At 45.7% G+C, this 239090-nt stretch overlaps 3 protein-coding genes and 2 long non-coding RNA genes across 8 annotated transcripts; 4 read left to right on the top strand and 1 right to left on the bottom strand.

Moving 5' to 3' along the window:
• The first annotated feature begins 15554 nt into the window (after positions 1-15554).
• Positions 15555-31798, top strand: RBFA (ribosome binding factor A). 3 transcript variants are annotated; one of them, XR_010124209.1, is made up of 8 exons: positions 15555-15810; positions 17830-17872; positions 18492-18668; positions 19666-19778; positions 23344-23428; positions 25421-25494; positions 26999-28672; positions 29407-31798. XR_010124209.1 is itself a non-coding variant. In XM_054461185.2 (7 exons), exons 1-7 carry the CDS (start codon positions 15653-15655, stop codon positions 27378-27380), a joined length of 1032 nt encoding a protein of 343 aa, XP_054317160.2. In that variant the 5' UTR covers positions 15589-15652; the 3' UTR covers positions 27381-31798. The 3 variants fall into 3 exon arrangements, 1 of the variants encoding a protein (XP_054317160.2); XR_010124210.1 differs by lacking the exon at positions 23344-23428 and having other exon boundaries at positions 15587-15810; XM_054461185.2 differs by having other exon boundaries at positions 15589-15810; positions 26999-31798.
• A 16235-nt stretch (positions 31799-48033) lies between these two features.
• Positions 48034-59797, top strand: LOC129018983 (uncharacterized). The gene is made up of 4 exons (XR_008495470.2): positions 48034-48094; positions 50947-51055; positions 58199-58320; positions 59279-59797. It is a non-coding gene; the product is annotated as an uncharacterized LOC129018983 (long non-coding RNA).
• Positions 59798-87585: 27788 nt separating this feature from the next.
• ADNP2 (ADNP homeobox 2) lies at positions 87586-119006 on the top strand. Of its 2 annotated transcripts, none has more exons than XM_063653888.1 (4): positions 87586-87925; positions 96012-96132; positions 111783-111872; positions 114284-119006. In XM_063653888.1, the coding sequence occupies exons 2-4, from the start codon at positions 96025-96027 to the stop codon at positions 117461-117463; spliced, it is 3378 nt and encodes a 1125-aa protein (XP_063509958.1). In that variant the 5' UTR covers positions 87586-87925; positions 96012-96024; the 3' UTR covers positions 117464-119006. The 2 variants fall into 2 exon arrangements, with proteins under 2 accessions (XP_063509958.1, XP_054316774.1); XM_054460799.2 differs by having other exon boundaries at positions 87588-87921.
• A 989-nt stretch (positions 119007-119995) lies between these two features.
• LOC134738470 (uncharacterized) lies at positions 119996-127902 on the top strand. The gene is made up of 2 exons (XR_010124211.1): positions 119996-126897; positions 127197-127902. It is a non-coding gene; the product is annotated as an uncharacterized LOC134738470 (long non-coding RNA).
• An 8110-nt stretch (positions 127903-136012) lies between these two features.
• On the bottom strand, positions 136013-233839 carry PARD6G (par-6 family cell polarity regulator gamma). Its single transcript, XM_054460801.2, has 3 exons — positions 233536-233839; positions 179896-180118; positions 136013-139369 (listed from the first exon to the last, which is right to left on the bottom strand). The coding sequence occupies exons 1-3, from the start codon at positions 233605-233607 to the stop codon at positions 138534-138536; spliced, it is 1131 nt and encodes a 376-aa protein (XP_054316776.1). The 5' UTR covers positions 233608-233839; the 3' UTR covers positions 136013-138533.
• Positions 233840-239090: the final 5251 nt, after the last annotated feature.

The raw sequence follows: 239090 nt of genomic DNA on the forward strand, positions 1-239090 counted from the left end.
ACAAAATGCTTTTAACAGCACCCGTCACTTTTTGAATGCTTTGCTGCTTAGAAATTTCTTCCGCCAGATACCCTAAATCATCTCTCTCGAGTTAAAAGTTCCACAGTTCTCTAGGGCAGGGGCAAAATGCCACCAGTCTCTTTGCTAAAACATAACAAGAGTCACCTTTGCTCCAGTTCCCAACAAATTCCTCATCTTCATCTGAAATTACCTCAGCTAGAATTTTATTGTCCATATCACTATCAAAATGTTGGACAAAGCCATTCAACAAGCCTCTAGGAAGTTCCAAACTTTCCTACACTTTCCTGTCTTCTCTTGAGCCCTTCAAACTTTTCCAACCTCTGCCTGTTACCTAGTTCCAAAGTCACTTCTGCATTTTTGGATATCTTCTCAGCAACACCCGACTCTACTGGTACCAATTTACTGCATTAGTTTGTTTTCATGCTGCTGATAAAGACATACCTGAAACTAGGACCATGAAAAGGTTTAACTGGACTTCCAAATGGCTGGGGAGGTCTCAAAATCATGGTGGGAGGCAAAAGGCACTTCTTACTTGGCAGCAGCAAGAGAAAATGAGGAAGAAGCAAAAGCAAAAACCCCTGATAAACCCATCAGATCTCAAGAGAATTTATCATGAGAATAGCACAGGAAAGACTGGCTCCCATGATTCAAGTACTTCCCCCTGGGTCCCTCCCACAACACATGGGAATTCTGGGAGATACAATTCAAGTTGAGATTTTGGTGGGGACACAGCCAAACCATATCAAGGACCATGTGTTATTACCTGATATTAAGGTTGGCAAGGGGTGGCATTTCTGCCCAGGGATAGCTATTCCCATTGGGAATTCCACCTAGGAGGTCTGGCTAGATTAAAATTTTTCTATAGTCTCTCCCAGTTTGGTGTCACCCTTGTTCCTTCTTAGTCTCCAGATCTTTGTACTCTTAGCAATTATGAGCATACTTTTGGAATATTTAAAGGTTTCCCAAGTATGGTTCTTTTCCTCTGCTTTTAAAGCAGAAGAAGGCATCTGCTATCTTATTAACTTTACTTAGTCTAAAGGAGTAAGTCTTACCCTCAGGGTGTGTGTTTTTTTGGGTAGTGTTAAAAATGCTCCCATACCATGTTTTATTTATATCCATTTTTAATGGTTAAAAGTAAAGCCAGCAGAGGGAACCCCAAGATAGTGATATGGTTTGGCTGTGTCCCCACCCAAATCTCATCTTGAATTGTAACTCCCACAATTCCCTTGTGTTGTGGGAGGAACCTGGTGAAAGGTGATTGAATTGTGGGGGCGGGTCTTTCCTGCACTGTTCTCATGATAGTGAATGAGTCTCAGGAAATCTGATGGCTTTAAAAACGGGAGTTTGCCAGCACAGTCTCTCTCTTTGCCCGCCACCATCCACGTAAGATGTGACTTCTTCCTCCTTATTTCCTTGAGGTTTTTTTGGCTGCATAGATTTGTACCACCATTTGTTTACACTCCTGTTGAGGCTCTCCAGTTTCCTCTGGGAGGAAAGTGATTGGGTTCAGGCCAGGACAGGTCTTTAACTGAACTGCAGGTTTTTCCAGCAGCAAAGCTTGATATTTGAGGAGGTGATTCTGTGTTAGCCAGAGACTTCCTTTAGAGGATAGCAGTGCTGCTACACTATGGGGTATGTAAACAGTTAAGTTATTCCTCATGGCTAACTCAGCCATGCAACTGCAACTGCTCAGAGGCAAGCTGGCCATTTTTTAGCCACCAAGTTAAGGTTTTTGCTTAGGTAACCATATGACTGCTGGGCTGGATCTTCAGCCTAAGTTAAAACTCCCAAGGCTATTCTCTTTCTTTTTGAGACATAAAGATTAAATGCCTTCGCTATGGGAATACTGAGCATAGGTGCTTTAAGTCAGGCTTTAGCTGATTAAAGGCCTTCTGAGCCTCAGGTTTTTAAGTTAGGGAGTGAGTTTATAGCTGCTTGAGTTTATTTTATAAGGCAGTATAAAGAGCAAGCCATTTTACTGTACCCAGGTATTTACAATTTACAAAAACCTGTAATGCCCAAAAATCCTCTTAGCTGTTTGAGTGTTCCAGGGAGGGGAAATGGAGAAATAGTCTTAATTATCTTCTCACTTAATGTTTTGGTTCTTTCTGACAAGACTAGACCAAGGTACCTCACTGAAGTTTGACAGAGCTGAGCGTTAGATTTGGAAACTTTATATCCTCTACCTGCTAGAAAATAAAGAGCGTTAGTGCCTTCTCGAGAAACCCCCTCAGTTGGGGCACAGAGGATAATATTATCTACATATTGTAAAACTTTAACCTGAGGATGAGAAAACTCAGAGAGATTTTTTGATAATGCTTGCCCAGACAGGTGGGCACTGTTTTGGACTCCCTGAGGCAGCACTGTACAGGTTAACTAGTTAGCCTGGTTGGAGGGATCTTTTTTTTTTTTTTTTTGAGATGGAGTCTTGCTCTGTCGCCCAGGTTGGAGTACAGTGGCATGATCTCAGCTCACTGCAAGCTCCACCTCCCGAGTTCATGCCATTCTCCTGCCTCAGCCTCCCGAGTAGCTGGGACTACGGGCACCCGTCACCACGCCTGGCTAATTTTTTGTATTTTTTAGTAGAGATGGGGTTTCACTGTGTTAGCCAGGATGGTCTTGATCTCCTGACCTCATGATCCGCCCACCTCAGCCTCCCAAAGTGCTGGGATTACAGGCGTGAGCCACTGCCCCTGGCCGGTTGGAGGGACTTTTTTAAAGCAAACAAGTATTGGGAGTTAGGGTGCAATGGTATGCAGAAAAAGGCATTTGTTAGGTTTAAAACTGAATCATTTAGTTCCCTCAGGTATTTGAGTTAGCAAAGTATAAGGATTAGGAACCACTGGATGGATTGGAACTATAGCTTTATTAACAAGATGGAGGTTCTGAACTAGCCTCCATTTCCCACTGGGTTTCTGTACCCCTAATATTGGGGTGTTGCAAGGCTTGAGAAGGTTTTGTGCTTTTAATTTATTCATAATGGGTTTTAGGTTTTTGTTTTGTTTTGTTTTTCAGCTTTTGGCTTTAGTGGGTACTGCTTTTGGTTACGGAAGAAGGTGGAATTTTTAAGTGAATTTGAACCAGTAAACAGTTGTAGCCTGGCCAATTTTCCCTTGACTTGTCCACACCTCTGGGTTAATATTGGTTTTTAATAAGGGGAGGACAAAGAGTTTGTTCTGGAGCCATAAGGATAGTGGCTCCCATATGGGCTAGAATATCTTTTTTTTTTTTTTTTTTTTTTTTGCAATAGGGTTTGGCTTAGAAGTAGCATAGCATCTCTTAAGTTAGATTAAACACTTGGATTAAATTTTGGAAAGCCTCTATATATTTATTAGGGTAATTAGAGAACCTGCCCAGGTCCCCCTTTACTTGTTTAAGGTCTTGCAATGAGCAGGAAACTTGAGCCCTAGTAGCACCATTGGGCATTTCCTGCAGGGGCAACAGCGAAGTTGGGAATTTCTTGAGGGGCACTACCAGAGGAGCTAATGATCTGGCTATTGTGGGGCAGGTAGGGCACCCAGAAGTTTTTTTCCAGGGTTCCCCAAGGGTTTTTTTCTTGACTCTGGGGAACCATCCTTTGCAGGCTTGCCTGACGTGGCTGCCAAAAGGGTGGGGTTAACTGTACGATGCTTACAAAGATTTAGGTTATCTTGCAAGGCAAAGAAAACCTGTACACTGGGAACCTTGGACCATTTGCCCTTTTGCCTACAAAAAAGTTTTAGTTGTTGAATAGTATAGAAATCAAGACTTTCCTCAGGCCAGGTTCGTTTGTTCCCAAGATGGTCATAAGGCCACGCCCTTGTGTAACAGAATATACGCCACTTTCTCTTTAGAGTCGTAGGGTTAAAGGAGTTCCAGTGATTTTGAATGCACTCAAGGGACGTACAGAATGCAGATGGTCTGTTACCCATCTAGAGAGTGGGAGACAAGGCACTCCTTAGTCCCCTTCCTTGCTTTGGCGTGACCAAGGGTGGAAGGAAAGAGAGAAAAGGTGTTGCCCTTTTGCCCTTCTCCTCTTTTCTTCTCTTCTCTGGGTCCTGGCAACCATTATAGGTGCCACCCCATGGATACAAGTGTGACCTTTACTCATGGATCCAGAGGAGGTAGTAGGCAGGACTAGTCACACTTACCTGTGCAAGACCCTAGCTTTCCACCCTGTTGGATGCTTAGACCCACTCAGCCCAAAGGCTCCCAAGGTACCCAATAGGCCTGGGAGAGATTATGTAGTAGTTGGACTTGGGCAAGACTCTTTAATGGAGGGTATTTTAATACCATATTTGGCTTCCCCTGCTATGGCCCCAGTGAAAAATTGGAATCCCACAGAATGGAACTGATTAACTTTCAAACACAAAATTCTTTTTTTGTTTAAATCCCAATGTCGTTGAATGCAGAACAGGTGCCTTAAAAGAACATAAGAATTGAATGGCTGCCCTTCCTTTGATGGGGATGGTATTGAAGCTAAGACCTGTTTTATTAGGATAGCTTCCTCCTGGCTGTTGAAAGTGGAGTTTTTTTGTTTACAAATAGGACATGTTGCCTGATCACTGATAGAGGGACATAAAAGGAAAAAGAATTAGGAAACTAGAAGTTTGGGGAAGAGGGCTGACGGGGCTCCCCATGGAGAAAAATCCTATTCCACTAGGTGGTGCCGTAGGGTTGCAAATGTTGTGTAAAAACTCTGACTCCAAATTCTTTTCAGGCAAAAGTTAGAGAGGTTTGGGGTTTGATAGGATGTCCCCATAGCATGCCCCCCGCCCCCCATGCAACCAGCATAAGAAAATTAACTTGTCTTATAAAGGAACTGTTTAAATTTATTGAACAATGCTGAACTTTTATATGAAGGAAAAAAGAACCAAATGGAGAGGAGGATATTCACTCAGGGTGAAATATCCTCCCATATGTTACCATGAATATTTATTATTGAGAGATAGAAGGGACCTTACTAGGTAAAAATTTAGACTAAAATATTGAATTCCCTGCTTCTAGGAAGTTACAAAAACAGTAACTTTTTGAATTACATTCCTGATTACTAAGACACTGACTAACTTTACCCAGCAAGATCTCAGCATTCTGTGCTTCTCAATATCCCACCCTTTCCCCTTTAAATTTGAAGCCCTCAAAGTCATCTTTGAAGAAAAGCATAGGCCTGTCTCCTGGGCACGTCCTCAACTTTGGCAAATAAATTTTCTAAAATGATGGAGATTTGTCTTGTCACTTTCTTTGATTGACATCTGGTAACCACGAAGGGATCCTGAGTGAAAGTAGCCTGGCCTGGGGCAGTTTGCCTTTCAGTGCTTGGTACTGGCTCGGGCACCTTGTAGCCTGAACCAACAGGACAATCTACTGAAGTCTGGGACCTCTTTCCTCCAGGGATCCCTGATCTTCCAATGTTTCTCAGTTGGGGGGGTCTGAGGTTTATTCGCTGTTAAAAAAGAAAAACTCCCTTTTTTTGGGAGTTTTTCCACTGGTTTCCATCATGGAAGGTGAGTTTGTCTGCTTCTGCATTGGCAGAGAGCAGTCTCCAGCTTGGGCCCCATTCCTAGGTAAGAAACTGGTTTGGAATTCTGTCTTGTAAATTCTTTAAATGACTAAAATTAGCACTAACAACCAGCTGGTGCTAACTTCCTGCTTACACTTGGAGTGCTTAGAAATCGTATATTTTGTGTGATCATTGTTAGTTTTGCTTAACTGTTTTTGTTGCTTGTCTCTGCTTTGTGTGTGTGTGTATGTGTATACGTTTCGGTCCTTTCCCCAATCAGATCTGACCAACTCTGAACCCTCTAGCTCATGAGTGTGGAATCTTCCATGCTGGAGAAATAGAGCACCTTGCTTCCCTCAGCCTTTTGGGGCATTCTTGGGCAACTGAGAATCACCTGAGGGTGTCTGGGAGAAACACTCCCTAAGATGTGCAGCAGCTCCAAATAGGTTTCCTCTTTCAGAAGAACATATTTAGGTCTCATCTCAGCCGGCAGGTCTGAGGAACCAACCCCTCCTGCAACTTGAGCCCCTGACACACTTGTGCCAGATAGCTGTGACACGGGTAGACCAAACCGGTTCAGGAGGTAACGGCCCTGAAAAGCCAGGTCTGCAAGCAGCACATTTTGGGTCGGACATACGTCCCGACTTCATCAAATCCAAAGAGGAGCTCTAAATTATGGGGAACAAGTCCTCTAAGACCCCAGCAGCTGCAGAACACAAAATTCCCCTTTAGAAACTCTGGCTGGCTATATGCAAAGTACTTATGGCAAATCACAAATCATGCAAATATTTAAACAAGTGGACCACTATAAGTAAAGCAGATTCTAAGTTACAATGACCTAAATGGGGATCTTTTGAGATGCCCGAATTAGTGTACCTGAGAACCAGGATGGAAAATGCAGGCGCAACAAATAAGCAACCAGAATGGGAGAGTTATTTTCAGTGGTACCTGGAGAGTAGCAAAAGGGGTGAAGACTGCCTCATCTCCCTATAGGAGGCAAACAAGCAACTTAGAAATGCTAATCAAGAACTCTCTAATCTTTTACCTCTCTTAAAGAAATCCTTGAAATCCCTTATTCCCACTTGGCAACTCCACCTACACTCCCACTCTACCCTAACCTCTCTGAACTTCCCCAGACCAGATCTGTCCCACTTTTCTCCTTCACGTTTAACACTCGCTCAACAAAAGGCAGGAATAGGACTTCAAAGACTCCAGCTGCTGCTGATTCCCCGACAGCCCCAATGGCAGCGTCTCTTCTGGAAGATGTAGAAAAGGGGGATCCTACGGGGACTTCTCTTATGACCACCCCATTTTGGGAACAACTGGTAACAGGTAGGGGAGCCCCAGCGATTGTCTACCAACCTTGGTCAAAGGCTGAATTGTGAGTCATAGTTAAAGAATTTCCTGGCCCCCATAAAGACCCAATCAGGTTTGCCCAAGAATTTCAGCTCAGTATCAGAACCTATGACCCAGGTCACTCAGACCTTTATCAGCTGGTCCACATGTTGGTCTCAGAAGCTAAAGCTAAGGAACAGCTAGAAAAAGCACAATGGTCAGACCCTATAACAGATTTGACCCCTGAAGGCCCAGTAGAGCCACAACAACCAGCCCCCCCAAATCCAGAAGATAGGTGTAAAGATGCACAGGAGTGAGCAATGACTGTTAAATACTATTCCTCCAGTGTTCCAAAGGGCTGTGGATTGCAGAAAAACCCAGCAATGCTGCCAGAACCCAAATGCATTAGTTTTAGATTATTTCACACATCTTGATATAACTTTTAGACAACATTGTGAGATGACAGCTGATTGCTTTGAAAATAAAAATGATACATTATTAAAGGCAAATTTATTAAATGGACTAGGTGATATTTAGCCACCCTTGTAAAATGCTACATGATAAACTGGGCCATAGACAGAACTAATGAACTAGTTAACTTAGCTGACCAATTACCCCACAGTACGATAAAAAAGGAAAAACAGAAGATTGCTGGGGTTATGCATGTACAGCTAAAGCAATTAACTTCCAAACCTATCAGCCCCAGAAAGATTTTTAAGCTCTCTAGGTCTGAGAACCCTTCCCTCCCAGTCTGTTGCTATGGTAAAAGTCCGGGACCCCTTAAAAGGGATTGCCTTAGGCTGAAATGAAAGAAAGGGCAGGAAAATGCAACTCAGGAAAACTAGGGGTGCTCCGAGAAAGTACAGGAGTTTCATGTCTCCAAATATTCTACCCTGACAAAAAAATTGGGGGAGATTAATATAATAGCCATGAGCCGACAACACAGGCATGATTATATCTCTGACAAATCTCAGCTTATTTAGAAACCCCATTCCTCGGAGTAATAAAAAAGTTAACATGGTGGGTATGTCTAATAAAACAATCTTACGTTTTAAGTACAAACCTTTACCTTCCCGTTTCATTGGGTTCAGCTCCCCCACCGCAGGCTCTAAGTGTGACGTGCTCAGCAGGTCCCACATGTTTCTTATATGCCTTGCGGCCCTTGTCAATCTTTTGGGCCATGATCTCCTCAACATCCATAATGCCGATATATCTTTTTCATCAAAAGGTGAACTTTTTTAAGAATTGGAACCAGATGACCAAAAATACCAAATTAAAAAAATGTCCTGACAATGTACCACAATTTACTACCAGTAATGTTAAAACATCATCTTGTGACCAAGAAAATGAAATGGAGAGAGAAGAGGAAATATTAGGGGAGAAGAGAAGACATTGGAATAAAGAATAGGAAATGATAAAACTCCTCTTATCTTCCCCAATTTTCCTGTTTAAACCAGAAGCAGAACGCTTGCTCAAGGATGTCCGTTCCACTTACGGTCTCAGTCAAATACAGATATAGGGAAAATATTCTCAGCCATTCTCATAAAGGTAGAGATAAACCCTAAGAAACACCTACTCAACCTTAAACAGTATCGTCTCTGATATTGTAGAGGAAGCCATAGATGGAATCGCCCCTATCATAGAAGATTACCTGAAAAGGGGACTCACTATTCCCTGCACAAGCCCCTGCAACAGCCCTATATTCCCAGTAAAGAAACCAAGTGGGAGGGGTTGGAGATTTGTACAGGACTTGAGGGCAATAAATAATATCGCAATACCTAGACACCCAATAATCCCCAACCCACATATCCTATCAGCTACACCCACTATCAGCCAGTATTTCTCAGTTGCAGATCTCTGCAGTGCCTTCTTTAGTATTCCTGTAGATCCAGACAGCCGGTATTTGTTTACCTTTACTTGGAAAGAAGGGCAATATATGTGGACAGTAATGCCTCAAGGGTATAAACAAAGTCTCACTTATACACAAAGTCCCAAATATTAAAAGCTGATTTAGAGGATTTAATGTTTCCCCAGGGCTCAACACTCATTCAGTATGTAGATGACCTTCTCCTTTGTTCAGACACACTATCTTCCTCCCAGGAAGATAGTCTATATTTACTCAAACAGCCACCAAGGGACACAAAGTGTCCAAAGACAAACTTCAGCTATGCTTGCTGCAAGTTAAGCATTTGGAGGCATATTATCTCAGTCAAAGTACTGAGTATTAACCCTAACAGAGTGAGAGGAATTTTAGCTTTCCCAATGCCTGTCACTAATAAACAATTTAGAGGATTTTGGGTCCTGGCTGGCTATTGTAGAAACTGGATACCAAATTCTTCTTTATGACTCAAACTCTGTAGGCATAGTTAAAAAATGAACAACCTGATCCCATCTTGTGGAGTCTTGAGGGACAAGCAGCTGTACAACAAATAAAGGAAATTCTAACTAATGCCCCAGCCTTAGGGCACCCAAACTACAAACTGTCTTTCTCCCTTTCCATACACGAAACTGGAGGTACTGCATCCAGGGTACTGATCCAGAAACATGGTGATCATCAGAGACCTATAGGCTATTTTAGCCAATACCTGGACCTGGTGGCTTGAGGGTTGCCTCCTTGTGTGAGAGCAATAGCAACCATGGCCCTTCTGTACAAGTCTGTTGAAGAAATAATTATGTGTTCTCCCCTTAACCATTCCTGTGCCACATTCTCCTGAGACCCTTCTAAACTCTCATCATACTCAACGTGTGTCTGTCAACCGGTTAGCCTCTTATCAAATTTTGCTTGTACCATCTTCCAATATTACTACTTCCAGTATAATAATCTTAATCTGGCTACTCTCTTACCAGGCCCTTCTGACAAGACCCCTCGTGACTGTGTTCTGATGACTGACTGACTTCTCACCCCCAGGACAGACCTACAAGAGATGCCACTGGATCATGCTAAAATAGAATGGTATACAGATGGGTCTTATTTAAGAGGAGAGGATGGAAATTTTGGAGCAGGATATGCTGTGGTTTCCTTATCAGAGGTAATTAAACCCGGTCCTCTTCCCGAAGCCAGATCATCTCAAGTGGCCGAGTTGATTGCCCTGACCCGTGGTTGTCAACTGGCAAAATACAAGGCTGAAAACATTTACACTGACAGCTGCTATGCTTTTGGGGTTTGCATGACTTTGGGATGCTATGGAAAGATGGAGGATATTTAGCCTCCTCAGGGCAACCCATAAAAAATGTACAACATATATCAGAGCTGTTAGAAGCTATTCTAAAACTCACATGTTTGGCAATTATAAAAATCCCAGTCACTCAAAATTAGACACTACGGAAATGGTAACCAATTAGCTGATGCCACCGCTAAAAGAGCAGCACCCGAGCCACCAGCCCCAATCCAGGAAACGGCCATAAAACCCGAAACACTTAGAAACATGTTGAAAGAAACCCAGAGCAGAGCTCCTGCAAAAGAGAAATCTACCTAGAAACAGTCAGGGAGACACTTTTCTCCCGAAACTGAAATATGGTGTGGATCTAACAACCATTACTCCAGGGGGATGCCAGGTGCCCCTTATGGAATATGTCCATAATCTAACCCACTGTAACCCAGATAAAATGATATCCTGGCATAAACAATATTACTGGAAACCATCCTTCACAGTGGCACAAGTTTTAGTCTTGATGTGTTATTTGTCCCAAATATAAAGGAAAGCCACCCAGGGTCATTTTCCCCTTCCAGCTGGACCTTCTGAGGTATAGCAGCTTGATTTTATTCAACTGCTATCATCTCAAGATTAAAAGTATGTTTTACTAATGCTCTGCATGTTTTCCCATTGGGTTAAAGCTTTCCCTGCAGGCAAGCAACAGCCATGGCCGTTGGAAAAATCCTACTAGAAAAAATTATCCTACTGCGGCGAGTCCCAGGTGAACATCACAGCGACAGGGGAACTCACTTTACTGGCCAGGTTATTCAAAATATTTGTAAAATTTGGCCCATATTTTCACATTTCCATTGTGCCTACCATCCCCAATCCTCAGGCCTAGTGGAGAGGCACAACTGGCTAAATTCACCTCCAGGCATTTCACCTCCCCTGGCCCAAAGCACTCCCCCTAGTGCTGCTTAAACTCCAATCCACCCCTTTTGGAAAACAACTGTGTCCTCAAGAAATAATAACCGAGGCCCATGTGTATGGGAACAAACATAATCAACCCAACTTTTCTCAAGGGAGATATATTGCAATATTGTGAGGGACTTAATCGCCTTAAAAAAAAGCCAAGATTTGGTAAAGAATTCCTTTCATAGTGTGCCCCATGAAGATAAGGTGCCTGGTCACAATCTGCAATCCAGAGATTTTGTCTATTGGAAAAGACATCTAATAAATAATTCCCTTCAACCCCAATGGAAGGGCCCACACCAGGTACTATTGACTAATCTATGTCCCATAAAATTAGAAGGTGTAGACTCATGGATTCATCTCTCTCATCTTGAGGCACAACCTCCTGAGTGGACTGTAACTCCCACCAAAGACCTTTGCCTCCAGTTCACTAAACATTGACCTCCAACCCAGGATTAGAAGCAGACAACAGCTGTTGTGGACTGCTTAAACCCAAGACACAGGACCAGGCCTGTACACAAAGAAATGCCTATGTTTACTGTACAATAACCATTACAATTATTGTCCTAGATATACTGTCATCTGCTGTCTAATAAAGAACAGGGCACTTGCCTTGTCTGATTTAACACCCTTTAGTAACTAAGATGAATTTCACAACCTTGCTATTATTAATCATGTATCCCTTCACCTTCTTGCCACTGCCATCCACTGATGCTCATGAAACAAACCTGTTTCTACAATGGGCTCAGGATTATGCAGACAGATTACGTAAGAACACCTGCTTGATATGCGGACTCACACCTCTTTCCAGTGGCTCCAGCCTCCCATGGTGGGTATCCTCCTTCTAAGGTCAGGACTGGATAGAACACCAAAAATTTATTACATCACAGAAACAGTTTGGTATCCTTCATGCTGGCATAACAAAAGACAATATATATAGTTGGCCCATTAAAAACACTCTTGGCCAGGAATGGTGGCTCATGCCTGTAATCCCAGCACTTTAGGAGGCCGAGGCGGGTGGATCATTTGAGATCAGGAGTTTCAGACCAGGCCTGGCCAACATGGTGAAACCCCGTCTCTACTAAAAATGCAAAAATTAGCCAGGTGTGGTGGTGTATGCCTGTAATCCCAGCTACTTGGCAGGCTGAGGCAGGAGAATTGCTTGAACCTGGGAGTTGGAGGTTGCAGTGAGCTGAGAACATGCCACTGCACTCCAGCCTGGGCGATGGAGTGAGATTCCATGTCAAAATAAATGAATAAATAAAAACACTCTTAAGAACAAGGGACATGGGAGACGTTTTTCAGTGGAAAGGACCAGCTCATTAGCTCTCACTTCAGCATTTCCCCCCAACTAAAAGTGGTGACCAAGCCCCAAACAATGGCCCGTTTTCACAATGGAATAATGCAAACTTGGGATGGATTTATCTGGTTCACCCCTTCATTTGGTCAACTCAGCCAAAACGCTCCTTTGTGCTGGGAGCAAAGAAATTACACCCAGGACCTGTGGCCAAACAGTAGGAAGGTATATGGGGTGGACACCTGGAGAATGTTGTGACCACATTATCGTATTATGAGACACTGACTGGCATGCCACAGACTGGGTGCGGTGATCAAGTATTTATTGGCTAGCTCCAAATGGGACATATTGGCTATGTGGCACTAACTTACGGCTGTGGTCACCTCCAGCGTGGTTGAGACAATGCTCCCTCCCGAGGTTATGCTTGGGCACAAGGACAGTAATTCAGACCCTGCCAAAAACAGCAAACCTTTTTCATTTACAATCTCATTGGACACGTTCAGTATTCCAATGATATGATCATTTAACTTCAATCTTTGTACCACAGATAGCTATTGAAGATGCTATATGGGATATAGAAGCCTTAACAAATTACACCCAAAAGGCCCTGAATGATGGCTACATGAGTTATCTCTGCCAAACGGTGGGGTCATGCTTATGAGGAAAGCTGTGCTGCAAAATCATATGGCTTTAGATACACTGACGGCAGCACAAGGGGGCATCTGCGCCAGAACAAATGAATGTTGTGTGTATATTCCAGAAAATGAAGAACATAACCCGGCTTATGACTGATATGAAAACCCAGATAATCAACCTGTCAGACCCAAAACCCTCACTGATTGGTTGAGCAGTTGGTTTGGATTCTGGGGAACTTGGTGGCAAAAGCTAGTGCTTATAATAAGAATAATTTCCGATTTGTCCTGTTTTTGCTTATAATGTTGTTATGGTATATGTTTGCAAATAAGTCCATGTGTAACTGAAAGGGCTAGGGTAATGACTGCCCAAAGAATTGCTCTAATTGAGGAGGCAGTAATGTAGCCAGACCTAGCTTCCAGTTTTGCCCTCCTTTTGTTGCTATAAGTCTGGCCTAGGTCCCTATACATTTTTCTTTTTTTCCTCTTTCTTTTTTCCTTTCCTCCCTATTTTTTATCTTCGTGGGACATGATCTCCTAGGAATGAGCATTCCTCGTGACGAAGGACTTGAACTTCTAGGAATAAACCATCCCAGCAACAACAAACTAGCAGGTGGGAAGAAAGGAGGAAGCAGCACCCTGAGGCCAGGAACCCACATTCCTTTTTAAAATGCTTTTCTCCAAAAGATTTTAAAGAAAAAAAAACGCGGAAATGTGAAAGGAAATTAAACTTTGGGAGGCCAAACTCATTTAGCCAAAGGGAAAAGTCAAGCTGGGAACTGGGTCACGCAAACCTGTCTCCCCCTTTTGGTTCTTAAATAAGATGGCTACAAGATGAAAGGCTACACGCCTCCCCCATATTTTGCCCACAAGGAGATTCCTGGTGAGCTGCTCAAATTTCACCATGGTGGCCAGGCGCGGTGGCTCACGCCTGTAATCCCAGCACTTTGGAAGGCCGAGGCGGGCGGATCACTTGAGGTCAGGAGTTTGAGACCAGCTTGGCCAACATGGGGAAACCCCGTCTCTACTAAAAATACAAAAAGTAGCTGGGTGTTGTGGCACACAGCTGTAATCCCAGCTACATGAGAGGCTGAGGCGGGAGAATTGTTTGAACCTGGAAGGTGGAGGTTGCAGTGAGCCGAGATCACGCCAGTGCCCTCCAGCCTGGGCGGCAGAGCGAGACTCCATTTCAAAAAAGTAAAAACCATGGCAATGCAAATTGATAGCTTATCTTTACAGGTGCAGTCACCCTAGCCCATCTAATTGCTCCCCTACCACATTTTGTCTGCGTTATCTTATGTAAAATGCAGATTCCCCACGTTTTTCCTCTGCCCCTGTTTGTAAAAACTCTATGCTTCTCAATACTCCGCCCTTTCCCCTTCAAATCTGGAGCCCTCAAAATCATCTTTGGAGAAAGGCATAGACCTGTCTCCTGGGTACGTACTTAACTTTGGCAAATACATTTCCTAAAATGATTAGAGACTTGTCTCGTCGTTCTCTTCGATTGACAATATATACACACATACATACACGTACAGACACATACACATATATACGCGCACGCACATGCACACATATACATGTCCACACACATGCACACACGTATATACATAGGCACACATACACATGTACACATCCACACGCGCCCACAGATACACACAGACGTGTCTCACACCACAGCAGCCGCCTCGGGGGAGTCACAGCCCACGCATCCCCAACACTGCGGTCGCGCTCACTTCTCTTTCTGCACCCGGGGGAGCAGCTTCCCCGCTGGGCCACGCTGACTCCGGGGAGGCGGGAGGGGTGAGACCACTTCTGGGGAGGACGCCCAATCTGGGGTCTTTCTCTAGGCGCCCGGGGAGGAGGCGGCGCAGGAGCAAAGACCTCGAAGACCCAGTGGCGGAAACAGACGGACCCCTCGCAGCCTCCCGCCGACAGCGGCCCTGCCCAAGTCTCCAGGCTTCGATGCCTTCGTTGCTTTGTGCAGCGCACCCGCCTACATCAGTTCCCAGCATTTGAACCAAACGTGTTCCCCAGCTACGCAGTGCCAGGCAACCAGGCGGTTCCCGCGCTTCCCCGAGCGGCACACAACCCACGCAGCCCACGCGGCCGCCCCACGCCCAGCTCCCGCCTGCCCCGCCTCGCGTCGTCCTTCGCCCCGCCCCCGTTGCCGCCCCCGCGCCCGCACACTGCCCACGTGGCGTTGTCTTCACCCCGCCTACACGCCGCTCGCCTCGCTCTGGTAGTTGCCCACCTCGCGCTGCCCTTCTCGCTTCAGTCTTCGCCCTGCCCACCCACCACCCACCGCCCACCGCCCACCTCGCGTCAGTCTTCGCCCCGCCCATTCACCGCCCGCCTCGCGTCAGTCTTCACCCCGCCTACCCACCGCCCGCTTCGCGTCAGTCTTCACCCCGCCCACTCGCCGCCCGCCTCGCGCCTTCGCCCCTCCGCCGTTGTCGCCCCGCCCCTTCTTGCGCCCAGTCTTCGCCCCGCCCCGCGCCGTCGCCCCGTCCACACGCCGTCCGCCTCGCGTAGTCTTCGCCCCGCCCACCTACCGCCCGCCTGGGGCCTTCGCCCCTCCGCCGTCGTTGCCCCGCCCGCCTTGCATCACGTCTTCGCCCCGCCCCGCGCCGTGGGCCCGCCCACACGCCGCCATCTTCGCGCCTGGCCTCGCCCCGCCCTGCACCATCGCCCCGCCCACACGCCGCCACTCTCGCGCCAGTAGTCGCTCCGCGCCTGCGCCCGTTGTCTCCCTGCTAGCTGCGGGTCCCGGGGCTGCGCCATGTGGGCTGCGGCGGGCGGGTTGTGGCGCTCCCGCGCTGGTCTCCGGGCCCTGTTCCGTAGCCGCGATGCTGCGCTATTTCCGGGCTGCGAGCGGGGACTGCACTGCTCTGCTGTCTCCTGCAAGAACTGGCTCAAGAAGTTTGCATCGAAAACCAAGTAATGCGGAGGGGGGCGGTGTCCCTGGGCGCGGTAGTCCCTAGGGGGCGGTGTCCCCGGGTTGCGGTGTCCGCTCAGCCGCGTTCTTGGGCCCACGCGGCCTGGCTCGCCAGTTCCTGCCTCCTGGGGTCTGCAGCAGTTCCAGCCCTCACTGTCAACATTTGCAGTTTTTGTGTTCGTGGACGTGTGTCGGGTTAAAAAACACAAAGTGACAATGTGTGTTTATTTTGATTCTTGTCACCAGACGTATTTTTCAGGAGATTAGTTTCAGAAAATGAGGAAAAATGAAAAAATATAAGAATTTCCTTGCTAATGTTGACTTTCTGTGTGGAGTTAATTTGAAGACTAAAGCTTGTCATGATAATTAGTGTTTTTAAATGATGAAAGATAAGTACAATAAAATACATTGACTTTTCACACTGCTTTTAGTTCTTCTAAGTATGGTAGGTGGTTGTATGTTTTCTACTTTAATAAACTACTTTTAAAGACAGTTTTAGACCCTGCAGAAAAATTGCAAAAATAGTGCCGCGTTCCTGTGTCCTGGCACCCAGCTCCCCCTGTATTAGCGTCGGACTTTAGCTTCCAGCGTGTTCCAGTTAATGAGCCGATATTGATAAGAGTGTTGCTAACTGAAGCTCATACTTTATTCACTTTTCGTTGGTTCTGCCTGCTGTCCCTTCCTGTCCCAGGTCCCCACCCGAGGTCCACGTTACATTGAATTGTCTTGTTTCCTTAGGCTGGGGTAGTGTCCCAGACTGTCCCTGTTTTTGATGGCTGTGCCAGTTTTGAGGGGTACTGGTCAGGTGCTTTGCAGGATGCCTCTCTGTTGGAATGTGCCTGTTTTTTTAATGCTTAGACGTGGATTATGGCTTTTGGGGAGGAAGACTACAGAGGTAAAGGCCGTTCTCATCGCAGCGTATCCAGGGTCCACGTTGGCCGTGATCCCCTGCATGAGGTGCTTGCCAGGTTTCTCTACCTTAAAGTTACTCTTTTTGCCCCCTTTCCTTACTGTACTCTGGGAGGAAGTCGCTGTGTGCAGCCCACGCCTAAGGAGTGGGGAATTTTGCTCATAAGTTATTTGCATTCTGCACAGGGGATGTGTCTCTTCACCCCATTTATTAATTCATTCATATCACCAAGAACTCATGGGTTATAATCCCGTGTTACTTAGTTTTGTTCAAATGTTTCCAGCTCAGGCCTTCAGGAGCTCACTAAGCTCCTATGTCCTGTTTGCATACCCTGTCATTATGGGATTTTGCTGGGTTTTGTGTGTGTTAAACACTTTCCTACTTTCTGGCACTACAAGATACTCCAGGCTCATCTTGTGTGTTTCGTACCGCAGCCCTAAAATCAGCCATTTCTCCAAGGAGCCTTCGTTCCTTTTATTGGAGAGAGAGATTAGAAACCGTGGGTGCTGGGTGTGTTCATTGCTTCTGGGGTGTCTGTCTTTTGGGCCATCTCATCTGATGAAAGGATATATGTGTTTCTACTAACCCTGGTGTAAATATGCACCTATAAACATTTCTGTGTATAGCCATCTGTCTCCAACTCCAGACGTACTGTGTGGATCATTCTAGCCTCCTCTCCTTGCTTATCTGTAAGTCGCACTCCAGTGGTGAGCGTGGCTCCCACCATCCATTTGCTTAATTGTTCAGTCTCAGTCTATGCCTGTAACAGTATCCGAATCCTTTACCTGAACTTCCATGGGAAACATCTTTATTAATTAAGAGTATAGTGTTTCTGTGCAGTTTGGTAGGTGTCTTTTTAAGATCCTCTCTCTAACCTTGGGACTAGAAGTAGAATTTAGGTAAAAATTATGAGGTTGAGTTAAAACCATATTCAGCCTCTTCACCACAACCCATGTTATCAGTTAAATTCTGAAATTTTTTAAGATGGCCAGTAACGTAACATCTAAGTTTAGCCCCTTATAAACAGTTATGGTATCATAACCTCTTAAATTAGCTTATGTAACTTTTTGACTTTGCCATCATTAACATAATGCTTATTTTCTCCCCAAAGAAAAAAGGTTTGGTATGAAAGTCCTTCCTTGGGTTCTCACTCGGTGAGTACAAGCCATGAGCCATTTTATAATCCTGATGGGAGTGAGGGTTTAAAAGTTGGCAAAACTCTTACCTGTAGATCTTTCCATTTCTGTATTGGTGGGGACAGTGTCTGTGTGGATGCGACTGGATGCCATTGGCAATATGGAGTTTTGACCTTTTCAAAAAAAAATGTACTGACATTAATGTTTTCTGGAAAGTCATATCTTTTATCAAATTATAATATGGTAATATCCTTTCAGTTTTTAGTGTGTGTGTACCGTAAAAGTTTATACAATATATGGCTCCCATTCTGAAAAATAAATACATCACATATACTAAAAATTACTGAATTATTCCCTTTAGCAGGGTGAACTTTATGGTATGTGAATTATATCTCAACAAAAACTTTTTTTGAGAAAATATTTACTTGCAGTACTTTTAATCTTGGAGGGTTACCAGGTAAAATCTAAAAGGATCCCGGTTTATAAAACTTTATCTTAATGAAAGCTGAGGCAGCTGAGAGTGATAGCTGCTGTTGATGTGGTTGCCCATCCAGCCCTCCCCCAGCCCCTGTTGTGTGACTTGGTGAGTTTGGAGTTGTAATGCTGCCCTTGGGGTGTGCTCTTTTTCTTGATGGAGACTTACAAACCATCCAACTTGGAATTCCTCATGAGGAGCACCTCAAAGAAAACCAGGAAGGAAGACCATGCACGCCTGAGGGCCCTGAACGGCCTCCTCTATAAGGCACTGACAGACCTGCTGTGTACCCCTGAAGTGAGTCAGGAGCTGTATGACCTTAACGTGGAGCTCTCCAAGGTAGGCTGTGTGGCCAAAGAGAAGAAATGGGTTGAGACAGCAGGCCTGGCACTTACTTTACCTGGCCCAGTCTTGCCTGACAATTAAAAAAAGACGCTTTAGATTGGGCGCGGTGGCTCACGCCTGTAATCCCAGCACTTTGGGAGGCTGAGGCGGGTGGATCACGAGGTCAGGAGATTGAGATGATCCTGGCTAACACAGTGAAACCCCATCTCTACTAAAAATACAAAAACTTAGCCGAGCGTAGTGGAGGGCGCCTGTAGTCCCAGCTACTCAGGAGGCTGAGGCAGGAGAATCGCTTGAACCTGGGAGGCGGAGGTTGCAGTGAGCTGAGACCGCGCCTCTGCACTCCAGCCTGGGTGACAGAGCGAGACTCCGTCTCAAAAAAAAAAAAGTCACTTTAGCACTTATAAACTCTTAGTTCTGGGTTGCAGAAATAGAAATGATGCTCAGTCTGGTCACTGGAGCCCTGAAGACAGATGGTGGGTGTCTGTGCTGTGCAGAGGCACGTGTCTCACTGCAAGGCGGGAGTCCTGTGACCAAACAGCACCTGGCACATTGTCAGGTAGTAGAAGGTCTAAACCTGCCGTGGGAACAGGATGCATCTGCATGTACCTCAGTACAGAGGTACAGGAAATGACTTCCTCTGACCCACTCAGTGAATTGTAAGGAGAAAAGGCAGCATCGAGCATTTTTGATTAGCTTCTCAGGGCAAGTGGCTGTGAGGCAAGCGTGGGGTCAGGATTCCGCTTTGGTTCTGCAAACCAGGTGGTTTGGTTTGCGGGTCCTGGTGAAGAGGAGAGGGAGGTTTTGGTTTCTGGGGCCCTACTTCACCTGGGGGCGTGGTGCGGCAGCAGGCCGTGGCCTCCAGCAGCATGCCAGAGCCCTGGCTTGGGTGGGAGGGGCGTCTGCAGCTGTCGTTTTCATCTCCTGGATGTTGTTTGTCTTGAAAACCCATGTAAACTAAAAAGTGACCTGTGGGAGGGCGGGATCTCAGGTTTCCCTGACTCCAGACTTCTCAGCCTGCCGAGTGTACTGGAAGACAACGCTCTCTGCTGAGCAGAACGCACACATGGAGGCTGTCCTGCAGAGAAGTGCCGCGCACATGAGGTGATGCCCTTTGCTTTCTGAATGTACTTGCTTTTTGCTCACACCCTAAATTTCTCAGCTGTTTCACTGTAGGTGGACTTTAACTTCTCATTGAGTATTTTTGCTTTTAAAGAAAATTTTGGAAGCATTTTCTTTTTCTTTTTTAGTAAGTGGTGATTTTATTTCCTTTGGGTATTGAAAGCATTTTCTTGAAGTTCATAGTATAATTTGCATTTTTGTATAAGCTATAATGTAGGTTAGCATTTCTCAAAGTGTGCCAGGATCCCTAGGGATCTGGAGATCCTGTCAGGGAGTTCATTAGGGTAAGACGTTATTTCACGCCTCTTGCTGTTTTGACATTTGCACTGAGGGTACAGAAACCATGAGGGAAGACTGCTGGTGCCATGCTGCCGGCCAGTGCTGTAGGGGCACCATGCCACATGCCTAGAGTAAAAGACAATGTCACTTTTACTTAAGAATATCCTAGATGAGGCTGGACATGGTGCCTCTCACCTGTAATCCCCACAACTCGGGATGCCGAGGCGGGAGGATCACTTGAGGCCAGGAGTTCAGGACCAGTCTGGGCAAGATGGCGAGACCCCGTCTCTACAAAAAATTAAAAAATTAATCAGGCACAGTGGCAGCACACGCATGTAGTCCCACCTACTCAGGAGGCTGAGGTGGGAGGTATCCCCTGGATTCCTATCAGCCCAGGAATTTGAGATGGCAGTGAGCTGTGATAATGTACCTCCATTCCAGCCTGGGCAATGGAGCAAGACCCTGTTTCTCAAAGAAAAATTAAAAAATCCGAGACAGTTTATCAAAAATTATTAATTGTATTAAATCTTGACCCTTGAGCATGTCTTTTTCATGTTTTTTGTAATGGGAAGTACATGTAAATCACCTGCTGTCTGGAGAATGCTGAACAGAAAAGCATCAGTGAGCAGACTGTTCAGGTTTGGGTGTTTGGCAGACATTCTTTCAAAAATGAGTGAGTGAACCTACCACTCTAGAGCAAACAACGGACCATATCTGTTGCCAGTGATAAAATTTAAGCTTTCAAGTGAAAATCAGAATTTTAGGAAACTTGTATTCACCACTGTGAGCTTCACAACTTCTAGGTACTTGAGATTCTACTGACGAGATTGGCAGCGACCTTAACAAACGTGCTGTTGTATGATAAACTGTGTCAACGCTTTTAAAATCTGCATAACTAGGTGAGCTGTTGTTTTCCAATGACCGGTGCATGAGGTTACAAAACCATACACTGAGAGAAGATCAATTCGAAGTGTGAGCCAGATGGTGAGTTTTAATGTAGCAGAGTGTGACAGGTTGGTTGGTGTGGTTTCAGATTCCTCATTGCAACTATTTATATATTTATTTATTTGAGATGGAGTCTTGCTCTGTCGCCCAGGCTGGAGGGCAGTGGAGTGATATTGGCTCACTGCAACCTCTGCCTCCCGGGTTCAAGTGATTCTCATGCCTCAGCCTCCTGAGTAGCTGGGGTTACAGATGCCCGCCACCATGCCCAGCTAATTTTTGTATTTTTAGTAGAGATGAGGTTTCACTATATTGGCCAGGCTGGGACAACTGACCTTTGATAAAGTACGTTTGTTGAATTTTTGTGACAAAGAAGATCCATAATTTTCTCATGGCTGTTAAATTCTGTCTTTCCCAACACATAACTGGGAGGCCTGATTTTTTTTTTTTTTTTTTGCTTTTTTTGAGACAGGATCTCATTCTGTCTCCCAGGCTGGAGTGCAGAGACACAATCTTGGCTCACTGCAGCCTCAACCTCCCAGGCTCAAGTGATCTTCCTGCCTCAGCCTCCCATACAGCTGGAAGCACAGGTGCATGCCACCACACTTGGCTAATTTTGTATTTTTTGTAGAGATAAGGTCTCCCTATGTTGCCTAGGCTGGTCTCCAACTTCTGGGCTTAAGCGATTCTCTGGCCTGAGCCTCCCAAAGTGTTGAGATTACAGGCATGAGCTACTGCGCTGGCTCTTCTTGTATTTCAGTGAGAGGAAGGACAGAGTGCAGAAGCAGCGATGAGATCCCAGCTGTCTTCCATGAAGCTGGCCTTGGAGAATTTGCAAATAAGTAAACAATGCCATGCTTCTCATTGATTTTGCGGGGGGAATATATATATATTTTTTTGTTAAAAATATCTGTAAGCATTTAGTGGGTTTTTAAGTGACTTTAAAAAGACATAGCTTTTAGAGTTCTCAGTTTTAGTTTGTAGTATAGTAAATATTGATAGATAGAACCCACATAAACAAATGCTCTTTGGGATCTTCAATAATTTTTAAGAATGTAAAGGATCCTGGGACCAACAATTTTGGGAATTGCTGAGCTGGATGATAATAAAGAAATTATTCAGTTTCCTCCTCAGTTTTAAAAAATGCAGAAAATCCAGCTCACTGACCAGCTCTCTCAGAACTGGAATTCCTCCTTTCTGCCTCCCTTCTCATCATGCCCCATGTTTAGGGTGGGGACAGACGTAGAAAAGGTGGCCATGTGTGGGTTTTGTTGCAGGCACCCTGCCTGTCTTCCCTGCGTCATTACCATGCACGATGATGCCCAGGGGTTTGTGAAACTGCATATCAGAGAACGCTCATTTCTTACTGTTTAACAAAAGCAAGAAAATGAGAGATTATTGACAAGTGTTGAAACAGCATTGTTTTCCGATTTTTAGGTATCAGAAAATTCAGTTGAGCTGAATGTCCCTCTTCCCAACTCCTGTGGTCACCCAAGATTTAGGGTCAGCGTTTTCCATAGCTGTGTACCAAAGATCTGTGGTCACGGCTTTCGCTGGTTATATGTGCCGTGCCTACATTGGCCCTAGGTCTGTATTATGTGATGTGCATGATACAAATATCACTTCTGTGTCTAATATCTGGGAACCTGAGGGTCGTGTCGTGCCAGGGCGTGTCCACTGAGCGCAGGAGGACAGGCTGTTAGTGCACAGACCCTGGAGCCCAAGGCCACGGTGATGAGTTCAGATGAGGTTATTTATACAGATCTCACAAGTTGTGTTGAGAAAAGTCAAGGCAATTGCAGTTATGATGCATTTTGCATCACTTTTTTGATGTGGTAGTTGACTAAAGATGACTATTCTGGGCTGAGATTTTCATTTTTGAGTAATACAATAAATCTCACTCCTGCCTCTTTTTTTTTTTTTTTTTTTTTTTTTTGAGACGCAGTCTTGCTCTTTCACCCAGGCCGGAGTGCAGTGGCGCTATCTCGGCTCACTGCAAGTTCCACCTCCCAGGTTCAGGCCATTCTCCTGCCTCAGCCTCCCAAGTAGCTGGGACTACAGGTGCCCGCCACCACACCCGGCTAATTTTTTGTATTTTTAGTAGAGACGGGGTTTCACCGTGTTAGCCAGGATGGTCTCGATCTCCTGACCTCATGATCCACCTGCCTCGGCCTCCCAAAGTGCTGGGATTACAGGCGTGAGCCACCGCGCCCGGCCTCTCACTTCTGCCTCTTAGTGACATCTTGAATCTTATGTTCAGCACTGTCACACCTCTCCACTGAGTGTGACGGCACAGCTGTGAGGGTCTGTGCATTCTCTCTCCTAGGCACCTTTTGATGTCCCAGCAGACCCTGAGGAATGTGCCACCGATAGTGTTTGTTCAAGACAAGGGAAATGCAGCTCTAGCTGAGGTAAGGTTTTCAAAAAAACTTTTTAAAATTTTAAAATTTTTATTTTTTTAATTAGAGACAGAGTCTTGCTATATTGTCCAGGCTAGTCTTGGACTCCTGGCCTCAAGGGATCCCTCTGCCTCGGCCTCCCAAAGTGCTGGGATTTATAGGTGTGAGCCACCGGGCCCAGGTAATAATTAACTTTTTATAACATAAACGCTTATATGAATACAGTTTTAAATTTAAGTTTTAAATCCTGAAAAGATAATGCACAGTTAAAAAAGAGAAGAGGCCAGGTGCAGTGGCTCAAGCCTGTAATCCCAGCACTTTGGGAGGCCGAGGCAGGTGGATCACAAGGTCAGGAGTTCGAGGCTAGCCTGGCCAATATGGTGAAACCCTGTCTTTACTAAAAATACAAAAAAATTAGCCGGGTGTGGTGGCGCGCGCCTGTAGTCTCAGCTGCTCGGGAGGCTGAGGCAGAAGAATCAGTTGAACCGGGGAGGCGGAGGTTGCAGTGAGCCGAGATTGTGCCACTGCATTCCAGCCTGGGCGACAGAGTGAGAGGCTCCGTGTCAAAAAAAAAAAAAAAAGAAGAAACCACTGAGAAGGGAACAAATGAAAAGTAATGAAAGAAGGGTGCAAATGAAAAGGCTCTCCCTTGCTCCTGTGCCCCTGTTCCCAGCCCAGGTCCCCAGAAGTAATTGCTGTTTCTGGTTTTAATTTTTTTATGCTTATCACTGTAGCTCTAACTACGGTATGAACTCGACATGGCCAGAGTTGCCCTCCCACGCCTGTCTCCCTCTCCCACCTCTCGACATGGATCAGTCCACTTTCGTTTCACACTATTGGGGCTTATGAGACTTAGGTTGTCCTGTAACCATAAGTGCTTTTATCATCATTTTCCTTGCTTTAGAGATGGGTTAGCTATAAAGATTAAAAACATGTAAATATATACTTCCCTGGGTGGTGGTTACCTGGCAGTTATTAAGATATGTTATACCTTCAAAAAGTCAGTCAAAAATCAGCCAATAGCGTTTGCAGTATTATAGGTAACTGTTAGTCAGTATAGGACCAGACAGCATTTGGACCCACAGAAGAAAAAGATCCAGTTTGACATTTTTGGTTTTCGTTAATCAGTGTGTAGGTAACACTAAAAACATTGTACAAGTAATAAGCTTGACAGATATGTGATTCCCCTTGCTAGAAAAAGAAACAAAGGAGTGAAGTTATAGTCCCTGCTGTAAGGAATCAAGGACAGTTTGGGTCATGGCAGTGTGCTGTGAGGGCATGAGCAAGGCATTCCCCGGGGAGGACGTGCCAGTCTCCCTGTCTGAGCTCAGCACCCCAGGCTCCTGTCTCTGGGGAGGGAGGTCCCATCAGGTGGTGTGGGTTCCAGAACAGTCACTGGACAGGGGAGAGTGCATGCTATGCTTGGAGCAGGATGAGGACACCCCCGGAGGCAGGGGATAGGCAGGCCAGGGTGCGGATGGAATGCATTGTCCAGCAGGGCTTGTGGGCCATTGCCGTGGTGTGGATGGCATCCCATGAGCCTGGCTGAGGAGCAGTTTTCTCTTGTAGTTTAGGCTCCCAGCTTTGTGGACTGTCCCCATCATCTTTTACCTTGTCTTGCCGGGAGGCTTTTGTCCCCCCAAGCACACAAATTCTGTGGCAAAATTGAAGCATTTTGCAAAACTACCTTAGAAACCAGTTAATGATTAGTTAATTCAACTAACGCTTAACTGATTTCTTCATAAATTTGACTAACAGGTCTAAAATGTAGTTTTTAAAAAGCCTCACTTTGTTATCAGAGAAAATATGTTAAAGTAACAGTAAGGTATTTGAAAGCACAGGCTACTGAACAGGTCCTAGTATTTGGGAAGAGTCAATAGAAGGAATTGTGCAAAGTCTGATCAAAAGCTCTGCAGTTAACAATGCTGGTGTTACACGGAGCCCGGCTGTAAGTACGGCAGTGGGGATGTAGCTAACTGGTTTACCCTCTGTGTTCCTCTGTAGCTTGATCAGTTACTGGCAATCGCAGACTTTGGACCCCGGGATGAAAGAGACAACTTTGTACAAAATGATTTCAGGTGACGCATGTGGACATATGTTTTGATTCCCTGGGGTAGATTCCTGGGTATGGAATCGCTGTTTTCCACAGCAGCTGCCCAGCTCCACATCCCTGGTAGCCTGCATGGTCCCCGTGGCACTTGCCCCCAGGGCCGGCAGTCCACATTCACAGGCCTGTGCTGTGGCCTGGCCACGTTTACACAGTGAGGGCCTCAGGGGCCACCAGAGGTGTCTGCCATAACTCCTGCAGTGAGGAGAGGGCCTCTTGTCCTCTTCATTCATTCAACACATTGTTATTGAGTGCTAACTGTGTGCCAAGCCCTGGTCTAGCACTTAGGATGCAGCTGTCTTTGGAACCTGCATTTCACTAGGGGAGGCCGACAGGAAGCAGTAAACATCACAGATGGGTGTGAGGAGGAGAGTAGAGGGAGGTGGGGCTTGGGAGAGCAGATCGGGGGCGTGGAAGTTTGGCCTGTGCATGTACACACACATACACATCTTTTCCAAACATGTAGTGCCTGACAGAGCCTGCGGGTCTTGGGGTGTTTGTAGGGGGCCCCATTCCAAGCCCACAGCTGCTAGAGCAGGCCTTGCCTGGGGGCCTTAGACAGCAGTGTCGACATCGCCCGGCACCTGCCAGCGTCAGGTTTAACCAGCCTGCCGGGTGCATCCCTGAGCTGGAAGCAAAGCTCCACGCTGTAGCAGGCCTGGCCTGACCGGGTCAGCAAGGGGCAGTGTGGGGGCAGCAGGTCAGGATGCTGAGCCCAGGGTTTGGAAACTTTCCAAAGTGGAGCCTTGGAGGATACAGGGGCTGTGACATGGCCTTGATTAGGTGCTGTTCACCAAGAATAGACTCTTCATGAAGGCAAATGAGTGGCAGATCTGATAGACCTCACCTGCGATTCTGCTAGTTTAACTGGCCCGAGGCACTGGCCATGCTTAGAGAAAAAAGTTGCAAATGCTTTCTTTTTTTTTTTTTTTTTTTTTTTTTTGAGGCAGAGTCTCACTCTGTCGCCCAGGCTGGAGTGCAGCGGCGTGATCTTGGCTCACTGCAATGTCTGCCTCTTGGGTTCAGGTGATTCTCCTGCCTCAGCCTCCTGAGTAGCTGGGATTACAGGCGAGCGCCACCATGCCCAGCTAATTTTTGTATTTTTAGTAGAGACAGGGTTTCACCATGTTGGCCAGGCTGGTCTTGAACTCCTGACCTCGTGATCCGCCCGCCTCAGCCTCCCAAAGTGCTGGGATTACAGATGTGAGCCACCGTGCCCGGCGCAAATGCATTTATTGCATACAGGACGGTGCACCTGGACTGTGCTGGCCGAATGCTTCTGACGCTGGAGAAGGCGGAAACCAAAGCCCACCTTCCTTCACTCCTGTCTCCAGTTACCCTCAGATAGACGTTTGGGAGGGTTCTCAGTCGAGTAGATGTAGGAAGTGTGATGTGCTGTTGTGTTGTGGTGACGACACTGTGGACTGGGGGCTTGGTTTGTGCTTGGTGTGAAGCCTCCTCTTCTTCCTTCCCAGGGACCCTGATGCCCCACAACCCTGTGGCACCACAGAGCCGGCCACAAGCTCCAGTCTGTGTGGGATCGATCATGAGGCGCTCAACAAGAAGATTATGGAGTACAAAAGGAGGAAAGATAAAGGGCTTGGGGGCCTGGTGTGGCAGGGGCAGGTGGCTGAGCTGACAACGCAGATGAAAAAGGGAAGGAAGAGGGCCAAGCCCCGCCTGGAGCAGGACAGCTCCCTCAAGAGTTACCTGTCGGGCGAGGAGGTTGAAGATGACCTGGACCTGGTTGGTGCCCCGGAGTATGAATACTACGCCCCGGACACAGAGGAGCTGGAGGCAGAGAGAGGAGGTGGCAGAACAGAGGATGGCCACAGCTGCGGAGCAAGCAGGGAGTAGATGGAGAGGCGTCAGCTCTGCCCATCCCATGTTTGCAGGGAAAAGCATTGGCACGCGACGCAGCATGTGGCTTCATTGAGGCAGTTGATGGAGTTAAAACCATCTGCTCTTCTGCTACTTCAGCATTTTCTAGCTTTTCTGTGTATCTAAACACAATTTGCTACACAAGTCACTGTTTTTTTCCCATACACTGTGTGTAATTTAAAAATTAAATGGCCATCTTACCACAGATTCTCACAAAAAGAAAATGGTAAAATAGTGTCTCTGAGATGCTGGCATGGCCACCTCCACCTGCAGAGCCCTGCCAGGTGCCAGTGAGTGCTTGGCAAGAGGGGTCAGGCCACAGCAGTGGCTGGGGTGAGAACTGAACCTGCAAACCTGGGGAGAGCAGAGGGTCCCCAGGGCCTCCCGACCCCCTGTAGCTGCTGAGTAGGCACATGGCACTGGGGGCTTCGTCCCTGGAGCTGCTGAGTTGGCACGTGGCACCGGGGGCTTCGTCCCTGGAGCTGCTGAGTCGGCACGTGGCACCGGGGGCTTCGTCCCTGGGGCTGCTGAGTCGGCACGTGGCACCGGGGGCTTTGTCCCTGACTGGCCTCTTCAGCACAGCTTTGTGCAGCAGGTTCCACCTTCTGGTTCAGGCCAAGGTTGGGCAGAAAGTGAGTTGGGTTTGCTGGGGCTTCCTGGGCGACCCTGGCTCTGACCGTGGTTCCATCACGCCTGAAGTAGTAACACTTTTCCCTTGGTGCCTGTGGCCACCTAGTGTATTTTCTAATCCGTCCAGAGGTGAAACAAACTTGGTCTTTGCCTTCTGAAGAGTGTGCGACTCTGAGTCATACTGAATTCTTTGTGTCACCTCCGACACAAAGATTCGTTTTGCTGTTTATCAGAAGAGAAAACACAGATTCCATACCTTGTCAGCTACTATTTAGTTCGGCTTCCCCCTTAATGCCCCAGCCCCTGTCAGCTGTCAGGTTCTAAATTCAGAATTCTCAATTCTGTCAGGTTCTGCACTACGAGTCGGTGTCATCCCTCCAAGCCCTGGCTTTCTGCCGGAGCAGCAGGGCTGTGAGAATCAAGATGGCACAGGGAAGGCATCTGTCCCAGCATTTGCACGTGATAGGTGCCCACGGTGCGGGAGCAGAATCTGTGGAAGCAGCAGTGTCTAGTTGCTGTGCCCTGCCACCTCCTCCTGCAAAAGGAGAAATGTCCAAGGGATAGCAGACCCGCAGCACTGAGCAGCCTGCTGTGCTGACCACTGGATCCAGGCCACGTGCTGCAGACAGTGGCTGTGGGTGAGTGATGAGGCCACTACCCAGAAAGCTGCATGTACACTGTGTGGGGTAAGGACTGTAGGAGATGCTGCTGCAAGATGCTGACTCCCTTGTTTTTCTTTTCATTTGTGCTCTGGGACTAAGCTGTGTATAAGTCATCAAATGGCAGAAGCAAGATTTTTCTTTTCAGATCTAGGAAATTATTTGTTTATACTCCACACTCTTATTTCCTGTATCAGGATGGAGAGGCCACTGCCTCAGGCCAGTTAAACTAAGAAGGAAGAATTTAAGACAATTTGTAAGGATAGATAAAACCCCACATGATGGTATGAGTAGCAGAGAGAGAAAAAAACGGAGCCAGAAATTAGGCTACAAAGTGTACACCACACATAAAGGCTGATGCCTCTATTACACCGTGAGCCAAATCTTTAGGGTTTCTGGTAGCCAGTCGCGGGGTGTCCAGTGAAGGGGTGTACGTGTCTGTGGTTCATCATCATATAGGTCACAGGATAATGAGTTGATGCTGCAGTGACACACGGCACATCTCCCTGGCTTACAACAACCAGTTTGCTTCTTACTCTTGCTAGGGGACCATCATGGGCTGAGGTCAGGCCAAGGCCTTTTGTATCTGGTGTTACTGAACACGGCTATGTGAATTCATTTATGTACAAGAGACCTCCCCGTCCTGATGTAGGAAATGCATGCTGATGATTTACGAGTGCAACATCCTAAAAAACGTTTTTGTATTTCCCTAGCGAGGTAACTTCAGGTTACAAGGCTCTAGTACTTGACCGTGATGACTCCATGAGAAAACAGCAGGACGCCAGCTTTGCAGGTGCCTCCGCAGCACTGCTGGGCTGCGAACAGGCCCAGTGCTTGCGCCAGCGCTGGAGGGGGCCACAGCAGGGTGAAGACAGAGTCTGCCGTGCAGGAGTGCTTCGCAGGTCAGGCACTGCTCTGAGTGCTTTGTGTTAACCTGCTCCCCGCCCCCCAACTTGGGAAAGGTGTTAAAGAAGGAGAGAATGCCCTCAATGGTGTGTCCTTTGCATACACACCTTTGCAAGCATCTGATGTGCCCAGGCTGTGTTTTATTGTTCTAGCAATTTATTGTTACAAAACAGGTTGCTGCCATCAATTTGTCTCAGGTCCCTTCTAGCACATCTGACAGGGACTAGTGTCTAGAGCCATGAGGACAGAGACCAGAAGGGACAAGAAGGAGTGGGCAGAGGGAATGGAAGGTAGAGTTAGGGCCAGAGAGCCCCAGGCTGCTGCCCTGACCTCCACGCCTGTGCCGGATGTGGTGTTGGCATCCATAGCAGTCTCGCAAAGTTGTTCTCATTTTTCAGATAAGGAAACTGAGGCCCAGGGAGAGGTGAAGTGCCTGCAGGGGATCCAACCAGGCATCAGCTCAGTGCCTCCTAGAAAGAGGAGTGTGGGCACGTTTGCAGGGGATCCAACCAGGCGTCAGCTCAGTGCCTCCTAGAAAGTGGAGTGTGGGCATGTTTGCAGGGGATTCAACCAGGCGTCAGCTCAGTGCCTCCTAGAAAGTGGAGTGTGGGCATGTTTGCAGGGGTTCCAACCAGGCGTCAGCTCAGTGCCTCCTAGAAAGTGGTGTGGGCACGTTTGTAGGGGATCCAACCAGGCGCCGGCTCAGTGCCTCCTAGAAAGTGGAGTGTGGGTACGTTTCAGAGAAAACTGGCTTAGGCCTCCCTGTTTCTGGCGTGGCCTTCCCTGGGAGCGGGTTAGGGACATGAAAGCTCACCCCCTTCTGAATGGGTCCACTCCTGGGGATTTCCGCGGCCTTCCCTGGGAGCAGGTTAGGGACACGGAAGCTCACCCCCTTCTGAATGGGTCCACTCCCGGGGATTTCCACAGCTTTCCCTGGATGATCCACTCCTGGGGATTTTCCGCAGCTCCCCGGATGATGTGCACGCACACTAAACACCCAGAATTTAAGGAGGCACTTATCCAGTGAAGTCCTCAGATCAACCTTGTGAGCTTTTTCCAAGCACCTGTCACTGTTAAACTGCTGATGAAATGTGAAATGACTTCACAGGTTTTCAATCTGATAAGCTCTCCTGTGTCACTGTCTCTTACCTTGTTAGTATAGGTCAATGGTTCTCAAAGTTCAGGGCACATCCCCTTGGGGCTCATAAAACCAGACTGTCAGCCACTTCAACCTTCTGGTTCGCTGTTCCTTGGTAGTGCAGATGGCCCAGTAAGCAACTCTACAAACATTAGAACATTTTGAGGTAGACAGGGGAACTTAATCACCCCTTGTAGGCTCCCAGAAGACTGGACCCAACATCCAGCACAATGCCTGTCAGCCTTGGCTGGGCATCTGAAACACCTGCTGTTTGAAGACACCTGGGCCTGGACATGGGCCAGAGCCACCTTGGTGGTCTGAGTATGAGGCCAGCATTAGAACCTCTGCTCTACAGGTGACTTCCCTGGGTTGATTTTTTTCCAGTGTTATCTTTAGTACAGAATCTCTACCTCCTCTAAGGGCCTGAGACCCTCTCTCAGGAATAAAAGTCCAGTTTTCTTCCCCACTCCATTTGTCCAGAAGGAAAACCTGGTTTTACATCAGAAACTTGAGGTGCTTTGAAAATTTGCCAGCTACCTTGAAGGAGAGAGGGCTTGAGTGTATTTTGGGAGAAGAATGAGGGGACAACGGGGTAGGGAGAAGGGACAGAGCTAGAGGAAGGACAGGCCTATGCCACCCAGGCCAGAGTAAAGGCAGCAGAGACCTTTCGGTTCCTGGCTTGTGACACAGGAAGGGAGGGAACTGGGGAGGACAGGTCATGATCAGTGTTTCCTGATTAAAATTTTTTAAATTTATTTTTATTTTAAATTATCATGGGCACATAGTAGGTGTATATATTTGTGGGGTACATGAGATGTTTTGATACAGACATGCAGTGTGAAAAAGCACATCGTGGAGACTGGGGCACTCATCCCCTCAAGTGTTTATCCTTTGTGTCACAAACAATCCAATTATATTCTTTTAGTTATTTTTAAATGTGCAATTAAATTATTATTGACTATAGTCACCCTTCTGTGCTGCTGCTCTACTGTAGACTCAGATCATAAATGCTGTGGATGCTGGCAAGATACTGAAATAAATTAATTCTGTATTTCTAAAAATAGTTTCCTACTTTCTTTTTACAGAAGGAATATATATTCTTTGTTGAAAAATGTAAAACAGATACCAATAGAATGGAGGAAACAAAAGCCCCATGTAGTCTCAGCTCCCAGAGACACCCACTGTTAAATTTTGGTGTAGCGTCAGGTGCGGTGGTACGCGCTGTTAGTACTCAGGAGACTGAGGCAGGAGGATCACTGGAGTCTGGGAGTTTGAGGCTGCAAGTACATTGATTGCACCTGTGAATAGTCACTGCACTCCATCCTGGGCGACAGAGTGAGGCCCTGTCTCAAAAAAAAGATGGTAACATCAGAATGTTAACCGAGCATGAGGCCCCCATGCCCACATGGGTAGCACACCTGGGAAGCCAGCCCTGTTGTCGGTTAATCCTCAGGCCTCTTTGAGGTGTGCCATTTGCCCTGGGGATGTCCTTTATGGCAAAGAGCCTGTTCCGGAGGCACTTGTTATGTTTACCTGTCACCCTCAATCCCATGCCCTGGAGCAGCTCTTGGGCTTCCTTGAGGCTTCGTGGCCGTAATTTTGAGGAGTGCAGCCGTTATTTTGTGGAGTATTCCTCAGTTTGGGCTTGTCTGGTGTTTCCTCATGATCACATTTAGGACTTGCTTTTTTGGCAGGAACATCACAGCAGTGATGCTGTGCTGTCAGTGTTAGGTTGCATGTTCCTGGTGATGTCCACAATGATGAGCTGAAGAAAAGGGTGTCTGTTGGGCTTCTCCCTGTGAACTTACTCTGAAGTATTTACTTTTTGAAACAAATGAAAACAGAGACACAAGACACCAAAACCTCTGGGATATGATAAAAGCAGTGCTAAAAAGGAAGTTTATACCATTAAATGCCTACTTCAAACATACAAAAGATCACAAATTAACAACCTAACATTGCACCTCAAGGAACTAGAAAAATAAGAACAAATCAAAGTCAAAGCTAGCAGAAGAAATAACAAATATGAGGGCAGAACTAAATGAAGTTGAGACCAAAAGAAAAATACAAAGGATCAATGAAATGAAAAGTTGGTTTTTTGAAAAAGTAAACAAAATTGATAGACTGGTAGCTAGATTAACCAAGAAACAAAAGAGAAGATGCAAATAAACACAGTCAGAAATTAAAATGGAGGCAGTACAACTAACACCACAGAAATGCAAAAGATCCTCAGAGACTACTGTGAATACCTTTATGTTCACAAACTAGAAAACCTAGAGGAAATGGATAACTCTTGGAAACATACAGACTCCTAAGGTTGGACCAGGAAGAAGCAGAAATCGTGAACAGACCAATAGTGACTGGTGAGTTTGAATCAGTAAGAAAAAGAATCTCCCAACAACAGGAAAGTCCAGGGCCAGACAGATTCACAGCCAAGTTCTACTGGACATGCAAAGAAGAACCAGTACCAATCCTACCGAAACTGTTCCAAAAAATCAAGGAGGAGGAAATCCTCCCTAACTCAGCCTGCAAAGCCAGTATCACCCTGATACCAAAGCTAGGCACACAGCCAAAACAACAACTATAAGCCAATGTCCCTGATGAACATAGGTGCAGAAATCCTGAGTGAAATACTAGCAAACCAAATCCAACAGCACATCAAAAAGATAACACACCACAATCAAGTGCGTTTTCTTTTTCAGGGATGTAAGGATGGTTTAACATACACAAATGAATAAATGTGATTCACCACATGCACAATTAAAAACAAAAACCATGGCCGGGCGCAGTGGCTCACACCTGTAATCCCAGCACTTTGGGAGGCCGAGGCGGGTGGATCACCTGTGGTCAGGAGTATGAGACCAGCCTGGCCAACATGGGGAAACCCCGTCTCTACTAAAAATGCAAAAATTAGCTGGGCGTGGTGGCGCATGCCTGTAATCCCAGCTACTCGGGAGGCTGAGGCAGGAGAATCGCTTGAACTCGGGAGGCGGAGGTTGCAGTGAGCCGAGATCATGCTGCTGCACTCCAGCCTGGGTGACAGAGCAAGACTGTCAAAACAAACAACAAACAAACAAAAACCATTTGATCATCTCAAATGATGCCGAATTGCCCTTCATGATAAAAACCCTCAACAAACTAGACATAGAAGAAACATACCTCAAAATAATAAAAGCCATATACAACAAACCCATAGCCAACATCATACTGAATGGGGAAAAGTTGAAAGCATTCTCCCTAGAACTGGAACAAGACAGGGATGCCCATTTTGACCACTCTTATTGAACATAGTTTTGGAAGTTCTAGTTAGAGCAGCCAGGCAAGAAAAAGAAATAAAAGGCATCTAGCCAGGCACAGTGGCTCATGCCTGTCATCCCAGCACTTTGGGAGGCTGAGGTGGGTGGATTACTTGAGCCCAGGAGTTTGAGACCAACCTGGGCAACATGATGAAACCCTGTCTGTACAAAAAAATATAAAAATTAGTCGGGCGTGGTGGCATGTGCCTGTAGTCCCAGCTACTCGGGTGGCTGAGGTGGGAAGCTCGCTTGAGCCCGGGAGGTTGAGGCTGCAGTGAGCCATGAGTGTGCTACTACACTCCAGCCTGATTGACAAAGCAAGACCTGTCTCAAAAAAAAAAACAAAAAAAACAAAAAAAGACACAAAATCCAAATTGGAAAAGAGAAAGTTAAATTATCTGTTTGCTGATGATACGATCTTATATCTAGAAAACCCTGAAGACTCTTCCAAAGGACTCCTAGATTTAATAAATTATTTCAGTAAAGTTTCAGGATAGAAAATCAATGAACAAAAATAAGTAGCATTTCTATACACCAATAATGATCAAGCTGAGAACCAAATCAAGAGCTCAATTCCATTTACAATAAATACAAACAAACAAAATCCTAGGAATACATTTGACCAAGGAAGTGAAAGACCTTTACAAGGAGAACTTCAAAACACTGATGAAAGAAATCATAGATGACACAAACAAATGGAAAAACATCTCATGCCCATGGCTTGGAAAAATCAGTATCGTTAAAATGACCATACTGCCTAAAGGAATCTACAGATACAGTGCAATTCCTATCAAATTACCAATGTCATTTTTCACAGAATTAGAAAAAAAATCCTAAAATTCATATGGAACCATAAAAGAGCCCAAATAGCCAAAACATCCTAAGCAAAAAGAACAAAGCAGGAGGCATCGCATTACCTGACTTCAAATTATACTACAAGGCTACAGTAACCAAAACAGCATGGTACTGGTATAAAAATGGAAACAGATCAATGGAACACAATAAAGAACCCAGATAAAGCCACATACCTACAACCAACTGATCTTTGACAAAGTTGACAAAAATATATACTAGGGAAAGGACACTCTATTCAGTAAATGATGCTGGGAAAATTGGATAGTCGTGTAGAAGAATGAAACTGGACCCTATCTCTCACCATATAAAAAAATTAAATCAAGATGTATTAAAGACAAATGTAAGACCTCAAACTATAAAAATCGTAGAAGAAATCCTAGGAAAAATTCTTTTGGTCATTGGTCTAGGCAAAAATTTATGACTAAGACCTCAAAAGCAAATGCAGCAAAAACAAAAATGGACAAATGGGACTCTAAAAAGCTTTTGCACAGCAAAAGAAATACTCAGTGGGGTAAACAGACAACCTGTGGAATGGGAGAAAATATTTGCAAACTGTGCATCTGACAAAGGACTAACATTCAGAATTTATAGGGAGCTCAGCAAGAAGAAAACCAAATAACCTCATTAAATAGTGGGCAAATGACATGAACAGAAGTTTTTCAACATACAAGCAGCCAACAAAATATGAAAATAAGGCTCAACCTCACTAATTAATAGAGAAATGCAAATTAATACCACAATGATATGCCATCTTATACCAGTCAGAATGGCTACTATTAAAAAGTCAGGAAGCAACCGATGTTGGTGAGGATGTGGAGAAAAGGGAATGCTTATAATCTGTTGATGGAAATGTAAAATTAGTACAACCTCTATGGAAAACAGTATGGAGATTTCTCAAAGAACTAAAAATAGAATTACCATTCAAGCCAGCAATCCCACTACTACCCAAAGGAAAAGAAATCACTGTATTAAAAAGACAGTTGCATTCGTGTGTTTATTGCAGCACTATCACAATAACAAAGTCATGGGGTCAAGTTAGGTATCCCTCAACTGATGACTGGATAAATAAAATGTGATTTATATAGAAATACTAAAAAATTTAGGATATATGTATACACACACACATATACCATTGAATACTATAAGAATGAAATGTTTTTTGCAGCAACATGGATGTAACTGGAGGCAGAAACAGCCATGTTCTCACTTATCAGTGTGAGCTAAACTCACACTGGTTTGTGAGTGTTGTTGTTTTTGGAAATATAAGCAAATATGTGTACGTGTTTATATTTCCTTCTTATGATGCAGCACATGCATATTGTTCTGAACGCTGCTCTTTGCACTTTGCATTATATCCTGAGTCTCAATATCAGCAGAGAATGTCCTTCGAGTTACCACATGGAGTCATTTCCTTAGCCCAGTACACCTTTGCTCACACACTTTTTCTTTGTACCATTAAATTGTCAAGTATGTTGCATTTCTATACATTATAGGCTCAATGATACATTATAAATACATTGTTTTGTACAATTGCATTTTAAATCAGTTATGTGATAGAAGAATATGAATTTATACTGTATTTTATAATTACATGATTACCTTTACTGGTGCTCTTTGTGTGGTCTCAGATTTTCATCTCTAGGGTGGACCCCCAGCCCTCTTTTAGCCTAAAGAGCTTCCTTTAGTATTTTTTGTAAGGCAGGTCTGCTAGCAGTGAATCTTTCAGTTTTTGTTTATCTAGGAAAGTCTTTATTTCACTTCTGTTTTTGAAAAATAGCTTTGCTGAATGTAGGATTCTTGAATGACAGTTGTTTTTTCTTTGAGCACTGTGACTATGTTATCCCACTGCCTTCTGGCCTCCATTATTTCTGCTGAGAAGTCAGCTGTTAATCTTGTTGAGGGTTCCTGCCTTATTTTTCTCTTGCTGTTTTCAAGACTTTCTCCTTGTCTTTGCCTTTTGGCATTTTTGTTATGATGTGTCTTTTGGAGTTTTTCATGATGTGTAGATTTGTGTAGATTATTGAGTTTTTATTGTTAATTTTGGGAAATTTTAGGCCATCGTTTCTTTGAATATTTCTCTTCTCCTTTCTCTTTCCTCTCCTTTCCGTCATGTGTATGCTGGTGTATTTAATCATGTCCCACATTTCTCTGAGACATCATTCATTTTTCTATTCTTCTGATTGCATAATCTCCATTGATCTATTTTCTTTTTTATTTTATGTATTTATTTAAACACAGGGTCTCTGTCACCCAGGCTGGAGTACAGTGGCATGATCATAGCGTACCACAACCTCAATCTCATGGGCTCAAGTGACCTTCCTGCCTCAGTATCCAAAGTAGCTGAGACTACAGGCATGCACCACCACGCCTGAATAACTTTTTAATTTTTTGCTGAGACAGGGTTTTGCTATTAATGTGGTTTGGTTCTGTGTCCCCACCCAAATCTCACCTTGAATTGTAATAATCTCCACATGTCAAGGGACAGGACAAGGTGGAGATAATTGAATCATGGGGGTGGTTTCTCCCATACTGTTCTTGTGATAGTGAGTTCTCACGAGATCTGATGGTTTTATAAGGGGCTTCCTTCTTTGCTCGGTTCTCATTCTGTCTCCTGCTGCCCTGTGAAGAGGTGCCTTCTGCCATGATTGTAAGTTTCCTGAGGCCTCCCCTGCCGTGTGGAACTGTGAGTCAACTAGACCTCTTTTCTTTATAAGTTACCCGGTCTTGGGTATTTCTTTATAGCAGTGTGAGAATGGACTAATACAGCTGTGTTGTTGCCCAGACTGGTCTTGAACTCCTGGCCTGAAGTGATCCTCCCACCTTGCCTCCCAAAATGCTGGGATTACAGGCATGAGCCACCATGCCTGGCCTGATCTATTTCCAAATTTGCTAATTCTTTCCTTGGCCAGGTGAAATGTATCGTTGAGCTGTTCAAGTGAAGTTTTGCTTAGGCTATTATAACTTCCATCTCCAGACTTTCCATTTGGTCCTGTTTTATAATTTCTGTGTCTTTATTGGTATTCTGTATTTGATTCAGTGTTGTAATCATATCTTCTTTTATCCTGATTTCTTTTATTTCATTCAACAAATTGTAATGGCTACTTTGAAGGCTTTTTGTGTTAAGTCTGACATCTGGTCACTCTCACAGAGAGTTTCTGTTGTCTGCTTTATTTCTGGTTTATAGGTCATGCTTTCCTGTTTCTTTGTATGTGCTGTGATCTTTTTGGAAACTGGATATTTTAGATCAGGGGTCCTCAACCCCTGGGTTGTGGACTGGTACCCATCTGTGGCCTGTTAGGAACGGGGCAGCACTGCAGGAGGTGATTGGCAGGTGAGCCAGCATTACTGCCTGAGCGCTCCGCCTCCTGTCTGATCAGTGGCAGCATTAGGTTCTTATAGGAGCACGAATCCTATTGTAAACTGTGCATGGGAGGGACCTAGGTTGCATGCTCCTTATGAGAATCTAATGCCTGATGATCTGAGGTGGAACAGTTTCATTCCAAAAGCATCCCCCAACCCCTTCCCGGTCTGTGGGAAAAAATTGTCTTCCATGAAACCAGTCCCTGGTGCCCAAAAGGTTGGGTACTGCTGTTTTAGATGATGTATGTAGCAACTCTGGGCACAGACCCTTCTCTCTAGGCTTATTATTGTAATTTTGTTGTTTATTTGTTTAGTAACTGGCTGGCTTATTTTACTGGAGTCTACCTATGCCCAACCCCAGATTCCTAGTGTTAAGTATCTAATGTTGTTCCTCAGGAAACTCAGCCTTGGCTGTGTCCACAGTCACCCTGGGATTTAGTAGGAACGCTCCTTTGATCAGGGCATGGCTCACTTTGACTCTCTTTTCCTGGCCATAGCCAGCTGTCTAATCCACTAATCGCTCTATTGTTTTAACAACACTCTGGAGCATAAATCACTCCACATCCTAAAGAATCAAATTCAGGATCCTTTGAAGGGTAGTTCCTGAGGCCTGTGTTTGAGATTTGTTCTGACTTCGGCAGGCTCCTCGGAGCTGTCTCTTTTACCACTTCTCTTGGGCAAACTAGCAGGTCTGCAGCCAAGCCTGCATCTGCCCTTTCACTTCAGCCGTCACCTTCACTGTTTTTGAGAGCACCCTTAGGCTTGCACCTCCCCATACTTTGTTTCAGTGAAATCAGCTCCTTTGGGAAGAGATTCGGGGTTATCTGTTTTACAGCCTGCTCCCTCCAGGCACAATCCCTGGAGCTTGGTGGGTGGTGAGGAGGGAACCCTGGCAAGCTTCCTTTTGGGTGACACCCATCATCACCCACCTAGGAGTTGAGATTGGGGGTGGGGGGCGGGCAGTAGCCTGAGGTCTTCTTGGCTTGCCTCTCCTGTGGTAAAACCACCACCAGGACCCCAGTATTTTCAGCGCCAGGTGCCCAAGAGCCCTCGTCCCACAGGGGCCAGTGTGGAAGGGGGCCCTGCCCTTCCCAGGAGGGAACACCATCGTGGCCGGGGACTGGGTGTTGTGTGGGTGAGGAGGAAATGCAAGCGTCTGCACACATCCCTGTGTTTCTAAAACAGCACTCGTGCCCACCTCTCCACAGGTGCGTGGGTGGGGCCCCAGAGACGGGGACAGGAAGACCGGGCATCCCTCCTTGGGGGGGAGTCTTGAGGTGGGGTGGGTCACCAGCCTCTCCAGTGTTCTCAGTGCCAGATCCCAGAGTGTGGGGGTCGCAGCTCACTGAGCCCAGCCCCCTGGCTCTGCAGAGCAGACCCCCAGCCCTCGGCCCCATGTGTGGACCCCTGCGGTGTGTGACCCACGTTTTATAGGAAATCATCTTCACCTTCTCCAGTGCACTTGCATTTGCCAAAACCACAGCTTTATCCACACCCAAAGCACGACACCACCAAAACAAGAAAGAAAGCCACCTTGCCCCCTGGAATCCCCCCAGGGCCTGCACCCCACCCTCCCGAGGCACTCAGGGCCTTTCCTGGGAGGCTCAGGGCTGCCCTTGGGGGCTCAGCTTCTTCCCAGCTTCCCCAGGCGCGCAGTGCGGAGGGCCAGACCATGGATGATTCAGGTTTTCTGGGATTTTAGAAATTCTTAGATGTGGCCTAAGGGGAAAGGGAGAAACGAACCCACTGTGAGAATGTCGGTTTCTCTTTCAGCCAGCTGTTCAAGTGGTATTTGCAATGTTTTTTATTCACTTGGCAGTGTTTCTAAGAATATGCTTCTAATGTGCAGCTTCTGACAAACAGCCAGAGATAAACGTTCATGGATGTCTGGTCTGCATAAAGGGTGTCCTGCAGGAAGAGGGGGCAGAGGGGCCCCGTTTCTGCAGGCGGCTGGGGGCCCCCTGGCTGCAGGCAGGAGAGAGGGTGGTGATTTGAGATGTGTTTTAGAGTTAAGTATTATAATTTATCTTTATTATTTGTGTTTCATGGTGCTTACTCAGCATTGGGCAGCATAGATACAGCCGTTACTCTAAGTGTCAGCAAACCCAGTGTCTTATTTTTAAGTGAATGTGTTACAGGAAAGGGGTCCTGATCCAGACCCTAAGGGTTCTTGGATCTCATGCAAGAAAGAATTCAGGGCAAGTCCATAGGGTAAAGTGAAAGCGAGTTTATTAGGAAAGTAAAGGAATAAAGAATGGCTACTCCATAGACAGAACAGCCCCAAGGGCTGCTGGTTGCCCGTTTTTATGGTTATTTCTCGATTATTTGCTAAACAGAGTGGATTATTCATGCCTTTCCTTTGTAGACCATACAGGGTAACTTCCTATATGGAAACGCCTATTTAAGATGTAAATGCTCTGGTTCAAATGCCTCTGACATTTCCCCCTCCCTTTTACAAGAGAACCCTTAATCCTAAGGGTTGGAGAGGGACAAAGATCCATCTTCTGTAACTTCTTCAGGCTGAATAGAGGTGATGATATTCCTGCCTATTAGGTCTCTCACATTCAGAGTAGACAGGAGCTTAGTCAGAAAGCTCCAGTGTAGCGAGAGCCATTCATAACTCCAAGTTCTGGCAAATTTAAGAATTTAAGAAATTTAAGAAAACGTTCTATAAGCTTATCCCGCAATCCTACCCAGAGCACAACAGTGATATATTCCTCAACAGTAAGGCAAAATAAGTAAAATTATCCCAAGTAAACTAAATCAGAAGGCTTTCCATGAACTAGGCAACTGCTGGAACCAAGCTGACGGGGTCGCTAGCTGATTCCAGTGTGCCTAGAATTAGAATATTGATTCAGATTTTTACATTACCCATCCCTTTTGTTTCTTCTGAGCAGCAGCCAGAGTTCACTGGTTGGTTCACAGGAATAAGCAGGGTCAGTCTAAATTGCAGGAAAAAATTCTTAAAAATAACTGATGAGAACAGAATTTAAAAATAGGTGTACTGTAGTTTTTGAAACATAATTTCTCTCTCTTCAGTACCCTATTTTCACTAAGGACAAATCATTGTAAGACTGATTTGCTTTATTATACTTGGCCTGATTATTTGTATAAAGTGCAGCAAGAATAATTATTTTTCACATAGACTTTTAAAATTGGATTTGATGGAACTGTGTTCCATAGAAGGAATCTCAGATAAGACTTTTTTCTTTTTTTATTATTATTATTTTTTATTATTATACTTTAAGTTCTAGGGTACCTGTGCACAGTGTGCAGGTTTGTTACATAGGTATACATGTGCCATGTTGGTGTGCTGCACCCATTAACTCATCATTTACATTAGGTATTTCTCCTAATGCTATCCCTACCCCCTATCCCCACCCCATGACAGGCACCCGTGTGTGATGTTCCCCTTCCTGTGTCCAAGTGTTCTCATTGTTCAGTTCCCACCTATAAGTGAGAACATGTGGTGTTTGGTTTTTCTGTCCTTGGGATAGTTTGCTCAGAATGATGGTTTCCAGCTTCATCCATGTCCCTGCAAAGGACATGAACTCATCCTTTTTTATGGCTGCATAGTATTCCATGGTGTATATGTGCCACATTTTCTTAATCCAGTCTATCATTGGTGGACATTTGGGTTGGTTCCGAGTCTTTGCTATTGTGAATAGTGCCACAGTAAACATACATGTGCATGTGTCTTTATAGCAATATGATTTATAATCCTTTGGGTATATACCCAGTAATGGGATGGCTGGGTCAAATGGTATTTCTAGCTCTAGATCCTTGAGGAATCGCCACACTGACTTCCACAATGGTTGAACTAGTTTACAGTCCCACCAACAGTGTAAAAGTGTTCCTGTTTCTCCACATCCTCTCCAGCATCTGTTGTTTCCTGACTTTTTAATGATCGCCGTTCTAACTAGTGTGAGACAGTATCTCATTGTGGTTTTGATTTGCATTTATCTATTGACCAGTGATGATGAGCATTTTTTCATGTGTCTGTTGGCTGCATAAATGGATAAGACTTTTTTTAAAAAGCCGAGCCTAGTCATGGCTTTGTGCCCTAAAATAACCTATGAGTTAGGTAAATTCCTCTCCTCATGAGGTCGCAAGATAACTTGTGGCTCCTGAGCATGTCATAAAGTGACATTTTTCACTTACCACAGGTCAGGCCCCCTCTACAGGGACTATATAGACAAGGTATGTTTTCCTGAGGGGCTTTTATTGACTGTACAAGTCAAGTTGGATTCCTTAAAGGAAAACACACCATTCCAGTCAAAGCCTTGGTAAAATAACCAGTTTCTCCAATCGTGTCCTGTTACAAATGAAGACAGATTCTTATTGCACTTATGCAAACAACTGTATTGCCATAAATTAAGAATACTCACAAATAGTTTCCAAATTATGGAGAAACAAATATACTCAAAATTTTGTTCACAGATGTGTGCTTTACTCAATTTTTTTTTTTTTTTTTTTTTTGAGATGGAGTCTCGCTCTGTTGCCCAGGCTGGAGTGCAGTGGCGCGATCTCCGCTCACTGAAAGCTCTGCCTCCCGGGTTCACGCCATTCTCCTGCCTCAGCCTCCCGAGTAGCTGGGACTACAGGCACCCACCACCACACCCAGCCAATTTTTTTTTTTTTTTTTTTTTTAGTAGAGACGGGGTTTCACTGTGTTAGCCAGGATGGTCTCATTCTCCTGACCTCGTGATCGGCCCGCCTCGGCCTCCCAAAGTGCTGGGATTACAGGCATGAGCCACCGTGCCCGGCCTACTCAATTGTTAAAAGCTGCAAATAGCTTAAGTTTCCTTGACTCTGAAAAAGAAAACAAAGGATCAGCAACATTTTAAGCAAAGTTAAAAAGATTACTTCAGTTTAGTCCACGCAGTTAACTCCAGTTCTGCTTGATATTCATGAACATTTTAGCTTTCCATGAGTCCCGAAAGTTTTTCCTCTATTCTAATGTCACAATTTCCAAAGCTGTCGGAAACCTGCATTTAAGTGCACCTGTCAAAATCCTATGGTTGATTATAAAACCACCTTTTAAAGAGGACCAAAACAAGACAATTGTCTGTGGATGACGAAAGTCTTAGGACAGCCACTATTAAAGTCACAATTGATAATGAAATTTGGTTATTTCTGTGGCATATAACAATGTTACATAACAATTTTAACTATTAATAACATACACTAAGTCATATCAGAATTATAGGACTTTCTTATAATTTTGGAACACATACCAATAACATATTTATACAAATACAGCCCAAAGTTAGCCAAACATTATTTCATATTTGATAATGCTTCCTGTATGATTTTTATACCAAATAAGCCAAATTTCACCTTTACATTAGTGTACTATTAATGTTAAACCCAAATCTTAATAAAACCTTATAGACAAATGTATTTAATCTTAATCAGTTTGACCATAAGGCAAGATTCTTTTTTTGAGACAGAGTTTTGCTCCTGTTACCCAGACTGGAGTGCACTGGCACAATCTCGGCTTAGTGCAACCTCTGCCTCCTGGGTTCAAGCAATTCTCCTGCCTCAGTCTCCTGAATAGCTGGAATTACAGGTGCCCACCACCACGCCCAGCTAATTTTTGTATTTTTAGTAGAGACAGGGTTTCACCATGTTGACCAGGCTGTTCTTGAACTCCAGACCTCAGGTGATCCACCTGCCTGGGCCTCCCAAAGTGCTGGGCTTACAGGCATGAGCCACCACGCCCGGCCCCTAAGGTAAGATTCTTATACCTTTTATGACCCTTTACAATTTTTTTTTGTTAAAGAGCAGATTATAAGCAGGATTTTGCTTTAAGAAAAACCTGTTGTGTTGTTATTCCAATGTTTAATTTACAGGAAAACTGAATAATACCCCTTTAACTTTAGCCAATGTCCATACACAGAATTTCTTTTACAATTAATTTTTTACAAACCTTCCACAACTTGTTCAAACCTTTAGCTTGATCCTAACTTAAAACAATTCTTTAACCCTTTAATCTAGGCAGAAGCATCCACGTTCCCATGACTTCTTATAATCTTTTTACCAAAAGTATATTCTACTTTCCTTTTCGCCCTGGGTGTAGGACTATTTCTTGAGTAGTCTCAAATACAGTGTTAACTCTTAGCACCTTTTGCTTTTGGTGAAAATCTTGGTAAGTAAGGGATTTTTAATTATGTACCAGGTGTGGAGCCTAGCCTGGGACCCACCAGACAGAAGTATAGATAAGGGCGGACCCTCCAGCACAGCTAGGGTGTGGCTCTCCACATGTCCCCAGGCCTTATCTAGAATCTAATGTCCGCAAGGTAGGTAAATTGAACAATTTTCAAAAGTCAAATAAGCAGTTTATGACCTTAAAGCATTGAGTAAACTTAATATCTGACCTGCATAATTTAGACCAAATGTCTTTATTTTACCAATAATCTTTAAAACTTTTTATTTCCCAAAGATTACTTAAGTCACATGAGCTAAATAAAAGTTATTACGCTATTTACTTTTCTGACAAAATATTTGATTTAAGCTGTTATTGTAATTAAACCAATTAATCAAAATTCTTTTATATTACACATACAACACATATAAATAGAAGACGAAGGATTCATCCCCTAAGACAGGAATTGGGCCCGAAACCCGGGCCGCCATTGTGAAAAAAGAAAGCACAGCCACATGGTTACAAGTTCAAGCTCCCAAGGACATACAAGACAAGAGGGAAACCTCATCCGGTTTTGTTTTTTTTTCAGGGACCTGCAGCAATGTTTATAACCGACCGGTTTGCTGGGGCATCTTGAACAGCAGGCTTATGGGAGTCCCACTGTCCGTGTCTGGGTTCTCAGGGACACCTGCTCCTTGCTGGGCACCGTGGCCTGGACTTACCACCTGGCCTCTAGGGTTCAGGCCACGGACATCTGCCCTGAAGTAGCCTGTGGGGACTGTCACGCCACAGTTAATGTCCTGGGTCCTTGGCATCAAGTCTGTAAAGCTGTCTTTGCTTTCTCAACAGCACTGGGTGGGAGGTGGCTGGGCCTCGGCGAGTGTTGCCCGTCTCTGTCGTCACCACTAGGATGTCGGCGGGAAATGGTGGCCTTCTCTCCACGCAGGTGCTGCTTTGCCTGTGGATCATGTTTTTCTTCTCCCTATTGACCAGCACACATCACAAATTTGATTTGGGTTTTTGTGGACTTAGTGTACTTGATCTGTAATGGGAAGGATATTTACAAAATAGGATCACTCCAAACGTTATAAACCACACCTTTGCTTTTAGATTGCGCCAAGTATAGGTATTAGTGTCTGTGTGTGAATGTTTGGATTTTGTGTTTTTCTAAGGGGATGAAGGAATAGGATTCGTCTCCCTTAGACATTCCTGTTTCATGAGCACAGAGCTTGAGGCATCTGATGAAATACTGCATGACTGCAGAGAGGTGCGCGTTGACCACTTCCCTTTAAGGGGTCATCATGGCTAACTTGCTTATTTTTTTTATTTTTTATTTTATTTTATTTTATTTTGAGATGGAGTCTTGCTCTGTCACCCAGGCTAGAGTGCAGTGGCGCGATCTCGGCTCACTGCAACCTCTGCCTCCCAGGTTCAAGTGATTCTCCTGCCTCGCCTCCCGAGTAGCTGGGATTACAGGCACCTGCCACCGCACCCGGCTAACTTTTGTTTTTTCACTAGAGACAGAGTTTCACCATCTTGGCCAGGCTGGTCTTGAACCCCGGACCTCATGATCCACCTGCCTCAGCCTCCCAAAGTGCTGGGATTACAGGTGTGAGCCACTGGGCCCAGGCTACTTTTTAATTAACTTAATAGTAAGTTATAAACAACACATTATAAATAATATAATAAATTACAAATAATAAATACATTAATAAATTAATAATACAATTTTTTTAATTTTAATTTTTGACGTTAGGCATTGAAGTAAGTACAGTCGATAAAAACCCATCGTGCACAGAAAACAGGAATGAGGAAGGCACGTTTTTCACACATCTGCTCCCTGCTCTGGGAGCCCTCCCTGTTCCTTGTGGTTTAATCTTCTAGAACTCTGACGGGGGCATTACTGTGAGTTTTGCTTGTCCAGAAGGCTTCTTCTTAAAGCTTTCTGGGCACTGGTACTCAGGAAACTCTCCCCTGGTGAAATGAAAACACACACAGGCGGGAAGTAAGCCAGTTCTCAACTTGAGTGGTTTCTCCCCAATGCATGCTTTTTAAAACTTCCAGCGTTTTCTAATCAGATCTGGGTAATATTGTGGCATCACCTCCTGCATCTGTCTTTACCTTCCCCATCCTGTTCTTCACCCTAAAAAAGGCTGTGGGACCAGCCGGTCTCAGAGCCCGGGTGGAGCCTCAGCTCCCCTGCGACCTGTGCTCTTCCGAGGGTGCTCCTGGCAGGGCCGGCATCAGGGTCACCCTGGCAGGACCAGAAGTCAGAGGTCACCCTGGCCAGACCAGAGCCTCGGAGGTCCCTGGGCTGCAGTGAGGGAGATCAGAGGTCGTGGGCTGGGGCCAGCCAAGAGGATTTGGGGGCAGCAGGGAGCGCAGTCTGGCCCTTGACATTCGCACCCGCTTGTCTGCCCCACAGGACAGTGGTCAGGAGGCCCGGGAGTGAGTGTGCAGGGTCCTGGGTGGGCTCCACATGTGTCTTGTGGGGCAGCAGGACCCCGATGAGGGCACCCACAGGGTGGGAGGGTGGAGAGCTCTGCTGACCAAGATGGGGAGGCCTGGGTCAGGGCCAGCTCTGCTTCCGAGGCTACATCCAGCAGCCTTCGGCCTCGCCATGTGAGCTCGTGGAAGCCCATGTGGTGTGTGCCCCTCTGGTTGTATCTGGTGAGGCCTTGTACAGGGATGAGCTCGGACCTGAGTTTCAGTCAGCAGAAAAGTAAGTTTCTGGAGGACTTGATTCTTTTCAGGGCATTCGGTTCTGTGTTTCGCCTGTACCCAAGATGAGATTTCTAATACAGTGATGTGTTTAAAATTAACCATATCTCCAGGGCAGCATCCAACTGTGAGCCTTGGTGAAGAAGGTCCTGGAGATGGGAGTGAATGGGGTGGGGCCATCCCTGGACCCACAAGAGGTTTGAGGGCCCTGAGGATGTGTCTGTGGGTGCTGAGGAGATGAGGGGTGCATGCCGTCTGGGTTCTCTTCTCTCCGCTCCATCTCTTGCAAGGCGAGGAGGGTTCTGCTGTTGATTCCTGTCCTGCCTGTGGTGCTGAAGCTCCCCTCAAGCTGGGCTTTCTCAGCAGGGAGAGTTTCTTCATTGCTTGCACAACTTTATGCTTCCCTGCTGTAGTCTGGGCAAATTGCTCCCCAAGGGACATGAGAGCTGAGGCTGTGTTTTTAGAGATAGGGAGCAGCTACAGGGACTTAGCTTCTTAATGAATTAATTCACAAATCTCAGCAGCTCCTGGCGATTAGTCAAGATATGCAGAGCTGATGGCAGGGAGAACACGAGGTGGCTCGAAGGGAACTAAGCTTTGCGTGTGAATTTAGGGTGTGAGGCTAAGAGCCCTACAGGCAGGCAGAGGAAGGTGTTGGAGGGAGGAGAGGCCGGTATAGGACCTTTGCCTCGAAGAAAGCACCCAGGTAAGGCTGGGAAGTGTTGGGAGAGAGCTTTAGTTGATCTTTTTGTTTTTGGATGTTTTCTGATGGTCCTCTATAGTTTTGGAAAATGGAGAGAAGACAGAGAGGCGTAGGCACTGAAGGCTGCAGCTGTGATTGAGAATCACAACACCTGTTGGGGCTGCTCACCTGCCCAGGCCTGGGTGAGGAGGTGCTGGGGCCTGGGTGCGCACACGTTCCTGCCCCAGAACTCAGTTGGGGGCTCAGAGCAGGACAGAAGCAGAAACTGCACACGGTGAGCGTGTGGGGCGCCGAAGGCTGTCTGCTGAGGTTCCACGCCATGCAGAAAGTGGCCAGTGAAAAGACAAGGAGGTGTTCCCGGGAGTGGAAGGGCTGGGGCCTGGAGAAAGGGGAGATGGGAGGAGTTGGGGGCTGCAGAGGACACCATCCCTGGAGCTGGCAAGCATGGCAGGAAGGGGAGAGTTGAGCTGAGAAGGGCGGCCAGGGCAAGACGATGACCTGGAGTGGGGGCCCCAGAGGTCCTGCTCAGGGGCCTGCAGACCAGTATGCCTGGAAGATTATGAGGCCCACCAAGGTAGGCAGCCCCCCTCCAGGGCCGTCCTTCAAGCTTGGCAATTGTGTGGGAACAAACAAGACCTGTTGGGTGTCCAGTTCTGTTCTTGCTGCAATTCTGAAAGTCGACCATTTAAAGACTATTATATAAACATAATCTTATAATGAGAAATACTTCCCTTTTATTGTTTTTTTTGAACTCTTGACTTAGTGTAGTATAGGATCTGGAAATAAGAACCCTGGATATCTTGGAAGAGAAGTATAACAGCTTCTCTGTTTTCTTCTATTGCACAACTTAAATATGCTACAGTTAAGTGGGTCAAAATCTACCTAGAGGTGAAAGCTGGGTGGATGGGGGTCCGTTCCTCTGTGAACTGGGGATGGCAATGTAGTCTCCAAAGGGTAAGAGCAAATGGACAGGCCTGGAGGGCCCAGCTCAGATGCGCCCGTTGGCAAACGGACAGGCCTGGAGGGCCCAGCTCAGATGCGCCCGTTGGCAAACGGACAGGCCTGGAGGTGCCCAGCTGAGATGCGCCCGTTGGCAAATGGACAGGCCTGGAGGGCCCAGCTGAGATGCGCCTGTTGGCAAACGGACAGGCCTGGAGGGGTCTCAGCTCAGATGCACCCATTGGCAAACGGACAGGCCTGGAGGGGGCCAGCTCAGATGCGCCCGTTGGCAAACGGACAGGCCTGGAGGGCCCAGCTCAGATGCGCCCGTTGGCAAACGGACAGGCCTGGAGGGCCCAGCTCAGATGCGCCCGTTGGCAAACGGACAGGCCTGGAGGGGTCTCAGCTCAGATGCACCCATTGGCAAACGGACAGGCCTGGAGGTGCCCAGCTGAGATGCGCCCATTGGCAAACGGACAGGCCTGGAGGGGTCTCAGCTCAGATGCACCCATTGGCAAACGGACAGGCCTGGAGGGCCCAGCTGAGATGTACCTGTTGGGCTTTGGCTGTTTTTGTTGCACATACAAAGGTCTAGGAGGAGCACAGAACCCTCCCTGAGGATGAGATTATGGAGGTTGTAGGATTGAGGAGGTTCAGGTGCTACCTTATATACTTATATGTAGTGTGAATTTTTCAAGAAAGGTACTGTTTTTATAATGTAAAAAAGATTCCATATTGAGGAGAGTAAGTAGATCTGACAGGTGTGCAGTCTTAGGCATTAGTTATTAAATTAAATACATATTCATTTAATTAAAACTCAAAAATTTAAATATTTTCCTCCTCTTATTAGAATATGCCATTCCAAAAAATCCACCATATTATTCTATCTCCCAAGAACTCCGTCCTCAGTACGGCTCCTGGTAGAATGAGGGTGAGACGTTGAAATGTGGATGTAGCATCACTATAAAAGTTACATGTGGCAAATATAGTTTCTAATCCCTGCTTTTCTTTCATTTTCTTAGTTATTAGCATCATTCTCCCTGATGCTTCTCGATCACAGAAGTGGCCACTGTCTTACTGCATTAGGCTCTAATCCCCATGCCCTTGGCCAAGTCAGATTTACCCTCCGGGTTCACTGGTGCCTGTTGGGATGGCCCTGCCCTGGATCTGTGGAATGAGCAGCCGCTCCTGTTTCTCTGGCACCAACCGAAATCCTCTCTTCTGTTTGAAATTTTTGGCAGCCTCGCCGGCAGCTCAGAATGAGGCTCAGTTAGGACGGGGAGCTCATGAACCCCAGGGTGCAAGTACTGGACGTGGTCCTAACTAGCAAGGGCTCCAGAAAGGTACACAGTGAAAGCAAAGGAAAAGGAGTTATTTGTCTGCTATTGGAGAGGTGACAAATAACATGTTTGAAAGCAGCATTGTTGTGACATGCCCTTCTGCATTGCTGGCGGGTGGGGTGCCCTCCCTAGGGGAGTGGCCCTCGGTGTCTGCTGGAATCCCAAACACATTCGCCCTTTGACCCAGCCGTACCCTTGTGGGGACCTACCCTGCACACTATTCTCTGCGGGAACACTGGGAATGAGGAAAAGTCACGGTTGTAACCAAAGCAGTATTGTGAAGATGAGCCTTTTAAACAAAATTCTAAAATATTAAAATCAATATGAATACTCTGTAACTTCAGAGAATCAGGGCTGGAATAATAATATTAATAAGAGCGAATATCTACTAAGGGCTGAATTCTCTGCATGCCCAGTATGAACTTAGTTGTGTCCCGCTAAGCTAGATAGACCCAGTACAGGAGATTTCTTTCAGAGCCTTTTAAACATCAGAATGGCATGTTTTTCTTAAATGGGCAGATCCTTCTATTCTCAAATTGCAAAGAAAACGTAAATGGAATGAAAAATCTGTAAGGGGGCCAAACAGCATTCTGGTCATACCTCTTTTATTTTATTTTCATTTTTATTTTTATAACTATTGTTTTTATTAGAGGCAGGGTCTCTCTGTGTTGCCCAGGCTGATCTTCCATTCCTGGCTTTAAGCAATCCATCCGCCTCAGCCTCTCAAAGTGCTGGGATTACAGGCGTGAGCCACCGCACCCAGCCTGTCTCTTTTATTTTGAATGCTAGGTTAGGGTGGCATTTGTAAATACCATGGGTAAATTCCTTTCTCTTTTTCTCTTTCAAGGTGGATGAAGACCTGATCATTGAAGTTCACCAGTTATTTTTCTCAAGAATGTGAATAACAATGGGATTTGCACTCATTGTATTTTTAGAATGGCTTCGCATAATTTTTAGTGAGTACTTTGGACTATTCGTATATCGACTCTTTGCCTTAACAGCTTGGTTTGACTTAAGCCTACGCTGGGTTTTTCTTTGATTTTGCTTGGGAATGGTTTGATAAAGGAAAATGGATGATTGTATAAAATAAAACTCAACATGGAATAAATAGTAACTAGAAGTGAGCAAAATACTTCTATAGAAATAAACATCTTAAGATGACTTTTTAAAAAATTATCAAGAGTATCATAAAATATAGCAGTACATTAGATAATTTGGAATAGTTTTTCTGTGAACCCATGATAATGTAAAATTATTGAAACCTCTAAAGAAATGTCCTATTTTTAGGTCCGGCGTGGTGGCTCACGTCTGAAATCCCAGCACTGTGGGAGGCTGAGGTGGGCAGATCACGAGGTCAGGGGTTCGAGACCAGCCTGACCAACACGGTGAAACCCCGTCTCTACTAAAAATATAAAAATTAGCCAGGCGTGGTGGTGGGTGCCTGTAATCCCAGCTACTCAGGAGGCTGAGGCAGGAGAATTGTTTGAACCCGGGAGGCGGAGGTTGCAGTGAGCCAAGATCATGCCACTGCACTCTAGCCTGGGTAACAGAGTGAGACTCTGTCTCAAAAAAATAAATAAATAAAAATAAACAAATTAATTAATTTTAAAAAAGAAATGTCCTATTTGGAAACCAAATTTTCTTTTTGGAAGGCCCCCATTTTGTGTTCAGTGAAAAATTAGTTGGCAAGACACGGACTTCTAATCAAGTTATTTTTGTAGTTGTGCTCAGAATATCTGTGGAATATTGGCTGACACAAAGTATATTTTTCATGTTAGATATTGGAGTAAAGAGAGTTGCTGTATAATGTTTCTCTATTGGCATCACATTGTGCTAAACCCACTATTGTGTTAAATATATAAACTTTGTTGTCTTTTTTCTTATAACTCAAATACTTCAAAAGGACAGCTCTAGAGAAGGTAGAATTTCACAAGACTAAACCTTGGGATACCCAAGGTATTACAATACAAAGCCTTATATTTACATGGGAAAGCAAGAAGTCTGGACTGAAAGCTCTGAATATATCACCAACAACAGCACCACCGTAGATGGATCCAGGGTTTGCAGCTTTGATCTTGAGGTGAGGGGGCAGCCGGTCATGGACGAAGCCTGCATTTGTGTTCATCGCTGCGACACCAGCCTCAGGTGGTCACTCCCAGGAGGGTGCACGGTGCTGCCTGGGCCACTGTGCACACCTGCTGGTCGCCCCTGGGAGGGTTCCCTGTGCACAGCTGCTGGTCACCCCCAGGAGGGTTCCCTGTGCACAGCTGCTGGTCGCCCCCCACCCACCCAGGGAGGGCTCACTGTGCACACCTGCTGGTCGCCCCCAGGAGGGTTTCCTGTGCACAGCTGCTGGTCGCCCCCAGGAGGGTTCCCTGTGCACAGCTGCTGGTTGCCCCCAGGAGGGTTCCCTGTGCACAGCTGCTGGTCACCCCCGGGAGAGTTCACCGTGCACACCTGCTGGTCGCACCCGGGAGGGCTCACGTGCACACCTGCTGGTTGCACCCGGGAGGGCTCGCTGTGCTGCCCTGGCTGCTGTGCTGCCTACACCACTGTGCAAACCTGCAGGCCGGCGCCCAGCGGCAAGACCCTGCTCACCTACCCTGAGTACTATTCTGCTTGCCGACAGATTCGAGGGATGTTCTGCAGACTCTGGGCTGTTAAGAAGTTTGTGATCCAATGACAGATGTCCCATTTATGGATCCAGTTGGATCTTTTTGTGGACTGGCTTTAAGGTTTCGAAACACATTAAATACTGCCTCCCCAAAGTTGAAACTAACTTTCAGGGCTGGGAGTAGCCTTACATCATAGCCACCCTTTCTTTGTACAGAAAGTAATCCCAAGTGGCCCTGAAGCTGGCTAGTTTCCGAGTGTAAGGAGAGCCTGGGGCCTGTGTGCCTCACCTTTGGCACGAGTGAGGCTCTGTGCACATGAGAAAGATCCTGTGGACCTGTCCAGGAGGACCTGGGTGCCAGCAGGGATGGCCAGGGTGCTGTGGGATCACCATTGCTGCCAGCTAGTCTCTCAGAGTAAAATGGGAAAAAACCCAAGACAGGGATTGGAGCTGGTACTTTCGTTGTTGTTCAAGACAGCGTCTGGCTCTGTCGCCCGGGTTGAAGTGCAGTGGTGCAATCATGGCTCACTGCAGCTTTGACCTCCTGGGCTCAATTAGTCCTCTCACCTCAGCCTCCCAAGTAGCTGGGACTACAGGTGCGCACCACCATGCCTGGCCAACTTTTTTTTTTTTTTTTTTTAAAGAAATGGGGTCTTGCTGTGTTGCCCAGGCTGGTCTCCAACTCCTGGCCTCAAGTGATCCTCCCACTTCGGCCTCCCAAAGCACTGGGACTACAGGAGTGAGCCGTGGCTCCCAGCCTGGAGCTGCTGCTGACGGGAATACACAGCTCCTGTCTCCTTTAAGATGGGCTGAAAGGGAAACGGTAGCTCATGTAATTTTCTCGGCATTGGAGGCTGATGTCTGTTGTCACAGAAGTGTGGGGGATTTTGTACATAGGTGTTCTTTATTTTGAAGTAGTCCCAAATGTGGAGCGTTGCCTAGGGATTCCCAAGTGAGCATTACGTGAGGGCTGTGCTCTGATATTTCTCAGTGAAAACTTGTTCATTAAGATCATTACTGGAATGAAGTAAGTATGTGTGGAAGTTTTGTGTCTGACTGTTTGGGGAGAGTATCACTAAAATTAGGCGTTTTGTGATGTAGACTCTGTGTAAACAAGGACATTGTCATGAGTATCTCCCAGTAACGCACTGCAGCCTACCACAGCTTTTGGTTAGCATTCCTGAGTGGAAACGTCTTTGAACTACACAGATGCTCCTCCACTTATGATGGTGTCTATTCAGGCATTACTGAATGCAGATGGCTTTCACGCTCTCATAAAGTTAACCCATTGTGAGTCAGGCCGTTGTCAGTCGGGCCTGTGTGCTGTGCTATGTCCTCAGTTCTGGGTCCACTCTGCTGTGTGTGATTCCAGAGTCCCAGAGCACAGAGTCCCAGAGCACAGGGTCCCAGAGCACAGGGTCCCAGAGCACAGAGTCCCAGAGCCCAGGGTCCCAGAACCCAGGGTCCCAGAGCACAGGGTCCCAGAGCCCAGGGTCCCAGAGCCCAGGGTCCCAGAGCACAGGGTCCCAGAGCACACAGTCCCAGAGCACAGGGTCCCAGAGCACAGGGTCCCAGAGCACAGAGTCCCAGAGCACAGAGTCCCAGAGCCCAGGGTCCCAGAGCACAGAGTCCCAGAGCACAGGGTCCCAGAGCACAGGGTCCCAGAGCACAGAGTCCCAGAGCACAGGGTCCCAGAGCCCAGGGTCCCAGAGCCCAGGGTCCCAGAGCCCAGGGTCCCAGAGCACGGGGTCTCAGAGCACTGCGCTCCTCCTCTGCTTTGTCGAGCAGCGGCTGCCTCCCTCCTTTTCTGATGGAATGCTCTACAGCAGGGGTCCCTAACTGAGGACAGCTACCTGTCCATGGCCTCTTAGGAACCGGGCTGCACAGCAGGAGGTGAGCAGCGGGAGAGTGAGCAAAGCTTCCTCTGTATTTACAGCCACTCCCCTTCGCTGGTGATACTGCCTGAGCTCTGCCTCCTGTCATATCTGTGGTGCAGTAGATTCTCAGAGGAGCACGAATCCTATCGTGTACTGTGCCTGCGAGGATCTAGGTTGCACACTCCTTATGAGAATCTAATGCTTGATGATCTGTCACTGTCTCCCATCACCCCAAGATGGGACCATCTAGTTTCAGGAAAACAAGTTCACGGGTCCCACTGATTCTACGTAATGGTGAGTTGTATAATTATTTTATTATATATTATAATGTAATAAAGAAATAAAGTGTACAATAAATGTAATGCACTTGAATCACCCCAAAACCGTCCCCCTGCCCCTGCTGTCGGTGGAAAAATTGTCTTCCACAAAACCCATCTCTGGTGCCAAAGAGTCTGGGGCCCACTGCTCTGGAGGCTCCTCCCTGTCTTCCTCGGTCCTGCAGCCTGGCCTTCATGTGACTGTGACTTTACATGTGAAAGCTTGGTAGTAAGAATGTCAATAGAAAGGACTCCAAGGTTGAGTTGATCATACTTGGGCTTCTGTCTCGGTCTGTTTATGCTGTTATAATAAAATATCTAAGACTGGATAATTTATAAACAACATCAATTTATTTCTCACAGTTCTGGAGGCTGGAAGACCAAGATCAGGGCCCTGCAGCTCTGAGGTCTGGGGAGGGCTGCTCTCTGCCTCCAAGATGGCCCCTTGTTGCTGTGTCCTTCGTGGGGAAGGGACGCTGTGTCCTCACATGGTGGAAGGTGGAAGGGAAATAGGGCCTGCCTAGTTCCCGCCAGCCCTTTCATAAAGTCACAAATCCCATTCCTGAAGGCTCTGCCCTTGTGACTCAGTCACCCCTAAGGGCCCCACCTCTTAATACTATCACATTGCCAATCATGTTTCAACACATGAATTTGGGGAGACATTCGGACCATAGCGGCATTTGTCTTTTTATTGCTTATAGAATGTGTTCTGAAAAAACGAAAAATGATTTTGACACAAACCATTACTTTTGAAATATTCTAATATGTTTATTTGGAATATACCTCTTAAAGAAAACTGAAGGGCCTGGTGTGGTGGCTCATGCCTGTAATCCGAGCACTTTGGGAGGCTGAGGCAGAGGATTGCTTGAGGTCAGGAGTTGGCCACCAGCCGAGGCAACATAGTAAAACCCAATCTCCAAAAAAAAAAAAAAAAATTAGCTGGGCCTGGTGGCAGGTGCCTATAGTCCCAGCTATTTGGGAGGCTGAGGCAGGAGAATTGCTTGAGTCCCAGAGTTCGAGGCAGCAGTGAGCTGTGATTGCGCCACTGCACTCTGGCCTGGGCGACAACAACCCTGTCTCTAAAAAACAAACAAAAAGCCTGAAATGTTTAGCTTTTCGTTGATTTTCATGGTTTTTCCTGGCGACCTCAGACCTTCTCCTTTTGTCATGAGGGGAGATTTTCCTGATTTTTCTGGCATGGTGTTCCCGGGGCTTTGTGCTTCCTTTGAGTGGCCTGGATGTCCCTGGTTCTTGGTTACTAGGGATCAAGGATTCTTTCACTGGCTCACTTGTGAGCTGTTCCCTGGGGGCATGGACAGGCACACGCGGCTCTGGAGGTACCTGGTGGGCAGCCTGGCCTCCGGTGGCCGGTGCCACATTCCTTTGCTTCCTGTACCCCCTGGATTTCGCCAGACCCGCCTGGCAGCCGATGTTGGGAAGTTGGGCACAGAGCCGAGTTCTGAGGCCTGGGACACTGCCTGGTGAAGGTCACCAAGTCTGATGGGCTCCAGGGCCCCAGGGCTTCAGCGTCTCTATGCAGGGCACCATCACCTACCGGCTGCCGACCCCATCATGAAGAATTCAGCCAAGGGCGAGCTCCCGGATGCCAAGAGCCCGTGGTGGGAGCTGGACCACCACCGTAGCTGCACCTCCCACTCATTCCACACGGTGTGGCAGACGATGGTGCAGCCTGGGCTCAGAGCAGCTCACATCACGTACACGGCACCCTCGGCTGTTGGGGAAAGACCTGTAAAGACGAGGAGACAAGGGCTTCTTCCAGGGCGCTGGGTTGGCGTCCTCAGAGGCCTGGGGGCCCCTCATGCTGGTCCTGTGTGAGGAGCTGAAAGGTCATCTAAGGGCCCCGGCCTCCTCTAGACACCAAGGGAACCAAGAGAACCACACAATCCTCAACTGTGCAGACCATTGACCTTTGAGAAATTCCAATCATCTTTTTGCTGCTGGATCCTGCCTGTAAAGGGCCGGGAAAGGCTCTAGAAAAGGGACGTCTCGTGATCCAACTGTGGCTCCGGTTCCATATCTTGATCACCGCAGGGCGGGAGCTCAGGGGTCCTTGTGAGCCCACGGGAGGGGCACTCCGCTACTCAGACCTAGAGTCTCGATGCTTGTAGGACCTGAGCAATGTTTAAGTTTTTACTTAAAACGAAAGAATCGTGTTTCCCATCTGTACTTAGGCACTAACTGCTCTTTTGCACCACCGAGTACTTGCAATTATGTTCTACTTTGGGGATCTGCCACAGAACAGTAAAAACAGGATGTAGAACACCAGAAAATAAAAACAATGGAGTTGTTGAACAGTGGACTTACTAGGACAGGACAAAGAAATTGAGTACAGGGGCCCTTGCTGGCTGTGAAAGAGTTGGCGAAGTGGAGAAGGAAGGAAGGAGGGGCTGAGCCGAGAGGAAGGCACCCACACTGCACCCCACCAGGGGGTCTTCCAAGGCTGGCCTCACCGATTTCCTCTGTACCTTGAGAGTGAAGGCAGCTAATGCCCAAGAGCACAATCAGCTCTTTCAACAGCGAGAGCAAGGCTCTGGGGTTTTTAAGTGGACACTTGGATGCATGGTTATCATTTACTTAGCTGGAGAGAGGAAGAAAGCCCATGATTTTGGTCTGATGTGGTCCGCTGGCCCAGCAGGTATCAGAGCTGACACAGAAATAGGGATTCATTCTCAACCGTGGGCTGCTCTTTGCACCACACCCTTCAGAGTGTTCCCCAGCCCCTCAGGCAGCTATCAAGGGACAGCTGATCCCAGAATGGGTAAAGAGTAGCCCTGACCCAAAACCACACACGGAGAAAACGGAGTCGGTTTATACTTATTGGTGAGCACTAGCAGTGTACCAGGGCAAGGCCAGACAACACTTTTGCTTCTAACTTTATAACTTAGCATTAAAGAACAGTAAAACCAAAGAGAAGGATAGGAGAAAATCACTGAGGAAGTGAAAAGAAGTGAGAGTCCACATAAGAGAAACCTCACATTGCATCACACAAATGAGGCTGCGCATAAAATACATGAGGGTGGAGAGAGGTACGGGGAAGCTGTTTCTATCTTAAAAGTGAAGTGCGTGTTTGAAAAATGGCAAGCATTCTGCTTTTTTAGGAAAAGGAGTAAAATTTATTAAAAATATGACAATTATGATAAGGGAAAAGTTCTGAATTAGGTATTATACAGTTTTGCCTTGTTTTCCATGCAAAATATATAGTTTGAATTTTTGTGAATTACTAGCTTCAAAAGTTCCCGGCCCTCATTTCACGTTCATCTTTGTTGGCAGTGCATTCTGTGGACGATGAACACAAATGCAGCTGTGGCCGTGCGTGGCCTGTGTGTGTTGAACGCATTCCTGCCGTGCGGGAGCCGCCTACCCAGCGGAGCCTCAGAGTGTGAGTTCTCAGTGTGAGCCTCATTTTATTTTATTTTAAAATGCAGTTGTAAACCTTCCCCTTAAACAATTCAGAAAGCAGGTCTTATGTGGTCTTTTAGAAAACAAACTCAAATGGAAGAGTGTCCTTGTATATTAATGAACAAAATTTACTTCTGAATGTGAGTTTGTTTTTGGTGCTTGGAACCAGCACTTCCTGGAAGAGAACAGCAAAAAGTGAGCAGCAGAGAGATAGTGTCCAAGGAGTTAAAAGTTATTTTAATCACAGTGGGCAACTTGGGAAGAGTTTCATGGTGTCAGAAGTCTATATGACAGGAAGGGAAGAGAGTATCTCGAAGGAGGAAGGAAGGAGAGAAGACGTGGTAGGTGAAGTTGTAATGTGATTTAATGATGGCTGAGAACTTGTACAAAACCCAGAAAATGAAGATAAATTAGATATGAAGGAAGAAAAAGGTCAAAGATGAGATTGTAAAACTGTGATACAGACTGCTGAAATTGGAGTTTGGGTCTTAACTGCCCCTCCAAATCCCTCCTCCAGTTTGTGTGTGAGTTTGTCAGGAGCCTGGTTTTCGCTCTGCCATGCCTGGCCACGCTGGGCCCTGTTTTGGTGCTGAAGTCTCGTGTTGGAAGGCTGTGGCACTCGTAGAGTAAGACCCCTGTCTCCCAATCTCCTTCGTCTCTCTGAGCTGCGATTTCCTCATCTGTAGAATGAGACAATGACAGATCTTGGATCAGTTGAGCAATTTGTTTCTCAGATTGTTCAATTGAAGAATTTGTTCCTAGATATTTGTACTAAAACTAAAGTGAGAACATCATATTAGTTAACAGGAAATTGTTCTGACATACGCAGTAAAAGGGAATTGGAGGCATTATTTCCAAATTGCACCACACATTCAGCCAAAATTGGAGTCCGCCGTCTTGCGATGAACGCCTCCCACGGTCTCGCACTTCGCTTTGTGTTCGTTCCCATAGGAGTCGACATTTTGGGTGTGTATGCCAAGAGGTGACATGAAACAGAAGTTGGGATCACTGTGGTTAACCTGAGCATGTTGGAAACCAAGGAGAGGCTGATGTTAATGTTGGATTTTTGTGAAAAAAGATTCCTTTCAAAGAAAGACCTGTGACAATTGGTAATTGCAGCTAATGTGTTTCCACAAACAGCCATTTTGTGTTGGCATCACACCATCCACCATCAGGGTTGCTGACAGGAGCAGTGTTCAGGAGTCTCAGACAGTGGATTGTGCTGCTTCAGAGCCTGGTGGCTGGAAGGTTTGCAGGCTGCCAGGGGCCTCAGCTGAAGACCTGGACCTACAGGACCACAGAGGCAAATTGTTCAATTGACCGTACAGTGTGAGAATGAAATATTAATTCCCCTTCTCTACCTCATATGAAAAATGTGAATTGTCTTTTTTAAATTTGGGAATCTGGGTTATAGTATGTGTGAGTCAATTTAAACAATGACTTTTTTTTTTTGGCTCAAAATGTTTTGTTGTTTTGTTTTGTGGTAGAGGTGAGGTCTTGCTATGTTGCCCAGGCTAGTCTCAAACTGCTGGACTCAAGAAATCCCCCTTCCTTGGCCTCCCAAAATGCTGAGCCTACAGGTGTATTCACCTTAAAAAAAAATTTAAAGACCACTAGGAGGTCAGCAATCTCAAATGTTTCACTAATTCTTTGTCAAGGTAGGAATGAATCTGATTAAAACAACTTAGAAGACTTTATTCCGGACAACCAGAGAAAACAGTAAGGAATCACCAGAAACAGGAAGGAAATCTGAGTGTAGCTGGGATGAGGCGTAGCACAGGCCGCTCTGCCCCTGGACACCAGGTTGTGTGCGACTGGAGGGCGCTGGCTGTTTTCTGTGTGCCCTCCTTGTCACTTTGCTTCTTTGTGGAGCAAAATGGAGGCAGATGCAGTTGATTCTCGTGATTTGCCACAGTTAGTTATATAAAGTCACCTGAACACTGAATTCGTGGATATAGAACCCTTGCTTCTGGAGAAATACAGGGCTAGGTTCCTGCGATCCTCTGGTCACATTTTCATCAACCAATCAGTACATAACCTTGCTTATGCATGTTCCTGTTTAAAGACACCTTTTTGAATAGACATTGGTGATCCCATTAACACTGAGTCCATGGCCAACAGCACTGGAACTCACACCTGAGTAAAGCTATCTTACGCACATTTCTCTGTGAGGCACATCACAGCCTCTTGCTCTTAGGACGCTAGACAGTACGTCAGTACTGGGCTTGGGGTCATTTTAAACAGCAAAATCATTAAGAAAAAACACAGAAGTGTGAAGAATATGGCGCTATGTGGGCCGTGAAAAGAGCACTTGGTGGTGGCATGAGCTGAAATGAAATGGTGGAACGTCACCTATGTGACCTCAGCCAGGCCCGTGGCCTGTGGCTGACTCTGGGGCGGCACCGTGCAGGCAGGTGCGGCACACTCAAAGATGAGCTGTTATTATCAAAGGGTGTGAAGTTTCCAGACAACCACTGACTTGACGAATCCTCTTGGGCACGAGAGCGCGTGCTGCATCTGAGATGCTGGCTGGGGAGCCCAGGCAGTCGAGGGGAGAGGAGCGCTCACTGTCTTACTGGCAACAAGCTGTTTGGAGAACAACCTGTTTTTACTCTCCTTTTGCAAGCAAAACACTCCTACTAAGGTAAGCCTGCACAGGCAACACTGACTGAGCTCTGCTTTTCTAAATCTGTTTGTTCTCTTGACCTCGAGCCTGTCCCAGCCTGTTTCTACTCTACACTCAGCTGCTATTCATGATGTAGGTGTGAATTACCACCTTGGTGTTTCTAGGCTGTGAATGTCCCGCCTGCAGTTAGCTTCTCCCATCTAAGCCATCAGTACTGCTTTCTGAAACACCAGACGGTTTTGGAACCTTTCTCTGTCCCCTGTTCTCTGACTCTGTACTTCCCCTTTGAAAGGGATAAGTACAGCAATGATTATGTCTTTCCCACTGTCTAATTTGTTCGCATAGGGTCTCTTCATTTTACTACCTTTCTAAAAAGGATCAGATCTTTATACTGGCTTTGAAAGTACTAAATCAAGCCAGGTGCGGTGGCTCACGCCTGTAATCCCAGCACTTTGGGAGGCCGTGGCAGGTGGATCACGAGGTCAGGAGATCGAGACCACCCTGGCTAACACAGTGAAACCCCATCTGTACTAAAAAATACAAAAAAACAAAGTAGCCGGGCATGGTGGTGGGCGCCTGTAGTCCCAGCTACTCGGGAGGCTGAGGCAGGAGAATGGCGTGAACCCAGGGGGCGGAGCTTGCAGTGAGCCGAGATCGTGCCCTTGCACTCCAGCCTGGGCGACAAAGCAAAGCAACACTGTATCTCAAAAAAAAAAAAAAAAAAAAAAAAAGAAAGTGCTACATCAAACAAAATATGAATTGACATGTTAAAAGGTGTTTTTAAAAGATTACAGAACTTCTCTGAGTTTCTAAGGGAAACTCATTGCAAATCTCCAAGGGAAGCCCCATGAAGATCCCCTGAGGGATGAGGGGCCCTTTGGGGTTGTCCAGATAACTCCCCATAGAATGGAAACAGAAAATGGTAATGGGAACATAAATGAGGTGAAGGATCCAGAAAGGAGAGCTCAAAGCTAGAAACATTCTTACTTTTTCTTTTCTTTTTTTTTTTTTTTGAGAGGGAGTCTCACTCTGTCGCCCAGGCTGGAGTGCAGTGGCGCGGATCTCCGCTCACTGCAAGCTCCGCCTCCCAGGTTCACGTCGTTCTCCTGCCTCAGCCTCCTGAGTAGCTGGGACTACAGGCACCTGCCACCACGCCCGGCTAATTTTTTGTATTTTTAGTAGAGACGGAGTTTCACTGTGTTAGCCAGGATGGTCTCGATCTCCTGACCTCATGATCCACCTGCCTCAGCGTCCCAAAGTGCTGAGATTACAGGCGTGAGCCACCGTGCCCGACCACATTCTTACTTTTTCTTAAAAGAGACAGGGTCTTGCTCTGTCACCCAGGCTGGAGTGCAGTGGCATGATCATGGCTCACTGCAGCCTCAAACTCCTGGGCTCAAGCGATCCTCCTACCTCGGACTCCTGAGTAGCTGGGATTATAACTGCATGCCACCATGCCCAGCTAGAAACTTTCTTGAGAGTAATAAGAGCAGGGAAAGGGGCCTAAAATGGAACTAGAAAAGTGCCCTAGAGAGACTGGAACCTTGGAAGTGCTGATGGGGAAATGACTCAATGTCCTTTACCTGAAAGTCCCTAGGCAGGGATTTCCTGTGTGCAGAGTCCTAAGGATGCCTGCTAGGTCAGTGGAACTTTCATATTTAGCGTTCTGATTTAGCGTGAAAGGCAAGCAGGCTAGGCCCCACGCTGCAAAGCCATTTCTCTGTCTTCTAGACCCAAATTTTATCCTTCTGGTTGTTGAAGAACAACACAAATTGATATCACAGCCTTTCCAGGCATTTTACTGGGAAGTTAGGACATTGATTGGAAAAGAGCAGGGCCCTAAGAATTGGAACGGCAATCATTGGGTGGATTGTGATGCAGATGAGAAACTGGAACCTCAAATTCCACATCATCTTCCTTTTGCTGTTGGAAGCCAGTGCTCTTTTCCCACCTGAGTGGATCAGCCTCCCCTTGTGGAAGACTTCGTAATGTTCTCATTGAGGCAATTAGCTTGTAAGAGCAGGTCATTCTCAAAGCAAACCCAAAACCTCTTGCTGCCTCCAGACCCAGTCAGATCCCTGCACACCAAGGGGGATGAATGCAAAATCTGACTGGGGGAAGGAGGCTTATACAACATTTTTTCCTGGCCAGGTGCATTGACTCATGCCTATAATCCTAGCACTTTGGAAGGCTAAGGGGGAAGATTGCTTGGGCCCAGAAATTAAAGACAAGCCAGAGGAACAAAGGGAGATCCCATCTCTACATGTAATTTAAAAATTAGTCAGGTGTGGTGGTGCACACCTGTGGTTCCGGCTACTCAGGAGGCTGAGGCAGGAGGATTGCCTGAGCCCAGGAGGTTGAGGCTGCAGTGAGCCACGATCATGCCACTGCACTCCAGCCTGGGTGACAGAGCAAGACCCTGTCTCAAAAAACAAAAACAAAAAAAAAGATTCTTCCTAGTTATCAGTAGAAACATTAGTAAAGTGTGTAAAAATGAATTTGATTGGTATTAGAGAAGGAGGAAAACTGCTAGATTGGGCTGAATTTATTGATACACGTGTTCTTGGCAGATATTCTGGACTCCATATGTTAGTGTGAGTAGCTGGGAAGACTGTGTTTGCTTAGTTAGTTGATGGGCCTGGAGATGTGGTTTGGATCTATGTTTCTGCCCAAATCTCATGTTGAATTTTAATCCCAAATGTTGGAGGTGGGGCCTGGTGGGAGGTGACTGGATTTCTCATGAATGGTTTAGCACCATCCCCTCGGCACTGTACTCATGATGGTGAGTACTCACGAGATCTTGTTGTTTAAAAGTGTATAGCACCTCCCCCTTGCTCTCTCTCTTGCTCCTGCTCTGTAAGACGTTCCTGCTCCCCCTTCACCTTCTGCCATGATTGTAAGTTTTCTGAGGCCTCCCCAGAAGCCAAGCAAATGCCAGCATTGTGCTTCCTGTACAGCCTGCAGAATGATGAGCCAATTAAACTTATTTTCTTTATAAATTATCCAGTCTCAGGTATTTCTTTAGAGCAATGTGAGAAAGGACTAATACACCTGGCACTGGCATCCTTTGTTCTTGGCAGCACTGCTCCTAAAGAGCATTGAGCACTTAGGACCCCACCTGGGAGTAGGAGTTCCCATCCATCCATTGCTTAGGAAAAGCAACGGGTCAGGCCCTCACTCACTCTCTAGAACAGACTACAAACATGCAAATTAGAATTCTTTTAGAAAAATATAGCTGGAGTAGTTTGTGGTCACATTAAATGAAGTTGAGATCCATAACTTGATTTAATGTACAGGAAAGAATTTAAAGGCTTAAGGAGATAGAAATGATGTTGATTTATCAAGTGAGTCCTGCTCAAGCATCTTCTCACTAGGTTCTGCTAAGGGAGTATTGAGCACCATCTTTATGGAAGCATGCAGAAACATACTGATATGGTTTGGCTGTGTGTCCCCACCCAAATTTCATGTTGCATTGTAATCCCCAGTGTTAGGGGAGGGACCTGGTGGAGGTGATTGGATCATGAGGGCAGATGTCCCCCTTGCCGTTCTCATGATAGTGAGTGAGTTCTCACGAGAGCTGGTTGTTTAAAAATGTGTAGGGTTTCCTTCTTTGCTCTTCCTCCTGTTGTCATGTGATGACAAGCTTGCTTCCCCTTCGCCTTCTGTCATGATTGTAACTTTCCTGAGGCCCCCCACCCCAGCCATGCCTCCTGTACAGCCTGTGGAACTGTGAGCCAATTAACCTTTTTTCTTTATAAACTACCCAGTTTCAGGTAGTTCTTTATAGCAATATGAGAACAGACTAACACACATATTAATGAAGGGAGCACTAGTATCCTTGCAGAACTCATATAAACCACTTCTGCTTCATAAAGGACTACTGCTGCACATGCCCAATTTGACACCTCCCCAGCCCCAGCCTGCAGATGGTTCTCTGGTGAGCATCCCTGATCCAGCATTCCAGAGCTAAGCCTAGTTAGTGCTTCCTGATTGAGTATGAAGAGCTCTGGAGAAAGGTGACTCATTTCATGTGTAACTACAAGGCAGCAAAGCTTCTCTGCACACATGAAATGAAGAAAAAAAACCATTTCTTTGAGATGCAAGTGAACTGCCAGCAAATCTAAGGAATGTGTGTGTGTAGCCATAGACAGCAGCATACCTGTCTTTACATATGCTAACCCTTTGCCTTGAAGGCATTTATGCTAGTCTGATGGTTTAAAACCCTATTTCTTTTTCAAGATTCAAGTCTGGTCTCATCTTCTCTAGGAAAAGTTTTCCTATATTTTTTTCCCCTCCCCATCCTGCTTCTCCTAGAAGATCCAGTATAAACATCTGTTGCTTGTTGTCAGCATGAATTCTCTTGTCTGTCCTTCTCACTGACTGCCTTCTCTATAACAAGGAGCAGTGATGCTCAATAATTGTGAGTTGAATGCGTAACAAGATGTGACAAAATCTCTATTACAAAAAGGTGAACAAGTCAGCATAAAAGGCATTGTTTTTGTTTCACTTTACTATTTGGATGAAATGTTCAGATATAAACTATCTGAAAGATTACATAATTTGTTAGGAGCTAATAAACAAGTATTACTGCAAAGGGGATAAAAAGAAAATAAATGAAAGAGAAAGTTTCTATTTTGATCCATTTTAAATTTTCTAATCTGCTTTCCTACTCTGACCTAATTTATAGTAATGTAGCCTCAGCGTAAAGACAATCATATCAAAATTTGAATTTGCTCTGTAGAGTAGAAAAATTTTATGAGCAATGTAAAAGTAATGTAGCTTCTTTTCTATTACCATATTTAATTTCTATAATAAACTTGCCAGCATTGGTAGAAACAGTGGACTGATCAAAGTCTCACTTTCCCAATCTCTCATATGAGCAGTATTTCCCTCTGTCAAAAAATTAGCAAGTGGGGAAGCAACAGCATAAGTTTAGTTTAAATACAATTTTTTCCTTATTGACAGTCATTCTACATGGACTTCAGTGCACATGGAGAAACTGTAGCTGCAAGGAAATGCTTGTTTGTGCTTGACACTGTACTGAATTCTGAGTGCAAAGTACATTAGAAATATTAGAAATAAAGTCAGCATGTAGATTCAAAGGCCCAAATGAATCATTATATATATATTTTTTACCAGTGGCCAACTGATCTAAAGAATATTCATTATTTATTAAAAATTTAATGATCAATCTGTACTTGAGAATAATTTATGTTCTGTTGTTGGATGGAGTATTCTTTATGTGTCTGTTAGGTCTAATTAGTTTATAGTGTTTAAATTCTATTTTTTTATTGATTGTCTAGATATTCCACTCATTATTGAAATGGGGTATTGAAATTTCTAATTATTATTGTAGAACTGTTTCTCCCTTCAATTCTGTCAATGTTTGCCTCATATGTTTTGGAGCTCCATTGTTTGGTGCATATATGCTTATATTTGTAATTGTTATATTTTATTGATGACTTGGCCCTTTTATCAATATATAACGTCCTATTTTCTCTCATAACTATTTTTTACTTAAATCTATTTGCTATGATATTTGTATAGCCATTCGAGCTCTTTTGGTTGCTCTTTGTGTGGAATTTTTTCCATCATTTCACTTTTAACTTTTGTCTTGGGTCTAAAGTGAGTCTCCTGTAGGCAGCATATACTTGGATCATGTTTTTAAATTTATATTGCTGGCTCTGCCCTTTAATTGGTGAATTTAATCCATTTACATTTAACGTGATTACTGATAATGAAAAATTTACTTCTGCCATTTTGCTATTTGTTTTCTATATTTCCTTAATTGTATTCCTTAATTCCTCCAATATTGCCTCCTTTTGTGCTTGAACAATTTTGAATGCCCCTTTTTTTCTTTTGCATATAGTTATTTTCTTTGTGATTATTATTAGGATTAGAGTTAAATCCTAAATTTATACCAATCTAGTTTAAATTGATACAAACATAGCTTCAACAGCATACATTAATTCTACTTCTATCCAGCTTCATCCCCCACTTTACATTGTTGCTGCCATTAATTACGTATTTATATGTGTGTGACCATTAGCGTAGATGGATTTATAATAATTGTTTTATGCATTTGTCCTTTGAATCACATAGGAAACAAAAATTGGAGTTCCAATCCAACAATACAATAATACTAGCTTTTATATTTACTTACATATTTACTTTTACTAGAGATCTTTATTTCTTTGTGTAACATTGAATTGCCATCTAGATTTCTTTTGTTTCACCTTGTGTTTCCTTTAACATTTTTTGTAGCTAAGGTATACTAGTGATGAATTCCATTAGCTTTTGTTTGTCTGGGAATATCTTGAGTTCTCCTTCATTTTTGAAGAATAGTTTTACCAGATATAAAATTGCTACTTGACAGTTTTTTTTCTTTCAGTAATGTAAAACATATCCCACTGCTCTGGCCTCCATAGTTTCTGGTGATAAGTTGGCTGTTAATCTTATTAAAGATCACTTGTATGTTACAAGTTGCTTTTCTCTGGCTGCATTCAAGATTTTCTCCTTATCTTTGGCTTTTGGTATTTTGATTATAGTGTGTTTCATTGTGAATCTCTTTGAGTTTATCCTGTTTGGAGTTCATTGAGATTCTTGGATATGTAGATTCATGTCTTTCATCAAATTTGAGAAGTTTTTGGCCTTTTTTTCTTTTTTCTTTTCTCTTTTTTTTTTTTTTTTTTGAGATGGAGTCTTGCTCTGTCACCCCGGGTGGAGTGCAGTGGTGTAATCTCGGCTCACTGGAAGCTCCTCCTCTGGGTTCACACCATTCTCCTGCCTCAGCCTCCCGAGTAGCTAGGACTACAGGTGACCGCCACCATGCCTGGCTAATTTTTTGTATTTTTAGTAGAGATGGGGTTTCACCATGTTAGCCAGGATGGTCTTGATCTCCTGACCGTGTGATCTGCCCGCCTCAGCCTCCCAAAGTGCTGAGATTACAGGCATGAGCCACCGTGCCTGGCCCCAATTTTTTTCTTTTCTTTGTAGAGACAGGGTATTGCTCTGTTGTCCATGCTGGAGTGCAGTGGCACAATCATAGCTCACTGTAACCTCAGACTCCTGAGCTCAAGTGATCCACCCACCTCAGCTTCCTGAATAGCTAGGACTATAGCTGCATGCCACCATGCCCAGCTAATTTACTTTTTAATTTTTGGTAGAGATAGGGCCTTGCTCTGTTGCTCTGGGTAGTCTCAAACTTCAGGCCTCAAATGATCCTCCTACCTTGGCCTCCTAAAATGCTGAAATTATAGGCATGAGCCACTGCACCTGGCCTCATTTTTCTTTATTCTGTTTTCTTTTTGCTCCTCTGACTGGATAATTTCAATTGCCCTATATTCAAGTTTGCTGATCCTTTCATCTGCTTAATCAAATCTGCTGCTGTGCCTCTCTGTTGAATTTTTCATTTCCATGATTGTACTTTTTGGCTTCAGAACTTTTATTTGGTTGTTTGTGCTTGGCATACAACTATCTATTTATTAATATTTATTATCTATTTATATCTATTATTAATATTCCCTACAGTTCATGCATCATTCTCCTGACTGCCCTTAGTTCTCTGTCCATGGTTTCCTTCAGCATCTTGAGCACAGTTAAGACAGTTAGTTTAAAATCTTTGTCTTGTCTTCCTTGTGTATATTTACTGTTGATTATTGCCCCTGTGAATGGGCCATACTTTTTTGTTTCTTTGCATACTTTGTATATTTTTGTTGAGAACTGGAAGTTTTGAATATTGTAATGTGCTAATTTAAAAAATCAGATTCTCCCTCTTTCCCAGGAATTGGTGATGTTTCTTGTCGAAGGGTAAAGTTGTCTGTGTAGAGACTATTTGAAGAATAGGACATATGGTAAGCCATAAAATAATTTTAAATAAATTTTAAAAGACTAAAATCATGCAAAGTATTTCCTCCAATAGTAGAATGAATCTAGAAATGAATAACACAGGGAATTCAGAAAATTCACAAATACATGAAAATTAAACAACACTGCTAAACAACTAATGGGTCAAAGAAAAAAATCACTCAGAAAATTAGAAAATACTTTGAGATAAATGGAAACAAAACCAGGCTGGGCACAGTGGTTCATGCCTGTAATCCCAGAACTTTGGGAAGCTGAGATGGGCAGATTGCTTGAGTCCAGGAGTTCAAGACCAGCTTGGGCAATGTGGTGAAACCCTGTCTCCACAAAAAATACAGATTTTTCAGATGTGATGGTACACATCTGTAGTCCCAGCTACTTGGCAGGAGGAGTGGGAGGCTAAGGTGGGAGGATTGCTTGAGCCCAGGGAGGTCAAGGCTGTAGTGAGCCATGATCATGCCACTGCACTCCAGCCTGGGTGACAAAGCAAGATACTGGTCTCAAACAAAAACCACAGCATACCAAAACGTATGGGATGCAGTAAAAGTAGTGTTCAGGAGGGAATTTATTTTTGTAAATGGTACAGTACAAAAAATAGAGATTTCATATCAACAACTTAACTTTATACCTTGGGAACTAGAGAGAGAACAAACTAAACCTAAAGCTAACAGAAGGATGAAAAAAAATAAAAATTAGAGCAGAAATAAATGAAATAGAGAACAGAAAAACAATAGAATATAGAAAATTAAAAGTTGATTTTTTGAGAAGATCCACAAAATTGTCAAGCCTTTAACTAGACTACCTAAGAAAAAAGAAAGAAGGCATACATAAAATCAGAAATTAAAGAGAGGACATTACTACCAACCATCAGAAATAAAAAGGATTAGAAAAGGCTACTATGAACAGTTATATGCCAACACATTAGATAACCTAGATGAAGTTTACAAATTCCTAGAAACTCACAGATTAACAATACTGACTCAAGAAGAAATGGAAAAATCTCAATCAACCAATAGCAAGTATAGATTGAACCAATTATCAAAAACCTTCTCCTAAAGAAAAGCCCAAGACTAGCTACCTTCACTGATGAATTCTAACAAACATTTAAATAAAACTTAACACAAATTCTACCAAACTCTTCCAAAACATAGAAGAGGAAGGAATACTTCTAACACATTCTGTGAGGCCAGCATCACTTGAGACCAAAGTCAGACAAATATAGCACAAAAAATAAAATTACAGACCAAATCAATTAGTGTAATATATCCTATTAATAAAATGGAGAGGGAAAACCACACATGATTATCTCAATATATGTAGAGAATGCACTTGGCAAAATTTAACACTTTTTCATGATTAAAAAAACACCCAGCAAACTAGAAATAGAAGCTAACTTCCTTAACGTCATAAAGGACATTTGTGAAAAACCCACAACTAAAATCATAAACAATGGTGAAAGACTGAAAGCTTTACCCTAAGGATCAGAAAGAAGGCAAGGATACTCACTTTCATCACTTCCGTTTAACATTGTACTGGAAGTCCTATCCAGAGCAATTAGTCAAGAAAAAGAAATAAAACCCATCCAAATTGGACAGAAAGATGTAAAACTATCTCTGTTTGCAGAGGGTTCTACATATAGAAAATTCCAAATAACCCACAAAAAACAAGTAGCTAATAAAAAATTTAGCAAAGTTATAAAGTACAAGATTAATGTACACAAAGCAGTTGTGTTTCTATACATCAGCAGTGAACAATCAAAAAGAAAATTAAGAAACAATTCTATTTATAATAGTACCCAAGAAAAAAGGATGCCTAAGAATAAATTTAACCAAGGAGGGGAAAGACTTGTATCCTGAAAACAACAAAATATTGCTGAAATAATATAAACACCTAAATAAATGGAAAGATACCCCAAATTGAAAGAATATATATATATATATATATATATATATATATAGAGAGAGAGAGAGAGAGAGAGAGAGAGAGAGAGAGAGAGAGAGAGAGAGAAAGAGACAGAGTCTCACTCTGTTACCCAGGCTGGAGTGCAGTGGCGCGATCTTGGCTCACTGCAACCTCCACCTCCTGGGTTCAAGCAATTCTCCTGCCTCAGCCTCCTGAGTACCTGGGATTACAGGTGTGTGCCACCATGCTCGGCTACTTTTTGTATTTTTAGTAGAGATGGGGTTTCACCATGTTGGTCAGGCTCGTCTTGAACTCCTGACCTCGTGATCCACCACCTCAACCTCCCAAAGTGGTGGGATTACAGGTGTGAGCCACGGCGCACAGCCAAAAGACAATATTTTTCAGAGCAATACTCTCCAAGTGATCTACATATTCAATACAATCCATATCAAAATTCCAATGATCTCTTTTGCAGAAATGGAAAGGCTGATACTCAAATTCATATAGAATTATAAGGGGCTCCAAATGGTCAAAACAATATTGAAGAAGAAAAACAGATTTGGAAGATCCATACTTCTCAATTTCAAAACCACTGCAAACATCAGTAATGAAAACAGTGTGGTACTGGCATATGGACATATGGACCAATGAATAGAATTGAGAGTTCAGAAATAAACCATACATTTATGGCCAATTGACAAGAGTGCCAGACCATTCAATGTGAGAAAGAACTGTCTGTTCAACAAATGATGCTGGAACAACTGGATAGCCACATGGAAAAGAATAAACTTGGTTCCTACATCACTCAGTATACAGAAATAACTCGAAATGGATCCATCACTTAAATACAAGAGCTAAAACCAAAAAACTCTTAGAAGAAAACATAGTGGTAAACTCTATGACTTTGGATTTGGAAATGGATTCTTAGATTTGACACTAAAACATAAGCAGCAAAGAAAAGATAAATAAATTGGCCTTCGTTAAATTAAAAACTTTTCTACATGAAGAACATTATCAAGGGCCAGGCATGGTGGCTAATGCCTATAATCCCAGCACTTTGGGAGGCCAAGGTGGGCAGATCACTTGAGTCCAGGAGTTCGAGACCTCCTGGGCTCGAGGAGTTCATGATAGTGAGGGAGTTCTCACAAGATCTGATGATTTAAAAGTGTCAGTTTCCACTGAGCTCTCTCTACTGAGCCTGGGCAACGTGGAGACACCCAGTCTCTACAAAAAATACAAAACATTCGCCAAGCATGGTGGCATATGCATGTAGTTCCAGCTGCCTGGAAGGCTGAGGTGGGAGGATCACCTTATCCCAGGTGGTCAAGGCTGCAGTGAGCTGTGATTGTGCCAGTGCACTCCAGCCTGGGTGACAGACTGAGACTCTGTCAAAAAAAAAAAAAAAAAAAAAAGACATGCCGTACAGAATTGGAGAAGATATTTGCAAATCATATCATCATAAGTATTTAGAATCCAAAATATATAAAAAGAACTCTTACAACTCAACAACAAAAAGATAAACAACCCAATTTAAAAATGGGCAAAGATCTGAATAGGCATTTCTCTAAAGAAGGTATATAAATGACCAATACATACATGAAAAGATGTTCCACATCCCTGGTCATTAAGGAATGCAAATTGAAACCGCAGTAGGATACCAGTTCATACTAAGATAGTAGTAACTATAATAAAAAATAGCAAAGATTCACCAGGATGTGGAATTAGGAACTCTCATACATTGCTGGTGGAAATTCAAAAATGGTGTAGACCCTGTGGAAAACAGTTTGGTATTTCCTCAAAAAATTAAACACAAAACTACCATATAATGCAGCAATTACACACACATACACACACAGACACACAGACACACATGAAATAACATATTTCCTTACAGAAACTTAAATAGCATTATTCGTAAGAGTAAAAATATATGATACAGTTTGGGTATTTGTTCCCACCCAAATCCCATGTTGAACTGTAATCCTCAATACTAGAGGTGGGGACTGGTGGGAAGTGTTTGGGGCATAGAAGCACATACTTCATGGCTTGGTGCTGTTTTCACAATAGTGAGTGAGTTCTCATGAGATCTGGTCATTTAAAAGCATGTAGGACCTCCCCCACTTGCCTCTGCTTTTGCCATGTGACATGCCTGCTCCCCCTTTGCCTTCTGCCACGATTGTAAGCTTCCTGAGGCCTCCCTAGAAGTTTAGCAAATACCAGCACCATGCTTCATGTACAGCCTGCAGGATCATGAGCCAATTAAACCTCTTCTCTTTATAAATTACCCAGTCTCAGGTATTTCTTTATAGCAATGCAAGCATGGCCTAATACAACACAGAAATATGTTCATCAATAAATGACTGGATAAATAAAGTGTGGCTTACACATACAATGGGATGATATTCAGCCTTAGAAAAGACTTAAGTACTGATACATGTTATAACTGGATGAACCTCAAAGACATTTTGCTAAGTGTAAGCTGCCAGACCCAAAAGATCATATATTGTATAATCCCTTTTACGTGAAATGTCCAGAATAGGCAAATACTGACAGAAATATTTGTGGTTTTCAGGGACTGGGGGAAGGGGAATGGGGAGTGATTACTTTATGGGTATGAAGTGTTCTGCAACAATGAAAAGGTTTTGAAACTAGAAGAGAGGGGATGGTTGCACCTCCTTTGAATGCGCTAAATGCCACTGAATTGTACACTTTAAAATGATAACTTGTATGTTCTGTTTCACCTCAAAAGATTATAGCACAGCCTCTGTCTTCATCTAATCATTTTTACTCAAAATTATAATTTGTCTGATATTTATTAGCCATAACTAAATATTGCCATGATGCATTGCTATTTGTTCCCTCGTTTTCCCCTTCTCTACCTGTATAATCAATCTTGTAAGGTCCAGTAACAAAGTGAGTTATTGGGACTCTTGCTATTTTCCTATCAGTAATGGACAATCACAACCTGTCTTTGATGTTTCTATTCTTGTTCTAGCAATAGCGTTTATGGCAGCATTTAGCTGACACAGAAGCACATCTGAAAGTGGAGAGAGAGACACATTTCCCCATTGCTGGCCGAGTCCCACCACTTTGCTCAGCTATGCACACCTGACATCTCGTTTCATTTTCATACAAAATCTGGAGATAATTATTTCGGCCCCTCCCCATGAGCCCGCCATTACCACTTCATTCCCTTGCACCTGAAAGACTCCGGAGCCCCTTGAAAGAACAGGCCCTCCAAGAGGAGCATCGCCAGCCAGCACCTGAATCTCCTGAGGAAACTCTCACGCACACATCTTGACCTGAGCACAGACCGGACGCCAGCGGAGGGCAGGAGCAAGCGGGACACACTGTGGCTGAGGAGGGGACCCTAGGCTTGTGGGCCTCGGAGAGGCAGAGCAGGGGAGGCAGATGAGACTGCACACAGCTTTTTGTTTGACATATCCTAAGCCCCCTGCACACGCCACTCAAGGTCTTCTCTGTGCCACATCTGGTGCAGAGGCCTGTCTGTCTGTGAAATTGCTTTTAGCAATAGCTGTGGATCACCACTGAGAGGGTGAATATACAAATGAACAATGGGCAGACCGTCTATGAAGGCAAAACTTGGACCTCCAACCTAGAGGCCAAAGCACATCCTGTGTGGCCTCTGGCCAGACTCAGGTCTGGGAAGCGACTGCAGCTTCCCTATTTTCTAGCTCTGCTTCCAACTAAGAAAGTCAAATATTCTCCCCAAACCAACCTCATAGGATGCCCGCTGCCAGGTGGCCCACCCCCAGCTTCCCCCTGACAACAGCCTCCACCCAGGGATACCCAACCAGAGCCTTCCCGTCTTCTAATGGGAAGCTTCCCCTCCCCACCCACCTTCAAGGCTCTGCCACGCGCAGTGACAGTGTAGCCTTCTTGGCTACAGCTTCGAGTGAGCAGCCTCTGCCATCCTCGCTGATGTCCACGGTTACTGTGAAGGCTCCTCCAAGACACTGTCTGCGCTGCCTGTCGTCCAGACCCCACTAGGCACCCTGGCCTTACTGCTGCAGCCCACAGGGCACCTGGCTGGTGACTGAGGCCTGGTCTGAGCCCCTCGCTGGCACATTCCTGGACTTCTCAGTTTGCTGCCGGGGCCTCATTCCTGCTTCCCATTTGCTCCATCACAGGGGAATTAGTTCCTTCCTTTACTCTTTTGTGCTGTGCTTTCTAAATGTGGTGTTCATCATAATAAGAAGCATGAGGGGCACGTGGATCAGCCTCACAGACAGGTGAGTCTGTAGCTCTTACCAGACCCTTGTTCACATCCACGAACTTGGCTGTGGATCACCAGGGAAATTGGGTGAAGTTCTGCTGTCCAGGAGTTTTGTCCTGAGAACTTGGCTTTTAGAACATTCTCTCTGGTTTTCTGCTTGGGGGTGGGGGTCTGGTGCAGGGTGCTGGGTCTGTGTTTGGAGGAGGCCAGCCCATAGGCTGGGGGCCTGAGACACTGTGCACTGGCGTGATGCACCTGCCGCCCATCACCAGCTCGCAGGGGCATCCACGGCTGAATCCTCTGCTCTACCAGGAAAGACTTATGCTTCTCATGGTCCTAATTCTCATGCTGATCTTTCTACATGGCCAAAATTCACCAAGGGTGATTTGGGTTTTCGGTGGCAACTCTGGGAACATTTGGCTTGAAAAATTGTTCATTTAAGAGATTCTTTAGAGAAGAAAATGAGTAAGATTCCCCAGGCCTAAATGCAGAGGCCTCCAAATGAATTTCTGAATAAAAAAGTATTTCGCTAAGAGACTGTTTGGCCAATGCTAATGACTGACTTGACAAACCGCCCCTCACCTGCCTGCCCTCCGTGTCCCTCTGTGTCTAGCCCTCCTCCTCCCCCTTGTCCTTTCCTGTTTCTCTCCTTCCACACCTCCATCAACTGCTTCCTCCTGTCCCCCGTGTCCACATGCCCTACCTTTTCCCAACAATTCTCCTGCCACACTGTAACCTAAACTTCCCCCATATTCCTTGAAGCCGGAAACAAAAGGCTGACACCAATCATTGAAGGCCTTGGATCCAAAGTCCTTCTCATGCACTTCACTAGCCTTTATCACTCTTGTCCTACCAGTAAAGAAACCAAATGGGCCAGGCATGGTGGCCCACACCTGTAATCCCAGCACTTTGGGAGGCTGAGGCGGGCAGATCACGAGGTCAGGAGATCGAGACCATCCTGGTGAACATGGTGAAACCCCGTCTCTACTAAAAATACAAAAAAATTAGCCGGGCGTGGTGGTGGGCGCCTGTAGTCCCAGCTACTCAGGAGGCTGAGGCAGGAGAATGGTGTGAACCTGGGAGGCGGAGCTTGCAGTGAGCCGAGATCGCGCCACTGCACTCCACCCTGGACGACAGAGCGAGACTCCGTCTAAAAAAAAAAAAAAAGAAACCAAATGGATGAGGATGTCGATTTTTCAAGGTCTCAAGGCCATCAACAAAATTGTTATCTCTCGCTTCCCAGTGGCTCCTAACCCAAACCCCTTCCTGCTATCAACTCCTCCTGAAGCCACTTGCCATCAGGATAGAGATTCTTCATCTTTTTCAGTGTGCCCCCGCATAGAGACATCCAGTACCCTTCGTCCTCACCTGGGTAGGACAAGAGCATACCTGGATAGTTATGCCTTAGAGTCTAAAGGAAGCTCCCTCCTATTTTTTGCAGGTCCTCAATCAAGACTTAAAAGATGGCCACATGCAATGGCTCATGCTTGTAATCCCAGCACTTTGAGAGGCTCAGGTGGGAGGATCACTTGAGTCCAGGAGGTTGAGGCTGCAGTGAGCTATGACTGCACCACTGCATTCCAGCCTGAAATAATCAGGGTGACAGAGTGAGACCCTGTCTCAAAAATAACAACAACAACAACAACAACAAAATGAAACAAAACATAAAAGATCTAAATTTCTATGGATTTGGTTCTGATATTATATATAGATGATCTACTTTTCTCAGAGAGCAAAGAAGCCTGTGAAAAAGATTCCATTGACTTTCTCTCAGCCTTGGTAGAAAAGGGACAATGTTTCAGAAGACACATTACCATTTTGCAAAAACATAGTTTATTATTTAGGACATGCCCTATCTAAGGAGGAAAAGCATTCTCTTCTGATAGACTACCCAAGTTTATTCCAGATCTCTCACAGAATGAGAATTGAGAGGATTTCTAAGTTTAATTGGATACTGCAATAAGTGCCAAATTTTTCTAAAATTGCTACACTTTTTTTGTGAATTGACTAAGGACTCAGTTTGCTTTGGGAGCATAAACATGCACAGGCCTCTGGAACCTGAAGAAGGCTCTTCAACGGCCCCTTCCCTTAGCATCCCTAACTGCAAAGGTTCCCATGGTCTGTTTTGCAGGAGCAATCTGCACAAGTGCTTGGGGGTTTTTTTCTTTGTTTTTTGTTTTGTTTTGTTTTGTTTTTGAGACGGAGTCTCGCTCTGTCGCCCAGGCTGGAGTGCAGTGGCGTGATCTCCGCTCACTGCCAGCTCCGCCTCCCGGGTTCACACCATTTTCCTGCTCAGCCTCCCAAGTAGCTGGGACTACAGGCACCCACCACCATGCCCAGCTAATTTTTTGTATTTTTAGTAGAGATGGGGTTTCACCATGTTAGCCAGGATGCTCTCAATCTCCTGACCTCATGATCTGCCCTCCTCGGCCTCCCAAAGTGCTGGGATTACAGGCGTGAGCCACCGTGCCCGGCCAGTGCTTGGGGTTTTTACTCAACTTCCTGGGAACCATCAAAGACCCTGGACTCACTATGGCTTTACCCTTGATCTGGGTGCAGAGGCTTATTCTCCTTGTCTTAGGACAATAGCTGATGCTGAAAACTTTTTGAGGCTTCTGATGAACCAGTTTGTATTAGTCCATTTTATTTTTTTATTTTTTTATTTTTTTGAGACGGAGCCTTGCTGTGTCACCCAGGCTGGAGTGCAGTGGCGCAATCTCGGCTCACTGCAAGATCCGCCTCCCAGGTTCATGCCATTCTCCTGCCTCAGCCTCCTGAGTAGCTGGTACTACAGGCTCCTGCCACTGTGCCTGGCTAATTTTTTGTATTTTTAGGAGAGGTGGGGTTTCACTGTGGTCTCGATCTCCTGACCTCGTGATCTGCCCACCTTGGCCTCCCAAAGTGCTGGGATTACAGGCGTGAGTCACCGCACCCGGCGTATTAGTCCATTTTCACACTGCTATAAAGATACTACCTGAGACTGGTGATTTATAAAGAGGTTTAATTGACTCACAGTTCCACATGGCTGGGGAGGTCTCAGGAAGCTTACAATCGTGGCAGAAGGTGAAGGAGAAGCAAGGCACCTCCAATATGGTGGCAGGAGAGAGAGAGAGAGAACTCAGTGGAAACTGCCACTTTTAAACCATCAAATAGTGAGAACTCCCTCAGTATTAGAAGAACAACATGGGAAACCACCCCCATGATCCAACCACTCCCCACCAGGTTCCTCCCCTGACACATGAGGATTACAATTCGAGATGAGATTTGGGTGGGGACACAGAGCTACACCATATCACAGTTCTCGTCTCCCCATTTGACTTCCTTGTTCCTGCTTCCATGCAGACATTGCTGCTGTCTGAGAATGCATACTTCCCAGCCAGCCAATTAGCATTTTAGGAGACTCTGTTCCTCTCCGCTTACTGTTCACGCTGCAATGCCCTGAATCCTCTTGCTCTCATGCCCCTGCCAAGGAAAGGGAGCCTCAGGGGAGTGTTACCTCAGCCAGGGAGCCTTCTGTAACTTTTCAGGTTCACTGGAGACCTCGATGGAGAACCCTGACTTAATGCTATTTGTGAATGGATTGTAGCTCAAAAGTGAAGCTGGAGGTGATCAGGTAGGATGTGCTATCACCACCTTCTATTCTTTGTTAAGGATATCATCCTCTCCCGACGTAAAATCAACCCTGATGGCCAAGCTCACTGCGCTTACTAGAGAGTGTCAGACAGTCAGAGTCCAGAGTGGCTGCACACAGAGGCAGCAGGTGGGCTTTGGGAGCAGCACGCAACTGTGGGAAGCTTTGGAAACAGAGGAGGCTTCTCACTTCTACTGGGACCCCCATCCAAAATGGATAAGTTCAGAAGCTTTAGCTGGACTCCTACTTCCTAAAGAGGTGAGGCCTTTCCCTTCTATTAAGGTTGAGGCCTAGGCAAGAAGAGACACCATGGAAACTAAAGGAAATACTTGGTCCTCATGCCAAACAGTTTTAACAAAGGCTGTGATCCTAATCTAAACCCCTAAAGAATAAACTCCTGGAGGGATTCAAAGAAGCCATTATAAGATATCCACTGTTATGGAAGAAGCCCGGTTGTACCGTTACTCAGATAATCTCTGGCACTTCCAAGAAGGCCTGTTGGTGGTACTAGATGATTTCAGATGAATATTGGCTAAATTTCTCAGTGAAACTACTGCTCATGGTACAGACAAATTGGTTACTATCTTAAATCAATATTGGTGGGAGAACTTTAAAAAGATAGTTGAGATTATTTTAGGCACATGTTATGACCTGTCGACAATATAATCATGGAAAAATCCGTAAAGATGGAACATGGCCAGGGATTAAAATCTCAAGAGCCCCGTGAGCATCTTCAGATGGTGATATGGTTTGGCTCTGTGTCCCCACCCAGATCTCATTTTGAATTGTACTTCCATAATTCCCACGGGTTGCGGGAGGGACCCAGTGGGAGAGAACTGAATCATAGGGGCGGTTCCCCCATGCTGTTCTCATGGTAGTGAATAACTCTCACAAGATCTGATGGTTTGATAAGGGGAAACCATTCCACTTGGCTCTCCTCTCTTTTGCTTCCAGCACATGAGACGTGCCTTTCACCTTCTGCCATGATTTCGAGGCCTCCCCAGTCACGTGGAACTGTAAGTCCAATAAACCTCTTTCTTTTGTAAATTGTCCAGTCTTATGTATGTCTTTATCAGCGATGTGAAAACAGACTAATACAGGTGGATTTTACCTGCTTCTGCCCTCCATGAGAGTTAAGGATGTTTGTTATTGCATGTCTATTTTCAGGGTGGGTTAAAATATTTCCTTACCAAAAAGCCACAGCCCTTACAGTTCCTAAAAAGCTACTTGCTTTCATGTTTCTAACCTGGAGCATCTCAGCTTTCACATCAAGTGACCAAGGCACACACACTATGGAGCCATTATAAGAGGATCCTATATAGTGTTACCTCCTACCCCCAAATCACACTGCCTTCACTACCCATATATTCTGAATAGATTGAGAGAACCAATGGCATCCTTAAATTAAAGGTAGGAAAAATTTCAGAAACCCTGGAGCTCCTTTGGCCAAAGGTAGTCCTACTCCCCTTCTGGCCATATGGTTCCCTCCTTCAGGGTGACATCAATTACCCTCTGAACTGGTGCTATAGACTGAGTGTCTCACCACAACTCGTATGTTGAAATCCTAACCCCCAATGTGATTTATTAAGAGTGGGTTCTTTGGGAGGTGAGTAAGTTATGATGGTGAAGCCCTCACAGATGGGGTTAGTGCCCTTATAAACAGAGGCCCAGTGGAGCCCCATAACTTCTTCTACCATTTGAGGTGATAGTGAGAAGATGGCCTTCGATGATGACCTAGGACCTCACCAGACACTGAATCCGATCACTGCCTTGATCTTGGACTTCCCAGCCTCCTGAACTGTGAGAAATAAATGTCTGTTGTTTATAAGCCACTCAGTCTGGTATTTTGTTATAGCAGCCTGAATGGACTAAGACAACTTGTAATGCATTTAGGATTTCATCTCTGATACCAGCCTCTGCCCTGCTGCACCCAGATGAGCAAAATACTGGTGACGTTCAATATTCAACAGCCCCCTTCTTACAACATCTTCCTAAATAGCTTCTTCATGATCTTCAAACTGGAGATTTTGTCTGTTAGAAGAGATGTCAGAAAATTGCTTTTAAATTGTGTTGGAAGGGACTTACCATCTACATTAACAACAACCACAGCAGTGAAACTCCAGTAACATTTCACAACTTGCTAAAGAAGCAATCCAGAATCCCACACAATTGGAAGCCTCTTCCAAGAGCAGACCTCAAGCTTTAGAGATTCCCCAGAAGGAGCCCATCTTAGGAAGCAGGAAGCTGACTCAAGACCTTTAGAACAAGCTCAAACAGTGGAAAGTTTCTGCTTAAGACATTCAAGACTGTGATTCCTGTTTTAGTTTTCATCTTTTGCCTATGATCATTCTTCTAATTTTCTATAGGCCTCTTGTTGCTGTCCACTCATAATGACCCCTTTTTTCTCTTTTCTTCCCTTTTTATAATAGTTAGATCAGAAAATAGTCTAACACCATTCTCAGATTATCCCAGACAGTCAGTGCCCTCAGTCTTACTGACTACAGGACATGCCATCAATCACCACATTCCAATGATGAAAACCTCTAGGCAATTCTAGTTTTATTAAATGAGACATAGCAGATCACAGCTGATAGCGTGTCCACTTGCACCTACATGAACAATAAAACCTAAAACTAAATTTGCATTCAACAGCCTTCATAGAGTGATAGACCAATATTTGCCACCTTAAAGATACCAATAGAGACCCAGTTAGCATAATCCAGCTAATGTAAAACCTTGGTTCCAACCTAGTGTCATAGACAAATCCCTTTTTTCCTGGATCTCCATGCACCCCTATTGGATACTACTTTCTTTGGGTCCGGAGCTGATTGCTCTCATGAACTTTATTTTTTATTTTTATTTATTTATTTATTTATTGAGACAGAATCTTGCTCTGTCTTCCAGGCTGGAGTGCAGTGGTGCAATCTTGGCTAACTGCAACCTCTGCCTCCTGGGTTCAAATGATTCTCCAGCCTCAGCCTCCTCAGTAGCTGGGATTACAGGCACCAACCACCACGCCCAGCTAATTTTTGTATTTTTAGTAAGATGAGATTTTGCCATGTTGGCAAGGCTAGTCTTGAACTCCTGACCTCAGATGATCTGCCCACCTTGGCCTCCCAAAGTGCTGGGATTACAGGCATGAGCCACCTTGCACTTTAGGAATAGAATTCTGAGACTTGTCTGTACATAGAGACTCTAATTTTAGAAATCACCAAGGCTAGAAATACGGCTGATCATTCAGACACTATTCCTGGAGAAATTACTGACTCATTGTTTATACGAACAACCAGAGCAGTGTTCCCAGAGGTGGGAATCATACAAGTAGAGGAGACTTTGAGAAAATTACTACTCACTCTGGCAGAAGTGTGAACACCACCTCCTGTGCCCTGGATGGAACACAGGCCAGTCTCAACTCACTGGTATACATGGTGATGAACAAGCCCATTGCTCTAGATTTCTTGTTGGCTAGTCATGGCATCTGTGCTGCTGCTAATACTTCTTGCTGTACTTGGATGAACGAAACAGGCAAAGTGGAAGAGACTATACAATGCCATAAGGAAAAAACTGTTTGTCTCTTTAAGGCTGATCCTCATGGCCTGTGGGATTTGTTCTCTTGTCCTGGGATGGGAAACTGGTGTTCCCAGTTCAGACGCATCTTATGAGAACTATTAGTCTTGTTTTGTCACAGTGGTCATGATGCTGTTGGTTGCATCCTCTGCAGAGTCTGCAATGCTTCTGTGCAGCTGCTCTGTCATCAGATGATCTCAATGATGCTACAACAACACAAAGAAAAGAATTCTCATGAAATGATTGCCTATGGAGGCAACCAGACAACCCCCAAGCTGTGAAGTTCTGGATCTCTAGCCTCCCCTGAGCTGTCCAAACTCTCCAATGAGAGAATGACCAAAAGGGGAAGGGAGACCAAACTGAATGTGCCAACAGACAATGGTCTGACCGTATAAGACGATCTCTGACCTATGCCTCTGCAGCAATCAGATCAGAATGGCCAGGACTTAGTCAATGACTGCCAGTTTTCCATGCTTTTATTGTTTCCACTTCCAACTCAGAACCAACTAGAGAAAGCCAAGCATATTTCCAAAGCCAGTAAGTCCACAAAAACAAGCGTCCACCTCTGGGGCCTGCCTCCAGCTCTCCATGCCAACAACTGCAGGTTCCCTCTCTCCGAAGTTTCTCTCAAGGCTGGCCACTTCTTTTCATCTTCACTGCTATCACCCTCATGTAAGTTCCCAGCTGTCGTCGTTTTTCACCAGGACTGCTCCCACACCCTCCTCTTAAGCCTCATCTTCCCTTCCTCAATCAACATTCCTTTCTCCACAGGACAAGCCCTGCTGTAGGTTTCAAATGCAAATCTGATCCTATCAACCCAGTCACTGAAACCGCTTCTCTGGCTTCTCCTTGGTCTTAATAAGACCCAAACAGCTTCCTAGTCTGGCTGGCCTGCACTTTGACTGCTGTGGTCTGGCTGTGCCAGGCTCCCTCGGGTGCAGGCCTTCTTTGGGGCCTCTCACAGACCTCTCTTCTCTGCCTCTCACAGCTTTGCTTTGCCAGTGTCTACTTATCCTCTGATCCCAGACCCTGCTTCTTGGAGACTGCTGGTCTACATCAGGTTTCTGGGTCACAGCTGTATATGGAGATTTCCTTTCTCAGGAGCATTGACCAAGGCTTATAATTATATTTTCATTGTGTAGTTATTTCACGGATGCTTTTCTCCTCCATTAGCTTAAGCTCCAGAAGAGCAGGGATGGAGTCTGCTCAGCACTGTATTTTTGGTGCCCACTGGACCTACACAGAGCGTATGCAGAATAAAGGGGAGAAATAACCTGGTGCGGTGGTTTACGCCTCTCATTCCAGCACTTTGTGAAACTGAGGCAGGAGGATTTCTTGAGTCCAGGAGTTTGACACCAGTCTGGATAACATAGTGAGATCCTTTCTCTAACAAAACCAAAGAACTTAGCCAGTCATGGTGGTCCACACCTGTAGTCCCAGCTACTTGAGAGGCAGAGGTGGGAGGATCCCTTGAGCCCAGGAGGACGAGGCTGCAATGAGCTATGAGCCTATCACTGCAGCCTGTCTCTTAAGAGTTTGACCCTGTCTCTAAGAGAAAAAAAGAAACCTCAAAAAACAAAGTAGAGAAAGAGTACATGTAAGTTGTTCTCAAAGCTCTCTTCTGTGGCTCACTGATTTTAGATGAACTCTGCAGTTTCTTTGTACACTTGCATGTGCACAGTCGTCTCTGTGCATAGACCAGTCGGGCTGCTGACTACAGTTGTTCACACTTGTCTTTACACAGAGTGAGTGGAGCGGGAAGTGGGAGCTGAAATCCAGCTCACTCTGTTCACATAGGTCTGTGCCCTGCTGCGACGCTGGGTCTGCACAGAGGCAGAGGAAGTGATACTGAAAAGCATATCAAGGCACCTTCATCTTGACCAGCCAGGTCCCGGAGGACAGCAACACACTCAGAGGGCCCCTGCTTTTCTAATTCACACAATGGTGCGTGTGGCTGCCACAGTCAACTCTGGGGCTCCCTTTGTTCTGAACAACTATCTTACAAATGCCGATGCTGGTTATAGGGGGACCTAGATGAGAGAGTGGGAAGCTTCCACATGGGCCATCTTCACTTTCAAACCTAACTGAACAACCGGGGTCGAGGAATCTACTCATACTGCCACCAAGTCTGTGGTCTTCTTGTTATTCAGGAGCGGGTGTGCAGAATAAACCTGCATGAGCTGTGACTCGCCTGGTAGATAAGTCCTGACGTCCAGCTTGTGTCTTTGGTTTGATGACTTCAGTGTTGTGCACTTTCCTGAGTCTATGAAAATAATCTTGACAAGTCCCCAGGTCATATTGCTCATTCCTTCTGTGGTGGGAGGGAGAGCCCTTTTTATCTCAATGCTGTGGATGGTGGTTTTAAACTGTATTCATCAGATATCCATGCTGAAGTGTTTAAGGGTGGTGTACTGATGTTTGCTTAAAAAAAAAAAAAAAAGTCAAGAGATGAATATTTGAATACATATGCGATAAAGCAAGTAAGCAAATGTTAACTGGAAGAGCTAGATGATGGTGTTCCCTGAACAATTATTTCAGCTTTTCAGTACATTCAACATTTTCATAGCAAAATGCAAGGGGAAAAAAAAATCATTCAACATTTAAATTTTATTATATTTATATTTATTAAATTTATATTTATGAAAATGTTGATATTGTATTTATTAAAGTAATGTAGGCATCAGGGATACAATGATGAATGAGACACGGTCCTTACTGGCGCCCCGTAGAGAGACAAGCAGTGAGCAGATAACAGCAAACAACGTGGTGAGGGCAGCAGGAGACACACACAATGTTTTGGGAATGTCAAGAAGTACCTACCATATTTTGACGTGTGTGTGTGTGTGTGTTTGTGTGTGTGTGTGTGTGTGTGTGTGTTCAGGGAGATCTTTCTGGGAGAGAGGCCAGTAGAGTTCAGCCTTGAATGGCAATGGAATGAAAATTAGCTCAGGGGTTGGGACAGGAATCCCATGAACAAACACCGTGTGGTGTTTACAGGCTGGGGACTAACTGGTCAGCTTTGGAGAATTTGTGTGTCGTGCTGACCAGCTGGGCTTGATTCCTGGGGGATTTTGAGTGATTGCAGCAAGAAGGGAAGGACAGTCAGGTTCACTCTCTAAAAGGGCTGACTGGGGAAAGTACCTGAGGCACCAAGCTGGAGGTAAGGTGGTGGGAGCCTGTGCAGGTGTTACAGGCAGGAGACGACCTGAATGCAGGCAGTGGTAGTGGGGCTGCAGATGAGGGAAGAGATCTGACGAATATTTGGGATATAAAATTGGAAAACTGGAGATGGGGAACACACCGCTTGCTGTAGGAGAGGCTGTTGAGGAGAGAATGATGGGCTCAGATTTGAACGTTTTGAATCTGAGTTGCCTGTGGGACTCTGAAGTGGAGCTGCCCCCTTTGGCAGCAGAAAAATAAAACTGAAACCTAGGAAAGAGATGGAGATACTGGTTTGGAATTGACATAAGGTGGTTTGAATCTGTGGTCGAAATTAACAAGGGAGAAAATGCAGAAAAAAATGAAAGGCGTGGGAGTTCCAATACCCAGCACGGTGCCTGGCACACAGGAAGCGAGTGGCGCATATGTGCTGCACCGTGAAGGAAAAAGCCAGCAGGATCCCAGAGAACACCGTGTTCAAGGATGGGCCGGGAAGAGATGCAGGCGAAGATGAGGAAACAGTTCTGAGTATGGAGATGAAAGAGCCCGTTTGGGGAGTAGTGGGGGGGGGGCGGCTTTGTGGGGGGAGATCCGTAGATTAGGAAACAGTTCCTGAGTTTGGAGATTAAAGAGCCCGTTTGGGGAGTAGTAGGGGGGGCGGCTTTGTGGGGGGAGGTCTGTAGGAAAGGGGGATTGGTCTGTAGTAACAAATGGAAGATAGATACAGAAAGACGAGGCCTAAAATCTGTTTTCGGCTCAACAATTAGGAGGGCGCTGGTGACCAAGGCGTTTCTGCAGAGTGGTGAGGGTGGAGGTGAGAGGCATGCAGGGGGCTGAGGAAACAGACACAGAGACTGCTGTTTTGAGAAATGTGATAAAATGAGAGGTCACTAGAGGATCAATGGGAGACTGCAGGCTTTAACTACACTTTTCATCCCACGCATAATTTTGCAAGGAAGATATATAGGGACATCACACCCATTTACCACTGTAACTCAAAATAAAATCTTAACTCGTCAGCAAACATAAAGGGCAAACTCTACTTCAATTATGACTTGTATTCACGTAGGAAAAAAGCAAATTGTGGTCAGGTCATATCGGCCCACCATTTAACACAGTTTTAAAACGAATATGGACATTAATTTAGTGCCTATTATGTGTTTAGTCACTGGGCTAAACTGAGCAGAAGGCTCCCATTGAGAGGGAAAAGCTGAAATTATGGATGAGCGGATGGTGACAAGGAGGCTCTGGAGAGGGCTGTGGGCAGAAGGCCCAGCCTGGGCACGGCCTCTGCCCCGCGGCGGCTGGAGTGGGCCTCAGGGTTGGAGGCTGGCGGCAGGTTGCAGGGGCTCGGCGCTCTGGAAGGAGACGTGGCGGTATGCTGAAAGGGGCACGTGTCCTTGCAGAGGGCTTCGCCAAGAAGGAACTGCCTGGAACAGCCACTGAGGGCGCGGCTGAGTTAGGGTTAGGGGAAGGAACACTGGAGGGGAGTTAGGGTCAGAGTCAGGGTTAGTGCTAGGGTGAGGTTCAGGTGCAGGGTCAGAATTAGGGTTAGGGTTAGGGGCACTGGGGGAGGCCTGCGCTGCCCTCGTGGTTACTCCCACGTGCTCTGGGGCACGAGGGCATCCGCCAGAGGGCTGGGGACTCCACGGAACGAAGACCTAGAGCCATTTTGAAAGCCCCACTCCATGTTTCCAGTAATTTTGAGGAATAAATTATTATTGCTACACAATTGATAAAAACCTGTGCAAAAATGAACTTTTAGGTTAAGAGTTTATACAAATGTATGCAATTAACCCTCTCCCCACACAACTTGTAGTAGATCTAAAAATCAGAATTCTCAAGAAAAGTGTGATCACTTTCCCACAAGAATGATGAAGTCAGGAGACCCCAGCTAGTCGGTTCACCAGGATATGCCAATCATGGCACACTTGTCCCAGTTCTGGGAGCCAAAGTTTTGTCTTCCAATGGCAAGGCAGCATTATCACAGTTGGGCTCCCATTGGCTCTGAGATGTGGGCGGGGTCACCACTCCTGGAGCTGCCACTAGCTCCACCCCATTCCATGCAAATGAAGTCAAAGCTGTGGTGAGTCCACGTGATTAGTCACATGGTTGATGACACACTCTCCCCACCCCTTTAGTGACGTCATTGTCCACTCAAACTCTCACGAGAGTTTGCACAGATGTGGAAAGGAGCTGGCAGGGCAGTTCCCTGGGACAGAAGGGAGTCAGGGGGCCCAACAGGGGCCCCCCACTGCCACCCCAGAGCCTCCAGTCCAGCTTTAGCCAGGGGCCCCGGGGGGCCAGTGGGAAGTGCCAGGGGCCCCCAAGCACACTCTGCTCTCATTGGCTGGCTGCGCCTACATGCAAATGAGGGCCAACGTCACTTCCTGAGGCCAATCGAGCGCCATTTTCTCTTTCTGGCTGCGCGGGAGGAGGGGACCAGTCGCGCCGGGGGTGGGCGCGCGCTGAGGCGGGGGTCCCGCCGCGCGGGGCGGAGGCGCGGGCGGGCGCAGGCGGCCCCACGGGACGCGGCTGCGCTCGGCGGAAGACGCGGCAGCCCTGCGAGAGGCAGCAGCGGAGACGCGGTGCTCCTCGGGCGCCAAGCGGTAGGTACGGCCCGGCCCGGCGCGGGCCCGCGCGGCGACGCCCCCTGCCCCGGTCCTGGCCCCCGCCCCAGTCTGGCCCCCTCCGAGCCCCGCCCCCGCCGGTACCCAGCCCACACCCACGCCCGCCGCCTGCCCTGGCGCCGCCCGTGGCCGCCTCGGGAATCCCGGGACGTTCTCAGGGCGCGGGTTCGCGGCCCGAACGGCGCCCGTCGACCCCCGACGCGCCCGCGGCCCGCCCCGCCTGCCGCCGGTCACGTGGGAGCGGGGGCCGCCCCGGGAGGGCGGAGAAGGGGATGGGGACCTGAGGGGAGAGTAGGAAAAGGGGAAAGACGAGGACGGGGACCGAGGGAGAGAGGGGTCTGGTGAAGGGAGCGAGGAGTAGAGGGAGAGGGAACGGGGATGGAGAAGAAGAGAGAGGGCAAGGAGCTGTGGCGACCCCCGTAAGGACCCCAGAAACGCCCCGCCCGCTGGCCCGCCCGCCGCATCCCCGAGACCGGGTTCTCCTGGAAGCTTCTCTCTGGAGGAGCCTTGAGTGACGGCAAATGTAGGGCAGGAGCTGACGGTGACACCTAAATCTGCCCAGGTTTTTTTTCCCCTAGAAAGATTTGAAGAACAGCTGATAACGGGGCCCTGTTTCTTCATCGTTGAGCTTTTGATGCGAATATCAATAATTGATATGCAGATGTTGACTTGTAACATTACTTTTCATCTGCCGTTGCTGGTTGCGTTGAAATAGATTCCGTTTACAAAATTTCTACCACAGTTGGCTTTGGAATGTTAATTTTAACTGCCTTTTTAAATATTGTACAGATGCAGAATGAGAAATAATTAAGTATTTTAAGTAGTTTATTTGAACAGGAGACTTGCCTGAGTGCTTAAAACTTACTCTATTTGCACGGGTAATCACTGCCTCTTGGGATCTTGAGGAATATACTGGCTGTGGAGGAGTGGGGTGGGGGAGGAGAAACTGGTAAGCAGGTAACTGACAATGCAGATTGGCAAGTGGGGCAGCAATTTGTAGAGTACTGTGGGCATCTGCCACGCAGAGCCTTTATCAGAAGAGGGGGTTTGGAGTCTGGGTACCATTTGTGGGGGTGAGGAGCATTAGTGGGAGAGAATACTACATGTAGAAAGAGTTGTGTAAAGTACATGTTCAGCTGTGTTTGGAAGTCGGTAATGTATGTGTAACTTATTTAAAGATGTTCCTGGAGAGTTGGCCATATATGAGTGTGTATTAATATTTCGGTTAAATTTCGGTTGGAGTTAGGACTTCACTGTGAAGACAGCATTGAGCCCGTCGTCCTTAAACATGAAGTGACAGATATGTGTTAAGAAAGGAAGTACAAGAGTGGAGATGAGACAAGAGGTTGTCCTACCGGCCCTCTAGTTGACGGGAGGAACAGTGAGGGTTAGGACATGTCTGAAAGGAGTTGATCACTGTTTATGGGGGAAGATGACAGCTATGCTAAGATTTTTAACTGAAGAGATTCTGGGATTTGGGAGACACCTTTTTAATTTGAACCCAAGTTTGCAATATGCTGTTGGTTAATTTATGATTGCCTTCATAAGTTCACCAACAGCATATTGCAAACTTGGTTTCTGCCCTGCCCTTCACCCTCTGGCTATCCTAGACCTGTTAGGGCAATGTGTTACATAGGTGGAAACAGGTATCTCCCAGTGATTTGAACCCAGATCTGCTGAATATATGATCCAAGTATTCTGTGTTTTTAAAGTTGCTTTTTAAAAAGTCCTGTATTCCAATAGTTGGGACATTTCATTTAGTTTTTTGGAGTTAATTAATAGCAAACTCAGTGCTTATGTGCTGTTTTGCATGTATTAACTAATTTATCCTCATAGCTACTCTGTGAATTAGGTCGTACTCGCCCTGTTTTACAGAAGAGCCAGCTGAGGCCTGGAGAGAGTAGGTGATTTCCTGAAGATTACACAGCTCATAAACAGTGGAGCTGATGTAAACCCAGGCACACAACTCCGGAATCCTTTTTGGTGACCATCGTTTTGTGCGATTTCACAGGAACTAAAAAAAAGTTCTGTGGCTTAAAAAGTATTGTTTATTACTGTATTACCTGAATGACCTTTTTTTTTTTTTTTTTTTTGAGACGGAGCTTTGCTCTGCCGCCCAGGCTGGAGTGCAGTGGTGTGATCTTGGCTCACTGCAACCTCTGCCTCCCGGGTTCAAGCGATTCTCCTGCCTCAGCGTCCCGAGTAGGACCCGGCTAATTTTTTTGTAATTTTTAGTAGAGACAGGGTTTCACCATATTGGTCAGGCTGGTCTCCAACTCCTGACCTCAGGTGATCCGCCTGCCTGAACCTCCCAAAGTGCTGGGATTACAGGTGTGAGCCACTGCACCCGGCCAACATTTTTTTTTAGAATGTATTTTTTTTCTATAATAGAATATCCTTAAGAGATCATTATACTAAAAAATCCCCAGAGAAATCCTTTATGTACCCTTTTGGGAAATAATATTTTCTTGTCCATATCAGTGGAATTTTATGGTAGTTCCATGCCTACCGCAAACATTAGGAATTGAGATTTATTTTGATTTGAAATTGATAGGTTAGTGCATGATATATAGGTTAGTGCATGATATGGAAACAGTTGGCCACCCTGGTTAGCCTATTTTCTAATAGTGAAAATACAGATTTTACTGAGCTCTAAGAATCTATGGAGAACAGTATCTATAGAGGATCTATAAATATGAAAACATTGAACTATTTCCTAGTTTATTCATCCACTGGGCATTTTATATGGAATATTTTATCTTAGGATTGATAAATTATGCTATAAGAATGGATCTAAGAATGAATAAATTGTGGTAGCTTAGAATGGATAAATTATGAGTAAAAGTCAGCTTCCCATCCCCAAAGTGGTTGGCAACAGTTATGAAACCTGTAATTTACTTGCATTTTATTTTTTATCCTTTGTTGGTTTCCCTAAAGCAGTTAGGAAACTGCTAAAAAAAAAAAAAAAAAAAAAAAAAAGGGAAACTTCTCCCCCCGCCTTTTTTTAAATGAAAAGGTATTTGTGTGCTTGTGTTTTGTTTTGTTTAGAAGGGCCGCAATAACGATGAAGGAATGGAAGCACTTTCATTTGAGAATAAAAAGTTCCTATTTTTGAAATTCAAGGGAAAAAAAATAAAAAAGTGACAACTCCTTGGCCCTAGTCCCAAGCCTTGAACAAGTAACCACAGACCCCTGCCCAATCTCTGAGAGCCTCATTTTAGTAACCGCTTTCTGAGGTTCATGTATGTACAACCATGCTTACATGAATCAGCCAATCCCCACTCTGCTTTTAAAAGTCCACCAGTCTTTGTATCCCAGGCTTCTCAAAACTCTGTGATAAGATCAGCTCTTGCTGTGTGAGTTGAGATTTTCTTGGAAGCAGTAAATTTAGCTTCCCTGTTTCAGATACATGTGGGGTGATGGTCCCTCCTTTAGACAATACTGTTTGTCAGCCAGCTTTTGGAGAAGAACCCCAGAGGATAGAGAGAATAGTGGAACTTTAAGGAGTAAATGAAATCAAGTCTGATAGAGTCTGTGGAAAGCAGCTAACAAAATTTTCGTTGAGTTTTGCTCTGACCAAAGAAGCTGGACTGGGCCAGAAAGTGACCTTGAGCTTAGTGTTTAGAAATGCATAATGAGGTTATGGCAGCTCTTTTGTGGGAGTGTAAGCTTTTGAAGGCTAGAACCCAAATCAGTGCATTTTGTTAAAGAAAATTTTTAAACTGAAAATTTTATAAAGAAAATTTTTAAATTTTATATTCTCCCAGTTCTACAATGCTAATGATCCTTAAATCTCTCCTTTTGCTGAGATCAGGGTACATTTTTCACATAGATAACTTTGAAAAGAAATTTATCCGCTCCAAAACAGCTTCTCAAAAACTTGGTGTTTGCTTGTTACCCACCAAAAATTTCTCCCTATTATATGTTAACCCTTTCTGCCTCCCACTCGTTTCCCAGTTTGATTCCAGTCCACCTTTTTGGTTTTACTTTTGCCAAATAAATTCAGACTTTTCCTCCTTTACCTCAATAATTTTTTGATGCTAACTTATTCACCTTGTATGTGTTGGGCACCAGCTTTCCATAGCTATTTCCTCTTTAGAATCTCCTAGCACTTTCTGCATATCTTATGGTTCTTATCTTGTTTTATTTTACATCTTTTGTTCATTTAATGAACATTTGCTACGTACTATGCTCTGTGATGGGACCCTCTCAAGCAAATATAACATGATTTCTGCCCTGGAGTAGTTCAGCCCAATAGGAGAAATGGATATATAAGTAGATAATTGCAACATGGTGAGTTGAGTGCAGTGGAGTGGTATGTGGTTATTGTGCTAAGTCCTAGGAGGGATCACTAAGCCTGTCCTTGGGTCGGGGATGCAAGAGAGGAATGTAGAAGTAGAATTACTTACTCAGAAATTGTCCTTAAAAATCATGAGAGAGCCGGGCATGGTGGTTCATGCCTGTAATCCCCGTACTTTGAGAGGCTGAGGGGGAGGATTGCTTGAGCTCAGGAGTTCAAGACCAGCCTGGGTAACATAGGGAGACCCTGTCTCTACAAAAAATAAAAAAGGTTAGCCAGGTGTGGTGGCATACACCGGTAGTCCAAGCTACTCAGGAGGCTGAGGCAGGAGGATTACTTGAGCCTGGGAGGTTGAGGCTTCAGTGAGCTGTAATCAAGCCACTACACTCCAGCCTGGGTGAAAGAGCAAGACCCTGTCTCAAAAAAAAAAAAAAAAAAGATCTTGAGAGGTATTGCCAAATTACCCTGTAAAAGCATAAAAATTAAAATTTTTCTACTTTTACTACCACCTGATGTTAGTAATCTTAATAGTTATTGTTTTGATAGTAAAAATTTGACATTTTAAATGGCATTTCTTTAATTATTATTAATGAAGTTGAATAACCAAATATTTGCCACTTGAATTTGACTAATATATATTTTAGCTTTTATAGCCTACACATTTAAATGTTTTTTGGAATAGTTGCAGATTTTTAGGAAAGTTACAAGTATAGTACAAATAACTTTTTTCCCTGAATTACTTGAGAATAAGTTGCCAAAAAAGTTGCCACATTACCCTAAATACTACAAACAAGAACATTCTCCTACGTATCCATAACAAAACCATCAAAATCAGGAAATCACTACATTCAAGCGGGTTATAGTCTATGTAACTATATAGATTATCACTGTATACCAAACCACCCCAAACTTACTGGAGTAAGACATTTTATTTAAAAAGATCATCAGTTCTCTGGGTCAGTTCTATTCAGACAGGGAAGGGAGATGGTTTTTTTCTGGCCCACAGCGTCTGGGGCCTCATCTGGGAAGACTCAAAGGCAGGGGGGGTGACTTGACAGCTAGGGCTGGAATCCTCAAGAGGCATCTTCGCTCACATGCTGGTAGTTGATGTGAGACACCTCTACGTGGTGTCTCTGTGGGCTAGTTGGCACTTTCTACACATGTGGTATCTAGATTCTGAGCATGATCATCCTGAGAGAGGTATGTGGCATTTTTATGATCTAGTCTTGGAATTCTCATGGCATTATTTCCTCCATACTTGATTGGTTAAGGCAGCCACAAAGTTCTGCCCAAAGGTCAAGAGGAGGGGGCATAGATGCCGCCACTTTCGGGAGGAGTGTTAGGGCCATATTGTAAGAGCATGTGGGTTGGAAGGTATTATGTGTTTGGAAAATTCACTTTGCCACAGGTTATATCTGTTACTTGATATATGCCCACATTGTCTCGTATCTGGCCTATAGGAGCCCTTTCAAGCTGGTTACTTTTGTGTTCTGTTGACATGTCTCATTGAGCGACTGCTTTATATTCTGGCACAGGATGTTCTAGGCTCATCTTGTCTTTACCATGCTCCAGCCATTTTTCCTAGGGTTCTTTTTAAAGGAAAGCGGTATTTAGGAATTCAAGTTTCAGCCCTAGTTGTGCCCATTGCTACTGGGGTGTATAACTGCATCCAGGCACTCTCAGTGGGCAGAGCTATGAATGTATGTGTGTATGTGGACACACACTCTCAAACTATCTCTATTCTTATATCTGTGTGTTGAAAACAATGAGTTCACTTCAGTAACCCCTAGTCTGGTCAAGTACTATAGGGTTCATTTGAATTTTATGCCTTTTTAGATATTGTTTTAAACAGCTTGAGATATAATTTACGTACCATACAATTCACCAATTTGAAGTGTACAGTGAATGGCTGTGAGTTCATTCACATTGCACATACCTCACCACAGTTGAGTTCAGAACGAAGAAGCCCTGCTTCCATCACTTCCCAGTTCTCCCAGCCCTGGCAGCCACTGTTGTGCTTTTTTTTTTCTGGGGACGGGAGTTCGGCTCTTATTGCTCAGGCTGGAGTGCAGTGGCGCGACCTCGGCTCACTGCAACCTCTGTCTCCCAGGGTCAAGTGATTCTCCTGCCTTAGCCACTCCCAAGTAGCTGAGATTACAGGCGCCCAGCTAATTTTTTGTACTTTTAGTAGAGACAGGGCTTCACCATGTTGGCCAGGCTGGTCTTGAACTCCTGACCTCAGGTAATCCACCCACCTTGGCCTCCCAAAGTGCTGGGATTACAGGTGTGAGCCACTGCACTCGGCCCACTGTTGTGCTTTCTGTGGATTTGCCTGTTCTGGACACTTCACATAAATAGAATCATACAATATGTGATGCTTGTGTCTGGCTTCTTTTACTTAGCATATTTCCAAAATTTGTCCGTATTGTAGCATGTATGTACTTCATTTATTTTATGGCCAAATAATCTATTATATGGATGTGTCACATTTTATTTATCCAGTCATCAGTTTATTTATCAAATGCCCCAATGCAGGGGCATTTGGTTTGTTTACACATTTTGGTGACTGAATAGTGTTGTCATGAACATCCTTATATAAGTTTTTGTGTGGATGTATGCTTTTCTCTTGAGTGGAATTGCTGGTTCATATGTTACCTGTATTTTTAATCTTTTGTGGGACAGCCAGACTGTTTTCAGGCACACACCAAGACTGGCTGCACTGGTTTACATTACTATTAGGAATGTACGAGAGTTCCAATTTCTCCATGTCCTTGCCAACACGTTTCCTTTTTTTTTCTTTATAGATATCCTGGTGGGCACAGTATCTCTTTGTGGTTTTGATTTGCATTTCTCCAAATGGCTAATGATATTGAGCACTTTTTTTGTTTTGTTTTGTTGTAAGACAGGGTCTCTGTTGCTCAGGCTGGAATATAGTGGCATGATCAGACTCACTGCAGCCTTGACCTCCTGGGCTCAGGTGATCCCCTCACCTCAGCCTCCTGGATAGCTGGGACTACAGGTGCGCACCAGGATGCCCGGCTAATTTTTGTATTTTTTGTAGAGGCAGGGTTTCACCATGTTGCCCTGGCTGGTCTTCAACTCCTGAGCTCAAACAGTCTGCCTGATCTGCGTACCTCAGCCTCCTAAGGTGCTGGAATTACAGGCGTGAGCCACTGTTCCCTGCCTGAGCATCTTTGCATGTACCTTAATGGACATTTTTCTTTGGAGAAGTGTCTGTGATCCTTTGCCCATTTGTAAACTGGGTTATCTGTGTTTTAATTATTGAGATACAAGAGTTATCTGTATTCTGCATATAAGTTCCTTATTAGAAAGAAATAATGGCTTGCAAATATTTTCTCCCGTTTTGTGGGTTTTTTGCTTTTTTGATGGTGTCCTTTGAAGCATAAAAATTTTTAATTTTGGTAAAGTCCATCATACCTATTTTTTCTTTCATTACTGGTGCTTTTTGGTGTCCTATCTAGGAATTCCTTGCTGAATCTAAAGTCATCAATGTTTATCCTGTTTTCTTATAAGAGTTTTATAGTTTTAGGTCTTACATATAGGTGTGTGATCCACTTTTGAGTTAATTTTTGTATATGGTGTAAGGAAGAGGTCAATCTCATTCATTTGCATAGGAATGTTCACTCGTTCTACAACAATTTGTTGAAAATTATACTGTATTCCTAGTGTTTTACCAACCCTGTCAAAAATGTATTTTTGTGTATTATATACACGTACTTATTACAGTTTTGTTTTCTTTCCTTTTAAGGAAAATTTCAAAAATGTTTCAAATTCCTGTGGAAAATCTTGACAACATCAGAAAGGTGCGAAAAAAGGTGAAAGGTATTCTTGTGGATATTGGGCTTGACAGCTGCAAGGAGTTACTGAAGGTAAGAGGACATAAGTAGCCAATTGAAATCTGGAGGTGACATTTGAACTCGGGTTTTTGAAGAGTGGGTAAGATTCCTCAAAATGGAAATTGCTGTTATACTTCAGATGGCTGTGTGAAAGCCTCATTGGTACTTATTTATGTCTTTATGACATAAAGTGAGCTATGTAAGCTGTTCAGGTTTTTCAGCTACTTTAAGGAGGGGATTTTTCTAGTCATTAGTTATTAAAAAATTGTTTTTGATGTTTGAGGGAAATGTGATTTATTTGTTATTTTAGCAAAAGAAAACTAACTTAATTTCCCAGTATTGTTAGAGCAATCAACAAATGGGCATGCATAAATGAAATGATAGGGTTTTTTTTGTAATCCTGATTTGTGTAGTTTATATATGTGATCTCAGAAAAGTTTTCCTAAAATTTTGTCTGTCCTTATAACATTGATAATATATAGTTGGCATATATAGTTTTAAACAATGTTAAATAAAAGTTGTTGTATATCCTGGCCGGGCATAGTGGCTCACGCCTGTAATCTCAGCACTTTGGGAGGCTGAGGTGGATGGATCACTTGAGGTCAGGAGTTTGAGACCATCCTGGCCAACAACATGGTGAAACCCTGTCTCTACTGAAAATACAAAAATTGGCTGGGTGTGGTGGCAGGCGCCTGTAGTTGCAGCTACTGGAGGCTGAGGCACAAGAATTGCTTGAACCTGAGTGGCAGAAGTTGCAGTGAGCCGAGATAGCACCACTGCACTCCAGCCTGGGTGACAGAGTGAGTGAGACTCTGTCTCAAAAAAACAAACAAACAAACAAAAGAGTTCTTATATATCCTTGTAGTCATTGGTAATGATATTTTTGTCTCGTCTAATCATTTATAGCCTTGCTTTCCCCTTCATTAATAAATCTAGTCTAGGATCAGGTATGTATTTGGTTGTCATGTCTCTTTAGTCTCCTTTTGAGGTCAATTCAGTCTTCTAAGGTGGAATTCTGTTAGGAAATTCGTTTTATTTTTAAGTAACATGTCAGTAACAACGAAAGTTTCTCATCCTAGAGTCCTTTGTTTTTGACTTGACTGGAACTGAACATTGCTCGTGAACTTTTGCTTCCTTAGCCTGAGATTGTGTTTACTCATCTGAATTTCTTCACGGCTGTTTACTTTTTTTTCCCAAGACTTTACTGATGCAGAGATATGGTACTTCACAAGGGAAAATTAAGAGATTTGAATGGCTTAAAACTGTTAGTTAGATTAACTGTTGAATTAGTAAAACTATTTTGGGGAGAAAATTTTATTTGTAATTGGGCCTATATATTATGAAATTTTTGAAAATTCAAGTAATACAGAAGTTTTTTATAGAAAAATTAGAAAACAGACACAGAAACAAGACAGTAAGTCTCACACGTAAACCATTACCCTGAAATATCCAGCATTAACGTTGTTATATATCTATAGATTTTTAAAAACGGGATATATTCACATTTTTTTTTCTTAAAAGGATATAATCAAATTGTATAAGATACTGTATCAGCTGTTGTTTCTTTTTCACTGAACTGCGTAGTAAGAACCTTTTTCCATGTCAAGTGTATTTATTCTTAATCCACCACAGCAATTAGAGTTCTTTATTTTCAAGCAGCAGAAACCAATCTGACCAATTTACACAAAAAGAGATTTATTGGAAGCCTCTTGGGGGGCTTAGGCAGGAGAATGGCGTGTACCCAGGAGGCAGAGCTTGCAGTGAGCTGAGATGGCACCACTGCACTCCAGCCTGAGCAACAGAGTGACAGACTCCATCTCAAAAAAAAAAAAAAAAAAAAAAAAAAATCCAAGCGGACTGGAGAACCAACCCTGTAAAGAGAAAGAACCAAGGGAACTACCTGTCCATTGTCCTCACTGCTGCCTTGCTCTGTATTTCAGATTTCAGAGTGGTATGTCGCTCTGCTTTCTTGTAAGATTTACACAGCATATGTGACTTCAATCTTAGCAAGAGTTAACACCTCCAATAGGAGGCTGTTCTTGTCAATAGACTGGCTGAGAAAAGTAAGCCCTAGGAAAGGTAGACTCTTCCACGAATCTAATATTTTCTAAACTATATCTAAACCCTGCTACACATAGAAACTCTTCAGGGGTTGTTTTTTATAAAAATTAACATCTGATCAGAAATTAACATTGGATCTGGAATGGGCGAGGGACCCTTGTCAAGTTGCCTGCCAAACATACCTTGGTGCTGCCAGTACAGGACAGGGATGGTTGCCACCTTGCTGCACACTGAGATGCCACAGCAAGTGTATTCAGCCACCTCCTCCCAACCCCCAATCTATCCTGGTCCCCAATTTGGAGCTACAGTGGAATGTGGACTTCTTGACAACTTGGTATGGTCCCAGGTGGAAGATGTGAGTGAGAGAGTGGTTATAGGGTTGGGGACTGGGAGGGAGGCTGAGGCCAGGTGGGCTTTGGGGTGAGGGCAAGGCAGAGAGCAGTATCAGACGTGGCTCTGGAAAGGGTAAAGGAGGCAGACCGTGTGTGAGCTGAGGCTCCAAGCCCTTGGCATATGCTCCATGTCCCATCAGAGTTCACTTTTATAATATAAAACACAAATTCAAAGATAGATTGTTAAGAATTCACGATGGTTACCACTGAGCATTAAATCCCTTGAGCACAGGCTTTGTGCAGCTGTGCTAGTTGCATGCCCATGGAGCTGGCCCTGACTGGTATATTCTTTTTTTTTTTTTTTTTTTTTTTTGAGTCAGGGTCTCGCTCTTTTACCCAGGCTGGAGTGCAGTGGTACAATCACTGCTCCCTGCAGCCTCGATTTCCTGGGCTCAGATGATCCTCCCAACTCAGCTTTCTGAGTAGCTGGCCCTATAGGTGCGTACCACCACACCTGGGTAATTTTTTTTTGTATTTTTTATTGAGTCGAGGTTTCACCATGTTGCTCAGGCTGGTCTTGAACTCCTGGGCTCAAGTGATCCCCTTGCCTTGGCCTCCCAGAGTGCTGGGATTATATGTGTGAGCCACTGCACCTGGCCCATGACTGGTATTTTCTTTTATTCATTTATTTTTTTTTGAGATGGAGTCTCACTCTGTCGCCAGGCTGGAGTGCAGTGGTGCGATCTCTGGCTCACTGCAACCTCCGACTCCCGGGTTCAAGTGATTCTCCTGCCTCCGCCTCCTGAGTAGCTGGGATTACAGGCATGTACCACCACGTCCAGCTAATTTTTGTATTTTTAGTAGAGACGGGGTTTCACCATGTTGGCCAGGATGGTCTCAATCTGTTGGTGGACATTTGGATTGATTCCACCTTTTGGCTCTTGTGAATAATGCTGCAGTGAACATTGGTGCACAAGTATTTGTTTGAGTCACTGTTTTCAGTTATTTTGGGTATATATACCTAGGAGTGGATTTTTTGGGTCATATAGTTATTCTGTTTACTTTTTTAAAGAACTGCCAAACTTTTCACAGTGAAAGTGCACCATCTTACGTTCCTACCAGAAGTGTACAAGAATTAAATCTGTTCACATCATTACCAACACTTACTTTTTTCTCCTTCCTCCCTTCCCTTCCTTTCTCCCTCTCTGCTTCCTTCCTTCTGTCCCTCTTCCTTTTCCTTTCTCCCTCCCTCACTTGCCATCCTAATAGTGTAAAGTGGAATCTCATGGTGGTTTCAATTTGCATTTCCGTAGACAAATGAGTTTCAGCATCTTGTCATGTGCTTATAAGCCATTTGTATATCTTCTTTGGAAAAATGCCTGTTGGCAGGTTCTTTGCCTGTTTTTTAATTGGGTTGTTTGTCTTTATGTTGTTGAAATACAGTGATTTCCTTATTCTGGGTATTAAACCGTTATCAAATACGTGATTCGCATATATTTTCTTCTACAGGTTGTCTTTTTACTTTCTTGATAACATCTTTTGATGCACAAAAGTTGTTAATTTTAATGAAGTCCAATTTATCTATTTTTTCTTTTGTTGTTGGTGTTTCATTTCATATCTGAGAATCCATTGCCAAGTCCAAGGCCATGAACATTTGCTCCTGTGTTTTCCTAAGAGTTTAATGGTTGTGGTTCTCATGTTAGGTCGCTGATCTATTTTGAGTTAATTCTTATATATTGTATAAGTAGGAGTCCAGTTTCATTCTCTTACATGTAGATAGAAATTCAGTTGTTTCAGCACCATTTCTTCTAAAGACTGTTTGTTCCCTATTGAATGGACTTGGCACCATTATTGAAAATCAGTTGGTCCTGGATATATGGGTTTATTTCCGTACTCTCAGTTCTATTCCATTGATCTATATGTCTGTCCTTATACCAATCCTATACTGTTTTTTTTTTTTTTTTTTTGAGACTGAGTCTTGCTCTGTCACCCAGGTTGGAGTGCAGTGGCATGATCTTGGCTCACTGCAACCTCCGCCTCCCGGGTTCAAGAAATGATTCTCCTGCCTCAGCCTCTCGAGTAGCTGAGATTACAGGTGCCTACCACCACGTCTGGCTAATTTTTGTATTTTTAGTAGAGACGGGGTTTTGTCATGTTGGCCAGGCTGATCTTGAACTCCCAACCTCAAGTGATCCACCCACCTCAGCCTCCCGAAGTGCTAGGATTACAGACGTGAGCCACTGTGTCCGGCACCTATCCTGTTTTGATTTAAGCAAATAGTAAGTTTTATAATAAGTTTTGAAATTGGAAAGTGTGAGTCTTCCAACTGTATTCTTTATTTCCGTATTGTTCTGGCTTTTTGGGGCCCCTTGTAATTTCATATGAATATGAGGATAGACTTTTCCATTTCTGCAAAGAAGACTGTTAGAACTTTGATAAGGATTGTGTTTGACATTACTTTGGGGATTATTGACATCTTAACAACATTGTCTTCCTATTGTAGGCCTTTAATTTCTTTCGACAGTGCTTTGTAGTTTCATCGTGTAAGTCTTTCACTTCTTTGGTTAAATTCATACAATAAACTCATAGGTATTTTGTTATAAGTGGGACTGTGTTCTTAATTTCCTGTTCAGATTTTCAGTGCAGATGTATAGAAACAACTGATTTTTGTGTATTGATCTTGAGTCATGCAACTTTGCTGAATTTGTCATTAGCTCTGGTAGTTTCTTGTAGATTCTTTGGGATTTTCTATATGTAGAATCATGCATTCTGCAAATAAGGCTTTACTTCTATTTTTCAGTTAGGATGCCTTTTATTTTTTGCCTCATTGCTCTGTTTAGAACGTCCAGTACAATATCTTGTGACAGTGATGAAGGTGGGGGTCCTTGTTTTGTTCCTGATATTAGGAGGAGAGTTTTTGGTCTTTTACCAAAACTTGTTTTGGTAAAGGAGCGCTTTATCTTGTTGAGGAGAGTCCCTTCAATTCCTAGTTTTCTGAGTGATTTTTTTTTTTTAATCATGAAAAGGTGTTGGATTTTATCAGATCCCTTCTTTGTGCCAATTGTGATAACCATGTGATTTTTTTTTCCCCGTGCTTCATTCTACTAATGTGGTGAATTACGTTGATATATTTTCTTATGTTGAAGCCCCCTTGCATTCTTGGGATGGAATGCACTCACTTGATCGTGGTGTATAATTGTTTTAATACACTGTTGAATTTGGTTTGCTAGTATGTTGTTAAGGATTTTTCATCTGTGTTCATAAGGAATATTGGTTTGTAATTTTCTTGTAATGTTTTTATTTGGCCCTGGTATCAGGGAAATACTGGCTTCAAGAATGAGTTAGAAGTTGTTCCCTCCTCTTTTTTTTTTGTTTTGTTTTTTGAGAGGGAGTTGCGTTCTTATTGCCCAGGCTGGAGTGCAATGGCGCAATCTCGGCTCACCGCAACCTCCGCCTCACAGGCCAAGCAATTCTCCTGCCTCAGCCTCCCGAGTAGCTGAGATTCAGGTATGCGCCACCACACCCAGCTAAGTTTTCTAGTTTTAGTAGAGATGGGTTTCTCCTTGTTGGTCAGGCTGGTCTCGAACTCCCGACCTCAGGTGATCTGCCTGCCTCGGCCTCCTAAAGTGCTGGGATTACAGGCCTGAGCCACCGCGCCTGGCCCCTCCTCTTCTGTTTTTCTGTGGAGAGTTTGAGAAAAATTGGTGTTAGTTCTTTCTTTAATTTTTTTTTCTTTTTTTGGAGACAGAGTCTTGCTCTGTCGCCCAGGCTGGAGTGCAGTGGCATGATCTCAGCTCACTGCAACCTCCGCCTCCCAGGTTCAAGCAATTCTCCTGCCTCAGCCTCCCGAGTAGCTGGGAGTACAGGCGTGCATCACCACGCCTGGCTAATTTTTGTATTTTTAGTAGAGGTGGGGTTTCACCATGTTGGCCAGGCTGGTCTCGGACTCCTGACCTCAAATGATTTACCCACCTCGGCGTCCCGAAGAGCTGGGATTACAGGCATGAGCCAGCACGCTTAGCCTTTAAGTATTGTTTAGGATTCACCAGTGAAGCCACCTGTACCTGGACTTTTCTTTGTTAGGAAGTTTTTGATGATGAATTCAGTCTCTTGTTACAGAAATTTGAAATTTTTCTATTTCTTCATGAGTATGAATCAGTTTTAGGTAATTAGTGTCTTTCTAGGAATTTGTCCATTTCATTAAGTTAATTTTGTTTGTTCACATACAATTGTTCCTAGTAATGTCTCTCTGTCTCATTTTTCCTGAGATGGAATGAATCATTCTTTATGGCAGCTCTAGCCCCAGGTTGTTTTACCTGTGTTTCTGACTGACTGGCTATAAACTGGTGTTCCCACAACTCCCTCCTTGGATTTGATTACTTTGTCAGAGTGGCATACCAAACTCAAGGAAATACTTACTTACATTTACTGGTTTATGACAAAGAAAGGATGTTATAAAGAATCACAGTGAAAGAGATACATAGGGCAAGGTATAGGGGAAGGGACCAGAGCTTCCAGGCCCTCCGCGGGTACTCAACCCTCCAGGAACCTCCATGAGTCCATCTATCCAGAAGACCACCAAACCCAATCCTGTTGGGTTTTTGTGGTGGCTTTATTATGCAGGCATGATTGATTAAATCATCTTAACCTTCAGCCCTGCTCCCTTCCCTGGAAGTTAGCTGAAAGTCCCCCACCCTCTAAACTTGCCTTGGTGATAAGTCCCCATCCTGAAGCTACCTAGGGGCTGCCAACCACCAGTTATCTCATTAGCACACAAAAAGACAAAAATTAACATAACTGTTAATTCTGGATATTTCAGTGTAATGGTTTATGCGTGAGTCTTCTTGTTTCTGTGTCTGTTTTCTAATTTTTCTATAAAAACTAATATATTGCTTGAATTTTCAAAAATTTCATAATATATAGGCCCAACTACAAGTTAATCTGACTTGGGAGATTCCAAGGGTTTTAGGAGTTGTATGTCAGGAAATAGGGATGAAGACCAAATGTATATTTCAGAATATCATACATGGCATATATTTTTCTATTTTTAAACCTTTAATCCATAATGACTTTATATTTAAAGTTTTAATAGGCAGCATGTAATTGGTCTTGCTTTGTTACCCAACCTGTTAGCCTATGCCTTTTGAGTATCTGGACCCAGGGGTTGGCAAACTATAGCCCGTGGATCAAGTTGGGCTTGCTGTTTTTGTAAATACAGTTTATTGGCGCCAGGTGCAATGGTAATCCCAGCACTTTGGGAGGCTGAAGTGGGAGGATTGCTTGAGGCCAGGAGTTTTAGACCAGCTGGGACAACATAGCAAGACTCTGTCTTTAAAATAATAAATAGGCTGGGTGTGGTGGCTCACACCTGTAATCCCAGCACTTTGGGAGGCCGAGGTGGGCGGATCATGAGGTCAGGAGATCGAGACCATTCTGGCTAACATGGTGCAACCCCATCTCTACTAAAAATACAAAAAATTAGCCAGGCTTGGTGGCGGGCGCCTGTAGTCACAGCTACTCAGGAGGCTGAGGCAGGAGAATGGCGTGAACCTGGGAGGCGGAGCTTGCAGTGAGCCGAGAATGTGCGACTGCACTCCAGCCTGGGCGACAGAGCGAGGCTCCGTCTCAAAATAAATAAATAAATAAATAAATAAATAAATAAAAGCCAGGTGTGGTGGTGTGTGCTGGTAGTCTCAGCTACTCGGGAGGCTGAGGTGGGAGGATACCTTGAGCCCAGGAGTTCAAGGCTGCAATGAGCCGTGATTACACCACTGCACTCCAGCTGGGGTGACAAAGTGAGACCCTGTCTCAAAAAAATTTTTTTAATTAAAAAAAGTTTATTGAAATAGCTATTCTCATTAGTTTAATATATTGTCCAAGGCTGCTTTTGTGCACAGTGTGGCAGGATTGAGTAATTGTATCAGAGACTCTACAGGCAGCAAAGCCTAAACTGTTTATTAACCTGTCCTTTACAGAAGAAGTTTGCCAGTCCTTTTTATTTAATGTGATTATTGATATGGTTGGTTTTAAATCTCCCATCTTGGTGTTTGTATTTTTACTTGTCTCATCTGTTCTTTATTTTTCACTCTTTTTCTGCTCATTTAATGTGATTATTGATATGGTTGGTTTTAAATTTCCCATCTCGGTGTTTGTATTTTTACTTGTCTCATCTGTTCTTTATTTTTCACTCTTTTTCTGCTCTCTTTTGGATTGAATATTTTTATTCCATTTTATCTCTATTATTGGCTTATTAGCTATACATCTTTCTCTGACTTTGTTAATATACTACTACTTCATCTATAGTATAAGAACCTTAGAGTAGTATGCTTTAATTTCTTCTTCCAGCCTTCGTTCTGTTGTTGTTATACATTTTTCTTCCACATGTTAGAAATCTTACAATATGTTGTTACTGTTACTTTAAACTGTAAAAAAGAAAAAAAATTATATTGATCTACATGTCATTGATGATACTCTTCATCCGTTTGTGTAGATGTGTATTTCCATCTCAAGTCATTTCCTCTGCCTCCTGAATGACTTCATATTTTGTAGTGCTGATGTGCTTAATTAACTCACTATACTTTCTCTCTAAAAAAAGTTGTCTTTTAGGAAGGAAGAGATTTTTGCTAGGTGTGGAATGCTATTTTTTCCCCCTTTTTATATTTTAAAGATTTCAGTCTATTGTCTTCTGGCTGGCATTTTTTCCAGCAATATGTTTTCTGTCATTTTTGTTCCTCTCTGTATTTTTAATACTTTGACTATAATGTGCCTTGGTTTGGTTTTCTTTGTGTTTCTTTTGCTTAGAGTCTGGTGAGCTTCTTGATTTTATGGGTTTATAGTTTTCATCAGATTTGGAAAATTTTGTGGCATCATTTCTTCAACTAGTTTTTCTTCCCCTCACCCCTTTGTCCCTGATACTCAATTACACATAGAGTAGTTCCCCCGTATCCTCAGTTTTGCTTTCTACAGTCAACCATGGTTTGAAAATATTATATGGAAAATTCCAGAAATAAACAATTCATATGTTTTAAGTTGCATGGCATTCTGAGTAGTGTGATCAAATATCGCACCACTGAGCTCTGCCTCTCACCTCAGTTCATCTTGTCACGTGAGGCGCCGTACAGGCGTCGTGTCATCGCACATCACCACAAGAACGGTGGGCACAGTATGTAAGATACTTGGAGAGACCACATTCACATAACTTTTATTACTGTATGTTGTTACAATTGTTCTATTTTATTATTGTTGTTAATATCTTCGTGTACCAACTTCGTGTACCAAATCTAATTTATAAGTTGTATTTTATTGTAGGTATGTCTGTATAGGAAAAAACGTAGTGTATGTAGTGTTTGGCACTGTCCACAGTGTCAGCATCTGCTGGGGTCTTGGAACATGTCCTGTGCAGATAAGGGGGGACTCCTGTATATTAGGCTCCTTGATACTGTCCCATAGCTCACTGATGCTGTTGTTGGGGTTTTTTCAGGTTTTTTTTTTTTTAACCATTCCCTCTTTCATTTTGTGTATTTCTCTTGCGTTATCTTCAGATTTACCAGTCTTCTCTGCGGCAGCATCTAATCTGCTCTTAATCCCATGCAGTGTATTTTTCACGTTAGTGCATTTTTCATTCGTGGAAGTGCAATTTACCGTCCATCTTTCACTTTCCTTCACTTCTCTCATTGCATTCATGTTTTCTGTAATTTGTTGTTCTCCTGGTTTGGGGTCATATTTTTCTGCTGCTTTGTATGACTGGCAGTTTTTGTTTTTTGTTTTTTGACTGGCAGTTTTTGACTACACACTGGACATTGTGTTTATGGGTGTTAGAGTTTGTTGCTTCCTTTAAATATATTTGGGCTTTGTTCTAGAACATGTTTAAGGCACTTGGAATTTTTAAGCATTGCTAGAGTGGGTCTGGACAGCCTGGGACTGTGGAGACAGACCTTGCTGTGAAGGCTTGACTCACGTCACTGTATTAAGGGGTCATTCCCCTCTCCTGGTGGACTCTCTGGCATTTTGACAGTTGTTTTACCTTCTCCTTTCACTAGTACCCACTAGTGAGCCAGTGGAAAAGTCCCACTGGTTTTCTCACACATGAGAGCCTCAGTGCTCAGAAAAAATCTTCGGGAGACCCTGTGCAAATTTATCACAAGGTCAGTATGGCGGGATGCCCCTTTTTAATAGTAGCTTACTTCTTTTGTCTATTTTGAAATAGTGAAGTCTTGCTTTCTATCAGGTGATAATGATTTCATAATTACTGTGGGGCTCTTGTTAATTCTAGCCTTCTTTATTCATTTCTGCTGCTCTAGCAGCATCTTTTAATTGGGCTTAGATTCTTGTGTGTGCTGGTTTTTAAGATGTACTTACAGTTCCTTTGTGTTTCCTAGTGTTTATGCTTATTTCTCTTTGTTTCAGATATGTTTGCTCTTTGTTGGAATCAGAATAAAGGACCTGTGTGTTGTATACTTCATCTTTTAAGATAGTTCTGAAAATAACCTAATTTTCAGTAGAAATCTTTGTAATAACTTGGCCAGGTGTGGTGGCTCATACCTGTAACCCCAGCACTTTGGGGGGCTGAGGTGGGTGGATCACGAGGTCAGGAGATCAAGACTAGCCTGGCCAACATGGTGAAACCCCGTCTCTACTAAAAATACAAAAATTAGCCCTGCGTCCTGGCATGTGCCTGTAGTCCCAGCTAGTCGGGAGGCTTAGGCAGGAGAATTGCTTGAACACGGGAGGTGGAGGCGGCAGTGAGCCGGGATTGCACCACTGCACTCCAGCCTGGGCGACAGAGCAAGACTCCGTCTCAAAAAAATAAAAAAATAAAAATAAAGAAATATTTGTAATAACTTGTCTTTTTCTTGTTAGTTCTGAATTGACTTGGTAAGCCACCTACTAGCGTAGAGTTAAAGGTAATTGTATTAACTATTTTTCTGTAGCTTTTTTTTAAAGTAATCATTGTTATAAAAATAATACTGTAATCTGTGCATGTTTGAAAATGCAGGTAACCGTTTCTAATTAGAAAATGAAATTTAAAATGCCACATTTCTGTCATTCAGAAGTTGCCACCATTAACATCGTATTGTTAGCTGTTTCTTTCTGTGTGTTTGTTGTTCTTACCATGAGATTGTATTGATTAGCTATTTTATCACTTGCTTTTTTCACTTTTCTCTGTTCTGTCTTGTTATGTATTACGTAGTCACCTTATTTAATTTGCAGTCCATACTCAGATTTCTTCAGTTTTACCCAGAACTTTTTTTTTTTTTTTTGAGATGGAGTCTCGGTCTGTCTCCCAGGCTGGAGTGCAGTGGTGAGATCCCGGCTCACTGCAAGCTCCGCCTCCCTGGTTCAAGCAATTCTCCTGCCTCAGCCTCCCACGTAGCTGGGATTACGAGCACCTGCCACCACGCCCAGCTAGTTTTTGTATTTTTAGTAGAGACGGGGTTTCACCATGTGGCGAGGCTGGTCTCAAACTCCAGACCTCAGATGATCCAGTCACCTCAGTCTCCCAAAGTGCTGGGATTACAAGCGTGAGCCACCACACCCGACCCCCAGAACATTTTTTACACTCGGTTTATGTAAGCCAGGATTTGTTGTGGACCCTGTCACATCTAGTGGTTGGGTTTGCAGTGCTTTCCCTGACTGTTGGCCAGACCAGCCTCTTGTCCTGCAGAGATGCCCCTCCTTCCAGATCTGTGTGGTACTTTCTTGTAGTGTTGTTTCAGCTTAGTTTCCTGTCCCCTGAGCTTCTTTTAAATGAGAAGCTCTACTGAAAGGCCCAGTTGATTCAAGTTAAACATTTTGGGCTAGAATATATATGATGTTCTATGCTTCTTGTGTCACTTCAGGGACCCCAGTCATATTTTGTTGCTTCAGTACAATAGATGGCAGTCTGGTCTTTGTGTGCATTACATTCTTTCTGTGGACTGGAGTGCAGTGCATTTAACACCTGTTGATAATCCTGGTCCTAGATGGTAGTTTTATTGGGGGGCTTGCTGTGAATGAGGTCTTTCTGATTCTGTCACATGTAGATTGTTAGCAGACATTCTTCTGTAAACTCTTGTTTTACTCAGCAGTTGGGACTGTTTGGTTTCTCTGAAATATAGTGCATCTGGGAAAGGCAGGATAGTTTTATCCTTTCCTTTGAGCTGTGACTTTTCAAAGTGAGTAGTTAGTTAACCTTTCCAAATGGTGATTCGTGAAATGCCTTTTTTTCTGACTTTCTTAAGCACTTCTGTGGCTCTCCTGTGACTTCGTGTGTTTGGGTCTCTACAGCCATTTGTCTTCCTGATGCTCAAATGTTACAACATCCAGGTGCTCCTGGTGCTTTTGTCATGACCCCTCCCCTAAAGGGCCTGTGAGGATGGGCCCATTCTTTGAGCATTTGTCTCATTTGTCTTTGAGCATTTGTACTTGTACTTTTCTGTAGGTTCTGAAGTTGGCGTCGTGAGCTAATTCTGAATGCCCTGTTACCTCACAGGACTGTCCATACCACGCGATTATGGACTTGATACGTCTTTATGCTCACTTCTTAATACAGTTTGCACTTTTAAATAAGTGAGCTATGCTGCACAGGTAAAGCAAGTGTTTTGTATGAGTACACTTTCTACACGCTTTGGGAAGTAGCTGAGAGCAAAACAGGAGTAGATTTTTACTTCTTTCAACTCAGAGAAAAAGAAGAAAAGTAATCTTGTGCCACATGGACTTTAAAATTTTAGAGAGAAATGGAAAATGTTTTTCTTGTACACCTTCTCACTTAGTGTCTGATTTTCACTTTTTGAAGCAGTTTAATTTAAAACCCTCTGCTGCCCTGCACTTAATCAGGATTCTGCCCCAGGCCTTGTTGTTTCTCTCTCTCCTGTCCCTTCCCTGTCATGTTAGCCACCCCAGCCACCCCGCCCACATCAGGTCAGGCAGACATAGTTGGAGCTCTCTGCTTTATACTCCTTTACCACTTCACAGTCATTATTCATAGCACCTACCACCCATGAAAGACAGTAGTTTCTTGTGAAAAAAAATTTTACAAAATATCTGTGTTTCTCAATTGTGAAACTCTGTGAGGTTGGGATCCCATCTGTCTTATTCATGGTTGGGTTCCCAGAGTCCAAAAGGAAATATTTGAGAGTTGAATTAGTGATGACTACAAAAGGATGAGGTAGATTACTGTTCTGTGGAGCTTGTAATTATTTTGTCTTAGGCCATTTTACCTGCGTGCAAGGTGGAGGCCTTCCTTCTACCTTCCCTCCCTCCCCTACCTGCTGCCAGCAGGCTTTGGAAGTCAGCCGTTGAACCCCTGCTCTGAGGATGCTGCTGCTGTGGGAGGTCTCGGCTCATGCATATCTGGCCTCTGGACCCTTTTCTGGGACCTACGTGCTCCTCTTCTCTCCATGTTCACCTGCCCCTGAGAGTCTCCAATACGCATTGTGTTTCTCACACTACTGCCTCTTTCAGCTGATTGTGAGGTTTTCCTGACACCCTTGTCTACACTATAGGTCTTTTGCATAATTTTCTCACTGTAGCAAGTGTAACTTTTTGAGTGAAAAATGATTGATTCCATCTGAGAAAAAAACCCTCTATACGTTCTAGGTCTTTGTTTAACTGCTTTGAAAAATATTTAAAGAGTAAGATAAAAATACACTTTTCTTTCATTCCCTAAGACAAATGGATTGAACAATAGCGGTAAGGTATAGTTTAAAAGAGGGTGTTCAAGATGAAGATTCTTTTTTTTTTTAATTAAATTATACTTTAAGTTCTAGGGTACATGTGCACAACATGCAGGTTTGTTACATATGTATACATGTACCAATACTATGCAGCCATAAAAAAGGATGAGTTCATGTCCTTTGCAGGGACATGGATGAAGCTGGAAACCATCATTCTGAGCAAACTGTTGCAAAGACAGAAAACCAAACACTGCATGTTCTCACTCATAGATGGGAATTGAACAGTGAGAACTCACTTGGACACAGGGTGGGGAACATCACACACCCGGGCCTGTCATGGGGTGGGGAGCAGGGGGAGGGGTAGCATTAGGAGAAATAACTAATGTAAATGAAGAGTTATAAATCGTGCTACTATAAAGATACATGCACACGTATGTTTATTGCGGCACTGTTCACAATAGCAAAGACTTGGAACCAACCCAGATGAAGATTCTTTTACTTTGAAGTACTTTGTTGTTTCTTTATATGTACTCATGAAGCTACATGAGTTTTAGAATCCTTAAGTTTAGGCTTTGCATACATATAAAGGATGTAGATAGTTATTTGTTGGGAGGTCTCCTCTGTTTATTTCTTATGAATCTGTAATTTTGACTTGGATTATTTCAACCTTTTCCTCTGATTTCATACCTAAAGGGTACTCCGTCAAAACTTGCTGAGAGCTTTATAGTCTGTCCTCTGTATCCAGGGGTTCTGCGTCTGTTGATTAAACCAACTGTCTGTTGAAAATATTTGGGAGAGAAAATGGATGGTTGCATCTGTACTGAACATGTACAGACTTGTTTTCTTGTCATTGTTCTCTAAACAAGGTAAGTAGGAAGATGTGCATAGGTTACATGCAAGTAACTGCACGATTTAACATAAGAGACTTGAGCAATCTTGGATTTGGTGCCTCCAGGTGGTTCTGGAACCAGTCCCCTGTGGATACCGAGGGATGACTATACTTTCATTTCTCTTTTCCCCTGTAGGTTTCTTAGGTACCAAGTAATCTCATCAGGTTTATTCTTTTTCCTTCCTTCCTTCCTTCCTTCCTTCCTTCCTTCCTTCCTTCCTTCCTTCCTCTTTTCTCTTTCTCTCTCTTTTTTCTCTCTTTTTCTCTCTCTCTTTCTCACTCTCTCCCCTCTCCCCTCCCCTCTCCTCTCCCCTCTCCCCTCCCCTCTTCCCTCCCCTCTCCCTCTTTCTGTCTCTCTCTCTCTCTCTCTCTCTCTCTTTCTTTTTTCTTTTCTTTTTCGACGGTGTCCTGCTTTGTCTCCCAGGCTTAAGTGCAGCTCACTGCAACCTCCACCTCCCGGGTTCAAGCAATTCTCCTGCCTCAGCCTTCCGAGTAGCTTGGAGTACAGGCGTGTGCCACCACACCCAGCTAATTTTTGTATTTTTTGGAAGAGATGGAGTTTCGCCATGTTGGCCAGGCTGGTCTTGACCTCTTGGCCTCAAGTGATCCACCCTCCTCAGCCTCCCCAAGTGCTGGGATTACAAGCATGAACCACTGTGCCCGGCCTTATAATTTCATCAGGTTCTAACTAAATATTTCTTTATCTTCTGAATTTACATAATCTGTTTTTTTCTCCCTTTTTAAAAGGACCTTAAAGGCTTTGATCCGGGAGAGAAATACTTTCATAACACATCATGGGGAGATGTTTCTCTCTGGGAACCTTCTGGAAAGAAAGTGGTATGTATTTTTTGTATTTGTTTTTCATGTTTCCTCAAAAGTGAGCAGTGAATGTAAATGTGGTGTAAAGAACATCACATGTATTGGGGTTGCTGGTGAGTGGGGAGGAGGAATAATGCAACCTTTCAGAGAAGTGGCAAGAAACCAAGTATAGTGTGTGGTCAGGCAGGGTTACTGATGCTCTGAAAGTTTTCTGTGTGCAGAGTTGATACAGTGATGCAGTGAAACTATTGTTTGTCCTTGATTATAAGATATCATTGCTGTAAGAAGGACGTTTGATTTAATAATTGTTCTGAGTAAAACAAAATGCCACTACATTAAGTGCATACAGTGAATGTACATCCTGGTTTCAGAAACTGAAATAAAAATGTAGACCTCTGAATCAAGGAACATTTTAAGTAATTAGAAACCTCAAACTTGTAAGCAAATTCAGGCTAAAACATGAGCCATACTGCTGAATTCTCATTAAAATGTTTTCTGGGACACCTTTTCTGCCACCAGTTGTTAGCACCTTCCTCGGTATCAGACTCAGTTCATCCCAGACTTGACTTGGCTGTCCCCTCTCACCAGCTTCTGTTGTCAAAGTCATGCTGGCCTTGGGAATTTGGGCTTTAACATATTTCAGTAATTAGTCGTTGTCAGAATTTTTTTTTTTTTGTGGGGGACAGGGTCTCACTGTTGCCTGGGCTGGAGTCCAGTGGTGTAGTCTTAGCTCACTGCAGCCTTGACCTCCTGGGTTCAAAGTGTCTTTCCACTTCAGCCTCCTGAGTAGCTGAGACTACAGGTGCATGCCACCATGCCCAGCTAATTATTTTTATTTTTATTTTTTGTAGAGGTTTGTTGAGACCCATTTTTCAGTCTCTGACCCGACACTCTCATCTCTACTATGAGATGCAAGATTCCTTGAAACCACTGTGATTTAGTTCTCCTCCACCTGAGCACAGCTTGTGACTACTACAGGATGCCTCATTTAGCAGATCTTGACTTCATGAATATCAAGCCCCATTGATTTTTCTCATCCAAATTCTTAAAATATCTTGTAATGTAACTCCAGTTACTCAGGAGGCTGAGGCAGGAGAATCGCTTGAACCGGGATGGCGTAGGTTGCAGTGAGCTGAGATCATGCCACTGCACTCCAGCCTCAGTAACAGAGTGAGACTGTCAAAAAAACAAAAAACAAAATACTGAAGAATGGAAGAGTGTGTGTGTATGTGTGTGAGAGAGAGAGTGATGATGAGCACACAGATTTAGGAAAGGATGAGAATTAACCCTTGATCACTGTGGTAGTGCCACAGCCAGCTCTGGGGCTTTAGATGAAGCTAGGTCTTAGCTTCCTTGTTTGTGGAACTGGGGAGCAGGTGTTTTGTGTTTCACCAGCGCTGGGTTCTCAAGACTCTGTCATGAGACCAAAGATTTCACTGTGCTCTCAAGTTATTGCAAACCAGCAAATCTTACTAGATGTTAGAACAGATTGCATCCTGTTGTATGAATATGTTTTTAGGCCCTGAACTTGTTAAATTCCCCAAAATGTGCTTTAAATAGAAATTCCATATGGTCAGTGTTGCGTTCTGTGGCCTTACCCTTATCTTAGGGTCATCCATAGTGTGAGTTTAGGCTTAGTCTCACTGTCTTTACTGTTTATCAGATAGTTTATTGGGTACCTGCATGGGCCAAACACTGTCCATTTGGCTCCTACCTTCTCTAGAAATAGGGGAAGTAGAAAGATAGTAATGATGGGTTTAACAGTTTGAAAGCTAGGTTAGTTGTGGATAAATTCCAGAGGTTTTAGAATTTGGAGCAAAAACAACACTGGAATTAAGAGAAATGGGATGAGGGGGAGAAAATAACTTTCTCTTGTAGAAAATTAATGAAGCTTTTAAAATTGATGCTGTTACTAATAATTCAAAGTACAGGACTAAGTAATTATATTTGTGGTTTTAGTGGATGACTTAGAACAGGGGTCAGCAAACTATGAGTTGTGAGCCAAATCCTGTATTTGTATGAATTAGCCCGTGAGCCATGAGCTAGGAATAGTTGTTAAGCTTTTAAATGTTTAAGAAAAAAATGACAATACTATTTTGTGACATGTGAAAAGTATATGAAATTCAAATTGGTGTTTGTAAATAAAGTTTTATTAGAACATAAATTACAAATTATTTTGGGGACTTTTGTGCAACAATGGCAGTGCTGAGTAATTGCCACAGAGACTGTACTGTATGGCCCACAATCCTAACATAATCATTTTCTGGCCCTTCACAGAAAAAGTTTGCCAACCCCTGGGTTAGAAAACACTAACTCAGATTAAATGCCTAGCACATTAGAAGAAAAGGGATCAAGTCCTCAGGGACTGTGGAAGGTTAGCATCTGACAGTTTACTCAATTATGCTTAAGGCTTTCTTTTCTTTTAACAGAGATATCGAACAAAGCCATACTGTTGTGGCCTCTGTAAATACTCTACAAAGGTGCTTACTTCATTCAAGAATCATTTACATCGTTACCATGAAGATGAAATTGACCAAGAGCTGGTGATCCCTTGCCCAAACTGTGTATTTGCATCTCAGCCCAAAGTTGTGGGAAGGCACTTCAGAATGTTCCATGCGCCTGTCCGGAAAGTCCAGAACTACACAGTGAATATTTTAGGTGAAACTAAATCATCTAGGAGTGATGTGATAAGTTTCACATGTCTAAAATGTAACTTTTCAAACACTTTGTACTACAGCATGAAGAAGCATGTGCTGGTAGCCCATTTTCACTACTTAATTAACTCCTACTTTGGCCTGAGAACTGAGGAAATGGGTGAGCAACTGAAAACTAACGATACTGTTTCTATAGAGAAGATCCCACCACCTGACAAATATTACTGTAAAAAGTGCAACGCCAATGCCAGCAGCCAGGATGCGTTAATGTATCACATTTTGACTTCAGACATACACAGAGATTTGGAGAATAAGCTTAGATCTGTGATTTCAGAACATATTAAGAGGACTGGACTCTTGAAGCAAACGCACATTGCTCCAAAACCAGCGGCACATTTGGCTGCACCAGCAAATGGCAATGCTCCAAGCGCTGCAGCGCCGCCTCCTTGCTTCCATCTTGCTTTGCCACAGAACAGTCCAAGCCCAGCCGCAGGACAGCCAGTGACTGTGGCCCAGGGTGCCCCTGGAAGCCTCACTCATTCCCCCACTGCTGCTGGCCAATCCCACATGACTCTGGTCTCCAGCCCTCTGCCTGTGGGCCAGAACAGCCTCACCCTGCAGCCCCCAGCACCTCAGCCTGTCTTTCTTTCTCATGGGGTTCCACTTCATCAGTCTGTGAATCCTCCTGTGTTGCCCTTGAGTCAGCCAGTCGGACCTGTCAATAAGTCTGTTGGAACTAGTGTCCTCCCCATAAATCAGACTGTTCGCCCTGGGGTTTTACCCCTCACCCAGCCTGTGGGACCCATAAACAGACCTGTTGGGCCTGGTGTTCTTCCTGTTAGCCCCTCTGTCACCCCCGGGGTCCTGCAGGCTGTCTCGCCAGGGGTGCTTTCTGTGAGTCGGGCGGTCCCGTCTGGAGTCCTTCCTGCAGGCCAGATGACTCCTGCAGGGGTTATCCCTGGGCAAACAGCAACTTCTGGGGTTCTTCCTACTGGCCAGATGGTCCAGTCAGGAGTTCTCCCTGTGGGCCAGACAGCTCCATCACGGGTTCTTCCCCCTGGCCAGACAGCCCCATTGAGGGTTCTCTCTGCAGGCCAGGTGGTCCCGTCTGGGCTTCTTTCTCCCAACCAGACAGTCTCCTCCTCAGCTGTTGTGCCTGTAAACCAGGGTGTGAATTCTGGGGTTCTGCAGCTTAGTCAGCCTGTTGTGTCGGGAGTTCTTCCTGTGGGCCAGCCAGTGAGGCCTGGGGTCTTGCAACTCAACCAGACTGTGGGCACCAACATTCTGCCTGTGAATCAGCCAGTGAGACCTGGTGCTTCGCAGAACACCACCTTCCTAACATCAGGCTCTATTCTCAGACAGCTCATCCCTACAGGGAAACAAGTGAATGGGATTCCAACCTACACTTTGGCCCCCGTGTCTGTCACTCTGCCAGTTCCCCCCGGAGGCCTTGCGACTGTTGCTCCGCCCCAGATGCCCATCCAGCTCCTGCCGTCAGGTGCAGCTGCACCAGTGGCCAGTTCCATGCCCGGCATGCCCTCTCCTCCAGTGCTGGTGAATGCTGCTCAGAGCGTGTTTGTTCAGGCCTCCTCCTCTGCAGCAGACACAAACCAGGTGCTCAAACAGGCCAAGCAGTGGAAGACCTGCCCCGTCTGCAATGAGCTCTTTCCGTCCAATGTCTACCAGGTCCACATGGAGGTAGCGCATAAGCACAGCGAGTCCAAGTCTGGCGAGAAACTTGAGCCTGAAAAACTGGCAGCGTGTGCACCATTTCTAAAGTGGATGAGAGAGAAAACGGTGCGATGTCTGTCTTGTAAGTGCTTGGTGTCTGAGGAGGAGCTTATACACCACTTGCTGATGCATGGCTTGGGGTGCTTGTTCTGTCCATGCACCTTCCATGATATCAAAGGTCTTTCAGAGCACAGCAGGAATAGGCACCTGGGGAAGAAGAAGTTGCCTATGGATTATAGCAACAGAGGTTTTCAATTGGATGTCGATGCCAATGGCAACCTGCTCTTTCCCCACCTTGATTTCATTACCATATTGCCAAAGGAGAAGCTTGGGGAGCGGGAAGTCTACTTGGCAATCCTGGCTGGGATACACTCCAAGTCACTGGTGCCTGTGTATGTGAAGGTGAGGCCTCAGGCTGAGGGCACCCCCGGGAGCACCGGCAAGCGAGTGTCCACCTGCCCCTTTTGCTTTGGCCCCTTTGTGACAACTGAGGCCTACGAGCTGCATTTGAAGGAGAGGCACCACATCATGCCCACAGTCCACACGGTCCTGAAGTCTCCTGCCTTCAAGTGCATCCACTGCTGTGGGGTCTACACTGGAAATATGACCCTGGCTGCCATCGCCGTCCATTTGGTGCGCTGCAGAAGTGCTCCTAAGGACAGCAGCTCAGGCCTACAAGTCCAGCCGGATTTTATTCAGAACAGTGAACTGCTTTTAGTCAATGGTGAAGTGATACATGATTCCAGTTTTTCTGTTAAGAGAAAGCTGCCTGATGGCCACTTAGGGGCCGAAGACCAGCGGCATGGGGAGGAGCAGCCTCCCATCCTAAATGCCGATGCAGCCCCAGGTCCAGAAAAGGTGACGAGTGTTGTGCCTTTTAAAAGACAAAGGAATGAAAGCAGAACAGAGGGACCTATTGTCAAGGATGAGGCTCTTCAGATTTTAGCATTAGATCCTAAAAAATATGAAGGCCGTTCTTATGAAGAAAAGAAGCAATTTCTTAAAGATTATTTCCATAAGAAACCATATCCTAGTAAAAAGGAAATAGAACTGTTGTCCTCACTCTTTTGGGTGTGGAAAATTGATGTGGCTTCATTTTTTGGAAAAAGAAGGTATATTTGCATGAAAGCAATAAAAAATCACAAGCCTTCTGTACTTTTAGGCTTTGATATGTCTGAACTTAAAAATGTGAAACATAGATTGAACTTTGAATATGAACCATAAAACTTGCAAAAAAAAAAAAAAGTAACTCTAAAGTAGTAGATAGATTTTTTTCAGTTGAAATTTCACAGTGTTGTCCTCACTGTGTTGGTGAATCAACCTCAGTGGTCACTGTGCTGCTCTGCAGAGTTACTTCAGGTGCTGGAGAGACCCCTGTTACCAGGAAGCCAGTAGTTATTTCACATCTATTGTTTCCTGCAGTTTGATTTGTAACAGTTGTTTTCAGGTTTTTTTCTCTGTCATGTAAATGAAATGTTTTGATATTTCATGCACGCCTTGTTTTCCCAGTAGTGTCAGTATCGTATGATAAGAAACTGAAATCTATAAATAATTTGCTTTTTCATTAAGGACATTTTAGCCTTTTTCAGAATACTTGATTTAACTGTGAGTGGAAGCATCGATCTCCTTCAGCTTTCCCTGTAGCAGCACATGGTACAGTGAGTGTTCAGAGATATGGGTGCAAACCCTGTGATGTATGTATAAGGCTCCTTGAGGATGCACTGCATTAACTTACGCTGATTTCTTTGTAAGATCTTTGCTTATAGATTATAATTTTGATCTGTATTTTTTTAGGTTTATTCCAATAGCTGTTTTTTTTTTTAACCATAACTCATAGAAAATCAAATGTTTTTATTTGTTAAAAGTAGACTGAATATGACATCTGGTGTGCTGGTATGTAGCTCATAAATCAAGAGTTATTTTACAAATAAATTTATTCTGTAGATGCAGAAATATTTTTCATTGTAGATTTTCCCTTTCTTTTGATATGCGAAGTCATTTCTGCGTTCAGAGGTAAAACAATAAATTTTTAGTGCCTTTAGAATAAACATTGAAAGAATACACCCCAAAACTCTTCTCCTAACTTAACTACTCATAAACTAGTGAAAGGGAAGGACTATGATACTCAGGAATAAGATTATTGCCCCTGAGTGTGGAAACTAACTTAAATTTCAGCATAGGGTTTCAGGGGACATGGCGAAGTTTACAGACTGAGATCTAAGTCTCCATGGTTGGTACAGTAAGTCTTTGACCACATTTTCTGAAGGTCATGTTTAGTGGGGAAACGGGCTCTTCTCTAGCTGGTTTAGGCTGGAAGCTGTGTCCGGGTGGATGGGATGGCATATTGTTAAAGAATCTCCATTGTTGTCACTGTTCTGTGGATGTTAAACCTCGTTTTTTTCCCCACACGATATTAAAACTTAAAGCACCAGAACCAGTCATGGAGACCAGCCAGTTTAGATGGTAAGTCATATTTCTGGTGGTACACAGCAGAGGAACCCCTTCACTCTATCTTTAGGTAGAAATATTTGGAGGATGTGACAGCCTCTGAGAAACATAACGTTACTATGTGGATTTTAAAAAATATAATACTTGCATGTAATTGCTATAATGTGCATATTTGAGGCAGTTGTGAAACTGGTTTGTGATTGTTGGTGTACTCTGTTGTAAATTCAAAGAGAGCTTGTTGAACTTTATTTTTTTTTTTACCTATTGTTTTCAGAGTGTCTATTTTGAATTAAAATTTGTTACACCGCTGCAAATAGAACTGTTTAATTCTTTTAAAAGTTAAAATGTTGTGAATCATAGGAATAACCTCTATATGGGAATAGATACCACATTTATTTTCTAAAAAAACTTACCTGTCATTTTTGTGAAAATAAGAACATAACCCAAAAGGCCTAATTACTGGGGTCACAAAATAGGTGTAACTACAGATTCCTGATGATTCTATACTGGTAGCCCCCCAAGTGCCAAAGAAGGTATGTAACTGGGGTGTCGGTGTTGTGAAGTTTCCTTCACTGTGGCTGTGTTCAGGGTCAGTGTGGAGGAGGTGCTGATCAGGAGGCAGCTGCCGTCTGGCGTGGTTGAATCCTCGCCTTTCTTTTGTTGTGTACGTTAGGGTTTCCCAGCCTCAGCACTGCTGACATTTTGGGTCAGGTAATTCTTTGTGGTGGGTGGCTGTTCTGTCACTGTAGGATGTTGAGCAGTGTCGTTAGACACTAGTAGCACCCATGTCCCTACTCTCTCCCCATTGTGGCCACCAAAAATGTCATTGCCAGGTGGTCCCTGGGGGGCAGAATCTCCTTGTCAGAACCCTGGTAAAAGAGCTGATTTCTTGGTGCAGTTTAGCTGTGGTAGAACTGTTCATGCTGTCTTTAATGTTATGCTAGTTGCTGGTTACTAGTTTTTTAGGATTAGAGATTAAAATTTGATAGAAGCTGAGCTTCAAAAAGCACATGTGGGAGTTCTTGCAAATGTAAGAAATTTATTATTTGAAAATGAAAAAAATGAGTAACAGATTAATAGTTGTGAACAAAGTTTAAACTTACTAAATTTAGAAGGAAGGAGTTTTTTAAATACAAAAAATTGTGTACTTTAAAATATTTAATCTACGCATGTAGCAGCAGCTTTAAAAATACTACACACTTGAAATCTATTCAGGTAAAACAGATTTAAATATAGCATACCATTTTAGCTTCTCTGAATTTTGTTGCTGTTCTTTTTTTTTTGAGACAGAGTCTCGCTCTTTTTCCCAGGCTGGAGTGCAGTGGCATGATCTCGGTTCACTGCAACCTCTGCCTCCTGGGTTCAAGCGATTCTTCCACCTCAGCCTCCCGAGTAGCTGGGATTATAGGCGCTCATGCCACCACGCCTGGCTAATTATTGTAGACGGGGTTTCACCATGTTGGCCAGGCTGGTCTTTAACTCCTGACCTCAGGTGATATGCCCGCCTAGGCCTCCCAAAGTGTTGGGATTACAGGCATGAGCCACCATGCCTGGCCAAAAATTTTTTATTGTAGACAGAATCTTGAGTGGTGCCCATGCTGGAATACAGTGGTGTGATCATAGCTCACTGCAGTCTCGAACTCCTGGCCTCAAGCTATCCTCCTGCCTCAGCCTTCTAAGTAGCTGAGGTGCCTACCCATCATGCCCAGATTATTTTAAACAGTTTTTGTAGTGATGGAGTTTTGCTGTGTCGCCCAGGCTGGGCTTGAACTCTTGGCCTCAAGCCATGCTGCCACCCCTCAGCCTCCCAAAGTGCTGGGATTACAGGCATGAGCCACCAGGCTGGGCCTCTGTTACCCTTTTTTAGCAGCTATTTTAGTCTGATGACTGTTGTGTGCAGTGTCTTAGATTCACTAAACAAAGCAGCAGTTAATTAAGCGTTAATTAAGCATTAATTAAGAAAACTTAGCCCCAGAACTGTCCTAATTTTCAAGGTCTTTTTAGAAAATAGCACACATGTACTAACTGCTTGATATTGCTAGGAAAGGGGCTGCATACTTGATGATAGTCATCCTTGCTGCCTCCTGTGCCTGTGGCATGGCCATCAGCATGCGTTCTCACGTTTAGTCCTACAGAGTGAGTGGTAGTCTCCTCTCACACCTGAGGAAATTGAGGCATGGAGGTAAATGACTTGCCTGAGGTGGAGGCCTGTGAGGGTGGACAGTGCTAGAGTGATAGCTGAGTGGCTTCTAACATGTATTATCCCATTTAAATCTCGCAATAACCCTATAGGTATTAAGTTGTCTGTGTTTTACAGAGTCTGAAGAAACAAGCTCAGAGGCAGAGTTGGCTAGCTGTTCCAGTTTGCCAAGAACTTGAGTGATTTCTCTAGACTTCAGTGCTAAAAAGGAACCTCTTAGGCAGAGGGGACAAGCTCGTCACTCCACTCAAATTTCAGTTTGCCCAGGAAGACATGTTGCTTATCAGTAGTACAATATTATCATTAGACCTGTACATTGCCCTTTGGGTATCAGGGTGAATAGGGCATCCTGATCCTAGACATCCTTTTTCTGGTGGTGCTGTCAACAATAACAACATAGAGATGGTTACCAGAGCAGTTCCTATGTGCCAGGTGCCATTCTAAACATTTTGCATGTTAAATTTGATAGTGACAATATATTAGTGACGAAGAATGATAGTCCTGAGTTAGTGAAAAAACGATAAAAAACGCATGTAGTTTTGCTGTTTAGATTCTCTCTGCTGAATTTTCATGAACTAAGGAACAAAATTGCCATCTATGAAGTACTGCTGGAAATTTCTCTTACGGCTATTAAGTGTCCAGTTTCTTCAAGCTAATTTCTTTTCATAGGTGGTGAAAGTAAATGTGAAATGTTTCTGATGATAAGGGCTTACTTTGTAGCACACCTGCTAACTTAGGCTTCTCTGCAAGTTCGGCTTTCTGTTGTGCAGATGCTACATCACAGCTTTAGAATTCTGATTTTTGATCATTTGTCCTAAGTACTAAGTCTTTAATATTAACTACAAGTTTAAATATCATTTTAGCACTATAGAGGTTATGTAGGGAAGCTGTCTTCACATTTTGTGAATGTGCCTAAAAATACATTACCCAGCACTTCACGTTCTTCAGATCCTAAACTCAGGAGTTTCTTAATTTATGATCCATGAACTCCCTTGGGTAAAAAGTGTAAATATGTGACCTAGAAGGTTGGAAAAATGTTAAAGTCTAGAATATTATCAGATTTTTCATAATAGAGAGTTAAAATGAGAATGTACTTACACTACCAACCTCAAAGACCTATGCTTATATGGGGACTGCTGTCTAGGAGACCACCTTTAAAGTAGATTAAATGCCAGAGCCTGTGGTGTCTGAAAGGGATCTTTAGGCCCATCATGGTGTCCAGTTCAAAACAAATACTAATACCAGTCATTCACGCAAATGATTCAGCTGTGCATTTTGAGAGGAAAAATATATGTAAGGTTGCTAAACAGTAGCTAGTGTTGTTCTTCATGGCCTTTTAAAGAGGGTGCTCCGGACCCACTTATCTTCATTTTGCTCATCACCAGCAACATGATTTCTTTTTTTTTGCCTTCTCATCTCTGAACTAAACATTATTTCTTTTAAAAAAGAAAATACATGAAATCCTTTTCAGAAGGCAACTTTCCGATAAGAATTTAAGATATTTAAAGTGTAAACTAAACTTTGGCAGCCACATAGACATGTTTGCTGTATGCAAACTAAGCTGTGAGGTCATACTTTCAAATACAAATTCAGAATTAATTGCAATGAATCAATGTATTTTTTTTCCAGAAATTGTGTAGTTTCCTACAGTTTTGAACCCATGATATGGAAAGTTTAATGTTAAATAATTTGTCATTCACCTAAAAGTGTACTAAAAAAATAGAACATTAGCAATGAATCATAAGGCTTTAGTGGTTCAGTGGTTTTTCTGACAGTAATCTTTCTGTGTTAGATGTATGTATATCTTGAAAGAGTCATAAAATTCATAAAAACGTCCTGTGAGAGTCACAGATGCATTCACTCGTTGGACTTCCTGGCCTGCTACCAAGCAGCTTGTTTAGAATGGGAAGACTGAATATATGGAAAAACCACACAAGATAGTTTGCTGAAAATAAAAACAATTCAAACTCCAAGCATCACATATATGTAATTAGGATCCCAAATTTGGACTCTTATAAGCTACAAATGCTTGGAAGAGTCCCTGTGTAGGTCCAGATTGGAGGTCTCATTACAACAAGGAAAGTGATCTTTGGTCCTAAAAAGGATGGGAGATTCATCCACTGTTTGTTATTATATTGTGGAAAACAACTTATGAAAATAACTGGGAATTTATAAGAGGTCATTTTAAAGAGATTAAGGATTTTTTAGAGAAGGTCATTTTTGGCTATTAAAACATTTTTCTAGGTTTTATATGTGCTTTCAAGTGATTAAATATATCAATAAGACTACACGAAAGGAGAGGACAGAATTGAAGGGGAGGGCAAGGATTTTTGGAATGCACTTGGGAATTCCAAGTTCAGCCCTGCTCTGTTCCAGCCCCACGACCCCTTTGGGATGAAGCAGCTTGGGTGTCTAATTGTGTTGGTTCTAAGGCTGGCACTCCTCTGGTTATGTCTCACATGTTGTTAGAAAATTGATAACCTCATCCCAGAACTGCACATTGTATTTACAGTGGTTCTCTGTACCCCGTTTCCTAGTCACAAACGACTTCACTTCTGACTTCATTTTTTTATTCATAGGTGATAGTAGTGATCATCTTTGTCTAATAAGCTCCTAATTGAGAAGTGAGCAGAATACATATAGATCAACACCCAGTGCTGTACATTTTCCAGCCATTTCCTAGCTATTTATAGCATCGGTTTTTGTTTTTGTTTTTTTGCTTTGATATAATATTCCATGTTTAACTGGTTTGATAAATTAGGGTAAAAGTTGAGATACTAAAAATAGATGTGTTGCTACTAAGATGCTAAACATGGTTTCAGTTCAGTATCTTATGAAAAACAAAGTTCAGTATGAAATCTGGTTAGTAATAAAGTTAGACTGTCTAGGGACATCACCATGTCCATCAGTTCTTACCTATTTGAGTCCTACTTAGAAATCCTTAAAAACGTTTTTAGAATGCACATGGATTTGTCTAAATTAAACTTCTAGTTTCCAGGGTCAAAATACTTACCCATAATGTCTGAAGGACTTGGTAAAATTTAACAATATCCTCGGTCTAATTTCTCAATACTAAAGAAGTTGTGACTATGACTACATAAGCTTCTACATCTGAGAACCCATGCCAAGTTGTTGCTCCCTTGGCCTGCTTTTCCGTTTACAAAAAGTGGGGGTGGGAGCAGTAGGATGATTCCTTCTGTGTTTCTTAAAAGATGTTTTCAGTATAATCATGTTTATTTTCCATGTGCTAGAAGTGGGGACTGGATCTTTGCCATTTCCTGAACAGTTAATTAGCAAGCTGCTTACCTGCAGTGATCTGCAAATTCATTGATGCCACACCCTGCTCTCCTGAAGGGTTGTCATGGTGGCTGCAGGTAAAGACTGGACAGGCAGATTCAGAGTTCAGAAAACAGCGTATTCCTGAGCGGGACTAGATGTCTTTTTGCTTTCTAATATAAAGTCCAGATCATTTGAACTCAGACTTCGGAGATTAGCGTAACTGTCTTGATAAGTTTGCCCTCTTTACATCTCTCTGTAACAAGGTCTTTCTGCCTATGGTAGCCCTCCGGAGAAGTGATGTGCAGAAGAGATCACCAGGAAGAACGTGCCAGAATGATTGCTTTTATTTAAAATCTACCATCCATTAACTTAAAGGTTAAGCTGCCACCTACGTTTGGCAATGTTATATGCTTCCAACAGTGTTTTCTCACTGTTAAAACGTTTGTGCATATAACTTAAGATTATAGAGTATACATACTCGATCAGCAATAGTATAAATATTTTACCATAGGGCTAATACTGCAGACCTTTCTTCCTAAAGCAGTAAAGTATCTTGGACCAAATTTCCCTGGTTATATTACCACATACATTTATCTCCTATTAAAGTTTATATTGACTTTAGATAACATTTCCAGTAGTAGAAAGATGCTAATGAAATATAAAGGGCAACTTGCGGCCTGATAAAATTACACGATGAGGTGCTTCAACTGTTGAACACAGTGAAGTAGCTGCTGAGCTGGTTATGTCCCTTGTGATTTTTTTGTATTGAGTTCATTTGAATCTTTCCAAGTTGACCCTGTGTGTCTGCTTTGTTTCAGTGGCCTTAGCAGAGGTGTACAGTACCCTTTCATTTACGAGATCAGGGGAGTACCACAAATCTAAAACCTAAGAATAAAGGGTGAGATTAAAGCATGTTACTCTGACTCTACATCATTTTGGGTAAAATGTGATCTTCATTACTACTTTCATATATATAGGTTTCTAAAATTTGTTGAAATCAGTCATTAACGCTGGACCAGAAGAGTTCAGGTGGATTAATCTGTCATCACTGTGGGCTCTTGGGGGTATGGCAGGCTTGAGTCTGTTTAGATTGCTTCCAAGCCCTTTCTGTTGATTTCGTCCCATTTTATCTACAGCCCCTATGTGAGTTGGTGTTACATTGCTGTTGACCAAAAGCCTGAACTGCCCTAGAGATTTAAATTCTAATATTTACTTGCCAGGCGCTAATGGACACAATCATAACCCAAAATGAAAATAGAGTAAATCAAATAGCTTTTTTTCTGCTGTGAATTCAGTTGGCATCTGGATATTTGAATAGACCAATTAAAAATCCAAGTATCTTGGCAACTTCATTGCTGCATCTTAGTGTTTAAATTACAGCAGTATTAGAGATATAAACCAAACATACCTTATCTAACATCCCCCAAAACTCATCAATTCTAATTCTAGTTAGAAAGTCTTCAAGACTCCTGTCTAAAGCTTTGATTTGTAATAAATAGGATTAACTAAGTTGGTGCATTTATGAATAGAATCTTTAACAGTTTTTAAGAACTCTGCAAAGAATAGCATTGGTTATTAACTTGATAATTTCATTAAATTTTTTTCTTGAGACAGGGTCTCACTCTGTCGCCCAGGCTGGAGTGCAGTGGTGTGTGTGATCTCGGCTCACCGTAGCCTCCGCCTCTCGGGCTCAAGCGCTCCTCCGGGCTCGGCCTTTCGAAGTGCTGGGACTACACGCGTGAGGCACTGTGCCTGGCCAACTTGATAATTTCAATAGCAAAACTGAGTATCCTATAGGATGCTTGTTTCTTAGTTGGTATAAGTTGCTAAGTAGAAGTAATCATCAATTCAACTCGATAAATCTGGTGGGTTTTGTGTTTCGTTCGTGTCATTTGTGAGCCCGACGGGAAGAGTGGAGCCCCGCGCTGTGGTGCCTGTGTGCGTGCGTTTTAAAGCGTGTTGGAAACGTCTACAATGGCAGCGCAACCGGCAGCCACGCGGCCTTGGCCACCCCCGAGCTCACGGCCGCAGCTCGGCCCGGGCCCCCTGGACGTCCGGCCTGGGCAGGGGCCGCCGCCTCCGAACGCATCTCTCTGCCTCCCTGGGACAAGGCGGCCGAGGGAGGAGAGCGGACAGGACTGCGCTGTGGCTGGACGGCGGATGAGGCTTCTTTCAACAAGGCGAGTTTCAGTGAGAAATGCGTGATGCTTTTGATGTTTCAACAGAATATTGTTTCTAAGATGATGTATCTTGCATGTTTGGCACTTGAGGGGGTGCTCATCTTTTGATTCCGCTATTGAGGTAGAGGCGGGACGCGGGAAGCAGCTTTCCGTAAGACCCGCCCACCCTTGCCCTGTCAGTTTACCATTGCCATGGCAACACCCGGAAGTTGCCGCCCTCTTTCCATGGCAACACCCTGACGGCCGAAAGTTACCGCACTTATTCCAGAAATCTCTGCAAAATCTGTCAGTTTGCATGTAATTAACAGTGGGTATAAATGTGAGTGCAGCCCTGTCCTGTCAGCTGCTGCCCTGGGCGCACTGCCTTTGGGGTCACTGTGGTTGCTCCTGCGCTTCAGCGGGACTAGAAGCTGCCGCCCACGAGCAGCGGGGAAGAAATCTTTCTGGGAAAAGCCAGGAGCCCTCCGAGGCTAAGTCCAGTTTGGGGGCTCACCAGCCTTGCATCATTCTGAGTCCTGTACTGGAGGCAGATCAGGCTGCATCTCCTCAGGGTGAGTACTTGTGGCCTCAGGGTAAAGGGCTTTTCTTAGGACGCGAGGCCATTGCTGGGAGAGGCAGATTAGGCTGGGGATCTGGACTCCGTTCCTAGCATCTGCTACCTCAGGATGGAGATGAAAATGCTATAAAATGTTTAACCGTGTGATAACAACTCTCCTAGAAAGGAAAGGGGATGCTCCTGAGGAGACTCAGTGCTCCCCACAGAACTCCCCAACGATCCCAGATGGGAGAAGCTGAGCCGCACTGGTGCTGCCCTCACTCCGGGAGTGAAACGTGGCTGTGATTTCCACAGGTGACAGAAACCAGGCAGTGATTCAACTCGTATTTGACTTTCACATTCTCCAGCAATGTTCTTCAATCTGGGAAGGGTAGAAAATTAAAGAAAGGTAAGGAGAGTTAAGAAATGAGATCATTTCAAAGTAGGTGCAGTCTTGAAGCCCAAATGAATTACAAGATCCAGTTTGAAAGCTGCTGCAGAAGTGATTGCAGAATCGCACGGTGGCCCCGGAATGGGGAACTGCTGCTGAAAGAGGTCAGAAAGGGTGGGGACTGAATTTCGGGTAAGAGGACGCCAGTGATTCTGGAGCACGCGGCCTTCAGCCACGCCTGCGTTCACACGTACATTATTTCAGACTCACTCCAAGTTTACATCTCTAAGCCCATCCAAGCCATGGCAGCGCGAACCTCTCCCTCCCCCAGCTCAAGGCCTCTGGGCCCCCAGGACAGAGGACGGAAGAAGAGCCAGCCCTTCCTGGCTCAGGGGTGCCGGGACCCCGTGATGGCTGCTGTGCCTCTCCTGAGGTGCCAGGTGAGAGCTGAGACTTCTGCTCCCGTTGCACCAGCTCCGTTTGTCTCCAGGCGCAGTGTCAGTCTCGTTCTTTAAGCCCTTCTGAGGTCCCATCAGCACAGGTCCCGTCTTACCTGGAAAGGCTTGTTGCCTTCTGCCTGGGACTTTTTATTCTGTGCTTTTCTTTTGGATATTAAATTTCATATCCACGCTTGCTTGTCACTCAGACCTTATTGCCCTCTCCCTCCCATTGGAACACTCTAGTCATTTCCGTTTTCAACTAGGAACCAGCCTCATTCATGGTGAGAAATTAATGCTCCCTGGGTGTGGTCAGCAGACGGTATCAAACCATGCAATCTTTTAAGGTCCATTCAAACACAGACCTCCAAAATGATTTATTGTTACACATATTCTGGTCATAAGGCGTTTTCAAATCATAGGTAAACAGGACAGTGTGTGTGTGCAAAAGAATGATTGTGCCCAGGAATCTCGGTAAACAGGTCAACTAAGAGCCCAAAATATATTTCTGGAGTGCTTACACCCAGAAGTGAGTACTGATTTGCTTTTAATTAATATTTGGAATGTATGGGGTGCCAGGAGGACCCAAGTATAAAGTATTTATGTGGGTGGTGAGACGAGGAGTGATTTTGTTGTGTTTTTATATTTTAAATTTTAAAAATGAATGTGCATTTAGTCCTCAAAATATAAGTGGTGTCCCACTTAACAGTGCTACCAGTTGGAAAAAGTGATTAACCCCATTTACCCATTAATTTATTGTATATAAAGTTGTTGCTGTCATTGTTGAAATTAGGTGCTGCTAGATTGTGCAAGTATCAAAGTTCAAAAAAAGTGGGTCATCTGATTGGTTGTTGATCACTGCAACAGCAAAGTTCTAGGCAATTAATGTTTTTGTTACTTTTGAAACATAAGGGCAAGGAATTAACAAAAAGTGTGCAGGACAGGGACAACTCCTCCACCCTGTCCTCATAACAATGTTCTTGAAGTTTGCTTTTTCTTCTCTACCACTTGCATTTGCTAAGCAGAAAGTGTTGGGGTGTGTACCCCACAGGAGTGGTTCACGGAGGTGATGCTGCCCTGGCACCAGCACCCTGAGGTGAGGAGACTGCATTGGGGCAGGCAAGGGGCCAGGAGAGAGCAAACAAGTATTATTTTTCCTGTGTGTAGACTCATATTTAATAACTGTTGAAGAAAAAAGCCTTAACACCACACGTAGCAAGTTTTAATAGAGTTCTCTGATTACCTTGGTCCCATGGCTGACCAGTGACCGCCATTATGCCTGCAGAGATGGGATGGTGAGCCATCATTTCTCCTTCCTCTTTCCTGAAACTAGTTCTGATACCATCAGTGGCTTAGTCTCTATATGTCCATCAGATCTTGCCCAATGCTGGGGACAAAACATGAATGAAATGGAGTTACCCCTCAAAGAGCTCCCAGCTCTAAAGCCATGATCCTGTGCTCCATCAATACACAGGAGGAAGGGGGAAGGCGGATGTTCCGGGAGGAGCAGAGAAGGCTTCACAGAGGGAGGCAGCACAGCCGACCTCGAGTGTGAAGGGAAGCTGCAGGGGAAGTGCGGAGCAGTCCCTTTCAGGCCAAGCAACAGCACAAAATACCTTTGAGACACAGACATACGAGAGGCACAGCTCGTTTGAGGGGCATTGAAGAGTTTAGGGCACAGAATTGGACTTCAGGGTTAAGTTCAGGACCTGGGATCAGAGTCTGATAAGTTTAAAGGTTCTTGAAATAATTCTAGTAAATAAATAAATGTGGTAAGACAGTGCAGCAGTACAGGTGCAGAAGCTTCAGAAGCCGTCCTTTCTCCTCTCCTCATCCTCTTCCTTCCCTCTCAGCCCTAAACTGAGGCAGAGTGAAGAGGGCTCCAACTGGCAGAGGAAGAACTGGTGGTGCTTGGAGTTGGCTGTGGAGCCAAGCAGGGTGGTGAGGAAGGGTCCCCTGGGGAAGGTGAAAATGGCCCCTGTCAGTGTGAGTGGGACTGGGAGGCTGAGAGGTAGCTGTGAAGGGGCATCGGGCCTGGAGATGGGGGAGGGCACCTGTGTGGGGAAGAGGGTGGTGGTGGTGACGGGAGGTTGGTGGTTACATTCAGGGGACTGATCAGCACACAAGTATATTGAGGATAATGGGAGCAGGTTTCTTACAAACAAGGAAAGGAAGAATCAATAGAGATGTAAATGTGTGTGTGCACATGTATGTTTGTATGTGAGAGAGAGAGAAAGATCATCTCCAACACCACCCTCAGGTTTAGTGAGTTTCAGAAAGAACTCACAGGCTTCAGAAGTCATTCTGCTCATGGCTGCAGTCTTCCTAAGGGGATACTGTAAGGGGAAAAGGCACAAGGCAAAGGCTGCAGGAAGCCTGTGTGAGCTGTGAGCATCCTCTTCTAGGGCAGTCAGGCGGGATGCTCCTGACTCCTCCAGCAGTGAGCTGTGATGATGTGTGAGGTGCTGTCTACCAGGATGCTTGCCTGAGCCTGAGTCCTGTGTGTGGTTTGGGAGATTGGTCCCATAGGCACACAGGAGGCTACAGAACCCTGGAAGAAAATTGGGGGTTCATTGTAAGTCACATCATTTGTATGAATTGTCCAGAAATTGGACAAAAGGGTGCAGGTGATGCATGTTTCTAAGTGTGCAAAACGCTCATGCTACTGTGTGCAAAACACTCATGCTACTGTGTGCAAAACACTCATGCTACTGTGTGCAAAACACTCATGCTACTGTGTCCAAAACACTCATGCTACTGTGTGCAAAACACTCATGCTACTGTGTGCAAAACACTCATGCTACTGTGTCCAACTTTTTTGGCTTCTCTGGGCCACAGTGGAAGAATAATTGTCTTGGGCCACACATAAAATACACTAACACTAGTAATAGCTGATGAGCTAAAAAAAAAAAAAAAGTCCATGCATAATTTTCATGATAATCTTATTAAAAAGTGGGCAAAGAACATGAATAGACATTTTTCAAAAGAAGACATACATATGGCCAACAGGTATATGTAAAAATGCTCAACATCACTAATCATCAGAGAAATGCAAATTAAACCACAAGATATCTCATCTTGCCCTTGTCAGAATGGCTGTTATTCAAAAAGTCCCAAAACAGATGTTGACAAGGATGCAGAGAAAAGGGAACTCTTAATACACTGTGGGAATGTAAAGTAGTACAACCTCTATGGAAAACTGTGGAGATTTCTCAAAGAACAAAAAATAGAACTACCATTTGATCCAGCAATCTTCCTACTGTGTATCTACCTAAAAGAAAAGAAATCAATATATCAAAAAGATACATGCACTCTTATGTTTATCGCAGTACTATTCACAATAGCAAAGATACAGAAATTAGCCTGAGTGTCCATCAGTGGATGACTGGATAAAGAAAATATGGTATATATATATACACAGTGGAATACTATCCAGTCCTAACAGAGAATAAAATAATGTCTTTAGTGACAACATGCATAGATTGGAGGTCGGTATCTTAAACAGGTCAGATCCCAAAAGACAAATATCATGTGTTCTCACTCATGAGTGGTAGCTAATTTTACGTGTGCACATGGATGTAGAGAGTGGAATTGGAGACTTGGAAGGGTGAGAGGGTAGGAGGTGGGTGGGTGATGAGAACTTAAGGAGTACAATGTATGTTATTTGGGTGACGATACCCTAAAAGCCCTCACTTGACCAGCACACGTTGTATGCATATATCCAATTAGGCACGGACTTTTTTTTTTTTTTTTTTTTTTTTAAAAGATCATCAGCTATTGTTAGTGTATGCATGCTGAATAGCGTATCCAAAACTATACTTGTACCCCACGGATTTATACAAATAAAAAAATGGTTACTAGTAAGGATGACTGTAAGATTTCTACTTAGATTACTATTGTAGTAGCATTCACCTAAGACATTCTTTGTCCAAAATACTTTCATATACAAAAATCATGATTCCAAGAAAGTGAAGAAACAGGATGCTCAGAGAAAGGATTGCCCGTTTCTCACTGATGGTCTTTCTATGGGTCAGTGGTGCTGAGCAGGGAATATTCCCTTTAATATTTTCAACAGCAACTTGAGTGACCCTTTACTTATAAGCAGACTTTTAATTCCAAATTTTTGTTTGTTTGTTTTTTTGAGATGGAGTGTCGCTCTGTTGCCCAGGCTGGAGTGCAGTGGCGCGATCTCAGCTCACTGCAAGCTCCACTTCCCAGGTTCATGCCGTTCTCCTGCCTCAGCCTCCCGAGTAGCTGGGACTACAGGCACACACCACCATGCCCGGCTAATTTTTCTTGCATTTTTAATTGAGACGGGGTTTCACTGTGTTAGCCAGGATGGTCTTGATCTCCAGACCTTGTGATCCGCCCGCCTCGGCCTCCCAAAGTGCTGGGATTACAGGCATGTGCCACCACGCCCGGCTAGTTTTGTATTTTTAGTAGAGACGGGGTTTCTCCATGTTGGTCAGGCTGGTCTCGAACTCCCAACCTCAGGTGATCCACCTGCCTCAGCCTCCCAAAGTGCTGGGATTACAGGCATAAGCCACCGCACCCAGCCTAATTCCAAAGTTTGACCGAGGAATGAAGTCACTTACACTGGATGACAGAGTCTGCCTATTGCTGGCCAGAATAGACAGTGAAGGTGCATTGCCAAATACATCAAAGGTGGTGGATGGTGTCTTTCCTTAGCCAGACTGTGTGGATAAACATTGCATTTCTATTTATTTTTTTTGAGACAGGGTCTCACTCTGTCGCCCAGGCTGGAGTGCAGTGGTGCAGTCATAGCTCACTGCAGCCTTGACCTCCTAGGATCAAGCGATCTTCCCACCTCAGCCACCTGAGTAGCTGGGACTACTTTTTTTATTTTAGGCAAAGAGAATGTACTTGGCTAATTATAAAAACATTTTTTTGTAGAGACAAGTCTGTGTTGCCCAGGCTGGTCTTGAACCCCTGAGCTCAAGAGATCCACCTTGGCCTCCCAGAGTGATAAGATTACAGGCACGAACCACTGCACCCAGCCTGCATTTCTAGAACTGATAGATGGGGTGAGAAAAACACTGACACCAGAACACACAGGTGCAAATTATGGCTCTGAAAAGTATTTGTGTGATATTAGAAATATTAGTGTGCCTTCATTTTCTCATCTGAAAAGTAATGGTAAATGGTAAAAATTTACAATATCCTCCTTCTGGCTGTTTTTCTTGTCATTTATTGATAAATGAATTATGTGTTGTCTTTTGTTTGTTGCCTGTTTCTGAAGCATGAACTCCAAGGAAACATTGGTTTACTCATCCACACTAAGTAGGATTGTTAGTAATCGTTAGTAACTGAACATCAGGGAGAATATGACAGCCTCTGAATAAAGAGCTTATGCTGGCATGGGAAACAAATGCAAAACCGTCGTGGCAAGCAGAAGGCATGAAGTCGGGGTTTCAGTGTTTCGCCTGTTGCCTGTTACCACCCATTACACAGAAGTAGATTTGGGACTCAGGTACTCTTATTAGTTTGTGAGGTGCCCTCTGCAGCCCAGTTACTGAAAGTAGATTTGGGGCTCAGATCCTGTCATCCATGTATGTGGCGCCCTCTGCAGTCTGGTTCTGTGCAGTTCTCTCTTTAGGACTGGTAGTCTCTGGCCCAGTTCTGTGGAGGTGGTTTTCCGTCTCTGATTCTCTCATCAGTGTGTGCTGGTCTTTGGAGTCTAATTAATTCGAAGTTGATTTTGGATATTATCCTCATTCGTGTGTGGTGCTCCCTGTGGTCTGGCTATGTGGAAGTCGATTTTGGATTCTGATCCTGTCATACATCTGGCATTCTGCAGTCCCATCATATGGCACTGTGCCCTTCTTATGCTGCAGTCTTATTATGAGAAAGGAGGTTCCATACTCTGATCCTCTCATCTGTACGTTTAGGTTCCATACTCTGATCCTCTCATCTGTACGTTTGAGTCTCTGCAGTCTGGCCTCAGATGGGTTTCACATAGGGTGTGTAATTTGGCTCTGAAGTGGTAAGACAGACTTTTCTGTCATCACGGCCATGTTGCTTAATAGCTCACTTGACAGTCTGCTGGAAGTACAATTCTTGTAAAAGAGCTCTTGCCTGGCACTTTGTCTTGAGAGCAAGGGGACTCAAGTCAAGAAATAATGTGTTTATCTTCAAAGCTCCCTGGGAAAGCAAATTTGGAAAATGGCACTCATTTTCTGGGTTGCAAGACCAATGATGAATCATGTTGTTTGCTTTTTATTACTGTTATAGAGTTTATGTCTCTCCTTGGGAACATGGCTCAGTATTGAAAACATTCTCAATACCCTCAAGTTGTTGTTTTTTCCCCATGAGGATAAAGGAGAATAAAACACAAGATAAATGAGGAAAGGTAAGAGAGAAAAAAGAATTTGTATATTGATTTGGAGTGTCTTCAGGAATAAATAGAAGATGTTCAAAGCAGAAAGGACAACGTTAAGAAGACTAGATGTATAGATGTGGCACCAGAATGGTGGTGGTGGGAGATAATTCAAAAAATAGTATTTGTGCACTTAGGAAATACTTTTGCAGGTTACCTGATGTGAAATTACAATATTGATACCAGCACATAACATCCTAGAGGGAAATCCTATGTGCTTGTTGGGTAGGGTCTTGGTCATCAAGTCCAAGTTTATAGGCAAGTCCTGTAAGCTTGGGGGATTAGCCAATGGTTCTCAAATGTGATTCCTGCACCAGCAGCATCAGCATCTACTGGGAACTTGTTAGAAATGAAAATTCTCAAACCCCACTCAAGTTCCTTAAATCTGAGCCTCTGGGGTAATCCAGGCACTCTTTTATTTGTGTTGTTTTTTTGAGACGGAGTTTGCTCTGCTGCCCAGGCTGGAGTGCAGTGGTGTGATCTTGGCTAACTGCAACCTCAGCCTCCCGGGTTCCAGTGATTCACCTGCCCCAGCCTCCAGAGTAGCTGGGATTACAGGTGCACGCCACCGTGCCCAGCTATTTTTTTGTATTTTTAGTAGAGCCGGCATTTCGCCATCTTGGCCAGGCTGGTCTCAAACTCCTGACTTCAGGCAATCTGCCCGCCTTGGCCTCCCAAAGTGCTGGGAATACAGGTATGCGCCACTGTGCCTGGCCAGCAGGCGCTCTTTAAACAAGCTGTTCGAGGGGATGAGGGTTCACCCTCTGGTTTGTTTGAAACAGGAGGTCCTTGAGCTCACGCTGAGCAGCTTACCTTTCCAGAAAAGGGCAAGCTGGAAATCAGCTAAGTAGGTTCATACTTTCAGTAGGAATGGTACACATTAAGTAACTTAGTGCATTTGGGAACTGGCCATTAGTGCAGCCTTACACCATTTTAATAAACTATTCAGACTGTGTGAGTTTTAGTGCTGCCATAAAAAACTTCATACTTTTAAAATGCAAGGATCAACAGTTGAGCCTACCACACTTGGTTCATACTTGCATCCTTTAAAAACATTCCACAGAGGTGCAGGTAACATGTCCTTCTGTTGGAAAATTTAGATTTTCACTAAAATAGATTTCACAACAATCATGGCATTTTTTTAGATACCTTTGCACCTTGCCACAAAACTCTCACTCTCTGTGATCATTTTATGTGAAACCATAAAATATTAAATACCCTCACTGAATTGTGAATAAATTTGCCATATGATGTGGACTACCAGGTCAGGGAAACCCAAGCCTGAGGCCACACCCAGCTGGCAGCCAGGGGCACATGTGGCCTCTGCTCACACTTAAGCCTCGTATCTCATCCTGCTGAAACCGGACATTAGTTTTGGAGAGTGTACCCAGTGTTGGCACTTGACTCCTGCCTCATCAGACTGGGGGGGGTCAACTGTCCAGCCGCCAACAGTCCACAGTTGCTGTGGGGACTCAGCAGGTGGCGAGTACTTGTGAAGCTCCTAGTGGGGTACCTGTGCTGCTTCCAGGATGCTGGTGCTCAATGTGATCACATCTGTAATTTGCTGAGTAAATGAATTTGTAATTGTAATTTGAATCTTGATGGCTGCCAGAACGACAGTGTTAATGAAAACCGCACCAACCAGGGCATATTTAGGAAGGGCTGTATGCTGTATAAATATTCAGAAAAGCTTTTTCAAAAAGACTTCGAGAGAGGGTTCTGGACTGTCATCTGTCTGAGCTTGGGCCCATTTTTTCATCTACTTTCCTCAGAGAATGTGTGCAGATTCAGTGAAAGATGGCACATGATAGGCACTTGATAAATCTGTCATTCTCTTTTTGAGGGATTACTTTATCTCTGGTATTCTCTTCCACTTAAAACACAGCTGAAATATTCATGCGTTTTGTTTACTCAAAAGTCAAAAAAGTTTTTATTCTCTGATATATAAAACCAAGAAAACTTTAATACATAATATGACATAGTTTTGTTTTTTTAAAAGGAGAAAGTGGCAGAAGTACAGACCTGTGTAGAAAAATACACTCAAGCAGCTGTTCTAAGCAGTAATTCCTAAAAGTATGAATAGCACACAAATCTCAGTGAAAGCCTCATTTCTTTAAAAAACTCACATTTGCTTAACAACTTAAAATGTGATAAGAAATATAACCTTCCTTCTTGATAGCCAACCCAGTTATATAACAGACATTCAGGAATCAGCAATAACTTAGTAAAAGAACATTTCCTTTGTGAGAGTAACATTATTAGTTTTAGTTCCACAAAAACCGCTTCTGACTGCTGGGGCACTGAACGACATGCCCTTCATCAGAGAGCAAGTCGGGGGGCGGATCCTCACCGGAGAGGTCGTGGGGAAGCATCTTTGGTCTTCTTTGTGCTTAGGAACAAAGGGCCAGCAATTCATTGCATACAAATAACATCAAACACAGGTGCAGGAATTCAAAACTCCTCAGCAAAAGCTATTTCTTACAAATAGAACTTGCTTTTCACTTAATATTCAGAAAAAATGAAAATGCTGAGATGCAGTTTTCCCTCTTAGCAGTCCCATGTTCACGAAGTCAGGACAGTTCTGCCACTGACCAGCAGGTGGTGCTGGACCACAAGGAGAAGCAGCGGGAGGTACGCAGCTCCGACAACCTAGAAAATATTTCTTTACCTGTATCTGTATGAAAGATTTGGTCAGAGTTCTCAAAGTATAAATGTAACATTTTAGTCAAGCAAAACACATTATATAAAATTTAATTGTATCAAATAGGAATTTTTAAAATTACTAAATATATAGATGTTGCTGGAAGATCAACATAAAGTGAGGATGAATTTAGTATTTGTTAAAAATCACTAAGTTCCACATGACTTCTTATAGTTAAAAGTGAGAACTAACAGTGACCATTCTAGAAATGAAAATTAGCATGTATTGTGACTTACAAAAAGAAACGTCTGTTTCAAAAAACAAAGATGAGAACTCACACACAAATGACTGCGTTCTCAAAGCCATTGCTGGATGTGTGCGATGCTTATCCTTCATTTCTGCTGAAAACATTTCAGAAATCTCCCTCAGAGTCTGTCAACCCACAGGAAAAGGGTCATCTTAGAGGCTTACATCCCAAATGGGACTGCTGAGCCCAGTCCAGCAGAACTGCTGCTTCCTACCCTGGATTTCCCCTTGAGGCTGAATGGGCCACCTATGTGGGTCACAAAAATAGCCCCTGGTGCGGTGCGGTGGCTCACGCCTATAATCCTAGCATTTTTGGAGGCTGAGGTGGGACGGATCACCTGAGGTCAGGAGTTCAAGACCAGCCTGACCAACGTGGTGAAATCCCATCTCTACTAAAAATACAAAAATTAGCTGGGTATGGTGGCATGTGCCTGTCCCAGCTCCTTGGGAGGCTGAGGCAGGAGAATCACTTGAACCCAGGAGGCGGAGGTTGCAGTGAGCTGAGATCCCTCCAGCCTGGATGACAGAACAAGACTCTGTGTCTCAAAACAAAAAAAAAAAAAACAGCCCCGGAACAATTCCACAGCTGCGGGTGCCATAAGTGTGCTGGTGGGAGCTCTCCTGTCCCAAGCGAATTATGACTATGAACAGTGTGAAAATCTGGAATTCATCTCCATGGTTGTACATGGACAGGTTTGGGTGTATTTCTTCTTTTTTTTTTCCGAGACAGAGTCTTGCTCTGTCACCCAGGCTGGAGTGCAGTGGTGCGATCTCAGCTCACTGCAACCTCTGCCTCCCGGGTTCAAGCGATTCTCCTGCCTCAGCCTCCCAAGTAGCTGGGATTACAGGCGCCTGCCACCACACCTGGCTAATTTTTATACTTTTAGTAGAGACGGGGTTTCACCATGTTGGCCATGCTGGTCTCGACCTCCTAACCTCGTGATCCGCCCACGTAGGCCTCCCAAAGTGCTGGGATTACAGGCGTGAGCCACCGCACCTGGCTGCATTCCTTATTAAAAACCAGCCTCTTGTCACATACATCAGCACAGTCGGCCTCGCCTACAAGTCAGCAGAGAGCACAGCAAGAATGCTGAGACATATTGCATGGGCCAACTTAAAAACATGAATTTGACTATTTTTAAAAAGTAATTTTAAAGCTTCACTTTAAAAACAAAGTATTTGTAAAAATTTTAAAAAGCTTTTTTGCACTTGGTCAGATCTTTTCTATCACTTTGCAAAGGCGCCAAGACCTGCTCTCAGGCCTGGTATAGAGTGTGTCTACAGGCGTTCATTTTAAGTTCTGTGGCGAAATTCTATAAAAATAGGCAATATTTGTGTTTTTATATCCAGAAGTTGAAACAAAGAGCAGGGTTGTTTTTGTGGTCACAAAAACAAGAAAAAATGAGGGGATGCAGTCTGCAGGTCCTGTCCCTGTCCTTACCGGGGAACTGGAGCTAGGATTTGGGGGCCTCTCCAGAGTCTAGAGCGTGACCGCGGGCCCGTGCTCCTCCACGCCGCCTGGCGGCAGCGCCAGACTGTGACGTGGGTCGGCCCGCAGGGAGCTGAGCAGCCGCTGGAGGCCGCCGTCCAGGGCCAGGTCCCGCTGCAGCCGCTGCGCCAGGCCCGCGCCATTGACCCGGGAGAGGCTGCCTGCGGGCGCGCCCGGGGTCTGGGGGGGACGTGCAGGCTCCAGTGTGCCCTCGATGACGACGTCGTTGTCCTCATCGCTCTCCGCCTCGTCGGGGTGGAAGTTCTGCAGGACGCGCGGGGCGGGGGGACCCACGAGGCCCGCGGTGCCGTCCGAGGGCGGTCCCGAGCTGCCCAACGCGCGGCCGCCACGCACCACGTTGTTGCGCTGGTTGGCGGGCTTGACGGTGACGATGAGGTTGTGGCTGTTGGCGATCATCATGTCCGTGACCTGGTCCAGCGTCTTCCCGGCCACCTCAATGCCGTTCACCTCCAGGACCTCGTCATTCACAGCCAGCAGCCCGGTGCTCTCCGCCAGGCCCCCGGGTACCATGCGCGAGATGAAGATGCCGGGCACCTTCTCCAGCCCGTGCGGGGTCACGCGCACGCTGGCGCCATCGCGGATGTAGAAGCCCAGCGGCTTCTCGCAGCCGTGCCGGTGCAGCCGCACTCGCCGGTGCGTCTCGGGGACCAGGTCCACATCGATGATGGACGATACGGGGCGGAAGTCGCGCGGGAGGCCGATGTCCAGGTGTGCACGCCGCCGGGGTCCTTCGTCACGCAGCGCGCCCAGCGCCCGCCTGCGCCTGCACAGCGAGCCCGCGCCGAGGCTGCCACGCTCGGCCTCCTCTGCGGGAGAGGGGACAGTTAGAGCGGACACACAACCGAGCCCCGCCTGAGCCCTCGGCCGTCATACACCTGGCACTGCTGTTCCATCTGCGTGACGCCGAAGCACCGAGGGTGCACAGGAGCATTCCAGACCTGCAGGCTGAGCTGAAATCAGGCAAGCTCAAGTGCAGTCCCCTAAAATTAACTCTCTAGCGCTCTCCTACGGCTCCACAGGCACCAAACCAAAGGACTTAGAGATTATAAGGTGCTAGCAGGCACCTGCAGCAGAGAGAATCAGAGCAGTAGAGGGTTTGGGGCCTGGAGGGCTGGCGAGTGCCTCAGCCTTCTGGGAGGCAGCAGGCTGGACTGGGGACTTCTTAAGCTCTGCCCATTCTCCCATATTTCCTTCTCTCAACTGTAAGACGGAGGCTCGTTTCTTTTTTTCTAAGGTTAATTACAACTAAGAGAGACCTTTCCTGCTTTTTTCTTTTCTATGTGCAAGCCCCACAGTGTCTGCTAGCCAGCATTCAAGGCCCCTGAAGGTGTCGCTCAGTCGGGCGTGTGAGCATTTCCCTGCATTTTTGGTTAGCAGCTGATGAGGGGAGATAAGTAGAGGAAGGAGTGGGAGCAGAGGATGGCTGCTTCCCTTCTGTGAGGTCCCGCACAGTCAGTGCTGTTTGTAGGTAGATGAAGCCTCAAGGCTCACCAACATGCCCAGCCTCACCTGGGGGCTGCACAGCTCCCTTCCTCAGGTCTCCCAGGGACCCTGTGGGATCCGCCTGGGCATGACACATTTGTGGCAGTGTGGAAACTTTACCCTAAAGTTGGGCTACTGCAAAATAAAATGAAAGCCCACTGAATTAATCAAGCAGAAACGTTGTAAGGAGCTTAGTCTGAAGTAAAAATTTTAAGTGAAGAGACTGGTGGCATTTGGAAACTCTGAATAATGCATTTTCCTCATGTAAGAAAAAAAAATCTTGTTTTATTACTTTAATTTTTATATGAAGCCTCTTTTGTTCTCGACACACAAGACTCTGTAAGACAGGCGTCTCGGGGAGCAGAGGGAAGGGCTTGCTCTGTGAGGCTTGGTCCTGTGGCGTTGGCGGCATCCACAGCAGCCTGCTCTTTGGGCTGGGGAGGCTCACTGCTTTGCTTTGCCAGTGAAAGCCAGGAGGACCGGGAGTCCAGGCAGCAGCAACGCCATAAACAGGCGCTCCTCAGAGCAGAGACCTCCAGGCTCCAGGGGTCAGTCTGGCTTCTGCATTTCGGTGAGCAGGCAGGGCCCATTATGACTTGCTTTGGAGATGGGGAATGCTGGTTGACAGTTCTGGAAAGGACTCGAAGACAAATTACTTCCACCATGGAGGCAACTTTCAGGCAGCTTGGAGAGGAGGCCAATGCTCAGGCATCACATCTCTCAACCCAGCAGAGCCCATAGCTGCCTAGACAACGAGAAGGCCCTAGCACAGGCTCTGCAACATGCTCCAGACAGCAGGGTTAATGCACCCTGGAGCTGGGATGCCCCAGCATGAGGACTGTCTTCCTGGGAGCTGGCATCCTGGCCAGCACTCAACACATGCTGCTCAGTGACGGAACCCATCCATCATCAATCAGTTATCAGCATAATTTATTACCCACTGACACAGTAAGGTCTGGAAGGACTTTTGAAATAAGATGACTTTTAAAGACTATACCTGTAAACCCTGTTTACCCTGATGTGATTATTATGCATTGTATGCCTGTATCAAAATCTCACATAACCCATAAATATATATACCTAATATGTACCCACAAAAATAAAAAAAAAATTACACTTGTAATACTTCTTCCCAGCTGCGACCACCGGGGCTGGGTGTGCATGTCTATCGAGTCCTTTCCTGCACACTCACACGTACACATGGATATGGTTGTGCTTGTTTTATAGAAATGGGATCTCAGTTCCTGGCCAGCACCTGGCCTCTCTGCACCTCACAGACTCTGCAGATGCTTACTCGGTGACTTCAGGGATACAGATGAGTGGATAAAGTCCCTAACCCTGAAGCGAGTGGGAGAGATACAGACTGAATTTTACATACAGCCACGCGGAGAGCACCGTGAGACTGGATGTGCACAGGATATGATGGGAACGGTGCGGGGCATCTAGGGAGGTGCTGCCCGGGGTGTGGGGATCAACAACAGAAAGAGAAGACGCCAGAGGGTGAGGGGCACAGAGCTCCTCTTCCCATGATGAGGAGAGACTGTACCTGGAGAGTCCATCTGGTCTGGCTGTTGCCGCAGGTTTGGATTAACCAAGGGCCTGGGACAGAGTGGGCTCTCCCTGGACTAAAAGCTAAACCTCAACGAAGGCATCTGCCTCATGATGTGCTCATTCTAAGTGGGAGGGACTGTGGATCCACGGGGCCGCAGATGGAAGTGTGTGGCAGTGTCCGAGGTACAGTGCTCTGCCTGGTTTCCATGATATGGGCTCTTCCCAAGGGGTCTCCTTGGATGACAAATCTATGCACTTTCAAGAAGGCAACCCCTCTGGCAAACTCATGCCTGCAAGAACATTGTGGTGCAGGTGGCCATCCACATGCTCCTCCTTGGGGACAGGCCCTGGCTCAGGGCCATGAGCAGCAGGGCCCAGGAGAAGAGACTGAGGTTTTATGCAGGGCAGGTGAGGCCTGAGATGCTGAGGGTAGGGGAGTAAGAAATGGTGCATGTCCATGTGTGAAACAGCCTGGCCGCCTGTCCCACACACGGGCAGAGTACAGTGAGGCTTGGCCTGGGAGAGGTGACACCTACTGTTCCAAGCATCTTCTTTCTACCACTGACTCACAGAGTTTCAGATTCAATTTCACCTCCCTGTGAGAGCCGCTTGTCTTCAAGTCCCAGTTCACGGCCACCCATCCCGGGAGCCCCATCCCTGTTCCGCATGGTGCATTCCCTTCCACCAAAACCACAAACCTGTCTGCATCACAAGGGCCAGGTGGAAGCATCTCAGCCATCCCCACAGGGCAGCAAGTGCTCTGGCCGCGGTGCACGGTGGACTGGATTGAGGCTCAAGCCCAGAACTGTAGGATACAGAGAAGGGCACAACGGGCCAGGCCCCTCCTTGTAAGGGGCTTATAAATCACTTAGGTAGACCAGGGCTCCCTGCACCAATAAAAGCAAGTGTGCGGACCTCTGCTTCCCAGAAGTCACGTAGTTCTTCCTATCCCTCCTAAGTTCAATGAAAACCCTGGATGTTACACACAAAACAAATATAAGATGACACAGGAGAGAAGTCGCACTAGCTAGGGCCTCAGGACCGGAGAAGCAACATGGCAGCAGCTCCTTGGGTTTTCTTTTAGCCTCGTCATCCCAGACCTGGAGCTGAAGGCACCAGCAACCTGGATGCACCAACAGGCATATACCAAAAAGCCCCATCAAAAGTCTGCTCTGTCTGTACAAAGATCAGAAAGAGGCAGCCTAAAAGGATGGAACACGTGTGGACAATAACTACCCCACCTGCTGCAGCCCACACACACAGCCTGGAGCTTCACCTCCTGAAGGCTAGAATGGGTGCCCAACAGCCCCTGGCTCTGGTGCTAGAGAGACTAAGCAGGGAGTGAGGACCTGGCCTTTGTCTTTTGTCCATGGGCCCCACAGTCTTGAATGGGCCTCTCCTCCCTCAAAACACTTAGGGGCCATCCTAACAGCTCCTCCTCCCGGCCAAGTCCCAACTACTGCAAATCCCTTCCCTGCACTCCAAACCCTCCAACCCGTGAGGGGCGTTGCCTCTGTGATGTGCTCTCCATATGTCTAAAAGGCTCCAGCTTTTAACTTTCATGGTTGGGTGTTTCCACTGGGTCCACACTGCTCTTCACGTCACAACTGAATGTCATGCCCATAGTAAGAGGATGAAACGGGGGGGTCCTGGGCCTTCAAGGACTTGAGCAGAGGGAGCCTTGTTTACCCACCTAACAATAATGTAAAATATAATCCTAGCCAACCTCAAATTAAACCTTTTGAAAATATGTAATGGGGAACCTGCCCCCAATATTTCAACGTTGGTTCTTTCTATTTTCCATAAATGTCGGCCAGCTGAGAAAGAGAAAGAGTACAAAGAGAGGAATTTTACAGCTGGGCCACCAGGGATGACATCACCTATCAGTAGGACTGTGATGCCCACCTGAGCCTCAAACCAGCAAGTTTTTTATTAAGGGTGTCAAAAGGGGAGGCAGTGTAAAACAGGGAGTAGGTACAAAGATCACATGCTTCAAAAGGCAAAAAGCAGAAGTACTAATAAGGGTCTAACAAAGATCACATGCTTCTGAGGGAACAGGACAAAAGGAAAAAGCAGAACCACTGATAAGCATCCAACAAACACAAGGCAAAGGGCAAAAGCAGAACCACTGATAAGGGTCTATGTTCAGCGGTGCACGTATTGTCTTGATAAACATCTTCAACAACAGAAAACAGGGTTCGAGAGCAGAGAACCGGTCTGACCACAAATTTACCAGGGCAGAGTTTTTCCCCACCCTAGTAAGCCTGAAGGTTCTGCAGGAGACCAGGGCGTATCTCAGTCCTTATCTCAACCACATAAGACAGACAGTCCCCGAGTGGCCGTTTATAGACCTCCCCCTAGGAATGCATTCCTTTCCCAGTATTAATATTCCTTGCTAAGAAAAGAATTGAGTGACCTCTCTCCTGCTTCCACGTCCATTTATAGGCTCTCTGCAAGAAGAAAAATATGGCTCTTTTTGCCTGACCCTGCAGGCAGTCAGACCTTATGGTTGTCTTCCCCTGTTCCCTAAAAATAGCTGTTATTCTGTTCTTTTTCAAGGTGCACTGATATCATATTGTTCAAACACACGTTTTACAATTTGTACAGTTAACACAATTATCACAGTGCTCCTGAGGTGACGTACATCCTCAGCTTACGAAGATAACAGGATTAAGAGATTAAAGACAGGCATAAGAAATTATAAAAGTATTATTTGAGAACTGATAAATGTCCAAGAAATCTTCACAATTTATGTTCCTCTGCTGTGGTTCCAGCCGGTCCCTCCGTTCGGGCTCCCTGACTTCCCGCAACAGATATGTCTTTGCCTCTAAAACTTTAGTAAAGGTTTGTTTTTAAAAAACATGATGTTGAACTGTTAACCTCCAGGAAGTTGCCAGAAAACATTATAATTTATCATTTCCACTGGGTGCGCTGGCTCATACCTGTAATCCCAGCACTTTGGAGGGCCAAGGTGGGTGGATCACCTGAGGTCAGGAGTTCAAAACCAGCCTGACCAACATGGTGAAACCCCGTCTCTACTAAAAATACAAAAATTAGCTGGGTGTTGTGGCATCCACCTGTAATCCCAGCTAGTAGGGAGACTGAGGCAGGAGAATCGCTTGAATCCGGACAGCGGAGGTTGCAGTGAGCTGAGATTGTGCCATTGCACTCCAACCTGGGCAACAAGAGCAAAACTCCATCTCAAAAAAAAAAAAAAAAATTATCATTTCCACTTATTTCCTAACATAGCTACCACTTTGTCACCATTTGGACCTGTAAACAAATGTGACTGTTCCCCTGTATTTTTCCTTCTGAGATGAAGGCAGGCATGTCAGTGGCACACAGCCTCAGCTCACGGACATCATATGGTCAGGTCGGCACCAACACAGCACACCACCCCAATCATTAGTGTGTTCCTCCTCTCCAACGCACCCCAAGCAGAACAAAGGCCCAGATGCAGGGCTGTTAGCGTCTCTCTTGGCAGCCCCACCTGGGTGCTGGAAGGCCCCACTGTATTCTGCCAAGCAGGCAACACAGTCTGGGTCACGTGTGCCATGGCAGACACTGCTGGTGTGACCCTCGGTCATGGGGGCATCAGGACGCCTTATCTCAGTGGAAAGTTTCCACCTCCCTTAGAATCTAAAGGCGTTAACAAGTTCATTGAAAACGATCAATTACAACCTCCTCAATGGTCAGATCTAGTCGTCCCATAGGAAACACAACAGCTCAGTGGCAGCTTTTTTGCAGTAGCATTTTCAATTTTCTGGTAAATGTCCTCTGTAGAGAGCGTCAGACAAGCAGGGGAGGTGCGTGCCCGTTTCACCCTGTCCTGACTCCTTACATCCTCAGAGCACGAGACAGTCCACAGGCTGCTCACTCCCCATTTCCACCTTCCCAGGGAACTTCAGGGGAGTGCACTAGCCCTCCCTGCAGACCAGGAAGGTCTGATCCTCCCCCCACCGTAGGGGGACTGTTCTCACAGAAGTCCCTTCAGGGCCCCTTCTCCACACCACAGCCACCTCTTTTGGGGCCCCACAACTGCAAACACTTGAGGATCCAACAAACCGGAGCCCCCTTTGACCTCGGTCGTGGTGGCCAGACCCTAACATCCCACGCTGACCCCTCTGGCCTTGGCCCTGTGCTCCAAGGGAGTTTCAGCGTATGTAAAGGTGCAGGGCTCGGTGTCACCATATGGAATAATTACCACTTTTCAGTGCAAGACTCTGGCCAATCAAAACAGTGAAAGTTAACAAGTGACACCCACTGGGCCTCACGGGCCACACCCCCGCTGTGGGTCCTCTGTTGTGGTTCCTGCCTGAGAGCATCATGTTGCGTGTGGACGTGTGTGCAGGATAACACATGGGCAGTGTTGCGTGTGGACGTGTTGCAGGATAACACATGGGCAGTGTTGCGTGTGGACGTGTTGCAGGATAACACATGGGCAGTGTTGCGTGGGGACATGTGTGCAGGATAACACACGGGCAGTGCTGAGGACAGGGCACGGCTCTTCATGCAGTAGCTCACTCAGGGCAGCAAGCTTGGAGCAGGTACTCCTGGGGACACAGGCTCAGGGATTCAGGGCCCCGGAATGGCCTGGACAGGGAAGGTCTTTTGTGTAACCCCCATGACAGGCAGGGCAGCAGCAACGCTTCACCATGTTTCCAGACAGACTTGGGGTCCTGGGAGGAGGCGCTGCAGAGGGTGGAGCTGGGGCCATGAGATGTGCCCAGGCCTGTCCTCTCTTCCTCCCCCAGCGTCTCTGATGCTCTGAGCTGCGTAGGGAGGACGATCATGGGAACACGGCCTAAGATGAATGCCCGGGGGTTTTGAGCAGCAGGGAATGTATCCCCTCATGGTGCAGCACGTCTCAGCAGCAGGCACACAGAGCACCCTGTACAAAGGCAGGTTCTGAACCCCTGGGCCTGGGGTGCAGCTCGAGGACACTCAGGTGAGGTCGATGCCATGGGTTCATAAACTAATTCTGAATAACAGGAGGCTGATGAGCTAAGTAATGTCTATCACTGTCAAATGGCTGTGTGAGCTGAAAGATGAACACGTTCATAGGCAGGGGGCAAAAGAGCAAGCAGCTCAGTGGAGGAAACGGGCCGACACCCCACTTGGAGGAGGACCAGCAAGTGCATGCAACTCTGGTTCTTCCTGAACTCTTGAAGAGATGGGCTGGCCATGGTCTGCACCCTGAACCCCCTTCCCAGCATCCAACGGCCCAGGGTGCGTTTGGTGCCAACCACCCCGCCTGCTTCCAGTGAGCTGCGGCTGGGGTGAGAGAACACACAACCTCTGCCTCTGCAGTGGGAGGTGCAGCTGCGGTGGCATGGGGACGAGGTGACTGAATTTCAGACAAAAATCCATTTCTCCATCTCTTTAAATATGAACCATTGCATATGGACTTCATTAGTGAAAAATTCCAAACTTTCTTAGAAATAAAATTTGTTTTAAAGAATACCCCATTTCTAAAATTCCAACTTTGATTTCTAAAATACCTTTTTACGAGAAAAAAATTGTCACTGCTTCTTTTTCAAGCAATATGTTAAATCTGGTATTTTCCACAAAGTAAACAATTCAAGGAGTCACATTTTTTAGGCAACTGTCTAACCACCCTCTCTCCCCATATACTGTTTTCAGTCAAATTACGTTTTGTGTGTGTGTGTGTGTGTGTGTGTGTGTGTGTGTGTGTTTATGTATAAACTTTTTTTTTTTGGAGACAGTCTCGCTTTGTCACCCAGGCTGGAGTGCAATGGCACAGTCTCAGCTCACTACAGCCTCCACCTCCCAGGTTCAAGCAATTCTCATGCTTCAGCCTCCTGAGTAGCTAGGATTACAAATGTGAACCACCACACCCAGCCGTCAAATTAAATTATATTTTCTTCTTCCATTTCTATTTTGAAGTATCCGTAACAAGAGGGGAAATTGAAGTCTGGTCCTATGAAGCTCTCATGGTTACAAGTTTTCAAACTAAAGATTTTCTAAGAAATATTTTCTTACAAACAACCCCTTCTGTTACATAAAGGCTTGACCTGATTTATTAAAACTATCCTGACTCTGGTGAGGAAGGGTGGTAACTGCTGAAGGGGCCTCTTCCAGAGGGTTCCAGGGTCCTTCTCTCGGATGGAGCCTGTCCAACTGCACACTGGGGAAGGGAGAGAAACAGGAAGGCGTCGCCTTCACGCTCCGGTCACTCAGGAAGGTGGCTGTGCATGCCTGAGGGCTTGCGCCCAGGTGGAGGTAGCCATGGTCCCGAGACACGCCCTCTGCCCACGCCTCCCTACCAGCCTGGCTGGATGCCTGGAGCGCCCAGTCATCTTCATGGTGGCAGCTGCAGAAGTAACGACAACTCACGGGCATTTGCAGAACGCACCAGGCCCACGCTCAACATTGCATTTGATTCCTGCGAGCGCTCAACAAGGGAAGCACCAGACAGATGCTGAAATTTAGGCACGGCAGCACTGCTTTGCCTCCCTTGGCAGCACAGGGCTGCAGAAGGACTCGGAATTGCGGGGAACCCTCTGCCTCAAGGCGCTCCACCAGGACACAGACACCCCCTCAGCGGCCCCTCTGCTTTTTCTTCAGAATCTGATACATCAGGCCTGGACGGGAGATGGTGCCCTCGGGCGCCAGAGTGTGGGGTCCTCTTCACAGCCACTCCTGATCTTCCAATTCCTGATCTTCCGAGTTTCCTGGCTCACACTGTTCCTTGTTCTCAAACCACTCGCTTCACTGCTTCCGATTCAACTTTTCATTACCTAACGTGAGAGATACAGCTCCTTTCTTTCCCTCTCAGGATCAACGACGGGTTTAGGTCACCATGGAGAGGAGGAGTCAGAGCTCACGCATCCGCCACACTTGATTTCAGGGGATGAGTGGCTGCTCACGGGCAAAGCAGCTGCCAGCTTAAACGGTAAGAAATTAGTAAAGAAAGGAAGGAAGGAGGGAGGAAACCGGAAGGGAGAGCACGTCTCAGTCCCTCAATGACGCCATCACGACGCACCACGTCGGAGACTTCAGCTGCCAGATCAGCACGGCCTATTAAGGCCTCGTCCAGTCCCAGCTTGTCCAAGGGTGGTTAAGACCAAATTCCCTCCCCATAATTAAACAGCATATAGACACATACAAAAATACCACAGAAGAACTACACCACTGGGTCAAAACACATGCCAGAACAATATTTCATTTTAAAAGACAACATAAATGTCAACATTTAAAAAGCCTGCCACATAAGGTGAAAAACAAAACGTGTTGTGTACTGATTAGTCTCAGAACTCCTTGGCAGTTTTATCTTTTCCAGAAAACTCTGTCTTCGAACCCCAAGACCTATCTCCTTGTGGCATCTCCACAGGCTTGGTCTACAGCATGCATCCTCAGGGGATTCTTCCAGGCTCACCTGGCCACGATCCCCAGCACAGAACAGCTCAAGATCACCGTCTACCCCCATCTGCCAGAGAAAATCTATTTTCCACCAAGACCAGGACTGTCGGCTGTCAGTCACCAAGGACACCCAGGTTGATGGTTGGAGGCGACCAGCACATTCTGATGAGGGAGGTGACGGTACCTGCCCCAGGACCTGTGTGCACTGCAACAGGCAGCCTGCAAGGCACGTGCCAGAGGCCAGGGCCTGAGCAACACACACAGCACTGCCCAGGTGGGCCCTGCACCCTTGCAGTGAGGGGCAGCCTCAACCAACGAAAACACCACACACAAAGTCCTAGTTTCCATCTAAGAAGTGTTTCTGGAACTTTAAGCAACGTTTGATTTCCACAGATATGGGGAAAAAGGAACCCTGTGGTGCATAATTCTTAACTTACTTTAGGTTCCTGTTTCTGGACTCAGTGGACTCAAGTGTAGCCAGGTCCAATCTGTGCACTTGCCTCTGGAATGTTCTGCCAACGCCCTTTCCCCAGTTTTGCTGGAGAAGGCTGCAGGCAAGGAAAGGAGGCTATTCCTGGCCCTGACCCAGGAGGAGAGACGGGAAAGGAATGAGCAGACTTGAGCTTAAATTTTCATTGGAAGTATTTAAGAAACATCTCATCTTGGTCCTGGTTCTCTATTAAAAATACCACCCCAAGTAATCTGTACTCACTATAGAAAAACTGGATGTAAAAGTAATAATTAAAAAAATCCCTGAAACTGTAACTCACTCTTCTATTACTGTAGTCAGCATTTGCTATGTCTCGTCCAACAAGCTGGGGTCACCTCAGGAAAGAAGACTCTACCGTACCCACTGCCCTCCCTCCAAGCCCCTCCTCCTGTGGCGTCCCTGGTCGGGTAGTGCTGCCTTTTGAGAAGTCACTCTGGGTGGGGGTCTCCACCCTCCTGGGAAGTCTCTGGAACAGAAAGCAAGAGGAGACACAGGAGCATCCAGGCCCCATCCCGCCCCGAATTCACGTGGAGCCAGCAGGGGGCGCCACAACAGTCCAGCAACAGGCACCTGGTTGCCGACATCACTGGCTCACGCTCATTCCCTGTGCATTTTGTTTAAAATTTTTGAGAGAAAATTTACATACCATAAAATTAACCATTTTAACCACTTCAAAGTGTACAACTCAGTAGCTTTAGCATATTCACAATGTAGTGGAACCATTACCACTAATTACAGCACATTCCCATCACCCTAAAAAAAAAAAATCCGTATCTCCCAATGCCTTCCTCTCCTCAGCCCGACAACCATTAATATACTTTCTGTCTCTATGGATTTTCCTGCCCTGGACACTTCATATAAATGGAATCTTACAACACGTGGCCTGTGTCTGGCTTTCTTTCACTTAGCATCATGTGTTCAAGGTCATCCACATTGTATAAGGAGTTCAGTATTCCATTGTGTTGATATACCACATTTACTCATCCATTAATTTAATTTGGGTTGTTTCTAGTTTCGGGCTATTGTGAATAATGCTGTTGTGAACATTTATGTACATTTGATAAGTGTTATATCAAATGTTCAGTTGAAAAGGGGGAAGAAGGACAGCATGTTGCTCTTTTGGTTTGGATGTTTAGTCTGGGCTTTCCAGAGAAGCAGAACGAAGTTTTTGTGTGGACACGTTTTCCTTTCTGCTGGATATACACCTAGGGGTGGAACTGCTGGGTCATATGGGAACTCTATGTGGAACTTTTTGAGGAACTGCCAGACTGTTTTCTACAGCGGTTGAAACATTTTCTATTCCCACCAGCAGTTCTGAGGGTTATGATTTCTCCACATTCTTGACAATACTTGTTTCTGTCCATCATTATCAGCCATCACAGTGGGTGTGAAGTGGTGTCTCACTGTGGTTTGCATTTCCCTGATGACTGGTGATGCTAAGCATCTTTTCATGTGCTTATTGACCACTTGAATATCTTTTTTGGAGAGATGTCTATTCAGATCCTTTGCCCATTTTCAACTGGGTTGGGTTGTATGTCTTTTTTTTTTTTTTTTTTTTTGAGACAGAATTTCAGTCTGTTGCCCAGGCTGGAATGCAGTGAGGTGATCTCAGCTCACTGCAACCTCTGCCTCCCAGGCTCAGGCCATTTCTGAGGCTGAGTGCCTCAACCTCCCAAGTAGTTGGAATTGCAGGTGCCCACTACCATGCCTGGCTAATTTTTGCATTTTTAGTAGAGACGGTTTTGCCACGTTGGCCAGGCTGGTCTTGAACTCCTGACCTCAAGTGATCTGCCTGCCTCGTTCTCCCAAAGTGCTGGGATTACCACCATGCCCAGCTGGGTTGTCTTTTCTGTTGAAGTGAGTATTCTTTACATATTCCGAATAAGAGTCTCTTCTAAGAAACATGACTTACAAATGCTTTTGTCCATTTTGTGAGGGGTTCTGTTTTCTCAATAGCGTCCATTGACATACAGCAGGTTTTAATTTTGATGAAGTCCAATTTATCTAATTTTTCTTTTTTGCTTGTGCTTTTGTTGTTATATTTAAGAAATCATTGCCTAATTCAAAGTCACATCCCTGTGCCATTCTAAGTAAAGTAGCAAATAACATTATCTGTTGCTCTGGTAAAAACAAGCACACAAAAAACCAGAAACATAAATGTCACCATATGCTTGGGCCCAGGCTTATGAGAACATTTCCATTGGCCTTGGAGAAGTGAGCCCTGAATATCAGGCATTATTAGCTGTCTGGAACCAGCATGATATAAAAATGAACAAACCAACTACCCAATGTAGAAAGTCCTTATTAAGTAATTAAGTACCACCATGTTCAGCCACTGGGTTTCCAACATCATGAGAGTGTGATGCACACTAGGAAGCATGTTGCTTGGGGCTATGGAAAAAGTTTGTCGTGGAGGACAAAGACAAGACTCAGAACTACAAGGGCAGGGGTAACAGCTGGACACCAACCCAACCTGCTTGGAAAGGGGCAAACGTGTCCGTGCGCGGTGGCTCACGCCTGTAATCCCAGCACTTTGGGAGGCCGAAGTGAGTGGATCATTTGAGGTCAGGCGTTTGAGAGCAGCTCGGCCAACATGGTGAGACCTCATCTCTACTAAAAATGCAAAAATTAGCCAGGCGTGGTGGCACGCGCCTGTAATCCCAGCTACTCGGGAGGCTGAGGGAGGAAAATCGCTTGAACCCAGGAGGTGGAGGTTGCAGTGAGCCGAGATTGTGCCACTGCACTCCAATCTGGGTGACAGAGCAAGACTTCGTCTAAAAAAAAAAGGGGGCAAACCCTGGGGAGACCCCACCTGGGAAGGGGAAGAAGGTAAACACTGATGGGAAGGGGAAGAAGGTAAACACAGTTAGGAAACAATGGCTCTTTCCTAAAAACCCCTCAAAGTAAAAATAAAGTGAACTCAGACACACTTTTCTCTGCCAAAAGGAAATGGTGCCTCAGTTGGAGGTGGCTCTGGAACTGCTCCCCTGTAAGTTTGCTAAGCCTCCTTCAAAGCGCATGGCTACTGCCTCACAGAAGCCACTGAGTTATTAGTCCTGGGGCAGTTTCCAGGTCACAACAGGTCACTAATGCCCGAATTTCCTTGGCTTTGTGGCTTCAGGATACGGGGAAAGGCATTCAGTCTGTAGAGTTAGGGAAGCTTTGCCCCATCCCAGGGCCACCACCCACTGCCTGGACCAGTGCTGAGCCCCGTGTTAACATCTATAAAATGGGATGTACCACCTTCACTCCCACAGAGCTCCTGTAAAACCCCAAGGCTGTGCCTAGAGCCCTCACCTTTTGTACTGCGGCAAGTTCACAGCCAAGCCTGTTCTTTCCAGGGCCTGTATCCCCTCCAGGTCCATGAACCAAGGGCTGACGTGGAGGCTGAACTCCCACCTCTCAGGAAAGTCCTAGAGGCTCCATAAAACGTTCCCACCTATTTCCTCCTTGGTCTTCCCAGACCTTGAGGCCAATGACGACTTCCTTTGACAGAGAGGGGAACTGAGGCTGGAGGCCGCTAGGTGACAGCAGGGTGACAGACAACTCCTGGGCTCAAGCAATCCTCTCACCTCAGCCTCCCAAAGTGCTGGGATTACAGGCGTGAACCACTGCACCTACCCACAAGTGCTTTTAATCATGTTTTCCACTATGTCCACCTGGAAGAACTCAGTGCACTGAGAAAAGACTGATGGATGCAGCCCACATTTAGTTCACACTCGGGGTAACAGCATTACCCAGGTGCTCCGACTCCAGCACTGGGTGATGCAGGAGGATAACCTCCCAAAACCCATACCCCTTTGCCAAAGTAAAAAATGTTCATTGTAGGCTGGGTGCAGTGGCTCACGCCTGTAATCCCAGCACTCTGGGAGGCTGAGGCGGGCAGATCACGAGGTCAGGAGATTGAGACCACCCTGGCTAACACGGTGAAACCTCGTCTCTACTAAAAATACAAAAAAATTAGCCGGGCTTGGTGGCGGGTGCCTGTAGTCCCAGCTACTTGGGAGGCTGAGGCAGGAGAATGGCATGAACCCGGGAGGCAGAGAGTGAGCCGAGATTGCACCACTGCACTCCAGCCTGGGCGACAGAGCCAGACTCCGTCTCAAAAAATAAAACAAAAATGTTCATTGTAAAAAAACATGATCTCTCATGCATTTGTCTGTTCATTCCTAACCAATGCTCAGGGAGAGCACCCAACATAGGCCAGGCTGGGATCAGAAGACTAAACAGACTGGAGAAAATGGATTAAACAAAGCAGAAAGAAAATGCCCCATAATCCTTCTTCCTAACAGTCTAGTACACACTTCCCCAGACTATTTAGTGCAACTAAACACATGCTAGATGGGAAACACATTAACACTTTAATAATTGTTTTGCTGCAGAAGTGTGAACATAATGTGTGTCTTAGCTCCAGCGGCCATAACAAAATGCCACAGATGGTGCAGCTTAAACTATGCACATTTATTTCTCACAGTTCTGGAGGCTGGAAAGTCCCGTATCAAGGTCTGACTTGTAACAGTTTCTGGGGAGGGCTCTCTTCCCAGCTTACAGACAGCTGCCTTCTTCCTGTATCCCCACGTGGCAGGGAGACCGAGATCTCTGGTGCCTCCTCCTCTGCTTATGACACAATCTGATTAGGTCAGGGCTTCATCCTTACGATCTTATTTAACCTTCATCGCCCCCTAAAGACCCTGTCTCCAGATACAGCCATACTGAGTGCTAGGACTTCGACATAAGAACCTGGGGTGACGTGATCGATTCAGTGCACTACGCACACTGTTCTGTAATTGTTCTCTTGCTGAGTGTATCTGAGTCACATTCTCTGTCAGGGCACATCCCTTGTTCCACCACTGCAAGGATGTTAGGTGTTCAGGCTTTTGCCAAATGTTCACCATCACAAAAAAACACCACAGTGAACAACCACACAGACCCGCCGCTGAGCATCTAGGGTGGTCACTTCCTAGATGCACGACTGCTGTGTTTTGTGTTAGTGTTTTCTGAGAGACACCCTCAGGCTTGTTTCTCTGAGATTCTGCAGGGGGTACCTCTAAATCCCAAAACTCCAAATGTCCACCAGCTCCAGTCACATTGGAGGTGAGTGCCTGCTGGGATGTCATGCTGGTAAGAGCGTGGCAAGTTCTGAGGGGTTTCCTGGAGGAGGTGGCTTCCAAAAGGGAGAAGAGGCTGGCTATACCCGGAGGGTCTGTGGGTGGTGACCCAGAGGTGGAGGAGGAGAGAGCAACTGATACATCTTGAAACAGAAATTCACATTTTTTCCTGGAAAGTATCAGTGATACAGAGAAGCACATTAAAGAGGAGGGAACAACATTATAATGTAGGAATTGGAGCAGATAACTTGATCAGGTTTAAATATGCACATGCGCTTTTAATCAAGTTGTTCCTTGTGTCTCTACCGGAAAGAACTCAACCCGCTAAGAAAAGACTGATGGACACATCCCACGTTTACTTTACACTCAGAATATATACCTGTTTTTCAAAACCAGTACCTCTTTATTTCAACTCCAGACCTAATGCCCAAGTAAATGCCAACTTACAATATATACTTCCTACTGCCTTCAACATTAAAAACAGAACAAAGGCCCCGGAGCCACCACACAGCAGCTGGTCCTGAGTCTCAGCTCCCACTCAGGTCTCAGCCTCAAGAGAAAGGCAGGCGACAGTTAATGTTGGCCACAGCTTGCTATGGAAGAGGGTGCGGCAAACATTTCTGTGCGGGACTGGAAGGGAAATATGGGAAAGAATGAAAGTACAAGTCAGCCTTGAAGAAAGCCTCCCCCGTTGTTGCCTGCTGTGGAGAAGGCCGAGCTCCCGACAGGGCAAACAGCTCACTAAAGTGGAGAAATGCTCCTCCCTGGTGCCGTGGCAGCCACAGGCAAAACATGATCTATGTAAACAGCCCTTCACGATGCTTAGAAAACAAACAGGATACACACACATGTGCGGGATAAGTCACAGTCCAGACGGGAAGCACGTACACACACACACACAGGATAAATCACAGTCCAGATGGGAAGTGCACACACAAACACACGCACACGGGATAAATCACAGCCCAAATGAGAAGCATGCAAGCGTGCACACACACACACACACCACAGTATAAATAGCCCAAATGGGAAGCCCACACACACACACGTGCACAAGATAATCACAGTCCAAATGGGAAGCATGTGCACACACACACACACACACACACACACACAGAGGCATGGGATAATCATGGTCCAGCAAGACCACATATTGCCTTAGACAAGAAACTTTCTTTTCTGTGCTTGATTCTTCCAGATACAGCTGTGGTTTGCTCCTAAGACCCACCAAGCACATGTGAGATGGGGAGACCTGGATTGCATCCCCATGTCTGTCCCAGTGGAGATATCACTGGAAAAGCTGCAGTGATCTCTATAAAAATCTCAACCACCCGCTCCCGGTAGGTTCAGTGCTGCACTCTAGGAGGAGAATGGGTCTGACTCCTTAAGGAGATGCCTCTGGTCCAGGCTTTGTAAACTTAGGTCTTCCAGCCAGATTCCTCCGAGCTCAGTGTCCGCTGCTGCTGGGCTGAGGGGAACCCCACTCCTTCACCACCGACTCCTGCTCCTGGCTGCACCTGCCCTTCCAACAGGGTCTCCTCTCAAGAAAGGGAGAATCCTGCAGCCTCCTGTGCCTGCATGCTGAGAACCCATAGAGAGGAGCATCCCTGGAGAATCCCAGCTTGCAGCCATCTTCCCTCAAGCCCATTTCCAGTGCCCAACCTGGCTTTCTGATCATTTTGCTTTAGGAATGCCTCCGACCATGGCACTTTGGTAAAACCATGTCCCAGCCACCAGTCTCCCTAGCGATGCCGATGCCGACTCTCACCCCAGACGGTTCCTGCCAGGATGGGAGGGTGGAGCCCACAGTTTGAAGGAGTGCCACCTTCACATGGCACAAGTGTCTTTACAGAACACACGAGGCAGAAAACAGAGGTCCACAAATCTGGGCAGATGGACACATGCCGACAGCATGGCAAGGTCCCCTCCTTTGCCCTGCCCCATCACTTCCTCCCATGTGTAGGAGCAGGTCCACCCAAAACAGCGTGAAGGTGTCAAGCCAGTGGCTCCTCTTCTGGGGAGGTAGTGAGGAAGGAAGAGCAGGAGACAGGCAGAAGAACTCACTGGGCGGGTGGCGACCTGCAGGGAGACAGAGAAGGACACGCCAGAGCCCAGGGAGAGCACTAACCACCACTGACAATTTCCCATTTCATATATTTTTTCCGAGGCCACGAAGAGGAGGAGCCTGTCACAAAGCACCAATGGGAACTCACTGCCCCCAACACCTCCCGACGCATCAGCTGGTGAGCACCAGAAGCCGGCCCAGTGCCCACAGCCAAGCCCACGTGGTGGCCCACAGCGCCTTCACAGGAAGGGCCTGAGGGCTGGCTGCATTTTTTTTTTTTTTTCAAACTGGAGGGGAACGTTTTTCCTTGGTAAACCCCCGGCGCTGAAGTCACTCAGGTGCACCTCGGTGAAGAAGCCTCAGACACTCAGCAAGGCCCAGGGAGGATGAGCTCATCTCTGGAGGCCAAGCTCACATGCCCCAGACTGCAGCAACATGCCCTCCCGCCCACACCCGCTCCCTTGCCAGGGCGTGTCCTGCCCTCAGCGGGCCACTGGCCCCCAAATCCACCACAGAAGGCCAACAGGACAGGGGAGTCCCTGTGACATGCCACTGCCTCCCCCCACCCAGGAGGCTTGCTTTAGGGTCCCCTACTGCCCTGGGCCCACGTTAAATCAGCTGTTCCATGCAAAGACTTGCAGAGCCAAGAGGAGAGGTGCAGGTGAGCTGTTAGGAGCATGGGTTTCACAACGGTGTGGTCTCACTGCTGCCCCTGGCCACTGCCTGTGCCTTTCGGGCAGCGACTGCACCTCCTCCTCAGTTAACAAGCACAGTGGCGGATGCCCATGCCATGGGTTCCATGCATGGTGGTCACCATCACCACACGAAGTCCAAGAGCAAGAACTCTGCCAAGACGCTATTATTATCAAAAGCAAATGGTTTGGGTAATGCAAAATCCAAAATGATCCTGAAGTTTGTATTTTGGTTAGGAATGCAATGGCCAAAGAATTGAAGCCACACGAAGGTGCCATGAGCGTGCTGCCTGGCCCACCTCAGAGGGGCACCCAGCTGCCAGGAGCTATGCTGCAGCTGGTCTCGCCTCTGTCTAGGGAGGCAGAGCCTGACAAGAACGCCCCATTGTGCCTCAGAATGAAAGTTCAGTGGTCTGCAGAGAGGAGAGGAAGGGGAAGAAGCTGAATGTCCCGTGGAAAAGTGGCACAGAGACCTGGCTGGGTGAACCAGGGCCCGGGACGGGAATGGCCATTGGTGTGTCAGCTGCTCACCTGGGCTTGGGTGTCCAGGTCCTGAGCTCACTCCTGGTGATACACCCTCAGCAGCCCAGGTGGCAGAGGGGACAAGGAGCGCCTGCTACCTGAGGCCTCTGCTCGGGAAGTTCCTGGCAGGAGAGGCAGGCAGGGCGTGGGCAGCGACAGCTGGGGCCGGCAGGTGAGGACACGCAGTTGGGAGGGGTGCAGCCGGCAGCACCTGGGAATGCAGCACTGCTCTTCCTGGGGGCTGTGGCCTCACAGAGGCTCCCAGGCTACACTGGAGGAGGCTCTGCTCCATGGTGTACACCCCCCAGGCATCACGGGGGCCCTCCCAGGACCAACCCAGCCGGTGGTCAGGGGTCCTTGCTCTCTGCCGGGCACACTGCGGCCTCTGGGTGTTTTCAGAACGGCAATCACATTCTCAAGCTTAACTGTCTCTATATGGCACCACAAATGGCAGGGCTGCTCGCCACTGCCTGGAGGAAATGAGCCTGCCCCCCAGTTCCCGCCAGTGAGCTTGGCATAGGCACCGCAGGCTCTTGGGTCCCCCTCATACAAGCTTTGTCAGGGGGCCAGACGTCCACCTGCAGGCCCAGCCCTTCCTCATCACAACAGAGAGCCTCGTGGTTCTGCTCCCAGCAGACATGTGGTGATGTCTGGAGACATTCTCGTTGGCACAAGTTGGGGGGAAGCTCCTGGTATCTAGATGGCAGAGGCCAGGGGCACCGATAGCTCTCCATGTGCAGACGCCCCACAGCAAAGAAATGTCCAGCCCAGAACGTCAGCAGTGCTGAGGGTAAGAACCCTGGCCTCACACGCACATTTCCAGCAGGTTGGAAGGCGGCTCCTACAGTCAGGCTGTTCAAAGGCCGGAATCTCATACGCGATCTCGACATTAGAACATGGGCTGCGACCGGAGAAGCAGCCTTGCGGGGGTGGGCCAGGAAGGGGCGTCACCCTGAAGGCTCAGTCTGTATGGCAACGACACCCACAGACAAGCCCTGCGTACCCTGACATAGACTGGTGTGTGCGCCAAGCATGCCAGTGACCCCAGGTCACGCGCCCCTGGGGGATAGGAGAGGTGGTGTCTGTCCCCTGGTCCCTCAGCCAAGTCAGCCGATGTCCCCAGCTGGGATGTCTGCGGAAGCTGTGGTCCTGATGCCACACACACCAAGGCAGGCATCACGCTCGGGGTGCCGGGGGACCCTGCGTGCTTGGGTGCATTACACACCCAGGCCACCAGGGACACGGTGACATGCCACATAAGCTCTCAAGAAGGCCTCATCTCCACACAGTGCTGCGGCCAGCTGGTGACAGGTCTCAAAGGGAGGGAGCAACCCTACATCTCTGCTTCCAAAGTCTGGTAGGCATGCCCTTCCCCTAAACTCAGCAGATCGGATCTACCTCCCCTCTCCCAACAAGGAGGGTCTCCTCCCCATCCTCCCTCATCAGCGACTGTGTGCCTGCCTCCTGCTTGGGGAAGAGCTTCTCTCTGCTGCCAACCTGGAGCCTGGCCCTTCCCCTCCTTCCTGGCTGGAAGCTGCTTTCAGCTCCTGGCCTTCCTGATGGGCGTCGACTCCCCGTTCCTCGTGTCCTCTCCCCCTGTGCAGAGCATGTGTGGGGACAGGCAGCTGGATGAAGCACCTCAGAGATCCACTGCCCAAGGCTGCCCGGTAGACCTGTCCCTGGGAGGGAAGCAGCCTGGCCCCGCTGATAGAACCTGCATTTCAGTCAGACCCAGGGCTGCAGCACACAACACACTTCCAGTGGAGAAGCCCTTTGCAGAGTTCAGAGCTCTCGTAGGCCTCATGTTCGACTCCTCATCTTGCCACCTGCTTTTGTTATGCGAGAAACTGAGGCAGAAAGCAGGGAAGCAACACAGCTGGGTAGGGCCCAGCAGAGTCTCACCCCAAGCTCCCCGGCTGCTCACCCACAGTGCTCTGGGCCCCTCCCACTTCCACAACTGCGACCTTGTCTTTGACCTTGAACTTCTGTCTCCTAAAATGCCTGTGACCAACTGGGCTGCCTTTGATGAGATGCTCAGAGGAACAGCAGCCACTTGCCCACTGGCCCCCAGCCCTCCCTGAAGGGTGGCAGCTGATGCCTGTGTGCATGAAGGCAGCTCCTGCCCCCAGTATCCACAAGGAGGGACAAACTCACATGGACAGTGAGGGTGTGACAGGCCCCGAAGAACAGGTTCTGTGTCCACTTTAGATGCTGGAACTACACTTACAGAGCAACCAGCTTTTACAGATACAAAAATGAATACGTTTGCCTTTGCTTGTTATTGCCAAGGAAGCCATCTTCCCCTGCTTTGACACCTCAACTGTGAATGCATTTCCCATAACATCTGAAAATGTACACTAAAAATCAAGTCACACTTTAAGGTAGTGTTTTTGGCCAATTTGTTCTGAGAACAAATACAAAACTGCATAAAAATAGCTTCCACAGGGAAAAAAGATGCAAGTCCAACAGACACCCTTTCCAGTCACCTAGACATCACCTGGGTGTTGAAAACCACCTTGAGCCCAAATCCACCCGCATCATTGATTCTCTCGTGTCAGGTGCATCCACAGGGCTTATCAAAGCTCTGTTTTATTCTTTTAAAAATGACAATTTACTATTTCGGGCAGGACAAATGTTCCTGGAGAACTTTTAAATCTGATGTTATAGTTTTATTTCTTAGTTCTAGGTACAGGGCTAGATGGCTAGATGTTTGGCTGAAGCTGCGTGTGCCACAACACTGCAGGCCCCACACCACGCAGCCAGACGCCCCTCCCAGCCCTCCTTCCTCCTGACGTGGCTCCCAGTGGAATGAGATGGCCGGGGTCTCATGAGGGGCCACCGTTCTCTACCACGGCATGCCGACAACAGGGGCACAGAGAAGTCCCCCTTTCAAACCAAGATTTGAGCTGAAGAGTCAGGTTCCTGGTCGCAGGGCTCCGTCATCTGCAGGAAAATTAGTGAAGAAGTGGAGGGCCTTGCAATGTGAAAGGGTGGGAGAGAGAAAGCCAGAGAGACTTCTGCAAAACAAGCCACAGATGGGCATGGAGAAGAGCAAAGCCGCATACAGGCAGAGTGGAAAAGTACTCTGATCTTCTCAGTGGCTCTAAAACAACAAGCAAAAGACAAAAAACCACCAGCATCCGTCTTCTTCCTTTCCAGCCAGACAACTCTCCCTGGCCCTAATGGGTTTCAGGCAGAGATGGTTTCCTGAGGGCAGCACCAGTCAGAATGGGTGGAGCAGACCCCAGAGCTTCTAATGGTCCCAGCGGAGTCCCCCAAGGCTTGGCACATGATCCTGCCGGTTGTACACACAGCCCCAGCTCGAGCACTGTGCGGCCACTCTCTCTGCAAGTACTCTCTGCCCGGGAGCCCACTTCATCCTGCTTCATCAGTCTCTGAAGCTGAGAGAACCCCCTTGTTTGTTTCTGCAGACATTCCTCTGCTTCAGCACTCACCGCTCCCCAGACCACAAAGGTGTATGGACTTAGCAAAACCAGTCACAATGATTTTTCTATATCAAAACCAGCCCTAACAATTTTTATACAACTTTTAAATAAAAACAGTGGAAAATACAATAAATAAGTCCTCTAAATAAAGCTGTCGTATAAAGTTTAAATTCCCCAAGTCAGAAGTCAATTGGATGTCTCTGTCTGAGCTGAGAGCACATGACATACAACAAAACCACATGGACAGACACAACCCCGAATTACAATTCCAGTGTCCTGTGCACAGTGATGGCCACACTGTTAAAAGCATTTTAACTCTTGTTTTTACAAACTTTCTTTTTACATATATGTTAGCGGTCAAAGAACTCTGTTTTTCTTGGTCCAAACCAGAGGAAATTTATTGTCCAAACCAGAGGAAATTAAGAACCCACCCCAATGCATTTGCCTCTGATGTGAGAGAAACACCAGGGCTTCAACCAGATGAGGGGCATTTAGGAAAACCCACAGCTAAGGTCACATTCAATGCAGAACACTGGGCACCTCCCCCTAAGGTCAGGAACAAGACGAGGGTGTCCGCTCTTATCCCTTTTTAGCCTCGGCACTGATGGTCCTACGGGAACTCCATGTTGACGCCTCTGAGGAACTGCCGGGCTGCAGTGAATCCAGATGACCTCACAGAAACTCGTATGTGAGCATTCACAGTGGCATCATTCACAGTGGCCAGGAGGTGGAAACAACCCCGATGTCCATCAACTGATGAACCAACGGATGAACAGTGTGACCTGTTCATGCAGTGGGGTCTCAGCCACAGCGGGAGCAAGGCGCCGAAACCCGCAGCGGGAGCAAGGCGCTGAAACAGGCCATGACACAGACAAGCCACACCATGGATGACCCCACGGACACGCCACCAAAGCACCATCACGCTGAGTGACAGAAGCCAGGCACCCAGACCATGCACCGTATGATTCCTTTCACGTGAAATTTCCAGAACAGGGAAATCCAGAGAGACAGAAAGCAGGTTAGAGGTTCCAGGGTTAGGGGTTGGGGAGCGGGGAGAGACTACTTAACAGGCACAGAGACTTGTTTTGGGGTGATGAAAATGTTCTAAAACTGACTATGGCATTGGCTGCACAACTCTGTGAATACACTAAAAAACACTGGATTGGACAACTTAAATGGTTGGATGCTGAATTAGGTCTCAATAAAGCTAAAAAATAAGGTGGCTCCTTCCAGCTTTGCGGGAACCTAACTGCTAGTCCCATGAACTTACCCTCCTAGTTGTTGCAACCTTGAATGCTGTTTAAGAGACAGATTTGTGAGAGAGCCTAACCTTTTCTCTGCTTTTAATCTACTCTCCTTCACCAAATTGGACTAAAATCGACATTAATGAATTACAATCTGAAAGTTTGTACCTTTCCCATACAATCTAAGGGGAGTTACCAGCACACCCCTTGCTCTATCCTTGGATAGTAGAATCTGGTGTGATGTGCCTTGCTAGGAGGAGTGGGTCATTCCCTCGAGCATACAGGTGACACACTCACAGGGTCTCTCACGTATCCTCAGAAGGTGATTTAGTTTTTTTTTAAGAGGCAAAGTCTTGCTCTGTTGCCCAGGCTAGATGTGAACTCCTGGGCTCAAGCCATCCTCCTGCCTCAGCCTTCTGAGTAGCTGGGACTACAGGCATGCACCACCACACCCGTCTAATTTTTAATGTATTAAGAAGTAATTTTAAAATATTAATGAAATTAACTTTTGTTGTCTTTCCTATCTAGTTAAATTTGGAGCCAACATTACCTGAATGTCACACGACCTAGATGAAATTATTCTAGGCACATGACCAGCAGCCCTGGAACACAAGGGACACGCACATGCTCCCACACCCACACACACATGCACCCTCACACATGTATATACCCTCATATATGCTTGCACACCCTCACACATGCATACACCCTCACACACATGCACCCTCACACATGCATATACCCTCAGACATGCTCGCACACCCTCACACACGCATGCACCCACACATGCTCGCACACCCTCACACATGCATACACGCTCACACATGCTCGCACACCCTCATGCACGCACCCTCACACACATGTACTCACACATGCATACACCCTCACACATGTTCGCACACCCTCACACACGCATGCACCTACACATGCACCCTCACACTCGCATATACAGTCACATATGCTTGCACACCCTCACACATGCATGCACCCTCACACACATGCACCCACACATGCATACACCCTCACACAGGCTCGCACACCATCATGCACGCACGCGCCCTCACACATGCATGCACCCTCACACACGCATATACCCTCACATATGCTTGCACACCCACACATGCATACACCCTCACACAGGCTCGCACACCGTCATGCACGCACGCACCCTCACACATGCATGCACCCTCACACACGCATATACCCTCACATATGCTTGCACACCCACACATGCATACACCCTCAAGGCTCACACACCCTCACATACATATGCACCCTCACACATGCGCACACCCTCATGCATGCACCCTCACACATACGCCCTCACACCCTCACACATGCACCCACACACGCGCATGCACCCTCACACACATGCACACACACAGCCCTTGCACACACCCCCAAAGGATGCACACACACATCCCTGTGCACACGTGCACTCATAGCTGCTGCTCTCGATGTGATAATTGAGGGCTACATATAATCACATGTGATACGCAAGCAAGTGCTAATCAGCATTTCGTCTGTAGCTGCTATTCCTCCAGTTTTAAAAGTAACATAAAATTTTACCCTCGGCCCCCCAAATCTGCCTGCTAATCAGTATCTTCTCATCTTTTCTGGTCTTCAGAACCACCTTAAGAAATCAAGGAAGGGCTGGGCGGGGTGGCTCACGCCTGTAATCCCAGCACTTTGGAAGGCCGAGGCGGGTGGATCTTGAGGTCAGGAGATCGAGACCATCCTGGCTAACAGGGTGAAACCCCGTCTCTACTAAAAATACAAAGAAATTAGCCAGGTGTGGTGGCGGGTAACTGTAGTCCCAGCTACTCAGTAGGCTGAGGCAGGAGAATGGCGTGAACCCGGGAGGCGGAGCTTGCAGTGAGCAGAGATTGCGCCACTGCACTCCAGCCTTGATGACAGAGCAAGACTCTGTCTCAAAAAAAAAAAAAAAAAGGAAATCAAGGAAGAATCCACTAAGGGTTACTCTAATGGCCTGACACCAGTGGGGCTGCTCCTAAGGACATGGGGCTGCCTGCTCCAACCTGTTCTCTGGCCCTGGAAGGTCAGTGTCCTGCTCTGCCTGGCTGAGGGGATGGCACGCATAGGTGGGTGCTGTCAGGCTCTGCACAGCTGACTCCCTCCTAGTGAGAAATGTACTTGGAACACCGGGCTTAACTGTTTCTCACATTTTGCTTCAGAGTAGACAGAGCTGTGTCCCTCAGGCTAGACACGAGGCGTGTGTGTGAGAAGGATTCTACCCACCGTGGACACGTGTAACCACTGCGAGCTTCAGCAAGGGGGACACGCAGCATCCTCAAAGCAGCCCTCAGTGCGGCTGGGCTGCTCCGGTTAGATTTAGTTGTGAATCATCGCAATTCAGGCATTGTGGGAGGGTCACGAGGAACAAAGGAGACCCTAGCCCCTTCCCTCTTGGTGTGAACGGGCCCCCCATCCACCTCCTGGCTCCCCTGTGCAGTACCCACAGCACCTACTATGGGAGCGGCACGTGTCTTCACTTGTGGGCTCCACCCTGGCCCAGGGACGACCACTGCTGACCTGATGCTTTGCAGGGTCAGGCACGGTTCAGAGAGATTGCCATAGTTCTGAGAAACGCATCATTTGGCGACTGGTCATCATGCAAACATCCTCGAGCGCACTCACACAACCTGGAGGGTGTAGCTCACTGGATGCCCAGGCTACGTGGAGTAGCCCATTGCTCTGGGGCTACACACCCACACAACTTGTTACTGTGCTGAATACACTAGGCAACTGTGACACAATGGTGAGTATCTGTGTATCTAAATACTTCTAAACATAGATAAGGTGCAGAAAAAATAAAATCTTATGGGACTGCTGCATATGTGCTCCATCATTGACTGAAATGCTATGTGGTGCGTGACTGTGCTCAACAGTAGATGTTACGTGGCACGTGACTGTGCTCAACAGTAGATGTTACATGGTGCGTGACTGTGCTCAATATTTGATGTTAAGTGGTGCGTGACTGTACTCAATATTAGAAGATGCCTTGGACACAGTAATATCCCTCTCATTTTACACTATTTCTAACCCTCCTCAGTCTCTGCTACAGTTTAATTAGATACAATTTTGTTTAATTATGTGGCCCTTCTTGGGTCCCATGGCTGGCCCCACTTGGCCTCTCCCTAAGGGCCTGGAGGTGGCCTGATCTCACTGCCTGCGTCAGGGACTCAGATTCAAAGACTGAACCTCCATGGGTGTCTTGGGGAACAGAGACTTGGATTCCAGTGCTGGTGTCTCTTCCAGCAAGAATACTTTCTCGAGGAGCACAGATGCAGTTCCAAGGACCTAGGCACCTCCTCACGGTGCCTTCCACCTGCAGTCCCCGTCCTGGGCAGAAGTTGCCCTGCCCCAAGTTCTGACGGCCCAAAACCCGGCAGGACTCACCCAGTACAGGCGCCTCGACCCAACTGTGCCAGCACAACCATCCCAGCCCTCCTCGGATGCCCAGTTCACCAGAGGAAGGGTCTCTCCATTTCCCCACCTATTGCTCTTGAGTTTTTATGATGAAGGAAAAAGAAAGGAAACATGGGCCCCTAATTTCCCACACAGATGCAGGGCAGAGTTCACACGGCTTCTCAGGGGTCTGCATCTCAGAAGATGGGCAGCTCTTGGCCAGTCGCCCTGGCCTGGGATGGCCGGGGTACAGCAAGTGACAGGGATGTGGGAGAGACGAGCCCACAAGATGGGCTTGCGGGGAACTCAGGCGGGTGCAATCCCTACCGTTTCCCCACGTTCGTGAGGGAGGTGTGGACTTGCTGGGGCGTCTGAACACAAGAGTGACCTCGGGGGTGAGTGCAGACATGGGAAGAGTAGTGCTCCTCCCAGCAGAGGCAGCAAGGCAGGCGTTGCCCGGCCCGGGCTGCCTGACACACTCTGGGGCAGAGAACCCAGTTCTAGGGGCTGCCCACGTGTCACTTCCAGCCCAGATCTGGCTTCATGGCCTGGTTGTGATTCACCCTGTATTTATACAACACTACAGCAGTTACCAGACAGCACAACTGTAATTGAAACAACCAGAAATAACCGTTGGCAGAAAAGCCCATATTTAGAGCAGACCTCCTTCAGCAATTCCCATGGCCGGCATTCAAGGCCAAATTTTGCCAACACGTCAAACCAACCGTTTTCTTCTTTCTTTTCAAAGGAGATCACAGAAGCCCAACAAAGAGGCCTGGGGCATGTCAACGTGGTCCTCATTGGACTGGCCAATGGTTCCTTCCTAACTCAACCACGGGCCACTGCCCCACCCTAGCTGTGGGACCGTATCTCTGGATGATAAGCGGAGTCCAACACAAACACAACAGTAAGCCTTTCCAGCAGAGGATGCTAGGCAGTTGCTCCTGGGGCTCCTCAAGGGGCCAGCATGAAATACCAATGGGCAAAACACCCTTTTTCCTCTGAGTCTACCACGAGGACAGCTAACTCCAGATGTCTTCTCTTACCCACTAACACCACGTCAGGAGCCCACCAGGCCAGGCAGGTCACCCTGGCCCCACAGTCCTCCCTGCCTGGCGCACAGACCCTCTGGACAAAAACAGCTTCAAGCGCATCCCCTGGGAGTCCCCCATCCATCGTTGAGGCTGTTCTTTCATCTCCCAGATGAGACCAGACCTCTCCTTCCAGAGAGAAGGTCAAGCACCAAGCAGAACTCGATCCGTTTTTAAACACCTAGATAGAGGCTCAAAGGCAAATGAAATACTGCTGTCAGAAGAATTTTTAAACAGCTAGTTTGAAATACCATGTAGGATATGATTTATCTACCAAAGAGCTCATTCTCATAAAGTGTTCAATTCAGTGTTTTTTTAGTATATTCAGGGTTGTGCAACCACCACCACTGCCTAATTCTGGAACATTTCATCACCCCAAAAAGAAACCCCAAACCCATTAGTCACTCCCCATCCCAAGGATATGACTTTCAATAGGTTCACAGATTATTCCAGGGTCTATTCATACAATTTACAAGCAAAAGTGAGCACAGATTCTTATTCTCTCTTTTTATTATAAGGGTCATGTATCATATACACCATTCTACCCCATGTTTTCTGCTTAATATCGTCAAGAGCCTGGATTTTAAAAAAGAAACGACCCAAGCCACCTTCTGGCCATTTCTAAGAAGCTGTCCAGTGTACCGGCAACAATCTGGGCTCAGGTGGATGAACCCACCAGAGGCCAGGGGAGGGTCCTGAGGGCAGAGCCTCCCCAGATGGGCAAACTCTGGCAGGCCTGAGAGGGCTTCTGTGTACACTGCCTCTCGTCCAGAGTCTGTTCCCAGTGGGCACTCTGCAGTCCAAGGAGGTGTCCCTTTAGGCCTCTGACCTGTATAATGGGCCTGATGTGCACAGGCCCATGATTCCACCCATGACCGCCTGGCACACAGCTGCTTCTCCACCTGTAAGTCCAGCTGTGGGGAGGAGGCAGGAAGCAGACCCAGACACAGATCCTGGTCTGTCACCTGATGGCCATGTGGCTCAGCCTCTCCAGGATTCAGTTCTGTCCTATATAAAAAAGGCAGCCACCCCTACCTCTGAGAGGAGGTATTGGAGACCATGGATTGGAGGAGTGCAGGGCAGGTGGGCAGCCATTGGTAGAAGGTGGGCTTAGGAGGCCTACAGAGAGAACGCCTCTGACTCCTCTGTGAGGCCCTGCAGCCCCTGGAACTCTTTCTTGGTCTCCAGGCAATCAACAAAATCACCATCCATGAGCAGGAAACAGAGCTCATTAAATCCCAGCCTGAAACAACAGATCCAGAACCTATTTGCTCAAATTCTCTGTGAAATGTGCAGGGTTTCTGCATCTCCCTCCACCTACAGCCCTGGGAACGACCCACCAGGGGCCAGATGTTCTGGAGGCTCCATTCTACTCCTCTCATCCGACAGTAAAACAACCGTGGCACTGCCAGGTGGGAGAATTCACTGGCTCCGTAACACCGGGTGGATGAGCATTTTAACAGTAACAAAGGGTAAAGCAGAAGTTATTTTAATCTCAGAAGTGCCTGGCAATAGGCAGGAAGGTCAGTGAAGGCTTGTTCAAGGGTTTCAGCAGCATATTCCAGGTAACTCTAGAGGATCCAGAGCTGAGCACCTGTTAACCTCAAACTGGCCACCTCCCTAGGACCTGCAGAAGAAAATGTCGGGACAGCAGCTGCCCAGATGCGTGGCCACAGCCCAGGCCTAGCAGAGCTACACGAGGCGATGCCTTTGTAAAATTCTCATCTTTCTTTTTTTTCCTCTGCTCTGCATGGTTCTTTGGGCTTTATCAACCTAGAGGAAAACGCCGCTCAGACTGGGATGGAGTCGTTACTCAAAACACTCTGAGTGCCGACCACAGCTCGCCACCAGGAGCCCCACGTGTGTCCCGGGCAATGAGATGGACATAAATTTTCTGCCGCAGACGACAGACGCAGGCAGCTCAGACATATGAATTTCTACTGGTTCTTTTATCTGCTCACAAGAAATTTTCTTGAAAAATGTTTAAATCATTTAGGTTTTGGTCTATAAGAAAACCAAGTCTACAAGGGCCTATGCCACAATTTAAATATATTTGTCAGACACCTATGTGGGAGCCTTGGACTTGGCCCAGCTGGGTTTTTGGTTCCTCGCCTGAAAAGAAGAAAGCTAGACTGGGTGACCTTTACAACTCCTTCAATTTCAAATTCCTATGATTTTGATACAGCAGGAGACTCAATGTTTATTAACTAAATGTGCTTAGATGTATACGTGTGATAATGAGGGTAGCTAGAAAGAATCGTTTGTTGGGAAAACTGTTTAGGTTAGAAAAGACTTGTTCCAAGATAGGGATTTATTTCCTAGTGCTGACAAACCAGGCTCCAAAGCCAAATCTAAAATTGGTCAAAGGTATCTAACTCCACCTTGATGATTCTGAACATCAAAAATGTGTATTTTCATGTTTTCCATGTACAAGAACGTCAGCGTTAACCACAAGAAGAGTTTCCATTTGATCATTAAGGAGTCACTAAAAACCCTAGTAGGTGTTGGGGTCACAAGACCAGACTGCGCATTCTCTATGAGACACGATATGACAGTGGCCCCTTTGTTCATTCCTGAGAAGCAAGAACATCAATGAACACTCTCCTTTGGTGGTCTCCGAGTCTGACCCCGAGGTGGGGTGCAGTGCAGGCAGAGGGGTCTTCTGGCCTCAGCTCCAGCTCAAGGGGGTCTTGTTTAGCTGCCACTTGGGAGCAGATCTGTTTTGGAGCCCTTAGGTGAGGCCTCAACTGAATGCCAACCCTAACTGAAGCCACCGCCCAGTGGGAGCCCAGGTGACGGGGGAGAGCAGATGCCACGGTGGGAGCCTGAAGCTCTACAATTGCCAAGGCAGCCCCAGGGACCTGTGTGGGGCTGTCATGACACACTGAAGGGTACACCGTACTTTCTGAGCCTCACGGTGGTCCAGAACACCAAAGACAAGGAGGGAAGAAGGATAAGAGTGAAAGAAAAGCACACCTGGCCTGGAGATGAGGGTCAACCAGTCCCAAATCTCCACTGTTCATTATCTCCTCCTCACAGTCCCCACACTGTGGGCAGCGACCCTCCTGGCTCGCCGGCCGTGGAAGCTGAGCTGTCAGTCCTCCCCTCACTCCTGTGTGGAGGGCGGAGGAGAGGTGTCTGCAGGAGAGCTGCTCGGCAGCAACTTCTGGTGGATGAAGCACCGATGTGTCCAAGTCCTCCTGGCCCCTGCTGCCAACATGTCAACACACCACAGAAGACTGACATCTCGAGACAGAACTTGCTTCCTAGTTCAGAAAGGCCCCAAGCAGATGGTGGCTTAGACCTCTGAGCTGTACTCTTTCCTAGGGTAATTTAACTCGGAGACCCACCTGAAGCCCAAGAGGCACAGCCCCTCCTCAGCACTGATGCCAGTATCACAGAAGGCTCGCTCCTGACCCCGACGTCCTCCCCACTCCAGGTCCTAGGAGCCTCTGGCCTGGGGTGTGGTCAGTGCACATGGCCTGGGGAAGGGTCCAGGAGCCCCCCAGAGACTCAACAAACTCCATCAGCAAGGGAAAATTCTTTCATGCTTTCTGAAAAAGTGTAAACCCTCACCCTTTGATTTGAAATTTCTAGCAAGATGATAGATATATCAGTTATAAACATGCCCCAAGGACATTTTGTAGAAATTTATACTTAGAGGTACAGAGCTGTTTTTTGGAGTTTGGCTTCAATGCAACAAAAATACAAAACGCTTTAATGGGTACAGAGTTTCAGTTTGGGAAGATTAAAACATTCTGGAGACAGATGATGGTGATGTTTGTACAATGTACCTAATGTACTTAATGCCCCTAAACTATACACCTAAAGATCGTTAAAACAGTACATTCTATATTACATATATTTTACCAGTATAGAAAGTAAGTCATTAATCTTTGATACTGGTTAATGTCTTGGTGTTCACACTTTGCTCCAGCCAGCATGTGGCTCCGAGTGGACCTGCTGAGGAAGGTGGGAATGCCCAGCATCCCTGCCCCACACACCATGAGGAGTAAACGGCTCCAACTCCAACGGCACCTCTCACCCCAACTCTGCCTGTGTGTGTCAAGTGCCACAAAAACAGTCGGGATTTCTGGGAGCCTGAGTACAGGTGGGATGTGCTGCACATGGTAACCTCCAGGCTGAATCATTTTCCAACAGGAGGGGATGGAAAGTACAGAGATATGGGGCAAAAACAGGAAAAGAAACTGCTGTGCAAGAGGAAATCCAAATCTTGCTTACGTTTCTGGAAAAGAAAAAAGTTCACAGTGGAAATTTTTATGTCTCTGGACTCCAAACTAATATAGGTTTATCATTTCTACAACGAGCTACTTTTCATTAATGTATATTGAACAGGGATCCTCCTGGCCACAGAAAACAACACGGCCTTAATGTGACAGCGCCACTCAATCAATCCTTGGTGCTGAGCACTAGCAAGCGAAATGTGAATCCACTACTGTGAGATGCGTGCCTGTCACTACCTCTGCATCCTCTACCTAAATAAAGGTGCCAAATGGGCCCTAACTCGTGGATACATGAACTAAATTTCAAACTTTAGCTGAGAACTATATTCACAATGTTTGAGCTCTCTTGAAGCCTCAGTGTCATCATGTATAAAAGGAGGAAACTTATATAACTTGGTTTATTGTGAGAGTCACACGATAATTTTAAAAATCCTTGGTTAGCAGTAAAACATTACGTGTGTCTGAGAACATTCTGAATGTTCTCAGGCAGAGGTTCATAAACGTCAACGTGCATGAGCCATGGACATTCACCCGCCCGAGATCTTAGTTCTGTGGGGTAGGGGAGAGCTCTGGACTTTGCATATTTCATAATCCTGGCTCCAAAATACTAGTGCAGGAGGACCCTAGGCCACGTGGGGAATTATTTCTAAGGGTTCCTGAAGTAACAATGGTAACAGAGGTGAATTTTAGGAAGTAAAGGATGTGAACTAGAAAAGAGATGAACATAATTGAGGGGGGAAATGATACCCATGGGAACAGAGAAACCCGCGTGTGAGGTGTCAGCATGAGGAGACCAGGGGCTCAAGTGAGCCCCTCCGAGGGGATGGTGTCCTGCAGCAGAGACGTGACTAGAGACAACCCTCCTGGGCCGACTGCTAGAGAACAGCAGTGCCGCTGTTGCGTCTCGCTGTGTGGCTGGGGAATAAAACAGCAGGAAGAGGAGGGGACAGGAAACCAGCTCTGCCAGCCAGAGTCCCACCCCTGGACTACGAATCACTTGGGCTCGAGATGATCATTGGCCTAATATGAAAAGAAAGCCCCAACCTGTTCCTCCACGCTTGGCCTCATTTCCATCAAACTGCACCCACACAAATGTGTTAATCATCACACAAGCCACTCTGACATGACAGAAACAATGACATGGCCATTTTTACCACACAACACTCTGGCCAACTGACAGGTACAATCTGCTCACGGGCAGCATCCTTTTTGCTAAACTTGAACTCTTCAGACCTACCGCTCCTCATTCACCGAGGCCAGGCTGACAGGAGCGTCCATGAATACAAAATGCCAGGTATTTGGAGTAGGCGGGAATCCCTGTTCCCAGGGCGGGCAGCCATGCACCTGGCCCCACTCGGTGCTATTCTGGCAGGAAAGCAGCCTCCCCCGGCACCTCAGGCCAGACCCTTGCTGGCCTTCAGTGCAGCATTCAAGAGGAAAAATTCAAAGATCAGGAGTTCCTGTCCCACACAATAAGAATCTTCAAAGAGAGAGAGAGATATATATATACATTTTTTTTTCTGGCCAGGTGTGATGGCTCCATAATCTCAGCACTTTGGGAGGCAGAGGTTGACGGATCACCTGAGGTCAGGAGTTCCAGACTGGCCAAAATGGTGAAACCCCGTCTCTACTAAAAATACAAAAAAATCAGCCAGGCGTGGTGGCGCGTGCCTCTAACCCCAGCTACTCAGGAGGCTGAGGCAGGAGAACCGCTTGAACCTGGGAGGTGGCCGTGTCAGTGAGCCGAGACGGCACCAGTGCACTCCAGCCTGGGCAACAGAGCGAGACTCCATCTCAAGAAAAAAAAAAGTAAACTTTTTTTTAAGTAAAAAGAACCAATTCAAACGTTACTCTACAAAAGAGTGGTCCCCTGGCAATATATATATTTTAGTTCAAAATACTCATACCTTTTAACCCAGCAAGAACATTTCCACCAGTTTTCGTTAAAGACAGAACCTCACAAGTATTTTAAAATATACAACATAGTTTATAATAAAATTGTAACAATTTAAATAACAATTAATAAGGACTTGGTTACACTTTGTTAGAGTCATGTAACTGATATGTCCACCATTGATGTGTATCTACATACATCTACAAAAAGACAAAAAATATGGTGGTAGGTTAAAATAATTGCTATGCCATGTATATTATGACCCTGTTTGTGTAAAACTACGTCCAACTAACCGCATCTACAGCGAGAGGCCTGGAATGATTTTGCCAAAATGCAAAAGTCACTGCCTCGGGGTGGTGGGATTGCTTCCATGTCATCTGAATCTTGTTTTACAAATATGTTTTAAACAGAAGAGCTTTTTTAAAAACAACAAAGTTTTATGAAGAATTTAATGATAGGATATGCTTATGATATGTTAGGTCTTTAAAGATAATCCACATTATAAATACATTATGGGTTTAAATGTTAAGAAAAGTAAGAAAATCACAGACTCCAAGCAATATAAACTCTCACTATTTACATACAAGGTGTTTTGCTGGGACTACAGGAGAATACAAGTTAGTCATCTGTTTCCCTCTCTGTTCCCATTGTCTCAACTGGAAGAGAATCAAGGCAGAGAGCAGGGCAGCTGCTCACAGCGCCTGCAGGGCTCGGCTTCATGTGGGCGCCCTGGAGGACAACCGTGGATTCTTCTGGAGGAGGGGCCTCTGGCTCTGTTTCTTTTTGACAAGCTACATCAGCACATTTTCTCCTCCCTCAACACACTCCTACTCTAGCGTGAACGCAGCTGCAGGAATTTCATCTTCTCCACATTCCCACAGTGGAGTGGGAGACTTTTTTCTTTTATTTAAAAAAAAAGAAAAAAGAAAATCCTCCAAACACACAAACTTCCAGGAATCTGTGGCAATTAAAGCAGCAAACATGTCTCATGGAAAACCTCCTACCCCAGAGGGCAAAGCCCATGTTCTGTCTGTTCCCATAAGCACATGCACACAGTGAGGCTAATTCAGCAAAAATATACCTCTTCCCTGCCCCCAAGACACAAAACCTCAAGCCCCTAGGCGGCGTCCGAGGAAAGAGACTACAATGGGGCGTGGAATGCAGAAATTGAATTCTGACGGCTTAACTGAGGGCTTCCTGATGAGCAGTGAACCTTCAATTTAAAAACCAAACATACCTCTAGCTATTTCCCTAAGAATCCAAGAAAAACAATTATAAGCAGGATTTCTATGCTTGATACTTGAAAATCCTGCCAGTGTCCATAACAAGATTCTCAATCATTCCATGTTTTACTTTGAAGAACACCCCTTCCTTTTTCTAGTAACTCACTTAAGTGAAATCATAGCAAAATACACCCCCCATCGGGCAAATTCTGATAAATCAAATAGTTTACAACTGTGTTCTCCTCATTCTAGGAACCCAAAAGAATGCCCAGAATGCCAAGAATAGTTAACAGGTATATGCAAATGTGCAACACTGATCTTAGCTTTAAAAGTAAGGAGTTCAGAGTGCTCTGTACTGAATATCACATTCCCGAGGAGGAGCTACTGACACACCCTACCAAGTCCTGGGCTGTGCCTGGAGGTGAGTAACCACACTACAGGGTATGCTAGCATTTGCAGAGTTTATTTGATGGATAAGCAGGGAAAAGTTACTGTTTGCACTTCCTGTTTATCCTGCTAAAAATAGAAAGAGATGCTCCAAGTATCGACTTGGTTGTACATTCTCTGGCAAGGGCCAGCTTTTCCCAAAACATTCCTGCACCCTGGGGAGGCAGGGAACAGAGAAGCGGGTCCTTAACACACTCTGTATTTGCAACCTAAATATGCAGACTCAAGTCCAGACCCTTGCATCGTGGCCAATCCAATCTGGTAACTGCTGTTCTTCTTACTTAAATGGGCACAGCGATACAGAGAAGGGCAAAGACAGCTGTTATTTGTCCAAGGGAAAAGCCCACGGCTTTTCACAGTCCCGGCCAGATGCAGCAGAACCCTAGCAAATAAAGAAGAAAGGCAGTGAAGGCCTAAGGCTGGGTCCTTTTGCCCCCAAATGCCATGTAGTCATCGAGAGACATCTAGATCATCCCAGGAGAATGAAAGCCAAGTCATTCCTGGCCTGTCGTCTGAGCCCCAAATGCAGCCTCTCTGCAAGTGGGGCTCTTAACCTGGTATAAGCCAAGAGCCCTTTAGCAATCTGATGATGCTAGGGAACACCTTTCTCAAAATAACATTCCTAAGGCATAAAATAAAGCACTGGGGATTATAGAGGAAATTATTTTGAAGACAATTATCAGAATAGTAAAACAAATGTGTGGCACATTACTTTTCTTATTCATGCATTAAATAACAATATGTACCGTTGTTTTTAAGTAATGATTACTGTAAATGATATTTAGGATATTGGAATGCAACTACCACAGGATATGAAAATATCTGTCATTTCTATTGGTAACAAAGTGACAGGCCCAGCTAGTCCCATTGGGCTGTGCTGTGTGCCTTCCCAGTGAGGACAGGGAGGCAGCTGAGGATACCACACTCCTGTGCCCACCTGGGGCACTCGCCAGGCTTGGAGCCCTCTCAGAGAAGCACAGGAAGTTTCCTATTACCAGGGGAAGAGAGGATTTTTTTTAAAGTTTTGAACGAATATGTTTATTAAAAAGTCAAAGTATTCACATATGGAGGATGGCTGAATTTTGGAAATAAAGGCTGGAGATAAACCCAGAAAACCTTACCCAGGGCCATGGCTCAGATCCAGGGGTCTGCTCATCAGCCTGTCTGCCCTGGTAAGGTGGACAGTCCTTTCCATTTTTAACAGCTTTATTCCGAAATAATTCACATAAACTTCACCTATTTAAAGTGTAGAATTCAATGGTTGTTGGTATTTACACAAATCTCTAGTTCTAGAACATTTCTATCACCCCAGAAAGAAACCCCCTCCCTCCCAATTCTCCCTACCTCTCAGCCCCTGGCAACCATGCGTCTATGGATTTGCCCATTCTGGACTTTTCACATTACAGAGGATTCTTGTCACGTGTAGTAGTTTGTTCTCTAAAATTGACATGGCCACTGAATTACTGAGCACGGAACCACTGCTTCCGGGGTAATACAGGGTTAGGTTCCCGTGAGCCTCTGGTCACAACATTTTCATCAATACACAGTCCTTGAATAATGAGAATCAACTTCAAAAGTCATCATACAATATGGGAACTTTTATGTCCGGCTTCTCTCACTCTTAAACATAAGGTTTCTGAGGTTCATCCATCTGTAGCATGTGTCAGCGCATCATTTTTTATGGCTCGATAACATTCCACTGCATGACTAGACACACATGCGCATGTGCACACTTTTTTATCCATTCATCAGCTGATGGACGTGTGGGTTGTTCTCGCCTTACGGATATTGTGAATAATGTTACTATGAACATTCGTGTACTTTTTGTGTGGGTGCATTTTTCCATGTGCTAGTATTTTGCTGAAGGGTTTTTACATCTACATTCATAAAGGAATGCTGTTCTGTAGTTTATCACTGTGTCTTTGTATGGTTTGGAGGAAGAGATTATTTTAAGCAACAGATTAATTTTTCTTTTTTTCTGGGATGGAGTTTCGCTCTGTCACCCAGGCTGGAGGGCAGTGGTGCAATCGTGGCTCACTGCAACCTCTGCCTCTTGGGTTCAAGTGATTCTCCTGCCTCAGCCTCATGAGTAGCTGGGACTACAGGCACATGCCACTACACCTGGATAATTTATGTATTTTTTAGTAGAGATAGGGTTTCATCATGTTGGCCAGGCTTGTCTCGAACTCCTGACCTCAAGTGATCCACCCACCTCAGCCTCCCAAAGTGCTGGGATTACAGGTGTGAGCCACCACACCTGGCTGAGCAACAGATTAATTTTTTAAAACATAATTGTGGGTTTATTTCAACATGTATTAGGAGAATGCTGACTTTTCCTCTGTGATAGTAAATTCCCTCTTAAAATATATTTAAATAAAATACGTCCGTGTGCAGAAAGTTATTAAGTAAATGACAGAGTGGGTACGGCTGCAGTAGGATCTTGAAAATAGCATGACCATGACTGACCCCTCGACACCCCTGCTGCAGTAAAAAGGCTGTGGGATTGAGTGTTGCCTCTCAGGGGCCTCAGCTCTGCCCCAAACGCAAACACACAGATTATTAAACATCAGCACAGATTACTATGCAGGGAGGGTGCCTGACTGTGCACCGGATACAACTGCCCTGACTGCCACCTGGAATGTCGTCATCTTTACAGTCAAATCCACTGAGGACAGCGAGAGGCAGCTCTGATTTTCCCAAAGACAGGACCGAGGGGCCAGTGAAGGGCTTGTCATCAGCAGATTTCGCTATTAAGCTCTGACAACAACCCCAGAGACAGGCACTGCCACCCGTACCACAGATGAGGACAGTAGAGCTCTGCGGGACAAGGCGTGTGTTTGTGTCACAAAGTCAGGGAGAAGGTGGGGTCTGAGTTCAGGTCTCCCTAGCTCCACACTGTAACATGACAGAGAAAGGCAGGGGCTGCTGGCGACACGCTCACGCTATAACCATGAGAGACTTAGAAACCCTGAGCCAGCTAGTTAAACTGGGCTACTACTCTGAGGGCAGAGGAAGAAGGAAAAATGAATGATGAAGACTGAACACAGGGCCCCAGCCAGCAAGCTGGAAAGAGGCAGAGCGTCCGAGCCGCTGCTGGAGGTTAGCACATTCCCATGGGCAACACATAAGCCCACTTTCTGGTCCCATCCCAGCTTTGGTGCATCCCCAGTAGAGGGTGCCAAGACACCTGGGGCCCACCTCCAAAGGGCACAGTGCCTTCTGCTGGCCTTCACCCCAGCTCCACAGTCAGCAGGACAAAAAGACTTGTTTCCTGCGCAATGGGCAACAAAGCCTGTGCGCACATCTGCAGTTTACACCACACCTTCTTCACACCATTGCTCACCCCACACCATGTGAACAAATGCTGTGACCTGGGATGGCAGGGGCACAGCCAGGAACACACCCCCACCCTACGCTCCTGGTCGGGTGGAGATAGACGGCAAACCAGCTCTGGGAGCAATGGACAGAGCACAGAGGAAGCCAAGTAAGAGGACAGAGGACGACAGGCAGAGGGGAACACGGGCTCATCAGATGAAGCAGCTGAGACCAGGCCTTCCTGAGAAGGCAGCCTGTGAACAGATAAAGACACCCAGGCAACGTGAAGGGGTAGAGAGTTCCAGGGCAGGGGGCAGGGGGCACAGGCCTCCATTCCAGGACCAGCCACGCAGCAGGTAGCCACTGCAGAGGGCAGCATACAGAGGACCGAGGTGTGGCATGCTGGAGGCACTACAGAGCCATGCAGACAGCGAGGGTCCTTGCCCCCAGCAACCCCGAGGGACTGATGCGGAAGCTGAAGCTCAGCCCGTCCCCCAGGCCACTGTGAGGAAGTGACAGCTGTGTTGACTTCTCAGCACCATCGGCAGGATACCCAGGCCCAGCGAGAACTGCAGATGCAGAGTGTTCTGATCTTGTGCCAGAGAATCTGTCTGAAGTGAGGTCAACGAGTCTCCTGCCGTTCCCTTCATCACCACAAATGGGAATAACAGCCATAGCTAGTATTTACAGAGCAGGGACGAGGAGCTGGCGGCACGCTGCTCAGCATCACCCTCACAGAAACTGGATGGGGGCTACTATGAGGACCCTCATTTTGCAAAGCAGGACGCTGAAGTGAAGGAGGCCTCGTCTGAGAACTCGCCCAGCCTGCCTCCCGCCCAGCACCCTGCTGCTGCTTCCTCTAGTCTCAGCTCAGGCTTTCCTCCGGGAAACCTCTCCTAGCTGTCCCAGAGACTCTGGCAGCAGATCCATGAGGGCAGACAGGGCACACTGCAACCTCACTTTGCAAGTGTCACCACTGGCTGCTTGGTTCCTCAAGGTGGTCAGTGTTCACCACGTGCACCGTGGGGCCGCCCAAAGGAAAGGCAGTCAGTTATAAAAATGCCATTTCCCAATATCAAGCCTCACCTGCAGGTGCTTCTTTCTTTCAGCGTATTATTTTGAAACAACAAAGTTCTCCGAAGTTTGGAGATGGAAAAAAAATCTAAATGCAGTTCAGAGACGTGAGCAGTATGAGGTCCCACAATACGTCAGCAGCAGGGCACCCCTTCCCTTTCAGCCATTAACCTATGTTAGTAATTTATTTTAACATAAAATGATATTATTAGTTATAGCGAAACTGGGCCTCAGAGGTAAAAGTTAACCGAAGTTATCATCGAAAGCTAACATGCTCCCTCCTCCTAACGAGATGATGGGAAGCATGCACCATAATGCCAAGTTTCATTCTGAGGCCACCGACTCAAGCCTCCTTATCACTGAGTTATTTCGCTTCTAGTTAAACGACTGGAAATATCAATATTATTCTTTCTTCAATATTTAAAAGTCAGAAGTCAATACCATTTAAAGTAGAAAACACAGTTTAGTATTTTGTCTATTAATGTTGATCAAACAATTTTTAATTTCTTTAATCTCCTACTACAGGTTAGAAAACAGAACCACATAGTCCTGTAATGACAGAAAAAATTGAAAACTATATTTTAAAAATGATTGCTCAACAAGACCAGCCAGCCACTCAACCACTTCAGTACCTCGTTTCTGGATGAAGACCCTGAGCAGGGGATTTGCACTAGAAACCGCCTTGCAGAAGTTGTCATCATTGTTGATGGGCAGCAGGTCTCCGTGCACATCTGCATAGCCAATAGTTACATCACTGTTGGAGATATGGTGGGTGTGCACAACCAGCTTGTAGAAATCTTCAAACTTCCCAGGCTTATGACGGTCCAGAGAGAACCTTCGGAATTCCGCCCCAAACTACAATGCAAGAGACAGGGGTGGGATGGGGGGAAGGCATTAATAAATACCATAGAAATATCCAGAAATAAGGTGTGGTTAGTGTACTTAACAAACAAGTATTTATATTCCACATTTTCTTTAATCAATCATCCACTGATAGACACGTAAGTTGATTTCATCTTTGCTATTATGAATAGTGCTGGAATGAAGCTACAAATGCTTTTAATACGATTTCTCTTCCTTTGGGTAGAAACACAATAGTAAGACTGCTGGATCCAATGGTAACTGTATTTTCAGTTCTCTGAGATATCTCATACTGTTTGCTACAGAGGCTGATGAATTTAAAATGTTGTATTAAAAAAATAAAAGGAAAAGTATTTATTAATTCTCCACAAGGGCCTGGGGAGATAGTGACAAACAGCTCAGTTCTCACAGAGCTCACAGTGACTAAATAAGAAATTATAACACAGGAAGAGGGACCCTAAACAACTAAAAGCAGTAGTGACTCAGGCAGCAGCTCTCTCATCCACAGTGACTCAGGACGGCCCTCTCGTCCACACTGACCGAGGGACAGCTCAGTTATCAACACAGATGAATATCCTGAGGACAGGATAGGACAGGCTGTGTAGCTCATGTTGTAGGAAAAAGCAACATCAACATTAATGTAAATTTTTTGGGTGGCATGAAAGGAGAACCTTTCCTCAGCAAGGTCCCTTGCCTCATCTGTGGTTGCTGAGGGGCATCTGCACAGCTTGGGCAGGGCTTAGGAAACTCAGAGGCAGGAGAGGACGCAAGGCCGGATGAAACCTCGGGACTGTTTCCAAAGGCAAAAGACCATTAAGACCTTACGGGTCTTAATTTTAAGCTAGGAAGTGTCTTCATTTGATTTGTATTTTAGTAATGGTTACATTTCAAAAGGATCAGAAGATCAGAAGTAGAGGTGAAATTGCAAGAATAAAGGAACCTGGTTAAAATCATACAAGTCCAAGGGAGACAAGATGATGGTCTGGTCTCTTTCCTAAAGGCGGCATGTACACCCCCCTCAGGAGCTGTCATTAGGTGGTCCAGGTTTGGGAAACATCTAGGAACTAAGCTCTTTTCCAGTAGACCCTAACCCTGGCTCAGATGCCCAAGAGCTGCCCGCAGAGCTCCAGGATACCCTCCAAGAGAGGACCCCAGGGGGACACGAGGTTAGGGTCATGCCCAAGGGTTCTGGCTCCTGTCATTCCTCACTTGGCAATTAGGGACCTTTATTCATCAGGTGGTACATATACAGTTGAAAACTAATTATATTGGTTCCAAAATATACACAAATAAAGTAATGTTTATGGAAAACTAGTCATTATATCATCTAGACATTATATGAATGAGTCAGGGAAAATCGTCTAAGATCAGATGTGTTTGCGCCAGGATCACCTGGAGGCCCCCCAGAGTTCTGGATTTGACTGTGCTGAGGTACAGCCTAAGAATCTGCATTTTTAACAAGTTCCTGAAAGAGCTGATGCTATTGATCTGGGGCCACACACAGAGAACCACTGGTTTTACGGGAATCAGCCACGAGACCCTAACCTCGGTACAGCCTAAGAATCTGCATTTTTAACAAGTTCCTGAAAGAGCTGACGCCATTGATCTGGGGCCACACACAGAGAACCACTGGTTTTACGGGAATCAGCCACGAGACCTTAACCTCCACAGATTCTCTGTGAAACTGAACTGCTCAAGAACAAATCTCCTTTTCTACCTCCCTTTCAAAAAGCACTTCCCCCAGGTTACCAAAAGCAAAACAAACCTCTCACCCATCGTGCACTGCCCTCAGCAATTAAAAAAAAAAATCTCCAGGGCTTACAACAATGGGACAATTCAAAATACTGGCTTGGGGCAGGCACGGTGGCTCACGCCTGTAATCCCAGCAGTTTGGGAGGCCAAGGCAGGCAGATTACTTGAGGTCAGGAGTTCAAGACCAGCCTGGCCAACATGGTGAAACCCCATCTCTACTAAAAGTACAAAAAAAAGAGCCAGGCATGGTGGCACACACCAGTAATCCCAGCATCTCAGGAGTCTGAGGCAGGAGAATCGCTTGAACCTGGGAGGCGGAGGTTGCAGTGAGCCAAGATCACACCACCGCACTCCAGCCTGGGCAAAAGAGTGAGATTCAATCTTAATAATAATAATAATAATAATAATAATAATAATAATAATGGTTCGGGAAAAGCCACTTTCAATGACTAATCAAAGCCCCTCTAACCTACTGTCTACATACTCAGTAAGAGAAGAAGTGGGACCCCAGAACTTGGTATCTGGACAGTTACATGCTCTGAACACGGCTGCACCCTGGAAGGGGCAGAGGAAAGGGCTCTCCTCTATCTCCTGCTATTGTCAGAAGTGCAGAGCAGAGCAAACCCTTGAAATCCCTCCCCGTTATTCAAAGGGAAACGTTCACCCAAGGATGGCGCTGGCACAGCATGTAGGCGATGCAGATTCTTTCACACACAGGGGCTCCAAAACTTTAAGACACACATGTAAAGCCTACAACGTAAGTTTTATGCAGTATCTTTCAGATCACAAAGCATTTATTTCACTAACATCAATCCTTGTCTTTCCCATCTCACATAGCTCATATATACTCACACGGTTTGCATCTGTGTCCCTACCCAGATCTCATGGTGAATTGTAATCCCCAGTGCTGGAGGAGGGGCCTGGTGGAGGTGACTGGATGAGGGCGGAGCTCTTATGAATGGTTAAGCCCAACTCCAGGTGCTGTTCTTGTGATGGTGAGTGAGTGAGTGATCATGAGATCTGGTTGTTTTAAAAGTGTGTAGCACCCTCCCCCTCTTTTAGTCCTGCTCCTGCCATGTAGGATGCCTACCCCCATCTTGCCTTCTGCCATGAGTAAAAGCTCCCTGAGGCCTTCCCAGGAGCAGATTGCCACTATGCTTCCTGTGCAGCCTGTGGAACCGTGAGCCAATTAAGTCTCTTTTCTTTATAAATTACCCAGTCTCAAGCATGTCTTTATAGCAATGCAAGAAGGACTAATACAGAAAATTGGTGGCAAGGAGTCGGGCATCGCTATAAAGATACTCGAATATGTGGAAGTGGGTAAGCAGGCAGAGGATGGAAGAGTATGGAGGGCTCAGAAGAAGACAGGGAGATGAGGGAAAATCTGGAATTCCCTAGAGATTGTTGAATGGTTGTGACCAAAATGCTGATAGTGATATGGACAATGAAGTCCAGGTTGAGGAGGTCTCAGATGGAAATGAGGAACTCATTGGGAACTAGAGTAAAGGTCACTGTGATGGTTAATAATGAGTGTCAACTTGATTAGATTGAGGGATACAAAGTATTAATCCTGGATGTGTCTTTGTGGGTGTTGCCAAAAGAGATTAACATTTGAGTTAGTGGGCTGGGGAAGGCAGATCCATCCTTAACCTGGTGGATACAATCCAATCAGCTTCCAGCAAATAAAAAGGAGGAAGAAAGGGCAGGGCGCGGTGACTCATGCCTGTAATCCCAGCACTTTGGGAGGCCGAGGCAGACGGATCATGAGGTCAGGAGATCGAGACCATCCTGGCTAACACGGTGAAACCCCGTCTCTACTAAAAATACAAAAAAATTAGCTGGGCGTGTTGGCGGGCGCCTGTAGTCCCAGCTACTTGGGAGGCTGAGGCAGGAGAATGGCGTGAACCCAGGAGGCAGAGCTTGCAGTGAGCCCAGATCGCGCCACTGTACTCCAGCCTGGGAGCAAGACTCTGTCTCAAAAAAAAAAAAAAAAAAAAATGGCAGGAAGAAAAACCTGAAAAGGAGAGCTGGGCCTAGCCTCCCAGCCTACATCTTTTTCCTGTGCTGGATGCTTCCTGCCCTACAACATCACACTCCAAGTTCTTCAGTTTCGGGACTTGGACTGGCTCTCCTTGCTCCTCAGCTTGCAGAAAGCCTATTGTTGGACCTTGTGATCAAGAAAGTTAACACTTAATAAACTCTCCTATATATATAAACTCCTGTATATATATGAGTTTATATATATATTTTTATATAAATATATAAAATATATAAAATTTATTTTATATAATTTATTTATTTAATATAATTTATATATTAATATCATTTTATATAATTATATAAAATATATTTTATAAAAATTTTTTACATATATATCTCCTATTAGTTCTGTCCCTCTAAGAGAACCCTGACTAATACTAACACAGTCACTTTTGCTATGCTTTAGCAAAGATCCTGGCTGCATTTTGTGCCCCTGCTCTAAGGGATCTGTGGAACTCTGAAGTTGAGAGTGTGTATCTGGTGGAAGAAATTTCTAAATGGGAAAGCATTCAAGATGTGGCTGGCTGTTTCTAACAACTTGTGCTCATATGTGTGAGCCAAGAAATAACCTAAAGCTGGAACTTATGTTTAAAAGGGAAGCAGAGCATAAAAGTTCAGAAAATTTGCAGCCTGACCACGTGGTAGAAAAGAAAAGACCATTTTCAGGGGAGGAATTCAAGCAGGCTGCAGAAATTTCCACAACTAAAAGGAAGGCAAATGCTGATAGCTAAGACAATGGGAAGATGACCTCAAAGGCATTTCAGAGACCACGATGGCAGCCCCTCCCCAACACAGGCCCAGAGGCTTAGGAGGGTTGAATGGCTTTCTTGGGCTGACCCAGGGCCCCACTGCCCTGTGCAGCCTTGGGACATTGCTCCCTGCATGCTGGCCTATGGCTCAAATGGGCCCAGGGACAGAGTGACACTGCTTCAGGGAGCACAAGCCATAAAATTTGGCAGCTTCCACATAGTGTTAAGCCTGCGGGTGTACAAAATGCAAGATTTGAGGCTTGGAAGCCTCCGCCTACATTTCAGGGAATGTATGGAAACACCTGGATGCCCAGGCAGAAGTCTGCTGCAGGGGCAGAGCCCTCATGGATAACCTCTACTAGGGCAGTGCGAAGAAGAAATGTGGGGTTGGAGCCCCCCTACAGAGTCCCCAATAGGGCACTGCATGGTGGAACTGTGAGAAGAGGACCACACCCTCCAGACCCCGGAATGGTAGATCCACTGACAGTTTGCACCATGTGCCTGAAAAAGCCACAGGCACTCAACACCAGCCCTTGAGTGCAGCTGAGGGGGCTGAACACTGCAAAGCCACAGGGGCAGAGCTGCCCAAGGCCTTGGGAGCCCATCCCGCAAACCAGTGTGCCCTGGATGTGGGACATGGAATCAAAGGAGATTATTTTGGAGCTTTAAGATTTAATGACTGCCCTATTGGGTTTTGGACTTGCATGGGGCCTGTAGCCCCTTCCTTTTGGCTAATTTCTCCATTTTGAGACAGGACACTTACCCAAGGCCTGTGCCCCCATCGTATCTTGGAAGTAACTAACTTGTTTTTGTATTTTACAAGCTTATAGGTGGAAGGGACTAGCCTTGTCTCAGATGAAACTTTGGACTTTTGAGATAATGCTGGAATGAGTTAAGACTCTGGGGGACTGTGGGGAAGGCATGACTGTATGTTGAAATGCGAGAAGCACATGGGATTTGCGAGTGGCCAGGGACAGAATGATATGCTTTGAATCTGTGTTCCCATCCAAATCTCATGTCAAGTTGTAATCCCCAGTGTTGGAGGAGGGGCCCAGTAGGAGGTGACTGTTGGATCATGGGGGCAGAGTTCTCATGAATGGTTTAGCACCATCCCCTCAGTGCTGTTCTCGTGATAATGAGTGAGTTCTCATGAGATCTGTTCATTTAAAAGTGTAGGGTACCTCCCCGCTCTTTTGGTCCTGTCCTGCCATGTAAGACTCCTTCCCCTTCTGCTATGATTTTAAGTTTCCTGAGGCCTCCCCAGAAGCAGATGCTGCCATGCTTCCTGTACAGCCTGTGGAACCATGAGCCAATTAAACCTCTTTTCTTTATAAACCACCCAGTCTCCAGTATTTCTTTACAGCTATGTGAGAATGGACTAATACATATACCAACTTCCAAAGCAATTTCCTTGTATCACTATATAGCTTTCGTTTAACTAAATACATAAGATAATTTAATCATGTCCAATGGAACTAGTAAGAGTGTTTTTGAATTTTATATGTAATTCTCACTTCAGTATCCCCGCAAGGGGATACAGCTCACTTTCCCCTCAGGAACGCCAGGACTCCCTGAAATAGCACAGGCTAAATGTTAGTTCTACAATGTTTCAGTCTTAACTTTATTTAGCAACTAACCTAAAACACATCTCAGTTTCTCAGTACGTTCAATAATTTTCTCAAAATATGTCTTAGCATGTTAACTTGAAATGAAAAATAAATTCAGACTGTTTCCTGAGAGAAAACAAGGCTGATTTGTGTTTAATGATGAGGCTGACTTTGCCAACCCAGCTATATGGTAAACATGCTTCATATGTTGAATGAGCTCCAAAGTTTTGACAAAAAGAGATGTGAAATGTGACATGATAAAAGCATTTTATTTAAAAATCATATTGGTATTGGGTACTAAATATTTTTATTTCTCCATCACATCACATTAAACAAGAGTCCTCTAAATGAAGGAATTAGCAGGTGTAATTCATTGTCACATACTTTTTGGTAAAGTCCTTTCAGTATACTTACCAGAAACTGAAACAGTGAATGGCTCTAATGACCAGGCAATAAACCTTGCAAGGCAAGTAGTTTCCAATTACTTGCTTTTGACAAAATATAAAGTTGTCCTAACTGAACTGTCAGCTAATTATCAAAATAATTTTGAGAGACCACCCTATTATTTTTGTCACACAACCTGTGGAGAGTTCAAAGAACTGAGCGTGCTTAGGGGCCTTCACTCTCATCTACCTGAGTGTGCAAAGGAAGCTTCACAGTGTTGACACCCAACAATAAAAATTGCAAAACAATTGGTGCCAGCCTACCTCATTTATCAATAAATACTTAACAGTAAATGAAAGATTCTTCAAATGTTTACTTTGGATGGCTAGTGATTATCAAATTGCACAACTATGTTCCAATCACCATTTGATAATACTTGTTAATAACTCAATCTAGAAATTTACTATAACAATCTATTTCATTTATAATTGTGGTAAAACACACATAAAATTTACCGTCTTAGCCCTTTTTAAGTGTACAGTTCAGGAGTGTACATTCACACTGTTATGCACCCACTCTCTAGATTGCTTTTCATCTTGCAAACTAGAACCCTATACTAGGAAACAACTTAAAAATATTTTTAACAAATAGAGCCCCAGGACCACAAGAGAAAAATATTTGAACTTCAATGTATATACATATTTTTTTGTTGCAGAGAAGAGTAACAGGGTAACGAAGCATTAAGTTCTTAGAATAAAATATTAGGACAAAAATCTCTTGAGGGAGTAATGGGAAGAAGAAATCAAAGAGAAAAAGAAACCATGTATAATTTCTGATTAGAAAAGAGCTCTTCAGAGTCAGAAAAGTGGCAAAAATAAGAGTCTGTTTATCCTATTTTAAAATGCATGACAGGGTATCAAATCACTATAGCACTCAGATTTCATTGGCTGTATTTAGAAGATCATGCACCAAAAGCTTTATTTTTAAATGGAATATTTACAGCATGCTGTAAATTATATCCTTTGCAAACTATTTATATTTACCAAAAAAAATTCAGGTGCCAACTTAAAAGTATATCATCCCCTTTTGTAGTGGTAGTTTTTCAAAATTCTTTTAGGCTTCATGTGACATTTGAAGACCACTACATTAGAGTTCAGAGATCACTATGAAAATGCCTAAACCACCATTAAAGGTTAGCAAGAGACTTGGCACTCCCTAATATTTTCATTGTTTTTCACGTGGGTGTTTGTTCATATAGCAGGGCTTACAACAGGACGGCTGCTTCAACATCTGCTGGGCTTCGGTCATTCACCTACTATCCCGCGCATAAAATGCCTCGAAGGGAGCCATCCTATCCTGGGAGGTCATCTCCTCACTCCAAACCAGTGACCAATTTCAATGAAAGATCAATACGCAAGCCAGGCATGGTGGTATACACCTGTAGTCCCAGCTACTTGGAGGCTGAGGCAGGAGGATCACTTGAGTCCAGGAGTTCTAGGTCAGCCTGGGCAACATAGCAAGACCTTGTTTATGTTAAAAAAAAAAAAAAATCAAATTTCCTAAAAAAGATTGCATTGCTGCACCTGGCCTAGGCTAGCGGCAAGTTAATAGATGACCCATCAAAAGTCCACAGTGGCCAGCGATGGCTGATGCCCTATCTCAGCACTTTGGGAGGCCAAGGCAGAGTCCGAGACCAGTCTGGCCAACATAGTGAAATCCCATCTCTACTAAAAACACAGAAAAACTCAGGCAGGCGTGGTGGCACAAGCTTGTAGTCCCAGCTACTTGGGAGGGTGCTCCAGGAGAATTGCTTGAACATAGGAGGCAGAGGTTGCAGTGAGCCAAGATTGCACCACTGCACTCCAGCTTGGGCGACAGAGTGAGACTCCATCTCGAAAGAAGAAAACAAACAAACAAAAAAACACCACCTTTCCCTCACCAGTACCCTGACACTATGAGCTGTATCATTTCCCCTTAAAAAGAACCATAGTTCCGAGGCAAAATGGCTAATTCCAGGTATATGGCAAGAAATGTATGTAAGCCTATGAATCCCATGTTTATTTTTAAAGAATAAGATTATTTGTTATTGGGAAATACACAGGTGTGCAAATTCTTATTCTTCAATGCTTCTAGCTAAATGAACCCTCATTCATTATTTAGATAATGATTATTCTATTTTGTAGTTGACCCCAACTATTATTCCTACAACAGGATAGTAAAAAATGGGGTTGGGGGAGATTTCATCTTTTAAAATTATTAAAAATTATCTCAAATACAAAATACCAAGATCAATAAGCAAAAGTGTATCGGTGTCTGGCTAGGTGTGGTGGCTCACACCTGTAATCCCAGGACTTTGGGAGGCCAAGGCAGGTGGATCGTTTGAGTCTAGGAGTTTGATACCAGCCTTGGCAACATGGGGAAACCATGTCTCTACAAAAAAGTACAAAAATTAGCCAGGCATGGTGGCACACGCCTGTAGTCTCAATTACTTGGGAGGCAGAGGCAGGAGGATCGTTTGAACCTGGGATGTGGAGGCTGCAGTGAACTGACACTGCACCATTGCACTCCAGCCTAGATGACAGAGTAAGACCCTGTCTCAAAAAATACAAAGTGTATCAAAAGCTTCTAAATACAAGTCATTTTCATTTTCTTTAAAATGTATTCAATGATACTACTATAAATAGAAAATAAGAAATGTCCATCTATCCACCTATATCATATCAATCTCTCTCTATTAATCATATATATCTATTCCCCCAACTCTAACTTCTTATCATAATTTTGACCCTTTTCCTTCCAGAAGAAGGGATAGAGCTCGAGAAGTGCTTGTTGAATGAATAATACCTTGGAGCCAGTTGCGATAAAAGTAATGTTCCATACAGTTCTTGGTCAATAAGCAAGGAGACAAAAAGATGATGGAAAAAGACAGCTAGGAGCCTGGGAAGCATGACAGGAAAGATGACAGGACAGTGCTGTTTTAAGTTAATCTCCAAGCACTTCCAGAATGGAAGACTAGGACTTGCAAATCTCTGCTTATCCATTAAAGAAAGAATACTGGGAAAAACTGTCAAAACCAACTTTTAGAGAACCGTGGAAATTAATCAATGGCTTGCAACAATGCAAGGAGTGTTTATTCTAGAAAAGCAGCTGAATCTCAGTAAGAGCAGCAAGCTTTGTGGTGCTTTCACTTCCTATCCACCTCTCCTCAACTGTGAAATCCAGCAGCCTCACAGCCTGGGAGGGAGCAGAACCAGTCTGGAAGTTCCCCAAAGCCCACACTCAGGACTGTCATCGTCAGACCTGTCTTGCAGCTCCAGGAAAAGCCCTACTCATTGGGTCAAGCTCAGTGGGAAAAGCCTTGTCCCCAGGGCATTTGCTGAAAACAATCAGCATCAGCTGATTTAACATTTAAAGATAATATGATCAAAGTTTAAAAAAAAGTTTTTTTCCATAGGCCAAGTTTATTTTGTTAGTAGGACCAAAATAGGTTATCTACAAAGGGAACGACTAATTATAAACAAATAATTATTGCATACTCCCTGCCAATTTTACATCTCTTGCCAGATACAAAGCATTTACTTTAACGAGCTTACAACGAGTTACTTGACTAAAACCACGGAAAGTGGGGATATTTTCAAAGCAGCTGCTTATGTGATATGACTGGCAAAACCTCCCCATCCCCCATCCCCAAACACACGTTATTAGTCATTCCTTTGAGTCAATACATTGAAGGCCTCTGTTAAAATATTATCTGCTAACAGACAAATGAAACTATTCACATTTAGTTCAAACTAGTTGATTGAGTTTCTTAGTCACTTAGTAAAAGGTCCTTTGTGAAAGGGACCCAGTAGCAGTTTTTTTCTTTTTTTTTCTTTTTTTTTGAAAAGCCATCTGTATTTTTAGGTTTACTTTTAAGTGAAAATTTTACAACATGCTGGAAATTAGATCCTCTGCAGCTATTTATATTTCTTATGATAAAAATTAGATGCCAATTAAAAAATATATTATCTCCTTTACACTTGTTCTTAAAATTCTTTTAGAGGATATGTGATACTTGAAGATTGCTGCACTATAGTATAGAGATCACCGTGAAAGTGCCTGAGGAATGGTTACCATTGGGGCAAACAGGAATTGGACAAACACATTTAAAAGACAATGCTGGGACGCATACCCATTAGGATGGCTACTATCGAAAAACCAAAATAGTAAGTGTTGACAAAGATGTGGAGAAATTGGAATCCTTGTGCACTACTGGTGATAATGTAAAGCAGTGCAGCTGCTGTGAAAAACAATATGGCAGTTCCTTAAAAACATTACAAATAGAATTACCATACGATCCAGCATTCTACCTCTGGGTATATAACTAAAATAACTGAAGGTGGAATCTGGAGGAGATATTTGTATATCCATGTCCATAGCAGCATCATTCACAATAGCTGGAATGTAAAAACCTAAGTGTCCATCAATGGATGAATAGGCAAAATGTGACATATACATACAATGGACTATTATTCCACCTTCAAAAGGAAGGAAATTCTGACGTGCTACAACATGGACGAACCTTGAAGACATTATGCTGAGTGAAATAAGCTGGTCACAGAAGGACAAATACTGTATGATTCCACTTATATGAGGTAAATAGAGTACTCGAAATTTTATCACAGAGACGGAAAGTAGTATGGTGGGTGCCAGGGGCTTGAGGGAGGAGGAATGAGGAGTTTGAATGCAGAGTTTGAGTTTTGCAAGATGAAAAGAGTTCTGGAAATGGGTGATGGCTGCATAACAATATGAATATACAGCAGGTCCTCAAATAATGTTTCATTCGATGTTATTTCACTACAATACTGATAAAAAAAATCGATTCCCAGCCAGGGTCACTGTCTGTGTGGAGTCTGCATGTTCTCCTCCCATTTCCACACTCTCCAGTTACTCCAGTCTCCTCCCCCATCCCAAAGACGTGCACATTAGTCCTCACATTTCCACACTCTCCAGTTACTCCAGTCTCCTCCCACATCCCAAAGATGTGCACATTAGGTTAATTGATGAGTCTAAACTGTCCAAGTCCTTGTGGGTGTGTATGTGAGTGTAACCTGTGATGGAATGCTGTCCTGTCCATGGTTGTTTCCTGCCTCGTTCCCTGAGCTGCTGGGATAGGCCCTAGTCACTCATAACCACGAACTGGAATAAACAGGTTGGAAAACGAGTGAATGAATAAATACAAATTATTGTAAAATAAAAATCTGTAATCACACAAATATATGGCGAGAATGGCTGCGATAAACGCTGCAGTAGGAAAGTGCCGGCCAAACTGCACGGTGGTGGAGGTGCTCATTACAATTTTCACTTTGCAAACAGTTATTCCTTGATTTAATCCACCACCACTACAACCGCTGTCAGTCACTGATTCACCAAAAATTGGGTAAATAATTATCTTGTTTTGGCCGGGTGTGGTGGCTCAAGCCTGTAATCCCAGCACTTTGGGAGGCCGAGGCGGGCGGATGATGAGGTCAGGAGATCGAGACCAGCCTGACCAACATGGTGAAACCCCATCTGTACTAAAAAATACAAAAATTAGCTGGGTGTGGTGGCACATGCCTGTAATCCCAGCTACTCAGGAGGCTGAGGCAGGAGAATCACTTGAACCCGCGAGGCAGAGGTTGCAGTGAGCCGAGATTGTGCCACGGCACTCCAGCCTGGGCAACAGAGCGAGACTCCATCTCAAAAAAAAATTATCTTGTTTTTATCAATCTTTCTTAAATGTATAGCTCACATTTATTTCAAATGTTTAATATAATAAATATTTGGGGTCTTTATTTAGAAGTTTGGTGATGTTTTTGTGATGAGAAATATGTTGCAGGAACTTAACTCTTGTTTATATCAATCAGCCCATGGTAAATTGGTTTTATTACCAGTGGTTTTGCTTAAAGTCACAGTTTCCAAGAACCTATGGATGATAAGTGAGGACTTACTGGACTTAATACTACTGAACTACACACATAAAAATGGTTAAGATGATGAAGTTTATGTGTATTTTACCACAATTTTTAAAAACGAAAAAAAGAAATCCTGGGGAGTGAGCTATTCAAAGAAGGCTTTGAAAAGCTCTGATACATTCCAGAGATCTAGACAGCCACACAGTGGCAGGGCTTTGTGTGTGGCCATGAAAGACCTGAGGCACCTGTGATCTTTCACATCTGACTCTGGGGTTCTGTGCAATCAGAAAGCGAAAGCTAAAGCAGACTTGGACTACCAGAGTGTTGAAGCTGTGTCCCAACAGATATAGAGCCACTCTGCAAAGGCTGGGAGACTTATAGGTTCAAGGCATTTAAGGAAATCTCTATCTAATCATTAGCTGACCACTCAGCACACTAAGCAAAGATTGAAAGTCACACATGACAAAGAATACAGACTTCATAGAATTAGTCCAGGAAAGTCACTAAAGAATCCAACAGCAACAACAACAAAACCCTCGAGAAGGAAGGGTCCTATTCTTTAAAATGTTCAGTTTTGGCCAGGTGCAGTAGCTCACGCCTGTAATCCCAGCACTTTGGGAGGTCGAGGCGGGCGGATCATGAGGTCAGGAGATCAAGACCATCCTGGCTAACACGGTGAAACCCCGCCTCTACTAAAAATACAAAAAATTAAGCAGGCGTGGTGGCGGGTGTCTGTAGTCCCAGCTACTCGGGAGGCTGAGGCAGGAGAATGGCATGAATCCAGAAGGCAGAGCTTGTAATGAGCTGAGGTCAGGCCACTGCACTCCGAGAGTGAGACTCCGTCTCAAAAAAAAAAAAAAAAAAAGTTCAGTTTTGAGCAAAACTAAGAGATACACAAAGAAACAGAAATAAAAAGCCCATGCAGTGGAAAATAAAGCAGTCAGTAGAAACTGTCCATGAAGGGGGCCCAGATGTTGTACTTCCTAGGCAAATATTTTAAATTAGCTATTATTAATATGTTCAAAGAACTAAAGGAAACCATTTCTAAAGAACTAAAGGAATGTATAAGAATGATACCGGACAGGTGCGGTGGCTCATGCCTGTCATCCCAGCACTTTGGGAGGCTGAGGCGAGTGGATCATGAGATGTCAGGAGTTCATGACCAGCCTGGCCAATGTGGTGAAACCCTGTCTCTACTAAAAACATAAAAACAAAAAATTAGCCAGGTGTGGGGGTGGGTGCCTGTAGTCTCAGCTACTCTGGAGGCTGAGGTGGGAGAACGGCATGAACCCGGGAGGCGGATCTTGCAGTGAGCTGAGATCGTACTACTGTACTCCAGCCTGGGCAACACAGCGAGACTACGTTTCGAAAAAAAAAAAAAAGAATGATATCTCACCAAATAGAGAATACCAATGAAGAGATAACAATTATAAAATTAGACCCAAGTAGAAATGCTAGAGTTGAAAATTACAAAACTGAAATACAAAATTCAGTAGAGGCACTCAACAGCAGATTAGAGATGGCAAAAGAAAGAATCAGCAAATTTGATGATAGGTACATTGAGATTATCCAATCAGAGGAGCAGAAAGAAAAAAGAATAAAGAAAAATGAACAGAGCCTCAGAGGTCTGTGGGATACCATCAAACAAATCTGGAGGTCCCAGAGGAGAGAAAGAGGAAAAAAAAGGCAGAAAGGCTATTTGGAGAAATAACAGCCAAAATTTTCCATTAAACTTTTCATTTGATGAAAAATTAATCTATATATTTTTAAAAGTTTAAGTGTATCCTACTTGCAGTTTGTTAAAGAGGTCCATACCTAGACACATCACATGCAAACTGCCAAAAAAAGAGAGAGAGAATCCTGAAAGCAGCAAGAGAAAAACCATTCCTCTTGTATAAGAGATCATCAGTAAGATTAACAGCTGGCTTCTTGTTAAAAAAAAAAAAAAATCCATGGAGACTAAAATGCTGTGGAATGACATACTTCAAGTTTGGGGAAGGCAGTGGGGATAATTCTATATCCGGCTACACTATCCTTCCAAAAATGAAGGAGAAGGAAAATAAAAAGTGAAGGAAAAATGAGATATTCCCAAATTAATAATAAATAACACTGAGATAATCTGTTATTAGTAGATCTGCCTTATAAGAAATACTAAAGGGCCTCCTCTTTCAGGCTGAAATAAAAGAACATTACACATAACTTGAATCTACAAGAAGAAATAAAGAGCACTGTTAAAAGTAACTACATAGGTATATAAAAATGGTAGTATAAATGTATTTTTGTTTGCTTGTAACTCATTCTTTTGATTTAAAAGGACGACTGCAAAAGACAATAACTATAAAAATGTTTTGACAATGTTATATGAAAATGTAATTTGTATGATGACAATACCACAAATAATAGGGATGGGAATAGAGTTATATTGGAGCAAAATTTTTGTATATAATTGAAATTAAGTTGGTATTAATCTGAGCTAGATTGTTTTAAATTAAGATGTTAACTGAAATTAAATGTTAATTGAAAAGCCATCACTAAGAAAATAGAGTAAAAGAAACAACAAAGAAATAAAACAGCACATAAAAATATTTAATAGAAAAGAAAGCAATAATGGAGAGCAAAATGATGAGACAGAAAATAAACAGCAAAATGACAGGCACAAATCCTACTATATCAGTAATTAAATGTAAATGAATTCAACATTCTAATAGAAAAAGACAGAAATTGGCAAAATGGATTAAAACACAAAACACAAATAGAAACAACAATCATTCTCCAATTATATGAGGAGACATGCTTTACATTTAGGGAAACAAACAGGTTGAAAGAAAGGGGATGGAAATAAATATACCATGCAAACAGTACCTAAAAGACAGCTGAAGTGGCTATATAAACAGCAGACAAAATAGACTTTAATGCAAGAGAAAAAGATATTTTAAAATACAAGGGTAAATCTATCAGGAAGACATAACAACTATAAACATCTATACATGTGACAACAGAGCTCCAAAATAAATGAACAAACACTAACTTAAAAAGAGAAATAAATAGTTCAACAATAAATAAACAGTTCAACAATAAACGCTGGAGACTTTAATATCCCATTTTTTATAATGAATAGAACTAGGCAGAAGATCAACAAAAATAGAAGACTTAAACAACACTATGAACCAACTAGACCTGGCAGACATCTGTATAATACTGCACCCAACAACTGCACAATATATATTCTTCAAGTACACATGAAACATTCTCTAGGATAGACCATACTTAGGCCCTAAAACAAGTCTCAATAAGCTTAAAAGGACTGAAATCATACGAAGTATGTCTTCTAACCACAATAAAACGAAATTAGAAATCAATAAAAGAAGAAAATGTGAAGAATTCACAAATAAGTGCTAATTAAACATACCCCTAAATAACCTATGGAATTAAAAAGAAATCACAGGGGAAATTAGAAAATATGTAGAGATTAATGAAAATGAAAATACACCACACCAAAATTTATGGTATGCAGCTAAGGCAGTGTTGAAAAGGAAACGTACAGCTGTAAACACCTATATTTAAAAAGAAAGATTTCAATTCAATAATAGAAACTTCCACCATTAGAAATGAAAAAGGAAATGCAAACTTAATCTAAAGCAAGCAGAAAGTAGAAAATAATAGCGATTAGGGTGGAAATAAACAGAAGACTCAAAAAACAGAGAAAGTGACAAAATCAAAAGTTGGTTATTTGAAAATATTAACAATATTGACAAATCTTTAGGTAAACTAACCAAGAAAATAATGAGAGAAGATTCAAACTACTAAAATCAGTAATGGTGAAGGGGACATTGCTATGGGCCTTAAGGAATCAAGGATTATAAGCATTCTAGTAGCAATGATCACACCTAGCATGCAAGGAACCAAGACTCCTTGGAGAAATGACTGATTGAAGGGCTGGTACAGGAAATATACATGATGTGCCTTGGGTATTTTATAATACCAGAAAGTAAAGAAGTGCCAAAAAACAAAACAAAGCCCATAATCATGTGGGTATGTCAAAGGGAAATAGAAACCAACAGAAAAAGCTCCCAATGACCAAAGCTGGAACAATTTGAGCAAGTAGTATTAGATTATAATTCAAAGTACAAATAAAATCCATGACTCCACAATGATGTAAATGACTGAGTAAATAAATGAGGGAGAGTAGACAGGTCTACCATACAGGAGAATACCAAATAATTTATTACCAACTAGATACACCACCCTCAAGGATGTAGAGCATAACTTTCCACCTCTTATGTGTAAGGTACATAGAATGTGTTCATTCCAAAACCTACAGTATAAAAAGGGGGAAGAAAGAGTAACTGTACAGTGGAGAAACCTGGCAAACACTCTCAGCCAGGTAACCAAGATCAACATCCACAGTAATAAGTAATGTTGATAGCATGTATCTTGATATGATGTGTTCAAGATACCACTTTACCACTGTCGTCTTCTTCCCCCAAACCCATAATCCCAGTATAATAATGAGAAACATAACAGACAAATCTCAATTGAGGGACATTCTACAAAATGTCTGAAGAGTACTCCTCAAAACTATCAAGGTCACCAAAAACAAGAAAAGTCTGAGAAATTATCACAGCTAAAAGGAGCCTAAGGAGATGTATTAGTCCGTTCTCATGCTGCTATAAGGACATACCTGAGACTGGGTAATTTATAAAAGAAGAGGTTTAATTGACTCACAGTTCTGCAGGGCTGGGAGGCCTCAGGAAACTTACAATCATGGTGGAAGGGGAAGCAAACACATCCTTCTTCACATGGTGGAAGCAAGGAGAAGTGCAGAGTGAAGGCGGGGAGAGCCCCTTACAAAACCATCAAACTCATGAGAATTCACTCACTGTCACAAGAATAGCATGGAGGTAACTGCTCCCATGATTCAGTTATGGAGGTAACTGCTCTCATGATTCAATTACCTCCCACCAGATCCCTCTCATGACACATGGGGATTATAGGAACTACAATTCAAGATGAGATTTGGGTGGGGACACAGCCACACCATATCATTCCACCCTGGCCCCTCCAAAATCTCATGTCCTCACATTTCTAAACACAATCATACCCTTCCAACAGTCCCCCAAAGTCTTAACTCATTCCAGCATTAACTCAAAAGTCCAAGCCCAAAGTCTCATCTGAGACAAGCCAAGTCCCTTCTGCCTATGAGCCTGTAAAATCAGAATTAAGTTAGTTACATCCAAGATATAATGGAGGTACAGGCACTGGGTAAATACACCCATTCCAAATGGGTGAAATTGGCCAAAACAAAAGGGCTACAGGCCCCATGCAAGTCTGAAATCTGACAGGGCAGTCACTAAACTCAAAGTTCCAAAATGATCTCCTTTGACTCCATGTCTCACATTTAGGTCACACTGATGCAAGAGGTAGGCTCCCATGGCCTTGGGCAGCTCTGCCCCTGTGGCTTTGCCAGGTACAGCTCCCCCCCTGGTTGCTTTCACGGGCTGGCATTGAGTGTCTGTGGCTTTTCCAGGTACACAGTGCAAGCTGTCGGTAGATCTACCATTTTGGGGTCTGGAGGATAGTGGCCCTCTTATCACAGCTCCACTAGGCAGTGCCCCAGTGGGGACTCTATGTGGCGGCTGTGATCTCACATTTCCCTTCCGCACTACTGTAGCAGAGGTTCTCTATGAGGTCTCTGCCCCTGCAGCAGACTTCTGCCTGAACATCCAGGCCTTTTCACACATCCTCTGAAATCTAGGCGGAGGTTCCCAAACCTCAATTATTGACTTCTGCACACCCTCAGGCCCAACACCACATGGAAGCTGCCAAGGCTTGGGGACTGCACCATCTGAAGCAACCACCTGAGCTGTATGTTGGCCCCTTTTAGCCACGGCTGGAGTGGCTGAGACACAGGTCACCAAGTGCCAAGACTGCACACAGCAGGGTAGCCCTGGACCTGGCCCAGGAAACCACTTTTCTCTTCTAGGCCTCCAGGCCTGTGATGAGAGGGGGCTGTCGTGAAGACCTCTGACATGCCCTGGAGACATTTTCCCCATTGTCTTGGTGATTAACATTTGGCTCCTTGTTGCTTATGCAAATTTCTGCAGTAGGCTTGAATTTTTCCCCAGATAATAGGGTTTGTTTGTTTGTTTGAGATGAAGTCTTGCTCTTGTCCCAGGCTGGAGTGCAGTGATGTGATCTCAGCTCACGGCAACCTCTGCCTCCCGGGTTCAAGGGATTCTCCTGCCTCAGCCTCCTGAGTAGCTAGGATTACAGGTGCCTGCCACCATGCCCAGCTAATTTTTGTATTTTTTAGTAGAGACGTGGTTTCACCATGTTGGCTAGGCTGGTCTCAAACTCCTGACCTCAGGTGATCCACCTGCCTCAGCCTCCCAAAGTGCTGGGATTACAGGCGTGAGCCACCGCGCCCGGCTGGGGTTTCTTTTTATCACATCATCAGGCTGCAAATTTTCCAAACTTTTATGCTCTGGTTCCTCTTGAATGCTTTGCCACTTAGGAATTTCCACGAGATACCATCCTAAATCATCTCTCAAGTTCAAAGTTCCACAGATTTCTAGGGCAGGGACAAAATGCCACCAGTCTCTTTGCATAGCAAGAGTGACCTTTACTCCAGTTCCCAACAAGTTCCTAATCTCCATCTGAGACCAGCCTGACTGTATTGTGCATATCACTATCAGCATTTTGGTTAAAGCCATTCAACAAGTCTCTAGGAAGTTCCAAATTTCCCCACATCTTCCTGTCTTCTGAGCTCTTCAAGTCTCTAGAAAGTTCCAAACTTTCCCACATTTCTCTATCTTCTTCTGAGCCCTCCAAACTGTTCCAACCTCTTCCTGTTACCCAGTTCCAAAGTCACTTCCACATTTTGGGGTATCCTTATAGCAGCACCTCACTCTCTGTGGTACCAATTTACTGTATTAGTCTGTTCTCACACTGCTATAAGAACATGCCCAAGACTGAGTAATTTATAAAGGAAAAAGGTTTGATTGACTCACAGTTCTGCAAGGCTGGGGAGGCCTTAGGAAACTTACAATTCATGGTGGAAGGGGAAGCAAACATGTCCTTCCTCACATGGCAGCACCAAGGAGAAGAGCATAGCAAAGTTGGGGGAAAGCCCCCTTATAAAACCATCAGCTCGTGTGAGAACTCACTCACTATCACAAAAACAGCATAGAGGTAACTGCCCCCATGATTCAATTACCTCCCACTGGGTCTCTCCCACAGCACACGGGGATTATGGGGACTACAAGTCAAGATGAAACTTGGGTGGGGACACAGCCAAACCATATCAGGAGACATCAAAATTAAATGCAATGTATTATCCTGGATGGGATCTTGGATCATTAAGTTAAAAGGGACATTAGGTAAAACTAAGGAAATCTGAATAAAGTATGAACTTCACTTAATAATAATATATCAGTATTGGTTTATTAATTATAACAAATATACTATATTAATGTTAGTTGTTAATAATAAAGAAACTGGGTATGGTGTATATGGGAACTCTCTGCAATCTTTGCTTTTTTTTTTTTTTTTTTTTTTTTTAGACAAAGTCTCTCTCTGTCACCCAGGCTGGAGTGCAGTGGCATAATCTTGGTTCACTGCAACCTCCACCTCCCAGGTTGCAGTGATTCTCATGCCTCAACCTCCCAAGTAGCTGGCATTACAGGTGCACGCAACCATATCTGGCTAATTTTTGTATTTTTAGTAGAGATAGAGTTTTACCATGTTGTCCAGGCTGGTCTTGAACTCCTGACCTTCAGTGATCTGTCTCAGCCTCCTAAAACTTTTCTAAAATAAAATTTTATCGTAAAAAGGGATCATAGAGGAATACTATGAGTAACTGTATGCCAACAAATTGGATAACCTAGATGAAATGGACTGATTCCTAGAAAAAGATACAAACTACCAAAACTGACTCAAAAAGCAGAAAATCTGAATAAATTTATAACAAGATATTGAATTATCTCTTGTTTAACTGAATTATCTGGGTCTGGACTTTTCTTAGTCCAGACCCAGATGGTTTCACTGGCCAATTATACAAAGTGTTCACAAAATCAAAATCAAACCTTCACAAATTCTTCCAAAAAATAAGAGGGATGCCAATTTATGTTATGAGGTCAGCTTTCACCTCATATCAAAACCAGAAAAAGACATTACAGGAAAAGAAAACTACAGTCCAATATCTGTTATGAATAGAGACACAAAAATCCTCAAGAGAATACTAGCAAACCATATCTAGCAACATATAAAAAGGACCACACACCATGACCTGTGAGATTTATCACATGAATGAAAGGTTGGTTTAACATTCCAAAATCAGTCAATGTAATAAACAATATTAAAAGGACAAAAGCCATATGATCATGTAAATGGATACAAAAAGAGCATTTGACAAAATCTAACACCCTTTTATGATTAAAAACACTCAACAAACTAGGAATAGAGAGACTTCTTCATCCTACACAGAGAATATCTATGAAAACTCACAGCTAACATCATACTTAATAGTTAAAAGACAATGATTTTCCCCGAGATCAACAACAAAACAAGAATGTCTACTTTCACATCATCTATTTAACACTGTACTATAGTTTCGACCCAGGACAGGCAAGAAAATAAAAGACATCAGATTGGAATGGAAGAAGTTAAAATATCTCTATTCACAGATGATATGCATTTGTATATAGAAAATCCTAAGGAATCCATTAAAAAAACCTTATTAGAGTTAATAAATGAGTTCAGCATGGTTTTAGTATACAATACCCACACACAAAAATAAACTGTATTTCTAAACAGTAGCAATGACCAATCTAAAAATTAAGAAAATTCCATGAACAATAGCATTACAAAGGACAAAATAGGAATAAACAAAATAAGTGAAAGATTTATACATTGAAAACTACAGAATATTGTTGAAAAAATAAAGAAGATCTAAATTAATGGAAAGACATTTCATGCTCATGGATTAGAAAACTTAATTTTTTTCTTTTTTCTTTTTTTTTAAAATGAAGTCTTGCTCTGTCACCCAGGCTGGAGTGCAGCGGTGCAATCACAGCTCACTGCAGCCTCAACCTCCTGGGCTCAAGTGATCTTCCCGCATCAGCCTGCCAAGTAGCTGGAACTACAGGCATGCGCCGCCACACCTGGCTAATTTTTTTTTTTAATTTTGTAGAGATGGAGTCATTCCTATGTTACCCAGGCTGGTCTCGAACTCCTAGGCTCAAGTGATCCTCCTGCCTTGGCCTCCCAAAGTGTTGGGACTATAAGCATGAGCCATGGCACCCCACCGCAAGACTTAATATTGTTAAGACAGCAATACTCCCCAAATCGATCTACAGATTCAATACAACCCCATCAGAATGTTAGCTGCATCTTCTGTAGTAATCAGCAAGCTGATCCTAAATTCAAAGTTCTCACTATATCCAGAAGAATCTTGAAAACGAAAAACATAGTTGAAGAACTCACACTTCCCAATTTCAAAACTTACACATAGTACTAACATACAGACATATAAATGACCAGGGGAACAGAATTGAGAGTACAGAAAAAAACCTTACATTTGTCATCAATTTATTTATTTATTCATTTTTTAAGACAGGGTCTTGCTCTGTCACCTAGGCTAGAGTGCAGTGGCATGATCTTGGCTCACTAAAACGTCCATCTCCTGGGCTCAAGCAATCCTCTCATCTTAGCCTCCCAAGTAGCTGGGACTACAGGCGCATGCCACCACATCTGGCTAATTTTTGTATTTTTTTTGTAGAGACAGTGTTTCACCATATTGCCCAGGCTGGTCTTGAGCTCCTGGACTCAAGCAATCCACCTGCCTCAGCCTCCCAAAGTGCTGGGATTACAGGCATGGGCTACTGCAGCTGGTAATCAATTTTTGACAAGAATGTTAAGACAATTCAATGAGGAAAAAACAGTCTTTTCAACAAATGGTGCTGGGACAACTGCATATTCACAGGCAAAACAATATAGCTGGACCCCTACCTCATGCCATATATAAAAAGTAACTTACATTGGATTACAGACTAAATGTGAGCTAAAATTATAAAACTATTAGACAAATACATAGAATTAAATTTTCATTACTGGAGTTAGGCAATAATTTCTTAAATATGATGCCAAAAGCAGAAACAACAAAAGAAAAAAAGATAAACTGGATTTCATTAAACTTGAAAACCTTTGTGCTTCAAGGAACATCATGAAGTAAGTGAAAAGGTAATCTATAGAATGACAGAAAATATTTGCAAATCAGATCTCTGATAAGGGACTTGTGCCTCTGATAAGGCATATTAAAAGAAAACTCTTAAAACTCTATAATAAAAGACAACTCCATTAAAAATGGTCAAATAACTTGAATACACATTCTCCAAAAAAGATACACAGATGACCAAAAAACACATGAAAAGATGCTCAACCTCCTTAGTCACTACAGAAATGCAAATCAAAAGCATAGGAGTCACTACTTCGGACTCACCAGGCTGGCTGTAATAAAAAAGATAACATGCTGATAAGAATGCGTAGGAATCTGAACCCTCACACATTTTTGTTAGGAATGTAAAATGGTGCAAATGATTTTGTAAACAGTCTGGCAGTTCTTTAAAATGCTGAGTTACCATGTGACCCAGCAATCGAAGGCTAACTAGAAGCCATGTTCAGAAACATGAAAACCCCGAGGACGGGACCAGCAGGCACTCAGTGGAGACTGTGCTTTTGCTCCAGGCAAACAGGATGTTCCAAGGGACCAAAGGACGCCAGCATCTGCTGTAAGCACACAATCCATTTAGAAGATGAAGAGTTAAGAACTCAGGGAAGGCTCATGCCTCATCACTGCTGGGCCTTACAGAGGAGGCACAGGATATGAGGTTTGGTCCAACCCAGCCGGCAGGGCTGGCTTTTCCAGTTAAAATGGACCCAACAGTGTTGGCTGGGTAAGGAGGACAGAGGGCAGGCACTCCGAACAGGGTAGAACTTGCGTTCCCTCACATGCCCGTCTCCACACTGACCCCAAACTACAAAAGTCCTCGGTCCTTCTTCTGTAATTCAGAAACCAAAATTGTATATGAATGATATTTCTGGAGTCACAGGGCTCTGGCAATATAAACCTATTTTCATTATTCAACCTCTATACTGAAGGATAACTCATCACCATTAACACGATTATGTCTTACCTTCCAGGTTAAAAGATACTACAAACAAAAAATTTTCTTGATACCTAAGAGGTCTATCTAAATTTACCATACGTTTAAACAAATCAGAGCATGAATGACTCTAGAAGGTATAAAACTCTGTTTCTGTCTAAAACAGAAATCCAAAATCCTTTTGGCCTGCCTGATTGCCTGGGTCCTGATTCGGTATGTTCTGGACAAACCTCCTGATCGTGTGAGGTTCTCTCACTGTCGGCACAAACAGGGCTCATGTTTGGTGTGTACTTCAAAGCTGGATATCTGTCTTCATGCCCTGAATTAAATCATAAGCTTCCCAATTGAAAGTGACCGTCCAAGGCCGGGTGCGGTGGCTCACGCCTGTAATCCCAGCACTTTGAGAGGCCGAGGTGGGCGGATCATGAGGTCAGGAGATCAAGACCAACCTGGCTAATACGGTGAAACCCCATCTCTACTAAAAATACAAAAAATTAGCTGGGCGTTATGGTGGGCACCTGTAGTCCCAGCTACTTGGGAGGCTGAGGCAGGAGAATGGCGTGAACCCAGGAGGCGGAGGTTGCAGTGAGCCAAGAACGCGCCACTGCACTCCAGCCTGGTTGACAGAGCGAGACTCCGTTTCAAAAAAAAAAAAAAAGAAAGTGACGGTCCAAGCCCCTGCATTGAAGGCTCAGAGAGGGTGAGAGACTTGCCCAAAAGCTACAGAGAAACTTGATTCCAGGCTGGAAATAAGACTCGTATTCCCTGACTCTGCCCAGTGCTCCAACTGTGCATTCTTCCCACCACTGAAAACACAGTCCCCTGCTGGTTTCATCTCAAACTCAGTCAGCTACTACTGACTAAAAAACTTTAGGATGTCACGCTTTTGCTGATCGAGGTGCAGCTCTGGCTCAGAACCATCCCCAAGGAACTGCGGCACCATTTCTCAGTCTACGCACGAAGCAGCCATCACCCGCATGTTGGACTCATGTCTGCTTTTCCTTTACGAAGGGTCCAAAATAATGAAGAGGAGAATTTTAACAGTGTTTTCTTGTCACCTAGGTCCTTTCACACTAGGGAGGACCCTTAGGGCCTGGACCCATGTGCTGTTCTTCAACAAACCAAAGGGAGGGGAGCTCCTGGCCATTTCCATCACTCATGCAAAGGCCCAGGCCATGGTAAAGTTCTCACAGCTGCTTGGGGCATGAGATGCACAGATATGATTTTTAATCTTTAAGCCACTTGGGAGATGTAGCGTCCCCTTTATAGAGGCAGACAACTGAATGTCCCCTTCACAGTTATCCTGCTCACTCTCTGCCACAGTGCCTGGCTCGATTCCCTCCCAGCTCACCTCCCCCTTCAGGCTGGTTTTCACAAAAAAGCAAAATTAAACTTGAAGGGCAAATGTTTCTGACACTGCATTTCTATTGTCCGTTGTCATTTCCTCAAAATACTCTTGCTGTTTTTTAAAAGCATTCTTTTTCTCTTTTGCACTCAAATCATGGTAGTGTTGCCTGAAGTAGTCAGAGAAGCTTGGGAAAGTAGCCATTCTGGGGAAACCAGCAAGTTTCAATGTAGATGCCCCCTCCCACATGTACAACACATACAAAGAGGAAAGTCCAGGTCTAGTGTGACACCCAAGGTGCTGCCAGAGGACAAGAAGATCAGAGCACACCTAGTCATCTCTGGGCCGGCTCACGAGGGCCCCACACACGGATGTCTAACTCTGCACATCACCCCACCACAAAGAAAACCACTCTAATGTGTAGGAAGACATTCTTCCAGGCTTCTTTAACATGTATAGTTTTTAAAAATTAGGATCATACACTTATATTTTTCTTTATGGTTTGAATAGGGCTATGTAACCACATAGCTCAACATTCAAAAGGTATTTAGTGAAATCTCCAGCTACCCAGCCCCCTCCCCACAGGTAACCAATGACTTCAGTTTTGTTTTTTGTTTTTTTTTTTTAGACAGAGTTTCTCTTTTTGTTGCACAGGCTGGAGTGCAATAGTGCGATCTTGGCTCACCACAACCTCCGCCTCCTGGGTTCAGGCGATTCTCCTGCCTCAGCCTCCCGAGTAGCTGGGATTACAGGCATGCACCACCACGCCCAGCTAATTTTGCATTTGTAGTAGAGACGGGGGGTCCTCCATGTTGGTCAGGCTGGTCTCAAACTCCCGACCTCAGGTGATCCGCCTGCCTTGGCCTCCCAAAGGGCTGGGATTACAGGCTTGAGAATTAGCTTTTAATGTGCCCTTCTAGAGATATCTTATGCATACGAAGGCAAAAAAAGTGAATTGTCTCTATCTCCCTCTTTTCTAAACAATGGTAGCACACTACCCACACTGGTCTACTTCATGCTTTTTTCACTTAATTGGTATATTTTGAAAACAGTCTTTTGCTGGATGTTCCTAGTTCTACTGGGGCAGTACCCCTGATTCACAGATGACCCTGAACCGGAGAAAGATTACATCTGTTGATTATAATGTGCCCCCAGAGACGTGACAGACTGTTGTCACACTGGCCAGCAAAGAACCAGGCTGAAGACCCAGGCATTACTTTATCAGTCAAAATTTGCTGAGGAACAGGTCACCTCCCAGACCCCAAGCAGCCACAAATTTAAAATTTTTAATTGCCATATTATGAGTGGCAGGAAACTGCTGCGGCTTACCACTGACAACAATCACATAGCAGGCACTTGAATCTTCACTGAATTAATGAATTAAACCTGTTGACCAGTGTTTTTGTTTATTTGCTTTTTGGAGACAGGGTCTTATTCTGTTGCCCAGGCTGCAGTGCAGTGTGGCTCACTGCAGTCTCAACCTCCCAGGCTCTAGCAATCCTCCCACCTCAGCCTCTCCAGTAGCTAGAACTATAAGCTCACAACCACCACACCCAGCTAATTAAAATATATATATATATATGTATTTGTAGAGACAGTCTCACCATGTAGCTAGGGCTGGTCTTGAATTCCTGGGGTCCAGTGATCCTCCTGCCTCAGCCTCCCAAATTGCTAGGATGACAGGCATGGCCTGGCTTGACCAGTTTTAAAGTAAAACTCTAGAATTTTATTAAATTGACATTGGCTGACAATGTCACAAAACAGAAAGACAGGACAAGGTTTGAGCACAAAGTCATGAAATGTGTTCCATGTCCCTTATAGAGCAACGAGTCCCACCAGTCCAGCCCTGTGGACATTACATTTGCCATAATCCTCCCCCATCTGGAGCCAAATGTCAGCATGCGGGTGAAGATGTTTTCAAGCAACAAAAACCGGGAGGCAATGTTTCAAATACTTGCACACGGGTGACAAGAGGCAAGGCTGTGTTTTCTTGCAAAAGGCTTTGCTTCCAAATGACTCAAGAAGGAAGCACTGAATTGCTCTGACCAGCTCCCTTCTTCTGGTCAAACTTGAGTGGCAGCCACTGGGTCACACACACCGGGTAGTGTTCCACACTGGTGACTGCAAGGCAGGCACTGTGTCTCTTGCAGGCCGGTGGATTCTCCTGAGAGTCTGAGGACTTCCCAGCCACTCCCCATCCCACATCCTTCCCTTCAGCAGAACAGACCCTAGAAAGAGAAGATCATCTGAGAAACCCCATTCACGAGAGGGCAACCCCGGGAACCACCAGACCACCAGGGCTTCAGAAAGGCCAGGAGGTTTGAGAAACCCCATTCACGAGACGGCAACCCCGGGAACCACCCGGCCACCAGGGCTTCAGACCATTCATGAGAGGGCAACCCTGGGAACCACCGGCCACCAGGGCTTCAGGCCATTCATGAGAGGGCAACCCCAGGAACCACCTGGCCACCAGGGCTTCAGGCCATTCATGAGAGGGCAACCCCGGGAACCACCTGGCCACCAGGGCTTCAGAAAGGCCAGGAGGTTTGAGAAACCCCATTCACGAGACGGCAACCCCGGGAACCACCCGGACACCAGGGCTTCAGACCATTCACGAGAGGGCAACCCCGGGAACCACCCGGCCACCAGGGCTTCAGACCATTCACGAGAGGGCAACCCCAGGAACCACCCGGCCACCAGGGCTTCAGACCATTCACGAGAGGGCAACCCCGGGAACCACCTGGCCACCAGGGCTTCAGACCATTCACGAGAGGGCAACCCCAGGAACCACCCAGACACCACGGCTTCAGGCCATTCATGAGAGGGCAACCCCGGGAACCACCTGGCCACCAGGGCTTCAGAAAGGCCAGGAGGTTTGAGAAACCCCATTCACGAGACGGCAACCCCGGGAACCACCCGGCCACCAGGGCTTCAGACCATTCACGAGAGGGCAACCCTGGGAACGACCCGGACACCAGGGCTTCAGACCATTCACGAGAGGGCAACCCTGGGAACCACCCGGACACCAGGGCTTCAGGCCATTCACGAGACGGCAACCCCGGGAACCACCCGGACACCAGGGCTTCAGACCATTCACAAGAGGGCAACCCTGGGAACCACCGGCCACCAGGGCTTCAGGCCATTCATGAGAGGGCAACCCCAGGAACCACCTGGCCACCAGGGCTTCAGGCCATTCATGAGAGGGCAACCCCGGGAACCACCAGGCCACCAAGGCTTCAGAAAGGCCAGGAGGTTTGAGAAACCCCATTCATGAGACAGCAACCCCGGGAACCACCCGGCCACCAGGGCTTCAGACCATTCACGAGAGGGCAACCCCGGGAACCACCTGGCCACCAGGGCTTCAGACCATTCACGAGAGGGCAACCCCAGGAACCACCCGGCCACCAGGGCTTCAGACCATTCACGAGAGGGCAACCCCGGGAACCACCTGGCCACCAGGGCTTCAGACCATTCACGAGAGGGCAACCCTGGGAACCACCGGCCACCAGGGCTCCAGGCCATTCATGAAAGGGCAACCCCGGGAACCACCAGACCATCAGGGCTTCAGAAAGGCCAGGAGGTTCACAGAAGTGTTCTCTTGAGTGGCCGTTCTATTTGAACTCACTTCTTTGAGCCAGGTAGAAACTTACTCATTGAACCCATATTTTCCTGTGCTGGGCTGAACAGTAAAAGAAAAATGTGGTCTCCATTTTATCCCCAAGAGAGCTTAGTATACAGTAGATCCTAAAAACATTTACTAAACGACAGGTGACCAGCGTGCGGCAGGCCCCACTGTTCATCCGAGGAGTGGTTTCAAGGCCTCTGAGCACAGCAGGAAAAGGGCCCGACCTAGCGCTCAGGAAGTCGCATCCCACGGGGGAGACAGCAGCGAGCAGAGAGACCCCAAGTGAAAACTGCAGAGGCCGCCGTGGGGAGGTGAGCAGAGGGGAGGGGAGCTCCCGGACACACAGTCCTGGGGAACACAGGTCACATGCACAAGGCCACCCCAGGCCCTCTACATTGACCCCCAGCCTCCTCAACCAGCTCTGCTGGGTGAGTCGCAGGCACCAAGTGCCCCTACAGCTCATGTTGTCTGCAAGGGGTCCCCACCCCAACAAGGCCCGCCCACCCCAGACCTGCCCCAAGGCGCGCAGACTGTCTCTCATCTAAGGTCCCAGACACCACAGGGTCTTGGCCCCCAGGCCCACAGACTGCACCTCCTAAGATGCAGCCCTGAAGCCCCGCCCCCATCCACAGACTGTGCCTCCCACCTAAGGCCCTGCCCACTGAGGCCCCATCCCCTGCCCACAGACTGCACCTCACATCTAAGGCCCCTCTCCGCCAAGGACCTGCCTCACACCCTCAGGGGCCTGCCTCCCATCTAAGGCCCCCACCCCAGGCCTACAGGTGAGAAGAGTGAACAACTGCAGGTGATCAGAAACAGAGACAGATTCCCACAGGAAATGCTCATCAAAATACTTACAAGTGTGACAAATGGAAACAGTAAGTGCATCAAACACATGAAAGCACATTTCCAGGTCGAGATATGATGACGCTAACTGAAGTGGGACTTATTTTATTTTATTTTAGAAGACGGAGTCTCACTCTGTCACCCAGGCTGGAGTGCAGTGATGTGATCTCGGCTCACCATAACCTCCACCTCCTGGGTTCAAGCGATTCTCCTGCCTCAGCCTCCCAAGTAGCTGGGAATACAGGTGCACGCCACCACACTCGGCTAATTTTTTGTATTTTTAGTAGAGATGGGGTTTCACCATGTTGGCCAGGCTGGTCTTGAACTCCTGACCTTGTGACCCACCCACCTCGGTCTCCCAAAGTGCTGGGATTACAGGTGTGAGCCACCACACTTGGCCAGAAGTGGTATTTGAAAAGGATTTAAGGGCTCAAGGAAGCCTTTACAATATAGTAAATTTAAAAACACAACACCGAATCTGCAGCAAGGTCCCAGTTAGGTCAGAAATTACCTTGGCACAACACAGAGCAGACGGGCAAGGCCCCTGGGCTGGGAATCCTGTCTGAGCCAGGAGCCCCCTCAGGTCAAGGAAGTCAGGACCTCTGGGCTGGGCCCACGCAAGGTCATTTCAGAAAGTTCTAGCTCCTGCTCCTTGAGGATGTTCCTTGAACCAGAAGCATTCCCTGGAGCCAGCTGGAGATGCTCTACACCACACCTGGAGTCCAAATCTGCAGTCTCACGAGAGTCAGGGCTCATGTGCACATTAAAGGTTGTACAACTGACCTGTCTTCGTGCAGCTGATGGTTTGCTCGAGCCAGAAGTTAGACAGTAATCCAAACATGCAAATATGTAATTGCAAACTCTGAGAGATGCAAATGAAGACTGTAAAACACAGGCCCTAATTTAAACTGAGCGAATAAGGAGTGGAAATAACTGGGTGAAGCGTGAGGACAGAGAGCATTTCATCCCACGGCACAACCAAAGGAGCCTGGGCAGCCCCAGGAACGAGGAGGGCAGCGTGGGCAGCCAGGCACGCAGTACTGTGTGTGTCTGAGATGCTCCAAGGAAGTGTTGACACAGGGAGTTGGCTCCAGGACGTGCTGGGGGCCTTCAGGTGTCTCCCACATTCCCCCATACATCCAGGTGAGTCATAGGGTCACAGTGTCACCACTTCAGAGGAAGAAGACCCTCAAGTCTCACTGTCAGGGTGGGGTCACATGCCCAGCTCTAAACCATTCACTGGCAGAGGCTGAGACTCGCCTTAGACTGTCAGAGCCCCTGGCCTAGAGCAGGGTCTGTTGGGAGGGGATGGCGATGCTGGCCTACCATCCAGCTGTAAAGGATCTCACGCGTGTGCATGGCAAACATGAGCCGCCTCGGACCTTCAAGCCAGGGAGCACATGTGCACATCTGTGCCCTTAGGAAACTAAGAAACACAGAAAGAACTCCATGTAGGAAAAGAGAGTGCAACAGGTCTTAAAGAAATACAGGCGGCCATCCTAATGAGGAACCTGTTGGAGCGTGGGACTCAGCAGTAGTTTGCTATGGAATGACTTCCTGGGCTGACACGTTGGGACGGTTTAAAATCGGGCCACATATCTATGAGTCAGATGAGGTGGAGCCTGGCGCCTGCCTAGGTGTTGTCCACCCAAGATCCAGAGTGATGATGGTGCAGCCGTTGGCACTCGCAGAACTGCCCAGACGAGCATCATGCCAGATTGTTCAGGGTGACGGCTAAACCCACTGTACCCTGTGGCCCCTCTGAGCACAGACAGTCCCCGCAGAGGGCCTGCCATTCTGGTTCATGCATGTGTTCTGCACCGACGCACCCAGCACTGCTACATGTAGGAGTGAGTGGGGGAGGGGTAGCAGTGGAGGACATAGAGGTCTATGAACATGGTCTCCGTCCAGAAGGGATTTACCACACAGGAGAGAAGTCAGAGTCTCTGCCAAGCTTTGTGTGCATGCTCTCTTTAATCCTGATGGCAACCCTAGGGAGGTGTCACTGTTCCCACTTTACAAACCAGGAGACTGAAACCTAGAGGGGTTTAATAACCTGCCCATAGTCACAAGGCTAGTAAATGAAGGACCTGAGGCTGAATTCAAAAAGGGAATTTGGAAAAGACCTAAAGAGCTACAATGATGGGAGAGAGAATTCCAAACGGAAGGTCAGGGACAAGGGGTGCCCTTTGTGAGAAGGAACACCCCAGGTGGGAGGGGATGCCCCTCATGGAGGGAACGGACAAGGATGGCCCATCAGCAAGGGAGTGGGATGAACGGGCCAGGGCTACTCCAGAAGCAACTAAGGGCTCAGGAGACTCTAGTGCTGAGAGGTAGGGCCAGGGGAAAGGTGCTGGGGGTTGGCCTGGGCCCAAGTGTGTGAGGCATGAGCACAGGCTGCTCATCTGTCCCTGCCTTCACAAGACTTTCCTGAAAGGTAAATTCACTTAGGCAGAAGCCTCAAACTCCAGCCTGTGGAAGAAAGTGGGGTCCCATTCCAATGTGAGCTCATGATACATGGAGGAATTAGGCAGTTCTGCATCCGAGCTGTGCTGCCCACTGGGAGCGGCTGAGGGGATACAGGCTGGGTCACTGGAATTGTACAAATACAGACAGACAACATAGCAAAGCTGCAAAGAGCCAGGCTCTGAGTGGACACACCTGGGTTCCAATCCTCACCTGTACTGGCTGTGTAACTCTGGATAATTTATTAAACTTCTCTGATCCTGTTCCTCCTTCATAAAATAAATAAAAACATTCATCCCAGTGTTGTGGTGAGAATCTAATATGAACACATGTACTGTGCTCAACATAGACCCTGGTGAGCGAGTAAGACCCCAGCCAATGGGAGTAATTCACTCGCTCAACTTGCTCACCAAGCTGTTTGTTCTCCCCCAGGCCCAGAGATGGGTTCGGCATCTCACAGGCATCCACAGGGATGGCTGCCGAGCCCTTCTCAAAAACCTAAAGTTGCAAGCACAGTAAAGGGAGACCTCTTGCATGTGTGGAATTGTAATAGCACAGAATAGTAAGCCTGTTTTGGGCTCACACTGTGGGCCTGAGCTGCTGGCAGATTCAGCCTTCCTGCAGCTGAACCACAAGCCCTAATCTCTCAGTAGAAGCCACTGCGTTTCTACACTTGTCCCTTCATTGCTGGCAGGTGGCTGCTTTTCAGGGCATTTTTAAAAAATGAAATAATCTTTTAGTAATTCCATGAGTGAAAAGCTGTGCTCATGAGTGTGACCAGAGCCCGCAGCTCTGGGTGGAGATAAAGAGTGGTAGGTTCTGCCCCTGCCCCCCAAGCCACACAATTCAACAGGCCTCTGCTAGGTGGTGTCCACACCAGGGACGGGGGTGAGTGGGGTGGGTCACCAGGAGTACTCTTACCTCCACTGCAGAAAGCCTACTGCGGGGCTGCTGAAGGAAGTGGATGAGGTGGCCAGGACTGCAGTCCTGGGCCTGTGCTCCCTGCATGTATTAGTCTGTTTTCACGCTGCTGATAAAGACATACCCGAGACTGGGAAGAAAAAGAGGTTTAACTGGACTCACAGTTCCACATGGCTGGGGAGGCCTCAGAATCATGGTGGGAGTTGAAAGGCACTTCTTACATGGCGGTGGCCAGAGAAAATAGGAAGATGCAAAAGCAGAAACCCTGATAAAACCATCAGATCTTGTGAGACTCATTCAACACAAGAACAGTGTGGGGGAAATGCCCCTAGGATTCAAATTATCTCCCACCAGGTCCCTACCACAATACATGGAAATTATGGGAGTACAATTTAAGATAAGATTTGGGTGGGGACACAGAGCCAAACCACATCATTGCACCCCTGGCCCCTCCAAATCTCATGTCCTCACATTTCAAAACCAATCATGCCCTCCTAACAGTCCCCTAAAGTCTTAAATCATTTCAGCATTAACCCAAAAGTCCACAGTCCAAAGTCTCATCTGATACAAGGCAAGTCCCTTCCACCTATGAGCCTGTAAAATCAAAAGCAAGCTAGTCACTTCCTAGATACAATGAGGGTGTGGGTATTGGGTAAATACAGCCGTTCCAAATGGGAGAAACTGGCCAAAACAAAGGGGTTACAGGGCCCAAGCAAGTCTGAAATCCAGCGTGGCAGTCAAATATTAGGGCTCCAAAATGCTCTCCTTTGAATCCAGGTCTCATATCCAGGTCACGCTGATGCAAGAGGTGGGTTCCCACGGTCTTGGGCAGCTCCACCCCCGTGGCTTTGCAGGGTACAGCCTCCCTCCCAGCTGCTTTCACGGGCTGGTATTGAGTGCCTGTAGCTCTTCCAGGCAAACACTGCAAGCTGTTGGTGGATCTACCATTCTGGGGTCTGGAGGATTGTGGCCCTCTTCTCACAGCTCCACTAGGCAGTACCCCAGTAGGAACTCTGTGTGGGGGCTCCGACCCGACATTTCCCTTCAGCACGGCCCTAGCAGTGGTTCTCCATGAGCGCCCAGCCCCTGCAGCAAACTTCTGACTGGACATTCAGGCATTTCCACGCATCTTCCGACTGGGCGTCCAGGCGTTTCCACGCATCTTCCGACTGGGCGTCCAGGTCAGGCGTTTCCACGCATCTTCCGACTGGACGTCCAGGCCAGGTGTTTCCACGCATCTTCCGACTGGACGTCCAGGCCAGGCGTTTCCACGCATCTTCCGACTGGACGTCCAGGCGTTTCCACGCATCTTCCGACTGGACGTCCAGGCGTTTCCACGCATCTTCCGACTGGACGTCCAGGCGTTTCCACGCATCTTCCGACTGGACGTCCAGGCCAGGCGTTTCCACGCATCTTCCGACTGGACGTCCAGGCGTTTCCACCCATCTTCCGACTGGACGTCCAGGCGTTTCCACGCGTCTTCCGACTGGACGTCCAGGCGTTTCCACGCATCTTCCGACTGGACGTCCAGGCCAGGCGTTTCCACGCATCTTCCGACTGGACGTCCAGGCGTTTCCACCCATCTTCCGACTGGACGTCCAGGCGTTTCCACGCATCTTCCGACTGGACATCCAGGCCAGGCGTTTCCACGCGTCTTCCGACTGGACGTCCAGGCGTTTCCACACGTCTTCCGACTGGACGTCCAGGCGTTTCTACACGTCTTCTGACTGGACGTCCAGGCGTTTCCACACGTCTTCTGACTGGACATTCAGGCATTTCCACACATCTTCTGAAATCTAGGCAGAGGTTCCCAAACCCCAAGTCTTGACTTCTGTGTACCCTGAGGCTCAACACCAAATGGAAGCTGCCAAGGCTCCTCGTTACTTATGCAAATTTCTGCAGCTGGCAAGAATTTCTCCTCAGAAATTGGGTTTTTCTTTTCTGTCACACTGTCAGGCTGCATATCTTCCAAACTTTAATGCTCTGCTTCCCTTACAAAACTGAATGCCTGGCTGGGCGCGGTGGCTCACGCCTGTAATCCCAGCACCTTTGGGAGGCCAAGGCGGGCAGATCACCTGAGGTCAGGAGTTTGATACCAGCCTAGCCAAGATGGTGAAACCCCGTCTCTACTAAAAATACAAAAATTAGCCAGGCGTGGTGGTAGGCGCCTGTAATCTCAGCTTCTCGGGAGGCTGAGGCAGGAGAATCGCTTGAACCCAGGAGGCAGAGGCTGCAGTGAGTTGAGATCGCGCCATTGCACTCCAGCCAGGGGGAAAAGAGCGACACTTCATCTCAAAAAAAAAAAAAAAAAAAAAAAAAAAACTGAATGCCTTTAATGGCACTCGGTCACTCTTGAATGCTTTGTGCTCTGCTGCTTAGAAATTTCTTCCACCAGATTCTCTAAATCATCCCTCTCAAGTTCAAAATTCCACAAATCTCTAGTGCAGGGGCAAAATGCCACCCATTTCTTTGCTAAACCCTAACCCTAACCCTTTGCTCCAGTTCCAACAAGTTCCTCATCTCCATCTAAACCACCTCAGCCTGGACCTTATTGTGCATATCACTAACAGGCTTTGGTCAAAGCCATTCAACAAGTCTCTAGGAAGTTCCAAACTTCCCCATATTTTCCTATCTTCTTCTGAGCCCTCCAATCTGTTCCAATCTTGCTTGTTACCCAGTTCCAATGTCACTTCCACAGTTTCAGGTATCTTTTCAGGTATCTTTCAATGCCCCACTCTGCTGGTACCAATTTACTGATTAGTCCATTTTCACATGGCTGATAAAGACATACCGAGACTGGGAAGAAAAAGAGGTTTAATTGGACTCACAGTTCCACATGGCTGGGAAGGCCTCAGAATCATGGTGGGAGGTGAAAGGCACTTCTTACATGGCGGCAGCAAGAAAAAAATGAGGAAGATATGGAAGTGGAAACCCCTGATAAAACCATCAGATCTCATGAGACTTATTCACTACCACGAGAACAGTGTGGGGGAAACTCCCCCCATGATTCAAGTTATCTCCCACCAGGTCCCTCCCACAACACATGGGAATTATGAGAGTACAATTCAAGATGAGATTTGGGTTAGGAAACAGCCAAGCCATATCACTGCACCTGCCCCATCTCCACCAGACAGACTGGACACAAGGCCAAACACGCCCACACCAGCATTCATGGGCAGGATCAGAGGCTCAGGCAGCTGAGGAGAGGGTCTAAGATGCATGAGGGCATTTAGGAAGCAGCCCATCCCTGAGTGGTGTCCTTCCTACAACCCACGGGGCCACATCCCTGGGGAACTGCTACCAGCTCGTGGTGTGGGACAGGTGAGTGTGGGCTCATAGGTAAACCCTCCTGAGGGACAGACCTCCTTGCACACAGGGACCTGGGGCTGCTCATCTCCTGAGTAGTGGAGTGGAGCCTCCTCAACAGTGAGACCCTGAAGGGACAGACCTCCATGCATGCAGAGTCCCCAGCTGCTCATCTCCTGACGAGTGGAGTGAGGCCTCAACAGTGAGACCCTCAAGGGATAGACCTCCACACACGCAGGGACCCCAGTTTCTCTTCTCCTGAGGAGTAGAGTGGGGCCTCCTCAACAGTGAGACCCTCCAGGGACAGACCTCCACGCATGCAGGGACCCCAGCTACTCATCTCCTGAGGAGTGGAGTGGGGCCTCCTCAACAGCGAGACCCTCCAGGGACAGACCTCCACGCATGCAGGGATCCCAGCTGCTCATATCCTGAGGAGTGGAGTGGGGCCTCCTCAACAGTGAGACCCTCCAGGGACAGACCTCCACGCACGCAGGGACCCCAGCTGCTCATCTCCTGAGGAGTGGAGTGGGGCTTCATCAACATACGATTTATTTCAATTGCATCTCTCTGATGTCTGCTGCTCCTGTCCATGCAGACACAGTGTCACCTTCCAGGCAAACTATCCTACCTCTGACAAAGGAGAACATTCATGCAAAGTTTTTAAACAAAACAAAGCCACCTGAGGAGGTACAGAATTTAACATTCAGCATCAATCACTCATGCGCCACCGCATAGCTGGTGACTGGAACCAGCGGGCCTCACACAGGGCCCAGGAGGCCTGTCCCCACAGCTGGGCCTGCACTCCCTCTCATTCCTGCACCAGTACAGGTGCTGATGGGCCCAAGGTGACTGCAGGCCATGGGGGTCAGTGCCACTTCCTCCCCCTCATGAAGGACCACTCTGAAGCCAGATAAGTTTATTTTGTCCCAAGGAAACACTCCCTTATTATTGCAGACACCAGCAAGGCATGAGGTCAGGACTGTGGGTGGAAAGCCAGTCAGGGAGGCCCCTGAGCCATGGGACACAGGTGCTAACATTGCTTTTGTTTCCAAATCCTCTAGAACAGCTGACCACCTAAAAATGACAGCTGTAACAGCCCCAAACTCCTCTTGCACAGCCTTAACCAGGAACCTCAGGGGCCTCAGCCCCGCACTCAGGTCCCCAGAAAGAGGCCTCTTGAGGGCTTATGCATAGGCGTACTGTCCATCCTGTCTCAGAAGCAAAGGCAAAAAGAGAGATCTGACACCACAGAACTGACTGATTTATAACCCAGCTTTTGACAAGCGTACTGACGTGATAAGACAGAAAATAAATGCACCCACTCAGCAGGCAGGCTTTTAGGAGGAGCAGAGAAATTCACACAGTGCTCTGACGGCCCTCGAGACACAAAGGCTTCACGAACACCCTCCCGTGAGTGTAGAAGGGATGAGCTGCCAGCCAGGCAACCCAGGCACACCTCCCAGGCTGAAGGTGGAGTGGAAGCTCTTGGCCCTGCGGGTGTCCACAGCTCACCATGAGTGAAGCTGCTGTGAGGTCTTCATTCCACACATCAAGTTCAGGCACGTTTTCCAAGAAAGACTGTCCAACTTTCATTGTACACAAAGGGCCCCAGCACAGCGATGTCCTGGACCTCTGGCACAGTGCCAGCCCTGTTCTCACCTCAGGTCCCAGCTTCTCCCCCAACATCTGGCCCACCAGAGGGACCCCAGAGATTGGTCAGGAAATGCATAAGAACAGCCAATTAAACCACACAATTCGAAGAAAGGTTGGGAAAGCCCTTCACACATCAGCAGTGGGGACCTTAAATTCTGTAAGATAAAGGATCTTTTCTGATTTTGATTAATCAACAAATAGCTAATAAGTTGTGGTTCAAGGCCTCCAGGACCTACAACTGCCTCACCCCAAATCCAGACAGGGGTCACAGTCTCTGTGTACACCAGAGCCAGGAACAATTCCAATGCTGAGTCATAGGTAAGATCAATGACCGAGATCACCCCCATAGGGCAGACTTGCATCACTGAAAGCCGGTATTAGTGGGGCACGGTGGTGTGCACCTGTAGTCCCAGCTACCCGGGAGGGAGGCTGAGACAGGAGGATCCCTCAATCCCAGGTGGTCGAGGCTGCCATGAGCCATGATTGCATCACTGTACTCCAGCTTGGGCAACAGAACAAGACCTCATCTCATAAATAAAGCCATCATCCTAAGTGGCTAAAGGTCATCAGCATGAGTGTCCATGTGAGTAGTCAAAACAGAAAGCATGTTATGTGCTAAAGAGAAGCATGCCCATGTGGCCACTAGAGGACATGGGCAAGAACATCTGCTGGGAACAGCCCCCACCTCCATCGGCAGGACACACCTAAGCTGCGGTTCATTCACACAATGGAATACTAAGTCTCCATCAGAAATAAGGTCTACTGATACATACAACACAGATGGATCGTGCAGACATGACACTGAACTAGAGAAGACAGAAAGCACTCAACCTAATAATAAAAAACTGGTGTGGCTCTAGTCAAGATGGCCGAATAGGAACAGCTCCAGTCTACAGCTCCCGGCGTGAGCGACGCAGAAGACGAATGATTCCTGCATTTCCAACTGAGGTACCGGGTTCATCTCACTGGGGATTCTCAGACAGTGGGCGCAGGACAGTGGGTACAGTGCACCGAGTGTGAGCTGAAGGAGGGCAAGGCATCGCCTGACCCGGGAAGCGCAAGGGATCAGGGAATTCCCTTTCCTAGTCAAGGAAAGGGGTGACAAATGGCACCTGGAAAATCGGGTCACTCCCACCCTAATACTGCGCTTTTCTGATGGTCTTAGCAAATGGCACACCAGGAGATCATATCCCATGCCTGGCTCAGAGGGTCCTACGCCCACAGAGCCTCGCTCATTGCTAACACAGCAGTCTGCGATCAAACTGCAAGGCAGCAGCGAGGCTGGGGGAGGGGTGCCCGCCATTGCCGAGGCTTGAGTAGGTAAACAAAGTGGCCAGGAAGCTCGAACTGGGTGGAGCCCACCGCAGCTCAAGGAGGCCTGCCTGCCTCTGTAGACTCCACCTCTGGGGGCAGGGCATAGCTGAACAAAAGACAGCAGAAACCTCTGCAGACTTAAATGTCCCTGTCTGACAGCTTTGAAGAGAGTAGTGGTTCTCCCAGCATGCAGCTTGAGATCTGAGAATGGTCAGACTGCCTCCTCAAGTGGGTCCCTGACCCCCAAGTAGCCTAACTGGGAGGCAACCCCAGAGGGGCACACAGCCGGGTACCCCTCTGAGACAAAACTTCCAGAGGAACAATCAGGCAGCTACATTTGCTGTTCACCAATAATCGCTGTTCTGCAGCCTCCGCTGCTGATACCCAGGCAAACAGGGTCTGGAGTGGACCTCCAGCAAACTCCAACAGACCTGCAGCTGAGGGTCCTGACTGTTAAAAGGAAAACTAACAAACAGAAAGGACATCCACACCAAACCCCATCTGTACGTGACCATCATCAAAGACCAAAGGTAGATAAAACCACAAAGATGGGGAAAAAACAGAGCACAAAAACTGAAAATTCTAAAAATCAGAGCACCTCCCCTCCTCCAAAGGAACGCAGCTCCTCACCAGCAATGGAACAAAGCTGGACGGAGAATGACTTTGACGAGTTGAGAGAAGAAGGCTTCAGACGATCAAACTTCTCTGAGCTAAAGGAGGAAGTTCGAACCCATGGCAAAGAAGTTAAAAACCTTGAAAAAAAGATTAGACGAATGGCTAACTAGAATAACCAATGCAGAGAAGTCCTTAAAGGACCTGATGGAGCTGAAAACCACGGCATGAGAACTACATGATGAATGTACAAGCCTCAGTAGCCGACTCGATCAACTGCAAGAAAGGGTATCAGTGATGGAAGATCAAATGAATGAAATGAAGTGAGAAGAGAAGTTTAGAGAAAAAAGAATAAAAAGAAATGAACAAAGCCTCCAAGACATATGGGACTATGTGAAAAGACCAAATCTATGTCTGATTGGTGTACCTGAAAGTGATAGGGAGAATGGAACCAAGTTGGAAAACACTCTGCAGGATATTATACAGTAGAACTTCCCCAATCTAGCAAGGCAGGCCAACATTCAGATTCAGGAAATACAGAGAACGCCACAAAGATACTCCTCGAGAAGAGCAACTCCAAGACACATAATTGTCAGATTCACCAAAGTTGAAATGAAGGAAAAAATGTTAAGGGCAGCCAGAGAGAAAGGTCGGGTTACCCACAAAAGGAAGCCCATCAGACTAACAGCTGATCTCTCAGCAGAAACTCTACAAGCCAGAAGATAGTGGTGGCCAATATTCAACATTTTAAAAAAAAAGAATTTTCAACCCAGAATTTCATATTCAGCCAAACTAAGCTTCACAAGTGAAGGAGAAATAAAATCCTTTACAGACAAGCAATTGCTGAGAGATTTTGTCACCACCAGGCCTGCCCTAAAAGAGCTCCTGAAGGAAGCACTAAACATGGAAAGGAACAACTGGTACCAGCCACTGCAAAAACATGCCAAATTGTAAAAACCATCGAGGCTAGGAAGAAACTGCATCAACTAATGAGCAAAATAACCAGCTAACATCATAATGACAGGATCAAATTCACACATAACAATATTAACCTTAAATGTAAATGGGCTAAATGCGCCAATTAAAAGACACAGACTGGCAAATTGGATAAAGAGTCAAGACCCATCAGTGTGCTGTATTCAGGAAACCCATCTCACGTGCAGAGACACACATAGGCTCAAAATAAAGGGATGGAGGAAGATCTACCAAGCAAATGGAAAACAAAAAAAGGTAGGGGTTGCAATCCTAGTCTCTGATAAAACAGACTTTAAACCAACAAAGATCAAAAGAGACAAAGAAGGCCATTACATAATGGTAAAGGGATCAATTCAACAAGAAGAGCTAACTATCCTAAATATATATGCACCCAATACAGGAGCACCCAGATTCATAAAGCAAGTCCTTAGAGACCTATAAAGAGACTTAGACTCCCACACAATAATAATGGGAGACTTTAACACCCCACTGTCAACATTAGACAGATCAACGAGACAGAAAGTTAACAAGGATATCCAGGAATTGAACTCAGCTCTGCACCAAGCAGACTTAACAGACATCTACAGAACTCTCCACCCCAAAATCAACAGAATATACTTTCTTCTCACCACCACACCACACCTATTCCAAAATTGACCACATAGTTGGAAGTAAAGCACTCCTCAGCAAATGTAAAAGAACAGAAATTATAACAAACTCTCTCAGACCACGGTGCAATCAAACTAGAACTCAGGATTAAGAAACTCACTCAAAACCGCTCAACTACATGGAAACTGAACAACCTGCTCCTGAATGACTACTTGGTGCATAACAAAATGAAGGCAGAAATAAAGATGTTCTTTGAAACCAACGAGAACAAAGACCCAACATACCAGAATCTCTGAGACACATTCAAAGCAGTGTGTAGAGGGAAATTTATAGCACTAAACGCCCACAAGAGAAAGCAGGAAAGATCTAAAATTGACACCCTGACATCACAATTAAAAGAACTAGAGAAGCAAGAGCAAACACATTCAAAAGCTAGCAGAAGGCAAGAAAGAACTAAGATTAGAGCAGAACTGAAGGAGACAGAGACAAAAAAAAAAAACCCTTCAAAAAATCAATGAATCCGGGAGCTGGTTTTCTGAAAAGATCAACAAAATTGATAGACTGTTAGCAAGACTAGTAAAGAAGAGAGAAGAATCAAATAGAAGCAATACAAAATGATAAAGGGGATATCACCACCGATCCCACAGAAATACAAACTACCATCAGAGAATACTATAAACACCTCTACACAAATAAACTAGAAAATCTAGAAGAAATGGATAAATTCCTCGACACATACACCCTCCCAAGACTAAACCAGGAAGAAGTTGAATCTCTGAATAGACCAATAACAGGCTGTGAAATTGAGGCAATAATTAATAGCTTACCAACCAAAAAAAGTCCAGGACCAGATGGATTCACAGCCGAATTCTACCAGAGGTACAAGGAGGAGCTGGTACCATTCCTTCTGAAACTAAAAGAGGGAATCCTCCCTAACTCATTTTATGAGGCCGGCATCATCCTGATACCAAAGCCTGGCAGAGACACAACAAAAAAAGAGAATTTTAGACCAATATCACTGATGAACATCGATGCAAAAATCCTCAATAAAATACTGGCAAACCAAATCCAGCAGCACATCAAAAAGCTTATCCACCATGATCAATTGGGCTTCATCCCTGGGATGCAAGGCTTGTTCAACAAACACAAATCAGTAAATGTAATCCAGCATATAAACAGAACCAATGACAAAAACCACATGATTATCTCAACAGATGCAGAAAAGGCCTTTGACAAAATTCAACAACGCTTCATGCTAAAAACTCTCAATAAATTAGGTATTGATCAGACGTATCTCAAAATAATAAGAGGTATCTATGACAAACCCACAGCCAATATCATACTGAATGGGCAAAACCTGGAAGCATTCCCTTTGAAAACTGGCACAAGACAGGGATGCCCTCTCTCACCACTCCTATTCAACACAGTGTTGGAAGTTCTGGCCAGGGCAATCAGGCAGGAGAAAGAAATAAAGGGTATTCAATTAGGAAAAGAGGAAGTCAAATTGTCCCTGTTTGCAGATGACATGATTGTATACCTAGAAAACCTCATCGTCTCAGCCCAAAATCTCCTTAAGCTGATAAGCAACTTCAGCAAAGTCTCAGGATACAAAATCACTGTGCAAAAATCACAAACATTCTTACACATCAGTAACAAACAGAGAACCAAATCATGAGTGAACTCCCATTCACAATTGCTTCAAAGACAATAAAATACCTAGGAAACCAACTTACAAGGGATGTGAAGGACCTCTTCAAGGAGAACTACAAACCACTGCTCAATGAAATAAAAGAGGATACAAACAAATGGAAGAACACTTCATGCTCATGGGTAGGAAGAATCAATATTGTGAAAACGGCCATACCGCCCAAGGTAATTTATAGATTCAATGCCATCCCCATCAAGCTACCAATGACTTTCTTCACAGAATTGGAAAAAACTACTTTAAAGTTCATATGGAACCAAAAAAGAGCCCACATCGCCAAGCCAATCCTAAGCCAAAAGAACAAAGCTGGAGGCATCACGCTACCTGACTTCAAACTATACTACAAGGCTACAGTAACCAAAACAGCATGGTACTGGTACCAAAACAGAGATATAGACCAATGGAACAAAACAGAGCCCTCAGAAATAATGCCACATATCTACAACTATCTGATCTTTGACAAACCTGACAAAAACAAGAAATGGGGAAAGGATTCCCTATTTAATAAATGGTGCTGGGAAAACTGGCTAGCCATATGTAGAAAGCTGAAACTGGATCCCTTCCTTACACCTTATACAAAAATTCATTCAAGATGGATTAAAGACTTAAATGTTAGACCTAAAAGCATAAAAACCCTAGAAGAAAACCTAGGCAATACCATTCAGGACATAGTCATGGGCAAGGACTTCATGTCTAAAACACCAAAAGCAATGGCAACAAAAGCCAAAATTCACAAATGGAATCTAATTAAACTAAAGAGCTTCTGAACAGCAAAAGAAACACCATCAGAGTGAACAGGCAACCTACAGAATGGGAGAAAATTTTTGCAATCTACTCATCTGACAAAGGGCTAATATCCAGAATCTACAAAGAACTCAAACAAATTTACAAGAAAAAAACAAACAACCCTATCAACAAGTGGGCGAAGGATATGAACAGACACTTCTCAAAAGAAGACATTTATGCAGCCAAGACACATGAAAAAATGCTCATCATCACTGGCCATCAGAGAAATGCAAATCAAAACCACAATGAGATACCATCTCACACCAGTTAGAATGGCGATCATTAAAAAGTCAGGAAACAACAGGTGCTGGAGAGGATGTGGAGAAATAGGAACACTTTTACACTGTTGGTGGGACTGTAAACTAGTTCAACTATTGTGGAAGTCAGTGTGGCGATTCCTCAGGGATCTAGAACTAGAAATACCATTTGACCCAGCCATCCCATTATTGGGTATATACCCAAAAGATTATAAATCATGTTGCTATAAAGACACATGCACACGTATGTTTATTACGGCACTATTTACAATAGCAAAGACTTGGAACCAACCCAAATGTCCAACAATGATAGACTGGATTAAGAAAATGTGGCACATATACACCATGGAATACTATGCAGCCATAAAAAATGATGAGTTTATGTCCTTTGTAGGGACATGGATGAAGCTGGAAACCATTATTCTCAGCAAACTATCGCAAGGACAAAAAACCAAACACCGCATGTTCTTACTCACAGGTGGGAACTGAACAATGAGAACACATGGACACAGGAAGGGGAACATCACACACTAGGGCCTGTTGTGGGGTGGGGGTAGGGGGTAGGGATAGCATTAGAAGATATACCTAATGTTAAATGATGAGTTAATGGGTGCAGCACACCAACATGGCACATGTATACCTATGTAACAAACCTGCATGTTGTGCACAAGTACCCTAAAACTTTAAGTATAATTTTAAAAAAAACTATTTTTTTAACCAGAAGTAAAAAAAATAAAAATAGAAATAAAAAACTGGTCTGGCGATAGAGACCCTAATAGTGGTTACCTCGGGGGTAGGTACTCACTAGAAAAGGGCATGAAGGAACCTTCCTGGACGCTGGAATGTTTTGCATCTTGACCACCAAGCCGTACACTTAAGACGAGTGTACTTCACTGTAACACACTGACTGAACACAGCAGACACTGTCGTTGGGCTAAGGGGGTCTGGGACAGCTTCCTGAACAGGCAGTGATCTGAGCCCTGCGGCAGGAAGGCAAGGCTGAACTTCCACTGGCAAGAGCAGGAAAGGATCGGCTTGCTGGCAGGTCACAGAATCAGGGGGAGGGGCGGGGGGGGAGGTGGGAGGTGACAAACTAGTAGTTTCACGTAGGCCACGTGGGAGGGCCTCGGTGCCCAGGCTGAAGGCATCCGTACTACGGTGGTTTTCAAACTTTTTAAGCAGCAAAAGCCTTTTCTTCCCCCCAAGTGAAATGCTACACGTGTATCTCAAAACAAAGCAGATCTGCTCTGGTTGGGGCTGGGAAGTGGAGCCCTCCCCTCTTAGACTCCTCTGCCACAGTCTATGAAGTATGGGATGGGTGACTGATGTGAAGGGAGAATAAGGGAGAGGTGGGCCAGGGGCCAGGGTGCAGGAGTGCACGTCCTTAGACCCCAGGAACATGGGAGCAGCAGGGAGAAGAGGGGGTCGAAGGTACCTGATGACACAGCTGTACCGGAAGTGCCCTGGTCCAGCCACCCCATTCCCAGTGGGCTGGTCCTTGGAGCACCTGAGCGTGCCCAGGCAGCTCTGCAAGAGGAAGTGTGTAGGGCTGATGGTCTACAACAGGGGTACCCTGGGCCACACTGGAAGAAGAATCATCATCTTGGGCCACACATAAAATGCACTAATGACAGCTGATGAGCTAAAAAAAAAAATTACCAAAAAAAAAAATCTCATAAAGTTTTAGGAAAGTTTATGAATTTGTGTTGGGCCACGTTATTCAAAGCCATCCTGGTCCACATGTGGCCCACAGGGCATGGATTGGACAAGCTTGGTCTACAAGGAAGGGGCACAAGCACCCCTGGAGCTGCTGAGCTGGCAACAAGCAGGTTCCTGGCCTATCTCTAAGTACTGAGAAACTCAGGAGGTGCCAACAGCAACAGAAATAGCTATGTGGGCTTTTAATTTCCAAAGTACCTCACCTTCTCCCCTCACCTACAGCACTAGCGCCACTTACCTTCACAGGATGGAGAGGGCAAGGCCACTGACGTCTCTCAGGGATGCCCCGGCAATAAGCCAACTGGCAAATCAATGTATCAATATATTTTAATTGTTAAAGAAAAGAAGCTTATTTGGCTCACAGTTCTGCAGACTGTACAAGAAGCATGGTGCCAGTATCTGTTTCCGGGGAGGGCGTCTGGCTGCTTCTACTCACAGTGGAAGGTGGAAGGGGAGCCGGCATGTGGCAAGAGAGGAGGCAACGGGGGAGGAGTCAGGCTCTTGTTAACAACCAGCTCTTGCTAGAACTCATAGAGCAAGAACTCACTCATTACTATGAGGATGGCACCAAGCCATTCATGAGGGATCCACCTCCATGACCCAAACACTTCCGTTTAAGCTCTACCACCAACATCGGGGACCAAATTTCAACATGAGGTTTCGATGGTCAAATATCCAAGCTATAACATTCTCCCTGTCCCCACAAATCTCATGTCCTTATTACACTGCAAAATATAATCATCCCTTCTCAATAGTCCCCAAAAGTCCTAACTTGTTCCAGCATCAGCTCAAAAGTGCAAGTAGTTGTCCCTTTCCTCAAAAAGTAATTTTCTAAATTTGCGTAACAGACTGTTTCTGAACCAGTAGCTGTCAGGAAAACCCACTTGTTTTTCATCTGAATTCGACCCAAGGAACACTGATTGTGTCTCTACTATAAACAAGGCACTGCTCTTCCCACCTCCAATGTTGAGCTCTTCCTTACACAGCACGCCATTAAGAAACGCGGCTAGGGTTCTAAACTGGCCTCTGAAAACATGTGGGGAAGATTAAAGAGCCCCAAATAAGGACAAGTGGGGACTGGACCCTATCTGCCTCTGGGAGCTATGGAGACCTGGCCTAGAATCTCAAACCACCTCACACAAGCATCACTGTTGCTGATGCAGAGACTATCAGAGCAATTTCAGGGGAGACTCAACACATTGACTGGTCTTGCTGGGTGGTGGGATGACTGGGCTGCACCGGAAACCTCCGATTTCAAGGAGACGTGAAGCTGTGGATCTGGTGATAGCTTGATTATCAGGACAAAGGACACTCCACCTCACCCAAATCTGCCCACTTACCTGACTGAACCTTCACTGGTGTTTCTAAGGCAGGGATGTTGTACGTTTTACCCCAGCACATGCCCTATGCCTGACACAAAGTAATTGCTCAGTAAATGAGTAAACAAATATATGGATGAGATCAGACTTTGAAACAACAGCTACTGAATAGAGGACTTCCCGTGAGGCCATGCAGCAAGAACCTTCTACAGTGATGCAAGAAAAATAAAACTTCTCCCCACAAAACACAAGACTAACCCTCCCAGCTGTTTCTTGCAAGCTCCAGATTCAGACAGCTGAGGGAGTCTCTCACCCTATGCACGGTGAGCTGGGAATGTGTGCACCTGTGTCCTGGTTTGTATTTCATTCCTTATTGGATCCTGAGAGGGGCGTGAGCCTGCTTCCGGCAGCCATGGACAACTGGTGGTTCCCATTCTAGACTTTGGAGCTAGACTATCTGGGTTCCAACCTCTCTTATGAGCTTTATGACCTTGGGCAGGTCAGTGAAGCACCCTGTGACTCAGTTTCCTCTTCATCTGTATAGTGGGTGTGATAAAGGAACCCTTGTTACAGGATTGTGATGGGCATTAGTGAACTATCTGCAACTGCAATGTATTTAGGATGGTCCCTGGCACATATATACACATATATTGGAGGGGCATTAAGTAAATGTTATTAATACTTCAGAACACAACCTCTGCACAGCAGGCAACGTCCAGCCTGGGGGACTCGGAGCAGGGCCGCAGGGTGTGTGTTGGGAAGAGGCTGGGGGCTACACAGGAGCATGTACCTCCCCAGGGTCATGGTGCAGTAGAAATTTGCCCAGAGGAAGTGGATTTGACATGTAAGCAGCCAGGTGAACAAGTCTAACCACCTGGGAGGTTCTGCTGCTGTCATGCCAGGCTCCCTTCTTGCTGCCTCTAAAGGTCATGGAGACCCCTTTATGGGAAAAGATCAGGATGCCTCTCCCCTTTGTACTAATTCTGGACATGATTCACAAACGCCAGAGCTTCTGAGACCTTGAATGGCTGCATCTCCCAGTCCCTGATATTCCTTCACTTCCCTAAAATTAGGGCCTTCTATCTGAAATGCCATGGGTCCTAGGAAAGGGCTCTACCCCCTGGCTAGCTGGGGTGCCAACCTGGAAGGCCATCACAGTCTCCCAGGCCACAGACCTGCAAGAAATTGGCAGCCTCCGGGGGCAGTGACGCCATCAGTGCCCCCCAGGCTGACTCTGCACTTGGGTCCCTGGTAAGTCTCCCTAAGATGTGACTTCCCAAATCAAGTCACTGAACCTGTTTAAGCACAGACATGCACAAATACAACAAAACTAAAGTCTTAAAAGGGTGTAGCTGACACACACAGGTGAGTCAAACCATGTCCAGGCAATTCTTAACTGGCCCACAGGAGGCAAGTGTCAGCCACCCAATGGGGAGGTCTGGCTTCAGCTCCATCCCACCGGCTGTCACACATCACACAGCTGGAAGGGCATGTTCCTGCAGCACCATGGCAGCCAATGGCCTCAGACAGCAATAAGATCTTGGGGACCAGAGGAGATATACTAACACAAAACACTGCACGCTTGGCTGTCCTCAGGAGAACCTGGCCAGCCAGTGCATCAGCCAGCCCACCAACAGGCTCCTCATACCCTTGTCATCCTGGAGGGCCCAAGTTTCATGCCTGGGGGCAAGGTCACAACAATCTCAGAGCCAGTCACCCTCAGCACCATCTGCACTGATTGGAAACATTGCGAACAAGAAGCTCCCATAACTCATTAACTCCCAAGAAAACTAACAGAGAAAAAGGATTCAGGACAAAACCAGGCAGTTAAAAATAAATATACAAATAGCCAATAAATACGAAACTTTCAACTCTCTAATAACTTAAGAGATACAAATTAAAACAATGGGATACCATTTCACTCATCTAATTGGGTAAGAATGAGAAAATGCCCAGCGCTAGGAGGAGCAAAGAAGAAAGGGATGGGGAGAAAGAGACAGATGAATGAATAGCTATGAAACAGCATCTATAAATTGGTAAAATAAACTTTCCAGAAGAAAAGTAGAAATACGTACTCAAAGCCTTTAAAAGCACATACTTTTCCCAGGTGATGTCACTTCCAGGAATTTGTGCTAAAGATCAGTAAGAATTTTGCACTGGTTTAATATAATCAATAATCTTTACATATTTTATATGTGTATATTCTATATATAATCCTTATATAAAGACTTAAAGATGTTATTTACAGCACTGTTTACTATGGAAAAAGTTGGGATTAACTTAAGATACTGGTTAGTCATGGTTTAGACATGAACAGGGATATGATGCAGTCTTTTTTTGTTGTCTAAAAATATTAATGACATGAAAAAACACTTGCAATACATGATAAGTTAGAGGGGAAGCTGGCTACATCATGACATGCCTATTTGACCCAAATTCTGTAACACAAGAGTGCGTCCATCATACATGCACACAAAAGACCAGAAGGCCAGAGGCAACATTTAACAGTGGCTCATCTTTGGACAGGAGAGCTACCAATGGTGTTTGCCCTTCTTTGTGCTTGGCTGTGGTTTCTAAATTTCCTACAATGACACTGTGTTAGCTTAGAATCCAAAAAAGCCCCAACATTATTTAATAAGGAAGCACAAATGGGATGAAAACCTTCTCCCTCAGATATAATTAACACGACAGACAATCTGTGCCGAACATAACTGTGGCACCAGCATCATGACAAGTGCCAATAAGATGACCAAAAACACCAAGAAGGGGTCGGACAGAGAAAGCTTGGTCTGGCACAGGCATCCAGAATGACTTTGTAGAAGAGGGAGCTGTCTAAGAAGGTCCTCAGGATAGGGCAGATTCTCAGAGAAAGCATTTCAGGTAGGGGAAGCCACAAACTAGGGACACACAGGCCAAAGAAAGCGTGGGCCAAGGGCATGAGCAGTGGGCCATCTATGCTCGAGTCTGAAGGAACTCAGGGCTCTGGGCTGAGCACACTGCTAGGACGGGGGTAAGTTGTGTTTCTCTGGATTTTTCAAGCTTATGCAGATGACAGTGGAACTGACGAAATACTGATATAGTTAAAGGTGTTGCTAAGTTCATAGTAGCACTGTGTTGCTTGCTATCTTCTCCTCATACGAAAATTCATCTCCATTTACTGCCCCCTGTAAACCCCTTCCAATCCCAGCACTGGCTTTTCTGCTACATTCTAAGGTGGCCAAGGACTCTTGCTTTCCTCCACCTGAAACACCCTAAACCTCTGCATAGCTCCTCCCTCCCCACTGCAGGTCCTGTGGAAGGAGAGGCAAAAGTCAAAGCTAAGTGCGAAAAAGGGTGGTCCCACGAACAGAACTAGGTAATCGGAAGTACGTACTGCTGCTGGTTTGGTGAGGAACAGATGAATCACTAGAATTAAGGTAAAAACGTCTGGAGAAGTATAAGGGGCTGCAAAATGAGGAAGAGCCACCAGGTCAAGATCAAGATCATACGCCCCCTTGCGCACACACACCAGCATCCTGTCCCTAAGCACTGGGGACTGACCATCTGTGGCAAATGGTTAATGACAAAAATTCTGAGAGAACCTAAGGCAGTTTTCCAACCTAATATCTTAAAATGCCAAAGAATTGTGACCTGCAGTATCTAACTCAAAGCGCTCTTGTATTCAATGCGTTTCATCTTGAGAGGTAAGCAGAAAAGGTATCATACCCATTTTACAGATGAAATAACCGATGCTTGGAAAAGTTAAATGACTTGCCCAAAAGCTCACAAATGCGGTAGGTGGCAGAACCCAGGCTGGACTTAGCTCCCCAGACGCCATTTTCCCCACAAACCAAACCACGGTGTTGCGGTGCTACATTTAGGTTGTCATAAGGCTTTGCTGCTATTTTGACAACATTGGCTCCCTATAGAGATAGATGCCATAGTAACAAATATTAACCATAAAGTGGCTAAGTGGGAAGCTGTGCGCAGAAGGAAGAGCCACAGGACCCTCTGGACAAGCAGTAAGTTCAGCCCCATCATGGTGGGGAGGGCACAACAGCAAGTCCAGTAAGGCCCAGGTCAGTGTGGCCCTTCCAAGGACACCCAAGTTCAACCAAAACTTTGGCGCTGCCACTCACCTCCAGACAAGCATCTGCTGCATCTGAACTTGAATCTATGCTTGGGGTGTGAGGCAGCACCCCTTCTTTGCCAAGTGGAGGTGGCAGAAGCAGGCAGGCTGACACCCCAGGGAAGGCAGAGGCAGCCTCTGTAGTGCCAGCAGCCCAGGACTGCAGGATGAGGCCTGGTGAGGGCATGTCCTCCAGACTTACCCTGTGCCTGGTTGAGGCCTCTGATTCTCTGGAGCTATGTGTGTGAGGAGGCAGCCACCCTCTGCAGAGGGCCAATGAGCACAGAACTGAGTCTAACGTTCGTGTTAACCAACCAGTCCTCCCTGGTTAAACAGCTGCTGTGAAGGGCAGCAGGAAGGATCCTAAGATGAAAGGGGGAAACTGCTCTGCACCTTGTGTTGGTGGTCACACAACCGCACAGACCTAGGCGTACACGAATGAGTGTGTTACGCTGCTGAGACCCACTAAGGTCTGTGTCCAGGATAGGACAGTGTGCTAGTCACACGAGATACCACCATCAGGGAGGCTGAGCAAAGAAAGGCTCAGAGGCTGAGAACATAGACCTCTATAGTCTCTCTCACAGCTACTTGTGAATGTACAATAATCTCTAAATAAAAAGTTAAATAAGATTACATACCACACGTGCTTTCTGGCTACTGTACTAGATAGTGCAGCTCCAGAGAGCTGTGTTCCCACTGAGCTAAAGAAACCCCCCGCCCATGCTTGTGGGCTCTTCCCCTCACCTAACCCACAGCTGGCACACTTGATTTGGGGGAGCTGGGGGCACTCCTGTGCTCCAGAGAAGATGGGTGTGGGGCCGAGGTCATGCGGCAAGGGTAAGGACAGGATCTTATGATAAATAAGGGATTCATTAAAAGACCGTGTACCCCTAAGTAGAGAAGCAGGCTGGAGAGGCGGCCATGCTGTTGCTGGGACACCTCCCCCCCTCAATCCTCTGCAGACACCCTGGAAATCCTACTCCAAAGGTCAGAGCAGCACAGCGAGAGGGGGCTGTTAGACTTGCCTCCCCAGAGACAGGGGAGGGAACACCCGCCCTGCGCCCAAGATAGGCACACAGTTGGGGGTGCGGGCTCCCACTCCGCCGTTAGAAGCCTTTCCCACAACTCTGAGAACCGGGGTGCGAGGAAAGAAAGGGCGAAAGGGCCGCTCAACTCCCAGAGAGTAGCCAGCGAAAGACCCGAGGGGCCCCCTCCCGCAGGACCCCGAACAACTGCAGCACCTCCTCAGCCCGCGGGGTCCACCAAGGAGACCCTCACAAACAATAGCATCTGCGGCGAAGGAACCACCCCCGCAAAGGGCAGAAGCGCCAGATCCTACCAGCCAATTACCCAGACGCGCATCGCGACCCGCAAGTTCGGGCACGCTCCGCCCGGGCGCAGGCAGCGGGAGGGGCCGGGCACGCCCGTGGGGGTGGTCTGGGTACGGGTCTGATCCGGGGGAGCGCTCGGGAGGGGTCTGGGTCTGAGCCGGGGGCGCGCCCGGGGGGAGTGGGCTGGGTCTGGGGCGGGGGCGCGTCCGGAGGTGGGGGAGTCTGGGGTGGGGGCGCGCCCGTGGGGGTGGGGTGGGGTGTCTGGCCCGGGGACGCGCCCGGGGAGGCGTGGTCTGGGTCTGGGCCGGGGGAGAGCCGGGTGCGTGCTCTGGGTCTGCGCCGGGGAGCGCGCCTGGTTCCTGGATGTTTGGTACCAAGCGGGTGGGGGACGCCGGGCTCGGAGCCGGCGGCAAGTCTCCTCCTGGCCGGTAACGAGCCTCCTCTGCAGCCTTGAAGGCGCCTTAGCCAGGACCATCCCACGGCCCGGGCCCCCAGAGCCCCCCCACGGCCCCGAATCCGAGCAGCCCCTGGCCCTCAACTCGCCCCGGAAAGGCCGCCCTCCCCTCCAATGTGTGGCGCGCCCCGATCGCCTCTCACTCGTGGAACAAAAGAGCAGCTCCCGCGGAGCGGGTCCAGAGTCTGCACGGACTGTCCGATGGCCCTCGGCCCTCTGAGCGCCGCGGCTGCCGGGCTTTGTGTCCGCGCGGGGGGCGGGAAGGACGGCCGGGGTCCCCAGTGCGCGTCCCGCGGAGCGGCGCGCGGCGCCCGAACTCGAAAGTTGTCGCCGGCGCCTGTCGCCTCCACGCCGCCCCAGTCCCCTCCGCGGGGCGCCCCATTCATTAGCCAGGAGACTGGGCGCAGGGCCGCCGGGCGGGCGGGGGGCTTACCTTGCTCTTGACTTCCACTGCGCTGCAATCGTAGAATCGCAAGGTCTGAGACTTGTGAAAACTCCGGTTCATGGTTTCGGCCCCGGTCAGCCTCGCCGTCGCCCTCGCTCCTCAGGGGCCGCAGAAAGACTCCCGGGGGCGGCGCCCCCAGGCCCCGGCCCCGGCCCCGGCCCCGGCCCGCGCTCTCTTGGCCGGCGGGCTGCTCCCGGTGCTGCGGGCCCGAGCTGGGCTGGCCGCGCGCCTCAGGGACTCCAGGGGCCGCGCGCGGGAGGAGCGCGGGGGACGCCGGCGCGCGCCGCCCCACCTCCCGGCGCCCGCGCCCGCGCCCCGCCCCCGAGCCCCGGAGGCCCCGCCCATATCCCCGCCCACAGCCCCGCCCCGCGCTCCGGAGGCCCCGCCGCGCCACGCCCCCACGCTGCAGCTCCGCGTCGGATCGCCAGTGGGTGTGCGCCCTCTTGTCCACAATCCCAGAGCCTGGGGAAAGGAGCATCGCGGCCGGCCCAAGGCGTCTGGTTTTGATTGCCTCCACCGAGCAACCTAGGATAGGGGTTGATTTTTGCCATTGTTTTGGGTAATATTCAAGTGAGGAATGCTAACGAGAACCACTGGAGACCTGATCTCAAAAGGCATCACCTGTCAGTACTAATTGTCAGGTTGTTGATGGCCTGGGAGAAGGGTTTTATCAAACAGGCTTAGAGCAGCCTGGCCAATACGGTGAAACCCTATCTCTACTAAAAATACAAAATTAGCCGGGTGTGGTGGGGGGTGCCTGTAATCCCAGCTACTGGGGAGGCTGAGACAGGAGAATCGCTTGAACCCGGGAGGCGGAGGCTGCAGTGAGCCGAGATCGCATCACTGCACTCCAGCCTGGGAGAAAGAGCGAGACTCCGTCTCAAAAAATAAAAAATAAAAATAAAGGCTTAGAGGGCTTTATTAGATTGCCTATCTTTAGGGAGAGGATCAGAAGCACCTGCCTGATGCGAAAGGAGACTTTTTTCTAAGGCAGCTAGAAAAAGAGAACCTGTTAAAACAAAGCATCAATTACTAGCAGCATCAATGAATATTTACCAATCAAGAGGCCTCTGAAACGGGCTTGCTGAAACCAAAGATACAGCCCTTGCCCTTGAGGAATTTGTGATGAAGTTCAGAAGACAAGACAGTTTTTTAAAAATCATTGTGATGTATACTATGAACTGTAATCTACAAGCCATATAATTATAAATCTCACCATACATTCATTGCAAAAGAAACCTGCAGAATATAAAGAAGTGAAAAAACCTGTAAAAATTACCTGTAGTCATGCTACTCAGCAATCAACTGTATTAAACTTTGGTGTATTTTATTTTCACTTATTTTTGTGCATATATATTTGTATATTTTACAAAGTTGTGACCATGCTGTTTATCTGGTTTTACAACTTGCACTTTTCACCTTATGCTATATAATGAACTTTTTTTCCTTCTAAAAACAGGGTCTTGCTATGTCGCCCATGTTGTAGTGCAATGCCACAATCACAGCTCACTGCAGCCTCAAACTCCTTGGCTCGAGCAATCCTTCCACCTCAGCCTCTTGAGTAGCTAGGACCACAGATTTGTGCCACCACACAGACTAATTTTATTTTTATTTTTGTTTTATTAAATGTTCTTAGAGAAGATGTTTTCTAAAAGGTGCTTATATGAATATAGGCATAATTTATAATCATTTCATTATTGTTGGATATTTAAGATGTTTCCACTATTAAGCTTTTATATCATACTGTGTTTTAAAAATTTGCTGATATTCAATGTTTTAAATTGACTTCTAAAATTAGAACTACTAGGCCACAAACTACATACCTCTAAAGCCTTAACACAAATTACTTTCATAGAAATCTGATTTTCCCTTATTTTTGCTAAGTATTTACCCTGTTATATGCTGGGACTTAGTGCCAGGGAGTACCATTACAAAGCCACTGAGTTATAATCACTGCCCTTTAGAGAAATGCTAGGCTGGCCAGAGGACCAGATATGTAAACAGAGTTCCAAAACAAGGCACATGTGCAGTAAGTAAGCAAGCAAACAAAAAATGCCAAGAGACACACACTTGGCAAGCAGACTGTGGACAGAGGTGCTGACATTCTTTCAAGGGAAATTTCCTAAACTGAATGCAAATCTTTGGATTTGAGAAAACTCACAGGCTCAATGCTGAGTGCAAGTTGCCAATTACAGTGGGCAACATTGGTTCGTGGTTAGAGGAGGCTCAGTAATATCCCCAGGGAGAAGCTCCAACTGACACATTTTAAGAAATGCAGAGACAAAGGACTGTGTGGAGGAATGAACAGCATTGTAGGCAATGAAGGTGGGAGTGAGGTCCACCCAGCAAGTTTGGGGCTTTGGAGTGGGAAGACGCTTTTTAAAGGAAAGGCTGGAAGGCTACAGAATTTCAAGTAGCCCTAGACTTGGCTTCTGGACCAGGTTGATGAGAGTGAGATCATTTTGTCAATGCCTATGGCTCAGAGTGTGGTGTAAGGCCCCAAATCTGCTCCACCTGGCACTTGTTAGCAACACCCCACCCCAGACCCACTGAATCAGAATCTGCACTTGAACAAGATCCCCAGGTGATTCAGGTCCACACTGAAGTTTGAGAGGTGCTGCTCCTTTATCTTAATCATCTGTTGCTCCACAGTTCTTGATTGGCATGATCTGCAGGCAAAAGCAGGAGGAAAGGGTGGGAAAGCTTGCTGTTGCATGTGGAGCCTGAGTTTCCAGCTGAGACTTGAACTGGATTTGCTAGGGCTTTGAGCTCTAGGTTGAGTCGGGTATAGACCAAAGAAAATTAACTGTGCCTTCAGCTGGAAAGGCTTTTACACAATACAGCAGCAAGATTGGAAAAAACAAAAACCCTCTCCTACCAGACACAGTGGCTCACACCTGTAATCCCAACACACTGGGAGGTTGAGGCTGGAGGACTGCTTGAGGCCAGGAGTTTGAGACTAGCCTAGGCAACATGGTGAAACCCTGTCTCTCCAAAAAATAAAAAAAAAATTAGCTGGGCATGGTGGGACACACCTATAGTCCCAGCTACTCAGGAGGCCAGGGTGAGAGAATCGCTTGAGCCCAGGAGGTCGAGGCTGCAGTGGGCTGTGATTGTGCCACTGCACTCCAGCCTGGGTGACAGAGAGAGACCTCATCTAAGCAAAAAGAAGGGAGGGAGGGAGGAAAAGGAAAAGAAGAAAGAAAGAGAAAAGAAAGGAGAGAGAAAAAAGACTCCTCAGATCCTGGCCTGATCGCCTGCCTTTTCACACAACCAGGGGGTCATGGGAGCCTCTGAGAGGCTGACTTGTTTCAGACAGAAAATGAGAGAGAAAATAGGAATGGGTAGAGGTTAAATCTTCCTCAAATCATGGCTTCTAAGAACCCATCTAATAACTGAACCATCAGGAGCAAAAAGGAAGTATGTTGTGGACCCAGTAAAATGTATTCCTTGACTGCGGGCAGTGGCTCACGCCTGTAATCCTAGCACTTTGGAAGGCCCAGAGGGGCAGATTGTTTGAGACTGGGGAGGCTGAGGTGGGAGGATTTCTTGAGACTGGAAGGTCGAGTGTGTGGTGAGCTGTGATCATGCCACTGCACTCCAGGGCATAGCAGAGCGAGACCCTGTTGAAAAAAGATGAGAGCAGGTTCTCTTATGATGAGAGCAGGCTCTTTTATGATTGAACATTTGTTACTATTGTATATGTCCTAAGAAAACATTCTCTAAGATAATTTTGTTGGGTAATAGGAAAGCATTGCTGTAACATTTGAACCAGCAGGCTGTTACATTTGCAATGCATTCGAATATATTTTCAGATGAGGCAGGCAAAGAACTGATATTCAATTGAAATAAGGAAATGGCAGAGTAGTTATGCCTTATTATCACCTGATTCTCATCTAAAGGCATCCCTTATTTTTACCCTTTACTCTTCCCCTGCTCAAAGAGGCCTCCTCTGCCTTTTTTTTAAATTTTCATTTTTGAGATGGAGTTTCATTCTTGTTGCCCAGGCTGGGGTGCAATGGGGCGATCTTGGCCGACTGCAACCTCCGCCTTCCGAGTTCAAGCGATTCTCCTGCCTCAGCCTCCCAAATAGTTAGGACTATAGGCATGTGCCACAACGCCCGCCTAATTTTGCATTTTTAGTAGAGACAGGGTTTCACCATGTGGTCCATGCTGATCTCGAATTCCTGACCTCAGGTGATCCACTCGCCTCGGCCTCCCAAAGTGCTGGGATTACAGGTGTGAGCCACTGTGTCTGGCCTCTTCTGCCTTTCTGATGCAGTAATATCTTGACTCTCAATGGAAGCTTCATGCCCAAACTGACTTACCAGTAGCTCTTTCAGCAGATGGTATGTCGGCCAGAATAGAATGAATTCCCTGCATTCCGGAGCCATGTGGATGTCATTGCTCACATCCGCCCACATCCTACAAAGTGGCCCTGGTTTCATCCCCTAGATTGGTGCAAAGGGCTCCCTCCTCAACCAGCTTGCGGTTTGACCTGCATGTCCACCCGCAGGTGGAAGACAAAGGGCAGGTGGTAACCCTTACCCAGCTGTCTCTGACTTTGCATTAAAACTCTGGGACACTTTTACAACATACAAATAAAAGCACCTAGAACATGAAGCACAGTCTTTGTTCCAAGTATTACACTAAGCATGGATTAGAGTCTCAGGATGTTTTAAAAAGAGTCAATCCATAAAGCTTTTCACTGACTTGGTGAATGTATCAGAATGTGATTTTATGGCAGAAAAGCATGGTCAGTTTTCAGCCACACAGCATCCATTCATCAGCATGATTCATCTCCTGGTGCACACTCCCAAAGCATTTCAGAGGTTCAAAGTAGTTGCAGGCCCTAGTGGATTTCCTATTAGAAGAAACCGCATGCTTTTCATCACTTCTGACCTTGCTCCTCTCTCCCCAAACTTCTCGGGAGGCGTCTGTCTCCACCTTCATAAACATCATTGCTCAGTCACCTACTCCAGGAAAGGTCATTCTGGACTCTCTTCCTGCCAGACTGCTTGTCTCCCAGGCCCACCTCAGGCAGCTCAGGGGTCACTCGGTCCCTCGAGTGGACCCTGTCTTCCAGGCATATGTCAGGGCTGCTGGTCCCCTGCAGTGTGTGAAGCCCACCACTTGCCTTTTCCTGTCTGCAGCCTGGCCCCAATCCTCCCAGTGACCCGGGGGCCTTTCTGTGTGTGGTGGTCTCAAGGGCCTGTCTTTGAGCAGGCAGCCTCTTTGGCTGGACCTCTGGTCCCCTTTTCTGCCTAGCGAACTCCTCCTCCTCCTGCAGGCGTGGGGCTTCCGTCCAAGGACTACTCCTCTGTGCGTGGCTCTATCATTGCATTGTCAGTCTGGGGAGGGGGACTTGCATACTTTTTGTCTTCTCCATCGGATGGCAACTTGAGGACGTAGGTTTAGCATTTAATCTCTCTATCCCTTATTTTTATTTTTATTATAGCCGTCCCTCTTTGCTTCTGTAGAATAAACCCCTATAAGTGGCATTGGTGGATCACAAAGAAGGCACATTGATTTCTGAAATGTAC

This window comes from Pongo pygmaeus, chromosome 17 (assembly GCF_028885625.2).
Source record: "Pongo pygmaeus isolate AG05252 chromosome 17, NHGRI_mPonPyg2-v2.0_pri, whole genome shotgun sequence".
In the NCBI taxonomy this organism is placed as follows: Eukaryota; Metazoa; Chordata; class Mammalia; order Primates; family Hominidae; genus Pongo; species Pongo pygmaeus.

Excerpts from the sequence above, each read along its gene's own strand:
- RBFA (XM_054461185.2), top strand. The coding sequence starts at position 15,653 with ATGTGGGCTGCGGCGGGCGGGTTGTGGCGCTCCCGCGCTGGTCTCCGG. Across the intron at positions 15,811-17,829 it reads AAGTTTGCATCGAAAACCAA|AAAAAAGGTTTGGTATGAAA; the intron begins GTAATGCGGAGG and ends TTCTCCCCAAAG. Across the intron at positions 19,779-23,343 it reads AGAAGTGCCGCGCACATGAG|GCACCTTTTGATGTCCCAGC; the intron begins GTGATGCCCTTT and ends TCTCTCTCCTAG.
- ADNP2 (XM_063653888.1), top strand. The coding sequence starts at position 96,025 with ATGTTTCAAATTCCTGTGGAAAATCTTGACAACATCAGAAAGGTGCGA. Across the intron at positions 96,133-111,782 it reads GCTGCAAGGAGTTACTGAAG|GACCTTAAAGGCTTTGATCC; the intron begins GTAAGAGGACAT and ends CCTTTTTAAAAG. Across the intron at positions 111,873-114,283 it reads AACCTTCTGGAAAGAAAGTG|AGATATCGAACAAAGCCATA; the intron begins GTATGTATTTTT and ends TTCTTTTAACAG.
- PARD6G (XM_054460801.2), bottom strand. The coding sequence starts at position 233,607 with ATGAACCGGAGTTTTCACAAGTCTCAGACCTTGCGATTCTACGATTGC. Across the intron at positions 180,119-233,535 it reads CAGTGGAAGTCAAGAGCAAG|TTTGGGGCGGAATTCCGAAG; the intron begins GTAAGCCCCCCG and ends CTTGCATTGTAG. Across the intron at positions 139,370-179,895 it reads GGTCTTCATCCAGAAACGAG|AGGAGGCCGAGCGTGGCAGC; the intron begins GTACTGAAGTGG and ends CCTCTCCCGCAG.